This window comes from Sminthopsis crassicaudata, chromosome 2 (genome assembly GCF_048593235.1).
Source record: "Sminthopsis crassicaudata isolate SCR6 chromosome 2, ASM4859323v1, whole genome shotgun sequence".
Classification (NCBI taxonomy): domain Eukaryota; kingdom Metazoa; phylum Chordata; class Mammalia; order Dasyuromorphia; family Dasyuridae; genus Sminthopsis; species Sminthopsis crassicaudata.
The window spans coordinates 425,268,320-425,556,677 of NC_133618.1; the positions used below are offsets into that span (position 1 = coordinate 425,268,320).

General features: G+C 36.7%; 1 protein-coding gene across 2 annotated transcripts; it reads right to left on the minus strand.

Moving 5' to 3' along the window:
- Positions 1 to 4,367: 4,367 nt before the first annotated feature.
- On the minus strand, positions 4,368 to 137,774 carry SH3PXD2B (SH3 and PX domains 2B). Of its 2 annotated transcripts, XM_074292076.1 has the most exons (14): positions 137,419 to 137,774; positions 87,684 to 87,764; positions 71,689 to 71,764; positions 63,398 to 63,474; positions 58,112 to 58,203; positions 52,863 to 52,888; positions 36,177 to 36,311; positions 32,394 to 32,498; positions 29,673 to 29,756; positions 27,286 to 27,403; positions 21,336 to 21,562; positions 19,391 to 19,440; positions 18,593 to 18,718; positions 4,368 to 11,926 (listed from the first exon to the last, which is right to left on the minus strand). In XM_074292076.1, exons 1-14 carry the CDS (start codon positions 137,488 to 137,490, stop codon positions 10,379 to 10,381), a joined length of 2,817 nt encoding a protein of 938 aa, XP_074148177.1. In that variant the 5' UTR covers positions 137,491 to 137,774; the 3' UTR covers positions 4,368 to 10,378. The 2 variants fall into 2 exon arrangements, with proteins under 2 accessions (XP_074148177.1, XP_074148178.1); XM_074292077.1 differs by lacking the exon at positions 29,673 to 29,756 and having other exon boundaries at positions 137,419 to 137,773.
- Between the last annotated feature and the right edge of the window lie 150,584 nt (positions 137,775 to 288,358).

Consider the following 288,358-nt stretch of genomic DNA (forward strand, 5'->3'; position numbering starts at 1 on the left):
AAAAAGGAAGGGGGGGGGGAAGAAAGAAAGAAAACACCTTTATTGATCACTGGGCAGAAAATGCTGTTTATCTTTTTTTTTTTTTTTTAAGGAATGAAATAATGTGTTTTATTTTATTTTATTTTTTTTAATTTTTTTTTATTCATTTTTCCAAATTATCCCCTCCCTCCCTCCACTCCCTCCCCCCATGAAAGGTAATCCCATACATTTTACATGTGTTACAATATAACCTAGATACAATATATGTGTGTAAATACCATTTTCTTGTTGCACATTAATTATTAGCTTCCGAAGGTATAAGTAACCTGGGTAGATAGACAGTAGTGCTAATATTTTACATTCACTTCCCAGTGTTCCTTCTCTGGGTGTAGTTATTTCTGTCCATCATTGATCAACTGGAAGTGAGTTGGATCTTCTTTATGTTGAAGATTTCCACTTCCATCAGAATACATCCTCATACAGTATTGTTGTTGAAGTGTATAGTGATCTTCTGGTTCTGCTCATTTCACTCAGCAACAGTTGATTTAAGTCTCTCCAAGCCTCTCTGTATTCCTCTTGCTGGTCTGAAAATGCTGTTTATCTTAAAAAAGGATGGACTTGAGTCCTTTCTACTTTGTGCTTATTTGCCTGACCATGGGTGACTGAGCAGCAATCCTGAGATGGATATGACTAGGCTTGGAGACAATCTTTTGAATTTGAGAGGTCATGGATCCTGTTTGATGCCTACTGCATTGTGAAAGTACATTCCCCATATTGATTATATAACTTCTTGGAGAAGACAGCCCTTGGTGAGAGGTTGTCTTGCCAAGGCAATAGGCAAATCTTGATTTGATTTTGCAGAAGACACAGACTTAGAGGGAAGTATTTGAACAATGCAGTATTAAGGTAAAATGTGATATGCTTAATTAATAGTCCAACAAACTGTTTTGTATTTTGAGAGCTTTATATCTCAACTTCCAGGGAGAATATTATAGAAATCATAAGTTATTTATGAACCCTTTTAAAAGTTCTGTCTTAAGTTTTAAGTTTTTAAGTTGTGATTATCTTTAGGATATAGTTATTTCTTTTTTTTTTTTGATAGATGAAATAATTAGCTGATCAAACTCTTGCTTAAACTGTATATTGAATACCTTTCTATTCTCCCTCTTTGGGAGACACTAGACATGAGCTAAATCTAAGCTTTAAGTAATTTTTTTCTGGGGCTCTAAGATGAGGGTATAAAGAACCAAAAGGAAGAAAAAAGCCTGACTACAAGAAAGAGGGTAATTTTCTAATGTTTTTATCTAACACAAATTAAGGTTAGGGACCATTTTATGTTTTCTAAGCACTTAGTTAGTAGGTACCTAATAAGTTGTTAAATTAATTTGAATCAGTGATCCCTAGAGGATCTGGGAGTAAAATGTCTACATGTAGATTCCTAGGTTTTGTGAGTTCTGTGCTTATTTAGTGGTATACTCTCAGGAATTTTATACTGTCTAGAGTTATTTTAAATGGAGTATCATTACTTTTTTTTTTCTTTTTTTTTTTTAAACTATCTCTTCTTGGAGAATTTTGTTTGTGATGCTAATGATTTATGTGGATCAACTTCACGTCCTGCTATTGTGTTAAATATGAATTGCTTCGACTAACTTTTTAGTAGATTTTTAGTTTAGTTGATTCTTTAGTTGATTTCCCAAAAACATCATCATGTGGTATAAGAAATGATGAGCTCATTGATTTAAACAAAACATGGAAAAATTTGCATGAAATAATGAAAAGTGAAATGAGCAGAACCAAGAAAAGATTGCATAGAGTAACAGCAAGATTCTTTTAAGGATGGCTTTGAGCAAATACATTATTTTTACTATTATAAATACCTAAATTAATTATAAAGGACATGTCAGGAAAGATATTATCTTCATCCAGGGAAAAACACTGATAAGTAGAAATATGAATAGAATAATTGAGTATGTGTGTGTGTGTGTGCCTAATGGTAGACATCTCTAGGGGAGGGTAGAAGAAGAAAAAAAGAAATTTACATGACAACTTTGTTGCATAGTTAGCAAATTGTACATAGTTTCACATGCAATCTTTTTTTTTTATTGTACTATGTTTGGAAATGCTTGTTTTATTTTGTGAATTAAAAATAACATTTTCAAAAAAGTTGACAAAATTTGGTAATGTACAAGCAATTGATCTATTTAGCATTAGGACTACAAAATTATAATCTGGTTAAAATTTGGATTGGTGTCAGTTAGCAGTTATACTGGATTTTAGGATTTGAGTTAGATAGTGGATCAGCTGAAGGGAGGGAGATGAAACTGGATTCCTTGTCTTCCTTTTCCAACTTCAATTCATTTTCTCCATTGTCACTGAGGCAAATTGCTTTGGAAATGATCCTGCCTCTCCCTCCTTTTTTTTTTTATAATACATTTACCATTTCCTCCTTTAACCTTTCTCAATTGGGACTATTGAGAAATGAGGAGGGGAAATGGGGGCATAAGGCTAATAGGACATTTGTTTTAGGAATTCACAATTCAGCACATTATGGTCATAATCATAGCCTCATCTTTATATGATCCACTCTTCATTACCAAAAAGATCCAGTCAAAAATACTTTTCTATTCATGGGATCAATTCATATTGAGATATCTGTGTTTTTACCTTGTCTTTTTTGGGACCAATGGCATGCATGGGTAAAAAAAGCACACTGGGATTGGGATTGTACTCTGGGGCTACTTTTCCCACACAATGGTAACTAGACCACAAAGCAGTTGAACCCAAGATTTTAACTTCATTAGAGGTGTGATTTAGCCAACTAAGTAGAATTTAAGTTCACTGAAAGCAGGAGCAGTTTAATTTTTGTATTTGTATCTCCAGGACTGTGTCCAGAATAGAGTAGGTGCTTAATAAATATTTGTTGATTTGAGTTTAACTAATTGTGTGGGATTTGCCCTCTAAAGGGGCCCAGAAAACAATTCCAGTGGTGAAATGATGTTCTTTTAACAGCTCATTTCTGACTATTATTCTCTGATGCCTTTTCTCGGGCATGAAAAATATAAAAATTCTTTTCTCCCTCATATCTTTTGGAGAATTTTGGAATCTAGTTTAAGTCTTTAGGACTTGGGAATCCCACTTAAGATCTTTATCTAGAGTTAGAAGCTCTCTCAAGAGATTGGGCGCAGTAATGGTCCAGGATATGGTATCTGATCCAGAGTCAGGAACAACTGGGTTCAAATGTGGTCTTAGACATTTAGTATTGAATGTCCCTGGGTAATTTATTTGCTTCAATTTTCTCATCTGTAAAACGGGATAACAACATCTACTACAAAGGGTTATGAGGTCCTTTCCTGCTAAGTATCTCTCTGCCAACATGTGGTCAGGTCCTACAGCAGCCAGTGTGTCCTGGAGATGGGGCTATCCCAGAGCAGTTGACCCAGTTCAATCAAGACTTCCAAAACTGTATCAGTATAATAACCCAGCTAAGACCCGGGAAGAAGGCAGTGGATCAGAGATTCTATTAGGATGGGGTGGATTTCTTGGAGTAGGTGATTCTGCTGTTGCATTCCCAGCACATCCCTCCTGCCTCATTTCCCTCACCCTATTTCCAGAGCCCTACAGGCATTCCTGAGCCTAGCTCTACTGGTTCTGGTAGAAGCTGAGCCAATGAATTATATTCTCATCCCTAAACCAATGTTAGGAAAGTTAAACAAAACACAACAGTAAAATATAAAATTAATAATAAAATAAATTATTCCCTTATTTTAAAAATGGGGCTATAGAAGCCTAGGGAAATTAAGTAATTTGCCACTGTCATACAAATTATGATTAGAAGTGGGTTTTGAATTCTAGAGCTTGTTTATTCTCCCCTATATAGGCCTTCTCTTTCCCTTCCCCCCAATTTTTATAGTTGAGAAAATCAAGGCCTAGGAAGTTATAATATGCCCAAAGTCACAAATCCCATTAAAGATAGGATTTGAATCTAGGTTCTCTGACTCTTTCACCAGGACTTTTTCCATTCTACTAAATTTAAAAACTATTTCCCTTTAGATTTTCCTTCATTTTAAATCTCAACTGACATAGATTTCTTCCCTTCACTGCAATGATGGGGGAACCTTCAGGAAAGAAGACAGGAGGGAACTAGCAAATGTGTTTTCCTGTCACAAGAATTAATCATGTACCAATGAATGTGCCAGCAACAGATTCATGTAAATTTCTGGGAATCCCAGAAAAGCATCCATGTGAGGAACTATGTATAATTCACCAGATTGACCATCTTTCCCAGATATCCTAGGGCAACAAAGCTACCTCTGTGTGCATCTTTTTTCCTATCCTTTATGTCTTTTTTTTTTTTTTAAAGTTTGACCAAATAAAATACACACTCAGAATTCACAATGAAGCTTGAAACCAGTCAAGCATTTTATTTTAAAAAAGAAAAAAAAAGTCTAATGGTGAAGCATACAGCCTACACATGCTACAGTTAATGTTCTGATCCCCTTTCCCCTCACATATATACTTACATAAGTTCATGTGTTATAAGGAAACAAACAAAAATAACCATCAGAGAATTTGCCAAGAGAAGTACTGAAATAGCCAAGATTCTTCAGTTTTATTCTACAAAACACACAAAGTGTTTGGATTCAGTCCATGCAGGACTCTCATTCCCTAAGGGTTCAGAGAAATGAGATTGGATATACTAATGTTCTTGATCTAGATTATAGGAAGGGGGCTATTTTTATTGCTGGTAATTAACATAATAAATTGTGCACCCTTTTTTTTTCCTCCAAGAAAGTGACAACTATTGCTCTTTTATGTCACTAAGGAATGACCCTTGAAAAACCTTTCTTGGGCTGAGATTCCATACAGCCTCGTCCCTGTGAAATTAAGGATGCTTGATTTGGATTGAGGGATCAGAAATGGGATGGAATCTGGAATGTCACATTAGGGGTGTTAGAGCAAAGTCAGTCAGCAAAGAACTACTTAAAATTCACTTCCCCAACAGAAAAATTGAAATCTGATCTAGTTAGCTAAATCTGAAAAATACTGATGGCACAAATTAGCAGTTGATGGCTGCTAGTGGAGCCATGGCTCATGGCTCATAGTCTGGGCACAGATTCAACACAACTGTCTAGGGGTAGCAGGTATTGCTGGGATAGTGTTTCCAGACACTAATACTCCTGATACTTATGGACAAAAGTGAAGAATTGAGGGATGGTGTAGGGGGAGGATCTAAGAACAGCTCTATCAAGTATGGAGTAGCTCTCAATGGCATCAACACCGTACCAATGATGCCAAAGTGACCATTACAATTTCTATGACTTACTCTTTTCTAACCAAATCAAACTTTGGGATTTGGTAATAGGCAATCTTTGGTCTCTGGTTTTATTGACTGATTGCAGCATATATAAATCTAGAAGAGGTGGGCTCGGGAAACTAGATCTAAGAAATCTAGGGGAAAGGCTGCAGGTTAAAAGATTTGTTTGGTACCCAACTTAAAAGTCAAAAGAACAAAGAAAGACCCTACTATGATTCAGTGGGGCTCAATATCAATTAGTCCACAGCAGCAGTAGGTAAGGGAAAAAAGACAAAAGCAAAATTAGACTGAAGGAATAGCAGCCACAACATGAATTGCATATTTATCATGTGGTCCTGACCACATCTAATATAAGCTCCCAGAAGGCAGAAACTATATCTTCTACTTCTGTAGTGACCAGGAGGACAAAACACTCACTGGCTATCATGCAGTGGCAGATTAGCTAAGAACCATGACTGCCACTATCATGCCTATGTGATTTGTGGCATGACCTTTTTAAAATAAACTTCATGGCAAAAGGTTTTCCAACTTTCATTGGTTTTCTGGTGGAGAGTTCTTGAAAGTTTTATTTGCAAGAGAATCATAAATAGGCTATTTAAGCCTTATATACTCAGGAATATTTTAAATCTAAGAGTTCCACTTCGAAAATTACAAATGAGGCAAATGAAGATGTTCTCTACTGGAACATCCAGTTTACTATTTCTTACAGATCTGCCTGATGTGGAGCCCTTTTGATATTTTCCAGTGCCCTAAAAACACTAAAAGAGATTATACAAGGGGAAGGTTCATTTTTCTTTAAAGGAGGTGATGACAGGATCATGGAATCATAGATTTGGAGCTGGAAGAACCTTGAGGGTTCTATTCCGTCTATTTACAGAGAAGGAAACTGAGGCCAAAAGAAATTAAATGAGCTGTTCAATGCCATCTAGGCAGACAAAGCAGTAATTTGAATTCTGATATTGTACTCCAAATTTAAAAACACTGCTTGGGAATACAATTTATTGTGGAAAATATTCTTGTCCAAAAGGTACTATTAGGATTTGAGGCTATAAGAAAAAATTGGTTGTTCTGTGATGGAGATTTACCCTAAGAGGTGTTAGTACAGCAGGTTTGAAATTAAGGATTTGATATAGTATGGTAAACAAGGATACACAAATCCAGTCACATTTCTTTGCCTCTTGGGCTGGCATTTAGCTTGGAATTTTGGTTCAGAGCAGGATATCAGATTATGCAAGCAGCTAACCTGTCTTTGACCTTATCGGGGATGACACAGACAATGTTTAATGTGTATAAGATGAAAGTTCAAAAAATATAAAAAATATTGCTGATAGCCCTTCAAAAAGTACTTTCACAATAGAATGAAGACTGAAATTTGAGTCAATTGCTGACCAATTTCTGCAGTGTTAGTCACAAAGATTCTTGCCAACAAAATGAATGTCTGATCTGAAGACTGGCTTTGCTATGTTCCATGAGACTCATTACCCAGAAGACTGGAGTGTGGTGGATTTTTCAGCTGTGGCAACTCATGAAGAACATCTTCCAGGCAGAGAAGTGACAGAATCAGTGTTAATGGAGGGGTACCTATACCACCTTAAGTCACAAATCCTTGAAATTATTGCAATACCCCCAGTGGATTATGTAAACACATCACCAAACAAGAATGGGAAATATCTGTTATAGCATCAGACCATAGAACAATTCTTTTCTTCACCTGGTTAGAGTAGTGTCCAACAGTGAAACAAACTTAAAGGCTGCTGCAGAAAGTAAGGAAATGTGGCTTCTGATGTAGCTGACACCAGGGAGAGGGATCTCCAAACAGTGCAATGATTTCAATTTGCAATGAGATCCCTAGAACACAGATGAAAAGGAAGGTGGTCCAGTTGTCCTTGAACAGACACCGGCTGCAGAATGACTGTGACAGGAATCAAATCACTTTAGATTGGTAGAAACCTCAAAAATTCTTAAGGCCAAGAATTTGAGTCTTATGCACAAATGCATCTGCCATGGTGCTTCGTATTTAATAATTACACAGTCAATATTAGGTGAATGGATGAATGAAACTAGGAAGCAAGCCTGAAACAAAATATGTGCTTTTTTCTCTCCAAAATGAAGCCAAATTCAGGAAAGCATCATGAAAAGCAAAAGGAACATTTATCAAAAGTTGGCTCAACATTAAAACACTTAAGGTTTTTTTTTTCTCTAAGAAGCAGGGTACCAGAAATGACAGTGGGGATCTGAGTGCTCAGGCTTGCAAAGATTATTGTAAGAGTTCCTAGGATTCTTTATTCTCCACTCATCTTCCTTGCTGATTATCTACAAAAGTGTTTTCTGAGGATACTGCTAGAAGGGGCCAATCAGGAATAGGAGAAACACTCATCTATTAATCCCAGGGCACTAGGTGGTAGGTTCCCCAGGGCCACCCATCCCTTAGAGGAAGGGATCAATAACAGACATAAGATTAACATGCACTAGTCTTTTTCCTCTCCAGGGGCCTTTAAAGGCTACTTCAACAAAGCAACATATCCACAGGTATTAAAGATGAGAGAAGGATTTTTGTACCAACAAACTTTCTAATCTAGAATGTGTATGAGGAGCTCTTTTTCCAAGACAATGGACAATTAACACATTGAAAGGGATAGTCTAGAGCTGGCTTTTTCCTCGAAACAAGCCTTAGGAAGGAAAGTGCATTCTTGCTTCCAAATGTAACACCTGTAAACACTTGCCTCTTTTGTTCTTCCATAGGAAATCACGGGATCATAACCTTGGAGTTGGATGGTTCCTTAAACATCATCTAGTCCAACCTTCATTTTTACAGTTCAGGAAACTGAGGCATACAAACGGAGAGAGCTGGAATTCAAACCAGGTTGCCTGATTCTAAACCTATAGTTTCCCTATGAAATCATACTGCTTAGTCCTGGTTTCTTTTAGCCTGAGACAATCCGGCTTCTGAAGTACCAGTTAGGGTACCTCGGTTTTCATCTTGGTTAGTTCACAAATTGGCTGGGTGATATCAACCACGTGTGACTCTGTGATTCATCTGTCTAGTGGGGAAATAAGCCTTGCCCAATTTAAGTCACAAGGTTGTGAGGACCAAGTGAGATGCAAAAACATTTGGGAAAATTCAGATACTTAACATACGTGGAGAAAAGCATAGCATTAGTGGGAGTCAGTCTTTCTGGTTTTTAGCTCTTGTCACTATCCAATGGACTGAATAAATGGCAACTTTCACCTGCCTCTACTTCTGAGCATCCCTTCTCCTCTCCTTCAATGTTCAGCTCAATGCCATCTCTTACAGGAAATCTTTCCTAATATCCCTAGCTACTAGCACCATCACCATAACCTTTTAATTACCTTATATTTTATATATAGTTTTCTTTGTACATACTGACTTCTTAACAAAACATAAGTCCTTAAGGATAAAGACCATTACATTTGGCCTTTGTCCTTCCAGCCCCTAGCATAATGCATGGCACAAAGTAGGCACTTAATGAGAATGTATTCATTGATGATTGGGGCCTTGAGTTGGTGATTCATGGGAATAGTCATTCAGGGGCTTCCCTTATGTCTTCTCTCTACCTTCATCCCCTACCAACTGCTGCAGTTTTTACTGAATCACTGCCTTTCTCTTTGCCAGTGTTGTGGGATTCTAGCAGCTACATCACTAAGCTATGATTAGTGCCTCCATTTAAAAAATGAGTTTCTGTGGACTTAACACACAACTATTCCTTCTGGAATCCTAAGGAACATTCAGGATGAGACATTGAGAAAAACATTCAGGAAAAAAGTAGTAGTAGTAGGTAGAGAAAATGATGCGGTGGGGGAAGAGTGTTTTATAGTCACTGTAGAAGTAGGAACATTTAGAACAGAGCCCCTTTCTCATAGCTTTTGGGAGCCAAATGGTTCCATTGTCCTACCTTCCATCAGTTAGCTATCAATTCCTATTTTGGGCCTTCCTTCTTCTATTCCCCAATTAGAATGGATCACTCCATGAAGGACAAATTCCCATAAATGGACAGCACCACACTGAAAGAAAAAAAGTGACTTATACTAGTTCTAGATAACCCTGGGATGAAGTAATATCCAAAGCATGTACTAAAAGCTGTGCTACTTTAGGATAGGAATAACTCTTCTAGGACATAAAGTTTTCTCAAGAGTGCAAAAACAAAAACGAAAAAAGAAAAAAAGGCAGGTTTAGCAGACTTCTGTCCTTGTCCTCTTGTACTTCCATGGCATGTGAGTAAAGACTTTCTCCTCAAGTCAAATATGACCATAACCTTAATGAAGGGAAGACCTGTTAAGATTAGAGAAAGCACACAGACCCCCTGTGGCAGCAGATGTTTCTGCAAACAACAAAAATGGGAATGAGTAGCTTTGAGAAAATGTTAAATGGAGAAGGTGAACTTGGGTCATGCAAAAGGGGAATCATAGAAAGGCCTATAGAAAAGGACATTATAGAAAAGGCCTATAGAAAGGACACTGGGCCTGGCTTCATATCTGATCAAGGCTGATTATCTTTTAGATGCTCAGAGAAATTTCTAGATCTGCTGTGGGGTCTGGTATCTCAGTGCCTTTTCTAATTACATTCTGAATACCAGCATGCTCTAGGGAAAAGGAGCTCCTAGTTCTTGGATGCCATGTGAGAGCTACTGGATAGCTCCTTCTCCCTAGAGCATGTTCATGGTCCAACAGGAACCCATTTCTACCATTTAAAGCAGTAATTTCTATGGATAATTGAAAACATTTAGAAGAGATTTTGGTTGCATCCAACCCCCTCATATTACAGATGAAAATACTGAGGAAAAGGATCAGAGTTGGCCAATTGGCCTGGAGACTATCACTGAAAATGGACTGAATCTTCTACAAGCGGGATGACTGCCAAGGAACTGAATTAAACAGCATTGAGGCTGGGGGGGGGATGGACTCTTCATGATCATTCCTGCTTAGGAATCAAGAGAAAGCCCAATGCGCTCTGGAATCTTTTCCTTTTAAAGCCTTGTAGAAAACGATAAGTTAAGAAGCTAATTAAATACCCAGGTGAAACCCATGGAGATCTTGGCGGGATGGATCTTACAATGACAGTGAGAACTATGGCTTCTTTCTTAGATAGTTGGAAGGAATCCAGCCTTCCCAAGAAGGCGCTCCACTTAGGACCTGACAGAACCACCAGCCACTGCTATTCTTTTCACGTACTTCAAACACAGTTCCCTCCTGGAAGCCACTGGTCTCCTCATCCCCTTCAAAATTGGCCATAGCCACATATAATGTATCTTTGGGGACTTCTGTCGTGGGGAAAGGTACAGCAACTGGCTTCTCCCTTATTTCTCCTAACTTGGTTGCTGCTTTTGGCCCAAGCCCACTTTTTGCTTTGACCTCTTCTTGGCCTCCTGGACCAGGTAGGAAAGGTTTGGCCTTTGGAGGGACCAGCATAGGTCGGCCAAGAGCTGGAGCGGCTTTGATTTCATTTGCCTCTCGATGTGGCACTTTGGTTTCAGGAAGGGGCCTGGAAGAGGAGGAGGTTTTCTTGGGAGGTGGTGGCCTCCGAGGAGGTACTACTGGTCTCTGCTGTGGTGACTCTTTGGAAGGGGGAGGGCTACTCTTAGCTGTGGAATCAGTCACCTTTGCTGGCCTCAGGGGGACTTTAGAAGAAATGTCCTTTGCCGTGAGACTGTCCTGTTTAGGTGTGATTTTGGTGTCTACCATGGCTCGCTCCAGAGGCCTGCTGGAAACCTCTCCTGAGAGCAAACTGTTGTTGAAGGAAACATCTTGAGTTCCACTTGGGTGGTGATTCTCCTCTTCTGATGACTTCTCCTGAGACTTAGCAGGTCGGAGCTTGCTCCTGAGGTTGCAGATGTCCAATCTGTCCTCAGCTTGAGGCAGCTCTGTCCTGTGTGAAGAAGCTGGTTTTGGTCTAACCTGAGGTTTAGACTTCAAGAAGGGGTTCTGGGTAAAAGACTCAGGTTTATCTTCTGGCTGTTCAACTTTGGGTTTGATGATGGGGCGCAGGTTTGGCTTCTTTACTTCTTTGGCCAGCACTTTATGTCCACACTCCAGCCCCATCTCATTTTTCTGCTGGAACAGTTTGCTCTTATCTGATTTCAGCTCTGCTTTCTTGTTGTCCCGAGGTGGGGGCATATGCTTTGGTGGAATCATGGGCAAGATCATGCCAGGAGGCTTGGGGGACCCTCTGAGCTGCTCCATCCTTTGCCGCTCTCTCTCTTGCAGTTCCCCTTCTGATTTGATGATGGACTCCTTCCGTGGGGGGAGGCTGGGCTTTTCCTCCAGGTCTGGGTCAGAAATTTCCTCATACCCAGCTGAAGCAGCCATATCTAAAGAGACATTCCGAGGGCCCTCTTTACCCTTCCATTCTTTGGACCAAGGAATGCCACAGTCCATGCCGTTATGTGGTGCTTCAGGCAAAGGCCGAGAGGGGCCAGCTGCTTCGTGGCAGGTATGGTTCTCCACCATGGCCTCCCCCAGGCGGAGCTGCGCCATTTCATTTGGCAGTGGAGCTAAGAAGTTGGGTCTTGAGGCATTACTTGTTTTCTTGTACTTGTCAATGAATGTTGCTGGGGCCCAGCCTTCCTTATCATCAATTTGGATGTACCACCAGCCACTTAAGTTCTTTTCAATTACCTGAAAAGTATAATAGAACAAATTGATTTAGTAACAACGCCTTTAGAGCTATTTGACTTAAGGGAGATTCCAATAGCACCGAAATATTGGCAATTGTGCAGGCGTGGGAAATTCTTAGAGCTCAGGATTCTTTGCACAAACATGTATAACTATTAGTACTTAACTAAAGAGGAGAAATGCTGAAGTTTCAATAAATGCTTCAAAGGCACAGGGGCCTGTTACAAGGCACTATAGCTTCCAGCCAGCACAGTACTGTAGATGCACAATGATCCTAGTTTACCACAGAATAGCCTGTTATTTTAATCCTTCCCTTGACAGTATTTTCAATTTCATCTAAAAGTAGCTCTTCTCTCCTCTCTCAATTCCTGAATCCATTTCAGGACCTTATAATTGATACCAGTGAAGCAAAAGGACGTACTTAAATGACATAAAACTGAGATGAATTAACTTGATTGAATTTAATGGAATATCTCTATATATGTATGCTATGGAAAAGTGATTGGTGCCCCAACAATACAAAGGCAGGTAGGGAAGAGTCCCATCACTCTCTTCAGGGCTTAGTTAGAGGAAAATATCCTTCAAAAATATTTCTTCATTCTCTGGAGTGTTAGTATTATTTTCAATTTATTTTTATGCATTTTGTGTTTACATTTTTGTGAACATGTTGCAACAGCTCAGTACAGTATAAATTCTTAGAGGGAAGGTATTCTCTTTGCTATATCTGTTTCCCCAGTGCCTGACAGACAGTCATTGTAACTATGTAACATAAATAAATGCTTGCTGACTGACTGAAATAAATAGAATGTGTATCAATGTTAATTAGCTAGCAAATAGACTCCTGCATAAATAACTTTAGGACCACTGTAGCAGAAAAATGAAAACAGGGCAACAAATATCCTCAATTCAATGGACATTTTATTAAGCACATACTAGAAATTCAAATATAACATGAAAAGGAATTCTGACCGTCATGAAGTTTAGATTCTATTAATTTGATTATATGCTCTTAATTTAATGTTACTAATGATTAAATGCCCATTGCAGGCAAGTAATAATATGATCTTTCCATCATAACTTATGAGAAATTTTCATTATTTATTCATTAGTCAGGAACAAATGAAGTTTTTAAATTTAAAAATGAATATATAGAGGGCTAAAAATAGTATGAATAAAATACATATTCAATGAATTTCAGGAGCTTCTATCATTATTCCATCATTGTATTCCATCATTATTTCTAGCATTTCCTAGTCACCAATGTGCTATAAATTTTTATCATATGCAAAATTTTGACTACTAAATGTTATTTCTTAAAACACAGAGACTTCAAAGTATCCACTTCCCCCCTCCCATAAATGCCCTCCTAATGTTGGCACCCAGTTCTTGGGTGTTCTTGAGCTCATCCTCACACAGGATGAGCTGTTATTCTAAAGTTACTGAGGATAAAACAAAAGGAAGAAAATAGTATATTTATGTTAGCAGGACAAAGAAGATTTGGGTTTGAGAAATGATTCTCTAAATTATATCATATAAAAAAAACACAAAACAAAACTCCAACATAGTCAATTCCAATTTTTAAAGATAAATCACTGGCAATGGAGAGTTATGTTCACTTCAATGAACATGAGTAGAACATAAAATAATAGTGCAGCACCAAGAGCTGCACTAAAGAAGGTTTAATAATCATAGAAGATGTCAATATATATATGACCAAAAAAAGAGATAGGCCAACCTTGTGGCAAGAGTAAGGAATAACTGATGGAGAGCCTACATCTTCCATTAGTATATCTTTTCAATGTCAACAGAACTAGAGGGAGTCCAGACTGAACATATATTACAAAGTGGTTTCATAAAAACTATCTGATATGAAAAGAAAATACAAAAATAGATCAATGAAATGGAATCTAGACAGCAAACTATAAGTGTGCTAAAGATTAGTATTTCATAAATCTATATGCATAAAAACTTGAGGAAGGATTCACTATTTAATAAATGTACTTGGGAAAGTCAGTTGGCAATTTAGGAAAATGGATTTATGCTTATGTCTCACATAACACATAAGTGAATTCCATCTGGAGGAGAAACTTAAAGCACCCAAAATACCCCAACTATAAAAAGATGAAAAATTGGGGAAAATGTTTCTATCTCAGCTGTTGAAGGATAAGACTTTTTTTTTTCCTGTTCAGTAAGCAAATGGGATTTTGGGGATCAGTTAGAAGTGCTTGGCTTACATTAAAATAAAAATATTGTATACAATTAAACTACACAGTTAAAGAATACCAATAGATTGGGGAGAATATTTGTGACATATGTCAGATTAAATATCTGTTATTTAAAATATATAGGGAAAAGTTAAAAAAATCCCAAAGATAATTTTCATTTCAGGATTTATAAATTCAGCCAATCAGTCAATAAATATTTATTAAATTACTATTATGAGTCAGGTATTATGCTATGTGCTATGGTATACAAAAAAAAAAAAAAAAAAGCCAAAGACAATTTTTTTCCCCTCAAAGAACTTACAATCTAATGGAGAAGACTGTTAGGTTCTTACTAAGTGCTAATGAGATAATGACATATTAAGTTCTTACTAGGTGCTAAGTTGGTACTTAACAATTCTCTAGTTCCAGCCTTTGGGGGGAGTTTTACCCCTTTGAACTTCTGGGGAGGAGCTTGCATGCTTAGGAGGAGCAAGTTCATTGGTTGAAGTATTTTTTCCCAGAAGCCCCTGAGTTATTCCACGCCCATTCTCTGGGAGGATAAAAGAAGTAACATTGAGCAAGGGGGAGGAAAGTCTCTACTCTAGGTCAGAGTTGGTGGCTCTCTACAGGAAGAAGAATCTGGCTGAGAGATTGAGTTGAGACAGCAGATCTCCTCCCAGAGAGCGATCGGCAGTCTCTGGAGACAACAGAATTTTACAAGGAAAAATTAGGCACAAACTATTTACATACAAAATAAATAGGAAATAATTAAAAGATAGAGAGTACTGGGATTATGTGGGGTTAGGTAAAGTTTTCTGTAGAAGATGGGATTTTCTGGAGAAGACAGGCACTTAAAGAAAACTAGGGAAGGCAGTAGACAAAGATAAGAAAGGAGAAATAAAAAAATGTCTGGAGTAGAAAGAAGAGTAAGGAGTCTGACTGGATGGAAAAGTATGTAAGTAAGGTGTAAGAAGATTAGAAGGGTGTGTGGGGGTAAGATCCCTGTCTTCTGAAAAGGAAGGAAGGAAGGAAAGAAGTAAGTAAGGAAGGAAACAAGCTAACTCTATGCTGGTTGATTATGGAGAAACAGGTATCGTACATTAATACTTAATGAGTTAAATGGTCCAGTAGATGGAATGATAGACCTAGAGTTGGGAAGACCTGAATTCAAAAGTGGACTTAGACACTTTACTAGCATTGTGACCCTGGCCAAATCATTCAACCCTATTTGCCTTTATCCACTGAAAAAGGAAATAGCAAAACTAGTATTTTTGGCAAGAAATTTTCATGGATAATATGATCCACAGAGTCACAAAGAATCAGACATGAATGAATGAATGAGTGAACTACAACAAAATATTCATACTTTGTTAGAGGAACTTCTTACGCAATCTTTTAAAAGAGAGATCTCATAGTAGTCAATAAAAGTCCACAAAAATAATCATGTCATTTGATCCATTAAACACATTGTTGGAACTATGTCCTGAAGGTTATTAAAAACAAATAATAAAGGAGTTATTAAAATGTTCATAGTACTTTTAAAAAAAACAAACAAATCTGGAATCAACTTAAATGTCTAACAAAGGGTAATGGTTATGAAACTACAGACTTGTAATTATGAAGGCAAAGAAATTTAGGGAGAACTTTATAAAATAATGCAAAATGAAAAAGGAGAACTAGAAAACAGAATACTTATTAACTACTACCATATAAAAGAAAAAAGTAAGTAAGAATAGATAAAATATCTTGGTAGAGGCTTAAAGGAAGTGATAGCAAGTTGTTTTGATTTTTTGTGTTGAATTTAATAATTCATTTGCAAATCACTATTAAGCAAATTTAATTACTGATTATCATACTGATATTCAATATGTATTTCTAAATTATTTGCTTAATTTAAAACAATCTTTCAAAAAGAGAAAACTAGAAAAAGGTCCTCAGGACATCAGGTGGGCTTTTTTTGGAGGATCTGGGGGAAAACAGGGACAAGAATCTTACAAGATTCTTGGTCCTAAAGAGAAGGAAATATGAGAATATCTCTTCTTTGCAGAGATGGATTATAAGTGTGAATCATTACATACAATGCCAAATTTGTTGTTATGTTGGCTAGTTTTGCTTTCTCTTTCTTTTTTTTCCCTTTTTGTTATGAGGGATAGAACTCTAGGGAAAGGAGGAGGAGGATATATTTTGAAGCATATGCGATATAAAAATATTTTTAAAAAGACATACAAGATGAGAAGGTATGGGTAAGTTGTGATTGATATCACTACATGTCACAGATTCTTCAAAGTAGAGAAGTATATTACTGATCTCTTCCTTCTAGTCTACTGTTTTAGATTTGTGGCCAACCCATTGAAAGAAAAAAACAGTCACATATCCATTTCCTCAAATCTTGTTGTTAGCTTTGGGGAATCCCAGGAAGGACAGAGATACAGGAAATCTTACTTCCTATACTCTTGGATGTGGGCCAAAGGAAAAACTGCTGGGATGGCATGGCCACATTTCAAAACTTAGAAAGAGGTCAAAGATTTGCCAGGAAATATATCACAACTGGATACTGCTATTCATTTGTTGATTTGACAATTATTTACTGTGCCTATTATGTGCCAAGAAGAATGAGACACCATCACTTTCTTAAAGAACCTTACACTATAATGGAGATACAGTTACAACAAAGTGTAATGAAAAAGTGGTTTGGAGGGAAAAGTATGGATCAGGGAAGACATCATGAAAGAGATGACATTTGAGCAGGGCCTTGAAGGAGAAGTAGGATCTTCAAAGATAACTAAGAGGAAAAGGGCATTCAAAGTTTAGATTAAGATTGAGTGCATGGCATGAATCAAAACAAGGAGGTTTAAAGAAGTTCAATACTCTTGTGAGGAACAGTGAATACTCTACATTGACTTTGAAGTATCAGTTCAATCGCTTGAAAGCTGTTTTTTAAAAAATAATTTACAATTTTACAATATAATGGAATAATTATTATTTATAACTGCAAATACATTATATTATTTATAACTGCAAATACATTACTCTTTAGAAGAGACAGTACTTTTTAGAGGATGTTAATTTGACTCTAGCAATCAAAGAAAATAATCTACAAGGAGGTGTTGCTTACATAGGGAGGCCATGTAAAGTGAAGTGATCCTGAGGTTTCTGGTCTTCATTTGGCTACTTACTAACTACAGAATTTGGCCTTAGTCATCAATTGTCTCTCAGTTTCCTCATACCTAAAATGGGGCTAATAGTAATTTTCTTTTGAGGGTCAAATGAGAACATTTTAAAATACTTTGAATTTGTAAAATAGTTGATAATAGATATGAAAATGGTACAATTTCTTCCTAATCCTTACACCTTTTTTCCTAAATAGCCAATAGAGGATAACATAAAATTTCTTTCTAATTAGAAAGAAACAGAAGCTGGATTGATTGTTGAAGAATGCAGACTCAGGGAGTAAGTGCAATTAAACACAACTGGATTTTGCTTCTTTATAGAGCAGGGTCTCCTTGAAGGGAAGGATTATGTTTTTCTTGTTTTTCAACAGTGCCTTGCACCTAAGTTGTTACTTAAGAAATGTTTGTTCAATTGTTGTTGTTGATTATTTTGAGAAGTGATGAACTGATAATAGCAGTTGTTATGGTGCCACTTTTTTCTGCCTATTTCTCATCAATGATGATGATGATGATGTGTGTGTGTGTATGAGAGGGGGTGTGTGGAGGGGAGGGAGAGAGAGAAGAGAAAAACAAAGAGAGAGAGGAAAAGAGAGAGGAGAGAGAGAGAGAGAGAGAGAGAGAGAGAGAGAGAGAGAGAGAGAGAGAGAGAGAGAGAGAGAGAAGGAGGGAGGGAGGGAGGGAGGGAGGGAGGGAGGGAGGGAGAGAGAGAGAGAGAAGGAGAGAGGAAGAGAGAGAGAGAGAGAGAAGGAGAGAGGAAGAGAGAGAAGAGAAAGAAGAGAGAGAAACAGAAAGGAAGGGAGGGAAGAAGGGAGGGAGAGAACCTTTTAGAACCTGCATGCCACGTTGTCCACCTAATATGCTGTTGTTCTAATTTTCTGATGATGGGGAGGTTGAACATGATGGAGAGAAATAGAGGAGAGAAGGCAGTGGATGGATGATGATGACCGACTCCAACAGTTGTGTTGTAGAGTTGGGTCAATCTATACTTGTTGCAGAATAATGACTATGTCAGGCCCATCTTAAGTATCACCTCTGAATTTGTCTTTGTTGTTATTCCCACCTATCAAGGGATTTCCAAGCATGCATTTATCTCTAAAAGAACTGAAAATAGGTCAGCTTTCTAGAGTCATCAAGAAAAATGAGAAAAAGTACTCAGGGAAAGAGAAATTCCAGGGAATTGTTTAGGCAAGAGGTAAGGAAGGTGAGAGGATGGGAGGGGAGGACAGAGGAAGGAAGGAGAAGTCAGAGGAGGAAAAGCAGATTGGAGATAGGAAGGGAAGGTCACGTCCACTCACCTCAACTTTCAGTCCTGCCTGGAAACTGATTCCATCAGGAATAGTTGTCTGGAACTCAGCAATGGTATAATATTCCTCTTCTACTTGGGGTGGAATAGGGGGTTTTGGCAGGTTCAGACCTCGAGGCTGATAGAATTAAACACAAGACTAACTTCAATGTAAAAAATATTACTAAGAAGTTGAAGCACAATGAGTAATTTTGTAGGATTCAATAAAAATGTAACCTGGCTCTAAAGAGACATGTTGGAGTTTTGATCTTATGAGTGAATCACAAGTTTTTCAATTGAGGGTAGGTGGGGGAAATATGGAAAGATAAGGTTACAATTAACTTTTTTTTTTCTTTTTAAAGAGAAAAAGGAATTAGAGAATTTTCTATTAGCTTAGAGGCAATAACTAGAACATGAATAGAGGAAACTTGGGAGGCATGAGAGGAAAATGTTCCCTTTTTACCCAAGGTTTGATTTTTGTTTATTTAGAGAGGCATAACTACATATTTTATTCATTGGAAAAGGACCTAGCCCGCACCTAGAATCAAAGGTGAATCTTTGTCTCGATTTTATCACTAATATCCTGTGTGAGCTTAGGCCTCATTGTCTCTAAACCTGTATTTTTATATATCAAGTAGGATAATAATATCTACTATATCTAGTATGAATATTGTTGGGAATGTTCCGAGAATCAAATGAGATAATGCTTATCAATATATAGCACATAAGCATATAAAAAAGTTAAGTATAAAGCATTGTCCTATAACACAAGCCTTTTGAGTAAGTTCCCCAGGGTGAGGTTTCTACTTACTATAGTCATGTCTCTTCGAGGAGGAGGTCTCTGTCTCATCTTTGGAGATCCTATGGAGAAATGTGGTCTTATTTTACTCAAGGTCAAAAGGCAGCACCCGCAATTCAACACAAATTTATTACACACCATTTAGGCACAATGTATAGAGGAAAAGTATAAAGTTAAAAAAAAAAAGAAAACAGACTGCTGAAACTCAAGGAGTGAAATAAGATGTGCACATAAATAATTATGATGGCAACTAGAGTGAAAATATTTTAAATAACTTAAAATTTTAGGTTAAAAACTCCAATTAGAGGAAAAATCAGCTACTTCCTACAAGATCACCTATATCCTTTTCTTTAACTTTCTTTCAGCTCAGGCTTACGCTATTCTCCAATACTGCTTTCCCCCAAAATGAAATCAAACATTAGTCTTTGTCTATTATGAAATGAGAGATTTTCAGAATTTCCATTTCAACAGTAAAGAAAAACCTGTGTAAGTGAGAGGAAAAAGGTACACTCCCAATATGTTTGAAAGGAGGAGAAACTTTTTCCTTATGAAAACCTTTTCCTTATGAACACTAAGAGCCTACACTGTCAGGGACCACTGGAAATTAGGGTTACAGACTGGATTTTCACTGAAGACTTGTGTAAAGAAAGCTCCCTGAGGAAGTCAGATTGGAAAGCATTGCTTAGTAATGTCCTAAATGCATGCTAGAGTATATATGTGGCTGATAGCTTTGGTTTCCTTACATGGATCTAGGCAGTATAGCAGATAGATTGTTAGGAAGAACTGAGGCTGAATTTGTGTGATCATGGAGAAACTCCTTTATCTTTGGTTCAGTTACCTATTATGGCACCAGTTTTATAGGATTATTAGGAGGATCAAATGAGACAATATATAAAGTTCTTTGTAATCATTTTCTTCTCCCCCACATCCTCCTCTTTTCCCTTTCTTCCTCCCTTTTCCTTCTTTTCTTTTTCTTCTTCCTGTTCTTCCTCTTCTTCTATTAATATAAAAAGCCTCTGAGGTCCATTCAGCTCTAGGTCTATGATCTCCATCCTGATCTTAGAATTAATATATCATATGCTCTGACCTCCCACATTCTGAGATAGAGATTACTTTTCCTGCATCCTTCTCCCCTTTCCTTGTCCCTTACCTTATACTTAACCCTGATCATCATAACCAGAGATCTAGGACAACTAAGTGTTTTCTCTGCCCAGTCATTGTAGCCAAATGGTTATGAGAGGAATGGAGCTCTCGGTAGTTAAGAGGCAGAGCTTTAATAAATCAACAAGTATATATGTCAAACACATGTAAGTATAAGGAAAACAAAGATAAAAATGAAACAGTCCTTGTCTTCACTGGGCTTACACTCTATGACATGCAAAAATTTTTTATAAATAGGGCCAAGAAATGATAATCAAGAATATAAAAACAAAATTAAATGGCAAGAGGGAAATAATCCATCTGAGACCAAGGTATTGCCAAATAGAGGCAGTATTTCTATATGCCCTAGTAAGGTGATGAACCTGGTTTAAACTAAGAAGTTTTTGTTATTTTTTTCCCCCAATAACACAAAACTCTGTAGAAATACTTAAGTGAAACTTAACTAGGGCATGGAAGAACTTTTCTTCTCTAATGGTTGGGACTCCTTTCCCTGACCAAATCCTAAGGCACACATAATGTTTCTATGTGGTCCTTAGAAGGGCAATGAAATTAGGAAAATGAAAACAGGAAATGAAGATTTTATTTCTGATTCTGTCATTAACCATGTGACCTCTCAAAATCTCAATTTTCTGATCTGAAAAATGGGGACAATAATACCAGTAGAGTTATGAGATTTATATAAGATAAAGCCTATGAAACTGTTTTTTAAAATGATTAAACATACAAGTATAAGTTATTATTAGACTGAACTGAATATATGACAAACTTTCTTTTTGTCTTGCTGGCATCCACTCACTTTGTTTGATGTCACTATCCAGGCCTGTGCGACTGTCAAATCTTCCATCTCTTTGGTTGTTGAGTACATCCTTCTCTCTGCCTGCTGAGTTCTGTTGCCGGGAAATGCCATCCACATCAACAGTACATGAATGGGCTGGTGACCCAGAACTTAGTTTCTGAGCGAATAGCTCTCCACTGCCTTTTTTTAGGTAGGAAGCAGGTGCCCAGCCCTCTTTACCTTGAAACCTAGAAAAAGACATATCTTCAATAAGCTCACATCATACTTTTCCTGTGCCAGAGGGGAAGCCTCTTCAACCTTCTAAATTCACCTCTAATGGCTAGAAGCCTGAAAGGATAAATTAATTTAATGAATATAAAGAGGTGATAAAAAGAATACTAAATATAATAATAAATTATAAAGAAGTGATAATAAGAGAATAAAAGGCAATAGTCACTAGGAACCAGGAAAAAAACATTATTGTTTAGAAAATGACTAATCTAATATTAAAAAAGGAACACGGTCGTAGAGGCACAAGACATTGGTTCAAGTTCCAACCCTTCCACTGTATGACCTGAATGACCTCAGATAAATAATTTAATTTTTCTGTGATAGAATTTCCTCCTTTGTAAAATGAATGTAACAATACTCCATTTCCCAATTCAAAGATCAGATTAGGTAATATAAATGTTTTGTTCATTGTAAAATGCTATAAAAATATTAGCTATAGCTATCATCACCATTACATCTAGTTGTAGGATACACAAGGTTGGTCCAAAGCCTAAAGCAATACATATGACAGGGCTTCCAGTTGGGCTTGATTTCATTAAGATATGAAGGGTTTGATGTCCTCAGAAATCAGTCTGCTGACAACAAAGTCAAATAAATACTGAACAAATGTTTGATTCCCTCTGTTACAGAGGCCAACCCAGTCCCTACAACTGATGCACACTGTAGGCCTTCCAAATGGCAACTCAATATATTAGAGATAAAATTATGGAATTGATCTCCTTTGTATAAGATCCTACAAGTTAAGATGATTTGTTAGACTCAGTAGTGAACAAAATCTCAGACTGAAAACCTGGTTGCACTCTGTTCAAACATGTTTTGAGATGTCCAAAAGAAAAAAACACACACCTTTAAAAAGGAGAAATAAAACATATTTTATGTTGAAAATATTCATCTTAAATAAGTGAATAGAAGGAAAGGGTCTTCTTTTATTCCAGGGACTATTCCTTTGAATGGAAAAATATAGTCAAGGGATTTTGTTTTTGTTCTGGACTGAAGGAATCCTAGACTACTACCGGATTTCAAGTTATAAAATAAGTTATATTCTTTCAAGAGCAATCATACATAATAACACTATAGTTCTCTTAGTGGCAGCATGTCTTGAAAATATAATCTTTGAAGGGTCAACCCTGCCAACTTAGATCTATAAGAGTAATAGCAAAACTAGCATTTTCCCTTTTCCAATCTTCTCAATCTCTATCCCAACTCTCAAGGCTTCTGATGACTAATTCTAAAAGATTTGGCTTGAGCCAGTTTTATTAAAAGGACAAACTAAACAACTATTCAGTCACTATATTTTGCTTACCAGCATAACCCTAGCCTATCCTGAGCTCTTCCTGTCCCAAAAGCAATGTCAAAGCTGCTATCATGGTGCAAGTTCTAGAAAGCAAATTTTTTTTTGCTACTGAAAAGTATTAGAAATACTGTGCCTTCTAGATGTCAACACCCAATTATCTTTCTTTTTCCCCCACTCAGATATCTTTTTTTTGGGTTTATTGTGTAAGTCAACAAATTTAATAACTTTATTTTATATCAGGTAATTTATATAACTCTCTATAATATACATATACAAAAGAGATAGAAGATGAGTTTGGGGTAGGTTTGGGTGGTCACTAGACACTAGAGGATCAGGAAAGATCTTGTAGAAATATGTCTTCTACTATTCTTTTTGCAAGGGCAGAATTCTTTAACTTGAAAAGACTGCTAATTAATGCTCATATGTACCACTGCTAGGCACAGATAAGAAAGAAAGGAAACAAGAGGAAAGGAAGAAGAAATAGAATAACAGATTTAGCAGAAGAAGAAGCAAGAAAGATTAAAGTAAGAAAATGGGGAAAGCAGGGAGAAGAGAAAAACGAAAATAGTAGAATGAAGTTATTTAATATGCCAGCCAATAAGCATTTGAGAATCCATGTGCTCAGTACAGTGCAAGATACCATGTTACATTAATTGCTACTGTTGCCCCATGGTGCCATAGGTTGGGCTGTCCTGACCCAATACCAGCTGTAGAGATGCTGTATAGTTTCTTTCTAGCCTGGGATATGGGGATCAGGGAAGGTTGTAGAAAATCAAGACTCTTCCTCATGAACAAATGTTCCTTAAAGCTACATGGGTATTTTTATTCTTGAGTATCAACTTAGGTATACAAATGTGGTAGCTGTCAGTGATGAGTACCTACTGCTGTATACAATCTCTGTTTGGCAGAAGCCAAACAATAAGAAAATATGAAAGGAAGTCAAATAGTAGAAGGACTTCCAATTGCTGTGGGTAAAAACTACTTCTCACCTCAGTCATTCTATTAATGATCTTCTCTATCAAGGAGCAAATAAATAACTGGAAAGCATAGATTAGCTGCTGTACTCCAGAAAGCCATGTGAGAAAAAAGGGGAGAGCCTGCATAATACAGATGATGGCCAGTGGCCCAAGAACCAGAGGAACGAAATGGGCTTAATGTTAAAAGGGCTGATGGCCAAAGAGTTGAAAAATTAGTCCTGGTCCAAATGTATTTTCAGGTGAATTCTATCAAACTTTTAAAAAGTATTTATCCTACACAAAGTATTCTCAAAAACCGAAAAAGAAAATACTTTACCAAACATTTTTTTAAAAATGAAACTAATATAGTTCTAATACTTGACCTATTGTGAAACAAAACAAAGAAAACTATAGATTAATATGATTAATGAAGATTGGTGAAAAATTTTATATAAAATTAAGTCCAAAAAGTCCAAAATGGGGGGGGGGCTGACTGGATATCATCAATTTTTCTAATAATGAGTGAATATGAATGAAAAAGAATAATAAATGCTTATTATGCTTCAAATACTGTGCTAGATGCTAAGGATCCCCCCCAAAAAAGAACTGCTCTTAATGAGTTTACATTCTAGATCAAAACAACACATGAAGGGGAATGGAAAAGCCTGGAGATCAGATCGCCTTGGAACTTTTCTCAGGCTGGGCAGTGTGAAGGGGTTTTTCCCTGTTTTCTTCTTGTCCCCCCCTTCTGGTCTAGGCCACACTGGCAAACAGGGAATGCCTAGGAATCAAAGTGGAACAGGGATTCTGAGGTCCTTTTTGAAGGTGGGGTGAATATATAGTAGGAGAGGAAAAAGGAAAGGAGCACTGTCAAGAAGGGTGAAGTCTAAGAGACCTGGGATGATAAAGGAGGAAGGTGCAACTTGATACCAGATCTAATATCAAATGGATTCTGGATTAGTCTGATACAGGGGAAAGACAATGTGCTTTGTGTCAACTCTAGCTGGGACTTTCAAAGGCAATGTTTTTATATGATGGGGAAGAATCCTTTATAGAACAGTATCATTTCTTTTTATTTATTTATTTCTTTAAAAAAGTATAACTTTTTATTGATAGAACATATGCCTGAGTAATTTTTTACAACATTATCCCTTGCACTCACTTCTGTTCTGACTTTTCCCTTCCCTCCCTCCCCCCCCCTTCCCCTAGATGGCAGGAAGTCTTATAGATAGAACAGTATCACTTCTAAGAAAAAACATCTTCCCCTTCTTAGACCTCCAACTTTCTCCTTCCTAGGCCTAGTCAAAGCTCTGGGTAAGGAAGGGTTTTTACTTTGGAGATAACATTTCTCTTTCTAGCGCATGATGCACAGCAATATTGCTGGACATTGAGTCAAGTCCATTGAGTCAGGAGATTTTGTTGCTGTCTTTTATGTTTTCCTATGTGTAAATTGGGAATGATAAAAATAGTTCTACCTACTTCACATTGTTGTTATGAGAGAATGAGCTAATATACATGAGGACAGTCTGTAAAGCAGAATACTATAGAAAGGCAACAACAGTAAGACTAATAACATTATTGTTAGGCTCTGAGAGACAGAGACTAAGGCAGTAGTTGTCTGTCCTTGAGACGCTTATAGTCTGAAGCCTCAACCAAAGCAATTCATTGTAAAAAAAAAAGTACAGGGGTTGTGGAATAGCAAAGAAATAAACCCTTCTTCCACGTGAATGGTGGTAGCACAGAATAATTGTGGAGCAAGACGGACTATTTCTTAGACACAAGTCATTTAACCTCAATATGCCTAAGACTTATATTTGACTTATCCATTAGGTCACTTATGATTTGCAATCTGAATCAATAGGAGTTTGCACACTGGGAAGTCTAAAATCTAAAATGCTTTTTGTATATTTGCATATTCACATCCACAAGGGATTTATGGCTATGCTTATGCAGTGTTCCCAACTTGAAGAGGGATTGAAAATAAAAAGCATGGAAGTGACACTATGTGATCTTATCCCAAAGAAATCATAAAAGAGGGAATAGGACCCACAAGGGCAAAAACATTTGTAGCAGCCCTTTTAGTGGTGGTGAAGAACTGGAAAATGAGTAGATCAATTGGGGGATGGCTGAAGAAATTATGGCATATGAAAGTAATGAATGGAAAATTATTGTTCTATAAAAAATGATGAAAAAGCTGATCTTGGAAAGACCTGAAAAGATTTACATGAATTGATGTTGAGTGAAACAAGCAGAACCAGGAATACATTGTACATAATAAGAGCAAGATTATGAAATGATCAACTGTGACAGACTTGATTCTTCTCAGTGGGTCAGTGATCCAAGGCAATCCCAATAAACTCTGGATGGAAAACGCCATCTGCATCCCGAGGCAGAGCTATGGAGATTGAAATCAACACGTGCTATGTTCACTTTTTTTTTTCTTTTTCTTGTTTTTCTTATTTTTTTCTTCTCTCATGGTTTTCCCCTTTTGTTCTGATTTTTCTTTCCCAACATGATTCATAAGGAAATATGTAAGAAAAAATGGATTGTACGTGTATAACCAAAATTTTTTTTAAAAAAGGAAAATAAATAGCATGGAATACTATTGTGCTAATAAGAAATGATGAGTAGGATGCTCTCAGAAAAATCTGTTTAGACTTAACATGAACTGATGTAAAGTGAAATGAATAGCACAAGAATGCTATACACAACAGTAACAGCAACATTATAAGATGATCAACTGTGAATGATTTAGCTGTTTTCAGCAATATGATGATCCAAGACAACCCTGAAGGTCTTTCAATGAAAAATGCTATCTATACCCAGAGAAAAAACAGTGATTCCTGAACACAGATCAAAGCATACTTTTTATACTTTCTTTATTTTTCTTGAATTTTTTTCAGGGGGGGTCCTGTGTTTTCTTTTATAATATGATTAATATGTAAATATGTTTTGCATGATGACACATATATAACGTCTATGTCAAATTGCTTGTCTTCTCAATGAGGGGAGTAGGACGGAAGGATGTTTAAAAAACAAATGTTAAAAAGTGTTTTTATATGTAATTGGAGAAAAATAAAATACTAAACAACAACAAAAGAAAATAAACAGCAGTTTCCAATGCAATTCCTTTTTGTGAGAAATATCTATAGAGTGAAAGACCAGGATTTCTTCTAGTTCCTGCTAAGCTGTGGTTCTGTAAGCTTAAAGATGAGAGTATCTATTACAGGCTTACAAGGAAGAACATGATTAAGCAAAGACGCATATAAGAGATGCTTTCTTTTAGGATTCAGGCCAAAGATGTCAGTGAAATCATCATAAAAGTTTCACCCCCACAGGTCATCACATATAGAGTCTCATGGAGTGTCATTCAGTATAAGAAATCCCATCATCCCCTCTCTAAGACTTTAGGGGAGATAGGGAAGAATACCTGATCTTCCACCAGCCCTCTAGGTTTTTCTGGATAACTTCCACCATGGCCCCTCTCTCCAAGTTAATTTCATCCTGGTCTCGAGCAGTATATGGGTAAATGACGGTGTATTTCTCCTCTGTTAGGAACAAAGTATGATATTAGAACTGGGTCAGCCCGAAGGGTCATTAAGGAAAGTAAGTTTCCATTCATCAAGTTTCTTAAAAAGTCCTCTTTCTTCCCCACAAGATCAGAAAACTTTCCATTAGAAACTGTCCAAGCCCCAATTAAAACTTATTTTAGTCTTTTAATAGGTCTCTTGTTTTTCCACCCAGCACTGGAAAGAACAAGAGGCGGATGCCCCAAATTCATCTGAAGATCCTGTAGTTTTATACTTTAGTCTTCAAGTCTTTGGGGTACCTATGGATATTGCTAACATTCTGGCCAATTGAATCCCATAAGTCTCCTTTTAGGACTACTACCAGGCTTTAACTGAAGGTGAAATAGTCTCATGCAGTTGGATCCAATCCAGGATAGGAAGGGTTAAAGCTTCACATGGCTATGACAATCTCCCTTTTGGATTTGGCAACCTGGCTGCCTGTAGTGTGAGGGATTAGATCCATTTGGCAGCAGATGGACTGAAGATGAGATCATTACCAACCAAAGCTAGAAGTTTCATTAATACAGCCAGGAGAAGAAAAGAAGTGTAAAATAGGAAACTCTTTCCTTTCCCCAAAGTTGCTTTCAGATCTTCTACCTAATTCCTTTCAGAAAAGTTAAATCTAGCTGTTTCTCTCCCACAGTAAAAACCTGAGGTCTCTGGCCATCAAGCAGAAGGGGTGTGTTCATCAGAATCATCCAGATTCAGGACATCCACTCTGCAGAAAGCAAGGGGATGAGCTTGGCCTTCAGTTGTTCAAAAGCACTCATGCCTAGGAGGAAGGGAAGGAGGGAGGAGAAGGAGAGAGAGGAGGGAAGAGAAGGAGAGAGGGGGGGGAAGGGAGGGAATGAAGAAGGGGAAGGGAGGGAATGAAGAAGGGAAAGGGAGGGAGGAAAAGGAAGAGGGAGAGGGAGAGAAAGAAGGAGGGAGGGAGAGAGGAAGAGACAAGAGAGAGAAGGGGGGAGGAAGACACTGAGGGCAGAAGGGAGGGAGAAAGTGAGAGAGAGAGAGACAGAAAGGGACAGAAAGACAGAGAGCATGGAAGAGAAACAAAGCAAGAAGAAAGGAAGAAGAGAGGGGAGAGGAAAGAAGAGGGGGAGAGGGAAGAAGAGGGGGAGAGAGAAAGAGAAAGACAGAGAGAGAAAGAGAGAAGGGAGGGGGAGCGAGAAGGAGGGAAGAAGAGGGAGAGGGAGAGAGAGAGAAAAGGGGGAGAGAGAGAGGAAGCACCACAGGAAAAGGCTTGGGGTGTTCCCCCATGCTCAACATCCAACTCCAAAGGAAGCAACAGGCAAGCTAAAAGGGAAGAAGTGAGTGCCTTCCTGCATCTGCAACCTTTCAGCCCCCAGGAGAATTTCTCTTCTTTCTCACTGAAGGCTCAGACTGGCTGAAGGGCTGAAATTTGGATGCAGATTCTTTTTCTCCTCTCATCTTCCATCTGTCTCCCTTCTCTCCTTCCTTCCTCCCCCCACCTCCACCCAATCTCTCTCTCCAAGAACTTCTAACAGGCTTCTTTTTGTGGCTTGCCTGCCTGGCACTGAGGGCTGACTTATGCTATATTCATTTATTTATTTATTTAACCTCCTTGATCCACCCAAGTAGGGAAATAAGTTGACTCAAATAATGGTGTATCCTGTGGGGTGGCTGAGTCGGCTGTTCCACTGATTCATGAAAACTGCAGACCAAGTAGGGAAAGATGCCAAAGGCTGTGTGTGTGAGAGAGAGGTTCCATCAAGTGGGGACTGTGAAGAAGGGATGTTGCTCAGACGGGATGCCTTGTCACCAAGTAAGGGTTGTTCTTTTCCTCTTCTGATTCCTAAAGGGCATCATCCTGGGGACAGCACCACATGTGGGGTGAGTGTAGGTGGGGAGTGAGTCTCTAACCCCAATCAGTGACCCAAATCAAAGCTGAGGGAAGCAGGCTTGACAATTGATGACTCAGCAAAGAGGAAAGCTTGACCTTCCAAAGGCACTGGTTTGTTCTTGGGGGAGCTACCGCACCAGAAAAGGAAACTCAGAAAAGAGGGGAATCCTTTGCAATACAGTAACTATGAGAGAGTATAATGATGAGTCCTCTTTCCAGATCCCCACACAAATATATCTAGTACAAGTGCCACAAGCAAGGTCACTTTTATCAACATGCAGTACACAGACACATACAGTCACAGGGAAGAGAACTTCATGCATGAGACAGAAACGGGGGACCAGGCTCCAAACACAAAACAACAAAACAAGCCTCCACAGAATCCACCTTGACCCCATCCAATGGTGTACAAGTCCCCAAGTGTCCGACGGCGACCCACGTGTCGGGGCAAAGACCAGTATCTCCAAGAGACTGAGAAGGAAGCATGTTGAATAGTGGAAACCAGGAAATGGATAAAACAGGAGATGAGAAGGCAGCACAAGAAAGAGATAGCACCTAAAACCTACCATTGTTTCTTATTTACATACATGTTATTTCTCATCCCACATCACATCTGATCTTTAAGAAGCTGAAAGTCCTTGGGTAAGGACCCTAAGCTCTAGATAAGGGAGTAGAAGCTAAACTGACCTAATTTTATGTCTAACATTTTACTACTAAGAGGCTTGAGGGGGGGGTTCTAAGTTGGGGTCTATGAACTTGATTTTAAAAATATTTAAATAATTTCACTGATAATCAATTATAACTGGTTTCCTTTACAATCCTTACATTTTATTTTATATATTTAAAATACAATTGTGAGAAAGGGTCCATGACACAAAATAGAGTAAGAATCCCTAATCTGGGGATTGGATTATTTAGGGGAAGCTCACTGATGATAGATTTTTTAAAAAGGGGATGAAATTGCATTGCTTAATCTTTGTTCTGGAGAACAGATGAAGAAATAGTTTTTTCTTGGTAAAGAGTGGGGGGAGGAGGGCAATGGATGTAGAATGTTGCATATAATATCATAATTAGTCATTTTGTTAAGTGGATTCTATTTAAATATCCCACTTTATATAACAAGGGAATTCAGTGGAATAGGGACAGTATCTGGAGAAATGATTATAGTATAAATACTGTTTAAAAAAGACAATAATAAAGCTTATTTTTGAGTAATTTAGAGAGAAGATTGGGGAAACAATTGAAGAGTGTCAAAAAAGCTAATAGTTTGATTTTTTTTTTTTGTTTTTGGGTGGTGGTGGCTTGAACTCTGTAGGGAGGTCCTGATTAGAAATTTTTCATATCAATGAAAATTCAGTTATATTATAGAGCCTCCTATAATCACACAGCTAATGCAAGTCAGAGACTGGGCTTGAATATAACTTTCTGACTCTAGAGCTGGCTCTCTCTCCACTACACCACATGGCCTCTTTGATGCTTTGGATAAGGAGGTGTATTTTTTTTTAACCACATATTACAAATACATTAAAACATGCTCATGATTTACAAAAAAACTTAAAATAGCTGAGCTCCTTATATTTAAAGCTTAAGTCTTGATAGAAACCTATATCATTAAACCATGAATATTTGTAAAAGCCCTCAGAGTGGTTGCAGCAACGGGAGTTGCTTCTGACCCTCTTTCCTTATAATTTGCCTAGGTGCCCCACATTAGGAATTACTGACTGTTTCTGGACTTGAAACCTCTGCAGAGGGCATTTTCATTCATGAATTCTTGTTTATTTGTTTTTTAAATAATTTTTAAATAATGTCTTCTGTTTTTTTTAAATACCATCCTATTTCCCCATCCCACATTTTACAAATAGTATTTCTTAAAGACAAAAAAGAAGGAAAGAAAATTGTGGGGGGAAATAAGCACAATTGGACAAAATGTAAAAAGTCAGAAAATATGTGAACTATGGTAACGCCTACATACTTCCTACCTCCATGAAGGGGTGGGCTGGGGGGGGTATTCTCTTTTATCTCTTCAACATTCATAATTTCTAAAGGAAACCAGTACATTTACTGGAGACTGGTGGTTGCAACAGCCAAATGTAGAAGAGTCACTCCTGATTATTTTAAATGGCAATAGTCAAGTTTAGTACAAAAGTGGGTAGTACCTATTAGAATTTAAGTCAGAAAAGCATCATAAGTAATCTTTGACTTGATGGCTTAGTAAAAGAAAACTAGGCATTTGGGGTGTTATTAAAGATTCCCCCCTGGATTGTCAATTCTAATAGACCAGGTTGGGTGTACATTTCAGGTGATCAGCCCCTCTTTTTGTTTTTACTATGGGAATCTCTAATAAGAACAATCAATGATAGTTATATAGTCCTTAAAATTTGTAAAGCATTAATAAACAAGTTCACATTCTTTACTCATGACTTGTTAATGCTTGTAACAGACTTCCAAGGAATCATTACTGGATGGAAAACAGAGAATCAAACCCTGACTTTGGTAAAATATAGTTAACAATCCTATACAATTAATTGATCATGTAAACATCAGAACAAAAGATGTTTGAAGCCAGATTCTTTTGGGTTTTCCTCCAAACTGGCCTTTAGGGATGGGGATTCCCTTCACTTTCAATTCAAAATGCTAAGTTTGCTTTTACTAAGGTACTGGGCCAGAGATTACTTGTGTCCTGGGAGATTTTCTATTCCCAGAAATGACTGAATGAAGATAAAGGAGAAAGCTTAGAGAGTCCCACACCAGTCAAAAAGGCTTTAGCTGTCATGCTGTAGAAGCTTCCAAGGATCACATTTAACCCCTCATTCAATCAACATGTACTAAATGCCTAATATGTGCAGGGAACTTTGCTAGATACTAGAGAGATGCACAGTTCAAATAAGATATAGTCCAGCTTTTATGGCACTGATAGTGGAAAAGGAGAAGAAAAGGAATATAGACAAATAGAATATATAACATCATATATATCCTAGAGGTAAGAGTTACCAGGGATTATAGGATCATTGAATCTAATCTTTTACTCAAATAGGGAGCTCTCCTTTCACCAGGAGTCATTGGACATATTCACATATATGGATAAATGCAAGGTTTATTTTTTCCTACCTTCTTCAGGTTGCAGGGAAAATTCATCCTGGCCACCATCCTGACCTTCTAGACAAGTTGCAGGGACCCAGCCCTGCTCATCAGCAGTGCTTACAAACCACCAACCTGGAGGGGAAAAAAGGTTGATGAGTAAATGGAGCTGAGGAGCACATGTATCGATCCTTTTTTTTTTTTTTTTTTTTCTTTTTACAATCTCTCCCATTTAATATATCACCTCATTCCCACCTCAATGCCTTTATTTCTACTATTCTACCTTCCTGTATTATTGGTCCATATCACTTCTTCCTGATAATTTCTGTGCACAGTGATTCCATTTAATTCAGTTCAATGAAGATAACCAAGTACCAATAGTATAAAGAATTCTGTGCCACATTCTGGTTGACATGCAAAGTTTAGATTGTCCTTGCCTTCATAGAACTTACAAACTAATGAGAGGGGGGAGAAATGAATCAAGTAACTATTGCACATAATAAGAGTACAAGAAAGAAGTCAAGGGAGGTAGGACAGACCAGAGGAAACTTCTGGGGAAGGTGTCATGGATTAACACTTTGGAACATGGGTAGGGCTTCAATAAATTTCTGTGGGAGGAGGGAATTTTAGATATAGGGAAGAGCATGAACAAGAGCACAAAGGTGGCAAGATATATAGCACTTGTATGGGGGTAGTGAGTGGTCACTTTAGGCTAAAAAGAAAGAGTTGCATTTCATTCTGGAGAATTTTGCTTTTCTCAAGGCCATGATTGTATTACTATAGGGAACTTCCAGATGACAAATTTGTCTCTATCAATCAATGCAGGCTGGTACCATCTTTGTAAATTATAGACCGAGTTGCCTAAAACAATGAAATTATTAGCATCTGACAAATTTTTGTTGTTATTCAATTGTTGCATGACTCTTTGTGATCCCATCCCAGGTTTTCTTGGTAAACTAGAGTAGTTTGCCATTTCCTTCTCCAGTTCATTTTACAGATAAGAAAACTGAGACAAATAAGGTTAAGTGGCTTTTTTTTTTCCTGAGGCAATTGGGGTTAAGTAACTTGTTCAGGGTCACACAGGAAGTATTAAGTGTCTGAGACCAGATTTGAACTCAGGTCCTCCTGAATTCAGGGCTGGTGCTCTATCCCACTGCACCACCTACCTGCCTCAGTTAAGTGGTTTTTCTCAGGGTCAAACAGCTGATATGTTTCTAAGGCCAGATTTGAACTTAGGAAACTGAGTCTCTCTGACTTCAGGCCCAGGATTCTATTCACTGTGCCAGTTAGCTGCCAGTTAGCAAACAAAGTATACTTAATAAATGCTCCTTTGTGGCTTTCTTCAACAATGAGATGATTCAGACCAGTTCCAATGACCTTGTGATGAAGAGAGCCATCTACACCCAGAGAGAGAACTACGGGAACTGAGTGTGGTTCACAACATAGGATTCTCACTCTTTTTGCTGTTGTTTGCTTGTATTTTATTTTCTTTCTCATTTTTCCTGTTTGATTTGATTTTTCTTGTGCAGCAAAATAATTATATAAATATGTATGCATATATTGGATTTAACGTGTATTTCTACCATGTTTATTATTATATAATATTATATTATATTGGACTACTTGCCATCTAAGGGAGGAAAAATTGGAACACAAGGTTTTGCAAAGGTTAATGTCAAAGAATTATTGATGCATATGTTTTGAAAAATACAAAGCTTTAATAAAAAAAAAATTGGTTCTTAACTTGTTTATTGAGAAGCAAAAGGACTTGCCCAGGATGACAGTTAGATAGAGTATTATGCTCTTTTGTATGAGTAGGGATCAGGATAAGGATTAGACCTGTGCTTTCATTGGTATAGAAAACTCCCAGATGGGGAAAGTCCTTTCCAGTGTAGAAAAACAAGTTCTCCATAATTTGTAGTTTCAAAGAAGTAATACAGGGATTTGCCTTCTATATCGGAGGCAACACTTGAACTCAGGACTTCCTAATTCTAAAGCCAGCTCTTTATTCTACCGTTTTGCCTCTGAGTTCACTTTGTCAACAAAAATCCAATAATGAGTTTTGATCAGAGGAATGACATGTCAGATCTATGTTTAAAGATAAATCTGGTAGCAGATTGAAGAATGATTTAGGATGACATTTCTTCTTTCTTTGAATTCTTATTCCACTTATCATCAACTATATTATCTAGAACTTGGTTCATGGAAAGACAAAATTCATATATATTAATTTTGTCTTTCCATGAACCAAGTTCTAGATTATATATATATATATATATATATATATATATATATATATATGAATTTTGTCTTTCCATGAACCAAGTTCTAGATTATATATATATATATATATATGTATATATATATATATATATATATATGAATTTTGTCTTTCCATGTACAGTATACATTCCTTGCAGGCAGTAGCAATATTCTGCCATCTGATATATTTGTGGACTTTTTTAAAACCATGCTCAATCTTGCTGTGTACATCAGAATTCAAAAAAATGCCCAAGTTTGATGAGGACTACGTTGGAAATTGTCATTTATGTATTTGATGCTGATGAAAGGGGCAAGTGTAAGTCAAAGTCAAAATAAAGCTGGGAAATGGATCTAATTCTGATTCTGTATTGAATTTACTGAGCCATTCAAACTTTCTGTTCATCAGTTTCAGCCAAAGTAAAAAGACACAAGCATTCTATTTTTGGGGAGATTATGCAACTAGGGCTCGGGACAATTCTTATCACTGAGGTTAAAGGCATAATTATTTTTGGACAATTATCATTAGTTATATCTGTGCTTAGGAATGCATCTGGGTTGGTATATACAAGTTGGCTAGAGAACTTTTAGTTTAATTTGTAGAAATTATAGTTCATATTAATTACCGTCATATTTAGGAGCTAACATTCATTACAGATTCAGGATGTATGGAATTCCAATTTCCTTGGATAATGGTGCTAATTAGCAACCTAGCCAATGGTTATATTACCCAGAAAATATCAGAAACATATTTTTCTTGCCATGATCCTGAATCTAAATCTGGCCTCAAATACTTAATAGCTGTGAGTCACTACACTGTTTGCCTCAGTTTCTTCATCTGTAAAGTGGGGATAATAACAGCACCTAGTTCCCAGGTTGTTGTAAAGCTCTTATGAAATAATAAGTGTAAAGAGTTTAGCATAGTGCTTGCATATGACAAGCACTATATAAATGTTAGCTATTATTATTATTATTAAAGAAAATTTTAAATCAAAACTTTTAATTCAAAAAATTATTATTATCAGTCTTAACCAGTTCTTTGGGCTATTATCTAGATTGGTCAGCTGCAGACTTTGGCTATAATAAACATGCTAAATTTTTTGTATATTTTATTCATGAATTAAAAGATTTGTTTCGCCTTCTTTAGCTTTTTCTATCTCTTCTTTCTTCTGTCTTAACATCTGATGTGATACTTGTTGAGTACTAATCATCAATCATTCTTATGCTAAGGCTAAAGAAGGATTAACTCTAGCTGACATGGTTTCTGCACTGTGAATATGGGCCACTAAAAACTCAGCTGAAATCATCAAAAACTTGAAACTCATGAAGAGTTCACAGCGACTTAAACCAGTTAACAAAAATAGATTTGCTTTGGAATGGCAAAACAGTTTCATGTCACCATGTTCATATGACTGTGACAAAACAATCTTTATAATAGGTCACAAATATTGCTCGTGGTTAACATGACTAGCCTGGAATGGGATCCAGCTTCCTGCCAGCTGCCATCCCAAAGTGTCTGCCCGAGATAGTACAGGCAAGGAATAGCTGTCTTACCTGATTCATTCTTCTCAATGATGTCCACTACCTGGCCCACACACAAGCTGATCTCTGAGCTTTCCTGCTTCTGGTAATCTGCCACCACCACATATTGCTCCAGGACCATTGGATCTACTGAGGCTGAATCTCCCCCTGAAAGAGGGAAAAGAAAAAAATTCTCCACATTTGGCCAATTTAATCACCAGGGAGGAGTACCTGTGACCCTAGTGAGAAGGCTGGGGCAGGATAACATTCTGAAGGCAGAAAAGGAGAGCCAAGTAAAGTCAGGTAGTATCTGAGATCTTAGTGTAACGAGCTGTCGTCTCCAGAAGCTGTTGGATCGCTCTCTGGGAAGAGATCTGCTGTGTCTACTCAAATCTCTCAGACAGATTCTTCTTCCTGTAACGAACCGTTGTCTCCAGGCAGTTGCTGTTAACTCTTGTCCTTAGAAGTGACTTCCCTTCCTGCAGAGAGCCCCGTCAGGCCTGATGTAATGCAGAGAGTCTTTCTTCTGAATCCTGGCTCTGAATCTCCTCCAGCTCTTATCCTTCTCCAGGCCGATCTGCCCTCTGCGCCCATTGCTGTCTCTTTTTATCCTCCCAGAGAATGGGCGTGGGATAATGCAAGGGCTTCTGGGAAGAACCACCCCAGCCAATGAGCTTGCCCCCTCTTATCAAGTCAACCTGAGTTCTCACCTTGTAATTGTCCAGAAAACCTGAATTCTCACCTTGTCACCCTCCAGACAACCTGAGTTCTCACTTAGTAATCCTAACATCTCCCCCTTTCTTTTGATTTAGAACATAGGACAGTCATGACCTTGAAACATAAATCCATCAATATGGGAAGTATTACAGATAATTACATAAATGACCTTGAAACATAAATCCATCAATATGGGAAGTATTACAGATAATTACATAAATTACATAAGCATATAGTAACATAGTAACATAACACATGCTAGAAGTATGTAACATAATCATAAATTGAAAATTTATAAATGTCCATAAGTCCATTGTCCATTAGTCTCATCTTGTGTGAGGAAGTCCAATGATTCCTGCTGGTTTTTAAAGTTCTTTAACAGTCTTCTTATTATCCATGCTCTTTCAGTGTCAGATGTTTCTTAGATCTTCTCCTTTATTTTGAGGTCTTTCTCTTTTTCTGTCTCTCTCTGATGGACAAGGCGAACATGACTCGTTGTCACCCATCTGATTCCTTCTCCTGCTGAAAAAATACAAGCAAACCCTCTCTCCCAGGCAGTTAACCTATCTAATTTCCTTCTATTTACCACTTTCTAAATCTCTTCTCATCATCTGACAATTACATTGGAGTTGTTTGCACTGGGCACAGCCCTGTTGGTTTAAAAGACCTGTATTCTCCCCAAGTGTAATCCATTTTTGCAACCTGATTGCCTTTTGGCTCACTTATCAGGTAATCCCTTTCTGCCATGTGATTGCTTTTCTGCTGGTTGATTAAATCAGAGTCCTGGCCTTCTAAAGGTTCTTTGGATGTAACATCAGCTGCCATCATGCCCCAAGTCTTTTTTGCCTGGGGCCCTGGACCTGGGCCCCTCATCCCATTTCCCTGAATTATTCTACACTCTGATGCCCAATGGAGTCCTCTGTTGCATTTTGGACATGGGGTTTTAGGTCTTCTTTCACCCTGTCTTCTCACTGTATCTCCATACCTACACTGAGCTCTTAGATGCCCAATTTTTCCACATTGAAAACATCGCCGAGTTTCTCTAGAAGGCCCTTGCCAGGAGGGACCCTGTCTTTCCACATTCATCATTGTCCGGGTGTAAAAAGCATTTGTTCCCACTGTAGCACAGCGTCTTATGATCTCCTCTAAAGGAGCATCTTTGTCTAATCCCCATATAATTCTTTTGCAAATCTCATTGGCATTTTCCTTAGCCAGATGTCTGGTCATTATTTCTGTAGCTGAATTTTCTCCAATAGTTCTTTTGACAGCAGTTTGCAAACGTCCCACAAAATCTGCAAAAGGTTCATTGGGACCTTGCTGTATTTTAGTGAAAGCCTCTCCGCGATCTTTCTGTCCAGGGAGGACACCCCAAGCTTTTATTGCAGCCTTAGCAATTTGTTCATATATTGTCATGGTATAATTAATCTGTTCCGAATTCTCTCCATACCGACCTTCACCAGCCAAGTGCTCAAAAGTGAATTGTGTATTAACTCCTATTTCCAAATTGCATCTGACTTGAATTTTACATAATTCATGAAATTCCGCAAGCCATAATAAATTTTCTCCAGGTTCCAGACATGTCCTTGCTATGGATTTCCAATCATTTGGGGTTAGGACTTCATAAGACAAACCATCTAGTAACATTTTGACATAAGCTGATGTAGCCCCATAAAGGGTACAACCTTTTTTCAAATCCTTAATTTTATTCAAATCTAAAGGTGCATATCTTCTCATTTTATGACCTACAGAATCAATATTTTCAATCACAGGATATGCATGTATAAAATCACTTATATCCTGTCCTTCTCTCTTAGCTTTAACCAATGCTTTTTCTAATCTTGTCATAGGCTTAGGCTTCTTCACAGGCAATTCTGTTTGTGTTTCTGCCTCTTCCCCTCTTTCTTCCTCCATCTCTGAAGGTGGGGTTGATGTGGGCCTGTCAATAATCTGTTCTCTAGGCAGGGTTGAAGCTTCTTCAAGAGAATCATACCATAATTCCTCATTTAAATCCTCTTGCTCTAGGGAAAGATCTTGATCTTTCCTTTTTTCCTCACACTTCCTCCTCTGTTCATTTTTAGAACTTTTCCTTCTCCTACAACTTGCTTGATAGTTTAAGGCTAATTGAACTATGTTGTAGATATAAAATACTTCTGCAGAAATTGAACGAGGCCCATTTTTTGCTTGAAATTCTTTCATTTCATATCCCACTAGCTTCCATTTATCTACATCTATCTTTTCTTCCTCTAAGAACCAAGGGGATGTGCGTCTTAATGCAGCCAAGAGTTTAGCAATCTGTACCCAGGTTACAAGTAAACTCTGCTCCTCAATTATGTTGATTATAAAATCAACATAATTGGCCCCACGTTGGGCGCCAATTGTAACGAGCTGTCGTCTCCAGAAGCTGTTGGATCGCTCTCTGGGAAGAGATCTGCTGTGTCTACTCAAATCTCTCAGACAGATTCTTCTTCCTGTAACGAACCGTTGTCTCCAGGCAGTTGCTGTTAACTCTTGTCCTTAGAAGTGACTTCCCTTCCTGCAGAGAGCCCCGTCAGGCCTGATGTAATGCAGAGAGTCTTTCTTCTGAATCCTGGCTCTGAATCTCCTCCAGCTCTTATCCTTCTCCAGGCCGATCTGCCCTCTGCGCCCATTGCTGTCTCTTTTTATCCTCCCAGAGAATGGGCGTGGGATAATGCAAGGGCTTCTGGGAAGAACCACCCCAGCCAATGAGCTTGCCCCCTCTTATCAAGTCAACCTGAGTTCTCACCTTGTAATTGTCCAGAAAACCTGAATTCTCACCTTGTCACCCTCCAGACAACCTGAGTTCTCACTTAGTAATCCTAACATCTTAGGTATCTTTTATCCTGATTCTCTTAAATTTAAGTGACATCACATTTCAGAAAAGCCTCTGTGGTACAGAAAGGAGAGAAAATCTTCAGGGTTGTAGAAGTGTGGAACAAAATTTTTAAGATCATGGCATGGGACCCAAAACGTATAAAAATGTTGGACGCATGCTCATTGTACACATAGCTCATCAGATTGCCAAATGTGGTAGGAAATTATGAGAGGCTTATGTTTTGCCCTCAACTTAGCTCCTGTGACATTCCTCCCCCCCAAATAGTCCATTCCTCTCTTTCTGGGAAGTTCTAGAGTCACTTATCCCATTTATTCCATGGGAGCTGATAATCCTGAAGAAAAAATGGAGGAAAAAAATGAAAAAATAGTGGGAGGGAGGAATGAAGGAAAGCAATAGAGATAAAGGAGAAGTGAGGAGAAAGAAGTAATAAAAGAAAGATTGGCAAGGTAAAAAAGACTAGAAAGTGACAGTGTGTGTGTGTGTGTGTGTGTGTGTGTGTGTCTTCTCTCCCTCCCCAGAAAGGCAATGTAGCATCATAACAGGAATTCTGGGCTTACATCAAGAGACCTGGTTTGGATCCTACCTCAAATACTTAATAATTTTATGGAGATTGTCAAGTCACTTAACCTTTTACTGTCAGTTTACTCACCTAAATAATGGGGATAATGTTTTAACTACCTACCTCAGAGGGCTGCTGTGAACAAAATGCTTCATAAATCTTAACACACTGTATCAATGAGAATTATATTACTACTTCAGGGCCAAAGATGAAGCCACAAACATGTTGGATTTGATTTTCTTTGCAACCCAAGGGTAAATCTATCCATAGGTTTCCTAATATTAACCTTTTCCCTTTCCTGCCACTTACCCTGAGTAACATAGCCAAGGACTAAATTCCTCAAAGCCTCCCCTACTAAGAGCTGGAAATCAGCTCATCTGAGGGCCCTCCCTACCCAGAGCAGGAGAGCAACAAGGACAGAAATGTCTAGGAAAGGCCTTAAGGTAATTCAGGGGCAATGCAGGAATTTGGCATGGGGTGTGGAAGAGAAGGTAGGGTTAGGGTTGAAGTTAAAATAAAATTTAAATTATAAATAAACCTAATTTATTTTATCCTAAAGTTAGACAAGAGTTCAGCTGTCAGTCTTGGGTGACCACAGGCCAGAGTATCACTTCCTATAATAATACCAACAGGTGGAGTTGGACTTCTGAGTAGGCACTTTTTTTCCAGAGTGTTACCCAACACACAGGACTCAAACCCCCAGGAATCCCACTGTCTCTGCATTTCTATACACATGGGCCTGCTCATGAAAGATCAAAAGGAGATAAAAACAACCCAGCAGAGTCATCAGATTTGAACCAGCAATGCCTATTACTGAGTGAGTCTTAAACATACATAGAAATGTATCAAATTTGTACTTTTTCTGGCTATGGGTTGTGATTTTTATATTCTTCTGGGATCCACATATCTAACATGAATGTATTGGAAATCATCCTTGAGGGGGCTATTTATAGCATACAGGATCCCTTTTAAAGCAACAGGTAAAAGTACATGAGATCAGAGTCACCAGCATCTTTACATACTTCTTGAATGGACAGCTGAGTTGAACATACAGGCTATGCTTGGTCTATGGAAGTTTAAAATTCATTATAATCACTCTTAAGAAAATCATTGATTTTTTTTCTTTGTTCCATTAGCAGTAATCTAATCTCTTTATGCTGGAAATTTCCCTGAGAATAGCCACATTTAAGAACTCAGAAAAGGTCAGAAGGATTACCAAGGCCCCCCAAAACTTTTTCTGAAACACAGGTCACAACCTGAAAAAAATTGGTTTTCCTGGGTTAATGTTACTAGGAGGTACTCATCCTGGGAAAATTTTCCCAGGGACTTCCACAGTCTTGTTTCTTTTGGAGGGAAGGGTTTCTTATTGGAGATAACAAAGGTGGGCAAAAAAATCTATTTAAGATAAAATACAGCATTCTGCAAATTGTCAAAACTTTCCATCCTGGACTTACAACACACTTACAAAAAACAAAGAATTCATATTGGTAAGATTGCCCTGAATTGAACTGACAAGATGTGGATCAGTGGATTGAGCCAGTGATGAAGTAGCACTTGAGTTTCCAATTTCATGTGAATGCTTCCTGCCAAATAAGCAAAGAATCTATGATTTGATCAGCTCTGTGACAACTGTTTCCACTAACAAAGACAACCAATTGATTTTGACTTAGCCATCTACTCCAATCCACATCTAGAAAGAATCTCCATGATAACATACCTGACAAGTGGTTTTCCAGCCCCTGAAGAGCTCTTCTAAAAGGATACCTGCTATTACTTAATGCAATATATGTTATTTTGGCACAGTACTAATTATTGGGAAGTTTTTTCTTCATATCAAGTCTAAATGTGCTTTTTTTTTTTGCAACTTTCACCCACTACTTTTGAATCTTGCTCTCTGAGGTCAAATAGAGCAAATCTAATCTTTTCAGATAAATCTTAGGATATAAAAATGATAAAAGACTTGAACAGGATCACTAAGAGTCTAGAGGTGGGATATGAATCTAAGTCTTCTTGACTCAGGCCTAACAAATTATCCACTATGCCAGAGGTATAAAAACATGTAGTGACAAGTAATTCTCCCCAGTGTAGCAGATATCAGATTACATATAATTAGGAAATATTTAACAAAATAAATAAAAAAACATAAGAGAACATAGATAATGTAAATAGGTGAGTTTCTAAGTTAACATGCAAACCACAGGGATCCTCATGGAAAGTTTAAAAATGGATACCCATTTCTACTTGAATTTGACATCAACATATTATATCGTGCTGATTCTTGCATGTTTTCAACAGTTTGAAAGATGTGACTTGGTAACTTGTAGCAAAAGAATGCATGAATCAGGGAGTAATTGAAGATGAGACCCTGAAAATAGGGAGAAGAAAGATGGAAAAAAGACCGAGTGCATCAATTTAATGATGACTTTTGTGAGACGATGTCTTCTCCTTTTCCTTATATAATTTAGAGCTTCATTTCCTTCTAAAACTTGGCACAAATGCCTAATCCAAACCTCAGACTCTGAGTGCCTAAATCTAGGCCAGGGCAGCCAGGTGACTTAGTGCGTAGAGTACTGGGGTTAGGGTCAAGCCCTGAATTCAAATTTGACCTGACACACCTACTAGCTATGAGATTCTGGGCAAGTAATTTAATCCCATTTGCTTCAATTTCCTCATCTGTAAAATGAGTTGGAGAAGAAAATGCCAAACAACTCTAATATCTCTGCTAAGAAAACCTCAAATGGGGTCACAAAAAGTGAGACAAGACAGAACAATAAAACCTATTGGTTTAGTTAGTCTAAGATTGCAAGCAAGTTCTCAAATACACTTCTATGCTTTTGGATAAAAGTTTTTAAAAAGAATCTACAAATCCACAAATATGCACACACAGAGATGTTATTCAGAGAAAATGGGGCATTGAGTAAATTCCTATGATAATTAGAAGGGGGAGATATTCCCTCTAATTTGGGGAGGGGGAAAGGGGTAAGGTGTTAGCAGTGAGAAGATTCTAGAGGCTTGAAAATGTTGCAAAGCTCTCCCTGCTAATACTGCTAAGCATACCTGAGACTGGCCATAATGATTCTTGATCGCCACTTTTTTTTTTTTTTTTTTTTTTTTTTTTTTTTTTTATTATATATATATATATATATTTTATAATATTATCCCTTGTATTCATTTTTCCAATTTACCCCCCCTCCCTCTATTCCCTCCCCCCGACGACAGGCAATACCATACATTTTACATGTGTTACAATATAGTCTAGGTACAATACATGTGTGCGAATATCACTTTCTTGTTGCACAATAAACATTAGAATCCGAAGGTACATGCAACCTGGGCAGACAGATATTAGTGCTAACAATTTTCATTCCCCTCCCAGTGTTTCTTCTCTGGGTGCAGCTACCTCTGTCCATCATTGATCAACTGGAAGTGAGTTGGATCTTCTTTATGTTGAAGATTTCCACTTCCATCAGAATACATCCTCATACAGTATTGTTGATGAAGTGTACAGTGATCTTCTGGTTCTGCTCATTTCACTCAGCATCAGTTGATTTAAGTCTCTCCAGGCCTCTCTATATTCCTCCTGCTGGTCATTTCTTACCGAGCAATAATATTCCATAACCTTCATATACCACAATTTACCCAACCATTCTCCAACTGATGGACATCCATTCATCCTCCAGTTTCTAGCTACAACAAAAAGAGCTGCCACAAACATTTTGGCACATATATGTCTCTTTCCGCTCTTTAGTATTTCTTTGGGATATAATCCCAGTAGTAGCGCTGCTGGGTCAAAGGGTATGCACAGTTTGATAACTTTTTGGGCATAATTCCAGATTGCTCTCCAGAATGGCTGGATTCTTTCACAACTCCACCAGCAATGTATTAGTGTCCCAGTTTCCCCACATCCCCTCCAACATTTGTCATTATTTGTTCCTGTCATCTTAGCCAATCTGACAGGTGTGTAGTGGTATCTCAGAGTGGTCTTAATTTGCATTTCTCTGATCAGTAGTGATTTGGAACACTCTTTCATGTGAGTGGATATAGTTTCAATTTCTTCCTCTGAGAATTGTCTGTTCATATCCTTTGACCATTTATCAATTGGAGAATGGTTCGGTTTCTTATAAATTTGGGTCAGTTCTCTATATATTTTGGAAATGAGACCTTTGTCAGAACCTTTGTTTTTAAAAATATTTTCCCAATTTGTTACTTCCCTTCTAATCTTGTTTGCATTAGTATTATTTGTACAGAAACTTTTTAGTTTGATGTAATCAAAATCTTCTATTTTGTGATCAATAATGATCTCTAGTTCTCCTCTGGTCATAAATTCCTTCCTCCTCCACAAGTCTGAGAGGTAGATTATCCTCTGTTCCTCTAATCTATTTATTATCTCCCTCTTTATGCCTAAATCATGTACCCATTTTGATCTTATCTTGGTATATGGTGTTAAGTGTGGATCCATATCTAATTTCTGCCATACTAATTTCCAGTTTTCCCAACAGTTTTTTCCGAATAATGAATTTTTATCCCTAATGTTGGAATCTTTGGGTTTGTCAAAGATTAGATTGCTATAGATGTACCCTTTTTTGTCCTTTGTATCTAATCTGTTCCACTGATCTACCGGTCTATTTCGTAGCCAATACCAAATGGTTTTGGTGACTGCTGCTATATAATATAGCTTTAGATCAGGTACACTTAGACCACCTTCCTCTGAGTTTTTTTTCATTAGTTCCCTTGCAATTCTTGACCTTTTATTCTTCCATATGAATTTTGTTGTTATTTTTTCTAGGTCATTAAAATAGTTTCTTGGGAGTCTGATTGGTATAGCACTAAATAAATAGATTAGTTTGGGGAGTATTGTCATCTTTATTATATTCGCTCGGCCTATCCAAGAGCACTGAATGTCTTTCCAATTATTTAAATCTGATTTTATTTTTGTGGCAAGTGTTTTGTAATTTTTCTCATATAATTCCTGACTTTTCTTTGGTAGATGGATTCCCAAATATTTTATACTCTCAACATTTGTTTGGAATGGAATTTCTCTTTGTATCTCTTGCTGTTGCATTTTGTTAGTGATATATAAAAATGCCGAGGATTTATGTGGATTTATTTTGTATCCTGCCACTTTGCTGAAATTTTGAATTATTTCTAGTAGTTTTTTAGCAGAGTCTTTGGGGTTCTCTAAGTATACCATCATGTCATCTGCAAAAAGTGATAGTTTGATTTCCTCATTTCCTACTCTAATTCCTTGAATCTCTTTCTCGGCTCTTATTGCCGAGGCTAGCGTTTCTAGTACTATATTGAATAGTAATGGTGATAGTGGGCAACCTTGTTTCACTCCTGATCTTACTGGGAAAGGTTGCAGTTTATTTCTATTGCATATTATGCTTACTGACGGTCTTAAATATATACTCCTGATTATTCTAAGGAATAATCCATTTATTCCTATACTCTCAAGAGTTTTTAGTAGGAATGGATGTTGGATTTTGTCAAATGCTTTTTCTGCATCTATTGAGATGATCATATGGTTCTTATTAATTTGATTATTAATATGGTCAATTATATTAATAGTTTTCCTAATATTAAACCAGCCCTGCATTCCTGGAATAAATCCTACTTGATCATAGTGTATTATCTTGGAGATGATTTTCTGAAGTCTTTTTGCTAATATCTTATTTAAGATTTTAGCATCAATATTCATTAAGGAGATTGGTCTATAATTTTCTTTCTCAGTTTTCGATCTACCAGGTTTAGGTATCAGTACCATGTCTGTGTCATAAAAGGAGTTTGGTAGGACTCCTTCATCCCCTATTTTTTCAAATAATTTATATAACATTGGGGCTAATTGTTCTTTAAATGTTTGGTAGAATTCACATGTGAATCCATCTGGCCCTGGGGATTTTTTCCTGGGGAGTTGATTAATAGCTTGTTCTATTTCTTTTTCTGAAATGGGACTATTTAAGCAATTTATCTCCTCCTCTGTTAATCTAGGGAGCCTATATTTTTGGAGAAAGTCATCCATTTCACTTAAGTTATCAAATTTATTGGCATAAAGTTGGGCAAAGTAACTCCTTATTATTTCTCTAATTTCCTCTTCATTGGTGGAAAGATCCCCCTTTTCATTTGTAAGACTATCAATTTGATTTTCCTCTTTCTTTTTTTTGATCAAATTTACCAAAGGTTTATCTATTTTATTGGCTTTTTCATAAAACCAACTCTTGGTTTTATTTATTAATTCAATAGTTTTTTTACTTTCAATTTTATTGATTTCTCCTTTTAATTTTTGTATTTCGAGTTTAATTTTTGGTTGGGGGTTTATAATTTGGTCTTTTTCTAGCCTTTTAAGTTGTAAGCCCAATTCGTTAATCTTCTCTTTCTCAATTTTCTTCAAATAAGCCTCTAAAGATATAAAATTTCCCCTTATTACTGCTTTAGCTGCATCCCAAAGATTTTGATATGATGTCTCATCATTATCATTATCTTGGGTGAAATTGTTAATTGTTTCTATAATTTGCTCTTTCACCCAGTCATTCTTTAAGATGAGATTATTCAGTTTCCAATTACTTTTTGGTCTATTTACCCCTAACTTTTTACTGAATGTAGCTTTTATTGCATTGTGATCTGAGAAGAAGGCATTTATTATTTCTGCCTTCCTACATTTAATTTTGAGATCTTTATGTCCTAATATATGGTCAATTTTTGTATAGGATCCATGAACTGCTGAGAAGAAAGTATATTCCTTCCTATTGCCATTCAGTTTTCTCCAAAGGTCTATCATACCTAGTTTTTCTAATGTTCTATTTACTTTTTTAATTTCTTTCTTGTTTGTTTTGTGGTTTGATTTGTCTAAATCTGAGAGTGCTAGGTTGAGATCTCCCACTATTATAGTTTTACTGTCTATTTCTTCTTGCAGTTCTCTTAACTTTTCCTTTAGAAAGTTAGATGCTATACCACTTGGTGCATATATGTTTAGTATTGATATGGCTTCATTATTTATGCTACCTTTCAGCAGGATATAGTTTCCTTCCTTATCTTTTTTAACGAGATCTACTTCTGCTTTTGCTTGATCTGAGATAAGGATAGCTACCCCTGCTTTTTTGGCTTTACCTGAAGCATAATAGGCTCTGTTCCAACCTTTTACCTTTACTCTGTATGTATCTCCCTGCTTTAAGTGTGTTTCCTGTAGGCAACATATTGTAGGGTTCTGCTTTTTGATCCAATCTACTATCCGTCTCCGTTTGATGGGATCGTTCATCCCATTTACATTTACAGTTAAAATTACTAATTCTGTATTTCCTGCCATCGTATTATCCCCAGATTATGCTTTTTTCCCTTGACCCCCCTGATCCCCCTCCCCGATATTTAATTTACAAACCCCCCTTGTGACGCGCAACCCTCCCTCTTTTTTTTTTTTTTTTTTAAGGATCCCTCCCCCCTCCCTCCAAGTCCCTTCACTTATTCTCCTTTTCCTTTCCCCTTTTCCTCTCCCCCCTTTTAATGAGGTGAGAGAAAATTCTCTGAAAAACAAATATGTTAATTATTTACTCTTTGAGCCTCTTCTGATGAGAGTAAGATTCACACAATGATTCTCCCCCTCACTAAGTTCCCTCAGATATGGTGTATTTTCTATGTCTCTTCCTGGGATGTAGTTTCCCTCTTTTTATCACTCCTTCCCCTTTTTCTGAACCGACCTCCTTCCCTTTACCACACCCCCCTTTTTTTCTTTTATATCAGGAAAATCAAATTATCCTTGAGTATTTTTTATATACCCACAACAAAGTTACAGTTCTCAAGGGTTCTGTGTACCTTTTTCTGTTTCTCTTCAGTCTTGTGGATGTAGATCAAATTTTTTGTTTAAGTCTGGTTTTTTTCTTAGAAACATATAGAATTCCTCTGTTTCATTGAATGACCATCTTCTTCCATGGAAAAAGATGCTAAACTTAGCTGGGTAGTTCATTCTTGGTTGCAGTCCTTGATCTTTTGCCTTACGGAATATCAGGTTCCAGGCCCTTCTATCTTTTAATGTGGAGGCAGCCAGATCTTGGGTGACCCTTATTGTGGCACCTTGGTATTTAAATTGTTTTTTTCTAGCTGCTTGCAGGATTTTCTCCTTTGTGTGGTAATTCTGCAGCTTAGCCACAATATTCCGTGGTGTTCTTTTTTTAGGGTCTATTTCAGAAGGAGTTCGATGAATTCTTTCCACATCTACTTTCCCTTCTGTTTCTATTATCTCTGGACAGTTCTCTTTGATAATTTCCTGTAAAATAGAATCTAGGCTCTTTTTTTGGTCATAGTTTTCTGGAAGTCCAATAATCCGCAGATTATCTCTCCTAGATCTATTTTCCAGGTCTATAGATTTTCCCAGTAAGTATTTGACGTTGTTCTCCAGCTTCTCATTTTTTTTGTTTTGTTTGACTGATTCTTGGGTTCTCTGTGAATCATTCATTTCTATTTGTTCCATCCTGACTTTTAAGGAGTTATTTTCTTCTTTCACAGTTTTTAGTTCTTTTTGTAAATGCCCAATTTCATTTTTAAATGAATTATTTTGCTCTATTGAATTTTTTTCCATTTCCCTAATTTTTTTTTTTGAGAATTATTTTCTTTTTCCAATTCAGAAATTCTATTTTCTTGAGACTTTTTTATCTTTTCCAATTCAGAAATCCTACTTTCCTGTGTTTTTTTAACCTTTTCTAATTCACTAATTTTGTTTCCCTGCATCTCCTGTGAATTCTTTATTTTTTCCAACTCCAATTTCAGGACGTTGTTATTCTCTATCATAACTTCCCTTTCCTTGCCCCATTTTTCTTCGATCTCCCTCAATTTCTTAAGAGCTTCTTCTAGGAGAGAGTTATGTGATGGGGGGCAGGAATCGTTCCCCTTTAGGTTGTTATCTTCTGAATCTTTGCTGTTAACTTCCTCGGGGTTGGATACCCGCTCTTTCTCTGTATAGAAGGAATCTATAGTTTTTCTAGCTTTTTTGCTCATACTTAAAAAATGTTTTGGGGTCTGTCCCTGGGGTAGGAAATTATTTACTTCTTTACCAGCTTCCTCCCAGACCGGATGGATGCAGCGGCTCCTGCGCCCGCGCTAAGAGAGAGCTCTGGGAGAGAATTCCCCACCCCCTCCCTGGAAGCGCCTCAGAGGTGATTAGCACTGCTGTGCTTTGAGGGCGTAGAATAGTGAAGACAGCAAGAAGCTCAGCCTATGTGTCCGGGTGGGGAGTGGGTGTCTGCAGCAGGTGACGTGAGAAGCCCCTGCGCTCAAACTGGAAGTGTCTTCCAGAAACCGCGGTCCCTAGTTCAAAGGTTCCGCTTCTCTGGGACTTCCTGGAGCTGAGTTCCACTCCCTCCAGCTAAGCTAGGCAGTGTGTGTTGCCTTGGGCCGTATCCACCCACTTGTCAGTCTCTTAACTATTCTCAGGAGGTAGCTGAGGCCACACCCCCTGGTGCCGTCTGCCGAGTCACCCCCAGGGTGGGGGGGGTGGAAATCTAATCTGAGTTTTAAAATATTTTGGCTTTCTCTTCTGAACTGCCAAATAATTAGCAGAGAAGAGCTAACAGCCTGTGCCAGATTCCTTTACCTCAGTGGCTTCTCTGATCCCAGAGCCCCTCCCAGCGCAATGGGCGCAGTGTGCCCCTACCCCACCGTCTGTGCTGGTCTTTCTTATTCCTCCCCTGAGAACTGACCTTTCCTGTTGAAACTCCAGATTCTCTTCAGCTGGTAAGTCGTGCTTCCAGTCCTTGTGGTATCTATCAGTCCTGAGCTAATTTTGAGACTTAATTTATCTAATTGGTTGTGAGGGAGTGAGGACGTTCACTGAGTCGTGTGTTTCCTCTCCGCCATCTTCGATCGCCACTTTTTTTAGGAATTTTTTTTTTTGCATGATAATATTATCTACCTCCCAACAACATCCTTTAAAGGTCCATGATTTGAAGAAGACTCTGAGTCCTCATAGGCTAAGTCAGCTGGATCTAAGCTCAAGAAAGGCCTGCCAAGCTGGAAGGGCTTTGAGTATGGCAATGTCTGTCCTTCAAAGACCTCCTTATCTAGGTGAGAATAGGCACTCAGAACCAGAAGGCTGGCTACCAGGTGATAATTTGGGGGAGAGGAAGCATGTACGATGATGCTGTGATTTGAATTAATAGAGGGGAGTAGTAGTGCCAGTGCAAACAGAAATCTTCTAAAGCAATTAAAACTATTTTAATCTGGTTTGACCTTACTGAGAACTGTTGTAGGCCATACTCTGTGTTTGGCACCTTGTGTTGTATGTTTAACACAGATAAGTGACAAAAATACAATTCACTTTGCAGAAATTTACTTCACTGAAACTCTTACTGGAAAATATTCTGAAAAGCAAACAATATTTGAGTAAAGAAAAATATTTAGGGTGTTAGAATGGTTTAATGCTGGTTTGGGTGTTGCAAAGAAGACATGAAAAATAATTACTAAATGAAATTATCTGAACCAATAGAAGAGCATGAGATCCTTTTTTTTCTGGTAGAATCAGGATAATTTCAATAGTTCAACAATCTTTAAAAGGTCTAGTCAAAATCTTGGGAGAGGGAAATAGAGCGAAAGGAACAACCTAGTGTAGATGTAGGATTTCTTCCCAATTCAATCATCTTTGGTTCCATAAAACAATAAGATTCTCAGGGGCTATGCATTTTAAACCTTTGTAAAATATGTACAAACATCCCCTGGAAGTGGTCCTAAAGGATGCACAAATTTAAAGGTAGAATTAGTAAGAAGGATAAGTCTAGAATCAGAACTGATTTTGAAAGTTATGGTCAAGACTATATAAACAAGCTTTCCCAGCACTGCAGGTGAGTGAAGCAATCAGTTATCACTAATTAGAGGTTCCTCTGTGTGAAGGTCTTCATCATTGTCTCTGAAAAAAATTCTGTTCCATGCAGACACTTCAGCTTTATTTACCAAAGTTGATTCTCCTTCCTTTCCATCCCTCCCACTGGTTCCTTCCAGAGATAAGAGCCTTGCTTAAGTTGAAAACATGGACCTTTTGACCGTCTCAGAAGGGCAAAATGCACTCCTATTTTCTGCTCGCTTCTAGGGGCCATATAATTATCCATGGGTCTAGTGGCTATTTGTAGCTTGAGCAGGATGCCAAAGCTCCCCGAAGTATCTATTAAACCAGAAAATGAGAGCTGTAAAAAGAGCTTGGTGAGAAGAGGTAGGAGGTAATTCCAGGCTTTGGGCCTTTGGGCAGTTCCTTCTAACCCTTAAAAGGGTAGATCTATTTTATAGAATGTCTTCTTTCCAGGGACAACCTTGAATATTTTTAAAAGCACTGTTGACCACAGTCTTTACACTCAGGAATAGCTTAACAGACCAGAGATACAGAATTCAGAAAAAAATGTTGAATGGTGGACATGAACAATTGAAAACTTTAACTATATGGAAATACCAGATTAGAAACTGGAAGTGATCCTGGGGATCAATTTCCAAAAGATCAAACTGAGACCCAGAGAGGCTAAATAATTTATATTTGAATCTGGTTACTTTTGAGGAGTGGTAGCATCTGATACTTTAAGACATTCTTTAGGACATACTTTAGGACATTTCCTACTTGACCCAGAAGCTAGCCTCAAAATATAGGAAGTGAATATACATCACCTCATCATCTCACAGGTGAGGAAACTGAATTCTGGAAAACCTATGAAGTTGCCCACTAATACATGTCTGCAGGGTCTTCTCAATTCCACTCTATTTACACTCTACACTACAACAATGAGAATCATTAATAGAATTGCTGATGGCTCCCAAGATGGAGAGAAGAACATCCCTCCCTACATACTCTATATCCTTTTTTTTTTCCCTTTGGGTTTTCTCCCATTGGGAGAGCTGCAGTATCCAGAAAAAAGAGAAGGAAGCCATAAAAGAAAATACTTTTGTTTCAGAGAGAAAAGGAGCTGCCCCTGCTGGAAGAACTCCCAAGGTAGCCCATTCCCTTTTGGAACAGGTCTAAACAGATTAGATGAGACTTTATGTAACATTGCTGATGATAATAATTGTAGAGGATTTTAAAGAGATTACAAATAGCTTTTTTCATAACAATATTGTGAGACTTGACACATATTGGGGACCTTGGATTTCATTGGTATAAGTGCCCCTTCCAGTGCTACAGGTCACAACCCTTAATTCCTTCCTAAATGCTCTCTGAGAGTTTTCATGTCCAATAAAATTTGTCACCTCATAGTCATGTATTTTTATAAACCTTTCTGTACTGAAATCAGGTCTATTTCTGTGCCCAAATTCAAAGCCCTCCAGCTTCATATGACCTAACTAAACTTATATTTGGCTTTCATAGCTTTCAAGGACCAAGGATCACTTACTTCCATGACATGAAGAAATACTGCTAGAGGACTTTGGTGGAAGAGGTAGGTAGTGCAAGTATTACTATTGTCACTTTACAGAAAAGGAGATTGAAGATTAGAGAGGTTAAGTGACTTGTCCAATTGTCTAAGAATTAGAAATAAGACTCATACCCAGGTCCTCAGATCAGATCAGGAGCAGGTGGAAGAATATGGAGAGAAAATTAAGAGGCATAGAGAGAAAAAAACATTTTCATTCTTACCAGATTTCTTCTTCCCAATGTGTTCCCTGTAGAGGAGAGAAGCAGGGGTGGGAAGGAAAAGAAAAGAGATTCAGTATGTATTGCATACAAATGAATTATTTAATTTTGTAACATTTCTTCATTCTAGAGAAATAACAGTGGAAGTTTTCCAGATAGCTTGGAATTTTCAGACTTTTTTACATGGAAAAGATATCAAAAAGTCCCCTTGATATTTCTATATCTCTACATCTTAGTGCTTCACCTTGTAAAGCTGATTTTCTCAGAGAAATCACTAGATGAGAAGGCATTTTAGTTTTCTGAAAAGAGGAAACCACCAGCATAAAGCCTTGAGCAGATCTCAGTCTGAAAGGCAGATACCCAAAGTAGAACCTTCAGCCAGCCTCAGGCACAGAGAAAGTGGCTGTGGTGATGGGAAAACACTTAAATCTAGGATCTATGAAACCAATGCACTTGTCTTTAAAGGCATAATAGAGGACACAGAACTCATGGGATAATTTTCACCCATTGAGTTGTGTTATACAGACAAAGGAGAAACTGAATGAAGGAAAGGGGCTCCTTAGCTTGGAGATATTTCCTTAGTTGTACATCTCTAGCACTGAGTAATCCTATGATCTATTATCCTATATGTAAAGTGTTAACAATATTGTAGGTTTCTGATTTGTAATCTAGTTTGCTATCTGTTTCCATTTTATGGGAGAATTCATTCCATTCACATTTGCAGTTAAGATTAGTCACTCTATATTTCCTACCATCCTATTTTCCCCTATTTCTCTCTTCTTTCATTCTTTCTTCTCACTAGTGTTTTGTTTTTGGCCACCATCTCCCTCAATCTGCCCTACTTGTAGCCCTATCTTTTTATACCTTTCCTATTCTACTTTTACCCTCCTTTCTATTAGCTTTCTAATTTACCTTTCCTTTCCCCTTCCCCTTCTACTTCCCTGTAGGGTGAGACAAATTTCTTTTTTTTTTTTTTTTTTTAATATTTTAATAGTTTTTATTTACCAGATATTTGCATGGGTAATTTTACAACATTGACAATTACCAAACCTTTTGTTTCAATTTTTCCCCTCCTTCCCCCCCTCAGATGGCAAGTCGACCAATACATGTTAAATATGTTAGTATAAATTAAATACAATATTTGTATACATGACCAAACATTTGTTTTGCTGAACAAAAAGAATCGGACTTTGAAATAGTGTACATTTAGCCTGTGAAGGAAATCCAAAATGCAGGCAGACAAAAATAGAGGGATTGGAAATTCTATGTAGTGGTTCATAGTCATCTCCCAGAGTTCTTTTGCTGGGTGTAGCTGGTTCAGTTCATTACTGCTCTGCTAGAACTGATTTGGTTCATCTCATTGTTGAAAATGGCCACATCCATCAGAATTGATCATCATAAAGTATTGTTGTTGAAGTATACAACGATCTCCTGGTCCTGCTCATTTCACTCAGCATCAGTTCATGTAAGTCTCTCCAGGCCTTTCTGAAATCATCTGTTTGTCATTTCTTACAGAACAATAATATTCCATACTATTCATATACCACAATTTATTCAGCCATTCTCCAATTGATGGGCATCCAAATAGTTTCCAGTTTCTGGCCACCACAAAGAGGGCTGGGGTGAGGCAAAATTCTAAAACAATCTATATATGTCTTTATGTAGTTTGAATCAAATCTGATGAGATTAAGGTTCAAACAATGTTCACCTTCTTCCCTTCTTTCCTTTAACTATAGGTCTTCATGTAATATAAATTACCCCATTTTACCTCCCCTTTTCTCTTCTCTAAGTATAATCCCTTTTCCACCCCAATTTCTTTTTTTATATCTTCACATTAAAGGTAACTTATACCTATATCCCCTTAAGTATACTCCTAACTGCCCTGATAAAGATGTAGTTCTCAAGAGTTACTTTTTCCTATGTATCTCCTACATGTAAAGTGAATGTGTAGTTGTGTTTCCCAAGTTTTTCCTATTTATCATCAGCAATATCCTATCTGAAAAATCCTATCATGGAGAACATGAGACTCTACTGCTCAGAAACCTATAAGGAGCTCCAATTTAATACACAACTATAAGCTTTAAAGTCCTTTACCAATTGTTAGAGCCCTATACACAACTCCCTCCTTTCTATTTCTAAGTTCACCGCCACTGTCCTCTTTATTCTTCTTCCTTCTCAAAAAGGATGGGAAATCTAGGCTCAACATTTGTTTTCTAGTCAAGTAATTTCTAACTATACTAGCCTCAGTCTCAACTCATAGCTTTTTTTCTTAAACCATTCCTAATTTATCTACCCATGCCTTTTCTCTGCCAAAATTTTATTACAAACTCCCCTCATAGGATTTAAGTTTTGGTAACAACCTCCAGTGACCATCTAATCAAATGTTTTAATTTTTACACACGAGGAACTTGAGACCCAGAGAATTGAAGCAATTTTTGTTAAGGTCATACAGCTGGCAAGTAGCAGGATTGGGATTTGAACTCAGGTCCTTGGAGTACAATTCCATTGCTCCTTCAAGAAATCTTTGCCGATGAATCCCACCCATTTTTCTCCTTCCCTTCATGTCTATCACAGCTGGGTTAAGTTTCACACAGTTGAATTAAGTTTGGGTTTACTATGCCTTCCTCCCCTGGCAGGCCAAAGCCCTTCCAATATAAGTGGTTTCCACTTTTCTGGATGGATACAAAAAGTCCTCCATTGACTTCGGACAAAAATTCGAAGCAATGCAGCTGAGAATGGAATGTGCTGACCTAGTCCCTTCTTCACCAGCCTTCTGAATAAAGGAAGAAATAATGAATGAAAAAAAGCATTCTTGATCTTCCGATTCCTTTCAAGTGTTGGCTTCCATTCAATTTCCTGGAGAAAGAGTTTATCTTGTTTATGAATGATGACATCCACACAAATCTCAGAAACACTGTATCACAGATGGCTGAGTCAGGCCATTTTCTATCACTATTCATCATGTGGAACAAGGTCCACCCTGGAATTTGTGGACCAGCTTAAAATCAATTTTGCCAAGAGAGTCAAAAAGTCTTTGGATTTGAACTTAGACAAGCACTAAAGCCTTTGGCTGGGCACAGGAATAGACAACTTATAAACTAATATTCTAGGTGCCACAAACCTAAAAAATCTTCTTTTTTTATGATGGCCATCATCCTTCCTTTCCACGTTCTAGAAAGAGCAATAAGTTTGGGGTGAGAAAACTTGAATTTGAATCTGAATTGTGCCACTTTTACCTTTCTAAAACTCTATTTATTCAGGTGTAAAATGAGGCATGGTATTTGGAATACAGAAGGTCCTTAATGTTTATTGCTTAACTGAATACTCTCTTAAGATCTCTAATATCTCCAAATTCTACAATTCTCTGAATCGGGTACTTCCAGTGGGTCATCTTAGTCATGTTTTAGGGTTTTCAGCAGGAACCTATGAAAAGAGTGAAAGCTGGAAGACAGGGTCAGCTATAGTGTCTTATTTGAGCAGGAGAGGATTGTAGCTGCCTCAGTTAAAAGGAAATCACAATTCCTATATCAATGGACATGTTTCATGATGCTTTCACAACTATCTTATTTGAACCTTATAATCAGCATGTGAGGTAGACAGCATGGGTATTGTTATCCCTATTTTAAAAAATTGTTTTTGGCCTGGACCTGCAGTTACATTGGTGTAGAGAATTCCCTTTTCTGAAGCAGTTATAACTATTTTAAATAGTCTTAACTGCCTAGAACACTGAAAAGTCAAGTGACTTGAGGCAGGACTTGAATCCAGGTCTTCCTGAATCCATGGCCAGCTCTCTATCCACCTATACCACACTTATTTAATTTTTTAAAATAATTTTTTGGTTCTTTATATGTCACTTATATTTGCTAATGTAGCCTTTCTTTATGTTCCTTGTTGTCTCTATTTTAAATGAGAAAAATGAAGAACACAAATGACTTTAGGAGGAGGAGACAGGGCTTGGGAAAGAAGATACTTGGATGGTACTAGAGATTTTTGAGATTTTCTCTCTCATAATTATGATTTGCTCTTTGATATTTTCAGTAAGGGAGACTACTGCAATTTAGAACTTTTTAAAAACACGGGGGTCAAACAACAGCCCATTCCACTCTCTCAACTTTTTTATTGAGTTCAAGTTAACTTGAGCTTTTAGACAGAAGGATCATTTAAACCCAGCCCTAGAACAAATGTTTCTCCCTGTTTTTCTCTTCTATTTTTCCATATCTAAAAACTTCCTACTTCATTCTAGGTTGTCATTTCATCTCCAGCTTCCTAGTTATTCCTTCAGTCAACACAGTCTTTCCCATCTTTTCCTTCAAGAATCAACTCATCTTGTCTGATTCTTCTTGTGAAGCAAAATAACTGTATGGACATGTATATATATATATATATATATATATATATATATATATATATATATATATATATATATATATATATGTATGTATGTATGTATGTATATAATGTATTTAACTTATACTTTAACATATTTAACAGTATTGGTCAATTTGCCACCTTGGGGAGAGGGTAGGGGGGAGGAGGGGAAAAGTTGGAACAAAAGGCTTTGCAACTGTCAATGCTGAAAAATTACCTATGCATATGTCTTGTAAGTAAAAAGCTATAAAAAAAGAATTAACTCATCTTTTTGGGTTTGAGAAACAGCACAAGCAACATCTTGTTTCATGCACACTCTCTGGATATATTTTTCACCCAAGAAATGTCTGATTTTGACAAGTGAGTCATTCTCTTGAATAATAACATTGATAGGGAAGAGAGTATTAAGAGACCTCATCTTGTAATGAAGATGCTGGGTAATAATGCCTTTGATCATGTTTTGTACATGACTATAAATTGTGTACATGGCTGCATGGTGTTTTTCATTTCTCTACCACTTGTCTACCCAGAATTTTTTTCTTTCCAAAGAGACTGAGCTCAATATTGATATGGTTGAAAACTCAACAGACAATTCTGGCCCTTTCACAATAACTGTCTGACCCTTATGATCAATGTCAACATTTTCTGGGATTTCAATAATCTAGTTGCTTAGAATGGCCTTCATTCTGGTTGTGAATAGTCCAAAAAATTGCTATGGATTTTTAATTCAAATTTTATATACTTCCTAGACTGGCATCAGTTTGCCCACTATCTTGGCGGTGTCATGGCATTTATGGTCAGAGTATAGGGAGACATTTGAATGCGGCTCCAGGGATACTGGTTTCTGAAAGAAAAGCCAACTGGCCATCAACAAACCAACTTACTCTTTGGGGGGATTCAGATCTTCAGGTCTTGTCTCAAAGAACTGAAGTACCTCATCACATTGAGAAATATAAGGTGGCAATCGGATCAGGGCCTGAAAAAACAGAGAAATGTGGAAATATAGTACATATAGGAAAATTGTAGGGAAAAGAGGGAAAGCAAATTTGCAGTGCTAACTGGTTGAAGAGTCCCTCAGAGTTCCTCCCACACCTATCTTCCCACTGAGTTCTTAAGAATTTTATCTGGACCTCTACTTTATATTCTGATAAGTATCCTCTGATTGCTGCTTCTTCTGAGGACCAAGATATGATTCAACATGCTGGACTCTCAAAATGCTTGGGAGATTTTGTATTTGAGGTCTATAGTTCAGGAACTTGAAACTTTAAAAATGTGCTAAGAACTCTTTAGCTCAACTGGCTTCTCTTTCTCCGAGTTTTCCTGGAAGTCAGGGGGAGTACTTTCCAAATAGAATCATTCTTCCAGTTATATCAAGGAAGTCCTCTTCTTTGCAATAGAGAGGATTCAAAAGGCTCTAATAATGATACATACTAATTAAAGACACTGCTTTTGTGGAAACATCAAATTATTTCCCACCTACCAGTTGCTGTTTTTATTTTCAGTTTTTATCCATATGATAACAAAAACCAAAGGAAAAAGTCTAGCATCTGTTGATGGATGGATTCCTTACCAAATATGCGGGTAAGTATGAATGGATCAAGGGCTACGTTTTTAGATATTTCTGTGTTGATCAGTCAATTAACTAATCAACAAGTACTGCTTTAGTGTACTATATATTTAATTCTATTCTAAGCTTTATGGAAAATAAGAGAAACGTTCATTCTCACCCTTCAAGGTGCTGACAATTTATCACTGGGGGAGCAAGGGAGAAACCAGTAGACCCCTATCCACACTACTGAATTCCCTTTGAATTCTGGTGTAGTGAATATATTCATTAACATTCTTTGGTAAAAACTTTATAAATTGTCAAATGCAATGACATTTTCTTTAAAAAGTCTTATTTACTTAAAACACTTGGTATTTATAGATCATTGATTTTTATTGTACTTTTTGCTATATCAGTTTCTTCAGCACTAATCCAGAGGGAATCCATATGTGTATCAAAGGATTCAAAAGGGATTTCAGTATGCTTTTTTTCTCATCCCTAATCTCCTTTATTCACTGGTTTGGAACTTATTTTCACATCTTAAGTTAAGCAGACTAGCACACTAATTATTCTACTTTCTCTGAATTTATAGACTAAACCATTGATATCACATATAAGGTATCCCAAAATTCTTAGTACAGATTAAAGTCTTGACTGTGTACTCTAAACTAAAATTTTGGAACACAATAGACATTTATAGTTATTCTAATTGTTACATGCATGTTGGGATCTGGAGTCAGAGATATTGGGTTTAAATTGAGAATTGTAGAATTATTAACTATGGCCATGGGCAAATTTGGAATCTGTATTGTATTGGAATCTGTATTGGAATACTTCTAGTATCCTTTCTAGCTCTAAATCCAAGAATGTGGGAAGGTTTAACACCGTCTCCTGAGTCAGATTGTGTGCTTTCCATTGCATTTGACCCAGGGCTACACCTCTAGAGGATACTCAAAATACTTGCTAATGATAGCCTGACAACTCCAACAAGTTTGAGAGGCAAAGGGCATCGGGAGATCAGCAGTAGTGACTGTTAGTTGTATGCTCTGCACAAAACAAACCTGAATGTTGTCACTTCTCAGACTTGTGACAGCCTTTACTCATGTTATTTAGCTCATTTTTATCTGGGAGCTTAGGCTCCCAATAAAAAGGTAAAGAGAAAAAGAACAGGAGAGGAAAGGCATTTAAAAAGAATAGATCTATAAATGAGCCCAAGGCACCCAGTGCAAATTGGCACTTAGGAAAAAAAAAAAAAAAACTTAGAGGCCATAGCAGACATAGCCAATCCAAATAACAAGGGACAAGACTGGAAATGGGAAGTCCCTAGACAATGCAAGACCCAATTTTAGTGCCAATCTTCTTCTTTTCCAGTGAATACAAAACAAAACTAATCTGGTCACAAATGGCTGCACAGACAGGTTTAATTTCATCTCTTTCTACTCTTGGTGGGAATCAGAACAATAAATTTTCACTTTGAAATTCAGCAAATGTTTGTTATTAACAAAAATATAAAAGAGAAGAGAAGTCATTCAGTTCCTGAAAAAACACTGAGTTATCCTATTCTGGGTTTATATCTTTCAAGGCAGGGACAGAAAGACCATAACAATGCCTGCCATAGGATTTCAAAAGAAATTTTGATCCCTTTGGGTAAGATTCAAGGCATTAGCACTAGACATAATATGTGCACAGAAAATCCTGCCCTTAAAAAAAAGTCCTGCCTATATGATATTCCCCAACAGTTTTAGCTTATTCCAGCGACTGGCTGCTTCTTCTGGAGGAAGTAGGGATGTGGAAATTCAGGCTAAACTAAACATCTACTTTATTACACATTAGTGCAGAATGCAATGCATTAACCAGAGGGAGAGAAAGCTTCTAAGTGGGTCACAGAACATCAGGCATTACGTTCCAGTTGTTAAATCAAATGGATTCATTATATCTTACACCATCAAACACAGCAGCCAGAAGCAGAAGGTAGTAGTTTTTTTTTTTAATTATTTAAAGACTTTTTCTTTCAAAATCAAATTTGGTGATATGGTAGGGATGGGGGATTAGATTGTGCTATGTATAGGGATGTATGGATGAACTGCTGTTCAGATTTTGGATGTCAGACTTATAAAGGCAGAAGAAACTGGTTCCTAATTAGATAGGAAGAAGAGGAAAGTTAAGCTGAGAAACAAGAGCCCATTAGGAAGGTATAGTGGGACATATTGGAACAACATTCATCAACTTGGAAGAATGACCCCAAAGGGTCTAAGAGCATAGTATTCTTAGCAGGGCATGGACTTAGATAAAGAGGGATGCCTCTTAATCACACATAAAGAGAAGGGGACAACATTAATAACTTTTTCCCATTTCTAAAGTGCTTTATGTTTTAAAAACACTTCCTTCCAATTCTAGTACAGTGTAACCTTTACTAATCTGATCCACAACCCAGAAATATAAATTATCATCCCCACTTTATAGATGAGGAAGAGGCTAAGAGACTTGTTTATGAGTAACACACTAGGAAAGATTAGAGCTGGGATCTAAACCCAGGCCTCTTGATTCCAAGGTAAACGTTCTTTCCCTCTCATGATTTGGCTTCACTGGGCTTTGAAATTTCCTTTGTCCCATGCTTGGAGTTGTTTAAGAAAAGATGACAGTTTTATGAGCTCATACATTTTTCTCAGGTCTCTCTCTACAAAGGAGGAGTTTGGATCTGACCGAGTTTTATGAGAAATGACTCTTTGAACATGTTAGTAATAATGATAAATATTATTTTTTTTCATCTTATTGTTCCCATTTTACAGAAAAGGAAATTGAGAGATTAAAGTCATAAGGTGATAGCTGTCTGCAGCATAATTCAAACTTTTCTGGCACGAAGTCCAACACTCTCTTCACTAGATGCTGCTGCCTCTTATTTTTGTCTCAATGCCTCCTTTTCTTATACTCCACTGATTTCCTCCTTTACTGGCCATCTGTGAGCCACCAGCATGTTCCCGTTCCTACAAAGAGATGATTATTTCCCACCTCCAACTAAGTATCTTGTCATTTTAATTATATCTCAATAACCATTAAACCTACTTTTTTTTTTTTCTCACAGTGTAAACCTCCAAGGCTTTGTGGTTCAAGTTGGAAAGAATCTGTGCCTTTGAAGGATCAAGATTTAAGGAACTGCAGAACCTTTATTTTTGCAAGGGATCCTTTGGCTCAGGAATTCAACTGCCTTAGGACATTTCCCAATAGGACTGAGCCCTCTCGCTCCAGAACTGCAATCTTAGAGATACCCAAGCCTAGTTGCCAAGGCTGCCAATCTCTTCTACATTCATGTCACACTAAGTATGACACCTAATAGAGCTGTGCCATATGTCACAAACAAGATACATACAAAAATCCTTTCTCTGCTCCTTGCCAAAGCAAAACAAAGAAAGGGGTCACTAATTATTTCCTGGGAAGTGTCACAGAATCACAGAACAGTTCTGTCAAATGATTATCCCTTTCTTAACAGAAGATTTCCAGTTATAGGGAACTTACTCCTCCTAAGGTAGTCTATTTTGCTTTAAGAAATTTATATTCTATATGAAATATTTGCATATAATATACTATAATATATTATATATATATATTACATTCAATATAATATATGTATATGTTACATATATATTATATATAGTATAGGTAATTGAATATAGTCTATATAAGTATATAGAATACATAAGAAATATTAATGTTTATGTACATATGCCCAATGAATATATGCATATATACATATATACTTACATACAAATATACATGCTTGCATACATACACACACTAATATGCATACATATATAAGAAAGAAATCTGTTCCTCTGCAACTTCTCCCAATCCTACTTCTAGTTCTGCTCTCCAGAACAAAACAAAACAAGTTCAATTCCTCTTTTCCATGACAGTTTTTCAAATTCTTAAATGATTCTTAGCATGCTTTTCCATTGGCAAGGCCTCTGGTTTCCTCACCATCTTGGTCACTCTCCTCTCAAGTGTTCCATTTTATCCATGTTCTTACTAAAATGGATGGAATCCTCTTGGTTGAAGCCTATCCAGGACAAAGTATCACTGGTCCTGACACTCAAATACAGATTTTGTCTTTTAGTAATAGAAATAAGCACTATTGATTCACTGAGCTTGTAGTCCACTAAACCCCTTATTGAGTTATTTTTAACTGGGATCCTTTTTGAATTCATGTCCTAGGCAGGAAAAATAATACCTTAAAACATCCTGTACCTCATTAGTGTGGTTTCTGTTTTGATATCTGAAAAGTCATTTCTAAATATGAGAGAAGCAAACATATGTTTATATATTGTTTATGTACACTTGCAAAAACAAAACATACTACCTTATCCCTGCCAAGGAACAAAAAAAAATCATTCATGGGCTACTTCATAAAGCCAATTCCACTGAACGAGTAATCAACCAATCAATATTTATTAAGGGTCTTCTATGTGCCAGATACTGTGCTAAACCCTGGGGACACAAAAAAGAGGCAAAAGACAATTCCTGCCCTCAAATCTATCTAATAAGCACTAAATACTATAAGGGAGAATGACAGCTTTCAAGACGTGGAAGATTGTATTTCCAAGTGTGAGACAGTTTTCAACATACTCACCTTACAGTATTCATCAATGGGAATCAGGCGTTTGACAGCCACATCTCTGATGTGGCTTCTTCTGAAGAGAATTTTGCCTACAATGGATGAAACCAGAACACTGTTGTCATTAGTTAACATTTAAAATGTAAATCTATAAGTATTTTATGTTTTATAGTTTTATGTTTTATAGTTTATTTCAATGCATCCTCCCTATAATTCTGTGTTCTGTCAAATGGGGAGGAAGGGTATGCCTTAGAGCAATGGGACACAATTAGTTGGATGTGGAAGAAGATACTGGGAAAGGTCTGAAAAACAGTCTGCAAAAACTGCAAAGATCATATAGTGCTCAAATTCTTTCTCCAGTGAGTATAGAAGTAAAACAGAGGTATACAACCAACCACATCATGCCTTGCAAGAGAGGTGAATGGACAGATTGAAAGGAAAATGTTCTCACACAAGTTCTCTCACTTGTATCTTTTGTCCAATAACCTCCCCTTAGCCGGGGGCAATAAACAAACAAACAAACAAACAAACAAATAAATAAATAAATGCAGTTTACTAGAAACACTTAAAAAAGTTTCAATAGTATTTTATTTTTCCAGTGACATGTAAAGATAGTTTTCAACATTCATTTTTGTAAGATTTTGAGTTTCAAATAGAAATACTTTTTAAAAAAATAAATTTTACAGCATCTCCTTCAATTACTTTAATAAATTTAGCCATTGTATATATTATTTAAAATACAGAACAGATGCATTTCTAGGGAAAGTGCTTGTGATATGAAATTCTTTAAATTAAATCCTATTTTTTCATTAATTTACACTAAAAATTGGGGTTTAGCTCTAAACATAGATTAGCTCAATAAACTAAAGTTCATTCTATGAACTAACTCACCTCCTCATGTTAAAATGTGGTTTTAAAAGCTTTAAATAAATTACATAATTCCATAAAATGGAGACTGAATTTCCTAGTAAATGGAACCATTGGAATCCTTATGAAAAAAAAAAAAAAGGATGGATAAAGATTGGAAAGAGAAGAGGGTACCCAGCATTCTTTAGTTTAAGCAGCTCAGGGGAGTTGTACATTTCTTTAACAACTGACATTTACAAAGTACTTTCCTCCTAACCACCATGAAGGGTAAAGTAGCATAAATATCATCTCTGCTTCTACAGATGAGGAAAATAAATTTAATTGACTCTCTTAAGATTATACAACTAATAAGTGATGGAACTAGGATTTGAACACAGTATTTTGATTCCAGAGGCAGCTTACATGGCTCAGGCCTGGAGTCAGGAAGACTGAGTTCAAATATAACCTCAGACATTTACTAGCAAGAATCATTGCAGAAGGAAATGGCAAACCACTTCAGTATCTTTGCCAAGACAGTATGATCCACTGGGTCTCCAAGAGTTGGACACAAAAGAATAACAATTTTGACTTCAAAAACCAATGATCTTTCCATGCTATTACCATCTCCCCTTTAGTGTGGCTAAAAAACTCCTTTCCCCTAAACCCCTCAGATAAAATAAAATCCATTACTTGCTTTACTGATTTTTAAAATTTACCACCAAAAGTGCCCTCCTCAGATGTTCAAGATTTCATTTTGCTTGCAATGCAGTGGAATCACACTACTAGTAGTCTACAATGCTTCAGTCACAGACTCATTTCCCAGTGAATGACTGGATGCTCCCCAGTTTTAGAGCCTTCTCATTTGAGCCCCAGGCAATGAGAGCACAATAGTATGGCTTTCTTTCCAACCTTTTGCTGGATCAGTTAGGATCTCTGGAGTGGAATCGGTGCTTTGCAAAAAAGAGAAGCAGATTCTGGTGGGAACCAGTGGGTTTTGTTTTCTATGATGGAAGAAGGCCAAACTGTAATTCTTATTATTCAAGTCATGCCTTTGGCCAAGTTAGCTTTTCCAGCTCTGGTCAGAATGGAAAATTGCACAGGGCTGCTTCCACCCCCACTCTGCCCCACCCCCTTTTGGGGCTAATATCAGACTTGCTCTTGTTTTGCTGATGCTAGTCTTAAGAGTTTAGAGAGTGAAGTCAGACCTCCACTGTGTCCCTGGGAAACAACATTTCTAGAGACCTTCCCTACCCTTCTCCTGAGCTGCAGGAAATGCCATTGGGGAGGCTGAAAAGAGGCAATTCAGAGGGTCACACTACAAAAGGGGATTTGGGGGACAGAAAGGATTCCAAGAATATAACAAATGGTCATTGCATCTTATTACAAAGAAGTCCTGTTTCTGAGGGCAGTGTTCACATTAATTCTTGGGTGGGTGTGGGGAGCACATGATCAATAAAGTTTCAGGAGGTCAAAGAAGGTGCCCTTAACTCTTTATCTGGGAGAGATTTTTCAAAGACTATTGTGACATTTCACTTTATCTGGTAAAGTTACAATTATCTGTTATTCTATATTCCAAGAAATGTGGTGCATGTTGGAAACTAGTGATTCTTTTCCAGGTTGATTTAAGCTAAGCATAATTTCTAATATATATTCTAGTATATTTCCTTAAGGTTGTTGTATGGAGAAAATGAAATAATATTGGTAAAAGTGCTTTCAAACTTTAAAGCAATATGTAAATGCTAAGCTATTATTATAATCATTATTGCTGTTGCTTATGGGGAAATAGAAGAAATGCTGCCAGATGGATAGAATGCTGGGCTTGGACTCAGGAAAACCAGGTTTCAACTCTGATCTCTGGTTTCAGTTTTCCCATCTGTAACTTAAGGGGGAGAGATGGTGAAATAAAAGAGTCCTCAGATCTCTGATAGCTCTAAATTTATAATCCTACGTAATGAATTTATAGCTGGGTAATTTAAAGCTGAGTGATCCCGGGCCCCTGGCAGCTCCTTAGGGATCATCTCTTAAACCCGGAGTGCTATAGTCTGCAAGGCCATTTTGGGGTCTGTTTTTGCAACCTGTTTTCATAGTAGGCTCATGAGATAAGAATGATTTTTACATTTCAAGATAAAGTTTTATTGTATTTCCAAATATAAAAACCATTCTTAGCTTGCAAACAGGTAGTCAGTAGTTTCTTAGTCCCTATCTTAAAATCATACATAGGTTGCAGGAGGTAGTTCTTACAACTGGAGATGCCCATACTGATGAAATCATGTTTGAATAAAAACTGGGAAAGGAATGTCTCTGAGCCTGCCTTAGAGGTTAGAAGAAAAGAGAAATAACTTTCTGTTGGGTTATAGTTCTGGAGAAAATTCTGATGTAATAGAGAAGCTGGGATCTTCTTATATGACTTTTAGGCAGAACAAAATATAAAGAATATTGGACTTAAATTCAGAAGATTGAGGTCTGTACCTAGATTTGGATACTAACTTGCTAACATTCCCAAGACCTCAATCTCTTCATCTGAAAACTGAGGTACTCTTTTGGTTCTCTCTTGCTCAATCAATCTCTCTCTCTCTCTCTCTTTCTCTCTCTCTCTCTCTCTCTCTCTCTCTCTCTCTCTCTCTCTCTCTCTCTCTCTCTCTCTCTCTCTCTCTGTCTTTTAATCTCTCCCTTTCAATATTTCTTTCTCTGTCCTCAATCTTTCTTTCAGTATCTCTCTTTTTCAATCTCTCTCTCTCTCTCAGTCTCTCAATCGCTCTCTTTCAAACACACATACACTCTCTCATACAGCTAATAAGTGTCAAGTGTCTGAGGGAAGATTTGAACTCAGATTTTCCTGGATCCAGGACTGTTCTCTCTCCACTGGGCCATCCAGCTGTCCATATCTTATTTGTGTCTTTGCTTCATCTTGAGGAACCTGGTGACTCTTGTTCATTGTGTCCAGTAAAATCAGGTAGTAAGGGGGGAAGGCCTTAGGGATTGCTTCTCTTTTTTTTTCAGGGTCCTGAAAATAGGGCCTCCTTGGCTTTTAAATTCTTTTTGTTTGTTCCCATTCTAAGGGTTTAGGAGTGAAGTCTCTGATCTTGTGTCTCAGAGAGCCACAGAATACAAGAACTGGCATGTAGTTGAATGTAAAATCCACATTCAATGAGCAAAGAATGAGTAATGGTCTCCAGGAATGACCTTTGAGACTACAGTCTAGCAGGAGGACTCACCTAGTAGCAATATTACCTTTGGAATGGAGTAATTTAGAAGCCTAATTCCCATGCTCTTCCTACTCAGCCCCACGGAAATAGTTTAGTAAAGATTACTATGCCTTTGAAATATTGGAAGAAAACAATTATGTATTTTTTCTTGCTGTGTCTGTGAAGCAAATATCTTTTTGTAAAAGTAAGAAAAGAAAAAATAAGGAAATGAAGTTCTGTAAGAAACGACCAGCAGGACGAATACAGAGAGGCTTGGAGAGACATCAATTGATGCTGAGTGAAATGAGCAGAACCAGGAGATCGCTGTACACTTCAATGCTGTATGAAGATGTATTCTGATGGAAGTGGAAATCTTCAACATAAAGAAGATCCAACCCACTTCCAGTTGATCAATGATGGACAGAAACAACTACACCCAGAGAAGGAACACTGGGAAGTGAATGTAAATTGTTAGCACTACTGTCTATCTACCCAGGTTACTTACACCTTCGGAGTCTAATACTTAATGTGCAACAAGAAAATGGGATTTACACACATATGTTGTATCTAGGTTATATTGTAACATATGTAAAATGTATGGGATTGCCTGTCATCAAGGGGAGGGAGTAGAGGGAGGGAGGGGAAAATTTGGAAAAATGAATACAAGGGATAATGTTATAAAAAAAATTACTCATGCATATATACTGTGGGGAAAATATATATATATAAATAAATAAAATTTAAAAAAAATAAGAAAATGAAGAGAAGAGAAAAGAAAAGAAATGTAAGGGTCTGACTAGCTGATCTCCAAGGTCTCTTTTAGTCTTAAATCTTACAGCTTAAGCCAGCTTTCTCTTAAATAGTCCAATCAACTGAAGGCTAGATAAAAAAAGTTCTATTGGACTTCCAAGTACCACACTTAAGTAAGTTATATTCAATAAAACTCATTCATCATGTGAAAGAATCTAGGGCTAGATAGAAATTAACTTTAGAAGCAGCATGGCATAATAATCTGGAAACTAGAACTAGAGTCAGGAAGTCCTTCCTGGACAATTTACTTACAATTTACAATCTTTTTATTCTTCAATTTCCATGTCTATAAAATGAGGGAGTTGTACCTAATGGCTTCTAAAGCCCCTTCTAGATCTAAATCTATAATTTCTATAACTTTTTATAACTTCTTCATTGTTTTCCCCCAATTGATAAATGATCAAAGGATATAAGCAGACAATTTTCAGATGGCAAAATTAAAGCCATCTATAGTTATATGAAAAAATTCTTTAAATCACTACTGATTAGAGAAATGCAAATTAAAATAACTCTGAGATACCACCTCATACCTCTCAGATTGGCTAAGATGACAGGAAAAAATAATGATAAATATTGGAGGGGATGTGGGAAAACTATACTAGTGCATAGTTGTTGGAGCTTTGAAATGATCCCACCATTCTGCCCAAAAGTCTATAAAACTGCACATACCCGTTGACTCAGCAACGCCATTACTGAGTCTGTATCCCAAGGAAATCATAAAGGAGGGGAAAAGGAACCACATGTGCAAAAATGTTGGTAACAGTTCTTTTTATGGTAGTAAAGAACTGGAAAATCAGTAGAACAATTGGGGGATGGCTGAATAAGTTATGGTATATGAAAATAATGGAATATTGTTGTTCTATAAAAAATGATAAACAAGCTGATTTTTAGAAAGGCACCTACATTAGAAATGTACCGACATATATCTTCATTAGAATATGAGCTCCTTTAGAGTACAGTTTCTTAATCTTTTCTTAAATTTTCCCTACACATAATCCCTTTTGGCCTGAGAAATTTTTATGTGACCTCGATATAAAAATATATGAAATGGGTGCACAAACAAAATATTTACCATTGCAACCCCCACATTCAGTAATGAGACCCCATATGGAGTTGTGAACCACAGTTTAAGAGGCTGGGCTTTAAGGGAAGAACTGTTTTTATTTTCCAAGCAGAGTGCTTGGCATAATACTAAGCACTTAATAAATGTTTGCTTACTGTCTGGTTTTATTCATCTAAAATAAGGGTAATAAATACTCATCCTAATAGTCTTATATGATTCTTGTAAGGACACAAGGAGATAATGACTGTAAAAGTCTCCATAACTATACATTGCTATGCAAATGTGAGATTATCACCATCAATACAAAAATACAGAAAGAGTGCAATTTGTACTTTCAGTGACTATAATCTTATTTTTCTGATATTTGTCTGATAGAATATCAATTTGTTAACAGCAGGGACATTTTTGCCCATCCCAAATGCTTAACACAATGTCTGTTATATACTGAATGTTAAAGAGATGCTTGCTGTTAAAAGTGGAAATATGTGTAGAAAAAGCCCACATGTCTTAACATATTGGATTGCTTACTGTCTAGGGAGGGGGAATGGAGGGAAGGGAGGGAGAAAAACTTGAAACAGGGTTTTGCAAAGGTGAATGTTGAAATACTATCTTTACATGTATTTTGAAAACTAAAAGCTATTATTAAAAATCAATTATATAAAACTCAAAAAAAATTCTTGCAAAATATACAATTATTTTCAAAAAAGAAAATACCTGTATCAACCTAGGTCTAAAGAATCTAGGACACTAGGTTCCTAATCCTAGTTCATCAAACACCATCAGCAGCAAAGAAAGATTTATCACCAGACCCATGTGAGAGAAAGAAAACAATGAAAATTCACATGTAAAGATTGTGCACATCTTCTGCTACTCAATATTTAACTATATAATTCTCTAATATAATTTTATATAACTTAGCAGATTAATAGCTTTGACCTCTTATCTACACTATTAATATTTGTTTTTTCTGGTCCCCCATTTCAGATGAACAGAATTACAGGACTTTAGGCATGGAAAATCATTTGATTAAATTCCGTCCTTTTACAACAGATGAGGTTGGTAGAATGATGGATTTGAAGTGAAAAAAAGACCTGGGGAAAAATTCCAAATCATACACTTATTTTAAGCTTGTGAACCTGGAGAAAAGTCATTAAATCTCTCTGAATCTCAGTTCTTTATCTGAAAAATGCCAGGGTGATTAGATGGCTTCTAAAGTCCCTTCCAATTCTAAATTTATAATCTCGTGGTTCTATGATATACAAGCAAGGGAAAGTGACATGCAAAAGATTATATGGTTTCTGATAAGACCAGGACTATCACAAGAGTCATCTAGTGTATCTCACATTGCTGTTCTGCCACGTCCAACACTCTATGAGCCCATTTGGGGTTTTCTTGGAAAAGATAGTGGAGTGATTTGCCCTTTCCTTCTCTGGCTCATTTTATAGATGAGGAAACTGAGGCAAACACAGCTAAGTGACTTGCTCAGGATCACACAGCCAGTAAGTATCTGAGGCCAGATTTGAACTCCTGACTCCAGATCTGACACTCTATCCATTGTGCTACCTAGTTGCCTCTATACTAACTCATACCTGGAAGGACTTCCCTTCATAACATTTGTGATGAAAAGTTGTCCAGTCTTGCTTGAAGGAACCCACAATCTCTCAAGGCAATTCGTATTACTTTAGTTAGGGAGCTTTCCCCTGCTTCAAGCCCAGTTTTGGCCCTTAAACCTGGTTCTGCCTTTTGGGGCCAAACAATAAACTTAATCCATTTTCCACAAGACACCCTTTCAAGTACTTGAAGACATTTATCAAGCCCCACCTCTCTCCACTCTCCCAGTCTTCTCTAATCAATAAATATTTATTAAGCACTTATTATGTGTCAGACATTGTATGAAGCCTTCTAACTTTAATTCTCCAGGCTAAACTATCTCAGTTCTTTCATTCAACATAGCTACATTTCTTATATAGTCTTAGAACTCTAGTCTCTCCACTCCTAGTCCAGAACCTGATCATTGTTATATACTACCTCCATTATAAGCATCTTGAATAAAGAGATAATCTTTTCACCACACCCTGCTCAGGTTTCCTACTTAGCACATACCATGAATGTTAAATTTGATACAAAGGTGGCGATGAATATTCTGGACAGCTAGCCAAAGGCACAGAGAAACCCTGGTGATTTCTTGGCTGTAGCATCAAGAAAATAACTTTTTCTAAGAAATAAGTAGAAGAAGAACACAAAGACTTAGAAAGATAGAGGAATTCTCTCCTCTTTCATCAGCTGCTTGCCCAGTGTGCCTGGTTTCAAAGAACAATTTGTAAAGTATCCTGGGATTCACAAATTCCATTCAATGACTGTAAACAAAAGTCATAAGATTGAGAAGTCTTCATTATACCTACCTGGCAGAAAGGGAATAATCCTCTGTTTTGGGTCCTTCTGACCTCCTTCCATAGGAAATTTGTCCAACATTTGCATCTAAAAGGACAGAGGAAATAAGGAATTTCAACTATTAACTAAAAGCAGTTTTGAAAACAATCTTTAAAAAAATATCTTACCAGTCTCTTTAAAAAATAGTTTTCTTAGGGCTATTTTTTCCCTTGTGGAAATGCATGTCTGGAACTGCGGTGGAAGACATTATGGAAACTATGATTTGATATTTCAGAAAATAGAGATGTTGAGATTTATAACCTTTAAAGGAGACCTATCACCTGGCTGTGGTCTTGGCTCAGAAAAGCTCTGAGAGTAATGATGTTAGCCAAGGCAGTTGTCAAAATCTCTAGCAAAGTGACAGAGTTCTGCTATACCCTATTACTTCTAGTAAGTAATATAGAGGTTTCATTTGGCAGTGAAAAGTCTTTACAATCCAGTCCCCAACCTACCCTTCAAATCTTATTCCAGTATTCCATGGTTCAGTTCTGTATTGTTCAACCTTCATTCCGTGCATTCCCTCCAAACCTCAGCCTTCTGGAATCCCAGATTTCCTTCAAGATTTAGTTTAAGCACCCACCACCTGTTGTCTAATATGGCTTTTCCTGGTCTCTTCTGGTTGCTGGTGTCTTCTACCCCAAAGGATATAATGCATTGCTCTCTATGTGTTTTGTTTATAACTATGTGCTGCATTATTTCCTCTCCTTTTAGGAGGGGATTTTCACTTTTGGCTTCACTATTGTCTAATGATGCTACAATGACTAAGCACATAGGAGATACACACACACACACACACACACACACACACACACACACACACACACACACATTTTCCTTGTACAATTTTTAAAGTTTTTTTTTGCTTTTAATAGTATTTTGTTCTCCCCCCAAATACATGCAAAGATAGTTTTCAACATTCATCTTTGCAAAACTTTGTGTTCCAAATTTTTCTCCTCCCCCCATTCCCAAGAAAGCAAGCAATCCAATATAGGTTAAACATAAGCAAGCCTTCTAAACATATTTCCACATTTATCAGGCTGTGCAAGAAAAATCAGATCAAAAGGGGAAAAAAAAGCAGGAGAAAGAACCAACAACAAAACGTAAAAATACTATGCTTTAATCCATATTCCGTCTTCATAATTCTCTCTCTGGATGTAGATGGCACTTTCCATCATAAATCCATAGGAATTGCCTTAAATTATCAGATTGTTGAAAATAGCCAAGTCCATCACAGTTGATCATTACATAATCTTGCTGTTACTAGATACAATGGTCTCTTCTTGTACAATTTTAAAGAAACTTATCTAGTGGAGATAGCTAGGCTAAGCTATTCTGAAACCCACATCAAAACACTATTTTTTTTTTTTTAATTTATGTCTACTACCAGTCATCCTAGTTAAAGCAAATACCCATCTATATCTATGTCAGTCCAGTGGATTATCCAATAAAATGTAAGCTCCTTAAGGGTGGGTAGTATTCATTTTTGTCTCTGTATCCTGTGTGGCTAGCATAATGCCTGGCACGTAGTAGGAACTTAATAAATGCTGAATGAATTCATCCTTTACAGAACTCTTAACTCTCTGACCTGAAGTTCATATAACACCTTTCTAATGATAGCAAAGGTTCACAAACTGGGTGACCCTGTCTCCTGAGACTAGTAAAATTCTATATAGGAACATTATAATAATTCAGCTTCCTAGAAAAACATGTAAACCTGAGAACATTTCATCTCACTGAACCATTAAAGACCCTTGGATAATCAAATCAGTCTTTTAAAGTCCCAATTTCAGGAATTCAAATTTAGTCCTTTTGTTTACCCTTTTATTTTGCTTATAAGACAAACCACAAGCCAATAGCAATAATTACCTATGAGCTAATGGATCACTGATGTGAAGCAAAAATATGTGATCATAAGAATTTGTTGTATTGCCTATTTCTTTCCATTAAAAGAGCATTAAGCCAATTCTCCAGAATTCAGAAGGAGTTTGGAGGGACTCAGATTGCTTCACATATCTATCACCATTTTACCTTGAAACCAGAATCAAGGTACCAATAGTGCAACCCATACCTCAAGGAAAATCCCCACTGAAAAACCCTGGAGAAGTAGATATTCAGCCTCCTCTAGAGGACTTCCCAGCAGGAGGAATCTACTATTTTTCAGGGGCAGAAATAATTTTAATTGTTGGACAGTTTTCTTTTATACCAAGAAAAAAAAAAACAACCAAAACACACACACACACACACACACACACACACACACACACACACACACACACACACACCCTCCCTTTCTCTGTATGTTGTTTCCCTAATGGAATATAAGCTTTTAAAAAAGTAAGTGTTGGAGGGCAGGAATTGTCTCAGTTTTGTAGTTTTCCTACAGAACTGTTTCTCTGCCTTTCCCAAATAAGATTTTATGAGAAAAGTGAAGAGATTTTTAATAGTCTGAACTAGAGTCCAGAACCAGGCAGGTATGGATTTTCCCCATATTGCCAACTCTTTAAATATGGTATAAAATCAAAATATGCTGGCTCATCTATAGTCCTTTAGTTGTACAGAAACAAGAAGTGCATAGCATTGCTTACAGCAGCCTTGTTGATGAACTTGTTTCCCTGCCCTCAAATGAAGGCACACTCTTTGTCCCAGGTGTGATGTGACTTGTATGAACTTAAAACTTTCCAATTATGATTCTGTTCTCAATTTTATATGTACAGCTATTTTCCAAACCATAGAAAGAATTACCGAAAGATAACACTTTATAAAATATATATATATAACTATTGTTATTATGTAATTATAGTATTTATAATTTATAATTCCCTTTATAATTAGAAAGAGCACAGATTTTAAAGTCAGATGGCTTACGCCCAGATTTCAGTTTTATGAATTTATTTTATGAATTTATTATCCCCTTCATGCACTCCCTATTCCAAATGAAGGCCAAAAGAAGGAACATCAAGTGGTCCACTTTGGCCTTCATTTGGAATAGGGAGTGCATGAAGGGGATAACAAATAATAGCTTAGAAACCAAGCTGGAGCCAGGATGTGAAAGTTTCTTATTGACTACTACTTTCTCCTATATTCATCACAAACTTGCTAATCTCATCAAATGACTTGTCAACAAAACATGACGTCCATAATATTGTTTGTGCTGATGAAGATTTATGTCCCAATTTTGTTTTCGTGTCTGAATTTGGTTCACTTATAAGCTTCCTGTTGAATCATAGTCATTTGCTGTGTTACACAGAGGCCATTCTTACTGGCATGTGGCAATTAGACTTGTCGAGAAGGGAAATTCTCAGTTTTCTGAACTGGAAACTGAGACATTAACTGACACTGAAAATTGAATGATGACATCGTTCATATTCTGGGGCTCTGACTGATGCCTCTAAAGTTCATATGGAATTATTTTAATATATCATGTAACTGTAGTAAAATTCATTGAGATCCTCTTTAATGATTTATTTGCATGTGAATTCAGTGTTTTAGATTTTTAAAAAATTCTTTGATTAATCTCATTAATTTAATTAATGAGGGATTCATTAAGTTTTTGTGTGTGTGTGATATGTCTTTAGCTAATATCCTATCATCATAGTCGTTATATCATATCTCCTATATTTTCTTTACTGACAGTGAACCCACGAAGCTCAGAAAATGGTCCTTTCATCATTTTTCCTCTGAGTTGAAGTGATTGGTGACCCAAGGCCTTGGAAACATCACTAACAATTTATATATTTTTGACTGTAGTTTCTCGCATAGATCTCTATCATCACTGGGGTTCTTAGCTGTTTTTTTCTTCAGTGTTTGTAAAGTTATGTTTGAGGGTTGGCCAAGTGCCTCAAACTATCCATGTCCAGCCAGTGGCTCAAGATGTGGTTTGCCTCCTGAAGTTTTTTTTTTCACTTTAATACCTATCTGACACTACTGAGATTTCTTCTTCATACAACTAACATAATAATCTGTAACAATATTGTCCATGAGGCTTTAGTGACAAAAGTTAAGAGATCAAGGGCCACATGTTTCAATGGTAAGAGATACCAGATCCTTGTACCATAATTCACTTCAACTTAAAGAATATTTTATCCTTTTTCAGTCATGTGAGACAAGGGACATTAAGGGAATTCCAGGCTGGCTAAGACTCACACCCAGATGCCTTATGTCTGGAAGAGCAGGGCCAGAGGCCCCTAAAGTCTAACCACAGAAATTACCCCTGGAAACCAGAAAAATTCCCCAATTTCCCCCAAATAATAAAAGGAAGTGGTCATGGTAGGGGGAGGCCTGGTTATAGAGGAGGTAAGTGAGTCAGTCCGGGGAGAGGAAGATGGGAATTGGGGCTGGGGAGGGCTTCACGTAAAAGCTGCCACATCACAAGGCTTAAAAGGGAACAGAAGAATACCAGTTCAGCAGTTTACAAGACATAAGCTTTTAAATGAAGGAAAAGTAAAACACTTTGTCCAAAGAAAACAATGTGGAAAGCTGGCTCTAACTCCCGCAGGTGGTTTGTGTTAGTGGCAGATCTGAGAAGCTAGCTCCGAGGAGTTCTCAGGCTGAGAACTGCTCTTCTCTTTCTTTAATACTGCAATTCAAATGTTCTGAGTCTAAAGCCCAGGAAGAAGATTCAAAAACTGAGTCAGGGATGGGAGGAAGACTGGGGAAACACTGCCACACACCTTCATCTGCTTGCAGATCCCATTTGGTCATATTTACACATATGTTGAGTTCCTCCTGGACATTTCAACCTTCTAAAAGTAATTTTTTCCCCTTTAATTTTTCTCCTGAAGAATTATTTATTGACATATCAAGGATTCAAAACTATTGCTGAGGTCAGAATGACCTTATGAAAGGAAATTGTAGGACAGTGTATTAAGAAGAGTAACCATTGATTAACTGCTCACATGGTGCCTTAAGACACATGGCAAGCAGGGTTCCTCCGGTCTCTTACTTGTCTTGTAGTAACTGGGAACAATTTGCTAATGTAATCCTGCTCCTTACTCCCACTCCTTATTTTAGTAGAAAAATATCTGCTAAAGCCTGAGGTGATGGAGGGAAAGGGGACAACAGAGGGTGTTAAGTAGGGAACTATTTGAATAAATATGATAAACACATTTCCCATGCTAAGTGTTAACTAGACTGAACCTTTCGTAGGCAGTAGCCTGGGAAAATGCTACATGGATACTGGTATATTAGGTCTGACTTAGGCAGGGGGCTTCTTCTGCTCCTGCAAGAAGTTGGGATATCCTTACAGACCTTCCTCTTGAAGAAGAGGAAGATGCCCTCTTGAACCCAAGGAATAAAATATTATTTTCTCATATACCAACAGAGTTTTTATAGTTTGAGATTATAGCTTTTGAGCAGACTCATCCTTTGGACCTTGACACATTTCACTGAATCATGGAAAGGGTAGGACGATGTTAAACCAGTAAGGTAGGGAAGGGAACATGTTTGACTTGTGCCTTGATCTAAACTTAAATCAGTAGCTCCCCAACTAGGACCCAAAAGAATCCTCAGGTCACTGCAAAATCTGAGATGAATAATTAGCTAAAAACCAACAAATGATACCTATAATTCTCAAGTACTATACAAAGCATTGGAAATATGATACAAAGATAAAAGTGAGACATTTCTTGCCTCTCAGGGAGCTTATATTCTAATATGGCAATAGAACACATTCAGGAGAATGAAGTCTGGGGTCTGGAAAATCACCTGGATTGTGGGTGGAATCCTGGAGGAATAGATTGTCCTGTCCTTTCTAGAAAATGGTAGAATTGATTGAATTATTGTTCTGAGGATAAAAGCAAAAAATGGAAAGGAGGCGAGAGTCTGTGCACAGCAATAAGCAGAAGAACAGCTGCCAGCGCTGGGTAGTCCTGGATATGCAGATAGACGGCTGGATGGGATGTAGATGCAGCTGGGGTTGGATCGGAGTACATTCTTTACCCCCCCTCCCCTCACCATGGAGTATACATGGGGATAGACCTGTGGCTTTTTGATGAGAGAGCAAGTACTAAGTGTCCTGCTCTCTGTGACAAGAATGGAGGAAGAACAAGGGAGGTTATATTATAGTACAATGGCCATTAAGTCAGGAAGACTGTTCCATTCAGTAGATCTTAAAAGGAGCAATTATTCTCTGGCTTACTCTATCTCTTCCAGTCTGCCATAGGTATGAGCAGCTCTCGAGGGCTTTTTTTTTTTTTTTTTTGGTACACTTTTTCCAGCTATTCTTGCTCCTGCCCTCCCAGCAGCTACTCATATACAGCAATGGGCATATGTGCTGTCTAGGTAAATCTGAGCTTGGACCTTAGATCTCTGGCTGCCTTTTCTGCTTTGTATTTCCTAACACAGTACGCACAAGCCAAGCGCTAACATGCAAAAACTTTTGGAACTTGAAAGATTTGCTCAAAAAGTACAGATCTGAGGTGAAGATGAAATGTCTATTTAGAATTCTCCCCCCAAATCTCATGTTTTAAGTATCTTCCAGGGGATTATAATAGGAGTTATGGGTTATAACTGTATCATGTTTTAAGACTAAGAACTTCTTTGTGTGGAGGAAATATGTTGGATCACCTCAAAGGAAAAGTGATAAAAGAACAACTTTCTGAGTGTGATGGGATCACTATCGGTAAAGAGAATCCTATGCTTCTGTCATATTTTACATACACTGCACATATTTTATCTTTCTAGTCTACTTGGGGGAAAGCCTAAATTCAAGCCAAAGCCAACCTTTGGGGGATTTTCTTGAATGTTCCATGGTAGGAGCCAGAGAGCAAAAGAAAATCTACTTCCCTTTGAGGAGAGCTGCCCCCCCCCCCCCAGGATCCATATTTAGAAAGGCCAAGGTAACCTCTGCATCCTGGGCCATCTCCAGTCATCCTGACTTATGTCTCGCCAATGGGTTTTGGTAACTCCAGAGGAGAAAATGAGACCAATGACTTTGCAAACCTCTACCTCATTTAAATCCAATTTACTTGCAAGTCAAGACATCACCTTCCTGACGTCATCAATCCTCTTCAAGAATGAAGGACAAACAACAGTGTTGGACTAAATCATTTCTAAGGTCCTTTCCAGTGCTATGATTTTAGATATCAGGCCAAATGCATTCACTTCTGCACTGGGAGAAATGGCACAACCACAAAATCAATACAATGCTCAAGGCACAAAAACCTGTCCAGTCTCAGCACTGGCGCAATGATGCTCCTCCCACTTTCCCATTAAAATCATGGAACTATCCATGAGAACATTCCCATTTATATCCCAGATATGTCTGAAATGATTCTGTCAGGGGGAATGATGTGGTTAGGTTCAACTTTCTTCTCTCTCCTGAATTCTGCATGTGCCTGACTGAATCAACATATGGAGTACAGTCAGGATAACAGCAGAGGAGAGACAATTGTTATTTGGGCTAAGGCATCCCCATGGCGTGGTGTAATAAAAAAGGCTAATAGTCAAGAAGTCTGAATCCTGACCCAGCTCAGCAACTGACTCACTGATACCCCTTTGGGCAAGTCATAGAAGCTCAGAGCTGGAAGAAACCTTATTAGATACTTGACCAGGAATTTCTGTTAAGTGGTCATCAGGCCTTCATGAAAGACCACCAAAGAAAGGGAACTCACTATTCCCATTCCATTTCCCCAGGCAGTCCATTTCATTTTTCAGACTGCCTTAATTATTAGGAAGTTTTTCCTTGCTTTGAGCCAACCTCTGCCTTTACAACTTCTATCCTCTGATCCTAATTCTGCTTTCTAAAGCCAAGTGGTATGATTCCACTACATATTCCTCAGGACAACCCTTTAAATTCTTGAAGAAAGCTCATTTATTCTTTCTGAAGACTTCTCCAGGCTGTACACCCCTAGTTCCTTCAAATTATCTGCTTAAATCCTCTCAATCATCCTGAACTAACTATTTCTGTAGACTTCAGTTTCTCATCTGTAAAATAGAGGACTAGACTGATGATCTTTTAAAAAAATTTCCAGAGAATTTGTTATTTTTTTACATATTTTCTCAATCACATATAAATATTCATCATATATATATATATATTAATTTTGAGTTCCATATTCTTTTTCTCCCTTCTTACCCTCCCCACTCCTTGAGTAGACAAGCAATTTGACATAGATTGCATATGTGCAATCATGCAAAACATTTCCCTATTAGCCATATTGCAAAAGAAAATGCAGACCCCAAACCCCAAGAATAACAAAGAAATTGTTTAAAAGTATGCTTTAATCTGCATTCAGACTCTAATGGTCCTTTCTAATGCTACATTTGGTAAGTATACTTACCTCTAAGGAAGTTCTTCCAGATAGAGGGACCCCAAGTACTTAGAATAACTCTACCTTACAAGGCATGCTGAGGGTTGGCAACTATCAAGTCTGGCTAAAAGGACTGAAGTTTTAGGCCAGAACACTTTTTCCTTCCCTAATGTGTTTCCTTGGCAGCTCAGTGCTCTCTCATGACAACTAACCTCCCAGCTCTACAGAGAGAAGTCCTGAGGGCCCACTCCTAGGCTGTCTGCCATTGGCCTACCATTTTATAACCATGGGCAGTGCTTCAAGCTCTTGGCATCTCCAAGCACTGGTTGGCAGCAATGTTTCTCTTCTGTACTGAAAGGGCTCCATGTGGGTCAGTGGTTAAATGCTTCCAGCTCAGAATAAAAAAAGGCTTCCTAAGAGGTGAACTCAGTGGACCATTGAGATGGCCCAAGGAGAAACTGTAAGTACATCAGACTGAGGGTCTTCAGCCTATGGCTTAATTCAAATACCTAATCTTAAATTTCTCCAACAGATACAAGAATCTGTGTCCAAAAAAATAGTGAGCACCTTCAGTATACACAATGTGCACAAATGAAACACTGTAAACAGAATAAAACATGTGGCCTCTGCTGTCAAGAATCTACAAGGGGTCTTCTATTTGATACAGAAACCGCCACATAAATTGGATTCTAGAAAGTGGATTGAATATCTTCAACTTCGTTCATTTGTTCTAACAGGTTTGACCTTTATAGGCAGGAACAAGTAGGTGAAGGGTATCTAGGAGTGAGATTTCCAGGTGCTCCCCTGGGTCCTTATGTCACATTATGACATGGAGGTCATTTGGTCTCCTGAAGGCTATGTCATCAGAGTATAACCTATGACAAAAGGTACCATGCTGGAAAGGTTCTAAGTGTGCTTCTGTTCAGAGGACAATCCATTTAAGCACAGAGCAGCTCATTCATTACCAGTAGTTTAGTTATTTGGTCATAGTGAGTTCTTTGCCATGGCAAGCCATGAAATAAAAGAAAACGTAAAACTGCTCTCAGTCTCTATAGCTCCCTGGGGTCTCTGCAGTGACTACGGCAGATCACTGGAAAAGGGAGCAGAGGATGATAATCACAGTTTCTAGACCATCCATAAATTTCACTCTTTGCCCAATGACCAACAATTGGGCATGTTACTGGAGGAACTAAATTGTATTGATTTTGACATCCTTGCTATGTAAATGGTCTCCAAATAAGAAGGAACTATTAGCCAAATGAAAAGGTGTTGACTGAAGAGACAAATTTTTAAAACTTCATGTGGAGTTGGTTTTGATCATGCATTCAAGAAATAATTATAATATATAATTTCATTAAACATTTGCTCATCTTGTATTGCAGAGCTCTTAATAGGTATTTGTAAAATGCTCATCATGAGAATAACTGCAGTTTATGTATCAGTGTTTATTACAGAGGGTGAATAGGTAAAGAAATTCTATGAAGAACTTGCTAAGATTTTCCAAATTAAATCAACACAAATTTTTGTGCTTGGTGATTTCAATGAAAAAATGAGAATAGGTGAGGATGGTGAAGAAAAGATTGGGAAATGGGGATCAGGAATAAATAATTAGAAAAGTCAATGACTTGTAGACTACACAGAAATTTCAGGATTATATATCATGAATATTTTCTTTGAGAAAAAAATTATTACAACTAATAAGCACCAAAGAATCCTAAAAAAAGAAACATATTTTTACATACAGAACACAACTTATCACTGATGTGGGAATATCATTACCAGTGAGTTGAATTAGCCATCTACTTTGATCTTTGCCCTACAAGGTAGATAGTCTACTTAGAACCCCAATCTTACTGTGGTATCTAAAGCTGAATCACCAAAATATCAGAACAACAACAATGAAAATTCATACAAAGCTAGAAGAACAAAAGTTAGAGGAAAATATGCTCTACAATAAAAATAACTCTACCCTGACCCATTTAAATTATTTATAATGAATATTGGTCTATAGACAGAAGAAATGACAGACATAAACAATCACAATTTTTAGATATTTAACCCATATAAATCAGAAGACCAAAATAGTCTAAAAAGAACCTTTGTAGACAAACAACTGAGTTAGTTTATAAAGGAAGAGATGCAATTTAAAATATGAACTCAATTAAAAAATCTAGAGGAGAATGACAAATTTTTAGCAGTATCACCTTAAAAAGCAAGAAATAGAAGGTAAAATGAATTAAGGTATGGCAAGAAAAACTAAGAAAAGTTATCAGAAGGGCATCTGAGGATGAAATGGAAGGACAACAAATAGAAGAAAAATGGGAAAGAACTACAAAGATTTTTTTATAGCCACTTTTCCCCCCACCATCAAAGATAACAGAACAGCCACATTTAGGCTCTAATATTTCAGTCCCAAATGTGCTTGCAGAGAATGTAGAAATGGTTCTCTAAAGAGAATAAAAATAAGAGAAGCAGATGGATGAGACCAAATATACAAAGAAGAGATCTAAGCTAGTGGCTACAATTTTGGATACTGAGATATCTGAAGGAAGGAAGGAGATGCCAAAGGTACAGAAAAAACAAACTCAAACCTTTTCTCAATACTGAAAAGCATGATAAAATATGAACCACCACTGACCTATATGCCTACTTTCCCATCTACATAAAAAGCTAATTAAATTCATCCATATGAATTGAAAGCACCCCCAGTGAAGGAATAGTCAGATCTGCAAGCATCATTTCATAGTAGAACACATCTTTGCCATCACACAAATAACTGATAGGTTAGAGAAAATAGATTTCAATTGCTTATTGTTTGTTTGTGGCAAGGTTATTGAGATTAAGTGACTTGTCCAGGGTCATAGTTAGTTCGTGTTGGAGGCCAGATTAGAACTCAGGTCCTCCTGATGTCAGGGCCAGTGCTTTATCCACTGTGCCATTAAGCAGCCTCCTTATTGTTTATTAATTTCTCTTCTTAAACACGCACACACACACACACAGAACACCAAATAATTTGTGATTCACTAGAGCAAAATACTGCTTTAAAGACATTCTTTGTGTTATGGAATAGGATTGTTCTATAAGAAATGATGAGCAGACTGATTTCAGAAAGGCCTGGAGAGATTTACATGAACTGATGCTAAGTAAAGTGATTAGAACCAAGAGAACAAGAAGATTATGCAATGATCAATTCTGATGGACTTGGCTCTTTTCAACAATGAGGTGATTTAAGCCAATTCTAATAGTCTAGTGATGGAGAGAGTCCTCAGCATCCAGAAAGAAGCCTGGGGGGACTGAATCACAACATAAAGTTTTCACCTTTTTTGTCATTTGTTTGCTTTTTTGTTTCCTTTCTCATTTTTTTTTTTGTTTTGATCCAAATTTTCTTGCGCAGTATGATAATTGTGGAAATGTGTGTGTGTGTGTATATACACATATATATATACATATACATACACACACACACACACACACACACACACACATATATATGTAAAGACATTTTTTGACCCAGTCAGATTCTTGGAGTTATTGTAGGAGTCAGCTGTTGTTTAGGTATTTGAAATAAGCCATGAGCTAGAGACCCTGAACCTAATATAGTGCTAATTCTTCTTGGTATATCTCAGAGGTTCATTGAGTCCTCCATCTTAGGGATCTTTCTTTCATTCCAAAAAAGTGTCTTGCAGGCATACATCAAAGTTATTCAATATTGTATGAAGGATGGGGGAGCTAGGTGGTGCAATGGATAGAACAGAAGCTCTGGAGTCAATAGGAGCTGAGTTCAAATCTAGCCACAGACATGTGACCCTGGACCCTTGACTATCTTCAAAAAACTCCACAAAACGAAAACAAAAACAAAAACAAAAACAAAAACAAAAACATGACAACAGAGGTGATCTATGATCTACTGATTACTGATATATCAGATGAAGCATGCAAAGAGATGTAAACTCATCAAAACAGTTTACCACTCATTATTAACATAGATTTAATAAGGATGAAGCTTAAGAGCAATTCTGTATAAATGATAAAGTCCTCCAAATATTTTTATTTAATTACACTGGTTGCACCAAGCTCCAGAATACTGCTAAGTCTCTTGGAGGAGATCAATAGCCACTTAAAAGAGTTTGCCCTAAATATCTATACAGGAAAAACCAAAAGAATGACTATTATCTAGATTATATCATATCGTTAAATGGACCACCTATATGTTTACATATCTGTATTCATATCTTGGATGGATACTATAAATGGGCAATGAGTCAGGCCCAGGATTAAACAGAAAGAGGAGAGTAGGGTGGAATGCTTTTTGAAAATGGCCCCAAACTTCTCTCAGAAACAAAGACCAATCTTTTTAGTAACAACAGTTTATCAGTTGTATAATTGTGAGTCACAGGAAACTCTAGTCTGCAAAGAATTAAAAATGTACACCACACAAAGGGCAACGGGAAGGTGTGTGGTAAATGTGTACAGACTACAGCATAGAGCAAATTAGATATTGCAACAAAAAAATAATGAGCTGGTGTCAGAATGGGAGACCATAAGCAGTGGACACCCCATGTGTGTGACTAGTATCCCCATCACAACAGGAGAAAATGAGAGAAAGCCCCAGCATGTTGGATAACCATTTCCCTTTCCCTCAAGGTAAACTTATGGACAAGAAGCACAAGGTATGGACAGGCATGGATAGTTACACTGAATGCAATGTCACTTCAATGGTATCACAGACTAATGGGAGGATGAGTGATCTAAGCTTTGGGCAATCAATATAGTTTTGACAAGTAGTCGTGGCTTGTATTGTAATATACAAAAATGCAGCATAGATCATGGAATAGAGGATATGACCATTTAGAGAACTCAGAGAATATCAAAGATGATTCTTTGCCTTAGAAGTCATCTTGCCTAATCTTCTCATTTTAGAAAGGTGAAGACTAAATCTAGAGGTGAAATGACTTGCTGAGTGAGCTTATACAATAAACTAGTGTCAGAATTAGGAATAGAAGCCAGGTCTCCCGATCCCTTAACCACACTGCCTCCCCCAAAGGGAAGGGAAGTTTATCTGGGCAAGATTTACTGAGATGAATTTTAAAGCAAAAGTGAAGAAACATGACTTCAAACCAACCTTACAAGTATTTATCAAATATCTATGATGTGCTCACAGCACTGTGAAGGCAACATATTTATTCAATTCAATTCAACAAACTGTTATTAAGCATCTACTACATGCAAAGCCCTGGGGATATGAACCCAACCCCCACAAAAAAAGAATAATAGTCTCTCCTTTCAAAGAATTTATATTCTACTGGGGAACATAATATGTGGCTAGAAAAAGAAATACAAGGTGTTCTAAAAGTCTTTGACTGAGCTTAAAACTGAACCAGGACTTTGTGGAAGGCCCCAGATAGGATAATTTGAAGGGGGAAAGGAGCATTTGAGGGAAATCTGGAAAGGCTTCAAAGAGGGATATGCCAGCTGAGCTAAGGTTTGCTGGGAACTGTGGATTCTAAGAGGCAAGGGTTAGAGAAAGACTATACTAAGAAGCTTACAAAACAGCTGGGGAGAAAAGAACAAGTGAAATAGAGAACATCCTAAGAAGGACTATTATTAAACTCTGCAGTATAGCGTATAATACTACCAGAGTTCAGAAGAGAAGGAGTTTACACAGGGGCAGTGGGCAATGAGGACAGCATTCTAGCAAGGGACGAAAGACTAAAGAAAATCACACATCCTCCATGAACTGTTCTCAGAAAAGTACCAAATTCTTCAAACTAAATTCATTCTAATTTACTTTAATTTTAAGTGTGTGTGTGTGTGTGTGTGTGTGTGTGTGTGTGTGTGTGTGTGTGTGTGTGTTAAACATCTCTCTTAAGAATAGGGAAATTAGGGCAGGAGGAAATCTCATGATATCTAGTAATATTTGGCTATCTCCTCTACAAATGGGTTGGGAATTATGGCTTACGGATCACCTCCCTCTCTCTGCTCCCTTGCAGCAGCTGAGATCAGCTGGTGCATTTCCACTAACCATTTCCAGATTTACACTTTGGGGAGCTGGAGGCAAACGCATTTTCCATGATGAGCCGACGCCTTTGGAATTCCATGCCTTCTTAGGTCCAATAACCCATCTGTTAATCTTTAGAACATGTTGCAAGCCATACCTTTTAAAAAAATTTTTTTAAGATAGGGAAGTCTGAGGCTATTTATGGTAGAGTAAACTCCTTATTACTGTGGATTGTTTTGGGGAAAATCTGGCTTCTAATTTCTAATTGGTAGAATTAAGCAAGTAGATGATAAAACCCGGAGTAAAAAGTGCTTTATTTGTCCTTCCTCACGAAAATGCTGGTCTAGCAAAAAGTAGTTTTTTTTAAAACCAAAGTACTCACTTACATTCAACATGGAAAAGTGTATGCCAGAAAACCAGTAAGGTTAGAGAAAAAGAAAGTCTATGCTGTTCCTTTTCACTCTGGACTCTGTTTACAGAACACAGAACTCTAAACAGTCCTCCAACTTGTCCTGAGTCAGCAAATGACTTCATTATTTTGTTTGAAAAAGCATTATGAATTCCCAGAATATCAGTCACACACCCATTTTCACGTATGTTGTGTTTCATTATAGGTAAATGATGCTAATGATCCACCCTCAGAAAGACACGTGCCTCAAGTTGTTTTTTCTATTATTCAGGCTGGGTTTACACTAACTTCAGACACGTTCTCTCTCTGGTACTTCTTGTGTCACAAGATTTGCAATTGCAAAACAGCTCTCTGGTTTCAGGGATTCAATCTATGACCATGGAACATGGAATTTATTTCCCTTCAGAACTAAATGGCTTCCCTGGGGAACTGAACCCATGACCCTGGCTTCACTGGTATTCCTCACTTATTTGGTTCAACCTAAATTAGAAATCTCATTTTTCCTCACCCATGATATGCCATATTCCTCTTCTGATACTTTTATACAGTTAAGTCACCCATGCCTAGAATGCAGTCCCTCTATAATTTTACTTCTTAGAATTCTTATTATCCTTCAAACCCAGCTCCTAGATCAGGCCCTGATGCCCTCAACTGCTAGTAGCTCCCTCCCTTCAAATTATTTTGCATATACTCATATATATATATATTCAAAATGTTAACATCTCGAAAGCATTCTTTGACACATAATTGGTGCTTCATTAATGCTTGCTGATAAATTATAATATCATCTGAGTAACAAGCTATTATGATCCATAGTCAAGTAGAAATTCAAAAAATTATATTGGATTTGGAGTCAATGACCTGGGTTCTAAAATTGTCTCTATTTCTTACTCCTGGTGTGGCCTTTGGGAAGTCCCCTAAATTCTTAAGACCATTCATTTGTAAAATGAAGTGTTAGGCTGAATAACCTCTGAAGATCTTTTTCATATCTAAATATATGATATTCTAATGATCTGCAAACTATACTGATGCTTTTTGAATGATATCTTCATATTGACATTGTATTTGAATTTTGATAATTTTTTTAAAAATGTTCTTTTCTATTAAGGAAACTTTAGAAATAAAGAGTGCCATTTTAAAAGCCCAAGAAAATGAAACCCCTCTGATACTTCTAGCAAAGGGCCAAATTTCAAAGGAGAGAACAACTTGTAGCATATGGAAAAGAAATCTCAGATAGGCTCCCTCCCAGCAAAGCCACCTCCAGAATTAGTGCTGGATAGATGCCAACTGCTGAGGTGTCAGGATCTTTACCTGTAGGTCAAAGAATTTGCTGTACCGTCGATAAATAGCTTCAGTGGAACCACTGGACCAAGTAACTTTGATGATATAGACCTGTAGGGACAAAATAAGGAAATTAATAAAACCAATAAATCAAAAATTATTTATCAAGTTTTTGTTATATGCCAGACACTGTGATAAATATTGGAGAAAAAAGAGAAAGAGTAAAATAATCCCTACAAGTTCAGTTATTATAATTTTTTATCATTTAGTTTTTGTACTGTTTAATAATATTTGCTGTATTTTTCTTGATGTTGAATAAAGCAAAGCAAATATGACCAATGGTCTTTGGCTCTTTCTTATTCTATTCTATAGCTTCAATATGACTGCATTTTCACAACCTTCGTCATGTCCCAGGTAATTTTTTTACTTTATATGTAGCTTAACACATCTACCTAGCTAGATTTTTTCTTGAGGTCATCCTTTTATATAAATAACAATTTCAGATAATCTCTTAAGTACTATGTTCAATGCCCTATGGTAACTATTTTGAAAGATACAAAATAAGAATAAGATATAGTTCCTGTTCTCAAAAAGTTCATAGTTCAGTTGGGAAAACAAGATATCTGGCTATAAAAACAAGATAACTTAGGTGATTGAAAAATTGTGCCCTTGACAAAAAAAGGGAAGCTTAGGAACAGGGTAAGTTGGTGTGAGAAGAGATATAACAAGTTGGCCATGTTAAATCTGAAAAGTTTATGGGACATCTACTTTATAAGGTCCAATAGTCACTTAATGATGTAGGATTTAAGTTTCGAGAGATGGTTAGAGAGTTGGGAATCATGATCTTTAGACCCAAGGAAACTAATAAAAGAGTATATGGAAAGAAGAGGCTTGGGACAGAATCTTGGGGGTACATTCACAGTTAAAGGGTGGTAAATGGATGAAGATAAAGCAAAGGAGACTAAAAAAGAGAACCTTGCAAGAGAAAGAAGTATCATGAAATCCAGAGGAGAGAGGATATCTAAAGAAAAAGTGTAACCAATAATGTCAAATGCTAGAGAGCTCCAAAAGGTCGAAAATAGAGAACAAAGTCATGGGTTTTACCAATTGATAACTTTGGAGACAGCAATTTCAATTGAGGGATGAGCATGAAAGCTAGACTTTATGGAGCTGAGGAGATGATAGTAAGACTTGACAAAGCAGATACATTGAGTGTAGACAACTTTATCAATTTGGCTATGAAAGGAAGAAGTGCCATATAATGTTACTATGAGAGTAGAGTCAAATGAGGAATTTTTTTTTTTATTTGAAGAGGAAGACCTGGGCATGTTTGTAGCTATTAGGGAATGAGCCAGTGGATAGGAAGAAATGGAAGAACAAACAAAGACCATTATATTGGGAACAGGGTGGGGGGTAGAATAGGAGGATGTGTTTAGAGAAGATGGGAGCAAGGATAAAAATAGAACAATTGGTTTTGTTCAGAATTGCCTCTTCAGCAGACCAGAGGAAAGAAGGGGATGTGAAAGTTTTGAGATGCAAGGTATAAGAAAAGAGGAAGCTCAAAGCAAATGGTCTGTTTTCTCAGTAGAACATAAGGCTCTTAGGTCTGGGGATGTGGCAGGCTGTAATAGAGAAGAGAAGGTTTGGAAGAACTCTTATATGGAGTGCAATAAAGAACTAATGAGGGTAAAGCAAAGAAGTGATTCATGATTTAATTCCTTCAAAGAAGCAAATGGGAGCTGTTCCACAACTTAGGTGATAATTTAAAAAATTTCTTGTTTTGAGAAAGAAATGATTGCCCTGTGGTTAGAGGATCATAAATTTAGAAATGAAATAAATTTTAGAAGATCATTTAGTTCAAACCCTCACTTTCCAGATGAGGAAACAGAAGCTTAAAGGTTAAGTTACAAAATCACAGAGCTCAAAAGTGTAGACCCAGGATTTGAACCCAGCTCCTCTGATTATGAATTAAGCATCTTTCCACTGCACCATGCCTGATAATGAGCCCTCCTGACCTTAGCAAAGCAAATCTTCAGACTATATGTATCTTGTTCATTACAGGCTTATTCTAGAAATTTTTCAATTTGGGAATAGTTAAGTTGGTATATTCGAGGTCATCTTCATATCATGATGAGACATCAGAATAGGGTTTTTAGTGGGATAGAGGACTAGATGGACTTAAAAGGCACCCATTCCCTTAGGGAAGGATGGATTAGGTATTAGTAAACCAAGTAAATAATATGATGCCATAACACTAAGAAATTTAGAAATCATTGCCTTGCCCCTAGCCTTTCTTTATTTTCCTAAAACTTAAAACAAGGAATAAAAATCTCTGGTTGAGAGAATTTCTTCTACTTAAGAAATGCTTTTTTCTTTGTTTTGGTTTCAAGTAAATGAAGAAAGGAGAGAGACAAGGTACTGTGGATGACTTTCTTCTAAAAGCTCAAGCTATTCTTTTAGAGGTACCTTTGACACAATTGGGATTTACTGATCAAGAAACAACTTCCTCCCTACTCTTGCCAGACCAAGATAGATTCCTTTATCCTTAAGCCCTCCTAATAAAGATTCCAAAGCAGATATCTTAAGTGATTTCTCTGGCTTCAATCTTAACATAGATATAACTACCTACTTCCCAAATAACCTCTGGGACCCATAAAAAGAATTAAAGAATCATAAAAAAGAAAAAGAGCCAAAGATTAAAACAAACAGAACCAAAGTACTACAACAAATAAACAAATTCCCATAAATGGAAAAACATTTATTTTGATTATACTTTGCATTGTTGAATTATTGTTTACAAATTTCAAATTTCTGTATGACCAGTTCAAAACTATGTAAACTTTCCAGATTATTGCATTGGAACCAAATCCAGATTTCTACACATAAAAGATATCTTTCATGTTTTTAAGAAAACTTTGGATATTCTGAGGATCATCCAAGATTTAAGGATAATCTGTATCTGGTTCTCCCCTCCTCCCCTTAGAGGTTTAATAATCTATAGCTAGCTCCCAGCTATACAAAAATATGTTGTTTGGTTTAAGATATGAAGAAAATCTTAACTCAGAGAGATGTGCAGTTGAAAAAGAGCAGCATTTAATAAGCAACAAATATTTTAGGATTATTTTTAAGATAGTCTTGACCTTAGGAACTCTTAGGGCCTGACGACCACTCTGTATCTTCCTTAGTGTCTCCCCCATTTCTCCCCATGACATTTCTTTTAACTGTCTGCAGTGGCATTAAGGTATCAAGACCAAATGTATTTGCAGGTCAAGCATATTTCAACCCTTGGACTAGGCACAGGACTATATCAGAAAATATTGTTAATTATCATTCCCATCCCTTGAATTTAAAATAACATACATTATCTCTTTTCTGTGTGATAGTCCCTACTCATAATGACTAATGCTCAATCCTTTGAAGGGAACTGACAAGCAAATAACAATAGAGGAAAAAAATAAAAATTTATTATTTTTAAAAAAATAAAAATTTATTATTTGGGGAAGGAATTCTTAATCTGGGAATCCCTGACTATTTCAGAGGGGTTCATGAAGTTGAATGGGAAAAAAATAACATCTTTAGTTTCACTGAGTCCTAAGTTTTAGGAACCTTTAAAAGAAATATATGACTAATTCATTTAATTATGAATATAGGCAATAAACTGCAGTATTAATCTATTAACAAGCATTTATTATGTGCCAGGGGCTGTGCTAAGTCCTGGGACTTAGTGGTCTTTGTTCCCAGGGAACAATTGATTAAGGAAGTTCATAGTTTAACAATTAGCCATACTTGTGGCTTTGTCACTAATGGAAATCACAGATACTTTCATAGCATTTTACAGTTGTTGCAACTATCTCAAAATATTATTTTTACTCATCACTACTTCAAAATTACTAGGGCAGTTAGGTGGCCCAGGGGATGGAGCACTGGCCCTTGTAGTAAGGAGCACCTGAGTTCAAATGTAGCTTCAGATACTTACTGCCTCCAAAAAAAAAATTGTAGATATTAGACCCACATCAAGAATGCACATGCTCAAGATCTTCCTGTCTGTAGATGATTATTTAAATACATTGGTTTCTTTGTAATCCTATGTTTTTATATTATGCATTTAAAAAAAACATAATTTTGAGAATGGATCTACAGGCTTTGCTAAACTGCCAAAGGAGTGTATGACACACAAATGGTTAGGAACCCAGAGAGAAATAGGAAGAGTAAAGAGCAAAAGGGCATGAGTGATGTGAAAAGAGGGGTGAGATGAGAAGACTGGAATGAAAGTAATAATCGGCACAGAAGAAGTGAGTTGAGTATTGTCTTTCCTTCTCAAAAAGAACCAAAATATCATCTTTGTATTGGGGTCAAGATACAGTGTGCTTGACTGTGAGAATGCATAAACTCATAGATCTGGAAGGGACCCAAGAGGCAATCTATTCCAATCTTCTAATTTTACAGGTGAGGAAAACAAGATCCATAGAGATTACATAAGTAACAAATGGCAGACCCAGGATTCAATCCCATATCCTCTGACTACAAATCTAACATTATTTCTTCTGTAATGCACTATCTATGGTGGAGAAATAAAAAAGAAAAGGAGAACAAAGTTAATATAATCAAAATCAAATGGCCATTATGTGCAAGATATTATGCTAGGTTCTGGGAAGGCGGGAGGTGGGGGGGGGGAGAGAAGAGAATGAAACATGGATCTTGGTTTCACGAACTCAATTTAGAAGGTTGAGACCATATACAAAACGATGATAGACAACAGTTCATCTAAGAGCAACAAAGTTATAAAAGTAAAACATTACATTTATATGTAAGGAGATAGGGAAGATGGAGAATGTGGCAGTTGAATTGGGCTTTGAACAAGAAGAAAGAGCAGACTCAAGACTTAACTCAAATTCCACCTTCTGAAGGAGGCTCCTTCCCATCCTTGCCATCTTCCAGCCTTACTTACTCTCAGCTGCTGGTGCCTTTCTTTTTGAGATTAAAATATTTTTCTTTTCTTTGTATACTGAGGGCTTAGCAGTGTCTGGCACATACTAAGCACTTAATAAATGCTTTGTGACGGATGGTGAGTAAGCACAGTAAGTATGCTCTCTGTTATTTCTTTTGACTTGTGCCCCGGCTCTATCCCTGATTTACCATGTGATAATGGTCAAATCACTTGCTATCTCTGAACCTCAGTTTGCTAATCTTTACAGTAAAAAGAAGGTATTGCAGACTCTGTCTCTCCGAGCTCAAGCATTTCATGCCTCTGGACATCTAACATGACTTACCGGGGTAAACAAGCAAAGCACTCAGACGTCGTGTTCTCAATTTTCATATCACCCATATTACCTAAGGAGCACTTTGCCTGATAATAATTTAAGGGTCCAAAGGAAATGTGCTCTCAGTTCCACAAGATGGCAAAAGTGAAGGAGGGAGCTGCCCTGTGTAAGTTAGGACTTCTGTCTCTAGTCTGTTCCTGTTCAGCATGGGAACCTAAAATTTTCCCCACTGCAGCCCTGAGCTCCTGCTTTGGTTTGTGGAAAAGGACTCAAGCAGCCAAGAGCAGCAGCTGGCCAATAAGAACTTTCTTTTGTTTCTAGTCACCTCCCTTGTTTGTTTTCTCAGCTTCTCCTCCACCTTTTTCTTAGCCACGGAAGAGTTCTTACCACCTTTAGGTGATATAACAGCAAAATTTTAATAACAGGAGAACCTTCCATTATTTCCCTGGAGGTAAAGAAATAGAGAGATTGGATTAGGGAATAATGTTAATTCCTTTTACTGGACCAAAAAGAGTCAGTCAAAATTACTGACAGGCCATATTTTTCCTAATAAAAATACTGTAGGCTGGACTAATATTATCTCACAAAACACTGGTGCGCTGTTTTCTAATCAGTACTTCGTGATTCTCATGAGGATCTCATTGTTACGGCCAGATGTCCTGAGTTTCCTAACTTCCTTTGGACCATTTTTTGACTTCGAGGATAGAAGTTGTGGTATTCACAATGGAAAGAGGAGGGAGGTTAACCACAGTGTTTTTACATATACAATGCTCTGTGTGTGTGTGAGTGTGGATGTGTGTGTGGGTGTGTGGGTGGGTGGACAGACAGATGGCTGGACTGGTAGGTGGCCTAATTTGTGTGTGTGCAAAGGGGAGAGGAAAGAAAAAGTGAGGAAAGAGAGAAGAAGGATGTTTTAAGACTAGGTAGATCACCCTTTCAAAAATCAAGTGAATAAACATATGTAAAATACTTTGCAAAATCAATGCTTGCTATTATTGTTATTATTATTCTTGGCCAATTCAAAAAGGAGCTGCACTAAAAATGGTTGGAAAACACTATACTAAAAAGCAAAATAAATGGTGAGTAAGCACTTAACAACGAGGGCATGTTCAATCTAGGATTTTTTTTTTCCATTTCTTTTGCTCTGTCCTGTTCCCTTCTTCCTTCTCATTGTATCCTTTACTCTTTGTTTAGCTTCCCACTCTTCTCCTTATCTTCAGTTTACCTTAACATATTCATTCAATAATTTATTTGACAAGCATTTATTACATCTACTAAGTGTCAGGTACTGTACAAAGTGGAGAGGATCAAAAAAAATAGATAAACAAACAAACAAACAAAAAAAAAACAGTCCTTTTCCTCAAAGGGTTTACATTCTGCTGAATAATCTGGTTGGCATTAATGATCAGCATTAAATAGCTAAGTGTTTCCGTCGGCATTCATATCTCAGCAGGATAAAAAGTTCCTTTCACCCTTTGGGGGGAGGCTATTACAGATAGCTCAATGCCTCTTCTCTATTTACCTTAGTTTGCCATGAGCCATGGTAAAAAGTGTCAGACTATACAGATTTGGGCTAGTAGTGGGTCTCTCCAATGAGCAGCTATCAATTGTTAATGCTGTCTTTAAAGGGCTATAGACATTAAGGTGTTTGTTTGCTTTGACTTAGTTTCCCAAATCCTCCCTGAAAGAGGGAGAAGATGATTTCATATTTTACTAACAAGGAAAAATCATCAAGTCTAAACTTATTTTACTGATGAGCAAACTAAGGATCAGAATAGTCACAGACACATATCCAGGTCTCTTGACTTCACACTATTATTCTATTGCAATATATTTTCAAGTTCTCAGGTTATCAGTTCAGTCCTAACTCCTCAGGAATCATCTCTGAAATGACTACATATTAATAAATTCTTGCGTTATAGTCAGAATTAGGATTGGAGTTTGGCGATGATCTAGTCCCCAGATTCTTATACTGTGGGTTATGTCCCCATATGGGGTCTACTAACTGAATGTGGAGGTGGTGAAATTATGATTTATCATTAGTGTTTTGACTTGTACACCTATTTTATGTATCGATATATCTAGATTCGTGCAAAAATTCCTCAGGTGAAAAGGGGATAAAGTTTAAAGTCCTGATCTAAGCAGAACCAAGAAGACATTGTACACAGCAACAATAAGATTATGCGATAATCAATTCTGATGGATGAGGGTTTTTTCAATAATGAGGCACCAATAGATTGTGATGGACAGAATCATCTGCATCCAAAGAGAGGACTATGGGGACTGAATGTAGATCACAACATAGCATCGGCACCTTTTTTGTTGTTGTATGCTTGCTTTTACCTTTCTCATTTTCCCCCCTTTGATCTGATTTTTCTTGTGCAACATGATAAATATATAAATAGTATAGAAGAATTGCACATGTTTAAAATATATATTAAATAAATATTGCTGTCTAGGAGGTGGGAAGGAAAGGAGAAAAACTTGGAACATGGGATTTTGCAAGGGTGAATGTTGAAAACTATCTTTGCATGTATTTTGAAAATAAAAAGCTATTATTTAAAAAAAAAAAGATGAAGAAGCCCTGATCTAGTCCAGTGATATCAAAGTCTAATAGAAAGGAATAGAAAGCCACAAGTTTATATCATCTATGTTGAACTATATTTTTACTCATTTTAAAAACATTTCTCAATTATGTTTTAATAGGGAAGTCTCATACCATCCAATCCAAAGTTATTAGGTAAAAGAAAGCACAAAGAAACTAAGTGATTTATACAAGTTTATACAAGTATTAAATGACAGAATGAGGCTTCAAGTTCAGATCCTTTGACTTTAAATCCAGCACTCTTTTCACTGTACACCATCTTAAGTATTTCTATGTGCCAAATACCATGTAAGAACTAAAGACAAAAACAAAAAGGCAATTCCTTTTCTCAATGAGCTTATATTCTAATTGGAGATAAGACATAAAAACATTTTTACACAATACACATAAAATGAATACAAGCTATTTTGGGGAGAGAGTACACTAGAGGTTAGGGACTGGTGGACAGAATTGAAAAGTCAGTAGATCAGGAAAGTTTTTATATAAAATGGTACTTAAATAATGAAGTAAAGGGGAAAAGGGAGTGTACTCCAGCTATGAGGAAGGTACACAGAGGAGAGAAGTATAAATTTTTAGAGAGAAAACAGATTCTGATATTGACTTTTGAGCCTAAAGCTTCTTATAATTATCATTTTAGAATTAAAACAGACATTAGAGATCATGGATCCAGCTCACTAAATTATAGAAAAGGAACTTATTGAGGCTCCTACAGTTTAAGTGATTTGATCCAGGCTATGCAGGCCATAAATAGGAGAGTTGAGATTCACCTTGGAGGCCAATGCCTGGAATAGCTCTTTTGGACAAAACCCCAGTGGCTTTCTAAATTCCTCCAGGAAAAAATGAGTATCTGCTCTCCAGTTTAGTTTCTAAAATCCTTTACAACCTGGCCCTAACCTATCTTTTCAGCTTCACTGGCCTTTCCTTACTCCCCCTTCTGTACTCTGTAATCTAGCCAAACTGGCTTTCTCTTAGTTCCTCACTCATGACACTCCATTTCCCATCTCTGCACTGGCCACCCCCAATTCCTGGAAGGCATTCCCTCCTTACCTCTGCCCTCCTGGAGATGAAGCTCAAACATAATGTTTTATATGAAGTCTTCCCTGGTTCCCCCTCCCAATTGTTAGTGTTCTTCCTCCCAAAACCTCTTATTCACTTGTGTGTTTAATATATATGTGTATATATTGTATTTTTATATGTCCTTGTCTCCCCCAATAGAATGTAAATTTGTTGCAAGTAGAGAAGGATTGTTTTATTCTTTGCATTTGTATATCCATCATCTGGTAGATTGTCTGACATATGTAAGTGCTTAATAAGCACTTGCTGATTGCCTAATTAAAGGCACCCTGTGGGACATATATTCATATAGATTCCACTTGGCCTATGGTGCTCTGTATACAAAATGGACATGATAATGTCGTGTGTACTCTCACTGGCCACCAACAGGTCCTAGGCCAAGCCCCAGGTCATTTTTTGGGTTCTGATCAACTCAGACTGAATGAAAACAGCAGTCATTTCTGCTTTGGCCAGAAACCCTAAAGATCTTTCCCTACCAGATTTGTATACATATATTTATTTAGATTTTTTTGAACTATGTGAAAAAGGATATTCTTTGCCTCAATTGCTACCTAGCCTGAATCACTGAAATAACGAGACTAATTGGAGATCTGAAGGCCAAGGTCTTCCATTGCATCCAGGGCCATCTCCAGTTGTCCTGATTTGTATGTTGTCACTGGACCCAGATGGCTCTGGAGGGGAAAGTGAGACTGGTGACTTTGCACAGTCCTCCCTCACTTAAATCCAATTCACTTGTGTGTCATGGCATCATCAACCTGATGTCACAGTCCTCTTCCAGAGCAAAGAATAAATAAATAAGTTAGATGTGAGACCATCTGGGTTCTAGCCCTGACATACTGTATAACTTTGGGCAACTTGTATCACCCTTTCTGAAATTCATTTTCCTTATCTGTAAGCTAAGGTAATAAGACTAGGTAATGATCTATGTCCTTTCTTCTAACTCTAATATTATATCTTTCTAAACCCTTCTCTGCAAGTTTTCTAAAGTGTAAGAAAAAAAGACAATGCAATCCTAAAACATATTTGTTAATATTTCAAGGATCTTTAACTTTGTTGGAATGGGTGCTCTTCCCTCTACCTACTGAAATCCCTAAGTGCCTCAGCTGATGATCTGCAAGATTTGTTCTGATTGAAAAGTTCCTCATCATGGCCAACCTGGAAATGAGCCTCTCCAAACTTAGTTAGATTGACTGGTCACCTCTGATTCATCACAAAGATTATACTCAGAGCCTTTCTACCTCTGCAGGACCTGTCTTGTCTTGTACTTTCTGGGCATATCTTTCAAAGTCCCAGGCCACATCTACACTTCATTATAACACGACAGAGGATTTGACTGAAGTACCACATATAAGGATTAAATGAGATAATAGATGGTGAAAGTCTTTGAAAATATAAATGTTTTCTACAAAACACAGTTTGATACAACCAAACCTTCAATGATAGAAAAGTCTTCTGAGATATGCCTTATGCCTCAACTAGGATCTATGCATTAATCTCTGAAGACTATCAAAGAAGAGGAAACTGACTATCACATAAGTCAAGCCCATTTCACTTTTGGACAGGTTTAATTCTTAGAAAATCTTTCCTTACATTGAGCAGAAATTGGACTCTCTTAGAATAAATCTAATTATTTTTCCAAATGATAGACTTTTGAATATTTGAAGATAGCTACTATGTCAGTTCTTCTTCTCCAAGCTTTCTCTTTTCCATGCTTAACATTTTCAGTTCTTTTTCTCCCCAGGAATTTCTTCTGGCATGATACTGAAATCCTTCACTATCTTGGTTGTCTTTGGCTCTTGATAATCCATTTTAATTGTGTTTGATTCTTTGTGATCCCAGTTGGGGTTTTCTTGGCAAAGATACCAGAGTGGTTTGCTATTTACTTCTCCACTTTATTTTATGCATGAGGAAACCAAGGCAAACTGAGCTAAGTGACTTGTCTAGAGTCACACAGCTGCTAAATTTCTGAGGACAGATTTGATCTCACGAAGATGAGACTTCCATAAGACCCTGGGAATCTTCCTGTACTGACTTTTCCTAAAGAATTGTAGGCCAGAGAATTCTGTCTTTTCCCTGAATTCTCTTTTTCAAAAAAATCTAGGATGCATATGAGAATTGACCCAATTTTCCTCTCCTTTTCTATCACAAATTCTAAAATGTAAAGGCCACTTCCCTCTTTAAGATTTCCATCATTTCTATTTCTAAAACTAGTTTCTCTATATTGGAAAGAATAAGGCCCTGGCAGAATGTCTATTCCCTTCACTGCTTCCTTCACTTTTTGAAAGATGAAATTATAATGAAAGCAAACTAAGAAATGGTTAGTTTTTTGCATTTGGCAAAGCAAAAAAAGTCCCAGTAGGTGTTTAGATAACTGAAGTCCTATTATCACTACTAGTTGTCTATGTCATAACTCATGATCTATTTCCTGCATTTACCTATTTCTTCTTTCTGTCAAGGTAGATGTACAATAATATCTGGTGATAATAATGTCTTTTTTTTTTGTTTCTGCTTCTTTGATTTTTATCTCTATCCTATTTCTACCTTCTGGTTCCAAAGACTCCTCAGAGCACTATATCCTTTTAATACACAATGCTACTTCTTTTTCCCTCTCCTGCCCTCCTCTCCATACCCACAATCACATTGTTGTTGTTGCTGTTGTTGTTTTTAATAACCTATATCATTCTGGAGTTACAATATTGTCAGAGATTCCACAAAGTCCCACTAACATCTATGAGGTCAAATTTGCTTCCTTGCCCCAGTATCTTTAATTCACACTGATCATTCCTCATGTAGTGTGCATTTATGTACAGGCATATCTTTTTTATTGTGCTTCATTTTATTGTGCTTTGCCCATGCATTTTTAAAAAAACAAATTGAAGGTTCGTAGCAATCCCCTGTTGAGCAAGTTTATCAGTGCCATTTTTCCAACAGCATGTGCTCACATCACTGTGCCTCTGTGTGACATTTTGGCAATTCTTGCAATATTTCAAGCTTTTTCATTTCTATTATATTTTTTAAGATAATTTGTGATCGGTGACCTTGAATGTACCATTGTAATTGTTTTGGGGTACCACAACCATGATCATATAAGAGGGGTAAACATAATCAATAAATGTTGTGTATGTTTTAATGACTCCACCAACTGGCTCTTCCAGGTCTCTCTCCCTCTCCTCAGACCTCCTTATTCCCTGAGATGCAACAATACAGAAATTAAGCTAGCTAATAACCCTATAATGGCTGCTAAGTGCTAAGTAAAAGGAAGAGTCAATCAATGTTACAAACTTTACTGTCTTATTTTAAGAAACTACAATAGCCACCCCAACCTTCAGCAGCCAGCATCCTGAGCAGTAGCCTTCAACAAAAAGGCAAAATCCTACAATAGCAAAAAGATTACAACTAACTGAAGGCTCAGATCATGTTTAGCATTTTTCAGCAATAAAGTAATTTTTAATTAAACTATGCATTTTTTTAGACATAATGCTATTGTATACCATCAGACTACAACAGAATATAAATATAACTTTTATATGTACTGGGAAACAAAAAAATCATGTAACGTGCTTTATTTTGGTGGTCTGGAACCAAACCCACAATATCTCCAAGGTGTGCTTATACTGAATTCAAGCATCTCTCTCTTAGATGTTATATCCTCTGTGCTTCTGGGCATCTGTACCATCAATATTGTTCTGTAAATCCTCTACATTTTAGCTATTCCCTGATATCTAACTTTGTTTCCTCTTCAGAGGAGTTCTAGTCCCTTCTTCTCTGAGAAGAACCTCACTGGTTTCTTAGTAACAAGTGTTCAGTGATCCTTCCCCATTTTCTCCTCTGTAACCAATTTTTCTACTCTTTAAACATCTTAACCATACATCAAAATTCTCCCCCTCTCTTTAAAGATGCTCTTTCTCCTTTGCTTTCATATTAAAGCTCTTCTTCCTTTAATATTTTTAAAGAGAACATTTCATTATCCCTGATAATCTGGAAAGGCATTCCTTTAGCCCCCTTAACCATTTTTTCTAGGAAGGAAACCAATCAGTATTTTGAGCATAGACCCACAAGAGGCACATAGCCATGACAGAAAGCCAAAGTTAGGTGCTGTTATATGCAGCTCTCTACAATATTCTCCCTATTTGCATATTTGCTGGAACAAAAATGGTTTTATTGGGCCCCTTAGCCTAGTGACAAATATTGCTGGAAAACAATATGCTTCCCATTATACCCCACCTCCTCACCCCAACATCTGAAGGAGTAGCTTAATTTTTGGCAGAGCTCAATCAAATGCCCTATTCAGTTCTGTATTTCCCCTCCTACACCCTCTCTTAAGCCTCTTAGGTGCTAGGCTGTCTGATGATTGGCTGTCCTCTATAACTAAAGGATGCTCTCAGACTTGAAAAGACTTGGACTCAAATTCTATTTCTTGCACATATTGTGACACTGAATAAATGACTATTTAGCTTCCATATACTTTGCTTTGTATCTGGCCTTCCTATTAGACTATAAAATCACTGTGGTCAAGTACAGTCTTTTGCCTCTCTTTTTATCCCTAGCGCTTAGCACAGTGCCTGAAAAACAGTAGGAACCTAATGTTTGTAGGATGATTTAAATTCCTTGTTCTCCAAGGCAACTGTAGGAATATAAATTGAAAAGTACTGCATTAGACTTTTTCTGCCCCCCTTCTTAAAAAAAAAACACAAAACAATTAAAGGGCTATTTCAATTGATGGCAAACAGGACCAAAAGAAGTATATATATATATATATATATATGTATATATATATATATATATATGTACATATATATATATATGTATATACATATATATGTTTAAAAGCCTTAAATGTAAAGACCACATTAAAAAAATTGAACTAGAGATGGCCCATGTGTCATCTTTATATCATAGATACAGACATTTGAAATCAGACCTAAACAACCCAGGTTTAAATGAAATACCTTATCCGTGTCTGATATACTAACTCTGATTTATGCACAGAATGACTTATTCTTGGAGAGGGCTCAAAAAGTCAATCGATATTCCTTTTCCAGTCCAAGAAGATAGGGAACAGCTGCCAAATCTGCCTTCAGAGCTCTATGATCTCATATGTTTTCATCATACAAACTCAAAAATATGAGGTGTTTTCACCCTATTAATATAATCTCTGAGGCAAAGGGGTATGTCTAGCAATTTCATTTTATTTATTCTATTTTTCATATCCATTCCATGGGATTTCTAGGTTTGGCAAAAGCAGCTTGAAATTCCTTACCCATATTAATTAGAAGGGAATGTCAGAAGGAGAGAGTTGCTATTCACATGTTAAAGTGATTAACATTTTGGTCGCTGGCAGCCATGGAAAGAGCTTTTAATTTTCTGTCTGGTTTCAAGGCTTTCACAGTAGGCATGTTACTGCCTTCCAAATCAATGGAGGGAGACCGCTTTAAGTTTACATTTGTTACAGTTGTCTTGCAGGATTCTGTCTTTTTGGCACATTGTTTTTAAACCATAGTTCCTTAGATCATATACAGTGAAACTTCCCTTTTCTTTGGCCACCATCTTCTTCCTAACCAAGAAAGAACTCACTTGTGAAATACCTCAATCATTCCTCATGGTTGTGAGGTCTGAATATCACTAGGGCTGTTCATCCATTTAAGATTACTGATTTAGAAATGGGAAGGAGTTAAGTGATTGTGGAATCCATTTTGCCGAGCAGAAAACAAAGAGAAAGGAATTTGTCTTGAGGTTACAGGTGATAAACAGCCAGAGAGAGTTTGAACACAGGCCACCAGGCTTAAAAACCCAGAGGGAAAGTGATAGAATTTGAAAGAAGATTAATGGGAAGGGACAGATAGAAGCGATGAAACCATAAATAACAAGGAGGAAAAATAGTGTGCTGTGATGGAGAAAGTGATGGATTTGGATTCTCTGACTCTGCTACTCACTATCTGCCATGATTTTAGGCAGCAAAAACAACAATGATAATAACTGATTAAATTTGTAAAGCACTGATATCCCTGATCCCAGTGGATCCTCACAAGACCCTGTGTGATAAGGTACTACAAGAGGAGTTATTGCCTTGCCAATAATCACACAGCTGCTAAGTGTCAGACTGGAATCTGAACCCAGGGTGTCCTACTCCAAATCCACCCAGCAAGATACTTAATCTTCTGGTTCTCATTATCTTCAACTGTAAACTGAAGGGTTTGAATAAAATAACCCTTAAAATTCCTTCAGTCTAAATATTTCAACCCTATGAGCAAATGGAAGACATTTTACCACTTTGGGGTTTTGTTATTGACTCATTTCAGTCTGGAGTGGTTTGCTATTTCCTTCTTCAGTTCATTTTACAGAGAAGTTACTAAGCAGTAGCCAGATTTGAACTGCGATCTCTGGACTTAAAGCCTGGCACTCTATCTGCTGCACCATCTAGTTGCCCTCAATCTGAGCTCAGGAAGTTTATAATTTAGAGGGTTCTCTCTGAAAATGGTGGCTCCCCTCAAGTCACATTTGCAATATACCTTTTTTTCTAGTTCTATTTTTTCCCTTCAGACTCGTTTCTCTTAAGACTCCTATGCTGTCACCCATACATTAACTCTGAAGTTCTGCTGTTTTGAGATTAATTAGCCAAATGAGCCTGCAGGGCTAAAAGTCATTACTTGCTTTCTGCACAGCTGTCTGAGTGGATTGGGAAGGCCTAGGAATTTTATTGCTTAAGAAATATAATCGAGTGAAACTAGGACAAAAGAAAGATGGGGCTATAAAAGATTCTTTGAGCTTAGGGCCTACTCTCTGCTCTAACTGCCACTTTGGCCTATGAATCAAGAAGGAATAAAGGGGAACCTTCTCCTACTGGGTACTGGTGGGGAAAGGATCTCTGAGGCAGAGATATGAAGCATGATTAAGAGATACTCGAAAGGGAGTCGAGGTCAATCAAAAAAGGCTTTCTAGAGCTGAATTTTGAATCAGATGTAGACCAGGAGCTAAATCATTAGGCAGGTGATCTCTTTATGACATCACATAAACAGCATTGGGTTTGAAGCAGAGAACTTGGGCTCCAATCCTGTATGCATGGCTCCAGCTATATGTCAACAGACTCAGCTGTCTGGGATCTCTCTCCATCCAAAATAACTCCCATAACACTTAATGTTCACGCCACTCATTTGGTCCTAGTAATATACTGTTTGAAATTAGCTGTCTTTTTTCCCTTCCAGTTATTGTAAGTTTAAAATATTATTTAGTATTTTATTTTCCCTAAATTAAATGTAAAAATAATTTTAATACTTATATTTTAAACTTTTGAGTTTCAAATTTTCTCCTTCTCTCCCTTCACCCCTTATTAAGAAGGCAAGAAATTTGATATATATTATACATGTGCAGTTATGAAAACATAAGAAATTAGCTTTCTAAAAATAATTTTGTTATATTTTAAATCCCACATTGTCTTTTTTCTTCCTTTCTTACCTCACACTGGAAAAGTTCATCATTTGACACAGATGTATAAATAAATGTAGAACTATACTATATGTAATTCTTTTTATCAGTTCTTTCTCTGGAGGCTAAGATGTCTTTTTATGTTATTGTAATTTAACATATCTAGAATTTTATTTTTCCCAAAATTAAATATAAAAACAAATTTTAACAAATTTATTTTTTAAATTTTGAGTTTCAAATTCTCTTCTTCCCCTCCTTATTAAGAAGGCAAGCAATTTCATATATGTTATACATGTGCAGTCATGAAAACATAAGAAATTGGGTTTCTTAAAAAAATTTTTTTTTAACATTTTAAATTCCAAACTGGCTCACTTCCTCTTTCTCCACCCCACGCTGGAGAAGGTTATCATTAGACAAAGATTGATAAATATATGTAGAACTATCCTATACATAATTCAATTTATCAGTTCTTTCTCTAGAGGCTGATTAGACATCTTTTTAAGGTATTGTAATATTAAAATGTTATTCAGTATTTTATTTTTCCAAAATTAAATGTAAAAACAAATTTTAACATCTGTATTTTAAAACTGAGTTCCAAATTCTTCCTCTTCCTTTTCTAACTCCACATTGAGAGGCCAAGCAATTTGATAAATGTTATACATGTGTAGCCATGCAAAATATAAGAAATTAGCTGTCTTTTTATACACCTCTGCTTTATTTTCCCATTGGACCATAAGCTCTCTGAGGGCAAAGGACTATGTGTTAAGAAAGACAGTAGAGAATACTGAACAGAGTCCTAAACTAGGGAGGCAGGAAGACCTGGATTTGAATGCTGTCCCAGATATTTTTCAATTGTGCTATCCAGGGCAATTTCTTAATCTCTCTAAGTCTCACTTTCCTTACTTGTAAATAGTTTCTATCTCACAGGATTGCTATGAGGCTCAAACAAGATAAAATGCATAAAGTTCAGTGAAAACTTTAAAGCACTTTAGAAATGAATATATTTTAGTGGCAAGCTACTACCACCCGTCCCATCCCCTATGACCAAAATCTCCATGACATTTTTGATTCCTCACTTTCCCTCACCCCACATATTTAATCAGGTGCCAAATCTCATTGTTTCTACGTTTCTCATAGCAATTTCCTCCTCTCTGCTCACAGAGCCACCACCCTAGTCCAGGAGCTCATCTCTTCTCACTTAGCCTACTGCAACCACAACCTAATTGCTATTCCTCCTCCAGTCCTTCCCAATGCAGAGTTACCCAAGGGATTTTCCTAAAGATCAGGTCTGATCATGTTACTTTCTTGTAACCATCAGTGTTTCCTCAATGTCTTTAGGATCAAACATTTGTTCACATTTATCTAATGCCTTTAAATATTTTAATTTCTGCCTAAGTTTTATAATATACTTAACTAATAGTTCAGCAATGCATGTATATCTCTATATAGGGATAGCTAGGCGAAACAGTAGATTGAATGTTGGACTTGAAATCAGAAAGATTTGAGTCTGAATCCAGCTTTCAGAAATTTACTAGTTGTGTAATCCTGGGTCGAGTCAGCTAACCTTACTTAGGTCTCATTTTCTTCATCTATAAAGAAGAGATGATCATAAAAGCACCTACCTCACAGAGTTGTTGTGACGATCAAATGAGGTAACATAAAAATGTGTTTCATAAATCTTTAAGTTAAAATGTGTGTGTGCATGTGTATGCATGTGTATGTATATATATGTAAACATAAACATAAAGGTGATATATATGCTTGTATTGTGCATATATGTGTGTGTATATATATATATATATATATATATATATATATATATATATATATATATATAAAGTGTGTGTGTGTGTGTGTGTGTGTGTGTGTGTGTGTACACAGAAAAATAAAATCAGAGCAAGTAAGTGGCTCAGGGATAGAGAGTAAGACCTGAAATCTAGAAGACAGATCTTCATGAGCTCCGATCCAGCCTCAGATGTTTACTAATTATATCACTCTAAGCAACTCATTTAACCCTGTTTACCTCAGTTTCCTCATCTGTAAAATGAGCTGGAGAAGGAAATGGCAAACCACTCCAGTGTCTTTCCCAAGAAAGTATCGAATAGGATCATGAGGACTCTACAACTGAAAACAACTAAACAAAAATATGTGTGTACATATAAATCCTCCTTCTCTCCTCTTTTTTTCCCTTCTTCCTTCCCTCATTTCTCTTTCTTTCTTCCCTCTCTCTTTTCTTTCCTTTCTTCCCTTCCTTCTCTCTCTATTCTTTCTCTTCTTTTCTTCTTTCCTACCTTCCTTCCATAACTTTAAACAGTTATGTAAATGTTAGCTATTATATAGCATATACATATTGGGGGAGTTCAACTTTTTTTAACCAATAGGAATGTGTGATTAAAAATGAACATCATTGATCTGGTTGCATAAGAAAAGTGATCGTAAAGAGGGGGATATATGCATCACAGTTAAAAGTAGAGCAAGCTTTTAAAAGCACTCCTCTTGACCTGGGCAGTATCTTTCCACTTCACTAGTTGGGCATTCAGCATCTCTTCTCTTCTTGCAGGGTGTCAGGTTGTTCTTGGTACTATGGCATTAGCTGGTGGCTTTTGCTGTGAATAAAATGAGATTGCTCTGATTCAGCCCAGTGCCTATTTTTCTACCTTCCAATGGATGGTCTCCTTTGGTGAGGCTTCATGATTGGCAGCTCCAGGCAACAACTCTGTAATGGTTGGACAGGTTCCACCTCCATCTTCTGACAATCTGGAACTTTGGCAGTTCCCCACCAGAAGCCTTCCCAGGCCCATTTTCCACTGGCATGTGCTCTGATGGAATTGCAAGTGCAAGGATCTGGAGTGGCTAAATCTGGTGGGACCAGACAGAAAGCATGGGCCAGTTGGACAAACACAGTGGACTTGATTAACTGGAAACACTGCTTCACTTCTCTTTAGGAACACTCTAAGCTCCCTTGGGCTCAAATTTGCTGACTCTGCATCTTTGCTTCTCAGCATCTGGTTTATAAAGGTCAGTAATTCCCAAGCGTGTGTATGATTATGTGTGTGTGTAAGCCATGACGCCCTATTGTTGTCCCATTTCCCAACAGTCCTTCTTACCACTAGCACTAGAAATATTGGACAGAAATATTCACATTGGAAAAACAGAATTTTTTTTTTCCTGAAGGAGAAGCAATGTTTACTGATTTCATGACATCTGTAGGCCTAATCAGATAGTAAAAGATCTTCACAGTTGGAAGGAATCTCAGGGCTCATTTAATGCAAAGGTGTACAAATATAGAAAATAAAACACACAGGATTACAGGAAAAAAATTGAATATATATATTTTTTAATCATTTAAGTTTATAGATCACTTAAAATCTGTCCACAATTCCCTTACACCTCTTGTGGGTGAGGGGGGGAGTTGGAGTATCACTTCAGGTTAAGAACTCCTGATTTAATCCAATGCCCTTACCTTTTTTCCCCCCTGAGGCAATGGGGTTAAGTGACTTGCCCAGGGTCACACAGTTGGGAAGTGTTAAATGTCTGAAATCACATGTGAACTCAAATCCTCCTGACTTCAAGGCTGCTGCTCTATCCACTGCGCCATCTAGCTGCCCCAATTCCTTTACTTTTCAATCAAGAAAACTAGTCTCAGAGAGAGGAAGTACCTTACCCAAGGTCATACAGCTAGCTAGCAGCAGGGTCAGGCCATAAGTCAAGGTGTAAGGCTCTTTTGTCCCCAAACCAAGGTCATGCCTTGTCAAAATCAGATGCTTATGATAAATTAAATGTTTTCAGGGTGAGGGCAGACTTCTACCAATTAAATATTTTTAATTAAATAAACCTTGGGGATTGGGCTCAATGCCCTAAACTTATGTTGGATGATGTCATACAGAACATCTGACACCCTGCATATGGTAGGTATTCAGTGAAGGACAGCTGGGAGTGATGGTGATGATGGATGTCACCTTGCTATTAAATCTGTTACACTCAGTGAAAATTGAAATCTGGAATGAAATAGGAAGAGGAAACTCTTATTTGTTTTAGTGGAGTTTTTCATGATTGTTTTAGGGTGTTAATGGCTGAGATTCTGAAATTCTGTGGCTAGTGCCAATTAGCATTCTGTGGGCAGAACTCAGTCACACAATAGGTAAAGAAAGTCAAACCCCTAAAAAAAACTATGTGGAAGCAGAAGAGACCTTCAAGATAAATTTCCAATCCCCTCAATTTATAGATGAGGAAAGTAAAGCCAAAGAGAGGATGCTTATGATCACACAAAACTAATATGGCAAAGGTAAAATGTGAACCCAAGTCCCATGGTTTAAAATTCAATTCCACTATGGCATGTTGCCTCTCGTCCAGGGCTGGATTGTCACTCTCATTTCTCTGAATCTGAAGAATAAAAAAAAAAAAGATCCCTTGGAATGACTTAATAATGTCATTAACTGCCAAGGGAACTCGAAACAGATTGTTCTTTGTTATATGAAAGAACTCATGCATGCCAAAGTCTTGCAAATGACTGGCATTCTTTGTAAAGTGTTTTGCAAACCTTCAATTGCTATAGAAATGCCAGTTTTTATAAAGCTTCTTTTCCTGGTCATTGGATACAAAATGAGGCTCAAAACTATAAATATCTGAATGACCGTGGCTTGCCAGAGAGGCAGCACTATAAAATATACAGGATCACTGGCTTTGGCATTAGAAGATCTGGGTTCGAATGTCTCACTTCTGTCATTTCCTACCTGTACAACCTGGGGCAAATCATGTTATCCCGCTGAGCTTTAGTTTCTGTATGTTCAAAAGATGGGAGTTGGGCCAGAAGGTCTTGAAGATCCCCTTCCAATTCTCTTAAATCTATATACTTATAACTGACTCCTGGAAATTGATTGTTTTGGTTTAATCGCTCAATTTATGTGAGCCTGTGGGATTGCTTGTATTCTTCAGTATGTCTAGCTCACTTTCAAATATTCATATTGGTAACCCAATGATTATGGAATAGAGGTGATATAAATATTGGGAACAACATCCTACTGTTATCCTCTTCCTAAAAGACATGGAGATGGAACCTTAGATTCCCCATTTAGGCACAGAAACTGAGGTACAAAGAAAAGAATCTTGACACCTTGCCTATTCAAAGAATTAAACCTTTTTCCTAGCCTCATGATGGCATAGAAATGACCGTGGACTCTAAATCATGCTGTGGAAGCAAAAGTTCAAGAATATTCTACTAAGCTCTAAAAGGTTTAAGAATTAAACTGGTGTCAGAATGTGAGTCTATTTCCCGGGTAACCATCTTAACTTAATGTGGAGAATCTCACCAGGAGGTTGACCATCAAGTGACTTTTTTTGAAGTCAGACTAACAACTTATGGGAGAGATTAAAAACCCTATGGAAGGAAAAGACAGATTTTCAAGAGCAGAACTGACATATCACATAACTGATATCTCATATCACATAGCCTTTATAACCCAACGTATATGTTAGGTCAATTTTTTAGAATTCTCTATTTCACTCTATGTTGTAGCCAAGGAACAGCTGAGCTCTTCACAAGTTTAAGCAGTCACAACAGATGGAGGTAGGTGAATGTCTGCCCATTGAACAGCAGGCTGGCAAAAGCAATGTTACCTGACCATACCTACTGAAAGCTGGGTTAGCCCAAAGATGGAATTAACAGCTCTATGAATTCTCTAGACACCTGCCTCCACATCCTCAATAGCAGCCTTCTCATTCTGGACCTACCTCTGACCTGAGGCCCTTTCTCCTCATTGATGGGTACCCAGGCTGCCTAGAATACTAACTTCTCTCCCACTTTCTAACTTCCCTTTTCAGCTCTCCTGTTGCTATGCCATCTCTCATGAGAATATAAGTTCCTTGAAGGTACTGACTTGATTTTTTAAAATAAATTATCTTAATAAGTAGTTCTACCTTAATTGATTAATAAATTCTTTATTTATCTATTGAACTTTCAAGCTCCTAATAAATAAAATGAAGATAGGTACCCCCCCACTCCCAATGTTTTTCTGATTAAACAACTAAAGTTCAGAGGACTCTGGCCCAGAGGAGCAATTCCCAGAAACAGGACAGGCCAACCCGAAGGTCTGTGCTTTCCAGATTGAGAAATTTAAACTTCGGAAAATGCTGGGCAGGATGAGGATCCCTCCCAAACAGCAAAGCACTCCAGCCTCCTCTTGCCAACTTGGGTCATAGTTTCTTCCTCACACATCTGGCCCCGGTAAGGCTGACGGAGAAATTTTAAATGGCAAGAAAAGATACTGGCAGCTGGCTTGTTCTATCTGCCTGAAACCAACCTGAAAGCCAGCTTTCTAGGAAAAACGGCAGAGCAAGCACTGAAGGAATCCAAGGGAGTCCCTAAGCTAGTCTTCACAAAGTCTATGAAACTCAAAAGAGAAAAGCTTTTAATATTTAAGATTAGGGGAAATAATTCCTCTTCTTACATTACTGCTATTAAGCCCCCAATCAGAGGACCTACCAATTCACAATTTATTGAATGTCTAATCCAACCCTTTTATTTTACTAAGTAGGATAGCACCCAGAAAGAGAAGAGACTTGTTGATGATGATCACTTATTGAAGTATTATACTACAGAGTCCTGACCTTTGGGAACTAATAATGATCAACAGATATTTTTATTTATCCAGAATAATTGTTAGAGAATGGGTTATTTTACTAATTAAACATTTTGGTGAACTAAAAGGTGAAATGTATATAGTTACCATGCCTGAATGAACAATTTCCAACAAAGTAGCCCAAAATAGTGTCAATAATGCAAAAAAGGACTCCAACGTGGGGAACAAATACTATATACAGAACACTGTCAATTAGACATGATATGATCAAGCTTCAGTGGCTTCCTATAGCCTCTAGAATCAAACATAAAAACTTTTTTTAAGTGCCTTATAATACAACTTATAATACAAGACAAATCTTTTGGTGGCTGAGAAGAATGATTGTTCATTCTGGGCTGAGTTGATCAGTAAATGTTTCAAAGAAGGATATGACAGGGTCCTTGAAGATTAGATAGGACTTTTGCATAAAAGAAAGGGGAATGAACTCCAAGAAGCTAATAGAGGAGGAACACAAGCTGATGTATTGGATACAATCCAGGTCAAGTCATAACTTCATTCAGTGTCCCAAGCGATTTTTTAAAACTACAAATTGTATCTTTGGAGTTTGGTGAAAAGGGTTTTTTTTCTCATCATGTATGCCATATAACAGTGAAAAGTCTGGATCAGAAAAATTGAGATTTCAGAGGGCATTCACCATCCCATCACTTAAAGATCTGGGTTCCATACTGGGCACAGATCAATCTGCTATTTGTTTTTGTAAATCTTGAATTAAGAATGGCTTTAAATTTTAAAAGATTAAAAACTATATTTTAAAATAAAGTTTTTATAATTTTAAAATGTTAAAAACCATTCTTAGGTCAAGGTAAGCAAAGGGTATGATTTGGTACTTCCCTGTAGTTTGCCAATCCCTGATGTAGGGAAATGTAAGTCACAAGGTGTCCCCCTGTAGAAACCTGATGGTTAGTTTGTCCAGTTACCCACCATGTGATAAGACAATACTGGAGGGAGAAGAAACAAACAGGTGGGGTATGAGGAGTCCAAAATAAACTAATAGACAAAGTGAGATACAATACTTGACTGCTCTTATACAGAAATAGTGCCAAAAAATAAAAAGAGAAAGAAACAAGAGTCTCTTCTCAATTGAATCTCAGAACCATTCACAGCTGTTCCACTATACCTACCCACTCACACTACCAACCTACCATCAGCCTTGGACACCTACACCCAGACATATCAAAACACTAAATTCAGAGACTTTTAGAAGTAGAAGGATTTTTAGAGTTCAACTGGTCTAAACTCATTTAAAAAATAAGAAAATCAAGGTTCAGAAAGGTGATGTAACTCAGCTCCACAGCTAATTAGTGGCAGAACCAGGTTTTAATGAAGTACTTAGCCTTAAATAGAAACTCTACACTGCATGATGCTACCTCTTCATTACTCTGTCCAACACAATACAAAGAAGTCCACGGTTATATGCAGATAACCACAAATAGTTATTATTCAAATAATGTGGACTGTCTTCCATATTTGAATATGATGCTATATAGGAAGGAAACAAGCAATTATTAAGTAACTAATATGTTTCTAGGCACTGTGCTAAGCATTTTTACAAATATCTGATTGGATCTATCCACCATGAATCAGTCATGTGTTTTGACATCCATCTCTCTTCCCAATCCCCACCCTCCCCCACCTTGAAGTAGCACAGATCATACAGAATATGAAAAAGAAATCCTAGTACTTATCCAATGATAGAGTCTAGGCCAGTGAGGATATAGTAGCAATTCTTAAAGAACAAATGAAGAGAGGGAAAACTTCTTAATCTATTAGAACTGTGCAGAAATAGTATGATCTGTGTTGGCAGAATCCTACTCAATGGAAGTAAGCTAAATACTTTGTAGATGACATTGCATAGGAGATTCTTATTTTGCTATAGCTTAGGATAGATGTCTCCCTGATGACTAGATCTTTTAGTCAGAGAATTTCAAAGGGACTGACAGAGCCAGGTCAAGGTGGCAAGGGAAGTCAAGGGAGAAAGCTGAAACCAGACCAAGAAACAAACATGGAAAGATTTCTCTCTGTTAAACAAAAACCAGAGGATTTAGACATAGAGTTCATAGTGATCATGATAAGGCTAAGAATGTGGGCCCAGCAGAGTTAACTGGATTTCAGGGCAGGATTACTGGATCAGCTTAGAATCAGGATGACTCTAGAGACAGAGAGACACACAGACAAAGAAAAAACAGACAAACAGACAAGCAGCATGGTACAATGGACAAGGTGCTGGACTAAGAGCGAAGAAGATATGGGTTTAAATTAGAACTTGGGTACATAATATGATCCAGGCAAGTTCCTTAAGCTGTCTGTACTACAATTTCCTCATCTGAAAAGGAAGGGTTTGGGTTGGATGGCTTTCCAGCTCTAAATCTATGCTCTGATGAGTGTAATACAACAAAAAAAAAATTAATTAAATGCTTATCTTGTGCAAAGAATTGGTTAAATAATTTAAAATGTATGTGAGTCTTTTTTTTTTTTAAAGAAGCTTGTAGGGAAAATCAAGAAATCAGAATTACAGTACATGTTATTATATGTGTGAAGCACATTAGAGAATTACAAAATAAAAGACTATGGGAGATCTGAGTGGAAGGCAGTTTCTGGAGTAGGGTATTTAGGTCAGGGAAAGCTACAGTGAATAACGTCTGATTTGGGCTTTAAAGAATGAGCAGGAGTTCAAAAGGTGAAGAGTGGGAAGAAGAGGGACATTCATAGGACCATGAATTTAGAACCAGAAGAGTCTTTTGAAGCATCTCGTCCAAGCCTGCTATTTTAAAGATGAAGAAATAAAGGGTCAAGGAGGTTTTGACTTTTCCAAACACACAGCAGTAGTAAAGTCAAGATTAGAAGCAAGTTTTCTGACTTCAAATCTATTTTTTAAATTACACTCTGCTACCCTGAAAATATATGTTTTGCCATTCTTTAATTGATAAATGCTCAAAGAATATGAACAGACAATTTTCAGACAAAGAAACTGAAACCATTTGTAGTCATGTGAAAAGATGCTCTAAATCACTACTGATCAGAGAAATGCAAATTAAGACAACTCTGAGGTACCACCACATACCTTTCAGATTGGCTAAAATGACAGGAAAAAACAATTATGAATGTTGGAGGGGATGCAGGAAAACCGGGACACTAATACATTATTGGTGGAGTTGTGAACTGATCCAACCATTCTGGAGAGCAATTTGGGACTTTGCCTAAAGGACCATCAAACTGTGCATACCCTTTGATCCAGCAGTGTTTCTACTGGGCTTATATCCCAAAGAGATCTTAAAGAAGGAAAAGGGACCCACATGTGCAAAAATGTTTGTGGCAGCCCTTTTTGTAGTGGCAAGAAACTGGAAAATGAGTGGATGCCCATCAGTTGAAGAATGGCTGAATAATTATTGGAATTATGGAATGTTATGGAATATTGGTGTGTTTTTTTCACTGAGGCAATTGGGGTTAAGTGACTTGCCCAGGATCATTAAGTTAAAAGTGTTATGTGTCTGAGACCAGATTTGAACTCAGATCCTTCTGACTTCAGGGCTGGAGCTCTATCCACTGGAATATTATTGTGCTATAAGAAATGATCAGCAGAATGATTTCAGAGAGGCTTGTGGAGACTTACATGAACTGATTCTAAGTGGAGGAGAACCAGGAGATCAGTGTACATGGCAACAACAAGATTATATAATGACCAATTCTAATGGATGTGGCACTTTTCAACAATGAGATAATTTAGGCTAGTTCCAATGATCTTGTGATGAAGAGAGATATCTACAACCAGAGGGAGGACTGTAGGAGCTGAGTGTGGATAACAACATAACATTTTCATTCCTTTTCTTGTTGTTTGCTTGATTTTATTTTCTTTCTCATTTTTCCCTTTTTGATCAGATTTTTATTGTGCAGCAAGATAATTATATAAATATATACGCATATATTGGATTTTATGCATATTTTTAACATGTTTAACATATATGGATTACTTGCCATCTAGGGAAGGGGGTGAGGAGAAGGGGAAAACTGGAACACAAGGTTTTGCAAGGGTCAATGCTGAAAAATTATCCATGCATATGTTTTGAAAATAAAAAGCTTAAATAACAAAAAAAAAAGAAAATATATGCTTTGCTGTGAGGGGGTTGGGAATGTTGGTACAGAGAGTGGACCAGTCTGGATAAAGTGTATAAAATCTGAAGGAAAGTAATATGAAATAAGGCTGGAAAGGTTGAATGGTGTGCAAATTACTTGGTATGTATGATACCAAGTATGATAATGGTTTCATTTTGTGACCACAGAGATCAGGCATGTGTGCTACTCTGACTATAGTTACTTACAACTTCTGACTTTGACCAACTGAAATCATACTAAGTTGGTTTTGACATCTTTAGTTTGTTTCTCAGACAGTGAGTGCTGGATTTCTTACCACATTCACCAATTTGATTTCTCTTTGTGTTTGTGTGTGTGTCTGTCTTGTCTCTTGTCTCTGTCTCTGTCTCTGGTGTCCTTTTTAAGGATGGGTATTACTCCAAGAAAATATGGAATAGTTGTAGTTCTTAAAAAGTAGCTTTCAATAACTGTTACTGAAAAGACAATAGCTGTTGTTGTGGGGGAAGTCAAGTATTTCTAATATTACCAAAACCCCAGGATCAGTCATGTCAAAGGACAAAAGAATATGTGGTCCAAAATGAAAAACAAGGCTACCAGTGATAAATTACTGCTGCAAAACAGCTTAATTCTCAGCAAAGAAGAACCAGCCAGACAAAATAGTCATTTGGAGGAATCCTCCTGAAGCAAGAAGAACAGCGAATCCAGTAAAAACAAAACAACAATTACATCTGTTACTGTGAAGGAAAAATCCTGTCATGAGCAAGTCAATATAAAGACTGGAGTAATAATGATTAGAAATAGATATTTTTAATGAAGAAAACCCAATTTTTTTATTCAAGATTATATCAGAAAAGCCTGGAAAGACTTAAATGAATTGTTGCTGAGTGAAGTAGTAGGATTAAGAGAACATTATATACAGCAACAACAAGATTATGTGATGATCAACCATAATGGATTTGACTCTTCTCAACAATGCGGTGATTCAAGAAAATTTCAAGACTTGGAATGGAAAATGCCATGCTCAAACAGAGAGAGAACTATGGAGACTAAATGTGGATTGAAGCACAATATTTTCACTTTTTTTTCCTCTCTCATGGTTTTTCCCTTTTGGTTTAATTTTTCTTGTAACATCACAAATATGGAGTGCACATATTTAACCTATATCAGATTACTTGCTGTTTGGAGAGAGAAAAAAAATTGGGACATAAAGTCTTACAAAAAGAAATGTTGAAACCTATCTTTACATGTATTTGGAAAATAAAATAGATTGAATTTTTTTAAAAAGGAAAAAAAGATTATGTCAAAATTATTATCAAAAGAAATCTAGGTAAGCCTGTAAGACCTAGATTTCTTTGTCAGACTGTAAAACGTTTATCTTAAAAAAAATTTTTTTAAACTTCCAATGAGTTTGGATGCCTTATACCATTGAAGGAATGATGAACTTTTCTAAATATGTTAATGAATTGAGTAGAATTATAAAAATTCCAGATGGAAACAGAGTATTCTAACAGGGCTTTGTCACATCACAAAAGATTAAGAAAGCTATTCAAGAGAGGAAATAAACATGATCCAATTACCTGGAAATTCACCTCATTTAAAGTCTACTGAAAACCTTCTATAGTCAAGGTTAGACTTGGAAGAATGAACTATTCATCAAAAGTATGATTTACATCCTCCAATGAGTTAAAAGTGTAGTTTCATGAATAATTAAAAATGTGTCAAAATCTTGTGAACTCATGGACAAATTATAGTGGTATTAAAATCCTTTAAAGATGTAAAAAAAAAAAAGGATAAAGTTAATTGTGTTAATTCAATAAATGTAATTATTTTACTTTGTTCCAGCTAATTGACATACTTTGTATGATGAATCAGATTGTGGAGGACCATGAATGTCAGTCAGAATAAGGAATTTGAATTTTATTCCAAAGGTAACAGGGAACTACTGAAGAGTAGAATTGGAATCAGCAAGTAAATGGCTGAACTTCAAAAGAAAAAAGTTCAAAAATCTTCCAAACGAAAAACAAAAATAGCCAAATGACTACTCCAGATTCCCTGAAGTTATTTGGAGAAAAGACTATGGACTTAGATTGTTGCTCAAAGAGGCAAAAAAATATAGGAAAGATCAAAACTAGTTACTGAAAAAACATGGCACCATGCACATCCAATCCCTTAAAAGTTTCCTTGGGATCAGATGACCTGGCTTCAAATCCGAATTATGACATTTAACATTTAGGTGGCCTTGAGTAAGTCATTTAATTTTTCTGGGCCTCTGTTTTCCCATTTGTAAAATGAGATGATTCAACTCATCCTTTAAAGTCTTATCCATCTCTAAATCTCTGAAACCCTGCTTTACAATTTCAAATTCTATGACTGTCATATCAGTCATGATAGGGAAATAACATCTTAATTTAATGCTTCCCTTTCTTTCTCTCCATCCAAAAGCCACCAGAGGTAAAGAGTAAGGAAATAAGGAAGTCCAGAAAGTACCCCTAAAGACTGTCATGGTGGTGACATCAGCAACCCCTCAAGAATTTGGTAGTGACTTCTTCATAGCCCTGTGATATACATAATATTATTATCATGAACCCCAATTTACAAATGAACTCTGGAAGTTCTGGAACCAAGACTCTGGAACTACAAAGAAGCTTTAGAAATTTAGGTTAGGACTAAAGGAATCCCTGAATCCAAGGACCACTGACCCAAGAGAGTTTATTCATAGTCTAGTTAGTTATTTGTTTGCTTTTTTATATTAGTCTTTAAATTGATGTGTTTTGATTCCAACAGATGGAAAGAGTCACCAGCATCCAGATAGAGGACTACCGAGACTGAAGATGGATCACACCATAGTATTTTCACCTTTTTGTTGTTGTTTGCCTGTTTTTTCCCTTATTTTCCTCCTTTTGATCTGATTTTTTTCTTGTGCAACATGATATATGTGGAAATATGTTTAGAAGAATTGCATGTATTTAACTATATTGAATTGTTTGCTGTTTAGAGGAGGGGGAGATAGGGAAGGAGGGAAAAAACTTGGAACACAAGTTTGCAAGAGTGAATGTTGAAAATTATCTTAGCATGTATTTTGAAAAATAAAAAGCGATTATTCTTAAATAAATAAATAAATTAAATGATGTCTTTTGTTTTTGTAGCATGGTCATTTCCAGATGTAAGCTCCCCCAACCCCCAGACTTTCCTTTTAACAAAGGAAAATTTTAAAGCAAAAACCAACCCACACAGCAGATACACCCTTCAGTATGTTAACTTTCTATAACTATAATTCCCCACCCCTCCAAAGAAAGAAAGAGGGGCGTGTGAATTTCCTTTTCTCTTCTCTGGAGCCAACAGTTAGTTCTTTGTTCAGGAGACTCCAAGAGAGTGCTGCTTTTCTAAAACAACCCAAGTAGTAGGGGGAAGGGGAGGGTCCTAGAATGACCCATTCCAGGCTGGTTACTCCCTCCTCTCCCCTAACCACCAAAACAATTAGAACTAAAAGAGTAAAAGGGAGAAGGGCCAGCCATCTCAAACACTTAGATAAAGTTGAAAGATGATATTCAAACTCTACAATTAGCTCCTAAGATCCCACAATATAGGAGTATAATTACAGGTAGCAGATGTCTCTCAAAACTACTGGTAAATCACTAAACAACTCTTCATTTTATTAGTCTCACACACTTAATATTCTATCTTTCCATTTCCAAGTAATTAACCAGTAAGTAGTATTAAAAGCATTTATTAACACTTACTGTGTGCTATGTACTATGCTAAAAGTATAGTGGATACAAAGAAATGCAAAAATTTGCTCTTTCCTCCGGAGGGCATTCTAATAGGGGGGACATTTATGATAAACAATGAAAATGGAATGTAATCTCATAGCAAAGGAATTATTAGCATCAAGATAGACCTGGAAAGGCCTTCTGTTGAAACTGGAATTTGATCTGAATCTTATAGGAAGCCAAGGAAGTCAGGGGATGAGAAAGAAGAAAATTTTAGACTTGGGTTATAACCATTGAAAAGGAAAGTGTCATGTGAAAGGAATAGGAGGAAAGCTAGTGTCTTGGGATCATAGAGTATGCAAATATTCATTTATTAAGCACTTATCAAAACCTGGGCCTCGGGAACACCAAAAACAAAACAAAAAGCAAAAAAATCAGCCCAACAACAATGAAAGTCTTTGACCTCAAGAAGCTTATGTTTTTTGAAAGGAGATAATATTTACACATATCATTATTTGCAAAACAAAAACAAACTAAATAAGTATGAGGTTTTTTTTGTTTTGTTTTGTTTTGTTTTGTTTTGTTTTTAATAAGGCTGGAAGAGAAAGGTATCAGCACAAAGGAAGATCAGGAAAGACCCTATATAGAAAATGGTAATTAGAGCTTTGAAGGGAACAAAGGGATTTTTAAAAAAATTCAATAGTACTTTATTTTTTCAAATACAAGTAAAGATAGTTTTTACTATTCATTTTTGTAAGACTTTGTGTTCCAAAATTTTCTTTACTTCCCTTACCTCCCCCCTCTCCAAGACATCAAGCAATATGATATAGATTAAAATGTGCAATCCTTTTAAACAATTTTCTATTATTTATCATAGTGTACATGAAAAATCAGACTAAAAGGGAAAAAACCCAACAAATAAAAATACTATGCTTTGATCCACACTCAGTCTCCATAGTTCTCTCTCTGGATGTGGATAGCATTTTCCATCCCAAATCTATTGGTATTGTCTTGGATTACTCCAGCAATCACTTGGATTATTGAGAAGAACTAAGTCTATCATAACTGATTGCCACATTATCTTGGTGTTACTGTATACAACATTCTCCTGGTTCTGCTCACTTCATTCAGCATCATTTCATGTAAGTCTTTCCAGGCTTTTCTCAAATCAACCTGTTCATCATTTCTTATGAAACTATTAATATTCCATTACTTTCATATATCATAACTTTCTTATCCATTCCCCAGTTGATGGGCATCCACTCACTTTCCAATTCTTTGCCACCACAAAAAAAGCTGCTATGAAGATTTTTGTATATGTAGGTTTTTCCCTCTCTTTTATGATCTCTGGAATATAGAACCAGCAATGACACTGCTGGATCAAAGGGAATGCAGTTTTATAGCCCTTTGAGCAGAGAAAGAAAGGATTCTAAGAGGCAGAAAGGAAGAAGGAGTACATTCCAGGTATGAGGCGGGAGTGGGCAGTTAAGGATGGAGGGGTCAGGCAAGGGCAGTTTTTCAGAAATGTGTGATTGACACTGAATCATACATAGAGAGCGTATAAAGGGAGTTAGATACAATAAAGCTAAAAGGTAGGGTGAAGCCATATTGAGAAGAGTTTTAAATACTTAACATAGAATTCTATACTTGATTGTAGAAGCAATGGGAAGCCAGTGGAATTTAAGAAAGGGGGGTGAAATGATTATATTTGTGCTTTAGGAAAATTATTTTTTTAGCTATGTGGAGTAGAAAATCAGAGTGATTTAAGGCAGAGAGATCAATTAGGAGACTATTGCAATAGTCTAGGAGGGAAGTAATATATTAAGGGCCTTAATGTGGTAGTCATATAAGTTGAAAGATATTTTATTTTATTTTATTTTTTTGAGGCTGGGGTTAAGTGACTTGCCCAGGGTCACACAGCTAGGAAGTGCTAATTAAGTGTCTGAGACCACATTTGAACTCGGGTCCTCCTGAATTCAAGGCTGGTGCTCTATCCACTGTGTTACCTAGCTGCCCTGAAAGATATTTTAGAGACAGAATCAACAAGACTTGACAACCAACTGCATATGTGGACTCAGTCAATAAATATTTATTAAGTATTGACTATGTGTCTGGCATTGTGCTAAGCATCAGGAATACAAAGAAAGGTAAAAGTTCCTTTTTTTAAGCAGCTCACAGTCTAATGGAGAGAAAACAAGCAAACAATTGGAAATAATCATCAGAGAAAAAGCACCAAAATTCAGGAGAACTAGGAAAGGCTTCAAATATAAGATGACTTGAAAACAGAAGGCAGAGAAAATGGGGAATATTCCAGGTATAGGACAGAGCCAATGGAATTGCCCAGAGTTAGGACCTGTGATGTGTAAAGTGTAAAAAGACTGGAAAAGTAGCACCAGGAGCAGAGAGACAGGATATGAAGAGATGTGAATAGCAAACAGAAGATTTTAAATTTGAACCTAGAGGTTATAGAAAATTACTGAGTAGAAGGAAGAGGTGGCATAATAAATTTTGGAAGATCATTGTGACAGGTGAATAGCCGATGGCATGGAATGGGGAGAGACAAAGCTAGGAGACCAATGAGAAGGCTACTGAAGTAGTTCAGGAATAAGGTGAACAAGGTCATACCAGTATCAGAGGTGAAATTGAGGAGTCAAAGATGACGAGAATTGTAAACTTAGGTGACTGGAAGGATGATGGCACTTTAAACAAAAAGAGAATTTGGGAATAAGTATGGCTTTGGGGGCAGCTAGGTGCTATAGTGGATAGAGCACCAGCCTTGGAGTCAGGACCTGAGTTCAAATTCAGCCTTGGACACTTACTAGTTATGTGAACCTGGGCAAGTCACTTAACTTCAAATGGCTCCAAAAAAGTATGGATTTGAAAAGGGAAAAGATAATGAATTCTGTTTTAGATGCAATAATGCCTATGGAACATTTAGGTGAAAATGTCAAAGATGATGCAAGAGAGAGATTAGAGATGGCTATACATATATGGGAGGGGGGGATCAAGCACATAGAGATGATAATTCATCACTCAATTAACTGATTAGATCACCAAGTGAAAGTACAGTGAGATAATCTTGAGATAGTTCACAGATAGGAGTGAATATAAATGATGGTGTTGTTATTGTGTTGTCCTTTGTTCTGAAGAAGACCATGACATCAGAAGATATCATAACTTCTAAGTGAGCTGAATTTGAGTGAGGGAGAGCTGTGCAAAGTCACCAACCTCACTTTCTCCTTTAGCGCCATCTAGGTCCACTGGAAAAATATAAATCAGGATGATGGGACAAAGTCCTGGATAGTAAGATAGAAAAAAAAGAAATGGAGAAAAACTGATCAGACAGGTAGAAAGAGAATCAAAAGAAAAGTCATGAAAATCTAGAGAAGAGAAGTCATCAACAGTACTATGATATGGATCAAGAAAGATGAGAACTAGAAAAAAATTAGCATCAGATTTGACCATCAAGAGATCCCTGATATTTTGGAAAGAATGAAGGTTGGAAGCTAAAATATAGTGAGACATGAGAAGTAGAGGCAATGTGTGTAAAAAACTTTTTTGACTGTGAAAGAGAAGAAAGCTATAGCATGATAGCTTGAGGAGATGATAGGGTCAAGTGAGGTTGAGTTTTTTTTTTAATGATATTTTAAAAGATGGGAAAAATCTGAGTATATTTGTAGACAACAGGGAAGGAATCAGTAGATGGGAAAGATTGAAATTAGAGAGTGAAAATTTCTGTGGGAGCAATCTTCCAGATGAAGCAAAAGGGGATGATACCTAAATTTTAAAACATTAGAATGTTAGCTAGGAAAATGGCCTTAGAGCTCATATAGTTCAATTCTATCATTTTACAGAAGAGGGTCTGAGAAATGAAATCAGTTTCTAGTTAGTTGCTTCTTTTCTGGTATTACAAGGATTGCACCACTCTAATAAGAGTATTTAAAAATGGGATGGGGAGAGAGGATAAACTGGAAAAAGACACTTAATCCCATTCCCATGAAACTTTTTTCTACTATCCTGATCCACAGTTCTTTCTCTTTTCTTTGTCTCTATACTATTTTCTGTCTGTATGATTAAACTAAATCCAACTTTGTTATTTTACTGTTTTGTGTTTTCATCCCTAACATGATTATAAACTTCTTGAAGAAATTCTTATCAACTCCTCTACAGTATCAAGCTTATGTTGCTCTAAAAAAATCTGTTGAGCTAAGTTTTTTAAAAAGTTCCTAAGTCCTTGAGGAAGGAAGAAACTGGAAAACAGAAGATAAAATTATTTTTCTAAAGTTACACAACCAGTGACTCTTTGAGTTAGGATTTAAGCTCAGGGTCTTTGACAACAAATCCGTGTATTTTCCAATATACTTAAGTGTCTCTCAACAATCTTAGTCAACAAATATTTATTGATTGCCTATCTTGCAACTATGATAAATGTGGAAATATATTTAGCAGAATTGCACATATTTAACCTATAGTGCCTTACTTGCTGCCTAGGGGACGGGGGAGGGGGTAGAAAGGGAGAAAATATGGAACACAAAATTTTGCAAGGGTGAATGTTGGAAATTTTCTTTGTATATATTTTGAAAAATAAAAAGTTACCTTTTCTTATAGTGTCCATATTACTACAACTAACGCTCACGGTCTTAGGAAGTAACCCTGGGATGGGTGAACAATAATTCTACTACTCACAATTTTAGTTGCTGAGCAACTATCGTTATGCTTCCCATTTAATCTATCAACAAAGATGACATTATTAACTCAAATAAAATTTATTTATCATTAATTCTGTCAGAAACAGAAGGCAATGCAAGATAAAATATAACAATAACCTTTCACTCATGAACCTGAGGTACATGAACACCAATGTTCACAGTATTCACAAAAAAGTATGGGTACAAATTTATAGAACTATAGCAGGGAGCTCAAGAAGTAAGGAACATCTATTCAGGGCAACTCACAACTTTGGAATATGAGCCCTGATGTTTTTTTTTTTTCTTTAGGAACAAAACACTGATTATGGGGTCTCTCCCCTCTTCTGATGTATTAGGCTTCTTAAGCAATATCAAGCTTTTTTTTTTTTTTTTTTTGAAAAATAGAACCTTCAGCTTGGACTGCAGAGTCTTTCTAAGTCAGTTTTCTGGACTGGACTCTGAAGGGTTCCTATTTTTCACCCTACAGATGAAAAGGTAGAAGCTTTCTCTTCTAATGGCCTTTTCAAAGTGGCAGAGCTTTTTCTTCCAATAAACTTTTCTAAGGAGTGGATAGATGGCAGTGTAGGCCCTTACTGTGGTCCAGTTCTGAGGTTACTTCTTGACTTGGCTCTTCTCAAACCAGCCAGAATATCTGATCTTTTAACAATTTACTTTCCAAAGCAGAGCTCCTTGTGTGAAATAATTCACCTTTATCTTATGGGAAGATCCCACATTTTTTTTTGAGCTAAACTACAACTAAGCAATACACAATTGCTCCATTCTTCAAACAGTTCTAGGTATTAGGATTTCCCAACTATTGATCTCAAATTCCTCATACAGTTCTTATGGAGTTTGGATAACACATCACACTTTGCCTTGAGAAAGTACTTTTATTTTATTATTATTATTATTATAGCTTTTTATTTACAAGATATATTCATGGGTAATTTTACAATACTGACAATTGCCAAACCTTTTGTTCCAGTTTTTTCCCTCCTTCCCCCCTCTCCCTCCCCCAGATGGCAGGTTGACCAATACATGTTAAATATGTTAAAGTATATGTTAAATACAATATATGTATACATGTCCAAACAGTTATTTTGCTGTACAAAAAGAATAGGACTTTGAAGTAGTAATTTTCTTTTGATAGACCACTTTTTCAGTGTTTCTCATGCAACTTTCTGTCTCCTTTCTACCAATAAAATTGTGCCAGTCAGAAAGGGGAATACCATTTTATACAAACATAAGCCTTGTTTTTGAGGAGCAATAAATCCAGTGAACTTTCTGATGGTGGGAGGCATGAGGTAAGACACAAAGAGAAACAACAGAATGAAACAAATTAAGGAGAAAATCAAAATGCTAAAAAAAATTGAAGATGGAGAGGTCACTTTGAGGAAGAAGGGGAGCCAGAAAGGTTTATTGGGTAAGGTGAAACCTTAGTTGGGCTTTGAAGAGCAGAAGAGACTGTAACAGATAGAGATGAAAAGTCAGGAAGGACTGTGTTATCAAAGACACAGAACTGGATGATTAGGAACTCTCAGTATGAAAATAAAGAATAAATGTCATCTAGGGGAGGGGGTGAAGGGAAGGAGAAGAAAAGTTGAAATAGAAGTTTTTGCATGGGTCAATATTGAAAAATTACCCATGCATATGTTTTGTATATAAAAAGCTATAATTAAAAAAAAGAAAAAAAATAAAGGATAGAAGTAGTCCAGTTTGAGTAGAATACAGAATATACAAAGAGGAATAGTATGTAAAAGGACACACAAAAGGGCAAAATTGTACAGGTCTTTGAATGACACAGTTAAGCATTTTATGCACTATTCAATAAACAATGTGGATCAATGAAAGTTTTTGAGCTAAGGAATGACATTTTAATTGCTGTTCTAGAAATGTCAAAATCCAGACATGATCTATAAGTAACAGTATTCCTCATCTGCAAAGATTATAGAAATAAACTCTTAAGACAACACAGAAATATTGCAAAATGAAATTATATATATATAATGTGTGTATATATATATGTGTGTGTGTGTATATATAATGTGTGTGTATATATATGTGTGTATATATATATATATATATATAAACCCAGAATCAGATAAAAAATCCAGATCAAGTTATATCAGGGCTTGAGATCAGTTTACTCTATGCCTTGAAGCAGTACACTACAGTTAAGACAGCTGTCCTACCTTATCCTCTATTCTAAACCTCTTCTAATTTCTTCTTCACCATTGGGAATAAGGTATCCCTTCTCAGACTGATTCAAAGAACAAGTCTGAGAAGAATCATCATGATAATGCTGATTCACCTCTTCCTTTTACTCCCTTACATTCATCTAAATCCTATGCAGTTCATTTCTCACTTCCTGCCTGAAGCTGTTTCTTAACACCAGCTCATATTGATAGCTCCCTTCTCTAAACTCCTTTTGCGCTTTTCATTTTTGTGGCACAATGTAATACTTCCAAGAAGTGATAATGGTTACAGGGTCCTTTCCAGATCATCTAGTCCAATATCCTCATTTAACAGATAAATAAACTGAGATCCAAAGAAATTGTGTGACTTGTCCAGAATCATGCAGGTAATAAGGAGCACATCAGAATCTAATTTTAGGTCCTCTGGCTCCAAATCCAATGAGCCTCAATTAACCTTAATTTTGAGATCTAACTCTGTTATGAATTGTGAGATACTGCAAGCCACTGAACTTCACCAAGCCACAATGAGGTCATTTGACTAGTGGCTACTGGGTTCCCTTCCAACCCAAGTCCTAAATCTTGTCTAGCTCTCTAATTATCATCTATGAATAGGCCTTAGGTCCTGAAAACTTATTGAAGGAAGGGCCTACATCTTTGATTAATCATGAATCTTCCACAAATGCCTATGAACACTTACTATATACCCAGTACTTAACTATACTGGTTTATGATTAGGAACTCTACCCCAAACCTTCCTAACAATGTTCCCATTTCCCCTTTATCTTTCTTTTATTTTAACTGGGGATTGACTTTCCCCTTCCCTCCAATCTTATTCCTACCAGAGGGAAACTAGAATCCCTATGCCATTCTGACTTAGAGGTCCATTCCCACCTTCTAGCTGGCCACTTCCTGCCTTTGTAAGGGCTGAGCCTCAACATCCAATATTTCTATATATGTTGTCACTCTCAAACAAAAATTGAGCTCCTTGAGAGTTAAGTCGGTCTTCATCTTCTTTCTCTTTCCCTAACATTTAGAATAGCACTGGTCACAATTCTGGTATATAATAAGGACTTAAATATTTCATTCATTGGTTCACTCACTCATTTCTTCAACTAAGTTAGAGAAACTTCTGTGAGTGGCAATTCTGAGATAGTGAGATAATAGCAGAGAAGAGAGCTTACTTTAGTTCTTTCCCTTTAGGATACATTTCCCAGAGCTTTCTCTTTACCACCTAAAGAAAGTCCTGGATCTGGGATTCTGGCCCACTCCAAGTCCCACCCTTAGTGTTTGCTGCTGGTTGGGATAATGCAAGGAAAGCAGTTCGGTGTGGGGAATGAGATAGAACATCTAATTTGTGGCAAAAACCCTGGCTTGAAGCATGCTAGCCAAGATACAGTCAAGGAGCGATGACTCAGCTATGCCTGCCCCTCTACCCATCATCCTCTCTGATCACTGGAAATATTAAAGAGTTCTGATTCCATATAATTAACAGCCTGTGTGACTCCCCTGACTCCCAAGCAATCTATGCCAATGGGCCTGACCCATTTAGTTCCAGGACTAGAATGGGGCTTCTGAGCAGCAAGAGAGGGTATCAGAATTGGGTTCCATGGCTCTACCTTCTCAGGGCATTATCCTAAGAGGCAGTGGCAAAAATAACAATGATTGCCATCATTCTTGTATACTTCTAGATCTGGTCATCTACTTGGCATACTCTTCAACTCCAGGCTTACCAGATCAGCTCCAAAGAGATGACTCAGTTGGTACTCATTCCTGTAGCTACCTTGTTTTAGGCAATTCGAAGTTCTTTTTCTCTAAGATTCTAAGATTCCTGAGAATGGAGATGGAGGAGGAGGTAAATTTCAATTACATGGCTTCAAGAGCCACTCTTTCTATAGAGCCCCAGATGCAATGAACTAGTCACTGAAAGTCTATTTAAGGTGAGCAAACATGAAATATTCTAGAAGCTCCCTCAGCTTCAGGATTTCTAATTTCCCCTTTTTGGATATAACATTTTGACTCAACTCAACCAACCTTTTTAAAGCACTTAATATGTGCAAAGCCCTTTTACATAAATGCTAACATAGTTCCTGCTCTTTAGGAGGAAAAGGGGAGAGAAAATCACACACACACACACACACACCCCTTTATATCATAAAACAAGGAATATGGCAGGGGTAAAAGAGATCCAAGAAAAATAAAACAAGAACTCTAAGATGGAGATAACTTATAGATAAATATGGTGGTGGCAGTGGTAGAGTATATGGCATGGTGAGGAAGGCTTCATATAAGAGATTGGGATGTGAAGAAACTGGGAAACTTTAATAATTGGGGAGAAAGGGATAAGCCAGAACACAATTCATGAAAGAGAATGTTGTTCCAGAGAATGAAAAACAAATTAGATCTAAACTGGAGAGTACTGAATGCCAGGTTATAAGTTAAAAATTTCATTAGGTATACAATGAGGAACAACTAAAAGGTTTTTGTAGAACGATTCAATTATAGCAATATTTTAGAAAGAATACTTGGGCATTAGTAAAGGGTAGGGTGGATTGCTTAGATAGAATGTGGTCAGCTATGACAATAGTCAGATTAAGAAGAACTAATGACATGAACAAGGGCTCTTGCAATGGAATCATTAGATTAGGGGAATATTATGAAGATAGAAATAACAGCAATTGGCAACTGATTAGAGATATGGAATGAGGAAAAAGGAGGAGGAAATCAAAGAATTCTTTTTGTGTTTGTGAGTCATCCTAATCATTACTGGGTTGATTAGTGGAGAGAAACATGAAAATCATTTGCCTGGACTCCCCTTCTCTGCATTTTAAATGCATCTCATTTATCAGAATTCAAGAATGCTCATCCACAGAAGCCCCAGTCACAAAAAATTGCATACAGAGGATTTTTGAACTCAATCAATACTTGAATTGGATAGTTAACTGACCTAGTAAATCAGGGAGAAGATAGTGGCCCCTCTACAAATTAAATTGAGGAAGCACAGATAGTCGAGGATTGAAAGGTGGGAAGTTCCACAATGATTATTAACAAGCTATGACTATTACCAGGCCATCCATTCTGATTCTACCACCGCCAATGTGAGAAGGCTTTGTCAGAAAGACCTTCTTCTGCAGAACCACAAATTATTATTCAATGGTCATTGAAGGCAGTCCAGGAAGAGAGTGAAACTAGATAGGCTGCTGCTCTTTTAAGAGCCAACACTAGCCTACATTAATAACAACAGTGTTCATGGGTCCTTACAATATTATTCCTGCTCCACAGTATATCTTAAAAGATAGAGGTCCATTGATAATTAAAATCATAATATAATAAAAGTCAGAAGAGTACAAGATCAGGTATCTTTCATAGCTGTAGCTAGGGGTAGACTTCTTATTCAAACAAGAAACAAAATCAATCACAAAAAGTAAAAATAAACATTTTTAATTAAATGAAATTAAATGCTTTAATTTGAAGAAAACTGATGCAACTCAAATATGAAGGGATATGTTCTATTAGGGAAAAACATTTGCAATAAGTATTTCTGATAAAGATCTGATATCTAAGATATAGAGGAAATTGTTATTACTATTGTTGAGCCATTTCAGTTGTGCCTGACATTCTGTGGTCCCATTTGAGGTTTTCTTAACAAAAATACTGGAGTGATTAGCCATTTCCTTCTCCAGCTCACTTTACAGACAAAGAAACTGAGGTAAAGAGGGATAAGTCATATGGTTAGTCACTCAGCTAGTAAATCTGTGGGGCTGAATTTGAACTCAGATCTTCTTGAATCCAGGGCTAATACTCTTATCTACTGTGACACCCAGATGTCCTGTGGGAAACTAACACAAATATAAAGACCAAAAACTATTTTAGAAAGATTAAATAGGCAAAAGCTATAATTTTCAAAAGAACTACAAGTTATTACCAACCAAACATTAAAAAAAATTTGGCCCCAAACAAGCAGGAAGAGAAAAAAAATCAAAACAACTCCGTTTGTTCACACTCAGAAAACTGGCAAAGATGAGAACAGTGTTGGAAGGGCTATGAAAAGGCTGATAACACTGATAACACTATTGATGGAACCGTGAATTGCTCTAACCATTGTGAAAATTAATTTGAAATTATGCTAAGAATGACTAAAATGTTCATACTCATAGATTTAGAAACTACACTGCTAGGCATATAATCCAGGAAGATTGGGGATAGGAAAGGTTCCATTTATACCAAAATATTTATAGTGCTACTTAATCTAATAGTAAAAAAACTAGAAACAAAGTAGATGACTGTTGCCTGAGGTGTGATTAAACAATCTGTGAGACATGAACATAACAGAATGTCACTATGATATAAGAAACAATGATTATTTAGAATCCAGAAAAGCAAAACTAGGAAAACCACATATGGCTACCACAATGTAAATGGAAAATGCAACAAAAAAATTGAATACTATGAAACGATAATGACCAAGCTGACCTTAAAGAAGAGCAATGAGGAAGCACCTCTCTCCTTTCTTAGTAGAAGGGTGGAGGAATAAGGGTGTGGAAAAGTACAGTTAATCTTAGATTTCTTTGACATGTCGGTTTTGCTTGATTTTTTTAAATGTCTTTTTTATTCTCATAAGACTCTTTGGGAAAGAGAAGAGAATAGGATACATGGGAAAATGAAAGATATTTTTAAAAAACCCCAAAAGATCAATAAAAATTTTAAGGACTCTGACAATTTTTAGTTGTTAATAATTGGGTCGATGAGTCATGATATCTGGCATTTTTAAAGGCCTTGATGGTTTACAAAGAGTTAAATAAATAAATAAAAGTGGGTATACACACATATACACATATGATCATGATAAGCAATTTAAAGAACCTTAGTAATCTGGAATTGGGGAGAGTTTGAATCTGTTGCTCATTACTTGGAAGACCTTAGGCATGTCACTTTCCTTGTCTATAATATGAAAGAGCAAGTCTAGGGGATTTTTAAGGTCTAACTCTAAATCCATAATTATGATCATCAATTCCATGGGGTAGGTAAGATAGCTGAGACTGTCCCATTTTACAGATCATCAAGTTGAGGCTTTCAAAGATCAAGCAATTCTTCCAAAGATATACAGCTAATAAGTAGCAGAGTTAGGATCTAAATTCAAGTTCTTGTCACTAAAAGTCCAATGTTTTCTCTGCCCCATCATAGGTGCCTGCTAGATAATGTTAAATCCATACATAATCCTGTCTTACATGAAGACCAAGGACTACAAATTCATTGTCAGTAAGAGATGTGCCTAAGCAGTGAGATGTGCCTAAGCAGTTCTAGCAGTGAGAAGAGATTGGTTGCATTGAACCAAACTGGTTCAATGAGGGCATTAATGATACAGTAGATCAAATGAGATCATATTTGTAACCAAAAAATATGCTTAGCATCATGCCTAGCACCTAAGAGACACTATATGCATCTTATTCTGTTCCCTTTCATTCCATGTCAGTCTCATGTTTTTTGAATGGTTCATCTTATCTCTGATAGCATACCTTAATAACAGCACATATTTATAACCAGTTACAGATCTGGTTAGGTTAGGCATGACTGCAAACCAGAGTCAAGATAATTTGGAGTGTGAACCCTAACCTCCTGTGGCTGGCTGATTGGTCTTATTAACACTCTTGTAAGCTACCAACAGTAAAAATAAAAAGAATAAGAAGTCCTCCAGTGATAACAAACCTTCAGGGGCAACTTAGTGGTTATAGTACAGAATTCAGGGCCTGGAGTCAGGAATAGCTGAGTTCAAATCCAGTCTCAGACATTTATTAGCTTTGTGTACCTAGACAAGTCAGCTAATCCCTTTTTAGCCAATTTTTTTTCAGTTGTAAAGTAACATTAATAACAGTACTTAGGGTTGTAGGGAGGATCAAAGGACTTCGCACAGTACTGACCACATAGTTACTGCTTATTTCTCCAATCACCACTCCCCTACTTCCCTAGTAAGAAGGCAAAGCCCTGCAGAGCTCTTCCCAGAACCTTGGTACCCACAGCTTGCCACCCCAGTAACATAAGCCAGTTTGCTAAAATAATTTTAGAACTGGAAGCAACTTCAGAGATCACTCTGAACTTTATACATAGTAGGTACTTCAAAGATATTTTGAATGAATGAATGGTTTTGTCTAAATCTCCCAATTTCCAAACGATAAAATCAAGGTCCACAGAAGTACATGGTCTGTCCAAAGGCTCATAATTATTTTGTAATATTTGGGAGTGGAACTCAAATCTATAGACCCCAAATATGGTTCTTTCTCCCTTCATAACCTGTAAGTTCTAGACTTTCTCTCCCCCATTTGAAGAGTTCAACATGGAAAGCTTTTACAGGTCTACTTAAAAAAAAAAAAAAAAAGAAAGAAAGAAAGAAAGAAAAAAGCCTCATTCAATATCAAACTACAAGGAAGTTAGGATTACTTAAATAAAGCCTCTAAATACTCACATCAATAAATCAATAAACCTTTAGTACTACTAAATTCCAAGACACTGTACTAAATACTAGGCATAAAAAGACAAAAAAAAAAAAAAAGACTCAATCCTGCCTTCAAGGAGTTTACATTGGGGGGGAGAGGAGATAAAAGTACAGATTTAAATACATAGAGAATACAATCAACATGAGTACAAAGCATATTAGGATGGGGAGAGCACTAGTAACTAGTAAATGCATGGAGACTGGGGAAGAGGAAGATCAAGAAAGGTTTTACAAAGAAGTTTTTTTTTTCTCCCCCATTCTTGGAACTCTGATTTGGGAAGTTCCACAAGTATTCTGCACCTAGCCTTCTCAAGATTTCTCTGGAAGTGTCACACTTGAGAATCCCCTTGCAACACTCAGGTAACAACCGAGATAGAAAATAGTATGAGGAGCTGGATGCAGTGATTTAAACTCTATTACTTCATTATGTTTTTTCTTTAAATTTAATTTAATCAATCAATTAAAATCTGCCTACTCTCCTTCAGCCTCCCCCTGTTGAGAAAGAATGAAAAACAAACCCTTCTTTAAAAAATGTATAATCCTTCTCCCCTCCCCTCCCCCTCCCAGCCTGGCTCCATCTCTCATTGGCCATGCCAAAAAAAAAAAAAAAGTCTCTTGTACTATCAGCAGGTTGGAGTATATTTCATCTTGAGTCACTTGGAATTATAATTGGTCATTACATTGATCACAGTTCCTAGGTCATTCAAAAGGGTATGTTTTTATAATTACTTTGTTGTTACTATATAAATTATTCTAGCTATGCTCACTTCATTTTGTAACAGTTTATAGCCTTCCCAGATTTCTCTGAATTCATCACTCTCACTTACGTGTATATATGTATGTATTTTTAAAGCTAAAATGGTTATTGTTTCATTTTGTCTTCCACAGATACAAACCAGTCTTGGGAAGAACAGGACTCATTTAGAAAGAAATAGTCCTTTGGGTGCATAAAACATTCAAGAGCCATCTTGAACCTGTGAGACAGAACAAAACTTTTGTCTCCTAAGATCCCTTGTTCTCCAAGTGTTTGACTTACTATCTGGCAGATCCAGAAGAGGCCTATGATTTCTGAATTTAATCTGTTAATTTGTAACCTAAAACCATTCTTACCCATTGTAACCAGAGGATTTGAATTCATTGATCCTAAAAACTACATTCATAAAAACCCAGGATACCAAAATTGAAAGAATTCTAAGATATTAATTAAGCAGCTTTGATTTAATTGAGTTAATTTAATTTGGAATCAAAAGATTTGAGTTCTATGTGTGATAGTAGAGTGCTAGACCTGTAGCCTGGAAAACTTGAGTTCGAAACCTGCCTAAGAATATTGTGACCTTGGGCAAATACTATTCACTGGGTCTCAGTTTCCTTATCTGTAAAATGAGAAAATTGGTTTATTTGACATCTAAAGTCCCTTCAAATTCGAAATCTATGATCCTAATCCCTTTCTTCCTTTTATTTTACAGATGAAGAAATGAAGAAACAGACATATTTTCAATTTTGAGGGACTTGGAACACTGAGAATGAATTCTCCACCACTGTTGCTGTTCAGTCATTTTTCAATCTTTGTGACTGAAACTCCCTTTTGGGGGTTTTATTGGCAAAGATACTGCAGTGTTTTGCCATTTCCTTTTCTAGCTCATTTTATAGATGAGATGACTAAGGTAGAGTTAAATGAATTGATCAGGATCATACAGCCAGCAACTATCTGAGGTTTATTTGAACTCAGAACTTCCTCACTCCAGACCTAGCACTCTATCCACTGTGCCTCTCCTTTATCAGTATCCCCTATGCACACACACACCTAAGTGATGGATTTATAATTGGTATACCTGATTTATAACATAGGTGATTCATTGTAGTTACAGGGGCATAGATAATTCCCAGGAAAGAAAATTCTTTCTACCAATAAATAGTATCAACTTCTCTGCAAGTTATATAGTAGTAGAGTTACCTAGGATGCCAAGAAGTTAAGTGCCCATCTGCTATGCCACTAGTGCTATATATTTAATACTTGTAAAATTACTTTAATACAAAGATATCAGATACTGGTCCCCAATATTTCTGAGTTTGGCCTGAACCACATCAGTCCACATTGGGAAATATTTAACAAAATAAATAAAAATACAATAAAACAAAAATAATGTTAATCTGTAGTTTTCTTAGTCAATATATACCCTCAGAAATCCTTATGTATAATTTAGTGACCCCTTTGACTACTGAGTTTGAAAGCACTGCTTTAATAAATCCCCAAGGTGGGTCTTTCCTCAGTCATACATATGGCCACTAATACCAGCCTTCTATTCTTTGTGAAAGAGGAGAAAGTTTCTAGAATATTAGGCAGATCCTTTTATGGGGGATTTATAAAAGAGCATTGGTAAGAATCTTAAATGAAATTACTTAAAAGTAACATTTTTTAAAAATTCCAAGATATTATAAGAGGATATTGGAATCATAGCAGGATACTGGAAGACAACAAAGCAAGACAATGACAATGAACATGTAACTTGAGGTTAGGCCAACAGTAAATGGGCACAGTAGGGAAGACCCCACCCTACCTGATATCAAACTCAAACTCTAGGAATTTGGCCAGAACCAAACCAACCTCAGGAATGTAACATGCCAAATAATTCACTGCCTTTGGCTGTCTAGGGTGCTTCCTGCTCTACATCAGTTTTCTCCCCTCTCATGTTAAAGCACCATCACAGGACATAGTTTTCCTATCTCTTGGGTACAGGCTTCAGTTGTAGCCCAATTCTCTTGGTTTTCTCCACCTTTATAAAATCAAGGAGTTTTCTTTTTGAACCCATGGTGTGCAGTGGAAAGCTTGATGATTTTGGAAATAGAAAACCTGGTTGTTCAAATCACACTTCTGACACAAAATGTATGATCAATTTCTTTATTTGAAAAACCTATTCAGGTTGGACAAGACAGTCTCTGAGATTCCTTTCAGGTCTAAAAGCTAGGATCCTAAGAACATTAGAGCTCCTAAAATGAAATGGAGAAAGGCAACTCCAAATGAAATACATGATCAAGAGAGTTCTTGTGTCCATTAAATCTGTGTTCTATGGGTGTTAGCAACACCCTAACAGGCAAATCCAAGAGAAAGACTGAGATCTTTCCCAAATGATTGATAACACATAAATTGGCTTAGGAAAAAGATCCTATCTAATTGATCTAGTTTCTTCTAAGAGACCAAGGAAACTTGGCAAGGCACTAAACCCAGAAATCCCTTTGCTTCTGGGTAGAGGATGATGTCATAAAGAAGCAGAATCTCCAGGCCGGTTTCTAAAAGACTTGGTTAAAACTGGGAACCAAGGCTGATTGTTTTACAAATTGATGAAAGAGGAAAAAAGGAACAATGGAAGTTTGGGGATCTCACCCAGCTCTAATCAGGGGAAAAAACATCAGGGAGAATGGTAGTGATTAGGTTGATTCAAATAACCACAAAGTCCAAATAAGCAATTACTAGTCTACAGGTTAGTTCAAGCATGCACACCATGAGTGGTCATTATTTGAATTTTTTTTTTAAAAGAGGGTAATTCACTTTTAAAGCTGGAGCCATAGGGCTAAAATCTATTTAAAGATGCCACAGGTCCAGGAAGTAGACACTCACTACCCTTGTGGAAGAGATTGCTGAGTTTTTTGATCCGAAAAGCTTTAGTAATAAGCTATGCTCATAGTAGGTTCTTAAATAAACGTTCCCCAAATTGAATTGAATTTAGCTAAGGACCAAATTACTTCTGCAGCCAGTAATAACACAGTACAATCTTTATTCCAAAAAGCTCAAAGCATATTCACTTCCTCAGAATCCTCTCAGAATCTTAATTTAAAGGTACTCATTAAAAACATAGGTATCATGTACATATAGGCAAAAAATGTGTACATTCACTCAGAAAACATTGCTAAATTTATTCAGCCAACGCCCTTCTCCTCTATTCTATAGCCCATTGTTTCTACTTCTTTGTCAGTCTCTCTCTCTCTCTCTCTCTCTCTCTCTCTCTCTCTCTCTCTCTCTCTCTCTCTCTCTCTCTCTCTCAGTACAAAGTGTTATTCTCTTTTTAAAATTCCTACATTATACCTCATTCTACTACTATTATATTTCATACTGATGCCAGCCCATTATCCTTAATGAGGATGATAGAACCTGTAGATTGATGATAGAACCTGTAGCCCCTTCCACTCCATCAGTCCTTGTCCCTCTCAAGAAGAGTCCACATATATGGCCTCCAATCTTTTAGGTTACTCTTTATCCTGTCCCACATATATCCAAGATGTTCTTGCTACTAAACATTAGGATAAAAGATAGACAAAGAGACAGGTGGATGGATATGTGTTTATATTCGTACAGATACATGTATTATATATGTGTGTATCTATATTATATATAAATATATACATATATGTGCATAAATACATACATATATACACTACACACAAATGCACGCTCAAACACATATGATGGAGTAGTATGATGGGGCTTCCATATGCAGACCTAGGACATCATCCACTTTCTCCTAATATCCAAACTTTATGTGCTCCTTTACCACGTTGTGCAAGTCTCACACTGCTTCAACATAGGGCACAGGAAAGAGAATCCAACTAAGAATCTAGAGGCCAGGATTCCAGTCCTCACTCTGTCACTGCCTCATTGTGGGACCTTGATCCAGTCACTTCCTTTCTCCAGATCTCAAATTTCCTCTTTTCTAAAATAGCATGTGTGAACGAGACTGACTGATCCCTCCCAGCTCTTAACATTATATGAATCTATATTTCCCAAGATCAACCCCATTTTATAAATGTGGAAATTAGTTGCTGGACAAGCTTCTGTCTTAAATAAAACCAAAAGTGGTGGATGTCTTTCTTTTGGGGAAAGACGATATCTCATTGCCAGCCACCTCCTTCATAATCGTGAGCTGAGTCCTCTAAAACCCTAAGGAATAAAACTTTTTATAGACGAGGGAAACTTGATGTCCCGAGAGTCCCTGGACAAAAAAGAGATATAAAAGCTAACACACACACATCTGCTCTGGACAACAGCCTTATATATTTCTCTCTCTCAAGAGACAGAGTGATCGCCCCTTTTTCTTCTCTCTTTTTTAAAAAAATAGTGACAATGATGTTAAAAACAGCACCAGCCCGAGCCCAAGCCAAACTTCTTGTGTAATGTTCAGCACACGAGTAGCAAAACAAAAGGCCACTCACTCACTGCCTGAGAGGCAAAAAGATAAAGAGGGACATAAACCTAGAGCAGAGGGCAGGAGAAGTTTTAAACCGCACCCCCCCCCCCCAAAAAAAAGGCATTTGTTATTTTCTACAATCCCCCAGCCAGCAGCCCCGGGAACAGCAGACTAGTCTTACGTGTGCAGTATTTTTTCTTACATCTCGGCTGGGCTGGCTCCCCCACAACTGGAGAAGACTGACCACCCACCCATGTGAGGCGGAAGAAAAAGAAGCAATCACATTAGAGCCAGAGGTGGCCAGTCCAAGCTACCAGAGGCTCGGGGAGGGAAGAAAAGGAAAGGGAAGACAAGGGGAGGGCAGGGGGCTCCCGGTGAAAGGACAATGTGGCTCGCTCGCTCGCTCGCTCACTCACATAATGCTTGTTGGGCACTCGCCGCTTCTGCACGTCCAGGACTTTCACCTCCACGATACTCCGCCGGGGCATGGCTCCCTCAGTCCGGACCGGCCCCCAGGACAAAGCACCGATTGCCCCTGGTCCACCTCCTCTGGCGGCTATGCGCGGACGGGAGCGGGATCTGGAGCTGGAGCTGGGCACAGCGCGCGGGGAAGAGCTCAGCTCGGCGCACGGACCACATGCAAGGCTCCGCCGGGCCCAGGGAAACTGGAGGGAGCCCAGGAGGCGACGCGAGTGACTCTCAGGTTGCTGCTAGCCAGGAGAGAAGGCGCAGCAGCGGCAGCCAGCGGCCGCGGGCCCCAGCGCCTCCGCCCCCGCCGCCCCCGCGCTAGCTCTCCCCTCCCCTGCGCTGCCCAACCCAACCGAGCCCTCCCCGCCACCACTGTCCTTTCCAGCCCCAGCGCGCTCTCCCCTCCTCTTCCCTCCTCTCCTTCTCCCTGTCCCGAAGCTGCTGATGGAGGACGGCTCCAGCCCTCCCTCGCCAAGCCGAGTAGCCTATCCCACTCCGGCGAGGCGGTAAATTACGAGCTCAGAGCCAGCCCAGTTCTTAAAGGGGCCGGCGAGGCGACTGCTGCTCCCAGACCGAGAGGAAGAAGTGGAATCTCAGCCTCTGCAGCCGCGCCCCCTGACTCCCTCTCCCCCCCACCCGCTCCCCAATCCCAACCTGGCTCGGGCTGATTCTTACTTGGTGGAATCTTTATTTACTGCTAAGCACTACTGGCCCCCTCCGCTTCGCACAGACCCACCCCTTTCCCAAAAGAAGCGTCTGGGTCACCTGGGCTCCCTTCTTATGGTGGCTAGATAGGAGGTAGGAGCCCGCTTCTCTCTCAAGGCAAGAGGAGAGCCATCCAATCGGCACCCTGCGACGTGCACCCCGAAAACGCTCACTCCCTCTGTCCCCGAATCCTGGTTGCACTTGCCATCCCTCTAAGGCTTAGCAGTCAAAAGGTTCCGGGATCAACTAGACTTGAAAAAGGCGGGGAAGGGGGAGGGGGGAAGGTTGATGGAGAGACAGGTGAAGAAATCCTGGTCTGTTAGGCAAGAGCCCCTGAAGAGAACATTGAGGGACAGTTCTAAATAGAGCCAGGAACTGAAACTAGAGCTCCCAGATACCGCTTAGTCCAACAGTCCTTGGACATGAGCAACTCCTCTAAAGGGTCAAGTCTGGGTGACAGAATTGTTTGGATGAGTTTGGTCCTTGGCCCCGTTGCATCTTTCCCTCAGGTCACCCAACAGCTCACCGGGCTCAGGGTCTCCCTATCTCTCCACCTTCTTATGGGAGCCTTTGTCCCTGGGAAGTGAAATCTCTGCTAAACAGCCTTTCCCCCCTCCCCCATTTTCCACAGTTGGTAGTAAAAAAGATTTCATATTCTAAATTGAAAATGACTACAGCACAGAGGGCAATGGTGAGGGAAATAATGGGTGTGAGCAGGCTGCAGTGTATAATCAATAAGGAACTTCAAAGGAGAACTGGAGTAAGATGTCATCTGGGAAATGTATAATGGGAAGAAAGATAGGTGGGTTGGATAGTGAGGAATGACAGATGAGCAGTCAGTATGCTCCAGTGGTACCCTCCTGATATCAGGAGAAAGTGAGAAAGGACGTTAGTACGTTGGATAAATTCTCTGTGACAGACAAGTGGAAAAACATAGACAAGATAGGCACAGAATGGGCATGCACAAATTATTCTGGTTTGCATCCTTGATAGAAATGAGATCACAAGTCCATCAGGATATTGGAATATCCCCACTCGCCCCTCCTTTGTTCTAACACTTGTGGGTTCAGGCCTGGCATTTCAAAGCTACTGGCATTTCTGATAACTAAACTTAGTACTTTAGCCCTCAGTTTCTCCCTCTCTAAAATGAGATAGTTGAACAAAATGATCTCTAAAATTCCTTCTGGCTTCGGACTTTTATAGAACTAACTCTCCGAACTCAATTTGGAAATTGAGTGGTTATTGATTGTGACTGCTGCATAATAAAATATATTTGCATTTCCTGGATACAATCCTGTGAATGAAAGAATTGTCCAAAAGGCTCACGTTAAATACATGGCAGGTCAGGGGCTGAAGGGGTGGGAAACATATATGGGCAAGAGAAACATTTGCAGCTCCTCAAATCTCTACATGAAGATAAACTCTATGGGGTCCTTGAGTATGGATCGGGGCCTTTGGGGATTGTTGAAATTGCCCAGTATGCTAAAAATCCTGCTCTTTGGACAGAGTTCACTCATTTTATTCTTTACTTCTTAGCACCAGACAAACTCTTGTTAAAAGAGGAAAAATTTTATTTGTTGAGATATTTCTCCTCCAGAAGAGTGTAAGCCTCATCAGAATGGGTCTTTTAAAATTTTCCTTAGTATTGTGCATAATGCTCTGAACATAGTAGATCCTTAATAGATATTTGCTGAGTTGTAGTGACTTCTTCTTTATAGGAAACCTTTTCTCATTCCCCTAGTTGTTTGTGTTCTTGCCCTTAAATTATTTTATGTGAATATTTCACATTCCCTGTCAAGTGTGAGTTCCTTAATAGCAGTAGCATTTTGTCTTAGTGCTCCTGGTACCTGACCTAGTACCAGTCATACCTTAAATGTTTTTAGTGGGGAGGGAGAGTCTTTCATTGGTAGATGCAAGAAAATTCCTTCTACCCCTTGCATGTAGACAATTAATCTGCAACTTATTTTAAGATCAAAGGGCTCTTAACTGGGAGTCCATGGAAAGGCATCACATAATTCATGAACTTTAATGGAGAAAAATTATATTTTTTCAGTATAATTGTTTTCCTTTGGAATCTTATGTAATTTATTTTATGTATTAAAAACATGATTCTGAGAAGGGGGGAATTTATAGGCTTTACTAGAGTACTCCAGGGGTCCATGACACAAAAAAAGTTAAGAACCATTGTTTTAGAGTGTTGGCTAGAAGTTAAATGACTTGTCCAGGAGTGCTCGTGCATACACACACACACACACACACACACACACACACACACACACACACACACACAGAGTTTCAGAAATGTATCTTGAACCCAGGTCATCCTGACTTGAGGATGATTCTCTATCCAGTCATGCTGTCTGAGTAACAAAAACAGTTATTGTTTAAGGGCTTACAAGGACTGAAATCGAAGATAAAAAAGTAAGCAGGTCTTGATCTCAAGGAACTAATTTTTAATGGGGGAGATGTCATATAGCAGAGGTTAAATGCAAAGTTGAACGGAAAGTTTTGGTAATCTTTAGGCAAGCAGAAGGTATTACATCTTCTTTTAATGGATGAATTGAATTGAATTGAATTGGGAACCAGCCAAACTTTTAGTTTCCACCCTTTAGCAGAAGATGCTAAAATTTATGCATCCTCAAGGATCATGGGATCTCAAGCTGGAAGGATCTTACAATAGTTCAGTCCCCTTATATTATGGGTGAGAAAATAATGGACCAAAGATTTGAATGTTGTCTTTAAAGTAATGCATATGGGAAGAAAGATTTTGAACCCACCTTTTCGGCATATACAGGTCATTGTATCTTTGCCTTCCTTCTTCTGTATTACCATATTAGCTTTAGTGTAGGAGAAAAGGAACTAGAGATCTAAATTCTAATTCCTACCCCATTACTAACCAACTGTGTGATCTTTATCTTGATTCCTTTGTCTGTTAAATGGTAGCAGTAGACAAGATGATAGCTAAGTAGTATTATAGAATGCTTAGCCTGGAGTCAGTAAGACCTGTATACAAATCTATTCAGACCCAGGTAAATCATTACCCCCCCCAACTATCTGCCTCAGTTTTCTCAACTGTAAATTGGGGATCATAATAGCACCTACTTCCTGGGCTGTTTTGAGCATCTGGATGCTTAATAAATGCTTATTCCCTTCTTTCCAGCTTGGAAGTTCTATGTTCTAATGTATATTTAGAATACTCATTGTCTAACTGCTTCTTGGCATCACCCCCATATTAATAATATTTGTACCTCCTCTAGATGTTCTTGAACATTTTTTCCTTAACAAATTTATTCAGTAAAACATTTAATTCATTATATCCCATTATATAATTACTTTATCCATTCCATTTAATTTCTTCTTTTTGGATCAGCTGCTCATAGCCTGGCATCCTAATGGTCATATCTTGTATGACTCTTAGTCATATTCTTAGTTTTTGTCCTTACTTCTGGGCATCACAATGTCTTAGGAACTACAAACAGTCATATCCTCACAGATTCTCTCTCTCTCTCTCTCTCTCTCTCTCTCTCTCTCTCTCTCTCTCTCTCTCTCTCTCTCTCTCTCTCTCTCTCTCTGTCTCTCTCTCTCTCTCTCTCTGTCTCTCTCTCTCTGTCTCTCTCTCTGTCTCTCTCTCTCTCTCTCTCTCTCTCTCTCTCTCTCTCTCTCTGTCTCTCTCTGTCTCTCTCTCTGTCTCTCTCTCTCTCTCTCTCTCTCTCTTCCTTCCCTCATCCTTCTTTCTTTCCTTCCTTTTCTCCTCTCTCTTTGTTTCTTCCTTTTCTTCCTTGTCTTTTTTGTTCTTTCTTATTTCTCCTCTTCCTTCCTTCCTTCCTTTCTTCTCTCCCTCCCTCCTTCCCTCCTTCCCTCACTCCCTCTTCCTTCCTTCCTTCCTTCCTTCCTTCCTTCCTTCCTTCCTTCCTTCCTTCCTTCCTTCCTTCCTTCCTTCCTTCCTTCCTTCCTTCCTTCCTTCCTTCCTTCCTTCCTTCCTTCCTTCTTTCTTTCTTTTTCTTCAGAAGACAGGGATGGGAAACAAGCATAAATGGGCTTTTAAAATTTTTTTTCACATCCTGACTCTCTGACTTTCTTCTAATACTCTGAGCATTTCCAGTGGGAAACCCTAACTTTGAGTATAGAATCAAACCCTAACAAAATTGAAACCCCTTTCCTTTCCTTGATTTTAACATGGACAAGAAACTATCCAAATCCAGATTTCAAGAATGACCTTGAACCTAACTGTAGAGGTCTGTAGCTTTTACTGGTTTCATGCTTCAAATATTTATTTTTCTTATATCCATAGTTACTTCATTACTTCAAAAGATACCTGAAGGAGGCAAATAAAGTAGGTATTCTTATTCTTACCTTACTTATAAAGAAAGATGGAGACAGGGACAAAGAATGTTTTGTCCAAGATATTAATCAATGCTTTGCTCTACTATAACTAATATAAGCACTGCTCTAAATCTAAATTCTGATTCCTAGCCCTAATCATAATTTTTAAGGAAGAGAGCCTATCTTTTATTCTAATCTTAAATCTCAGATTAGAAGAGAGTTGAATTGAAATCCTAACCTTTCTTTCAATCCACTAACAACCTGAATGCAATCCCTTATGCTAATCATAAGTCTAAATTTAATTCTAAATCATAACCCAGACCTGCTTCACACACACACACACACACACACACACACACACACACACACACACACACACACACACCCTCTAACTTTAAAACATAGGTTTGACCAAATCCCTCACTTGTTTAAGAAGCTCTAATGACTCCCTATTGCTTCTAGAATAAATTACAAATTCTTCTGCTTGGCACATAAAGCCCTGAGTGATCTATCTCTAATTGTCCTTTCCCATGTATTTCACATTATTCCTTCTCATTATTTCAGCCAAATTTGAGTTTTTACTATTCAAGATATGATTTTCCATATCCTACATTAGGCCACTTGTTTCTGTGCTTTCACCTAGGTTGCTCTACTGTCCCTACCTGGAATTTGCTTCTCCCTTTTCTCTACCTTTTAGAATTTTAAGTTTCTTCCTAACTTTGCTCAAGGGTCATTTGATACATGAACACTTTCCTGATGCTTCTTCTTGCTAGTTACCTCTATAAATGGCATTCATTTTATATATATTTTAAATTTACTTATCAGTACATATCCCTCAACTCCTAGAGGATTATAAATTTCATTCTGCCAATGTCTGTTTTTTTTTCTCTTTCTTTTTATCACCAGTGTACACAGTACCTAAGTCTTCTCAATTTTTCTTAATTATAGTTGTTAATTACTTATCATTTGATCTCTATATATCTTATATGTACATGGCTTTTTGTGTGCTCTCTCCCCATTAGATTGTGAGCTCTGTGACAGCAGGGACTATTATTTATCTTTCTTTTTATCTTCAGCACTTAGCATAGTGCCTGGTGTACAGTAGGTGCTTAATAAAAGGTTATTGACTCACATATGGCAGACACTTAATAAGGCAGTGGAGAGAGTGCAAGGCGTAATATTAGGGCACCTAACATTAATCTGGCCTCAGATATATCCTAGCTGTATAACCCTGGGCAAGGCATTTAACCTTATTTGCCTCAGTTTCCTTATCTGCAAAATGAGCTGAAGAAGGAAATGACAAACACTACTTTTACCAAGAAAACCCCAGAAGAGGTCATGAAAAATCCTACATGACTGAAAAGTGACTAAACAACAAAAGATAATTAATGTTTATTGAATGATGGTTGAATTAATTTCTAAATGCAACTTGCCATAAGGATTTCCTAATTTCCTAATTCCACCCTCATTCTAATCCATAGGAACTCTTTGCCACACTCTGATACCCTTTCATTGATCTAAAGAGTTGAGTAATAGAAGGAGAGAAGGCAAGAAAAAAACACCATTTCAGCTTATTTTATTTTGCTAAACTCCTATAAATTTTGCAACATAGGTATTTGCACACTAAAAAAAAAAATCCTCCAGAGTGCAATACTAAAGCAGCTTGATTACAGAATTCCATTTGCTGGATATGCAGATTTAATGTGGTGATGGAGAGAGAATGTGGTTACATGGGGCTGAGATCATCCTGATTTAACCTCTGTGAAATTTTGGATTTTGCTGTTTCTGTCTAACCTCCAAACTTTCTTTCCCTCAAAGTCCCATAGCTAGGACATAGTTCTGTAGTCCCACCCTAGGAAACAAGAGCCCATTCCCTTTCCCCTTCTGCCTTTTTAGTTCTGTGATGTAGAGCCAGACACCCAGCCAATACAAATAGGCATGAGGTAGCAGAAGATGAACTAGGTGCTCTCTTTTCCCTAAGAGACTGCACTCTGATTGGTTGCAATCCACATATTATCATAATTAGGTTGGACAACCACTGCAAATGCTGAGGAAGCACTGGGCAGAATTCTGAGAGGAAGCTGAGTAGAGTTGAGCAGAGGTGCACAGTCCTCATCCAGTAGACCAGACAGATTTCTGTGAACCCAAACCATTGAGTAGAGATTCCTGGTGCTATTCCCAGTGGGATTAAGCAGAACACAGTGAAGAATCTCAGGAGCTAGCAGAGCTGAGTCTCCCTTCTAATTGTACTTTGTCTACAATGTGAGATTTAGTGCTGGAAATGACTTGAAAAACATTTAGTCCAACTCTCCCATTTTACAGATGACAAAAATGACTTGTGTAAACCTTCTAAAGCAGTTCAAATGAAAAAACCAAAGTATGTCAGAATCATCATTGTTGCTGTGAGTTATTTTAGTCATATCCAACTCTCTATGAAGCCTTTGTGAGATTTTCTTGGCCAAGATACTAGAGTGGTTTGTCATTTCTTCCTCTATCTCATTTTATGTATGAGGAAACTGAGGCAAGTAGCTTGAAATGACTTGGCTAGGATCACACAACTAGGAAGTATCTAAGGCTGCAAGTATCAGAGGTCTTTCTGATTCCAGTGCATTATTCATTGTGTTCCTCAATTGCTCTCAAGAATCACTTAGCAAATCTATAGTCATATGAAAAAATACTCTAAATTTACAGAGAAATGCAAATAAAAAAGCTCCAAGGTACCATCTCACCCATCAGATTGTATAACATGACAAAAAATTGAAAACAATGGATATTAGAGGGGATGTGGGGAAACTGGAACACTAAATGTATTGTTGGAAGAGTTGTGAACTGATCCAACCATTCTGGAGGGCAGTTTAGACAATGCCCAAAGGGCTGTAAAACTGTCCATATGTCCTTTGATCCAGCAAATTACTACTAGGTTTATATGCCAAAGACATAAAAAAGGGAAAATATTTATGGCAGCTCTTTTTGTGGTGGTTAAGAATTAGAAATTAAAGGGCTGCCCATCAATTGGGGAATGGCTAAATAAGCTGTGGTTTATGATTGTAATGGAATATTATTGTGCTACAAGAAATGATAAGCAGGATAATTTCAGAAAAACCTGGAAAGACATATATAAACTGATACAAAAGGAACATAACTGGGAAAACATTGTACATAGAAAAGGCTTTATTGTTGAATGAAAAACTGCAAATGACTTAGTTATTCTCAGTAATACAATGATCCAAGACAATCTTAAAGGACAAATGCTATAGCATATTATCTGTTTCCAGAGAAAGAACTAATATTATTTGAGTATAGACTGAAACATGCTATTTTTCACTTTTTTCATTCTTTCTTTTATTTGAGTCTTCATGTACAAAATGACTAATATGGAAATGTTTTACATGATTACATATGTATAACCTATATCTGATTGCTTACTGTCTCAGGGAGGAGACAGAGAAGAAAGGGAGGAGAGACAGAATTTGGAACTCAAACTATTTTTTAAACCAAATATTTAAAAATTGTTTTAGCATGTAATGGGGGGAAAATGAAACATTAATTTTTTAAAAGAATCACTTAGTAAAACACAAACTTAATAAGTTCTTGCTTGATGAGTGAATGAACAGCATTAGAGCATAAATGAAAAACAAGACTGGAAATTCCCTTGATGTTTACTAAATCCAGACCATAGTTGCACCTTTTCTACCCTTTTTTCTTCCAGCCTCTTCCCTCAAAATGGCAAATAAACATAGGTTATACCTATAACCACCAACATAATTTTCCCATTGTAGAGACTTGCCTGACCTTGTTTGAGTCTCATTTTTTTGAACTCTATATGGTTGGATCATTTGTAATGAACATGACTTTCAAAAATGAATGGTTTTTAAAAAAAATTGTAGGAATTCATATTTACACCCCAGATTTTATCCATTCCAATTCCCTAATTGTCAGGTACATATACTAGGACCTAGAGAGGCTAATGATGTATCAGCATTCACACCCAGGTTGTCTGTTCATTTTGCCATACAGAAATGCCACTGTAGAAATTTGATAAATATCTTAGTTGCAGAGAGCTATCTTGGGATATTCCCTTATATTTACTCACAGATCTCACAATGAAACAAGTATTCACTGAGAACATATTTTAAGCTGCTCCCAGTGTTGATATCCTTTCTAAGGCTTCTTCCCAGGGAAGGGAGGCCAAGCAAACTTACTGTATTGAGTCAATTAATCAACAGGTACTTATTGGACATTGATTATGCAAGACACTGGGCTAGAGCAGTCAGTTACACAAAGATAAATGCCACATAGCTCTGCCCTCCTGAAATTCAGAATCTAATTATGATAGCAATAGCAACAGGATATGCTAAGTAACTAATTAACATTAAATTTAGTTTCATTTTATTAAGAACATTGACAAGCTGGAGCCCAGAGAAACTAGGATGGTGAGAAAACTGCAGACTGTATGCCAAGGGAGAATTGGTTGAAAGAACAAGACATGCTTAGTTCCAAAAGGAGGACTAGGGTAAGGAGGACAGGGACAGAATGGGTGGTATTAAGTGTTTGAAGGATTTTCCTGTAGAAGAAATAGACTTGACTCTAATTGGCCCCAGAGGGCAGAAGAAGGAACAGTGCAGAGAAGTTGCAGAAAGCTAACAAAGCAGTGAATATTTTTTAAAAAGTATAATAACCAATATTTATATAGTATTTTAAGGTCCTCTTGATGGGATGCAGATTTTAGAAGAGATGTAGAGATAATCCTAAGGCCACTTGGTCTTGGGAGTGATGTAGTTAAAAATTATATACAACTTCCCCTAGCTTCTAGGGAAGATGTAGTGATAACCTTGAGTCTCCTGACTCCCCTGACAGTCAGGAGTGCTGACTGTCAGATAACAATCTGTTGGCCAGAGCTATCAAAGTTTCTGAGACAATAATGAGTGCTACCAGACCACTCCTCAAATCTACTTGTAAAATTAGCCTATCAGGGACGTGAAGCACCTGGTCTCTAACTTTTTCCTATAAATTTATCTTCTTGCTTCTGGATCTTTGACAAATTCTTTTGGATCTTAGCCTCCAACAGCATAAAAAATCTTTGCCCTATAACTTGGAGACAAATTGAGTTTGCAAATTCTTTCACCATATTTGTGACATCGACCTGGGGACCCTAACATTGTTGAGGGGTCTTCTACCTCAGTACTATAAGGACACATGTTATCTCATTTGATCTTGACAAAAATCCCAAGATGTAGCTGCTAGTATTAGTCCTACTTTACAGATGAGAAAACTGAGACTGAAAGAATTTACATTGTCAGGGTGATAGAATAAGTACTTATTAAGCATCTACTATGTAACAGACACTATGCAGAGTGTTTTACAAGTATCTTTTTTTTTTTTTTTTTTGAGCTTCACAACCTTTTAAGGCAGATGTTATACATCTCATTTTATAATTAAGGAAACTGAGGCAGACAGAAATTAAGTGACTTGGATTTGGGGAATGGGGTGATAGTGGGATTCCAATACTAGATGATTCAAGGAGATGACTCAACACGTTGAGTGTTGTAAAAAAGCATCCCACCCAGATAGTGCTAGTTTCTGAATGATTCTAATTCTTAGATCCTGTGATTCTATGAATGGTAGATTATAAATTCTACAGGAATTTGGATAGTTCTGGAGTGTTCCAAAAGGGAGTAGAATTTGAACTTTAAGGTTTTGGAAAATGGGTAGAGTCTGATAAGTGAAGAGGAGAGAATAGCATAGTGGAAAGGAGGGAGGGGAGAACAGCAGAATCCTGACTTCCAGTTCTGACATGACAAGTAGCACAAATACCACCCTCAAATCAGCTGACATGGGGGAGTGGAAAGATACATTTTGGGACATAGAACCATGAGGGTTGAGGCCCTGGAATCCTGTTCTATGACAGGGAAATTGAGACTGCTTTTAGTCCCTTCCTCTGATTGGTCAGTTCCTCGTAGAACTTGCATTTTAAGAAAAATATTCAGACCAGCTACATACTCATTTCTCTGTAGACTCCATTCAGACTCTCTGGATTTTTCCCTCCATCTCCCCACCTACCCCTTAATGCCCTCACCTTTTTAAGCTTTCTTTTATGAGTTTTCTTCCTCTATAAGAATGTAAACTCCTTGAGGGCAGCGACTGCCTTTCTGCATGTGTGTGTGTGTGTGTGTGTGTGTGTGTGTGTGTGTGTGTGTGTATATGTGTGTGTATATATATATATAATATTATACATAATATTATATGTATGTGTATATGTATATATATATATTACTGGTGCTTAACATGCCACATGGTACCTAATAAATAAATGCTTGTTAATTTGGGAGAGGGAGGAAATTAGGGTTCAGTTGAGGAACATTTCACCTATGAGGTCAAAAACAAAAGCAACTATATGATATCTTACTATTTTAGCTATTTTTTCTTGGTAATAGAATTTTTGTCTGGGCTATTTGTAGTTTCTTTTAGTTCTGGTTCAGAAGCCAATCAAAAATACAACAAACCAAGTAGAAAACAGAAAATATTTGCACATTTTCTGAAGTGGGAGGAAAAGAGATCCTCCATTACATGTTTCTGGAAGCAGTTACAAAATCTCCACATAGTTGGTACTAGGTGGAATGTGTGACATATGCTGTAGAGATTGGGTTGTTACTGGCCAATCTTCTTCATTAACTCAACTAGCTGCTAAACTCACTTATTTCCATGTTGCTGAAAGAATACAGAAATTATTACTACCTTCTAAATTTCAAATTACTGGGGCAAAAACTCATGTTATTCTCACTTTGGTTATAGCTATTGTCCCAGAATGGTGTTATCAGAGGTCCAAGAACTGGAAAATCAGGTTAACATTTTATTGCATACATATTATACTTACTTTAAAAACCTGACTTCCTTGGTAGGGATATTCCATTTGTTAATGCAAGTCACAACTCCTCCATACCTTAAAAATGGGAACCTGACCTATGATTTCATTGGTAAAAGAAATTTTTGGATGAGGAAACTCCCTCTACCAAGGCCGGGCAGTTCTTTTGGAGATAGGAAGGTGTTGGAGAGGATAAAGAGCTGGGCTTGGAATCAGGAAGAAGTTGTTGTTCAGTCATTTCGTTCGAGCCGGACTTTTCAGAATCCCATTTGGGGTTTTCTTGGCAAAGGTAATGGAATGTTTGCCATTTCCTTCTCCAGCTCATTTCATAGGAAACTTAGGCAAATGGTGAGGTAACTTGCCCAGGGTCACACAGATAATAAGTGTCTGAGACTGAACTCATAAACATGAGCCTTTATGACTCTAAGCCTGGTGCTCTATCCACTGTACTACATACCTTCCTTGGAGTTAGCAAGCCCTGAATTCAAATCTGGATGCAGATGCTTTTCTAGCTGTTTGTCTCAGTTTCCTCTTCTGTAAAATGACCTGGAGAAGGATGATATCTTTGCCAAGAAGACCCCAGGAGGTTAGAAAGAATCAGACACAACTGAGAACAACAACAACAACAAAGCCACAAGTTGTTGTCCCAAAACTTCTGCAGCATGGTAGGATCAGCTGGAGGACCTTTGAGAATTCAAGGTCACTTCTGTGTTATAGGAATATGTAATAATACCTCCTAATTCTATGGGACTTTAACATTTAGTGCATATAGCACTATCCTCATGACTCTGTAGATAGAAATACTAAAGTTTTATTAACTTTGCTTTGTGGGTGACAAAATTAAGTCAAGGAGATCATATATTCCTTAAGTAGATTTAGAATTCAAGCCCAGGTTCCAATCATTCATGTTTTTATAAAATACATATTCAGACAGCAAGATAAGTTTTTGGGGGGAGAGAAGGTGCAATGTTTGATTTCTTTGTATTGGGAATTTCTGGTGTGGCAACTCCATTCATTAATTCATATTAGTAACTCATAGACTCAATGTCATGAAATGCATGGGATGTTGGGTTTAAGTCAGTTGGTTCAAATCCCAGTCTTGGTTTGAACTCCTACCCTGATACTTTCCACATATGTGATCCTGGACAAACATTTGTCTTCTCTGGTTCTAAGTTTCCTTAGCTGTAAAATGAGGCAGTTGGACAAGATCTATGATGATGTAATAGTTGCCTGGACAGGGTCTGGTAAAGGGAATTGTTCATCTTTTAAGTCTTAGGTCTGGAATTCAAACCAAGAGCTCAAGAATCTATGTCTTTTTTCTATGTCTCCTGGGAGACAGCAGTCAAGTTTTATTGGAGGAAATGCATGTTATGTTATGTGAACATATTTAGCAGAGGTACTGAATGGAGAGGATCCCTCCAAGGCATGTTTTATTCAGTAACATGTTCTGGGATGAACTGGATATCAGACTAAATTCAGGACACCTTTGCTAAGTAGTAACTATACTGACAGTATTATGGTTGTTGACATCTGTCATTTTCTATAGTCACATTTAGGTTGATTTTTAAAATGAGACTCAAGCCTCTCTCTTCTAAGTCACCAGCAACAATCAACCTTTATTCAAAAAACAGCACCATTTGCCAATTCTTTGAATTAATCACAATGTAGTATAATCCATAATCCATAAATCATGAGATTTATACATAGAACAACCTTACATAGATTTAGATTTGGACAAATTAGGAAACTGAGGCCCAGAGAGGCTAAATGACTTTCAATTTTCACTTTAATTACAATTATAGGGATGATCCATTTGTGGAATATCATTTACTCAAATCACAGAGCAGATTTGGTCTGCCTGGTGGTTGAAGAAATTGGAGGTGATTAGAAAAGTGGAGACTTAATAAGGACAGCAATCCCATCTTAATATTTGAAGGTCTTTAGACTTAGAAGCATTTTGCTTGGATCTGGGGATAAATTTAGGGATAATGGGGAGAAGTTGCAAAGAGATTTTGGGTTAATGGAAATTTTTGTATAATAGTTAAACCTGTTTAGGAATGGAAACAATTGGCTTTTGGACAGAGACAAGATGTTGGAGAAAAAAGCATCCATTTGCCTGAGCTCCTCCCCAAGCCCCTTTAAATACTTTTAAGTAATACTATAAAACCATAACTAGCAGCAGAACTTATAAAAAGATGAGATGAAATAATTTTCCAGCCAAAGACAACTTAGATGCTAGGCAGAAAAAGTCTGTTGTACATGGATAAGGGTGGAGCACAGTGCAGTGCAGGCCACGTCAGCACAATCCAGGACCCAGCAAACCAGGAGCAGGTCTTGGGAAGCACTAAATCGGCAGAGTAGCTCTCAGCCCACAGTTGGTAAGAGGGTTGAATAACTGGTTAGAAGGAGATTACAGAAGGGAGGGTGAGAGAAAAATGGGAAGGCAGATTGGAGCAGGAGGCTAACTAGAAGCAAGGCACTTTTAAAGAGGGACAAGGTGAAAGGAAAGAGAAAAGAATAAATGGGAGGAAAATACAGTTAGCAAGAACAATTGTGAAAAAAAATTAAAGCAAGTTTCTCTGATAAAGGATCATTTCTCAAACATAGGAAACTGAGTCAAATTTATAAAAATAATAACCATTCCCAGATTGATAAATGATCAAGAGATATGAATAGTCTGAACAGATATGAACATCAAAGTTATCTATAGTCATATGAAAAAATGTTCTAACATTCTTAATGCAAGTTAAAACAATTCTGAGGTACCTCATATATATTAGATTGACTAATGGGACAGAAAAGGAAAATGGCAAATGTTGGAAGTTTGTGGGAAAAATGAGACATAAATACATTGTTTATGGAGTTGTGAACTGATTCAACCATTCTGTAGAGCTTTTTGAAACTACGCCCAAAAGGCTATAAAAACCATGCTTAGCCTTTGACCTAAAAATACTACTTATGAAGTCTGTATCCAAAAGGAGATAAAAAACATATAAATCCAAAAATATTTATATCAGCTCTTTTCTGGTGGCAAAGAATTGTACATTGAGAAGATGCTCATCAATTGGAGAATGGCTGAACAGATTGTGGTATATAATTATGATGGAATATTATTGTGCTATTAAAATGATAGCAGAATGCTTTCAGAAAAAACCTGGAAATACTTATATGAGCTTATACAAAGTAAAATCAGTTGAATGTAAATGAAATAGAAAGAGAATAATAACTTAGAAGGAGAAGGATAAACTTTACTCAAGTAATATACTTATTAAAAATGAGACCCAAAATATTAATAAGTAACATATAGCAAGAAAAGACATGTAAAAAAAAAACAGAAGCAAATATAAGCTATCTGATACTTTAAAAAGAAATAATTTGGAAAAACAAGTTAAGAAGAGAAATTGTAAGAATTATTGGACCTGAAAACTATAATATTTAAGAGCCTGGACATATTTAAAGAAATTATAAATGAAAATTGTCCAGACCTAAAAAGCAAAATGAAGATAAGTCCGTACTCATCATCTCTTAAAAGAAGTTACAAAAGGAAAAATCCTGAGAATGTTATTAGTAAAAATCCAGAGCTTCCATATTTATTCAGAAAGAGTGACAGAGAGAGAGACAGAGAGAGACAGAGAGAGAGACAGAGAGAGAGAGACAGAGAGAGAGAGAGAGAGAGAGAGAGAGAGAGAGAGAGAGAGAGAGACAGAGAGAGAGAGAGACAGAGAGAGAGAGACAGAGAGACAGAGAGAGAGAGAGACAGAGAGAGAGAGACAGAGAGAGAGACAGAGAGAGAGACAGAGAGAGAGACAGAGAGAGAGAGAGAGAGAGACAGAGAGAGAGAGAGAGAGAGAGAGACAGAGAGAGAGAGAGAGACAGAGAGAGAGAGAGAGAGACAGAGAGAGAGAGAGAGAGAGACAGAGAGAGAGAGAGAGAGACAGAGACCAACCACTCAGAAAGAAGCAGTTTGATTACTTAGGAATCATATAAAACCTGCATCTTCTTCTCTAAAAGATAGAAGATATTGGAATCCAAAATTTTAAAAGGCAAAAGTATAAGCTTGTAGCCAAGAATAACTAACTCTTCAAAACTGAATGTAATTCTACGGGGGGAGGGAGTGGAAATGGAGCTTTAAATGAAATAGAAAAATTTCATGCATTTCTGATGAAAAGACCCAGAGCTGAGTAGGAACTTAGAAATATAAATATAAGAGTTCAAAACAAGCTAGAAAGCTATATTTATTTGAATAACTGGAAGGTGTTGTATGATGATGTAGTAGTGTTAACATTCTAATAGGAGAAGAAGCAAATGTTCTTTCAGAACCTTAATGTCTGCAAAATGTATAGAGGGAATTTAAAAAAGAAAAAGAAAAGAAAGTAATAGAGGATCTGGGGATGGATTGGTTTTGCCCAAAAATTCTGAAAAAGGGAAAGAGAAGGAGAGCAAGAAATAGTATAGAAAGGTGGAAGAGAGGAATGGAACTAGTTATTTTTCATAATAGTGCTACATGAAGAGAATATACAAATGCAGAGAAAGGAATGGAGAAAACAGACATCAAATGAACTTCACTTATTTCAAATGAACAAAAAGAGGTTACACATACAAATAAACAATTTGGATAGAGATATATTAAATTCAACAGGGAAACAAGAAGGGATGAGGAGGGGAATGATCAGGAGAGAGGTAATATTGGAGAGGTAATATTGGAGAGGAAATAGTCACAGACTTCCTGATCTTGAAGGAGAAGATTAAAAAGGGGAAAGAGAAAAGAACTAAGTAATAATTTAGATTGCTTCTTAGACAATTGAGAAATGGCTGAATAAACTGTGATGTGTAAAACTAATGGAATCTCATTGTGCTGTGACTAATGACAAAAGACATAATGCCAGAGAATTCTGGGTAGTATGAAATGATGCAAAGTGAAGTAAGCAAAATAGGAAAAATAATTTATACAAAGACAACAACCCTATCAAGAAAAGCCACCTTGAAAGCCTTAAGAATTTTGATAAAAGCAATGAAAAACCATGTTTCCAGAGGACCTGTAATAAAGCATGTTGGCCATCTGACAGAGAATTGTTGGACACCAATTGCAGAAAGAAACATGCATTTCTTTGGACATGAGCACTATATAGATTCTTTTTGCTCACTATATCTTTAACAAGGATATTTTTCCTTTGTTGGCAGAACAATGTTGGGGGGAGAGGGGGAAGTGATATTAACCTTAGTAATGCTTAAGAAGGTTTTTGAAGCTTTTTTTTAAAAATGCACATCAGAAAACATAAGGAAATTCAAAAGGAATCAGACAAGCAAGACAGTTCTGAAAGTAACTTGGGGAATTTATTATGTATATATATATATATATATGTATGTGTATATATATTATACATAGTATAAAGTGGAGATTTCATTTTATATACCTTCTTCTTTTTGTATCTTAATATATTTTTTTAAAAGCCCATAGTAGAAAATAATTTCAAAAATGAGAGATGGGGTGATCAGTTAAGGTTTAGCATAGGTGGTGGTCCCTGAAGTTAACAAAGCTTACTGTAAAGACAGAAGTGAGGAGGGAGTGCATTTCAGATGCAGGGGACCACTTGTATAAAAGGAAAAGAGTAGGATGTTCTATGTTATTTATGGGAAATAGTCGATTCAGTTGCCAGACTGATCTCAAAAACAATGGGGAAGCCCTGTATTCAGCCACATCTTTCCCTTCTTGTTGTCAGAAGCCAAGAGAACTCTGCAAAACTGACACTGATACAGTAATACATAAATTGGTATGATCACAATAGAAAACTTCCAAGAAAATAATTTGGGAATAACAATGGGAAAAGATTTAAACAATTTTATGTTAATATTGAATTAATAAGAGGGAAATACTAAGACGATATGTAGAATTCTATTGACAATGTATGTAATTATATTTAAAGCAGCCGGCAGAGGTACAAAGAACCTCTCATGTTATATTATTTTCTTTAAAAATTCTAAGAAAACAAATCACTACTGATCAGAGAAATGCAAATTAAGACCACTCTGAGATACCACTACACACCTGTCAGATTGGCTAAGATGACAGGAACAAATAATGACAAATGTTGGAGGGGATGTGGGGAAATTGGGACACTAATACATTGCTGGTGGAGTTGTGAAAGAATCCAACCATTCTGGAGAGCAATCTGGAATTATGCCCAAAAAGTTATCAAACTGTGCATACCCTTTGACCCAGCAGCGCTACTACTGGGATTATATCCCAAAGAAATACTAAAGAGCGGAAAGAGACATATATGTGCCAAAATGTTTGTGGCAGCTCTTTTTGTTGTAGCTAGAAACTGGAGGATGAATGGATGTCCATCAGTTGGAGAATGGTTGGGTAAATTGTGGTATATGAAGGTTATGGAATATTATTGCTCAGTAAGAAATGACCAGCAGGAGGAATATAGAGAGGCCTGGAGAGACTTAAATCAACTGATGCTGAGTGAAATGAGCAGAACCAGAAGATCACTGTACACTTCAACAACAATACTGTATGAGGATGTATTCTGATGGAAGTGGAAATCTTCAACATAAAGAAGATCCAACTCACTTCCAGTTGATCAATGATGGACAGAGGTAGCTGCACCCAGAGAAGAAACACTGGGAGGGGAATGAAAATTGTTAGCACTAATATCTGTCTGCCCAGGTTGCATGTACCTTCGGATTCTAATGTTTATTGTGCAACAAGAAAATGATATTCGCACACATGTATTGTACCTAGACTATATTGTAACACATGTAAAATGTATGGTATTGCCTGTCGTCGGGGGGAGGGAATAGAGGGAGGGGGGGTAAATTGGAAAAATGAATACAAGGGATAATATTATAAAATATATATATATATATATATAATAAAAAATTCTAAGAAAAAAACTAGCTTTATATGTCAGTCATATACAAATGGTACTCATTCTAGTTCAATCGATCATAGAATCATGGATTTTGGATTGTAAAGCTATCAATTTTAACCCCCTAATTTTACAGGTGAGAAAATAAGAAGAAGAAGAAAGAAAGAAGGAAAGAAGAAAAAAAAAGGGGAAGGGATAGAAAAGAAGGGAGGAAGGGAGGAAGAAAAGATAAGGAAGAGGAATGAAAAAAAGGAAGAAGGAAGGGAAGAAAGAAGAAAGCATTAAGTATTTATTTTGTGCCACTGTGTTACCTCTTTTGATTAATAGAAGATAAAGAAGGTTAAGTGACAGACTCAAGAGTTACACAGATAGAGAATGTCTGAGGCAAGATTGGAATTCAAGTCTTCCTAACTTCAAGCTGAGAGCTCTCTCCACTGTGCCAGCTATATGTCTCAAACCATTAATCATAAATCAGCATTTATTAAATATCTATTTTGTTCAAAGAGGCAACTAGGTACAATAGATAAAACATGCATGTTGACTCTTCCTGGTTCATCTTCCTGAGTTCAAAGGCAGCTCCAGACACTTACTTTATATGTGGCTCTGGACAAATCACTCGATCCTGTTTGCCTCAGTTTCCTTATCTGTAAAATGATCTGGTGAAGAAAATGGTAAACCACTCCAATATTTCTGTGAAGAAAACCCTAAATGGGGCCACAAAGAGCTTTGGACATGATTGAAAATTAACTGAAATTATGTACATAGTGACTGAGAAGCAAATACAAAGCAGGACAGTCCTGATGCTTGAGGAGTTTGCATTTTACCAGAATACATGTTCAGAGATCAATACATACAGGATATCTATGAAGTAAACAAGAAGTTATTGGGAATATGGAGTGCCAATGACCAGGGAATCAAGAAAGACCTCTTGAAGCAGGTAGACGTGTGCTGACCTTTGAAGGAAGTTAGTCATTCCAAGTAGTGAAGCAAGAGAGTTCTAGGAATGGGACATGTGGGCACAGCTCTCCACTGTGCAAATTCTGATATGGGAGATTGAATGTCTTATATGAAGAATAGCAGATAGGCCCACTTGGCTGAAATATAGTGGGAATGAGAGGGAAGCTTATATTGATAACTACTTTTCCACTATCCTGGGAAGTTGAGACTTAAAACATCAAAATGTAAAACATTTTGTGGGACTGCAGGATAAGCGTTTCACCTTCACTTCTGCTCTGTACTGTCTAAACAATTCCCAAAAGATAAATGTCTTCTGGCAAGTCAGAATAGGGGTTGTAATCTTCCTCCCATTAATCACTGCCTTCTTTAAAATGTGTTGTAGAAGCTCAAGAGGGTATCTCCTGTATTATACATGGCACCAGCTGAAGCCACTAGAGGCTCCTGACCTCTCAGGACTCACCATGTTGCCTCAAAGGTTGCAAATACTCTTCTCAGGATCACTATTCAGTCACCTGTGTTTCAGGAAAGGAACATAAAGCAGAAAAGGCAGCTAAAGGCCCCAAATCAAGATTTTTTTTCAGGTGTTCTCCTCTGGCTGCTGCAAGCAAGCAATGGCCTTTCCCATTCCTCACATAAAATCCCAGCTTGAGGTATTTGTCTCACATTTTGGTGAATTGAAGGAGACACTCCCCACACACACTCTTCCACACACAGAAAGAAAGTGACAGAGACAGAAAGAGACACAGGCAGAGAGAGGGGGACAGAGAGATAGGAATAAAGAAAGGTAGAAAGACAGACACAAAGAAAGAGACAGACAGGAGGGGGGAACAGAGACAGAGAGATACAAAGAGAGAGAAACACACAGACAGAAAGGGAGAGGGTGGAAGAGAGAGATAGAAATAGAGAAGTGAGAACAGAGAAAGACAGAGATAGGCACACAGAGACAGAAAGATAGATGAGAGAGAGAAAGAGAGAGAGAGAGAGAGAGAGAGAGAGAGAGAGAGAGAGAGAGAGAGAGAGACAGAGACAGAGACAGAGAGAGACAAGAGAGAGACAGAGAGAAACAGAGAAATGAGGGAGGGCAGGGAAAGAGAGACCCAAAAAGACAGAGCCAAAAAGACAGATAGCAGGAGAGGACACAGACAGAGACACAGAAACAGATAGAGAAATGATGACAGAAAGGGAGAGGGAGGAAGGAGAGAGACAGAGAGGAGAAGAGAGGGAGAAAGGGAGGGAGGAAGGAAGGAGGGAAAGAGGGGAGAGAACAAAGTTACTCCTTTTAAAGTTTACTGAGTGGGTAGTTCTTCTGGTTGAGTGGTCAGTCCTTATTATGGAAGTAGAGGTGGGATTGACCAAAGGACCACCCAGAGTTTACTGAATCCTCCCAAAGCACCAAGTCCTTCAGTGCTGAGCCACGACCCTGAAAGTGGTGAGGGTGCAAGATCAGCATTTTATGGTAAATTCCTCAGCCAGAACACATACATCACTAGAAGTAGTTAATTCCCAGGACTATCACAATGAATAATCCATGGGAAAGAACCTATTAAATAAAGAAAGGAGTTTGGATTTTCTCCTAAAGCCAATGACAGCTCCTGAAACTTCTAGAGCAGAGAATTGATTGATAAGGTCAGATGTCTACTTTTGGAAGAGCAGTTTGGTAATTGTATGGAGGAGGGATCAGAAATTGCTTTAACCTGCACATTCATGGCCCTTCAAAACCTTTCTGCAATCTACCTTAAGAATTTTCTTTCTTTGTTTTAAGACTTTGATTGATAATTGCTTTATTTCTTTACTTGCAATTTAATAACAATAATTATACCTTACCTAACATGAAAAAAGCTTAGAGAAGAGATTTTGACAAAATAATTAGAAATTGGGGCTGGGAAGGGGCAAAAAAACTTCACACAGATCTGAGAATTTTGCCCAAGATTGGCTTTTTTTCTGCCAGGAGCACAGAGACCCCAGGCAAGTCACTTCACATCTGAGCATCAGTTGAGCATCTCATCTGTAAAATAAGAGTTGGACTAGATAATTTTCTGAGTTCCTTTTCAGCTCCAGCACAAGGCAATAGCAGAATAAATATTGGTATTAGAGCTGTCTTGTAGACAGGAAGAGAGTCAGAGGAGTAGAAGGAAGAGAGAAGCCTGGGGAAGCAGGAGCTGAGATTCTAACAGATTTGGTAACTGAGCCATGATTAACAGCTCCCTCCTCTCCCTAATAAAGCACCTCATTGTTGAGCTAATCCCTCATCAGAAGGAAAAATGAATTAATGAGAAAATAGAGAGCTTTAAAAAATGGATGGGTGAAAAATGTAAACAGATAAGTGACAGGAGAAAAGACAGCTGAATAAGCATTTGGAATTTTAAGAAATGAGTAGGTTGTATTTAATGATCTCTAAGGTCTCTTACAGCCTCAGCATTCAGTGACTGATTCTATGACAAAATAGAAACCAAGTATAAATAATGTCAGAAAAGAAATATATATATACATATATATGTGTATACACACATATACATATATATATATATATATAATCACATGCTCATATGCATTTATGTGTGTGTGCATGCATTTCTGTGAATAAGTGAAGTTTTAAAAAAGGGAAAAGTTCCAAGACTGACTTACAGCTAAAATGTATTTAGGAGAGAGCAAATTAAAGAAGCAGTTAGACTAATACAAAAGAAGTAGATAAAAGATTTGAAAAATGAGAAATGGAAAAAGTTCATCGACAAAAGGAATTTCAGAAAAAAAGAATATCAGAAAAAGTGTTTTAAGCCTCTGCTTCTAATCATGAATAAAGGGATTCCTTCCTTCCTTCCTTCCTTCCTTCCTTCCTTCCTTCCTTCCTTCCTTCCTTCTTCTTCTTTCTTTCTTTCTTTCATGAACGTAAGGTTGGCTAGTTGCTGACCAGTAAAGTTGGTAAAATAATGATAGTGAAAATTTAATAGTTGATTGTAAAGCTTGTTTAAGTTGGTACTAGTACATTCTTGCCCTATTAAGTGTCAGTGACTAACTTACCAGTTCTATTTAACCACTTAACAATGAGTAGCTTTCACAAAAAGAAATATATTTCAAATATATAAGAGAATAAATATAACAGCATTTCCCCCAATGCCCCCAAAGCATACTCTTCCCTCTATGCCACTTTGAATTTTGAAGGGAAGAGGTTCATAATTTAGCCCAGTTTACATATGTTATTAATCCTGTCAAATTCATGTCCAGATGTGACAAGACTGCCAATGAATCCTTGTTTCAATTTTCACTCTCTAGAATTCCCCCACTTCATTAATTACTCCTTAGGGTGTCAATGCTTCACTAGCTGCCAAAGTCAGCTAGGAATGCTGTTACCCTGAAGTGCCTTCTGGACTTGTAATGTTAGGGTATTGAAGCACATTACTGACATTTTGAAACTCACAGGATGAGATATTCCACTCCCTTCACCTAGAATGGAAAAAAATATATGGAGTGTCCAAGGACCGGGGCTTTTCCTTTTTTTATTAAAGCTTTTTATTTTTAAAACATATGCATGGATAATTTTCCAACACTGACCCTTGCAAAATCTTGTGTTCCAATTTTTCTCCTCCTTCTGCCCACCCCTCCCCTAGATGGCAAGTAATCCAATATATGGTATATATGTTAAAATATATATAAAACCCAATATATGTAAAAATATTTATATAATTATCTTGCTACAAAAAAATCAGATCAAAAGGGAAAGAAAATGAGTAAGAAAACAAAATGCAAGAGAACAACAACAAAAAGTGAGAATGTTATGTTGTGATCCACATTCAGTTCCCACAGTCCTTTCTCTGGATGTAGATGGCTCTTTTTGTCATAAGATTATTGGAACTGGTCTCAATCGTCTCATTGTTAGAAAGAGCCATGTCCATCAGAATTGAGCATTGTATAATATTGATGTTGTCATATACAATGATCTCCTGGTAATGCTCATCTTACTTAGCATCAGTTCATGTGAGTCTCTCTCAGGCCTCTCTGAAATCATTCTGTTACTCATTTCTTACAAAACAATAATATTCCATAATATTCATATACCATAATTTATTCAGCCATTCTCCCACTGATGGGCATCCATTCAGTTTCCAGTTTCTTGCCACTACAAAAAGGGCTGTCACAAACATTTCTGCACATGTGGGTACCTTTCCCTCCTTTAAGATCTCTTTGGTATATAAGCTCAGCAATAACACTGCTGGATCAAAGGGTATGCACAGTTTGATGGGCATAGTTCCAAATTGTTCTCCAGTATGGCTGGATCTATTCACAATTCCTCCAACAATGTATCAGTATTCTAGTTTTCCCTCATCCCTTCCAACATTTGTCATTATCCTTTCCTGTCATCTTAGCCAATCTACCAGGTGTGTAGTGGTATCTCAGAGTTGTCTTAATTTGCATTTCTCTCATTATACTGATTTAGAACACCTTTCCATATGACTAGAAATGGTTTTAATTTCTTTATCTGAAAATTGTCTATTCATATTCTTTGACTATTTATCAATTGGAAAATGGCTTGAATTCTTATAAATTTAAGTTAAATTCTCATATATTTTAGAAATTAGGCCTTTATCAGAACACTTAATGTAAAGATATTTTACAAATTTATTGCTTCCCTTCTAATCTTGAGTGTATTATTTTTGTTTGTACAAAAATTTTTCAACTTAATATAATCAAAATTATCTATTTTGTGATCAATAATGAGTTCTAATTCTTCTTTAGTCACAAATTCCTTCCTTCTTCCCCCTCTCCTCTCTGAGAGGTAAACTATACTATGTTCTTCTAGTTTGTTTATAATATCATTCTTTATGTCTAAATCATGAACCCAGTTCTACCTTATCTTGGTATATGGCATTAGGTGTGGGTCCATGTGAGGCTCTTTCTTTCACGCAAGCATATGACCTGAGAAGAAGATGGCTCCAAAGTCTTTCTTCTTCCAATATTTCAGCTGCTGTAAAGAAAAGAAGCCACTAGATTTTCCTAAGAGTTTAGAGATAAAGACTAGGACAAAGTTGACTCAGGTCTTTTGGAATACATCCCTAGCTCTGGCTATGCATCCAATTCAAAAATGTTTTTTTTTTCTTTTCTTTTCTTTTCTTTTTTTAATAATCATGTAGTTAACAGGCTAGAAATGGAAAATATCTATTCATGCTTCACAGTTTCTTCAAGATGCCTTTTCATCATTATAATTGTTTTGGAAGTAGATTCTTCTTCTTCTTCTCCTTCTCCTTTTCCGCCTTCTCTTCCTTCTCCTTCTCCTCCTTTTTCTTCTCCTTCTTTCTCTTTTCCTGAAATCAGTCTGTTCATTATTTTTATAGAACTATAATATTCCATTACATTCACACACCATAACTTATTCAGCCATTCCCTAATTGATTGCCATCCACCCAATTTCCAGTTCCTTGCCATTACAAAAAAGGTTGCTGAAAAAACTTTTTGCACATATGGATCCTTTTCCCTTTTTTTATTATCTCTTTGGGATGTAGAGATTGCTGGATCAGAGGATATGCACAGTTTTATAGCCCTAGTTCTAAATTACTCTCCAGAATGGTTGGATCATTTTCCAATTTCACCAATAATGTATTAGTATTTCAATTTTCCCACATCACTTCCACCATCTATTATTATCTTTTCTTGTCATTTTAGCCAATCTGAGAGGTGTGCAGTGGTACCTCAGAGCTGTCTTAATTTGCATTTCTCTAATCAATAGTGACTGAGAGCATTATTTCATATGACTAGAAATGGCTTTAATTTCTTCATCTGAAAATTATCTGCTCATATCCTTTGATTATTTATCAATTGAGGAATGACTTGTATTTTTTTTTTACAAATTTAAATTAGTTCTCTATATATTTTAGAAATAGGCCTTTATCAGAAATACTGGCTATAAATTTCACACACCCCCAGCTTTCTGTTTTCTTTTTAATCTTGGCTTTAGTTTTTGCAAACCCTTTTAGATTTAATGTAATCAAAATTATCCATTTTACATTTCATAATGTTGTCTAGTTCTTCTTTGGCCATAAATTCCTACTTTTTCCACAGATCTGAGAGGTAGACTATCCCTTGTTCTTCTAATTTGCTTATAGTATAACACTTTATGGCTAAATCATGAACCCATTTTGACCTTATTTTGGTATAGGATATTGGATGTTAGTTAATGTCTAATTTCTGCCATACTATTTTCCAATTTTCCCAGCAATTTTTGTCAAATAGGGAGTTCTTATCCCAGAAGCTGGAATATTAGGGTTTATCAAACAATAGATTTCTATAGTCATTGACTATTGTGCCTTGTGAACCTAACCTATTCTATTGACCCGCTACTCTATTTCTTAGCCAGTAGTTTTTATGATCGCTGCTTTACAACTAGAGCTAATAGGTACAGCTACGTCATCTTTCTTTCCATTTTTTTTCATTACTTCTCTTGATATTCTTGGTCTTTTGTTCTGGAAATAGATTTCTTGTCCTGTCTATGTTGAGAAATACATATCATCCAAGGCACTCTGTGCTATGCCAGACTCCATTACATTATTTAATTAGATTTTTTAAAAAGGTAGTTTTGTCTTTCCAGCTAGATCATCGATTTCTTTTGTCATTTTCATTGTTTTTACTTCTGTATGTCTAGGATCAAATATGCAATAAACAAATGCTTTTGATATGTACTTCATAAAGAATTTATGATTTTATTAATGCTGGCACTATTAGCCATATAATGCCCAGCTCAATGGCTGCCCATCTTGTGTGAATCATGATCATATCCTCTTGAGGATCTTCCACAGGGAATCAGCTCCAAGCTCTAGGGGCCTCCTCTGTTCTAGAACTCTGGACTTTCTGTAGGTAGATACCAAAGATGGATTTCTTAAATTTTATTCTTTTAAAAAAGCTTATTCTTTATTTATTACATTTATAAAGGATGAAGAATAGGTAAATAAATATTTGTATTTAACAGTATTTGTAATCATTACATCTCATTTAAGTTCACAAAAGGTACACAACTGTTTAGCGTTTAGCGTTTACACAGGATTCCTTATTCTTTCTACATGATCCAAGCAATTTCTTTTATGTGACTTGTCCTGTACATGTCAGGTGTTTAACTTGAATTCAGAAGACCTGAGTTAAAATTTGTCTCAGATTTTTATTTATTAACTTTATTGTTGTTGTTCTGTTGTATCTTATTCTTCATGATCCCATTTGGGGTTTTCTTGTCAAGGATATTGGAGAGTTTTGCCTTATCCTTTTCTAGCTCTTTTTATAGATGAGGAAACTGAGACAAGCATGCTAAAGTGACTTGCCCAGGCTGCACAACTAGTAAGTGTCTTAGGTCATATTTGAACTCAAGAAGCTAAGTCTTCCTGACTCAAAATCTTATGTTCTATCCACTGAGCCACGTAGCTGCCTGCTTTTTTCTTTGCCTCAATTTTCTTATATGTAAAATGGAGCTAATAATACACCCACCTGTCAGGGTTATTGTGAGGATAAAATGAATTAACATTTGTATAGTGTTTTACAAATATTAAAACTCTTATATAAATGTTAGTCATTATTATTAGTTATTTTTTATATCTCATGGGATCATTGGAAGAACATGGGAGCTAAAGATATATAGCTGCATAAATAAATACATAGACACATGGGGTTAAAATTTGGGCTTGGCAAAATAAAATAAAAAACTATAGATCGTCATTTCCATTTTTTCATGGAAGTCAATTGAAAATAAATATTCATTTAACAGAAATTGACATTAAAGAAAAAATTATTATAATACAATTTATTGATCAAGGGATTCTTATAGAATAGTGATATTCTATATTCATAGAGACTCCAAAATTTGCAAATATTATATCAATTGATCCTCAAGCAACCCTGTGATGTAGGTGCTATCATTATCTCCATTTTATAGATGAAGAAACAGACTGAGAGGGAATAAGGACCTCAGCCAGGTTACCCAGATAACTTATTAAAGTAGAATTTGAACTTAGGTCTTTTTGACTCCAGATTCAATACTCTATCCATTGTGTTGCCAATGGCACTGAGAGAGAAACCAGAAAGAAGGACAAAGGAAAAAAGGAAAATAGAGTATAGAAAAGAAATACAATAAACAAAATACACAGAGATGAAAATGATTTAAACCCATGAAGAAGGAAAGCAATAAAGAGAAAAAAGTGTGGAAAAGAAACAGAATAAACTCAAGATATGTTATAACAATTATTCATTCAACAAACATTTATTTGGAACCACACTCTGCTAGATACAAAGGGTGAGGTAAAAATGTTTTAGATCTTCTTATTTTAGAATTATTTAGTCTAGTAGTTGACATGGAAGAAACTCAAATGAGATGACAGTTCAATTTTATAAAAAAAAGATTTGAAAGGCTGTAGATAGGTACATGGAGTGATCACTTGCTCTAAGAAGATTGGGAAGCAAAATGAACAGTCAACATTTTTAGATGAAAAGCCCTATGTGTTGATAAGAAAATACTTAATTAGGTTCTTTAGATATATTGCAAATTAGCCTCCATTTAAATTCGTGATAGTGGCCAGATGAGGGCAGTCTATGCATTTCTATTTCCAATACCAATAATGATTGCAAGTCACATTTGAGCTGTTTCTTTCCAGCTCTGTGATGCTATAATCTACCACTAGAGGGCTTCATCACTCATTAATAAATGTGAAACAATGATTTTTCCCCCCAGGACTGATTATACTTAGTGATAACTATTTTCTCTCCTATGAAGCCTGGGGATTGAACTAGATAACATCTAAGGCCCTTTCTAGCACCTGCCATGTAAGTGCTTTGCAGAGATTATTATATTCTAGAAAGAATCATATCCAGTCCACAGATTCTGAGTATAGTATTTACACATACATTCCAGGATTATAGGATCCTATGACCTGAGGGATTCTGGGCAAGTTGCTCCAACTTCCTGAGCCTCAAGTTCTTCATCTATAAAATGGGCAGGTAGGTGGCACAGTGAATAGAGCACTGGACTTGGACTCAGGGCACTGGAAAAGTCACTTACTCCTGTTTGCCTCATCTGTAAAATGAACTGGAAAAGGAAATCACAAAACACTTTAGCATCTCTATCAAGAAAATACCGAGAGGGATTTTGAAGAGTTAGACATAACTAAAAGAACTGAATAACACAAAATGCTCAGAGGATTGTACTAGATGATTATATAAAAAATGTAGCTGAAAGGGAAATTAGAGGTCATTTATACTAAGTCTCTCACTATATAGAATTCTGAAAGGGGAAGATTGAAATACCTCCACTAATATAGTTTTGTTGCCTATTCTTTCCTTTTTTTTAATAGTCTTTTTTATGCATGGGTAATTTAATTTTTTTTACATTATCCCTTGTATTCACTTTTCCAAATTTTCCCCTCCCTGCCTCTACTCCCTCCTATAGATGACAGGCAATCCCATACATATTAAATGTGTTACAGTATATCCTAGATACAATATATGTGTGTAAAACTAAATTTCATATTCCACAGTAAGAATTGGATTCCGAAGGTATAAGTAACCTGGGTAAAAAGACAATAGTGCAAACATTTTACACTCATTTCCCAGTGTTCCTTCTCTGGGTGTAGTTGTTTCTATCCATCATTGATCAACTGGAACTGAATTGGATCTTCTTTATGTTGAAGATATCCACTTCCATCAGAATACATCCTCATACAGTATCATTGTTGAAATGTAAAGTGATCTCCTGGTTCTGCTCATTTCACTCAGCATCAGTTCATATAAGTCTCTCCAAGCCTCTCTGTATTCATCCTGCTGGTCATTTCTTATAGAGCAATAATATTCCATAACCTTCATATACCACAATTTACCCAACCATTCACCAATTGATGGGCATCCATTCATTTTCCAGTTTCTAGCTACAACAAAAAGAGCTGCCACAAACATTTTGGCACATACAGGTCCCTTTCCCTTCTTTAGTATTTCCTTGGGATATAAGCCCAGTAGTAGCGCTGCTGGATCAAAGGGTATGCACAGTTTGATAACTTTTTGGGCATAGTTCCAAATTGCTCTCCAGAATGGCTGGATTCTTTCACAACTCCACCAACAATGTATCAGTGTCCCAGTTTTCCCACATCCCCTCCAACATTCGTCATTATTTTTTCCTGTCATCTTTGTCAATCTGACAGGTGTGTAGTGGCATCTCAGAGTTGTTTTAATTTGCATTTCTCTGATCAATAGTGATTTGGAACACTCTTTCATATGAGTGGATATAGTTTCAATTTCATCATCTGAAAATTGTCTGTTCATATCCTTTGACCATTTATCAATTGGAGAATGGCTTGATTTCTTATAAATTAGAGTCAGTTCTCTATGTATTTTGGAAATGAGGCCTTTACCAGAACCTTTAACTGTAAAAATATTTTCCCAATTTGTTACTTCCCTTCTAATCTTGCTTGCATTAGTTTTGTTTGTACAAAAGCTTTTTAATTTTATGTAATCAAAATCTTCTATTTTATGATCAATAATGATCTCTAGTTCTCCTCTGGTCATAAATTCCTTCCTCCTCCATAAGTCTGAGAGGTAAACTATCCTATGTTCCTCTAATCTACTTATTATCTCATTCTTTATGCCTAAATCATGGACCCATCTTGATCTTATCTGTTGTCTATTCTTTCCTACTTAACTTCTCTAAGAATCTGGATGCTGTACTACTTGGTGTACATACATTTAGCATTACACCACTTCATTGTCTATGGAACCCTTAACAAGATGTCGTTTCCTTCCTTATCTTTTTAAATTAGATCTGTTTTTGCTTTTGTTTTATTTGAGATCAGAATTGCTTCCCCTCACTCACTATGTATAGTGATTAATAGGTATCCAAGGTAATATAGGTAGTAATGGCAGAGGCCAAATTTGATCTGAGATGCTCTAATTCCAAAGTTCATGTTTTTTTTCACCAAACATCACTGTTCTCATTCTTATGTAGGAAACTTCTAATTTGTGAAGGAAATTTTTAAAAAAATATATTGGATTTGGGGGCAGCTAGATGATGCAGTGGATAGAGTACCAGCCCTGACATCAGGAGGACCTGAATTCAAATCTGGTCTCAGACACTTAACAGTTCCTAGCTTTGTGACCTTGAGTAAGTCATTTAACCCCAATTGCCTCAGCAAAAAATACATACATATATACATATAAATATATGAATACACACACTATATATATATATATATATATATAAGATTTGATTTTAAGGGAAAGCAACTTCATTTGGACTTAAAACTTCTACACCAAATCTCTCTTCTGAAGGTGACAGAAAGACACCATTCATCTGGTCTTAATTGATTCTAGAGTTATAGCGAGTCATTTATAGTATAATAATATTCGGGGGCAGCTAGATGATGCAGTGGATAGAGCACCAGCCCTGAGTTTTTTCAGTTGTTTAGGAACTTCATGATCCTGTTTGGAGTTTTTTGGGCAAAAATACTGGAGTGGCTTGCAATTTCCTTCTCCACCTCATTTTACAGATGAGAAAACTGACATAAACAAGGGTAAGTGATTTGGAATCATTGAAGCATACTTTTTTTTAACTTTCTTATTTTTCTTGAATTTTTATTTTGTTTTCTGCTTTTCTTCTTTAACAGGACTAATATGGAAATATGTTTTGCATGATTAAATGTGTAATCTATATTACATTACTTGGTTTCTCAATGAAGAGGGTGTGAAGGGAAGAAGAGAATTTAGGATTCAATTTTTAAAATGAATGTTGAAGATCATTTTTACATATAATTGAGAAAAAATAAAATACCAAATTAAAAAAATTTCTAAAAAAATAAATTGGTTAAAACACAAGATGGCAATAATTGAAGAAATTATGATCACTTAATTTAAGAGAAAAAATATAACTCCACTATTTCAAATTTTGTGACAATTCAGAGAAAAGTTGGATCAAAATTTATAATCTATTCATTCAAGAAAGATCTATTAAAACCATTAGTAAGGGGGCAGGCACTGAGAGAGATGCCAAGATAGATAATTGATGAATGAATGTCTAAGTTAGAAGGGGCTCCAGAAGCCAACTTGTTCAAACCATTTCTGAACTAGTATCCTTGCTACAACATGCCTGACAAGCAGTTAATTACCCTTTGTTGGCAGGGGAGGAACCCACTACCTCTTAAGGCAGTCCATTCCACTCATGAATAATAGCTCAAGCCTAATTTTCCTCTGTAGCTTTCACCTTTTGTTCTCAACCCACTCAGAAGAAGTCCAACTCCTGTGATATTTCAAAAATTTGAAAACTATGAAGCTCATCTTTTTAGTTTTTCTCTTCTCTGGCCAAACATCTCTAGTTCCTTTAAATAATAAACATATAGTATGTCCTCAAGGTAACAGCTAAGTGGAGCAATGGATAGAAAGCTAGGTCTGGAGTCCAGAAAACTCATCTTCCTGAGGTTAGATACTTAGTAAGCTGGATAAGTCACTTAATTCTGTTTGCCTCAGTTTTCTCATCTGCAAAATGAGCTGAAGAAGAAAATGGCAAACCATTTCAGTATATTTTCCAAGACAATACCAAATAGGATTATGAAGACTCATCCATGATTGAAATGACCAAACTATAACATGAAGTACCCTCAAGGTCCTTCACCATTAGGATTGATTCCTTGATGTTCTTTCTAAAATATGATCCTTGCTATTCAAGAATTTCCTGATTCTATGGGGAGATGACTAACAGCATGTGAAATAATTATAGGAAAATAACATAAATGAGGAAATACTGATTACAAGTGGAATAGAAGAAATTTTATATCACATTCATTTTAAGGTATACTCCCACCACCAAAAGGAGCCCTCCATGGTTGCAAGGAAAAAATATAGACACAAAATTTCCAATACAAAGATTTTGTCTGATAAGGTATACAGCATTCTATAGTTGGCCATATCTTTTTTTTTTACTGAAAGGAGGAAGATATTTCTTCATCAGTGCTCTGGGATCAAGACTGGTTATTTTATTTTCTCAGAACTCAATTTTCTTTTAGCTGTCTTTTTATTTACATTAGGTCATTATGTGTACTGGGTTTCTCATTTTATTTTGTTCACTCTGTATCAGTTCATAAAAGTCTTTAATGGGATGTTTTCCAAAGAAGTGATTCAAAGGCATTAAGGATTCCTTCAACTTATCTTATCACCATATCTCTTGATTCTTAAGTCATATGCATGTGCTTATAGTTATTGGCCCTTTTTTGGCACCAGGGTAAAATTCTTGAATGGATCTTACCTTTTTTCCCCCTTGCTTGTAAAATTGTGATTCACCCTCCCCTATTTGTTTAGCATGAGTTCATTCTGTCTCAGGGAAATTTTCAAGGAGGAGAGGTAAAAATATTTCAAGTTCCTTAAGGAAATCTTGAAATCTCTTTACCTTTGGTTCATGATAGAGCACAGAACAGCATCACTGGAGGCTTGAAGTCATCAGAAATTCATTCATTCATTAAACCAATATTTATTGAGATTCCCTTAGTATGGGTGAAGCAAAAGAAAAATATGATGTAGCTTCTGTGTTGTGTTTTTTAAAATAAGCTTATGGTTTTATTATGAATATAGGAAAATAAATCATCCCTCCCAGCTTTAAAGTTCTTTCTAGCTTTAATAGTTTGATTTATTCTAATTTTTTGGCTGATCCATTGCTCTTTTTATTTTTGTTATATTTCTTTTTTCAAACTTTTTTAAAATAGAATTTCTCCCCAGTTACATATAAAGGTAATTTTCAATATTGTTTTTTTTTTTTTTTTTTTTTTTTTTTTTTTGCTTAGGCAATTGGGGTTAAGTGACTTGCCCAGGTTCACATAGCTTGGAAGTGTTAAGTGTCTGAGACAAATTTGAACTCAGGTCCTCCTGACTTTAGGACCCATGCTCTATACACTGTGCTATCTAGCTGCCCCTTCAACATTGATTTTTAAAATAAAATTTTGAGTTGCAAAATTTTCTCCCTTTCCCCTCCCAATCTGATATAGGTTTTATATGTGCAGTCATGTTAAACATATTTCCACATTAGTCATATTATGAAAGAAGAAACAAAACAAAAGGGAAAAACTACAAAAACCAAAAGCAAATAAGGAGGATGAGAAGCAGAAGAATATGGCGAAGCAGAATCTGAAGAAGCTAGAGAAGCAGAAACGGCATCAGAAGAAGAAGGAGGAGGAGAAGAAGAAAGAGAAGAAGAAGTAGTGAAAAAGAAGTAGTGGAGAAACAGAAGGAGAGGGAGAAGGAGGAGAAGGAGGAGAAGGAGGAGAAGAAGAAGGAGGAGAAGAAGAAGGAGGAGGAGGAGAAGAAGAAGAAGAAGAAGAAGAAGAAGAAGAAGAAGAAGAAGAAGAAGAAGAAGAAGAAGAAGAAGAAGAAGAAGAAGAAGAAGAAGAAGAAGAAGAAGAAGAAGAAGAAGAAGAAGAAGAAGAAGAAGAAGAAGAAGAAGAAGAAGAAGAAGAAGAAGAAGAAGAAGAAGAAGAAGAAGAAGAAGAAGAAGAAGAAATAATATACTGGTTTTTTATTGCATTCTGCATTCAGATTCCATAATTATTTCTCTGGATATGGATAACATTTTCTGTCATAAGTATTTTAGAATTATCTTAGATCAATGTATTGCTGAAAAGAGTTGAAACTATCATAGTTGATCATTATACAGTGTTGCTGTTATTGTATACAATGTTCTCTTGATTCTATTCACTTTGCTTTGCAACAGTTCATACAAAATCCTTCCAGGTTTTTCTGAAATCCACCTTCTCATCATTTTATAGCATAATAGTATTCTATTATATTAATATGCCACAACTTCTTCATCCCCTCAATTCCCAATTCATTGCCACCACCAAAAGAAATACTATAAATATTTTTGTACCATGTAGGCCCCTTTCTCTTTTTTTGTGATCTCTTTGGAATGTAAACCTAGTAGTATATTTGGGAAACAAAAGTAATACTGCAATATCCAAGAGTATGCACAGTTCAATCTCTTTTTGGACATAGTTTCAAGGGACTCTCTGGTATGGTTGGATCAGTTCAAAACTCTACCAACAGTACATCAGTATCTCAGTTTTCCCACATCTTCTACAACATCAATCGTTTTCTTTTCCTGTCATATTAGTCACTTTGATAAATGTGATGTGGTACCTAAGAAATGTTTAAATTTGTATTTCTCTAATCAATCTAATCTAATTTCACTAATCAATAGTAATTTAGAGCATTTTCCATTTAAATATAGATAGCTTTTATTTCTTCATCTTAAAATTACCTCTATATTCTTTGATAATTTATTAATTGGGAAATGACTTGTATTTTTATAAATTTGACTGTTTTCTATTTATCTAAGAAATAAAGGCTTTATCAGAAATACTGGCTGTAAAAAATACTGGATGTTTTTCTTCTAATCTTAGTTGCATTCATTTTGTTTGTGCAAGCTCTTTAAAAAAAGATATAATGTAACGAGATAAAAATATCTATTTAACATTTTATAATATTCTCTCTTATTTGTTGATAAATTCTTCTCTTCTCAATAGATCTGACTGGTAAACTATTCCTCGGTGGTGTTAGTGTTGGTAATGGTGGTGGTGGTGGTGGTGGTGGTGGTGGTGATGGTGATGGTGGTGTGATGAGTGTGTGTGTGTTTACATTTAGGAGAAGTAAGTCCATTTTAGGTATAAGGATCAGCTTATGCTGTTTAGAGAAGAAATGAAAGGATAAGAATAGTTAATGGTTTAGATGGCTCAGATATTCTTTATCCCTTGTTCTTATTCCTCCATCTTATTGGTAGCAAATTTAATTCCACATCAATGACTGTAGCTAGTATTGCTTGGAACAGATGTTTAGTAATGAAAAGATGTAAAATCTGAGCTAGCTTCCTGAAGGGCTCATAATCAGCAGAGTCAGGATAAGCAAAAGTCTTTGTCCCATGTTGGGTGCCAAAATGTAATGTTCTGTTGCCTCTAAATCATGATGGTTCTCTGTGAGCAGATCTCTTTGGGAGCTTCTGGAGCCAGCCTTAGTTTCAGTTTAGTTCAATAATCCCAAAATGCAGCCAGGGGTTAAAGTCCTTTACTGTCTCTTTCCAAATCTTCTCTCCAGCTCCCTCCAAATCCAAAGCCACCAGTCAGCACGAAGGTAGACATGGGAATGAAATTTTACCCTGCCTCCAAAAGTTGGGATTGTGGGTTTCCCAGAATTCAATCCTAGTTGTGAATCTTTAGACTTGTGAATCTGCTGGACTTGCAAATCCACTGAATCCTAGCTCTGAATCTCCTCCAGCTTCCCAGAAGTTCTCCCCTTGACTCACATCAGACTGACTTCCCCACTCAATGTTGGCTCCTTTTTATCCTCCCAGAGAATGGACTTGTGGGTACTCCATGGGCTTGTGGGAAATCCTTAAGGAACCAATGAGTGAACTCCTTTAAAGGTGTAAACTCCTTTAAAGGTTTGAACTTCTTTAAAGGTGTGAACTCTGAACTAGAGAATTGTTAAGTACCGATTTAGCACCTTGTAAGGATCCCAACAAAAAGAGAAATGTGGGATGCTAGGGGTAGGAATGAAAAACTGTGGGAGGAGGGGGCTTCTAACCAAAGTGACATCCAAGGATTTTTTGGGTCTAAGTTCAGCTTCTGAGTCACCCTCCTTCTATTCTCAGACTTAAAAGGATAGGATTCATGACCTCCCTGCTCACCTTTGCACTGCTATCCTTTGAAGGAGTTTAAAGAGCTTTAATTAGGAGCTCTCTATGTCTGGGTTTCTAATACATATTATCTGAACTAATAAAATGATAGAAATATCTGACAGGAGCTTTAGAGATGATGTAGTCAAAAGTACTCATTTTATAGGGGAAGAAATAGCATCAGATGATTTGGAATTGGTTATGTAATATAGGGTAAAACATTCCCATTTTGGGCCTCAAATTTCTATGATTTTTACATTGTACTTAAAAATAGCCTTTTATTTTCAAAATACTTGCAAAGATAGTTTTCAACATTCACCCTTGCAAACCTCTGCATTCCAAATTTTTCTCCCTCCCTTCCCCCATCCCTTCCTCTAGAAGTAATCTAATATATGTTAAGCATGTGCAATTCTTCTACACATATTTTCACATCTATCATTATGCTCAAGAAAAACTAGATCAAAAAGGGGGGAAATGAGGGAAAAAACAAAAAGCAAACACAATAAAAAAAATGAAAATACTATGTTGTGATCCACATTCAATCCCCACAGTCCTCCCTCTGGATGCAGATGGCTGTCTCCATCACAAGTCTATTGGAATTCCCTGAATCACATCATTGTTGAGAAGAGTAACACCCATTAGAATTGATCATCACATAATCTTGTTGTTGCTGTGTACATACATTGTACTTTTTATGATATTATGAATCACCTGCCCTGCTTCTACTTTGCTGGATACCTTGGATATTTGAATTGGTTTGAAACTTTAGCTAATGTCCTTCTCTTGCAAATATTGATCTCCTTTGGGCTTATGCTACTGTGTACTAGCTATCCTTTGTATAACCAGGTCCTTGATCTAGCTCACATGTTTTCATACTCATCCATGGTTCGATTTTCTGTCTGTCTGGATTCTCATTCTTGCAAGTCTGACCCATCCCTCTGATACTTAAATGACAAGCCTTGTCAGGTAACAGCATGGACAAAGGTTTAGAGTCAGGAATTCAGAGGACAGTAAGTAGAATAATCTAACTGGAGCAAAAGATTTGTGTATATAGAAGTGTGGGATATGTAAAAAGGCAAAAATAGCAAAAAGCATTCTTCTCAGATCAGAATGCTATAAAACTACATTTAACAAAAGGCAGTGGAAAAATAGGCTAAAAATTAATTGAAAACTAATCTTATCCTAAAAAACAAATGGGTCAAAAAGCAAATCACAGAAACAATCCTTAATTTCATCAAAGGGAATGACAACAATGAGACAATATATCAAAATTTATGGGGTGCAGTCAAAGCAATACTTAGGGGAAATTTTATTTCTCTGAATTCTTACATCAACAAAATAGAGAAAGAACGGATCAATGAATTGGATATGCAACTAAAAAAACTAGAAAAACAAGTTAGAAATTCCCAATTGAGCACCAAATTGGAAATCCTGAAAATTGGAAATAGAAAAAAACCTATCAAGCCAATAAGTAAAAGTAGGAGCTAGTTTTATGAAAAACAAAACAAAATGATAAGATAGATAAGTGATTCATTAATTTTATTTTTTAAAAAAAGAAGAAAACAAAATATCAGATATAAAAAATGAAAAAAGGTGAAATCACCACCAATGGAGCAGAAATTAAGGCAATCATTAGGTAATATTTTGCCCAATTAAATGTAGATAAATTTGACAATCTGAGAGATATCGATGCATATTTTTGACAATATAAATTATCCAGATTAACAAACCAGGAAATAAGATGCCTAAATAACCCCTTCTTAGAAAGGAAACTGAACAAGCCATCAATCAGCTTCCTAAGAAAAAAATCCTCAGGGCCAGATGGATTCACAAGTGAATTTTTTTTATTATTATAGCTTTTTATTTACAATATGTATGAATGGGTAATTTTTCAACATTGACAATTGCAAAACCTTTTGTTCCAATTTTTCCTCTCCTTCCCCGCCATCCCCTCCCCCAGATGGCAGTTTGACTAATACATGTTAAATATATTAAAGTATAAGTTAAATATTATATATATATATATATATATAATATATATATACATGTCCAGACAGTTATTTTGCTTTACAAAAAGAATCGGACTTTGAAATAGTGTACAATTAGCCTGTGAAGGAAATAAAAAATGCAGGCGGACAAAAATAGAGGCATTGGGAATTCTGTGTAGTGGTTCATAGTCATCTCCCAGAGTTTTTTCTCTGGGTGTAGCTGGTTCAATTCATTACTGCTCTATTGGAACTGATTTGGTTCATCTCATTGTTGAAAATGGCCACATCCAGCAGAATTGATCATCATATAGTATTGTTATTGAAGTATATAATGATCTCCTGGTCCTGCTCATTTCACTCAGCATCAGTTCATGTAAGTCTCTCCAGGCCTTTCTGAAATCATCCTGTTGGTCATTTCTTACTGAACAATAATATTCCATAATATTCATATACCACGATTTATTCAGCCATTCTCCAATTGATGGGTATCCACTTAGTTTCCAGTTTCTGGCCACTACAAAGAGGGATGCCACAAACATTCTTGCACATACAGGTCCCTTTCCCTTCTTTAAAATCTCTTTGGGATATAAGCCCAGTAGTAATACTGCTGGGTCAAAGGGTATGCATATTTTGATAACTTTTTGAGCATAGTTCTAAATTGCTCTCCAGAATGATTGGATGTATTCACAATTCCACCAACAATGTATCAGTGTCCCAGTTTTCCTACATCCCCTCCAAAATTATGTATTATCTTTCCCTGTCATTCTAGCCAATCTGAGAGGTATGAAGTGGTATCTCAGAGTTGTCTTAATTTGTATTTCTCTGATTAATAATGACTTGGAGCATCTTTTCATATGGATAGAAATAGTTTCAATTTCTTCATCTGAGAATTGTCTGTTCATTATCCTTTGACCATTTATCAATTGGAGAATGGCTTGATTTCTTATAAATTAGAGTCAATTCTCTATATTTTGGAAATGAAGCCTTTATCAGAACCTTTGACTGTAAAAAATGTTTTCCCACTTTATTGCTTCCCTTCTAATCTTGTCTGCATTAGTTTTGTTTATATAAAAAATTTCAATTTGATATAATCAAAATTTTCTATTTTGTGATCAATAATGATCTCTAATTCTTCTTCAGTCATAAATTTCTTCCTCTTCCACAGGTCTGAGAGGTCAACTATCCTATGTTCTTCTAATTTATTTATAATCTCCACAAGTGGATTATATCACACATTTAAAGAACAATTAATTACAAGACTATGTAAACTATTTGGGAAAATAAACAAAGGAGTCCTACCAAATTCTATTTATGACACAAATATTTCGCCTAATATTTTTTACCAAAACCAGGAAAAGCTAAAGCAGAAAAAGAAAATTATTGAACAATTTCCCTAATAAATATTAATGCAAAAATTTTAATTAAATACCAGCAGGGCAATCACAGCAATATATCACAAGAATTATACACTATAACCAGGTAGAATTTATACCAGGAAGACAAGGTTGGTTCAATATTAGGGAAACCATCAACATAATTGACCATATCAATAGGAAAACCTACAAAAATCATGTGTTTATCTCAATAGATGCTGAAAAAGCTTTTAACAAACTACAACACTTATTCTTATTAAAATAATTAGAGATCAAAAAATAAAATGCATAAAATATATAGAAAAATTAATTAGAGATCATAGATATAAAGGGAGCATTCCTTAAAATGGAAAGTATCTCTAAAATCATTAGCAAGGATTAGCTGTAATGGGGATAAACTAGAAGCCTTTCCAATAAGATCAGGGGGAAGCAAGGATGCCCATTATCATGATTATTATTCAATGTAATTCTGGAAATGTTACCTATACAGACAAGAGAAGAAAAAGAAATCAAATAAATCAGAACAGGCAACAAAGAACCTAAGCTCTCACTCTTTGCAGATAATATGATGTTATACTTAAGAAAAAACCTAGAGAATCAAACTAAAAAACTAATTGAAATAATTAACAATTTCATCAAAGTTGCAGAATATAAAATAAAGCCACACAAGTCATTAGCATTTCTTTATAATTACTAACAAAAGTCAGCAGAGAGAGAGAAAAAAAGAGAGCTTCCATTTAAAATAAATATAGACAATATAAAATACTTGGAAGTCTATCTGCTAATATAGACTCAGGAATTCGGTAGACACAATTATAAAACACTTTTCACACAAAAAAGAAAGTCAGATCTAAACAATTGAAAAAAATATTAATTGCTCTTGGGTACATCAAGCCAATATAATGAAAATAGCTATTTTATTATAATTTATTTATTCAGTGCCATACCATTCAAACTATCAAAAATTATTTTATAGATCTAGAAGAAATAACAACAAAATTAGTCTAGGAGAATAAAAGCTCAAGAAAATCAAGGGAATTAATGAAAAAATAAAAAGGAAGACTTAATAATACCAAATTTCAAACTATATTATAAATTAATAATCACAAAAACTATCTGGTAGTGTTTAAGAAATAGAGTGGTAGATCAATGGAATAGATTTGTACAAAAGAAACAGTAGTAAATGACTGTATGAACAATGATTGTATGAACCTAGTGTCTGATAAATCCAAAGACCCTGGCTTCTGATATAAGAACTCATCATTTGACAAAACTTCTGGGAAAACTGGAAAACAGTAGACACAAACTCATTGTACATGGCAACAAGATTATACGATGATCAATTCTGATGGACATGCTCTTTCCACCAAATGAGATGATTCAGAGCAGTTCCAATGATCTTATGTTGAAGAGAGCCATCTACACCTGGAGAGAGGACTGTGGGTACTGAGTGTGGAGCACAACATAGCATTTTCACTTCTTTTGTTGTTTGCTTGCATTTTGTTTTCTTTCTCATTTTTTCCCTTTTAATCTGATTTTTCTTGTGCAACAAGATAATTATATAAATATAATTATATAAATACATTGGATTTACATATATTTTACCATGTTTAATATATATATTGGATTGCTTACCAACTAAGGGAAGGAGTGAGGGGAAGGAGAGGGAAATTGGAACACAAGGTTTTGCAAGGGCCAATGTTGCATATGTTTTGAAAATAAAAAGCTTCAATAAAATATTTAAAAATAAATAAAATTAGCAATATGGGAAAAAATGAAGAGGCAGAACTAGATGATCTTGAAGGGTTATTTCCATCTCTAAATCTGTATTTCTGTTCCCATTTCCTGCCCGAATTCTTCAAGATCTCTCCTATTCTAGCTCTACAATGCCTGCTCAAACATATTTCCCATTATTCATCAGAGTCATACTTTGATCCAGTCAAACAGATTTTTATCATTTTTCAATAAGAAATTTTTGTGAATACTTTATGCTTTTCATTTTTCTTTTATCTAAGCTCTATCAATTTTAATGCCCATTTCATCCATGAAACCTCTCCTTCAGCCCACACATTTTTGCTTTCAACTCTCATAGCACCAGTCTATACCACACAATTTAATTTTAATTATATACTGTCTCATTTATTCTCTAATTTGTTCTCCTATTAGTTTCTCTTCAACTTACATTATATGCAAAGAACATTTTACAACATGTTTAAGTAAGTTCCATAGTGCAAGATACACCATAGATATTCGATGTATGGATTAATCTATTGTAAAGAGACTATAGACAAATCATTTTCAGTCTTTGAGCCTTACCCATAAAAAGAAAAATCTGCACTAGATTACCTCAGAGGTCCCTTTGGCATCTCACATCTCAAATCCATTCTGCCTGTAGATACTACACTTTTTATGTCTTCATATTTTAATAAACCACTCAAAAGTTTTTAATAATTCCCTCTTCCTATAGCTAATGGGTCCAAATTCTGTACCTGCTTTTTGGAGTCATCAGTGCTGGTGTTCCACCCTGGATAACCAAGTTTATTGCCTATGAATCTCCTATTCAATGATTTATAATTAGGATAGCCTTCTAGACTACAAGGTTCCTTCCCAGTGAAGCAACATGGTAAGAGAGGGATAGATTTGGAATTAGGAAGACCTAAGGGCAAATCTTTCCTCAGACATTTACCAATGATGTGACCTCAGTCAGCCTTTGTATGACTTAGTTTCCTCATCTGTAAAATGAGAATAATCAAGCTCATAGTGCCTACCTCCCCAGGCTGTAAGTAGCAAATAAAGTAAAGCATACAGAGTGTTTTGTATACTTTAAAGAATGATACAAATGTTAGTTATTATTGTTGTTGAAATTAATAAAAATCCCAGCTCTTCATTTACCAGTTCTATGACCTTGAATAGTCACTAACCTCCCTGAACCTCATTTTGTTCTTTTGTAAAATGTGGGTCTTGAGCTAAATCCTTTGAGATCCTTAAAATTAAAGCTCCTCTCCAATTAAATTTCAAGCTTTCTGAAGACAAGGACCATGTTTAGATTTATGCATCCTTCCACCCTGGCCCCACTATAGAACATTGCACCTAGAAAGTGGTCATCTATTAAATGCTCAGTAAATGTTGGAGATTAATTAATTGGAAATGTCTCCTATTTAATTTTTGCAAATTAGTTTATCAGAACAATGTATATTTCATTTATTTATTCATTATTAAATGCATCAGTATAATAGAAGATCTTTTTACTAGACAGGTGAATTTGGGCAAGTCACTTAACCTAACTGAGCCCTACTTCCTTCTTCTGTAAATTGTGGAAAATAATAGTGAAACCTCCTACAAGTGGCAGAATGGCATATTGGTCCAGAGGTCCTGGACCTGGAGTCAGGAGACCTGGTCCAAATCCTAGTTCGATACTTATCAGTTGTATGACCTGAGTAAGTCACTTAACGTTTCTATGCTTCTCACCTATTGTAAAGATGACAATAAATCATGGCAGCTAGAGCATTCCCTCCCCTTAGATGTGGGCCCCCAGAATACACCAGGCTGAAGGTACTTTATGGATCTAAATCTTTTCAAGAATTGTCAGCCAGAGAAATAACTTGTTAAAAGCAAAGAAATTTCATGAAATATTAAGAAAAAATCACACTAGAATATTACTTCCCTTTCACCACCCCTGTTCTTGTATCAAAAACCCAGGGCAAACACAATCTCCCACAAAAAAAAAAAAGCACACCATCATGAGAGGCAGAGTTTGCACATATCTGGTGATGTTATCTGGTACTGTCATTGAATTGTTTTCACTGGGCCTGCTTACTCAACATGTTAGATATATCCAGATCCTCCCTACTACTAATTCTGGGCTCAATAAAGTAAAATTGAGAAATCTTTAGTTATCACCACAGCCAGCTAACAAAAGCTAGACAGAACACTTCTAAGTTAAGATAAAGTCTGTTTTGTTCTTTGTTTCACCTCAACCTCAAGATAGAAATTAATGTCCTTTTAGAGACAACTATCTAACATAGAGTTAGATATTTCCAATATGATCTCAGGCAAATATGACATAAATATAATCTGGAATAAAAGGTAAGCTAAGGAGGCAAAATCATTATTACATTGTTATATTCCTACCTATCCTTTATGTCTGTAGATTTGTGACTGTAGAATTAGGACTGTCATTAGGCATGGACATTGGTGCTGTGGAGAGAATGCTGGGTCTGGAATCAGAGGAACTAAGTCCAAATTAAGACTCAGACACTTATTACATGTGTGAACCTGGGCAAGTCACTTAACCCTGTTTGCCTTAGTTTCCTTGTTTGTAAACTGAATTGAAGGAAATGGCAAACCACTCCATTATCATTGCCAGGGAAACTTCAAATGGAGTCACAATGAATTAGATATGACTGAACAATAAAAAAATTTGGTATAGAACTTTGATGTTATGCAATTCTTTAGCTCAAATTGGATTCATCCCTTTGAAATGGGTCTTATAGAAGAAGAGAATCCTAGAGACTCTCCTGATTAGCAAGACTCTAAGAGTCTCGGTGTCTTTTTTTAAAAAGTTAAATATGTGCAATTCTTTTAAACATATTTTCACATTTGTCATGCTGTAAAAGAAAAACCAGACCAAAAGGAAAAAAATTAGAAAGAAAAAAATAAACAAATAAGCAAACAAACAAACAAACAAACAAAAACAAAAAGAAAGAAAAAGAAAATGCTATGTTTTTATCAACTTTCAGTCTCCATAGTTCTTTCTCTGGATGTAGACAGCATTTTCCAAAGGATCTCTCTTGCTCCTTTATAAATTGAGTCAAGCAGGACCTTTGCATCCCAAAATTTAAATAAAAATTCTTTTTTCACTTTCATATTTTTTTCTTTTCTTTTTTTTTTGGTGAAGCAATTGGGGTTAAGTGACTTACCTATGGTCATACAGCTAGTTAGTATTAAGTGTCTGAGGTCATATTTGAACTCAGGCCCTCTTGACTTCAAGACTGGTTCTCTATCCACTGTGTTATCTACTTCCCCCTAATAGATTTCTTTTTTTTCCAGTATTTTAAAAAAAAATTTTCATTGTTTTATTTTTCTGGTTATACATGTTTTTAACTTTTAAAATACACTTTTCTTTTCTTTTCTTTTTTTGATGTAAAAATCATCTCACCCCTATCCCTAGGCCTCAACCCTATTTCCTCAGTTTTTATCTCAGTTTTTTCCTTTTCCTTTTCCTTTTATTTTATTTTTTACTAGACCTGAGATTTCTTGGGAGTAATGTATAATGAGGTAACTCCTTCCTCACCTTTTCTGCAACTTATATTTTTATAGAATTGCCCTGGGGTGCCGAGATATTAATCAATGGTCTCCAAATAACTCAGCCAATATGTGTCAAAAGCAGGACTGGCAGCTAGATCTTCATAATTCTGAGACTGGTTCTCTTTTCACAGGGCAATACTGCCTCTTATCAAGTTAAAAAATGGAAGGCAACATATTTTTGTATAAATGTCTATGAAACTACAAGAAAGACATTTGCATTACCTATAGCATGTTTACTTGTTGCCTTTGCTTCATTTCTCATTTATTCCTCAGCAATTTGAAAATTGACTTTTGACTTCATCACTTAACTGAACACTGTTTCATGCTATAGTTGAAAAAAACATCAGATTTGAAGTCAATACCATTGTGTTTAAATCCAACTTGTAAAATGAGGAGATTGGACTTGATGGCCTCTAAGGTATCTTCTGGCTTGAAATCTGTGATCCCTTTCCCACAAATACTTTTCTGGTCTCAAAAAAAGGCCTAAGAAAGAAAAAAAAAGAATGAGAATGAAAAGACAGAGAATCCTGATGAGATTCCTATCTGGGTAATAGTGGTAAGGAGCAACTGAAAAGTTGATGTCTCAGTTGTGTCTACCCTTCATGACCTCATTGGGGGTTTTCCTGACAAAGATATTGGAGTGGTTTACCATTTCCTTCTCCAGCTAATTTTACAGATAGGGAAACTGAGGCAAATAAGGTGAGTTGACTTGCTCAAGGTCACATAGCTAATTAAATATCTAAGGCCAGATTTGAACTCTGGGAGATGAGTGTTCCCAACTTTAGGCCCCATGCTCTTATGCATTGTGCTACCTCACTGTTTCATATGACAAATGATATTTTAATTTCATAGGAAATTGTTACTAAGAAAGCTTAGTTGTTGGCATTGATTTACAAAAAAAACTTTAGTTTCTAATAAAATTTTTCTTAAAAAAGAAAAGCCTGGGGATTATTTGACATTTTATAATATCCATGCTATGTTTATAATTTATTATCTAAAGTTATACAAAACCACAGTCCTAGAGTCATGTGCCGTTCCCTGAGAAAAGGAGCCTCTGGCTTAATGGCTTATGAAAGCTCTCTCAGTTGCAATTAAATCAAAATATTTAAGGCTCTAATGGAGTAAGGAACACTGTGTTAGTCATTAGAAGAGAGATACAATTTAGGTAAAACACAGGTCACCATATTCAGGGTGAGTTAAGCTGAGGAGAGAATAACAACTCACATTTCTCTAGCATTTTGTGATTCTTGGACCTTTTCTTATAATCATATTATGAAAGAGTAAGAACTGGAACCTAAAAACTCTTCTGGGAGACATTTGAATGATGTGGAGCCCATAAGAAACAAGAGTCTTATGATATATATGTATGTATGTATGTTTGTATGTATATATGTATGTATCAAAAGGCCTCAATCTCTGAATGGATGCCTAATAGTTAGGAAATTGCTGAAAAAGGTTATATATAAATATAAAGGAACCACTGTTGTTGTATAAGCAATGATGAGCAGGCTGATTTCAGAAAAGCCTGTAGAGACTTAAATGCATGAACTAATGCTGACTGAAGTGAGTAGAATCAAGAAACAGCAAGATTGTGTGATGATCAACTATGATAGACTTGGCTCTTCTCAGCAATGTAGTAATCCAATACAATTCCAATACCTGGGATGGAAAATGCTATATATATCCCCTCCCCCCCCAAAAAAACAACTATGGAGACATAATGCAAACTGAAGTATCCTATTTTCACTTTTTTGTTTTGTTCTATTTTTTCTTCATTTTGTGATTTTTCTCCTTTTGTCTTCATTTTTCTTTCTCAACATGACTAATATTGAAATATTTTAAAAGTGATTGTACATGTACATGTACAGTTTGCTTACTGTTTTTAGGAAGGTGGAAGTAAGGGAGGAAAGGAGAAAAATTTGGAATTCAAAATCTTACAAAATGAATATTGAAAACCATCCCTACATGTAATTGGAAAAATAAAATACTATTAAAATAAAAAAGTACCTCAATTTCAAGCAAGTCTAGCAGTAGCTTCATTTGCTGACTCCAACACCAGGTGAGATAAGCAACAGCAAGAAACCTAAGTCCTTTTAACATTAAGGTGCCTTTGGATAGAAACAGGACCAATGTGTGTGTGTGTGAGGGGGAGGGGGGAACAACAATTTTCAGCTAAATTTCTTTATCAGTTTTTTTCTGTCCAGATTCACAAGGTTAAAAAAAAAAGATCTAAACATGTTTACATGTGTTCTAGAAAATTATCATTATTATATAACATAACAATACAATACATAACATATAAATAAAAATAGTAATTGCTCAGCTCACACCCAGAAAATTGATAAAAATGAGATAATTTAATGTTGGAGATGTTGTGGAAAGGTGAACAAACTAATGCACTATTGGTGGAATCGTGAATTGATCCAGTTATTATGAAAAGCAATCTGGAATTAAGCAAAGAGAATGATTAAAATGCCCAGAGATTCTACTGCCAGGCATAAGCAAGTCGATGACAAAAAGAAAGATCCTATATATTCCAAAATGTGTATAACATATGTTTGAAATAGCAAAAACATGGAAACAAAGTAAATATCCTTTGATTGGGAATAGCTAAACTAATTATGGTACTTGAATGTAATAGAATATTATTATGTTATAAGAAATTATGAATGTGGTGAATACAACAGAGAAGAATGGGAAGAATACATGAACTGGTGCAAAGTAAAGTAGGCAGATCCAGAAAAATTGGAAAATGTATGTGACACTCAAAACCAAAGATATTAATAAAATTTATCTGAAATAACTAATAACAAATGTACTCTCTTGTCAGCTTGGTCCACCTTCCCTTTCTCACCCTGCATTTGTTGTGGTACAAGGGCTTGTGTATTTCAAGGAATTTATGAGCTATATCATGTAGGATTATCCAAGATGGGTAGATCATAGTGGAGAGTTCTGACTAAAGGTGGAGAAGGAAATGGCAAATTACTCCAGTATCTTTGCCAAGAAAACCCCAAGGACAGTATTAACATGATAAAAGGTGACATCGGAAGCCCCTCAGGTCAGAAGGCATTTAATATACTACTGGAAAAGAGTGGAGGATAACTACACTTATAGTCTAGTGAAGTAGCTAGTGAGGCCAAAGCCAAAAGAAAGCTCAATTGTGGACTTTGGTGACAAAAGGAAAGTCTGATGCTGTAAAGATCAATACTATATAGTACCTGGAATGTAAGATTTATGAACCAAGATAAGTTGGAAGTGATCAAATAGGAGATGAAAAGATTAAACATTATCATCTTGGATGTCAGTGAACTTAAATGGATGGGAATGGATAAATTTTATTCAAATGATCACTACATATACATCTGTGGGCAAGAATTCCTTAGTTGATGAGTTCTATGAAGACTGACAACATCTAGAAATAAACACACACACACACACACACACACACACAGAAGTTTCATTCATCACAGAGAAGTGGAATTATGAACTCAGAAATCAAAAGATAATTGGAATAATGGGCAAGTTTGGCCTTGGATACAAAATGAAATAGCATAGAGAACTGAGAGTTTGGCAAGATAATTCACTGGTTATAACATTCTTTTTCAATAACTCAAAAGATATCTCTATATATGTCCATCCCCAGATGGTCAATTAAAAATCAGATTGATTATATACTTTGCAACCAAAGGTAGACAAGCTCTAGATGGTCAGTTAAAACAAGATCTGGAAGTAACAATGAATTTTTCTTTTCTTTTTATTTTTTTTCCTTTTTTTAGGTTTTATATGTACATTCATTTTTTTTACATATTTCCCTATGAGTCATGTTGGGAGAGAAAAATCAGAACCAAAGGGAAAAACCATTGAAAAGAAAAAAAAATGGAAAGGAAAATAAGTTAAAATAGTATGCTTTGATTCACATTCAGTGTCCATATTTCCCTCTGGATGCAGATGGCATCTATCCAAAGTTAATTGGAATTGCTTTGGTTCACTGAATTGCTGAAAAGAGCTAAGTTAATAATAGTTGATCATCACCTAATCTTGCTGTGGCTATGTACAATGTTTTATACTTCATTCAGAATCAGTTCATGTACATCTTTCCAGGCTTTTCTCAAATCAACCTGTATATCATTTCTCACAGAACAATATCTCTTTATTTTGTGTACCATGGCTTGTTAAGTCATTCCTCAATTGATGGGCATCTACTCATTTTCCAATTCTTTACTTTCACAAAAAGGGCTGCTACAAACATTTTTGCATATGTGGGCTTTCTTCCCTCTCTTAACATCATGAGCTTTTTATTGCAAAATTCAGAATTAAAGAAAGTAGGGGAGACCAAAGACTATGTAGGAATGACCTAATTAACTTTATAGGTAATGAATTGATTTAAGAGATTAGGACTGGTAGACAAAGCACCTGGAGAACTATGGACAGAGATTTGCAATGTTATACAGGAGAGAGAAACAAAAAAAAAACATTCTAAAGAAAAAGAAGAGCAAGAAATCAAAATGATTGTATGATGAGGCTTTACAAATAGCTGAGGAAAAAAGGAAAAGGAAAGTTACATTCAACTGAATGCAAAATTTCAGAGAATAGCAAAGGATAAGGTTTTCTTAAACGACCAATGAAAAAGAAATAGAAGAAAATAATTGAATGATAAAGACAAGAAATCTCTCCAGGAAATTAGAGATATCAAAGAAAAATTTCATGCAAAAATGGAAATGATAAAGAGATTTAAATGGTAGGGATTTAATAAAAGCAGAAGAGATAAATAAGAGGTGACAAGAATATACAAAAAAAAAAAGAACAAAAAAACCTTTAACATTCCCAATAACCACAATGCTGTGGTTATTTATCTAAAGCAGGACATCCTAGAGAATGAAGTCAAGTAAACCTTAGGAAGCATTGTTAACAATAAGATTAGTGAAGGTGATAGAATTCCAGCTGAATTATTTTTTAACCCCCCAAAATAATGCTGTTAAAGTGTCTCACTCGGTATGCCAGTAACACAACAGTGGACATTGGATTAAAAAAAAAAAGTCTATGTCTTAATCCTAAAGAAGAGCAATCCCAAGGAATGTTCAAATCATTAAACAATTACACTCATTTCACACACCAGAAAGGATGCGCTTAAAACTCTGGAAGCTAGATTTTAGTATTATGCCAACTGAGAATACCAGAAGAACAAGCTGGTTTATGAATAGGTGAAGGAACTAGAGACCAAATTGCCAACATTTACGGCATTTGGAGAAAGCAAAATAATTCTAGAAAAATCTACTTCTGCATCATTGGCTACACTAAAGTCCTTGACTTTGACTTTGTCATGTCCTCAAAGAGGTGGGAATACAAATCATCTTACTTGTCTCCTGAGGAAGCTGTATGTGGGCCAAGAAGCAACAGAACATTAAATGACTGATTAGTTTAAGATTGAAAAAGGAGTATAACAAGGCTATATATTGTTACCTTATTTATTTAACCTGTATGCAGAATACTTCACAAAAATGCCAAGTTGGATAAATCAAAAGCTAGAATTAAAGTTCCTGGGAAAAATATCAGTGATTTCAGATATCCGTATGATTACCATTCTTTTGGTAGAAAGTGAAAAGGAATTAAGAATTCTCTTCATGAGGGTGAAAGAAGAGAGTGTAAAAGTGTCTTGCATCTTAACATCAAAATACTAAGATCTTGGCAAATGATCCCATCACTTCCTGGCAAAAAGAGGGACAAGAGATGGAAACTGTCAAATTTTATATTCTTGTGTTTAAGAGTTGCTGTAGATAGTGATTGCAGCCATAAAATTTAAAAATGCTTGCTCCTAGGAAGGAAAGTTATGCAAATCTGAATAGCATTCTAAAAAGCAGAGACATCACCTTGCTGACAATTGACTATGTTATCAAAGCTATGGTTTTTCTGCCAGCAACATACAGCTGTAAGAGTTGGACTATAAGGAAAGCTGAACACAGATTTTTTTTTAAATTTTAGTACTGGGGAAGATTTTTGAGAGTTCCTTGGACAGCAAAGAGATCAAATCAGTCAGTTTTTTTATTAAAGCTTTTTATTTACAAAACCTATGCATGGATAATTTTTAAACACTGATCCTTGCAAAACCTTATGTTCTAAATTTTCTCCTCCTTACCCCCACCTCCTCCCTGAGATGGCAGGTAGTCCAATACATGTTAAATATATCAAAATATATGTTAAACCCTGGGGCAACTAGGTGGTGCAATGAATAGCCAGCCTTGAAGTCAGGGAGATCTGAGTTCAAATTTGACCTCAGACATTTAATATTTCCTAGCTAAACCTGGGCAAGTCACTTAACCCCAATTGCCTCAGCCAAAAACAAGTTAAATCCAATATATACATATATATATATATATATGTATATATATACATATATATATATATATATAGTTATCTTGCTGCACAAGAAAAATTGGATCAAGAAGGGAAAAAAACTGAAAAAAACAAACAAACAAAAAAAAATGCAAGCAACAACAGAAAAAGTGAAAATGCTATGTTGTGGTCCACACTCAGTCCCGAGTCTTCTCTCTGGAAGTAGATGGCTCTCTTAATCACACAATTATTGGAACTGATCTGAATCATCTCATTGTTGGAAAGAACCCATAATTGGTCAACATATAATCTTGCTGTTGCCATGATTTCCTGGTCCTGCTCATTTGACTTAGCATCAGTTCATGTAAGTCTCCCCAGGCCTCTCTAAAATCATCCTGCTAATCATTTTTTATAGAACAATAATATTCCATAACATTCATATACCATAATTTAGTCAACCATTCTCCAACTGTGGGCATCCATTTGGTTTCTAGCTTCTTGCCACTACAAAAAAGGGCTGACACAAACATTTTTGCACATGTTGGTCCCTTTCCTTCCTTTAAGATTTTTTGGGATATAAGCCCAGTAGTAGCACTGCTGGATCAAAGGGTATGTACAGTTTGATAACTCTTTGGGCATAGTTCCAAATTACTCTCCAGAATGGTTGGATCCATTCACAACTCCACCAACAATATATCAGTGTCCCAGTTTTTCCACATTTCCTCCAACATTCATCATCTTTTCCTGTCATCTTAACCAATCTGAGAGGTGTGTAGTGATACCTCAGAGTTGTCTTAATTTGCATTTCTCTGATCAATAGTGATTTAGAGCATCTTTTCATATGGAATCAGTCAATATTTAATGAAATTAATTCTGGTTATTATTCACGGGAAGGTCAAATACTAAAGCTGAAGTTTAAATACTTTTGTTACATAATGAGAAGATGGAACTCATTGGAAAAGACCTTGATGTTGGGAAAGGATAAAGACAAAAGGAAAGGGGGATGGGAGAAGATGAGATAGATAGTGTCATGGAAATAATGAACATGAATTTGGAAAGACTTCAAGAGATAGTGAAGGATAGATGAGCCTAGTATACTATGGTCTTTGAGGTTCTGGAGAATTGAACACAACTGAACAACAAAAAAATCAGCTCTTTCTCCATGCAGACTGTGCTGGGAAAAATCCCCTTTGGGTTTTGACTTTCCTTCTAATAAATATGTTCCATACATTCATGATCAGACAAATTAGTGACAGATGACCATTGTGTTTTTAATAATAGCTTCAAATAGTAAATTAAATAGATCATATTTCCAAATGCTGACTACTTTGGCTACTGCCAAGAAGGAACAAATAACTTTCTCTACACATTCTTCCCAGCCATCTCCAAGTAGGTTGGAAAGGATACAAGGAAGTGAGTGGTTGGCTAGGTAAATAGAAAGCAACTTCCGTTTCAGTGCTGGAGGGGGGAAAAGGTATTGTGGACTGGTGTTGTGTGCCTCTCTGATCCCAAGGTTTGCTGATTTTTACTTGTTCCCTTGACTCTGCCCCCTTCTTGCTCTAATCTATTCTGCTTTTCAGGTTCACCTCTACTATCCTTTGTGTCTTCCTGCCTATGATTCTGGGTAAGTAGATAGGGGTTCTAGACAATCTGGATGCTTATTACTATTGATTTTCTATGCAGTTCTCCTTTTCCTTCTCTATTTATTTGCCTGGCTGTCTAGGTCTAGGCAGAAGACCTCTTTGGGTGGAAAGTCTTTGGATTCATTATATCCTCGAGATTAATGTCTCTAGAGGTAGGGTAATATGCAGACAAAGGCTGTATATGTTTTCCTTATTTTTATAGATGAATTTCAAAGAGAGAGAGAGACAGAGATAGACAAAGAGAGAGGCAGAGGCAGAGACAGAGATAGAGATAGAGAAAGACAGAGAGACAGAGAAAGACAGACAGAAAGAGAAAAAGAGAGACAGAGAGAAGAAGAAGAAAAAGAAGAAGAAGAAGGAGGAGGAGGAAGAGGAAGAGGAGGAGCTGGAGGAGGAAGAGAAAGAGGAAGAGGAGGAGGAGGAGGAGGAAGAAGAAGAGGAGGAGGAGGAGAGGGAGGGAGGGAGGGAGGGAGAGAGGGAAGGAGGGAGGAAGAGAAGGAGAGAGAATGATTTGCTCAAGTTTCCTTAGCTAGGAAATGGATGAATGGGAGCCCAGTTTCTCAATCCAATATTCTTTCTATCACATACTCCCATTTTTACATTGTAAGATTTGGAACCATATATACATTTAGCAAAAAGTGATTTTTAAAATTGCTTTAGAATGCAACCTACCAGAGTTTATATTCCTCAGTGAGGTTTATCCTGTTAACAATTTAGGCTTAAACTCACAGAAGTGGAAGAGGAGTGAACAGGTAGTTTGATTTAGTTCAATCAAATTCTGTCCTGCCTGGATACAGGCAGCAAAGGAATAAGGATAGCCGTTACAAGATGGAGAATTCACCTAAGCAGCCTTTATTCTCGAAAAGGACCATGACATTGGAGAGTTAATGCCATGACATGCAAGTGAATTGGATTTAAGGGGAGGGCTGTGCAAAGTCTCTTGCTTCACTTTCCCATCCAGAGCCATCTGGTTCCAGGGGCAAGATATGGATCAAGATGACTGAAGATGATCCTTGATGCAGCTTTGCCTTTTTAAGCTAAAGTCTTCAATAGGTCTTAGTTTGATTGAGGTTGCAACCATTTAAGGTCCATAAAGAGTATAGGGTCTCAAACAGAAAAATAATTATACCTCTTTCTATGAGAGCTTGGGGGAACCTCAAAAGCCGTTTAGTCCAAACTACTCATTTTACAGATAGGAAAAGTGAAGCCCAGGGAAGTTGTCAATCATCAATCAACATCTGCCAAGAACTGTAGTAAGGATTTCTGTAATAAGCAGAAAGGCAAAAGTAACCCCAGCTTTCATGGACTCAAATCCTAAATCTGCAAGACTTCATACAAGCAACTGAACAAATAAGAGATAATCAAAATAATTGGAGGTAATTTCTGAGAAAAGACATTAGCATAAAGAAGGATGGGAAGGACTTCTTGTAGAAAGTAGAATTTTATTCTTTTAAAAATTTTTTATTACAGCTTTTTATTTACAAGATATATTTCTATTTATAAGATAATTTTTCAGCATTGACCCTTGCAAAACCTTTTGTTCCAACTTTTCCCCTCCTTCCCCCCACCCCCTCCCCAAATGGAAGGTAGACCAATACATGCTAAATATGTTAATATATATTAAACACAATATATCCATATATTTCCATACAGTTATTTTGCTGTACAAGAAAAATAGGACTTAGAAGTAAGGTAAAAATAACCTGAGAAGGAAATAAAAAATGCAAGTAGACAAAAACAGAAGGAGTGGAAATACTATATTGTGGTTCACACTCATTTCCCATAGTTTTTCCATTGGACATAGCTGATTCTCTTCATTATTGAACAAATGGAACGGATTTAGTTCATCTCATTGTTGAAGAGAGTCACCTCCATCAGAATTAATTATCATATAGTATTATTGTTGAAGTATATAATGATCTCCTCGTCCTGCTCATTTCACTCAACATCAGTTCATATAAGTCTCCAGGCCTTTCTCAAATCTTCCTGCTGGTCATTTCTTACAGAACAATAATATTCCATTACATTCATATACCACAATTTATTCAGCCAATCTCCAATTGATGGGCATCCACTCAATTTCCACTTTCTAGCCACTATAAAGAGGGCTGCCACAAACATTTTTGGAAGGGGGGTTAGCAAGTGAAAATGGATGAGGATTTGAATCCAGATCCTCTGATGCCAGATCTGGTGCTCTTTTGCCTGTGTTGTGCTGTAACAGAATAAATTCTGATCCTAAAACACAGAATTGTTTTTAATAATGTCTACTGGCTGTGAGGTATTAATCTTAGTTTTTTTAAAAAAAGGGTCAAAAATTTGTAATGGAATGTAAGCTTATTAAGATCAAGGATTTTCTACATTTCTCTGTATTCCTGGTACCTCACACAGAGTTTGGCACAAAGCAGTCACTAAATAAATGCCTATTGATTTGAATTGCAAATGAATTTCCTTAAGGGAGAAAGATAATCAGATTACCCAGCAAAGGAACACAACTTCTACTTTAAAAAAAAAAAGGTTATCTTCAGAGATTGTGTGGTATATTAATTAAAGAACTGGCCTTGAAGTGAGGAATTTCTGACATCTATTGGTTGTGTGATCAAACTGCTTGATCTCTGGAATGATTTCTTTCTCCAGCTCATTTGACACTTGAGGATCTGAGGCAAATAAGGTTATGTGATCCCTGTAAGTCTTTAAAAGTATTAAGTCCCGTGGCTCTTTTCAACAATGAGATGATTTAGACCAGTTCCAATGATCTTGTGATGAAGAGAGCCTTCTATACCCAGAGAGAGGACTGTGGGAACTGAATGTGTTTTGTTGTTGTTTGCTTGGATTTTATTTTCCTTCTCTTTTTTTTTCTTTTTGATTTCATTTTTTTTGTGCAGCTAGATAATTGTATAAATATATATGCATACATTGGATTTAACATATATTTTTTACCATGTTTGACATATATTGGATTACTTGCTATCTAGGAAGTGAGGAGGAAGGGAGGGACAATTGCAACATAAGGTTTTGCAAGAGTTAATGTTGAAAATTTATCCATGTATATCTTTTGAAAATTAAAAAGCTTTAATAAGAAAAAGAAAAAATGTATAAGTCACAGTCACAGATTAGGTGCTCATCTGCATTAGTACAAAGCATTTTTTTCTGGGAGTTGCTTTTACTAATGAAAATATAGGTACAGACGAGAAAAAATTATGGTCAAGAATATATGACCAGTTGGGTCCATCATGGTTCAAGAATGAGATATAATAGATGTATGACCTGAATGCTACTTTAGTATCATTAGTATATGAAAAGCACCAGCAGAAAGCCTCCAGGTCTTAGTTGAATCTCCACTGTAGAAGATTTTTCTGCAGGAATTCTTGACCAAGATCATACAGGCTTCCAGCTACAACTGAGTTGTGATCTGGTCTGGTGGAGGGAACACTTATCCTTTCTAAGACTTTATTATCATTGGTATCCAACTGTGTTTGAACTATAGAGAAAACTATTCTTTCCCCTTCTGAAAGTATTCTTAAGCAGGATGGAATAACTCAAGAAACTGTTTTTTCTCCTTCCCAGGTTTCTCAGGGACTTTATAAAACAGTACAATAATCTCAGGCAAGCAATTAAAACAGTTATTAAGTGCCCATTATGTTGCTAAGTGGGCAGCTAGATGGCACACTGCATAGAACTTTGGGCTTGGAGTCAGAAAGACATCTTCCTGAGTTCAAATCCAGCCTCAGACAGTTAATAGATGTGTGACCCTGGCCAAGACATTTAACCTTGTTTGCCTTAGTTCCTCAAGTGTAAAATGAGCTGGAATAGGAAATGGCAAACAACTCTAGTAGCTCTGCCAAGAAATAGGATCATGAAGAATTGAAGAGTAGGGCATGGCTGAAAAAACCCAACAACAACAAAATGTGTTGGGCACATTACAAATATTATGTATTTGATCCTCACAACAACCTTGTTGTTGTTGCTATTATTATTATCATCCCCATTTTATGGTTGAGGAAGCTGAGTACAATAGAGATAAAGTTATTTGTTCAAGGCACACAGTTAGTGTCTGAAATTGGTCTTAATCCCAGATTCAGTACTCTATCCACTGTGCTACTTAGCTGCTACTATTTGACCTGTGGTAGGCCTGAAGTCCGGATTGGAAAGAAGAAAAGAGGAAAAAAGATAAAGAAAAGAAAATGAGAGAAAAACCAAGAGAGAAAAGAGGGAGAGGAAGAAGGGGGAAGAGAAGGGGAAAGGAAGAATGGTAGGGAGTGGTAGAATTGCACAATACTTGTTATGAATTTCAGGGATCTTACTCTGCTCAACACTGACCTTATTATTCTTCACAAGCATCTCTCATCAGCTCCATCTTCAGAGGAGAACCGGAGAGCTATTAGGAAAGTGGGACCTTGTTTTTGGCTCAGTATGGCATCCCTGAGTGAAAGAAACTTCCCCAGAAGGCTAAAAGGTGGTTCTGAAAACTGGTGGCCCTCTTGACACGAGTGGGCTCTACAGCCCCTGTCTCAATTTTCTTATCCATAAAAATAAATATGAGGCATAAGTGGAGGAGGCTGGAGAGGGAGTGAGTAAGCCCATTTCCAAAGGACAAGGTCTTGAAAAAAAGTAAATTGAATTGTGCCTTGTCAGAGCCAGAGTGGATGCTCAATAAATTCCTGATTACAATAGAGAAACGGAGGTCTTGGCCAAGCTTAATCATCATCGCCATCTCCCAAGGGGGAATTGGCGTGTCCTGGAGGGTGATGATTTTATTAGTCCCATTCATATCCTCCTAATCTGAGTCACTACTGTTCTGTACTTGAGAGTTTATCTGGGAGAACATTTGCTTCTAATGGTTTGTCCTTTAGCTTCATTTTCTTTATGCTTGCAGCTGGAAAGAGATGTCATTCCACTCACCAACTAAATATCCTGGGCCCCACATCAGTCAGTCAGCAAGCATTTATTAAGTGCTTACTATGTGCCAGGCATTGTGCTAACAGTGCTGGAGATACAAAAAAAGGCAAGAGCCAGTTCCTGTTCTTCATGTAAATAGGAGCTTAGATGCTTCAGAGGAAGAGAAGTGAGACAAAGCAGCTATTTTAATGGATTGCTTCAGTGTGTGGACTAGTTGTTTTCCTGTCAAAGGCTTGTCAGAGGATCAAGACAAAGCTGATAAAGTCACAGGGGCTACAGGCTAAGCCATGATGAGGGACTAGGGAGTAGGAGGGGAAAGATGGAGGAAGAGAAGGAAGAAAGAGGGGGGATGGTTAAGTCTACTGAAAATTCTCACTTGAAAATAAGACAACAGCAAAAGGGCAGGATGAATTTTCATGTGAAGTCTGAGAGGACTTTGTAAGGTCCTTCTTTCCTTTAAAGATGAATTAGAAATGCTGCTTTCCATACAACAACAGCCCAGAGGGTTTCCTATAGAATGGGAATGCCATCTTTGGGACATTTACTCAGAAAACATTTCCCTTGTAGGTTTCAGACCCTAGCACTACTGAACTCTTGGGCCTGCCAAGCTTCATCCCAAGCCTTGGGTTTGTTTTGTAAAATATGAATGATGATTATAATACAAAACACCACACTCTCTCCCTTTGGCCCCATCACATTCCCTGGTTTTGACTAATCTAGAAATTCTGTGAGAATAGCTTCTTTTCTCATGGTGCTCCTTGCTTCCAGGAAATACCAGAGCACTGGGGTATTTTTTTAAAAATTAACTCTTAAATTCCAAATGAGAATTAAAGGAATTGTGAAGCTCTCTCAGCCCTTCCTTAGTAGACCCTAAAAAATCATATCAGGGAATGTTATTATCCTTTTATGAACTTACTTACAGGCTAGGGCAGCTAGTGGTGTGGTGGATAGAGTGCTGCAAGGCCTTCATTCAGTAAGATCTTCCCAAATTCAAATCCATCTTCAGGCACTGTGTGATTAGCTGTGTGATCTGGGCAAATCACTTTACCCTGTTTGCCTCAGTTTCCTCAATTGTAAAATGAGGTGTTTGATGGAGGACCTCCAACACTGCATCTAGCCTGACACCTGTGATGCTCCTAGGTTGTTTGATCCCAGATTCTTCTTTCTTCCCTTGTACCCCATTGTTCTGAGTAACAACCTTTTCTTTTTCTTTTATTATAGCTTTTTATTTACAAGATATATGCACTGACCCTTGCAAAACCTTCTGTTCCAGCTTTTCCCTTCCTTCTCCCCACGCCATCCCCCAGATGGCAGGTAGACCAATACATATTAAATATGTTAAAGTATAAGTTAAATACAATATATGTATACATGTCCAAACAGTTATTTTGCTGCACAAGAAGATTCAGACTTTGAAATAATGTAAAATTAACTTGAGAAGGAAATAAAAAATGCAGGTGGACATAAGCAGAGGGATTGGAAATGCTATGTAGTGGTTCACACTCATTTCCCAGAGTTCTTTCACTGAGTGTAGCTGCTTCTATTCATTATTGAACAAATGGAACTGATTTGGTTCATCTCATTGTTGAAAATGGCCATGTCCATCAGAATTGATCATCCTATAGTATTGTTGTTGAAGTATACAACGATCTCCTGGTCCTGCTCATTTCACTCAGCATCAGTCCATGTGAGTCTCCTCAGGCCTTTCTGAAATCATCCTGCTGGTCATTTCTTATAGAACAATAATATTCCATAATATTCATATAACATAATTTATTTATTCATTCTCCAATTGATGGCATCCATGTAGTTTCCAGTTTCCGGCCACTACAAAAAGGGCTGCCACAAACATTCTTGCACATATGGGTCCCTTTCCTTTCTTTAAGATCTCTTTGGGATATAAGCCCAGTAGAAACACTGCTGGATCAAAGGGTATGCAGTTTTGAAAATTTTTTGAGCATAGTTCCAAATTGCTCTCCAGAATGGCTGGATGTATTCACAATTCCACCAACAACGTATCAGTGTCACAGTTTTCCCACATCCCCTCCAACATTCCGCATTATCTTTCCCTGTTATTCTAGCCAATCTGATAGGTGCGAAGTGGTATCTCAGAGTTGTCTTAATTTGCATTTCTCTGATTAATAATGACTTGGAGCATCTTTTCATATGGCTAGAAATAGTTTCAATTTCATCATCTAAAAATTGTCTGTTCAACCAGCAGAAGGATTTCAGAAAGGCCTGGAGAGACTTACATGAACTGATGCTGAGTGAAATGAGCAGAACCAGGAGATCATTATATACTTCAACAACAATACTATATGATGATGAATTCTGATGGATGAACAATGAGATGAACCAAATCAGTTCCAATAGAGCAGTAATGAACTGAACCAGCTACACCCAGCGAAAGAATTCTGGGAGATGACTATGAACCACTGCACAGAATTCCCAGTCCCTCTATTTTTGTCTGCCTGCATTTTTGATTTCCTTCACAGGCTAATTGTACACTGTTTCAAAGTCCGATTCTTTTTGTACAGAAAAACAACTGTATGGACATGTATACATATATTGTATTTAACGTATACTTTAATATATTTAACATGTATTGGTCTACCTGCCATCTGGGGGAGGGGGGTAGAAAGAAGGAGAGGAAAAGTTGGAGCAAAAAGTTTGCAATTGTCAATATTGAAAAATTACCCATACATATATCTTGTAAATAAAAAGCTATAATCAAAAAATAATAAAAACAAAAATTGTCTGTTCACATCCTTCGACCATTTGTCAATTGAAGAATGGCTTGATTTCTTATAAATTAGAGTCAATTCTCTATATATTTCGGGAATGAGGCCTTTATCAGAACTTTTGACTGTAAAAATGTTTTCCCAGTTTATGTAACAATCTCTTCTTGACAGAGGGCAATAATAAACCCTCACCCCTTTAATGCAAAGCCTTCCTTCTGTGGATTACTTCCAATTTTTCCTGTCTGTACTTGTTTGCATCCCTAATTAGATTGTGATCGCCTGGAGGGCAGGGATTATCATACCTTTTTTGTGTGTCCCTCAGCAGCATTTGCCATAGGGTGGGCATCTGCTATATATGCTTGTTGACTTGACTTACATACTGGGTTTAAAAAAAAATTCTATTTAATACTTTATTTTTCTCAGTTACATTACATTTTACTTTAAATGTGCAATTTGACCCTTAGAACAGCCTTGTGAGGTAGATACTGTTATGATCACCCCCATTTTTCAGCTGGGACCCCAAGAATTCCTTGCTCAGTCCCACAGCTATTAAATATCTGAGGGCTAACCCAAATCTGTGTCTCCCTGACTGAAGAGTGGGCACTTTAGCCCATCATCATCATCAACAGCTGATGACAACAGCTTTTCTGTGACCTGAGCCACAAGGGGCCTTTTGGCTTTTGTGACTCAGAACAGAATATGACTTTCCCTTCTCCTTTCCCATATCCATAAAGATTGGAAGCATTTAATTGGAAATGACCTAATGACAAGCTCACTCCTAATTCCCCAATCCTCTCTTCGTTCCTTATGCACAGTATGGGTGGGAGTGGGGTGGAGGGGTGGGGAGAGCTTCTGTGAAACAGATTGGTTCTTCACACTTTTCCTTTCTGTCCATCCCCTGGGTTTTCTCTACAGCCATATTTCAGCATACCTCTGCCCTCCTTCCTAGGGATCCCAACATCTCTTAGGCAGAAGAGAGAGAAAGGTCGTAGGACATTCACTAGACCCTGAAAAGAGAGCTCATTACTGTAGGACTGAAACCTGTACTCAACCAATGTGGGCACTGTGGATAGACCACCAAGCCTGGAAGCCAGGAGGAGCAGCAGCGTTTGAATGCAACCTCAGATACTTAGTGATTGTATGACCCCTGAGGCAGTTATTTAACTCCATTTGCCTCAGTTTCCTCATCTGTAAAATGGGCTGGAAAAGGAAATGGCAAGCCATTCTAAGAAAATTCCCTGAACAAATATATCCACAGACTATGAGAGTTGGACACTCAATTGAACAGCAATAAATAGAATTGATTAAGAGGCTGCTAGATGGCAAAGTGAATAGAGCTTGGGCCTGGAGTCACAAATATCTTACACTTAGTAGCTGTCTGCTTCTGGGTAAGCCATTTAATCCTGTTTGCCTTGGTTTCCTTATTGTAAAATAAGCTGGAGAATGAAATGGCAAACTACTTCAGTATCTTTGCCAAAAAAAAAAACCCAAACGGGCGTGTGATAAGTCACACACAACTGAAATTACTTAACAACAACTTATCTAACATAAAGAATTAGCTATGGAATAAAGAATAGCTATGGAAGGAACCAGCCCTGGTACCAGATCTATACTTTAATAGGACAGGATCAGACATTCAGGAATGTCATTACAAACCTCTTTGCTTGTGGATTGTCCATGGGAAGAAAAGGTATGTGGGGGTGAGGGAAGGTACAGAGGGTGGGCAAAGAGGAATAACTGTTACCAGACCCCATACTTCCAACTGTCTATAGGATATCTTCACCTACGACTTATTGCCATTATCTAAACCATCATCTTCATCCTAAACTTGCCTTCTTCCAGCCAGTGTCTCTCATTGTTAATAGTACCACAATTTTCTGTGGCTTCCAGGCTTTTAACTATTGGAGATATCTTTGGATGACATGGGTTGAAAGGAAACAATCAGTTATTAAGTTCTCTTTTTTTTCTTCTTCCTCTATCTCCTTATATTCAATCCTTCTTTCTCTCCATTCCCTTTTTCCTCCTTCACTCTAATTTGTATTCTCATTTCTTTTCTACTGTATTGAAGTGATAGTCTTATCATTGGTCTTCCTAAACATTTTACTCTCTTCCTGTCTTCAATTCATCCTTCACATCACTAGTTTTTCTAATTCACCACCATAATACTGCTATTCTTCTTAAAAAGACTCCCCTACTCTCCCCAAATATGGTTTAAATTCCTGACCCTGGCAATTTAAACCCTCTACAATTTGACTCCAATTTATCTATCTAGCCTTCTTATTTATTACAACAGAACTCCCTTTTCTGTTCCAGAAAAACTGGAACACTTTGCATCTTCCACTCAAATCCTGCCTTCTTCTATCTCTATTTCTTTGTTCTTAAGAACTTCATGCTTTAAAATGACTTCACCCAATTCCCCCTTTTTTCATCTTGCCTGCCTCCAACCTCTCCCCATTCTAGTTCATCCTTCATTCAGCTACTAAAATGATTTTCCTATAGATATGTAAACTCCATTGACTCTATTGTCTCCAGGATCAAATGTTCTGTTTGGCATTCAAAGCCCTTCATGATCTAACTCCTTTCCAATCAGTTTCCTTACATCTGACTCCCCAGATATGGGTTCTTCTGTCCATGATGGCTTTTCTGTAAACAAGACACTTCTCTCAGCTTCCCTCATTTTTTTCCTGGGGATCCTTCCTGTTCTGTAAATCTCCTTCCTTCACTCCAACTACTGATCTCCCTGGCTTCATTTGAGACCTAACTAAAATCCTACCTTACACTGGAAGTCTTTCCCAATTCCTCTTAATTCTTTCTGTTAATTATTTCCCATTTATTCTGTATACAGCTTTTGGAATTAAGTGACTTATCCAAAGTCACACAGCTAGTATTAAGTGTCTGAGGCTGGATTTGAATTCCTCCTGACTCCTGCAGCAGTGCTCTATCAGCTGTACCATGTAACTACCCCTCAGTAAGCTTTTAAAATGATTTTTTATGTTATCACTCATAATAGCATTTGTATCCATTTAAAAAACAATAAAAGAGTAATATTCTTTTTAATAAAAATTACTTATTTTGACATAGTAAATTGTTTTATTTATTTAATTGAATCATGCTGTGTGTTTAGAACTAAGTATAGATCAAAAAGATAATATTTAACATGGACTTGGAATTGAGGACCCTTGCAACAACTCAGAACCCTTCCCACCCACTTTACCCCTACCATTGGAGGTCATAGTCATTGGCCCACAACTGGGAACTGCTTAACTAGATGAGTACAAGGGTCCCTTCTGGTTGTAAATGCTATGATCCTAATGCTGATTAATTTATAGACAACATTGTTTAGTTGTCTTAAAAACTGCCCTTCTGGGTCTGCATGAGAATATCCTTACATTCACACGAACCAGGCTAACTCTGGGCTAACTCTGGGTTGGAAGAAATATCAGAAGTTACTTCATCTTGGCACATGGTGCCCTTTTAAGACAATTCCAGCTCCCCAGATGTTGAATTTAGAGTACTCCTGGATGATTAGCTTGATTTTCAAATGCCTTGGGGATTTAGCTCATTGGGAGGGAAGTAGAATTTGGTTTGGCCTATTGTCTAGATGACTTGAATTGCAAGAAAACTTGGGGAACTAGGAGAACACACTAGTTTTTTGGGAATGACTTCAGATTCAAGTCCCCATTCTGTTCTCCCACTCCCTACATCCAACATAAAATTTCAATCTTCCTGTTTCACTTCATATCCTTGGGTAGCTCTTCAACTAACCCAGCCCTGAGACTAAGAGAAGGAGGCCTAAATTTTCACCATCCATCAGCCAGTCAAGACTAGGACTAAATGACTCACCAGGGGTGAGGTTAGCCAAGCCAGAGGAGGAAAACACACACAAAGAATAGAAATATTTTTAAGAAGCCATCACTAGCTGGCCAAACAGGACCCACTTGTTGTCAGTTGTTCTGGAAAATTCAGTTATTCATGAAAACTTAAAGGGATCCTGAAAATATTTAACTGAATAATAATTTTTGTATATTAATGTTCTCATGTTGCTCTCTCTCTCTATGGAAAGTGATTTGATAAGTAAAATTAATGTTCCATCTCAAGTACTCAAATGAGTCTCGGATCTTACTGTTGTGTGTATTCCCTCTGACTACAACTCTTCAATTTGCAACCTATTCATATTTGCTAATTTGTGCATCTCTTGTTCATATCTCCCCACAATTTCAACACCAGGGGTTCAGAGGAAGATGATGGGAGCTTTCCTTAATTTCTTCTAAAATTTCCAGGATGACAGTGAAACACATGAGTTCCTGTTTTTTTTTTTTATTTTTCCCTCCACTTGCTAAGCCAGCCTTAATTCTTTTAACTTATACATTTCTTTGCTTGAATAGGATCATATAATTGTAAATATAAAGTTGCAAGGGACCTTTGAGGTCATCTGCCTCAACTGGTTCATTTCACAGATGAGGAAATAAAATCCTGGGTAAGTAAAATAAGTTGTCCAAGGTCACTCAAGTAGTTAGTGACATATTCAGAATTTACACTAAGGTCTTATTCTAATTCATTACTTTTCCTTTTCCATTACACTGTGACATCTTTAACTCTAGTTCTCTTTGGTAATTTCTTATTTGTTTCAGCCTGTTCTCATGCCTTACAAGTTTTTCTATTGCTCTCTGGCTTTCATTCCTGTTTAATTTTCTCAAGACCATGATTCTTCAATTGTACAACAGCACAAAATATTGGTATTAAATAATGGTATTAAATTTTTCCTGTGTTCTAGAAAGAAGTTTGGGGTCTTGAAAAGAACTTCACAATTATCTAAAGACAGTTCAGCCAGTTTTCCTTCTTTTGTCCAATTCTGCTTGTAAATGGGTATCTATTTCCAGTATCTGTCCAAGAGGAACATGTGTAATATAAGTATATTATATATACAGACACACAGATTCTCTCATTAATGGACTAGCTCTTCAGGCTGAAAATCTAACTGAATACCAAAGTTTGGACAAAAGGCATTGTTCATTGGTGAGATGAATAACAGTTTCAAAAAGTTTGACCTAATCATCCATATAGAAAAAATAAACAAGTGGGTAATCTACAACAATGCAGAATGACATGTTTTTATCTTCCTGTCACCTGTAAACTCTGTAAGGACAGGGACCATGTTTAACTCTGTAAGTTTGACAGCATGATGGATGCTTAGCAAAAGTTTGTTGAATTTGATTAAACTGAGCTAATGTCTGACTGACCAGCAACTGAAGATGTTATTTTCCTAGTCCCTTTTGTCCATTAAATTAAGTCCAAACTACTCAGCCTGGCATTCAAGGCCCAAACTAATTTTCAGTCTCATGTTCCCCTTCATTTTTGTCAAGTTGGACTTTTTGCTATTCTATACTAATATTGTAAAGCAAAATAAAGTCCTGGTATATAATTGTTGTTGTAGTATATACTTCATTTTCAAGGAGGATAAATAACATCACAGGGTGATGTCTTGAATCCTGCATAAATTGGATTTAAATGAACAGAGTTATACAAAGTCATCAACATTATCTTCTCTTCCAGTCATCAAAGTCCAGTGGTAGGACAAAAATCGAGTCTGGCAATGGCGGGGATGCAGGCCATCTCTAACCATTCTACAACACCTGCTTCAGCCACCTTCATGGCTACTGGTATAAATTCTTCTCTGCCTCTTCTGCAGTGCACATGGTAGCTACTATAGAAATGCTTATTCTTTTCCTCTTCCCCCATCAAATAATTTTTCCTTTTCCCATATCAAATGATTCCATCTACTTTAAATGCTCTCCTTCCCCTCATCCCCTTTTCTTTCTGGCTAATTCCTAGTCTTTGAGGTCCTGAAATGGAACAACATCTTCCTCAGCTAGAAATGATATTTCTAGAAATGATGCTCTATTTCCACAACATTTTGGTACCAACAAGTGATTCTAAACATTAGGCTTATTTGTTTGTAAATTTGTAACTCCCTTACCATAACTCCCTTACCATACTCTTTTAAAAAGTTCACATTTATATAAAATGTATTGAAAATTCTATTAAGAGCATTAAACCTAGTCACTTCTAAGATTCCTTTCAGTTTTAATCCACAATCCTCTAGTTTTTGAAAATTTTGAAGCAAAAAATTTTTCTTCTGAAATGCCTTTGAGGTAGACTACACATGCATTCTTATCCCCACTGGCCCACATGTTCCAGATAAGAAACTGTAGTTCTGAGAAAGTGAATGGTTTGCCCATAATCACTACTAGGTATCTGAGGTGAAATTCGAACTCATCTCTCCTGGCTCCAGGGATCCAATACTTTTTTTCCATAGTATTTTATCTTTCCAAATACATGTAAACATAGTTTTCAATATTCATTTTTGTAAAACTTTGTGTTCCAATTTTTTCTCCCTTCTTATCTTACCCTCCCCCTCTCCAAGATAGCAAGCAGACTGATATAGGTTGTGCAATTCTTTTAAACATATTTTGATATTTGTTATGTTATTCAAGGAAAATCAGATCAAAAAGGAAAAAAAATCTAGATAAAGAAAGTAAAACCAAGCAAACAACCACAAAAAATTGAAAATATTATGCTTTTTATCCACATTCAGTCTCCATAGTTCTCTCTCTCCATATGAATGGTCCATTCCAAGTCTGCTGCAATTGCAAGGCCCAACACTCTTGGATATCACCTTGCTTTTCTCCCTGTGGGGTGAGAAGTCATGTCTTCCATGTTTTTGCATTTCCCTAATGCATCTAGAATAGCATCTTGCACATAGTGGGCACCCAGTAAGGATTTGACTGAGGGTTATAGAGGAAAGGTCAATGAGGCTTAATCTAGAGAATAACCTAATTATGAAAATTCAGGTACCAAAAGGATAGAGAAGAGTAATATATGGAGTCTAGGGCTCACATGTATTTAGGGCCTCTCCTGATGTTTTCTTCTCCATAGGACTTAGGGTGTTGCCCTTTGGGACAGAAGAGCATAGGGCTGAATAAAGCAAAATTCTAAATTCCAACCCCTTTTTTTTCTGTCACTGTTAGCAGAGAGTAAGAGAAATGGGTATTTGTTTTCCAGTCAAGGAAGCTGCAGTTGTGATATCATGGCAAGAATCAGAAACCTGAATGTGAATCCCGACTTTGTTACTTACTGTAACTTGGAAAAATCTACTTTTATTGGCCTCAGTACTTTTATATATAAAATGGGGGAATGAGACTGAATATCCAACCTTTAGCTACTTCATAGAGTCAATGGTGGGCTAACCAGAAAGGCTGCACACAAACCTAACAGCATTTCCCACTTTGCACCCTCAGCCAAGTTCCTGATTTGCTGTCCGTGAGCTTATATGGCTGACGTTAGTTCATTTAAGAGACCAAAGCCATTATCTCTGTTTCTCCCTTCTCAGTGTGGTATGCAGCCTAGCCTCTCCTGGGAACTTCCAGGGCGTCTGGGAGTCCATTAGTTTTATCAGTTTCTGATAGAGAAGAGGCAGATACCCTTACTCGACCCAGGGAGCTTCCTAGGAGAAATTCCATCCTACAGTCCACTTGTTGCCTTTCCAAAATAAGTAGCTGTGAGGTAAGAGCTGAAAGGGGAGGCAGGGGAGGGAATTCCCACCACCCTAATAAAACATAAAAATGAGTTTGGAAAAAAAAAAGTGACTCATCACCACTAGGTACCTTAAGTAGGGTAGAGATGATCAGAAAAAGAGGAAGAGGAAGCTAAGATCCTTCAGCTCTCATCCAGCTTGACTTTCTGGTCCCTGAGCCTCAAACCAGAAATTCAAACTTAGATAAGCAAACAGAAAAAGGAGGGCATTCCAGGCAATGGGGAGCGTAGAAGACAAGCAGCAAAAGAAAAAAATTAATATTAATAACTTTCTTTTTTGTTTATTTTATTTATTTTTTGAATTTTTATAATAGCTTTTTTCCCCAAAATATATGCAAAGATAGTTTTCAATATTCACCCCTGCAAAACTTTGTCCCCAATTTTTTCCTCTCTTCCTCCCACTCCCTCCCCTAGACAGCACATAATACATGTTAAACAGATGAAATACTTCTAAACATATTTCCACAATAATAATAACTTCTTGTTTGGAGTGTGGACCTCTGCTTTCAGTGGTGGAGGAAAAAGAACCCTTATTGATGTAGACCTGTAAATCTTCTACACCTTCCAGTGCCTTGAGCCACTGAAATGTTAAGCGATTTGTCTAGTTATACAATCAGTATGTATCAGAGATGTTTCTTGAACCCAGCTATTTTCGAACCCTGCCAGTTCACTAGCCACTAAATTCTGCTTCTCAATAAGAACTTACATGTAAATTGCAATAACATTTGAAAAGCACTTTCCGCACAGAAACCCCAGTTCTTTTACAGATAAGGAAACTGAGGCTCAGAGACTTGGCTATGGTCGTGGACACTTATCAAAGCCAAGGTTTGATCCTAAGACACCTGCTACCAAATCAGTGCATTGTGTCCACTGGACAAATCAGGTGACCTCTGTGCTCCATCTAAAAATAAGGGTAATGAATGGGATACTTCAGGGCCCTTTTACTTCTAATATTCTATGTTCCTGAGAGATGTTATCTTTGTTCCACCTTTAACTCTAAAACTGCATTGTTCCATAGCTATGTTGTCCTATCCTGTCACAGCTCCGCCACTGAATTGGGAATGAAGTAAAGTTTAAAAAAACCCATAATGTTATAGCTTTTGTGCACAGGGACAACAAGTGCAAGATTGGAGTTAGGGGAGAGGTTGGGGAAGGAAACCTGTGATCTCCAGCTGTTGCCTGCTTCTGGCGGCTGGGAGGGCAGGTGACACAACTCTAAGTGAATGGGATGCTTCCTTTCTCGGCTTAGTCACGTAGCCAGAAAGTACTTCCTCATGTGACGGTCCGCTGCTGCTCTCAGCTGAAACTCTGGAAGGTGGGGAACTGGTGAGCAGCGGGGCTGCTTTTCAGAGAAGAAGGACTAAAATTATACTGTAGAAAGGAGCAGTTCCAGTCACACAGTCACATTGGGAAGACGGGAACGGTGACATCTAGAAAAATAGAGAACTCCAGCCCATACCCCTCATGCTTGGCTAGAGGCTGGGAATGTCAATGGCTGCTTAACTGTCATAAATCACACTGATTATTGTGGTCAGGAGTAAGTGGTGGCTACAAAACCCAGAAGCCGTAAAATATGCTCAATAGTTTTAAATCCCCAGAGGCACCCAAACTCTACATAACCCTCTAATCCAGCAATATGGACTACTATGTCTGAATTACAAAGAAATCATTAGAAAGAGAAAAGGACCAATATGTACAAAAATATTTATAATAGCTCTTTTTGTGGTGGCAAAATATTCAGAATTGAAGGCATGCTGATCATTTGGGGAATGGTTGAATAAGTTGTGGCATATGAATGTAATGGAATACTATTCTGGTATAAAAAATGATGAAATATAGATTCAGAAAAATCCAGAAAAAACTTATATGAACTGATGCTGAGCGAAGTGGATAGAACCAGGAGAATATTGTACACAGTAATAGCAACATTGAATTATGATCAGATATGATAGATTTAGCTCTTTTCAGCAATGCAGAGATCCAGGACAATTTCAAAAGACTCAAGATGAAAAATGCTATTCATATCCAGAAAAAGAGCTATGGAGTCTGAATGCAGCTCAAAGTATACTATTTTCATTTCCCCCCCATGGTTTTTCCCTTTTGCTTTGTTTCTTCTTTTACAACATGGCTAATGTGGAAATGTTTAACATGATGAACATGAATAATATTTCAGATTAATGGCTATATTGGGGAGGGGAGGGAAGGAGAAAAAATTGCAACTCAAAATCTTATAAAACAAGGTTGAAAGTGATCTTTTCATGTTATTGAAAAAACAAAATAATATTTGTTAAAAAGAAAGCAAACAAACAAAATAGTGGTAGAACCAGACCTCCCAAGTCCCCATCCTGCACACTGTGCTCTAGTTCTTACTACTTTTCTGATTTAGGATAGAAAAGATCTAGAATTTTTTTCAATTTATTGCTTCCCTTCTAATCTTGTCTGCATTAGTTTTGTTTATACAAAACCTTTTTAACTTAATATAATCTAAATTATCTATTTTGTATTTAATAATGAACTCCAGTTCTTCTTTGGCCACAAATTTCTTCATTCTCCACAGATTGGAAAGGCAAACTATCCTTCGATCTTCTAATTTGCTTATAATATCACTGTTTATGTCTAAATCATGAACCCATTTCAACCTTATCTTAGTATATGGTATAAGGGTCAACATCTAGTTTCTGTCATACCAGTCTCCAATTTTTCCAGCAGTTTTTCTCAAATAGTGAGTTTTTATCCCCAAAGCTGGGATCTTTTGGTCAATTTCTTTTTTTTTTTATTATAGCTTTTTATTTACAAGGTATATGCATGGGTAATTTTTCAGCATTGACAACTGCAAAACCTTTTGTTCCAACTTTTCCCCTCCTTCCCCCCACCCCTTCCCCCAGATGGCATGTTTGGTCAATTTCTTTATTAAAAAATTTTTTTAATTGATCTTTTGTCTTTACACATAATCATTTCCCACTGAGTCATAGCTCATATTTCCCATGAGCCCCAGATTGAACCCTCTTTTGTGACAAAGAAAACAAAAATTATTAATTAAAAATAGCTTATATAGAAACCTGCACTGACCATATTAAATACATATACATAAATATATACATACACACATACATATATATATATACATATACATATATATATATGTGTGTGTGTGTGTGTGTGTGTGTGTGTGTGTGTGTTCTATCTTAGTGTACCTCTTTCTCATAGAGGGGGTATATTTCTTTATCTTTCTTTTGGGATTGTCTTTGGTTTTTCTGCCACTCATTGTTTACCTCATTGTGAAGGAATATTTCCTGCATTAGTCTTTCATGGGGAAAGGGAAGCAGGTGTAAGAATATATCAATGGCTCAGTATGATATAATACAAAAAGCCCTTGATTTGTACTCAGGAGATCTTAACTCTGCTACCCTATGACTTTGGGCAAGTTCCAAGGCTATGGGGCTTCCTAGCTCCAAAATCTTGTGATTCCTAAATCCATTACTACTTCTAGGAAAAAAGAAAACCACTCTATGGTTCATTTTCTATGGCATGGTTACTGTGTTTGAATAGGAAGGATAATCCTGTAATGATTGATGTGACATTCTCTTGACATTCTTCTAACTTGCAGCTTTAGATTCACTGAAGATCTTGGGTCTCATTTTCTCCCTAGGAATTTAAAGAACATTGGGATGGAATCATGATGGTTCAGCATTGTTAGTCTTGCTACTTGTCTTTCTCAAACTTTCTATCTAGTAACTAAGTTATTGACATGGGTTCTTGTGATTAAGACTTTCCTCCATATCCCAGTTTCAAGAGCAAGGGTCATAGTAGACTATAGTAAAAACAAAACCTCACACTCTGTCTCTGCCCCTCAGCCCATTTGCCATAACCCGGCGGGCCACATAAACGTCCTCAGCGGGCTGCATCTGGCCCTCGGCAGTAGTTTGAGAACCCCTGATTTATACAAATGGGGATTATCTGTAACGAGCTGTCGTCTCCAGAAGCTGCCGGATCGCTCTCTGGGAAGAGATCTGCTGTGTCTACTCAAATCTTTCAGACAGATTCTTCTTCCTGTAGTGAACCGTTGTCTCCAGGCAGTTGCTGTTAACTCTTGTCCTTAGAAGTGACTTCCCTTCCTGCAGAGAGCCCCGTCAAGCCTGATGCAATGCAGAGTCTTTCTTCTTGAATCCTGGCTCTGAATCTCCTCCAGCTCTTATCCTTCTCCAGGCCGATCTCTCCTCTGGGCCCAGTCCTGTCTCTTTTATCCTCCCAGAGAATGGGTGTGGGATAATGCAAGAGCTTCTGGGAAGAACCACTTCAGCCAATGGGCTTGCTCCTTCTATCAAGTCAACCTGAGTTCTCACCTTGTAATTGTCCAACCTGAATTCTCACCTTGTCACTATCCAGACAACCTCAGTTCTCACCTAGTAATCCTAACATTACTTAACATTAATTATTACTTATTCAAAAGAACATAGACTGATTTATTTAGGAGGATATGTGCTAGAACTCTGTCTTCCCAGAAATCAGCCGGAGTCAGGATCACTAAACGTCTTTATTCTTGATCTTTTATGGTCAAGGTCAGGGGCTTAGGCCTAGCAATCTCACACACACCTTCCTCCCTCAACCGCCAGGAGAGACTGAGTCAGCTTCTGTGTCTCAATTCCTTTTCCTCCTCCTACTCCTCCCACACACGTCACTTCCCCCTCTTTGTCCCACCAATCAAGTCAGCACAGAACAGCTGGGGAGGGTCAACCTTCAAACAAGTTAATAGGGAACTGTCCAATTGGCAATTAGTCTCACGTGCTTCATTATCCAAGCGCATTGCTCAGTTCTAGCCCTTTACAGATAAGAAAATAATTTAGGGATTGGAATTAGGGAGAAGTTTCCCAAACAAAAAGTAAAAATCAGTACATTTTTAGTACTCAGTCATTGAATCCTAAGATTCATGACCCCAAGTTACATAATTCTAACTCTTTGTAGTGTGGTTTTAGAGATACAGACAGGGGAGAGAGAGGATGGAAAATCTAGGAGGATGGAAATAAAATAGCAGTAAGATGTTGCTGAGAAGGGAGCTGGTGACAAGTGCACATTGGAGCAATTATGAATCAGAAAAAAAAAAGAATATGAAGCTCAAATCAGAGTCTCAAGAGCTAGAAGAAATTCTTGAAAGTAGTTATTCATTCCTCAGTTTTCATGGAGTAATAGTCCTAAAAATGGTGCAAAAGTAAAAAAAAATGTGAATGTTGATACAATTGAAATTATGAAAAATAAGAGATCAGGTTCCCATCACCACCTAAAACTGTAGTTTTGCTGGAGATTTCTGAAAATATACTTTTCTGCTTATAATTCTTTATAAAAAGATGTTAATTCTAATAACATATCTTTTCCCTAACAGTAACCATGAAATAAAATGCAGTGCATAAAATAAAATTGGTAATAGGCAAAACATTTTTCTCACTAGTTCTGTCCTCCTTTTTCTGGATATAATAAATTGATAATTTTTAAACACCAAACTCATGGGCTGGCAAGATATTGTGGCATGAGTTTAACACCTTTATTTTCTCATTAAGTCTAATCACTGACTTTGTATACCAGGTTTCAGAGCCAAAGAATTTGAACTATGATTTGGGGAAGGGGGAGTAATAATTGCAACACAAAACTTTTTTAAATAAAGTTTAAATGAGTTAAGTTAAAATGAAGTTTTAAATGAGTTTTTAAATGAAGATATGCCACAAATTCATAGAGATTTCTTTATCATAGTGGGATGAACAAGACCAATTAAACTTCCAGTAGAATACCAGCTGCTCCACAAACTTGTGTGTATCTACCATTTCATTTTTTTCTCTACTCCCAACAGCCATGCATGTATATGTGGTTGTCAAGGCAAAAGTGAGAATGAGATTACCAATAAAATCAGGTGAATGCTTGAAGTTGCAAAAATTAAACTCCGGGGATGTTGAGGATTTTCTGTAATAGGTTAGGGGCAAAATTTAGAAGGAAATTTTAATGACAAATTGCATTGATAGGAAGGAGCTTTGGAGGAGTGATGAGCCCTAGTTGCTGATTTAGGTAAGAGTGATCACATCCTACATCTTCCCATTGGTCTCACCCATCAGAAATGTCAAGTTTCTGTCATGGCATAGTTATTTCAAGACCAAGTTTGTGCATTTGGTACAATTTCTGTGGATAGAAATATCATCATCAGTATCACCAATGGCACTGGTGGGCAATGGAAAAGAATATTGGGAAAATAAGACCAGGGTTTAAATTCTGATTCTTCAACATACCTTTGTAACCTTGGACAAGTTATTTCATGTCTAAACCTTAGTGTGCTCATCTGTAAAATGAGGAGATTGGACTAAATGATCTCTAAGTTTCCTTTGAGTTATAAATCTATGAGCCTGATATATTTTCCTAAAAGTATGACATTGCTTTCTCCAGAAAGTCAATTCAATTCATCCAATATTAGTTAAATGCTCATATTGTATAAAACACTGAGTTGGGTGCTGGAGATACAAAGACAAGAAAAGAAGATGTCTTTGTCCTCTAGGAATATATAAGGAGTTATAGGTTTTAGCGAATAGCCTCTGCATATTTGTTTTCTGTTTTGATTAGTCTCTATAATCTCGGGAAGGATGGTAGTAATAACAATAACATCACACATCCAAGAAACTTAAAAATCTAGTTGGGGCAGGATATATAGGATGTAGAGTATTAAGGCATCTTTGGTATGGACCAATATCCTAAGCTGTTTGACTAATCTTGTTGGAACTTGAAGGATAGATGAAAAAAGAGAAAATAATGGAGAATGGGGAGGGTAGTGTGTGTGTGTGTGTGTGTGTGTGTGTGTGTGTGTGTGTGTGTGTGTGTGTGTGAGAGAGAGAGAGAGAGAGACAGAGAGACAGAGAGAGAGAGACAGAGAGAGAGAGAGACAGAGAAAGAGAGAGACAGAGAGAGAGAGAGAGACAGAGAGACAGAGAGACAGAGAGAGAGAGAGAGAGAGAGACAGAGAAAGAGAGAGAGAGAGAGAGAGAGAGAGAGAGAGACAGAGACAGAGACAGAGACAGAGACAGAGACAGAGACAGAGACACAGAGAGACAGAGAGAGAGAGAGAGAGAGAGAGAGAGAGAGAGAGAGAGAGAGAGAGAGAGAGACAGAGACAGAGACAGAGAGAGACAGAGAGAGACAGAGAGAGAGAGACAGAGAGAGAGAGACAGAGAGACAGAGAGAGGTAAAAAGCAAGAGTGGAAGTGAATAGACAGCTGGTTGGACAGAGGAGTCAGAACTTATAGCCCTACAACTGTAGTTTACCTTTCTCTCTTTCTTTTCTCTCTTTGCTAAGACTTAACAAAGTTACCAATATGTCACAGTAAAAAATGTTGGGAAACCCCGTGTGGTACATTTCCTAGTATCCCATTTCTTCTGTTTTTTGCTGGAGTTCCTGCAGGAATTCAGAAGTTAAAAAGGAACAGCGTCTTAGAAGAACACAGAATATGATATGAAGCTTGCCTTCCCCATGATCTCCTGGGCACTGGGGACCCGAGGCAGTGCCAAGAAATGTTGTGTTTCCATTCCCACAGGGATGCCCACCCCTCCATCTTATGTTTCCTTTCTTTTAAGACCTGCCTTCTCCAATAGGAAAGATCACCAACCAGTAACAAGGAGTTCCCCATTGACTCATGCAGGATGGATCATCTCCAAGACTTTGGAAAATGTGCTAGGACCTGAGTGCTGCTGTAACCATACCCAGCGGGGAAAGAGCTACCAGGAGCATGGGAAGGAGCTGAAGGAACAGGACCCTCTGGGATGTTGGAAACTCTACAGGAGAAGCCAGGACAGAGAGGAAATCTGAGCAAAGAGCCGGACAAGGTCATTGCGCTAAGGCAGCTTGTTCTAGTGTCAAATTCAAAAAAAAAAAAAACTTGAACCTAAGGTGAGGGTTGGGGTGGGGAGCCCTTTCCTGGAAACCACAAGCTACCTTGAGGTAGCAAGAGATGATTTTACATGCACGAGTGTGTTTTCCTGTCAGGCAACAAAACATGTCTCCCACCCTCCCCCAACCCTCATAACAAAGCAGTCACAGCTGGGCAGGAAGAAAACAGGAGCTATGGCTTCCCGTGAGGGAGGTGAAGGCTCAACTTGGGTAGGATAATGGGGAAGGGCTATCAAGACACAGATGATAAACAGGAACATTAATTCCACAGGGATTAAAAGGTAGCCCTTTTTCTTCTTCCGACCAAGGAGATGGAGCCAAAAAAGGTTGAGTTTCTCCTCCAAGAAAACTTTCTGGATTACTACAGAGCTCAGCTCTCCATTCTCCAAAGGGAAGATACTAATTCTAACCCTGACTCTGCCACTAATTAGCTATTTAATCTTGGACAAGTCATTTCGACAAGCCTTAGTTTTTTATTTGTTAAATGAGAGTTGGAATAGACAGCCTCTAAATCCTCTTTCAAATCTAAAATCTTCACTCCTTTGATCTTCAGTTTCCTCATCTAAAATATGAGAAATCACTGTGAAAACATTTAGAATCTATTATATAGATATATATTTTATCGATTATATAGTGCCTTGGATTGTTCTTAATTTTATTAAAGCACCTGTCATTACCTCTGCAAGTTAGGGATTATTTATTTCTCCTTTCTCCTCTCCCCCAATAGAGTGCAAATAGTCTGCTCACAGGTGGTCTGACTGTCAATGTCTTCTTGTGAATTGGAGGGAGTGTACAACTTTCTCTTTTTCTTTTGTGACTCTGCATAGACCATGTTCTATGCCTGGAATCCTTTCCCTTGTTATTTACTTCCACCTTGTAGAATCTCTAACTTCCTTTAAAATGCATTTCTAATGATGAGCAAGTTGATTTCAAAAAAGCCCGGAAAGACTTATATGAACTTATGATGAGTGAAGTGAACAGACCAAAAGAGCACTGTACACAGTAAAAGCAAGATTATATGACGATCAGCTGTGAAGGACTTAACTTTTCTCAACAATGTGGTGATTCGAGGCAATTCCACTAGACTTGGGATGGAAAGTGCCATTTGCATCCAGAGAGAGAACTTTGGAGCCTGAAAGTGGAAAGAAACATAGTATTTTCATCTTTGTTTGCTTGTTTTTTCTTTCTCATGGTTTTTTTCCTTTTGATATGATTTTTCTTGTATAATATGACAGATATTAAAAATATGTCTAAAAGAATTGCACAAATTTAACCTAAAAATACATTTCTAGTATCACTTTATACAAAAGGTGAGTTTCCTAAGTACTCTTCTCTTTTCCCAAAATTACCTTGTGCTTACTTCTTATGTTTTTCTATTTACTTATATGTAGACAGTTTGTTTCTCACTAGTATAAGGTAATCTCCTCCAAGACAAGAAGCTGTTTTCATCATTGAGTCATAGAAGGTATCTAAGATATCTATCATATCTATCTAACAAGTACCTGACTTCTAGTTGGTGCTCAGAAATTGTTCAAAAAGTTCAATTTTATAGTCAATACTTTGATAATCTAGTGTTTGACAAACCCAAAGACCCCAGATTTTGGTATAAGAATTCACTGTTTGACAAAAACTGCTGGGAAAATTGAAACTTCGTATGGCAGAAACTAGGCATTGACCCATACTTACACCAAGATAAGGTCAAAATGGGTTCATGATCTAGGCATAAAGAATGAGATTATAAATAAACTATAAGAACATAGAATAGTTTATCTCTCAGACCTGTGGAGGAGAAAGGAATTTGCAACCCAAGAAGAACTAGAGATCATTATTGATCACGAAATAGAAAATTTTGATTATATCAAATTGAAAAGTTTTTGTACAAACAAAACTAATGCAGACAAGATTAGAAAGGAAGCAATAAACTGAAAAAACATTTTTATAGTCAAAGGTTCTGATAAAGGCTTATTTCCAAAATATATAGAGAAATTGACTCTAATTTATAAGAAATCAAGCCATTCTCCAGTTGATAAATGGTCAAAGGATATGAACACACAATTTTCAGATGAAGAAATTGAAACTATTTCTAGCCATATGAAAAGATGCTCCAAATAATTACTAATCAGAGAAATGCAAATTAAGACAACTCTGAGATACCACTACACACTTGTCAGATTGTCTAGAATGACAGGGAAAGATAATAAGGAATGTTGGAGGGTATGTGGGAAAACAGGGACACTGATACATTGTTGGTAGAATTGTGAATACATCCAGCCATTCTGGAGAGCAAATTGGAACTATGCTCAAAAAGTTATCAAACTGTGCATACCCTTTGATCCAGCAGTGTTACTACTGGACTTATATCCCAAAGAGATCTTAAAGAAGGGAAAGGGACCCACATGTGAAAAAATGTTTGTGGCATCCCTCTTTTTACTGGCTAGAAAGTGGAAATTGAGTGGATACCCATCAATTGGAGAATGGCTGAATAAATTGTGATATATGAATGTTATGTAATATTATTGTTCTATAAGAAATGACTAGCAGGAAGATTTGAGAAAGGCCTGGAGAGACTTACATGAACTGATGCTGAGTGAAATGAGCAGGACCAGGAAATCATTGTATACTTCAACAACAATACTATATGAAGATCAATTCTGATAGATGTGGCCATTTTCAACAATGAGATGAACCAAATCAGTTCCATTTGTTGAATAATGAAGTGAATCTGCTACACCCAGGAAAAGAACTCTGGGAAATACGTGTGAACTTATATAGCGTTTCCAATCCCTCTGTTTTTGTCCACTTGCATTTTGGGTTTCCTTCTCAGGTTAATGGCACACTATTTCAAAGTTCGATTCTTCTTGTGCAGCAAGATGGATATGTATACATATATTGTATTTAACATATACTTTAATATATTTAACATGTATATTGGTCTACCTGCCATCTGTGGGAGAGGATGAGGGGAAGGTGGGGAAAAGTTGGAACAGAAAGTTTTGCAAGGGTCAATGCTGAATAATTATCCTTGCATATATCTTGTAAATAAAAAGCTATAATAGTAATTTTTAAAAGTTCAATTTTGAAGAGCTAATTTCTAAGGTCCCTTCAGGCTATGATTCTCTGCTTGGATTTGGATTGTGATATTTATCATGTTGTCTTTTGAAAGGGATCTCCCTTGTTTTACCATGAATTCCCTCATGAAATGAAGGGACTGAGGTTTACATCAGTAGAAAAAAAAAAAAGAGGATGTGGGGTCTGTGATAACTGGCCCGAATTTTGTTTCCCCTCCCATGTCAGTCTCCTCAGTTATTCCCAGTCTTCCTGAGTGCAGGGTGCTCTGGGGCACACACCCAATCTCCTACCACTCTCTATATTCCAAAATGGAATCTGCTTCCTCTCTTTTAGAAAATTCCACTGGGTGCATAATTAATACCAAGGAGAGGGGACTGCTAATGAATTTTCCTAAATGGGAAATCACAGGGCAGGAAGAAAAAAATGCTGCTCTTGAAAAGTAGGAGCAGTGGGAATGAGGAGCTACTTATATGCAGGAAGGGAGGAGTTCTTGATTGCTCAATACTTGGTTCCAATGCTGTGATATCTCTTTGGGGACCATTCAAACAGCCTACTTCCTGTTAATAAGGATGCAATAAGGTACAAATGTACCTGGTCCTGAATAGCTGGGCTCTTCCCTCCTCAGATAAAAATCAAGGAGACTGGAATTGTTCAGTTACCAGTACCAAAGAGCTTTGAGCCTTTCTTAAGCTAAGTCAGAACCCTGTCACCATCAGGAAATATTCCTTGAGTGTCTACTTTGTCTAGGGCAGTGTACTAGTTGTTGGGCATTGTCCAGTGGTTCAGTGAATTGAATGTCAGCAGGAAATAATACCATCTGTTAGAACTATAATTATGGGGGAGCACGACAAGGAGTGTTCCTTTGGGAGGGGCAGGAGTTGTAGTTGTAGAGATTGTTCCCAGTGAACATTTTATGGATGAGCAGAAAGACTCAAATAATGTCACAACAACCTATCACAATGATCTATTGAGTGAAACAAGACACAAAAGAATCACAGGCAGGTATATTTATATAGTGATACATAGGTCAATATCATTGCCTATTAGTGGGTCTGAGTTGAGTTATTAGATAAGGCTTCAGAAATCTCAACTCTTTTCTTATCTCTAATTTATTATTTAGTTCGGATTAGACAATAAAAGTCCCAAATATATCATTTATATGTGTTTCTCCCTCATAAGAACATAAGTGGGGGTGGAGTCAGGAATTTAATGACCGAGGTTGGTCCCAAAGAGTAGCTAAGAGAAGACATCTTCCTCTCTTCACAATAGAGATGGGGGATTAGGAGGTTAGAATTCTGCATGCAATTTTTTTTGTTTTTTATGTAATAACTAGTTTTTCTGAATAATATTTTTCCTCTTTATTTTTTGTTATAAGCCATGGCTTTCTGGAAGGGGGAGGAGGAGGCATAAATTGAGAAATGCAAGTGATGTGAAAATAAAATATAGAAATAAAATTTATTGTTAAAAAGAATTTAAGGAGGGATTTGAGAGGAAGAGCTATCTCTGTAACTTGTGGCTCTTGCACTTAGCACAGTGCCAAGCATATAGATTAAGAATTTATGAAGTATTTTTTTCATTTAATCCTTTATTCATTCACATATTTATTCATTCTAGATATCAGGTTAGGAAAAGGTCTAGAAAATATGCAAAAATCCCATCTACCTGCCAAATTGAAGTTCTAAAATACAGATCTGTATGGCCCCATTCAAAAGTCTGCAATGGTTCCCTATTTAATCCCAGGATTAAATACATCTTTAGCCTTGCATTTAAATTCCCTGAAAACTGGGATCCATCTATCTTTTGAGTCTTATTTTATATCATTTTCTATCTTCCCTACAGAGAGGCAGAGTGAGTTAGTAGAAAGACAGATGACCTAAGTTCAAGTCCCTCTCCTGACATACTTACTGTGTAACCTTGGATGAGTAACTAGCCTCTGGGCTTAAAGGTGCTGACCTACATTACTAATTCAAGTTTCCTTGCTGGGAGCTCCCTGTGTCAATGAAATTATAGATCCAACTCCTATTCCAATCCCCCCATTCACTTTCCCTTTCTGTCAAATTGTCCTGCCTGCTTTTTCCCCATATATGATGTAGAGTCAGCATTCCACCTCTGGACCTTTGCATGTTTGGTCTCTTCATATCTAGAATGCTCTTCACCTCTAACTCACAGAATGTCAAATTCCATTCACAGTGCAACTCAGTAAGTATTTCTCACACCAGGGCTTCCCTGATAGTCCCAGTTATTAGCACTTTCTCCCACTTGAAATTACTTTGCATTGCTTTGCACCATGACCAACCATGCCCCTGCCATGTTAATAATGAAGCCTACTACTCACATCCTGACAGTAGATGATTGAGTCAGGATACAGAATGAGCTATGCTATTTGGACAGGGCCAATGTGGGAATTTCTTTTCACTTGATAATTCATATTTATTATTAGGATTTGTTTTGTTTTCCCTAAGTGGGGAGAAAAACAAATTTCTATTAATTAAAAAAATTCAATTAAAATTCAATTCTTGAATTACATTATAGATACTACAATGTTAAATATCAAAGTATACTTCAAGGAAGTAATTCTCAAAACAATTTGGTACTGGGTAAAAAAATGAGAGATCAATCAATGGAACAGATTAGCTACACAATTTGACAGAAGCTTATAACTTTAATATCCTAATTTTCAATAAACCCAGAGATCTCAATTATTTAGATCTTTTGTCAGTATTTGACAAAAACTTCTGGAAAAATTGGACAGCAGTATGGGAGAAATTAGATTTAGACCAGCACCTCACACTCTATGCCAAGAAAAACTGCTTTAAATTGATATATGACTTATATATAAAAGGTCACATCATAAACAAATTAGAAAAACATGGGGAAAATTTCCTATGAAATCTGTAGATAGGAGAAAATTCCATAACTAAACAAGAGAAATAGAGAACCACAGAAGATTAAACAGATAATTCTCATTCCATAAAAATAAAAGGATTTTACACAAGCATTCCTATAAAGTTTAGATTAAAGGGAAAACAATTAACCAGGAAAAATATTTTCAACAAATTTCTCTCATAAAAGTCTCATTTCTAAGATGTATAAGGAACTGGATCAAATGTATAAAAATAAGTATAACTCCACAACTGATAAATCTAAGGATATGAATAGACAGTTCTCAAGAAAAGAAACTCAAAGTATTGTAGCCATATTAAAAATGCTCCAAATCAATAAATTAAAGAAATGCAAATTAAACCATTATGAATTTTACCTTTGTCTGTATCTAGATTTACATATTTTTTTTTTACTCTGATCTGGTACTTGTTTGTGGAACTCCCAGTTAGGGAATTCCCTCATTGGACGTTAGATATCTCTTTCTTGAATATTGAGTCATAGGACAATTGGATTGCCATGTTGCTTAGGAATATTACATGGTCCCTTAAACTTTTCTCTTCCATATTTGAGGCAAATCCAAGAGAACTTTGACCCTTTGGGTTGCAAGGTCTAGGAAATTATCTCATCAAACTGAAGATAGCAAATAAAGATTTTATCCTCTGTCATATGGTAGTCACACGCTTGTATAGCTGAAACATTCAAGGTAGGTGGCGCAGTGGATAGAGCACCATCCTTGAATTCAGGAGGACCGGAGTTCAAATTTAGTCTCAGACACTTAACACTTCCTAGCTGTGTGACCCTGGGCAAGTCACTTAACCCCAGCCTCAGGGGGGGAAAAAAAAAGAAACATTCAAGGTACATTGATAGTAGAGGTTGCAATTAGAGATTTATGAGGTTTGGAGGAAAATCTCAAGGAAAGTCCCCCAAATTATGGTAATCTTTCTATTAGGTTTGCAGAAAGAAGATGATGCAGTTGATGCAGGACAAATATTGACCCTCATTTTACAGTATAGTTGAAAATGTCCATTTTTCTCCAGGTCATCAATGCCTGAAGTCTTCTGGCTTCTTCCCCTTTGCTCTTGCTTTCCAACACGCTTTTATTCCATCAAGCAACATCTGTAACTGGTTAGAAGCCTAAAAAGTAGTGCTCATGCGCGCACGCACACATGGCAATTCCGCTCTCTGGAACTAAGCTTAGTGTGGCAAAGATGCAATTGGCAACCCTCCATGTGGCAGGATTTTGTTTGACTTGTAGTTCTCCCTAACAATAAAGGTGGTAAAAGCCTGTCTCATGAGGGGTATAGATTTGACTTAGAGACATTATAAATTGCATGACTATTTGTTTGTCCAAATGTTGTAGCCCTTGGTCTGAAAATGTATGAGTACCCAGTAGTCCAAGAATTGCTGGCATTTTTCTACCAGACGAGGGTAAGTCGTGTGTTCTAGTAAAGGCTAGGGTAGCCTTATCCAGAAACTCTGAAATGAGACCAGGATGAACTCCAGTTTCCTCCTATAATGAACAGAAATAGCAAGAAGTAAATTCTTGCTCCCATAGCGATGAATTGAGGATAAAATGAGATTAAATATATAGAGCACATTATAGTCACAAACACTTATATAAATGTCAGCTAGCAGTAGGAATAATGGTAGCCACAGCGGCCACCAAAATGAGAGTAGTATCATAGGGTCTACCAAGGCTAAATTGGGAAGTTGAATTTTTGCCCCCTAGTATCTCTTCTTGAACTCTTTCAATACCCAAAGTCTCATTCTCTGTCTTACTCTAGGGGTCCCCCTTCTCATCAAAGTCTGCTTTCAGGAGATTCATTTTTGCTTAGGTATACATGACGAATGAAGCTTAATGTCACATATATGTAATGCAAAGGAATGAATCTCCAATAATGAAATGTAAGACAAAAATTCCTTTTGGTATAGAAGTCCGCACCCATAGATTGATTAGCATTCTATCTGCTTCGGTATATAGTCCCCCCGTTCCTCCCTTTGGGGATAGAGGTCTGTCTAATCAGCTGGCATCATCCTAGCCTTTGACTTGAGTCTCCCTCTGTGGTACCTGACAGAGGAATTACTTGGGGGACATTTAGAGTCTTTCTGGTTTCCCTCAAACTATGCAACATAGGTATTATATGTCATGCCAGCTCTGCTGTTGCTCAAAATTGTTACGATATAGGCCTCAGTACAGGAGATTTAAAACATACTAACACATAATAGCAAAGAATGTTTTTCTTGGCATGGCATCCAGAGGTATGATGATTCTTGAATGTACCTTAATTTTCTCTTTGCTATCTCCTTCTCTACCTCCGTGAAAATCGCTTCCAGACTCTATATTCAAAAGTGGCTGTGGTTAATTGGACGTAAAATGTAAATATTTAAAACTGTATTAAAGGAATTTGTTTATTTGCTTTCACTATACTGGCTTTTACTTCAGGGATTTTTAACCTCCAAGGATCCCCACAGGGTCTGTGAACTTGGATAAGAAAAAAAAAAATGCATCTTTATTTTCTCTGACCTGTAGTTGAAATTTAGCAATTCCTTCAATTCTTTAAAAATATTATTCCAAGATGGTTTTATCAGACAACCAAAATGACACAAAACTCCCTTATTGGTATTAATTATCTAATGGCTGCCCCTCTTTACTTAAACTTGTTAGGCTTAATTTCCTAATACTACCTCTACTTGTTCAATGGATTTATTTTCTAATACCACTAAAAACAGTTCAGTTAAGAGTTTTAAGGAATCTTCAGATAGACACATTGCTTTTCTCTAATAGCAGACAAACTCCCTGGTCATACCCATTCATTCTCCCCAGTCTAAAATATAAAGAAATGTGCTTCTGCTCTACCTCCATCTGTGGGTCTCAAATCTTGCACTGATCTTGAGAATCAAAGTCTGCTACTTATATTACAACCCAGAAAAACAGCTCAGACCAGAAGTATAGACTAATTTAGGGCATCTTGCACATTGTTATTAATCACAGGATCATGGGCCTAATGTTAGAAAAAGGTCTTGAAGTTACATGTATATATTATACTATACTAATCCTTACTCTCAAGAAGATCATGGGGTATACATGGAGTACACAGCCTGTAAATAACTATGTAAAGTAAATTGAAGGTGATTTAAGAGGGAAGGCACTAGCAAGGTAAAGGAAGGGGAGGACTAGAAATGGTCTTTTGTAGAAGTAGGATATTCAAGGAAGCTGGGGAATCTGAGGGATAGCCATGAGGAGATAGTGCATTTTAGGCCTGGAAGACAGCCAGGAAAAATGCCCTGAGTGGAGAGATGGAGGGTCTTGTTGGAGGAACATCAAGAAAGCCAAGGGGGCAGCTGGATGATAAAGTAGATCACTGTCCTGGAATTGGGAACATGTGAGTTCAAATGTGTCTTCAGATATTTACAGCTGTCATTTAACCCTGTTTCCCTCAGTTTCTCATCTGTAAAATGAGCTGGAGAAGGAAATGGCAAGCCATTCTAAGATCTTTGCCAAAAACAAAAGAAAACAAAATAAAATAACCAAATAGTATCACAAACAGACACAACTGAACAATGATGAGAAAACAAAAAATGTATAAGCTAGGTAAAGATAAACACAGTGATTTGATAGAATTCCTTTGGTATCACAGCTGGACCTATAGACTCATCATCTACTCCAGATGTTTCTGTATATCTTTCTGCCCTTCTCCCTCTGAGGAAATAGGCTTAGTTTACTTATCTGGCATTATTTCCCCCCTTAGCTGATGACTTTCATAGGGGCAGCTACTTGAGGACCCAACGCATCTTTTCCTACCCATTCCTACAAACAAGTATAAACTACACTGACACAAGGATGCCAGACGAGAATTCAAAATGAAGGCATAGAAAGCATGAGGGAGGCATTGGAAGATTCATTATTTTCAGTGCATCTCTGGGGAATTCCTACCAGAAACAATGGCTTACAGCTGTTGCCTAATCCAAGTAATGCTGCTCTATTTTCTTGGTCATGATTTTCCATCTTCCTTTGGCTGGAAGAACTGTCCTTTCTTAGTTTCATATGCTGACTCATTTTCAAACTCTATTCCTATTTACTCTCATTTTTAGATCCCCAAAAGTGAGAGTAGAACAGGTAAGTGTTAAGAAACAAACTCATTTTTTAGTCCAGTTTTGGCCCAACCATTGTGACTTGATCTTAAATCAATTTTCAGTAGCTCCACCCCAACTCGTTCCTCTGATCATCAAGGAAAATCCAGAAATATGTTCCCTTTAGAGACTGTCTGCATCTTTGGCCCTGAACTGAAACCACACATTATTTATGCTCCAACTGGGACTGTCTCCCAGCCCCAGACAAGGAACAGGCTCATAGATTTAAGCTTTATTCTGCTTTATCTATCATCATCTAGGTCCAAGTCCTTTGGGGATTTCTTTTTCCTTGTTCTTGGAGAACAGGGTCTTCGTTTATAAGAAGCAGCATCAACTTCATTCTCTCCCTGAAGCTCTTGCCCTCTCTTAGGTCACAGTTGGCTGCTACAAACATGATGAAGCTGCTGAAGTCCAGGATTCAAGCAAATAGAGAGGGAGGTGGTGTGGAATAGTGGCTGTATCACTACAGATCAAGTTTCTATTCTCAGTTCTATTTTGACAAATTCATGTATAACTTTAGTTAGAGAAATCGTACAATGTCAGAACTGGAAGGGATTTAATCTAATTTTCTCTATTTTATATTTTATTTTTAAATGTTAAACTTAAATACAAAAGGAGAAAAGAAAAATATTTTCATGTACTCAACAGATCATGAGAGAATATTTAATATAAAATAATAAATTTTCATTTCAAGAAAGCCCATTAATAAATACTGCATATTTTTTAAAGCTACTCAGCTTTTCTTTCCTTCTTTGTTGGTTTGGTTATGGTTCTATTCTCTGCTATGTACTGTTTTACTTTATTTTTTTTCTCCCCTATCCCAATTCTCTCTCATTATTATAGGTTTCTGCCCATTCTCTGTTACTTATACTTTATGGTTTTTTCTTGAGAATGGATGTATGGTAAAAGCCAGCAATGGCATGACTAAGGGTTATCATGACTATAATTGGCAAAGTCAGACACAAACATACAGAAGTAGCATAGTACCACAAAAAAACCCCTTTATTCACATTGATCTGGGTTCAAATTGTGCCTCTGCCGCTTATGATCTATGTCATCTTGAATAAATTATTTAATCTTTTTGATGTATTTGCACAATGTAATATCTCAACTCTAAGTCTTCTATGGTTCTAAGGATTCTCCCAGTCCATTTAGGATATCAGCTGCTAAGACTGTCAATAGTAGTCAACATCTATTTCTTTATACATTTCTAGTTTTGTATATATCAATAGATTGGTTAAATAGGCTAGGTTGGAGTTTTAATTGTAAGCCATACCTTCTCATTTAATTCTCCCTTTTAATTTGATATTTTGTTTGTAAAACAAATCCCAAAATATTAGAGTAAAATCGAATATGTCAATAACTTGACTGTATACAAATAATTGATCAGAAATGATCCTTACTAGAAACTGAGTGGATGCTCATCAGTTGGGGAATGGCTGAATAAGTTATGATATATTAATGTTTTGGGATATTACTGTTCTACAAGAAATGATCAGCAGGATAATTTCAGAGAGGCCTGGAGCATCTTACATTAACTGAAGCTAAGTGAAGTAAGTAGAACCAAAAGAATATTGTCCATAGCAACAAGAAGATTATGAGATGATCAATTCTGATGGATGTGGCTCTTTTCAACAAGGAGATGATTCAAACCAATTCCAATAGATTTGGAATGAAAAGAACCATCTGTATCCAGAAAGAGGAGTTTGGGGACCGAATGTGGATCATAAACTTTTTCATCTTTTTTTATTGTTGTTTGCTTCCTTTTTATTTTCTTTCTCATTTTTTTCCTTTTTTAATCTGATTTTTCTTGTGCAGTATGATAAATGTGGAAATATGTATAGAATTGTATGTGTTTAACTTAAAAAAAGAAATTATCCTCATACTATTAATCAACCATTTAATTTCTGATGGGATATAATTTCATTGTTTCTGATGTCATTTAATACTTGGTCCAGAGCTTCCCAATTTTTTCCTCAAGAAAAAATTGTTTTTACTTATTAATAGTATTTTATTTTTCCAAATACATGAAAAGATAGTTTTTAGCATCCACCTCTGCAAAACCTTGTGTTCCAAATTTTTCTTCCTCTTTCTTCCCCTCCCCCTTCCAAGACAGCAAGGAATTATTCTAAACATATTTCCATATTTGTCATACTGCACAAGAAAAATCAGCTCAAAGGGGAAAATACGACAAAGAAAAAATAAACAAGCAAAACAACAACAACAAAAGTGAAAAAAACTGTGCTTTGATTTACATTTGATCTTTATACTTCTCTCTGTGGATTCAAATGGCATTTTCATCACAAGTGTATTGGAATTGCCTTGAATCACCACGTTGTTAAAAAGAGCCAAGACCATCACAGTTGGCTATTACATAACCTTATTGTTACTGTATACAATGTTCTATTGGTTCTGCTTACTTTACTTAGCATCAGTTGATATATGTCTATCTAGGTTTTTCTGACATCAGCCTGCTCGTCATTTCTTATAAAACTATAATATTCTATTACATTCATATAACATAACTTAATTAGTCATTCCCCCAACTGATGGGTATCCACTCAATTTCCAATTCCTTGCCATACGAACATGAAAATATTAACTTCTATTTTGTTGTTTTGTCATTTCAATCATGTCTGACTCTTTTCCTGCCATTTAATAAAAATTTATTGAATGCCTATTATGTGTATGCTACCATTCTAGGTTCTCAAGATGTAAAGATGAAAAGTAATCCAGTCTAAATGACACCAAAAGTCAATTTTTAAAATTATAACTTTTTATTTACAAGATATATGCAAAGGTAATTTTTCAGTATTGACAATTGCAAAACCTTTTGTTCCAACTTTTCCCCTCCTTCCCCTCACCCCTTCCCCCAGATGGCAGGTTGACCAATATATGTTAAATATGTTAAAGTATATGTTAAATACAATATATGTATTCATATCCATACAGTTATTTTGTTGCACAAGAAGAATCAGACTTTGAAATAATATACAATTAAGCTGTGAAGGAAATAAAAAATGCAAGTGAACAAAAACAGAGGGATTAGAAATGCTATGTAGTAGTTCACACTCATTTCCCAGAGTTCTTTCGTTGGGTGTAGCTGGTTCTATTCATTATTGAACAAATGGAAATGATTTAGTTCATCTCATTGTTGAAGAGAATCACATCCATCAGAATTGATCATCATGTAGTATTGTTGTTGAAGTATAAGATGATCTCCTGGTCCTGCTCTTTTCACTCAGCATCAGTTCATATAAGTCTCTCCAGGTCTCCCTCAGCCTTGTCCTCAGCCCTTTCCCTCTCTCTTAATCCCATTCCTCTTAATCTAAATACTTTATCTTACTCCTGCATCCCCCTCCTATTCCTTCTTTCTTCCTTTTATTTCTTTATAGATTTAGAAGACTTCTAGATGCATTGTACTCTCTTTAACCATTCTCAATGTGAGTAGGATTCCAGAACTATCAGTCCTCTCCTCCCATTTAATTCCTGTGTCAGAATTTTCTTGCTTTACCATTCATTTGTGTGACAAAATGATTCTTTTTTTTATCTTTTCCTGCACAGTTTTGCTTTTTAGGATCACATAATATTCAGTTCTATCCCAATCTTTCTTGTGAACTACCCAATTACTAATGATAATCTTAGACATATGGTTTACACTGTATAAAACATTAAGAGCTTGTCCTCAATGAATCCCTGGAAATTAGTCTTTAATGTTCACATTATTTTTCTCTTGAATCTTATATGTCAAATTTTCTATTGAGTTCAGGTATTTTTAAAAATATTAAAATTATGAAAGTCTGGCAATTCATTGAATGTCCATTTTTTTATTCAGGATTATGTTTAATGTATCTGACTCTTTGTGACCTCATTTATGGTTTTCTTGGCAAAGATAGTAGGGTGATGTGCCATTTCCTTCTTCAATATGTTTTACAGATGAGAAAACTGAAACAAACAGAGTTAAATGATTTGTCCAGGCTCTTATAACTAGGAAGTGACTAAAGCCAGATTTAAACTCATGAATATAAGTTTTCCTGAGTCCAGGTCCAACTCTCTAACCACTTTACCACCTTGCTATTCCATTCATTTATATAGAATGTCTCAGAAGTCATCATGTAGTTTTAAACTTCAAGAGCTAAAAACTCAATTAAGATTTTTGGAATACCTTCTCTCTTCCATCTATCTATCTCTCTTTATATAGAGAGAGATTTGAACTCCGGTCCTCCTGAATTCAAGGCTGGAGCTCTATCCACTGCCCCTGGCCACTCTCATTTAAAAAAAATTATGATGAGGTATATTTTCTAACTTGTTTTTCCCCAGTCCTATCCTGTGCTTCCAAGTTACTGAGTGTAGCAACATATGTTGATTTAATATGGAAGTTCTGATTAAATTTTTCATAAAATTTCTCTACCTTCTTATTCTCTGCAACAGATGGTGGCTTATAAACTTCAATTATCTTTATAATGCTTGGTCACAAGCACAGCAATATGAGATGATCAAACATCTTAAGCTATATTTCAAATTACTTTTGGTAGTGAAAAACCCAACTCCACCAACTATTTATTTTCCTTTCCAAAGAGAATTTGTGGGCCATGGTTCCATTAAACTGTAATTTCCTTATAGCTTCTGGTTTTATTTAAAGTGCAAGTGTCAATATTAATTTGGTTTTGTTCTTTTTTTCTCTCTTTTCATTTTAAAGACTACTTCTTTTATTCTTGTGTTCATTAGGAATGGCTACAGTTTATTTGTTTATTTTTTAAAATAGCTTTTAATTTTCAAAATATATGCAAAAATAATTTTCAGCATTCACCCCTGAAAAATCTTGTGTTCCAAATTTTTCTTCCTTTCCTCCCTTATCTCTTTTCCCCTAGAAAGCAAGTAATCCAATATAGGTTAAAAATGTACACATCTTCCAAACATATTTCCACTTTTATCACGCTACACAAAAATAATCAGCTCAAAAAAGAGAAAAAATGAGAAAGAAAGAAAAAAGCAAGCAAACAACAACAAAAAAGGTAAAAACACTACGTTGTGATTCACACTCAGTCCCTATAATCTCCTTCCTGCAGATGCAAGTGGCCCTCTCCATCAAAGATCTATTAGAATTGGCCTGAATCATATGGTTTTGTTCTTCTCAGAATATAGATCTGTTGGACATTGGATAATTATTTTTTTCATATAATACAAATTTATTTTTAAATTATTAAACATTTTTCATATCCCTCCTTTCTCCTTTCCATTGAAAAATAAAATAAATTTTTGTAATAAATAGGCATAGTCAAGCACAACAATTTCCCACCTTGTCTATATCCAAAAATATATGTCTAATTCTGCATTTTTGAATCCATTATCTCTCTCTCATGAAAGAGATAATATGTTTCATTATAGTTCCTTTGGAATCCTGGTTATTCATTGTATCGATCAGTTTCAAAATCTTTCAAAGTTGTTCGTCTTTACAATGTATAAATTTGGTTGTTCTGCCTATTTCATTCTGCATTAGATCATACATGTCTTCACAAATTTCTCTGAAACAATATTTTACATTTTTAGAGGTCAATAGTATTGTATCATATCCATATGCCACAATTTGCTCAGCTATTCCCTCAATTTATGTGAAACTGAGGCACCCTTTGTTTCCAGTATTGGTAAAGGAGTTAGATGATCAACAGTTAAGGTGATCTAAAAAGTGTGAAGCTTCCTGCTATCTTCTTTCTTTTCTACTGTTGTTTCCCAGTCATCACTAAAGAAATGGGTAAGTGGCACAGGATTGAGCACTAGTTCATATTTTTCTTGTTCCACAAGTTGCCATGGCCAAAAAACTCATTATCTAATGATCTGCTTACTGACAATAAGAGTCTCTCTTAAGAAAAGAGAAATTGACTGTTCTTGGGACCTTATTAAAGCCTTGTATTGGTGGAATTATATACTTAGCACTGGAAGGAACATCAGAAATTATTTAACTCTAAAACCTTGTTTTATAGATGAGAAAATGGAGACCCAGAGAGGTTAAATGTGTTGCTGAGGGTCATCCAGAAGTAGAAGAAATGGGATTCAGCCCCAGTTCATCTGACTACTACACTGCCCTCTGTTCACATGAATAGGATGTGCTTCTATTTCTGCTTGTGTTCCATCATCTTAGCCTTTGAGAACTCAGACACCATGAAGAAATACTAGCATAGGACAAAGAACCTTCAGGTGCAAATCAGAATGACTATCTTGTGGTCACTTGGTCAGTGCTTTGTCACTTAGTGGCAGAGTTGTAGCAAAAAACCTGATTTCCTAATATCCAGCCCATTAAACCCTAGGGACAAATGCAAAGCCTGGACTGTTGTTGGAGTGATCCTGCTGATGTTGTTGATATGCACCATCTATAGAAATCATGTTGCTATTGTTGTAACCATTGTGTGCACTGTTAGATGATCTCTCTTGGTCCATATGGCAGGGGAGTCCTGCTTTACTCCCCTGAGCATTAAAAGCTACTTTGGTTACCCACTTGAGTTTCCTTAAGGAGAGCATAGGGACCCGGTACATTGGTTACCTTTGGTGACAGAGAAAAACACTGACAGAGGAGAGGGGAGCATTGAGGTAGCAGGTAACAGAGGCTTTCTATACTTCTCTGCTTTCCAGGCTCCTTTCTTAGCTGAGTCTAGATCTGGGAAAACTTGGTGATGGAGAGAGGAGGAACCCAAGTTGTGTGTTCAGGGAGGTACCCTGGAAGCTATGGTGCTATGTCCTTAAGGAATGAGGTGAAAGCTGAGAGCTGCAGCAGTTCACAAGGTATGTGCACTATTCCTACTGCTACCACTTGGAACATGCATACACTGTTGCTGTTGCTGAACTTTAGAAATAAGGTGATTTAGGTGGGCATGGTCTCTTGAAGAATGGCAAGAAGGGCTCCCTTCTCTTCAGAGGATAGACATGGATTACTCCCCAAAAGACTGTCAGCAAGCCTTTAGTTATGATCAACTTCCATGTGCCAGATGTTGTGCTAGGCTGTGGGAGTACAAAAAGATAGAAGATGAAATATTTGATATCTAGGTATTCACTGTCTGGTTGGGGAGAAAAAACTAAATATTCATTCTCTTATATTTTTTATTCATTGATAGTTATGTTTAAAATATACAACAATGATGTAATGTGCAAAATAGATACTGCAAAAAGTCAGAAAAGGCAAAATAATGGGTTCAGGAAGAAGGGGAAGGCTTTGTTGGGGTTGGAGTTATTCCTAAACGATAGAAATTATTTGGAAAGAAGTAGAGAGAAATAGAAAGGAGAAAAAAGGAGGATGGAAGCGGGAATAAGAGAAAAAAAAGGGGGAGGCAGGAAAGGGAGAGGACCAGAGAGGAGAGGAAACAGAGAAATAAGAAAGGAATGAAGGGGGAAGAAAAGAAAGGAGAAAGGTGAGGAGAGAGTTTGTGAAGTCAAAGAGTTAGGATGAACAAAGAAAGGCGATCATGTGGGAGTGAATGCTGTATGCTCTTTGGACAGGGATCTAGATCAGAAGAAATGTATTAGGTTATAGACGGAAATGAAGTTGAATGGAATCAGGTTATGGAGAGAAGGCAGAGAAGTGAGTACTAAGTGGATTTATCTTAAATTTTCATCTTTTGATTCATACACACATACACACACACACACACACACACACACACACACACACACACACACTTTCCAAAGCCACAGAAACTCAGCAGGAGAAGCAAATGACTCCCAAGGCCTCTAATGGGAAGGACAGTTGCCCATCTTCCCACAGACTTTCAGGGAAATCCACTATGTTCTGCTGTGTTCTGGCCACTGTGTAAAGTACTCTGCTGGACTCCAAGGCATTAGAAAAGGCAATGTGATATATAATAGAAAGAGTATTAGTCAGAGCCAGAAGAAGTATTTAAAACCCATCTCTACTACTTACTAAATATATGATGTTAGATAAGTCTGTTAAAATGTCTGAGCCTTGCTTTTGTCATCTGAAAAATGGGGATATAGTACCTTCATCAATAGCAATACGAGAAGACTTACTCTCTAATCAATATGGTCAACGTGATTCTAGAGAAATTTGCTGGGATGCATCCCTGCCACTGACAAAATGGTGGCAGACAATAGTCAAGAAGTGATCTAGAGTTTATGTGTTAGGAGAAGGAAATCTCAAAGCACTCTAGTATCTTTGCCAAGAAAATGAGGTGTGTAGAGTTGGAGATGACTGAGAAGCAACTTAGCAACAACAACAAGTGTCAGGTACTATGCAAAGCACCAAGGATTCAAAAAAGGGCAAAAATCATCATCCCTTGTTCATTGCCTAAAAAGTAAGGGAGATAACTTAAAAACAATTATGCATAAGCATGTTATAAACAGGAAAAACTGGAGATAATCAGCGGAGGAAAGGCACTACGACTTGTTGTTGTTCAGTTGTGTCTGACTTTTAATGATCCTTTTTGGGGTTTGCTTGGCAGAGATACTGGAATGTTTTGCCATTTCCTTTTCTAGATTATTTTACAGATGAGGAAACTGAAATAAACAGGGTTAAGTAAATACTTAACCTTGTTTAAGTGACTTTTGAGGCTGGATTTAAACTCAGAAAGGTGATTCTTTTCTGACTGTAACCCTAGCATTGTATTCACCGTGCCACTTAGTTGTCTCTATTCTGCAGTATGATTAAGGAGGACTTAATATAGTAATAGGTATAGAACAAAGCAGAATTGAAATTGTCTTTAGATATGATCAATGTGTTGAGTTATTTGTCTTGATTGCATATATTTGGTACAAGAGGACATTCTATTATACTGGACTGAAATGATAATGAAGTAAAAAAAAAAAAGTAAAAAGTATCAATAAGCCTTTAAAAATTACCATCTCACAATGAGAATGAGTTGTGACAACTATGAATGTGCTTGTAAAGCAAAGAGTATCAAATAAGAGATGATATTATCATCAGCACCATCATTGTCATCATCATCATCATCATCATAATCTTCAATTATGATGCCCCATTCAGTCTGTATTGCTCACCTACTTTAAGATAACTCAAATGTCTCTTCCAAGAAGTCTTCTGTAACTTCTTCAACTGTCAACTCTTCTGCTCAAAATATTTATCCGATTAATCTAGGAGTTCTTAATTTTATTGGTGTCATGATTCCTTTTGGCAGTCTGGGGAAGCCATGAATTCTTTTTCAGAATAAATTTTAAGTGCATAAAACAAAATACGTAGGTGTGCAATGGAAACCAAAGGTTACTGATAATAAAGATATAAATTTGTTCTCATTTAAGTACTTAGAGCCCCTGAAATCCATGGACTCCCGGCTAAGGATCTTTGCATTTGTAGCATATGTGATGCTTCCCTTGATAAATTGCTCTAGAAATATGTTTTTCATGGGCTTCCTGTGTATGTTCAATTATTCCATTTAGTTCTTTGAGATATTTATTATTACTAATAGTAGATAACTATGACTTCACTGATTTAGGAAACTACTCTCTTATAACATTGCATGTCAGAATATTTTCCGAGTTTAGGAAAGTTGCATAGAATTGAGAAGTTAAGTAGCTGATCAAGGTAATATAGCCTATGTGTGTGTGTGGGGGGGGAGGCTTGAATTCATTATCCTTGGTTATAGGGATTAAGTGTCTTGTCTAGGGTTACACAGCTAGTAAATGTTAATTGTCTGAGGCTGGATTTGAACTCCAGTTCTCCTGGCACTTTATCCATTGAGCCACCTAGCTGTCTGCCACCCTCCCCCAAGGAATACGCTGTATTTTTTGATCCTAAAAGTATTGTATAAATATAGGTTAGTGGCAGTGTTATTATTATTGCCTGTAGTCATCCAAATTGTAAGTAACATAAACCAAGACCCACATCCAGAGCTTCTTGGAGTTTGGGTGGTACTGAAATAACAGGAGGGCAAAAAGTGGGAACAAAATCAGGAATGGTTCCAGGGATGGTGGTACCATGCATGGCAAGAGGGACATTATTTTTTCTATTACTCATAAAGCACTTTCACAGAAAGATTTTCATTGATAACTGTGCTATATGTATTGATCTTGTCAGCCTAGCCAGTTTAAAAACCTTATGAGATGGCTAATATGGAAATATGTTTTGTATGACTGTACATGTATAACCTTTATCAAATTGCTTGTCTTCTTAATGGAGGGGGAGCAGAGAGAAAGTGGAAAAGAATTTGGAACTCAAAATTTAAAGAAATTGAAGATTAAAAATTTTACATATAAGTGTAACATCAAAAAAACAAAAACAAAACAACAACAACAACAAAACGAAAAACCCACAACATTTGTTGGCAAGTTCCCTACTAATTGTTTTATGTTCCGATGAAGTTTCAGTCTCACTTTCCCAAGAGAATATAATACAAATTATGTCAGTGTTCTTGTTTTAGATTTTTCTGTTATTGTGTGCTTGTGAATATTTTTTTCTTTAGCAATTCTTTTATAGATAAGAAATAAATAATTGCCCAATTTTTAAAAATCCTTTGAAAGCAGGGACTGTCATATTTCTTTGTATTTTCCACAGTACAAAGGATGATATCTTGAAGGTAGATGAGTGAATAATCAAAATTGAAGAGAGCTAGCTATAAGTCCCAGATTTGTATCTCTCAAGTCAGTTTTTTATAGAACATCTTGCTTCTGTGAGGTTCTCATCTCTGAAATGTTTAAAGCCCCAGAACGTATACCTATGCTGCAGCTAATTCTTGTCATGGTGAGAAGGGTCTGAGATTTCTCATATTTGGGAATATGGGAATAGATTGTGATCTATTCTATATCACAGTTAAGTGGTAAGAAGGGCTGTAAATAAACCATGTGTTTTCTTCTCAGAGACTTTGTTGACAGGGCCTCTAGAGAAGAAATATTCCTCTATTTACTTTCAAGTTGGAAAGGCTAATTAATGACTTGTTTACCTAACAAGGTCTGTGTGGGCTATCAGGTCTTAGAAATAAAACTGTATTGGGGATTTTACAACTATTATATTAGAATTTCAGATCAAGAAGCCAAACAGAGAGAAATTAATTTGCTTCTGTATCCCCAAAACTTGGCACAATGACCCAAATATATTAAATAATGATAATGATTATTATGATGACAACTAGCATTTATTTAGCACTTTAAGATTTGTGAGGAGTTTGCAAATATTATCTTATTTTAACCAACCAACTATTATGGGAGGTAGATATTATTATTCCATTTTATAGATGAAGAAACCGAGGCAGACAGAGATTAAGTTACTTGCCCAGAAGTTGTTGCTATTTGTTCTTTGTTCTCAAGGAGTCATGGTCCAAGAGGATCATGACTTCAGGGAGGTGTGATTTGGATTTAAGTGAATTGGATATAAGTGACAAAGGGCTGTGCAAAATCACTTGCCTCACTTTCCCTTCTAGAGCCATCTGGGCCCAGTGGCAAGATATAGATCAGGACCACTGGAGGCAGCTCTGGGTGAATGGGAAACCTTGACCTTTTTAAGCTGAGGTCTTCAACAGGTTTCAATTTGGCTTGCCTAGAGACACATAACTAGTATCCACCTAATAATATATGTCTTATTCAATTAAATTAAGACTTAATATAGTGAATTGAGGCAAAGAGCATTAATAGTATATGATAATATAATCTGATCTTGATCCTTTCAACAAAAACAAAATTGATTTTGAGAAGGCTTTTGAGCCAGAAAGGTACAGATCCAAGTATCACTTATATTGGCTGTGTAACCTTTGAGCAAGATTTTTAACCTCTTCTTTAACCCAATCCCTGATCTTTCATGTTTTCAAATCATAATATTAGAATCCAATTGTAAAAAAAAAAAAAAAAAAAAAAAAAAAAAAAAAAAAAAAAGTTATCAAAGGAAATATGATTGAAAAACTCCTGGTGTATTTTAGGGGAATAGGAAAAAGGAAGAGGAAATAGAAAGGTTTGATTAGAAAGAGCCCGTTGCAAAGTTTGCATTTTTAAGTAAAGTTCGATGTTCTTTTTTGTTTCATTGTTTTCATTTCCTTAGCTTGCCTGAGAAACAGAAATAATGCTCTTTATGATTGAGTATTCCATAAAAGTTTAACTTTAAAAAAAAATAAAATTCCCAGGGTGCATGCTGTGATGGAATATATCCTGTGAGCCAATGAAGAATCTGCATTTCTATTTGGATAGTGGAGTTTCCTTGCTGGAAATGTCCTCATATCATGAAATCCCAGGTTCAGTCCAAAAATACCTATGTGACAAGGATAGAAATTTGGGGAGTTATCTGATTGATTTGAGGAATCTGCAGGAAAGTGAAGCCAAGGGATTTATAATCCTTCCTATCAAGGATATGGACATGATCCTTTGATCTATTGTTGATTCAATGTAGAGCTTAGATCTACATAATAGCAACCAAATAGGTTGACTGCTATTATGGAAGGACCAATTTCTTAGGATAGGTTTTCAAAAAGAGGCTTTAACTACAGGTTTAGTCTTGGCCTTTTTTGTCCTCTGGAGAGATCCTGAAAGAAAAATACAGTTCCACTCCCACCATCTAGCCATAGGAGTCACTAATGCGTGCCTTTGGACTTGGGCCCTTTGTGTTTAATTCATCTCATTCAAGTAGCACAAGAAGACAGTTCCCAATTCCTAAATTCCCAGCTCCACCCTTGCACAGATAGTGCTATAATCTCTTAGCCTGTAGGATAGTAAATATGTGCAAGACAATAACGTGATCTGAGAGTCAAAATTTCCTGAATCTCAGTTTTCTGGGTAGAGGAAGGGGAATTTTCTGGCAGAGCAATCTTGTTATGAGAAGAAGGAATAGCAGTAGAATATATCCCATTTGAAAAGTTGGAGGGCTTGTTTAAATGGTAGCTTAATCCTCACATATGGATTAAAGGGAGAGAAGAAATCTCCTATCTGAACAGAAGGATACTATGGGTAAGTGGCTGTTTTAGCTACAGAAAGATATAGTCAGGAAGTTTTCCTAAACACAGAAGCATCTAGAATGGCATAGATCCCTTTCAGACTAGCCTAAGATTTAAATTGTAAAAGAAAATCATCTGCATACAATATTTCATACATTTATTACAAAATTGGATCATTGTGTCCCCATCTGGAACTCTATAAAATCTGCAAAAGATAATAGCTTGAGCTTCATTTCCAATTAAGATTTTTATTTACTGGGGCAGCTAGGTGGCGCAGTGGATAGAGCACCAGCCTTGAATTGAGGAGGACCCGAGTTCAAATCTGGTCTCAGACACTTAACACTTCCTAGCTGTGTGACCCTGGGCAAGTCACTAAACCCCAGCCTCAGGGGAAAAAAAAAAAAAAAAAAAAAAAAAAGATTTTTATTTACTTTGTGACTTCCTATTACTCCAAAGGAAATCATACTCATTAAAGTTTAGGCTACCTTAATATGAGAAATCAGAGTTAAGAAACAGAGGTAGCTCATGATGGTTAAAGAAAAGGTCAGTCTTCCACATGACCAGAAATAGCAACAACAGATGATCATAGCTGAACTCACAACTATGCTTTGCTCTGATGAATAAAGGCTCCAAGAAACCACTGGAAGGAGAGAACTATCCTTTATTCCTCCCCAACATCTTAATCACAGACAAAGGGAAAGAGGCATGGTTTCACTCTAGGGTATGAACATCTGATTTCTATAGATAAAAATAAAAATAATAACAGTAATCCTTTATATAGCATCTCAAGATATGCAAAGCTCTTTAAAATAGTATTGTTATTCTTATAAATAGGCATTATTACTATCCACATTTTATAGAAAAGGAAATTGAGTCAGGCAGCGGTTACTTGCCTGCAGTCACTGTACCACTTCTTTGTCTTTTGATCCTGTGAGATTATCCAAGAAGCTTTTTTTCTTTTAAAGAATTGATATCAATTTTATTTTTATTTTAAAAGCTTTTTATTTTTTAATTTATTTTTAAAAAATTTTATTAAAGCTTTTTAATTTTCAAAAGATGCATAGAGAATTTTGCAACATTCTCTTGCAAAACTTTGTGTTGAAATTTCCCCCTTCCCCCACCCCTCCCCTAAATAGAAATTAATCCAACATAAGTTAAACATGGTAAAAATATATGTTAAATCCAACAAATGAATGCATATTTATACAATTATCTTGCTGAGCAAGAAAAATCAAATCAAAAAGGGAAAAAATGAGAAAAAATAAAATGCAAACAAGCAACAACAAAGTGAAAATACCTACCATGTTGTGATTCACACTTAGTTCCCACAGTTCTCTCTCTGGGTGTAGATGGCTCTCTTCATCACAAGATCATTGGAACTGGTCTGAATCATCTCATTATTGAGAAGAGCCATGTCCATCAGAATTGATTATTGTATAATCTTGCTGTTGCTGTGTGCAATGTTCTCCTGATTCTGCTCATTCACTCAGCATCAGTTCATGTAGGTCTCTCCAGGCCTCTCTGAAATCATCCTGCTGATCGTTTCTTACAGAACAATAATACTCCATAACATTGATATACCGTAACTTATTCAGCCATTCTCCAAATGATGGGCATCCATTTCCAGTCTAATGAACTCTTTAGTCTAAGCATCACTAGGACCCACCCTGAGAGCTCTCCAGCATTACCTGGTGCTGCTTCATGATTCACAAACATACCACAAGCTCGGTATCCATGCTATTCATGTTTCAAGTGGGGTTTTTGCCATTGTGGCATTAACAGTTTCGGCTTGAACTCCATAGAATGCCCAAGAAAGTAAGAAAGGAGTGCAGGGTTTGGGAAAGAATGCCCCTACTCCTCTGCATTGTCCGTGCCTCTCTATTCAATGTGCTCCCTAGCCAAATTTTCATGCCCCAAGGGGTGGTTCCAAATGTTCCAAAGCAGTCGGTGATCAGTACTTTTTAAGCTCCTGTCATTTAGACAATTAGTGACAGTTCTGTCATTTTATAGCTTAAGTTACTTCCTACTAACCCTCTAGGTCTAATCCCCTGAAGGTGCTTGTTCATTGCAAACCAGGAGAAACCTGGTTCACTGCAAACATAAAAAAGAACTGTGCTGGAATCTAGTCTTCTATGAAGAGAAGGCAGAGTTCTTGGGTCATGTAAACCTAAGGATTTTCTTGTTAGCAGCCCCAATTTTTAGAGCTTTGGGACCCAGGAAGAGAAAGGGAATATCTATTAGTACCAGACTCTTGGAGAGAGAAGGAAATATGTATGGCCTTTCTCTTCCTGCTCTCACCCTCTGCTCCAAAGCTGAAGCCAGAACAAGGAACTAAAGCCATGATATATAACTGGTGCAAAGTACCTGAATTTTTATTTTATTACTGTGATCTATTGGACAGTGCAGATCTTCGAAAAAGGAGTTTGCCAGATTTGTTTCCTATCACAGGCATCCTTAGTTCTCAGAATAGAACCATAAAGCCCCATGCTTGTCATCCTGGTGTGTGTGTGTGTGTGTGTGTGTGTGTGTGTGTGTGTGTGTGTGTGTGAGAGAGAGAGAGAGAGAGAGAGAGAGAGAGAGAGAGAGAGAGAGAGAGAGAGAGAGAGAGACAGAGAGAAAGAGAGAGAGAGAGAGAGAGAGAGAGAAGTATCATTCCTCACAATGTTAGAGGGTTATCTCCTAGGCAACCACAAGTTCATTTCCTTTCCAAGAGTAGTTCAAACCTCAGGGTGGTATTATAAATCTGGAAGAATATAAGAACCCAGGGAAAAGTGGGAATCACCAGAGAGTGAGAATTATAGTTATTATTTTTGTGAGGCTTTTTATATTGTTTTACAGTTTCATTGAGGTAAAATAAAGGCTGTCCTATACCATTTCATTGTTACTTGGAATGTTTGACTAGTCTCATGACTTTTTAATTATATCTATGAAGACCTAAATATGTTATATTGAAGCTATGTTATGAAATTTTCCAAAGGGGACTTTGAATGGAGACAACATAAACCAAAAAGATTTGAGTTTTGGAGTGGTTCCTAAGATCAGACTTGCTCTGTATCAGTCCACAATCTAGGCTGCTAAGATATGAGGTACATTCAGAAAAAGATATAAAGATTTAACTAATGATTAACTGCTAGAATTGAAATAAAAAGAAAAGTAACTAAGGAACTTGCTAAATTTTATTTTTCCTGGAGACATTAGCCAATATTTAATCTATAGGAAATTATTAGAAGATTTGGAACTGAGAGAGATGTTATGGATTTATGTAATTCAATCCTCTTAATTTTCAGAACAGGAAAATGAGCCTCATAGAATAGTAAATAGAACAAAATTAAAATACAGATCTTCTAATTCCAAATCTGGGGCTCTTTCCATTCCTCTTTACTTCATAGTCCCTTTCACAGACATATTTCTTTCTGGGAACTGTCATCTAATTTATTTCATGATATGCCAAATCCAAGTCAAGATAAGTTTAGCAAGATCTCCTATGGGTAGAGGGAGTTTCTAAAGACTGAAATAACTGAGTGAACATAGAACTTCTTTGGGAGAGAAAGCTTGCTTTCTCCTTTCCCTTTGGCAAACACAGAGCTATGTGTGTGTGTGTGGGGGGGGATAGGGGAAATTTCTCCTATTAAATTGAGTCTGTAGTGAAAATATTCAGCAAGGCAGCTGAAAAACATATCTTTTTCTGTGTGATCACAGGAAGGCTGATTTACCCCTATAGTGGTCTATATGTCATTCTGTTCTCTCTGTGTGTCCCTCTCTCTGCCTCTGACTTTTTACCTCTGTCTGTCTCTGTTGTTCTATCTCTGTCTTTGTCTCTTTCTCTGTCTCTATCTATCTCTGTTGCTCTGTCTTTGTCCCTGTCTGCTTCTATCTGTGGATCCAGTCTTCATTTTCTTTCAAATTGAAAGGACTAGGGTCAGGTTACATTGCTTTGAGCCTATATCATTGGTCCTCTTGAAAACTAAGCCTGTTCACAGAGCACACTACAGTTGGACACCAGATTCCCATGTATGGACTAGGAAAGATGCTTTCATACACCAGGCTGGGCTTTGCCAGACGCTGTCCGTTACAATAGAGCTGTGTTTCCTTTCCTTCTTCAGCTTCCTGGAAGATGTCCCATTTGATTACTATAGTAGTAGATATTATAATCAAATGTTCACTGGGCACTTGAGGGTAAATGACTCAACCAGCTAACAGGCAGATTATTTATTAAACCCAATGCTCTTTGGAGGCTTCCATTCAAAGACAGGGAACATTGATTCTGACAGTTCAAAGAAAGGATAGATTTTAAAAGATAGGGAAAAAAATGCTCACAACCCCAAGTTCAAGAGGTCTGAGGCCCCAGAAGAGAAAAGAAACTTTTAGCTTAGACTTAAAGATCAGTACCAGTCTCTTAGAAAGAGAAGAGGAAAAAGGAAAAAAAATGAGTTAGGGGTTAGGGGGCAAAGGAGGGAAGCAGGGACATTAACCAATCAACAAATGATAAATCAGTAAGCATTATTAATAGCTAATATGGTGATAGCTAGTATTTATATATTGTTTTAGATGAGTACTTTACATATGCTAATTTGTTTGATCCTTAAGACCATCCTGTAAAGTAAGTGCTGTCATTATTTTCATTTTATATATGAGAAAACCAAGGCAGAAAGGCTACATGTCTTGCCCAGGGTCATACCATTTGGTTTCACATATACCGTCTCTCTCTATATCCAGCGACATAGATCTAGCTATATCTGTCTGTAATACATATATGATATATGTATATTATGTATATATAGTATGGTATGTATGTATGTATGTGGGTAAATCCCCCTTAATACATATCTGCTTACATATGGGATGTGTGCATATATATATATATATATATATATATATATATATATATATATATATATATATATATATATATATATATATGTATGGTAGAAAGAGTTGAACTTGGAACCCAGGGATCTGACCACAAATCTTGCTTTAGATACTTATTAGTTGTGTTACTGTGGCCAAGTCACTTAAATGCTTTAAACTTCAGGTTTTCATCTGAAAAAAGTAGATATTTATGCTATCTTAAAATAATACAAAATGTGAAGTAGTAACAGTAGGAAGAGGAGTGGGAAGAAAAGAAGGAAAAAGAAGAGAAGGAAAAAGGAAAAAAGGAGGAAAAGGAGGAGGAAGAGACAGAGATAGAAGAGGAGGGCAAAGGAAAAGGGGAAAAAAAGGAAGGAGAAAACTACATAGAAATATAGTGTGTCCTATATTAAACAAAATGTGAACTATTCTTAAATCAAGGGGAATAGACTAAAGTTAACCAATAATTGAAAAATATTTCCTAGGTAATAAAAGATCTTTTAATCAAGTGATTTTTTTTAAAAGAAAACCAGTATATGAATTAATTGTCTCATTTTTAGGGCTATCTTATAAAAGGGCAGGAAATTAAACCCACAAATGCTACTTTCTGACATTTCTTCCCTTAGATTTTTCAGTGCATTGCCCAGAATCACCCAGCTAGCCTCTCTTTCACCTATGTGTGTGTGTCTGAAGGATCCCTGGCTTTTGTATCTTGGGAAATGGATTAACCTCTAAATAGGGTCTTTGTGGCCCTTTTTGAAAAGAGATAGGAAGCTTAACTTCAGAGGTTGCTGCCCGGTAATTTGTGTTTCCTTTACAGAACTTCATCCTCTTTGGTTCTATTCATTCTTGGATGGTTCTTGGCCGGGTTTCTGCAGTCAGAAAAAGAAACCAGTAATAGGATAGTAATAGGACAGTGGAGAAATTCAGGGAAATAAGAATATTACATGCAGTGATGGGTCCCACTTTAAATTTATCCCTCTCTCTTCCCATTTCCCCAACCACTGAATTCAACATCAGGCTAGCTAGCTGACAAGGATGACAATCTCTTCTATAAGAGGCATTCTATAGATGCCCATCAATTAGTCTATGGCTGAATAAGTTATAGTATGTGAAAGTAATGGAATATTATTCTATAAAAAATGATGAAGCTGATTTTAGAAAGGCATGGAAAGATTTACATGATCTGATGCTGAGTGAACTAAGCAGAACCAGGATAACATTGTACACAGGAACAGCAAGATTGTACAGTAATCAATTATGGTAGGTTTGGTTCTTTTCAGTGGTTCGGTAACTCAAGCAATCCCAATAAACTTTGTGTTGTTGTTGTTGTTGTTGTTTTTCTTGGTGAGGCAATTGGGGTTAAGTGACTTACCTAGGGTCACATAGCAAGTAAATGTTAAGTGTCTGAGGCTGGATTTGAACTTGGATCCTCCTAACTTCAGGGTCAGTACTCTATTCACTGCGCCATCTAGCTGTCCCCTGTACATTTTTTATGGAAAACCCCATTTTTATCCAGAGAAAGAACTATGGAGACTGAATGTAAATCAACCCATTCTAAGTTCAGTTTTTTTCTTCAGTTTTTTTTTTTTTTTCTCATGGTTTTTCCCATTTATTCTGACTTTTCTCTCCCAACATGATTCTTATGGAACTATGTAAAAAAATGAATGTACATGTATAACCAAAAAAAAAAAGTTTCTTTATATGTAACTGGGGAAAATAAGCATGAAAAAAAAGGAAAAAGAGATATTCTCATATCCAGGCAACCACAGGGACATAAGAAGACTGAGCCACTAAAGTGTAGTCTTGTTAATAGTAGACAACATATACTCAGAATTCATAGGAGCTTTATAGCAAGAGGCTCCTCAACCCTCTAGTTTAGTCCTGATTTCTCACTTTCTTTCCAGGATATTGATGGCTCATCTCATGCAAATGTTCATTAAATTCAAGTGTTTATAAAGCCTATACTAGGTCCTAAAGATATAAAAACAAAAATAAAACAGCTCCTGGCCTCTAGGAGCTTATATTCTATTGGGAGAAAGCATGTACATAGATAATTAAATATAAAATGTTTGCAAAATAAATATAAAGTAATTTGAAAGGGAGGGCACTAGCAGCTAGTGATGTCAAGAAAGTTCTTATCTGAGAGGTAGCATTTGAGTTTAGTCTTAAACTAAAGCAAAAGTGTGGTAGGAGTGAAGTCAAGGCATGAGAGCCTGAGCATCTTCCTTCACTCCTGACCTCCTGCTTAGCTCAGCACATTCTAATAGGTCACAATGAATTCACAGAATCATTTTTGTTTCCTTACTTCCAGGCTCTCAATATTATCAACAGCTTTTTATTATTTGGTCATGCCAGACTTCATTTATCTTGGCAGAGATATTGGAGGGCTTTGCCATTTCCAATCTCCAGCTTATTTTATAGATGGGAAAACTGAGGGTTAAGTGACTTGCCATGGGTCTCACAGCTAGGAAATGTCTGAGACTACATTTGAACTCAGAAAGATGAGTCTTCCTGACTCCAAGCCAACTGCTCTATCCAACCCCCCATTTAGCTGCCCATTATCAATAGCATCAGCATCCTTTCCAGCTTTACTAATGAAGTGTGTTCAACTTGTTCTTTCTGTCACTTCTTACACTGAAATCATGGCTGAGCTTAGCAAGTTATTTCATTATTCTCTTTCTCCCCCTTTATTCTTTTCTATTTCTGGTGACTACCCTTAAATCAGCCCTGCATTGTTTCATGCCTGAATGATTGTCTCAGTCTTCTAGTAAATTTTTTTCTGCCATCAGCCAGTTCCAACTCTGTTCTATGCTACATCTACATACCAACATTATTCAACTAAATTCAGTAAATATTTATTAAGCACCCACTATATATAATGTGCTGTGCTGTTACACTGGAGATAGAAAGACAAAATTAAAATAGTCTCTGAACTCTGGAAACTTATAGTGTGTGTGTGTGTGTGTGTGTGTGTGTGTGTGTGTGTTGTTTGTATGTGTGGATACAACATACCCAAAGGCAAAAGGAGGGGAGCAAAAGGCGAAAGGAGAGCCCAGAGAAAAAGCTTTAAAATATCTGAGGAAGGGAGAGTTCATTAATAGCTGGTAGAATCAGTGTGAGCTTCATGGAGAAAGTGGCATCTAAACTCAGACTCATAGGAAAATAAGAATCTTTTTTTAAATTGAAAAGGGAATTCTGGATTTTCATTCAGAGGACCTGAGTTCGAATTCAAATTCTGTTGCTTACAATTTGTATGACTTTGGACAAGTCCCTTCTCTTTGTATTTTAGTTTCTACATCTCTAAAGTGAGATTGAATAATGGTCCTTTCAGTGCTAAATGTAAGCCCACAAATGCATTTTAGGCATGAGGGCGTTTTGCAAAAAACTCAGAAAAATGCATCAAGTTAGAGAAATAAGTGAGTCATTCCTTTTGGCTAGAATATAGGGAAGAGATATAGTGTAGAATGAATTGAAGAGATATATTGGCGTCAGAATGAGGAGATTCTTAAAGGCAGGCTATGTTTGCATTTTATCCTAGGAGAAATAGGGAACCACGAGACTTTTTTGAGCATACAAGTAATATGGTCAAATCTATACTTGTGAAAGATTATTGTGGCAGCTGTGTGAAGGTTGAAATGGAGAAAGAAGATGCTTATTTTGGGGAGACTGATTTCAGAGTGTTTCAGGATTAGTGTTGCAAGAAGTGATGATTGAACCAGGGGGGGTTGTGAGACTCAAATGAGATGATGGATATAAAACATTTTGCAAACCTTATAGTATTATATAAATGACTTTGATGATGATGATGATGATGATGATGATGATGATGATGATGATGATGATAATTAGCCTCTAGTCTGCAAGCCTCCAGTTTGATGTTGATTTCATTCTCTAATGCTTTTCCTGGACTCCTATTAAGCTCAATCAATGTTTAGAAGGCAAAACAGAAGCAGACTGGTAAATGTTTAACAACCAGGCTCTCCAGAGGGGGGAAAAGGATTTATGTACACTTTAAAATTTAGTCTGCATTAATAACACTTTCTTGTAGCTAGACATTCAACAAAATAATAAATACAGTGTTTGTGATGATTGCTAATTTCTGAGGTGTGAATACTCATACTGAAAATTTAACAATTGAAGAGTGGATCCCAGTACACCTCTGGCTTGAGCTAAAATGGTGCCATGTGAGAAAAGTGAACATATGGGAGAGATATTGTGGAAGCTAATCAGCAAGACTTCTCAAGGGGTTCGTGACAGAAAAGGTTAAGAACTCCTGCTTTAAATACTTGGAAAATGAAATACATGTGCATTGGTGATGGGATCATAGATTATTTAGCTAAACCTCCTTAGGGGTAAGATTAGTTAGTCAAAAAGCATTTATTAAGTACCTATTATATGCCAAGCATTGGGGTTACAAAGGCATAAGAGTCACTGTCCTGGTACAGTCTAAGGTTTTCAAAAAAGTCCTAGGAAATTTAAGTGAAGCTTACAAGGTCACACAGATAGAAATTAGGCCAGTCAGGATATGAATCCGGGTCTTTAGTTGCCAGATGTTCTTTTCACAATGCCATGGTATTTAAGGGAGAATTGCTTCATTCTGAACCTTGTCCCATGATGTTAACAATTTAAGTCTTCTGGTAATCCTGTCTTTCTGACATGAAATTTCTATTTCTACTTTTCTAATTTCATCCCATTAGGCACAGTTATGCCCTCATACCAGGTTAAATAATGCCTGTCATCCTTTGCTGTTTGTCATCATCTGATATTTATAGGCTGCTGCTGTGTTCTCTTAGTCCATTGTTGAGACAAGTTCTGCTCACTTAATTCCTTTCATCTTTCCTCATAAGTCATCTTGTTTATTCCCTCAGTCATTTTTCTTCCCTCTCCCTGGAGTGCTGCCAATAGGTCTATATTTGCTTGGTGCCATGTTGCCAAATGTAGGAATCTGGGTGCTATCTTTCTTGGGCTAGGCATATGTGGCTCTCTCTGCTGCCAGAAGCCTAACAGCCTTACAGAATAGTGAGTGTGATATCTGATACCCTGGCACTTGTGGAAGTCAGGCCAATTCAGCTAAGTCTAGACCAAGCCAGTCAGCTGAATGACTGGAATGATCATGTGCCAAGAAAGTAAAGGACTCCATTCCTTCCATCTTCATTTTTCTTACTGTCTCTCTTTTTAGCTTTGGGAAATTTGTATGAGAGCTATTTGGGAACATCTTTATTCCCTCTACTAGATTATTAGTTCCCTATGCTGGCACTGCCAATCAGTCAACAAACATTTTAAAAATTAAATTTTATCTTTTCAATTGTCATCCATCCACCCATCCAAAGAGCAATGGAAAACAAAAAAGAAAAACAAAATCTGTGTAACAAAGAAGTATGATCAAGCAAAATAAATTCCCATATTGATTAGATTAAAAATATGAGTCTTATTCTGAATATTAGTTCATTATATTTCTGTCAGGAGGTGTGTCTCATTCTTTATCATGAGTCCTCTTGAATCATGGTTGACCCTTGTATTAATCAGAGTTCTTGAGTTTTTCAAAATCACTAATTTTTGCAATGTTAATATTGTAATAGAAATTTTTCTCCTAATTATGCTTATTTCAATCTGAATCAGTTCATACAAATCTTCTAAGATTTCTCTGAAACCATCTTTTTCATCATTTCTGGAAGCATAATAGTACTCTATTTTGTTCATAAATCTTGAAATAATAATAATAGTAGGCAGCATTTATATAATGTTTGTATAATGCTTTATATATATATATATATATATATATATATATATATATATATATATATTATCTCATTTGGTCCTCAGCACAATTGTGTAAAGTAGCTGCCATTTTTATTACACCCCTGAAGAAATTGAGTTCATGATATTAAATGATTTTCACAAGGTCACATGCCTATTAAATATCTCAATTAGGATTTGAACTCATTATTTTTGACTGCAGGTCTGGCACTCAATCCACTATACATCCAGCTATATTACCTAACTGTCTTTGTAGACTTAAGCTCCAAGGGGGAAAGGCCACAGAGTAATGGTTATACTGTTTGGGAGAGCTAGTTTTCCCCAAGCACAAAAAGGTGAAAGTAGTGTGATAAGAAGACATCTTGGCAAAAATTAGTGAAAGAGCAGGATTTCATAATATACAATACAAGTGGAAGACTGGAATTGTGAAAGAAGTATTTAATTGGAAGATGAAAACATGAGTATGAGGAAGAAAAGAGTAGGAGGCAGAGGAGTAGAAGAAGAAAAGAGGTTTTGTCTTGGTCAACCATGACTGTATTATAGGGATTAGGAAAATAGGAGGCCCTACCCTTAAGATAAGGGAAGTACCAGTTACTTTTGGCTGCTTCCTCTTTGGGTTGAGATTCTTTCTTAAAATTCATTGTCTCTCTGTGGGGCAGCTAGTTGATGATGGGACAGCTAGGTGGCATAGTGGTTAAGGTACCAGCCTTGAAGTCAGGAAGACTTGTGTTCAAATCTGATTTCAGACACTTAACACTTCCTAGCTGTGTGACTCTGGGCAAGTCATTTAGCCCCAATTCCCTCAAAAAAAAAAAAAAAAATTCATTGTCTCTCTAAAGAAAGGAGTCCTGGAGATGGGAATGACAGTTTCTGAAGCAAATAAATTCCTTGTGGTTAAGTTTCCAGATGCTGGACTGTCCTCAAACCCAGCACCAACTCCAAGGCTTCCCTGGTCTTGGCATGGATAAAGACAATGGAGGGAAAAGGGAAAGAAGATTTATGGAGAAAGCTTAACAGCAGTAAAGTCTTTGAACATGCTCCTAAGGCTTTTTATCATAGGTTTGTGGTTGAAAGGAGATGGAGGGGAGCAAGCCTTGCCTTAATGTTCTTATAACAAAGAAGGACTATTGTCTGTCCTTCCTTTTCAGAAATAAACCATGACATTAGAGCGGTGATGCCATGATATACAAGTGAGTTGGATTTAAGTGAGGGAAGACTCTACAAGTTCCACCTAGTCATTTTTTTGGCCCTGATTGGTTCAAAATTAATGTAAATAGCAATTATTTCTATTTTTGCCAGAAACACTGAGGGTCTTCCTCTCTTAGATTGATATATATAGATTATTTTTACTAGGTAAAAGAGGTCATTTTTTGCTTCATTTCTTATCTAATATAAGTCACTTATTGGGTTGGGTATTACATTAGTCAGAGACTTGTTAAAAACCTTAGCTTCAAAAATTCAAATATATATATATATATATATATATATATATATATATATATATATATATATATATCAAAGAGAGAGACAGAGAGAGAGAGAGAGACAGAGAGAGAGAGAGAGAGAGAGAGAGAGAGAGAGAGAGAGAGAGAGAGAGAGAGAGAGAGAGAGGAGACAGAGAGAGAGACAGAGAGAGAGAGGAGACAGAGAGAGAGACAGAGAGACAGAGAGAGAGAGAGAGAGAGAGAGAGAGAGAGAGAGAGAGAGAGAGAGAGAGAGAGACAGAGACAGAGACAGAGACAGAGAGAGACAGAGAGACAGAGAGAGAGAGGAGAGAGACAGAGAGAGAGAGAGAGAGAGAGAGAGAGAGAGAGAGAGAGAGAGAGACAGACAGAGAGAGAGAGAGACAGAGAGAGATACATATATATACTTTTTTTTATACTTTTTAAAATCCCTATACAAATTTTAATATTTAATAACTATTCACATCTCTTCATCTGCTTGAGTCTTAGCTTCCTTATCTGTAAAATGGGGATAATAATGCTTATACTATGTCACAGTGTTGTTATAAGAGAAGAGGTTAGTAAGGCAATACACATACACACACACATATAATATGTGATAGGCAGATGTTGGTGTAGAGTCAGAGCTCAGGAGAAAGTCTGCCTTTGGATCACACATCTGAGTTACCTGCATAGAGATTATACAATAATTAAATGCTAAAGGGGACACTGAAGGTCTATTACATACTGAGGAGTGTGAAGAATACAAAGAAATAAAAGATGCTGTCCCCATCCTGAAAGGACTAATTGAATGCTTGACCAATACTAACTCATAAGAAATAATTACATAGTACAAATGACAAATGACATAATACTATCTAGCACTCAGTGATATGGCAGACTAAACATAAAAAAAAAATGAAATAGCTAGGGACTGGAGAAATTCCCCCATCTCCCTCCTTTAGTAATGAAACATCAATTTAGAATGTTTACATTTTCTGGCATTCTAATGTACTGATGAGCTCAAAACCCTGAGAGGCAAGAGAAATTCCATCTTTACAATATAATATTATATTCTTCCTTAGCTTTCTTGACAATTATCTCTCTATGCTATATCTATGAACTTTATACTTTTCAAATTCTTTCACATATACAAATACAAATATGTATATGCATTCCATGAACTAATAAAATCATGGAGTATTCGTGTATTCTTGCTAATTATTTTATCTTCATAGCTCCATGAAGCTTTGTGGTTTAGGAATCATTATTCCCATGTGCAGATGAGGAAACTGAGGCATAAAGAAGAAAAGTGTCTTGCTAAAAGTCCTTCAATGAATTAGCTCAGGACTCAAATCAGATCTATCAATGCAGAGTCCAGCATTCTTTCCACAGCAATATGCAGCCAAGTTCTATGTCCATTGCTTGAGCCCTTCTCAATTGTCTCCTCAAATGGAAAACTAGCTGTGTGTGTCATTTTAACCCCTATACCTACCAGTACGGCAAGTTGGAATTAGATGCAAATTGGACAAAGCAGAAGGGAAAGCCCATCAGGAGTTAATGCAAAAAGTTAGTCATTTATTTAGCATAATTTTAAAAATTTCTCTAGTTTGACCTTTTCCTCCAGCAAACTAGATGAATGGCTTTCCTCAGGGCTGCACTTGGCCTGTGTCTCCATAAATCAGACTTGCTACGTACACGAACACACTCCCACCAAACCAAACTGAGCCTTCCTGTGATAAACCACCAGTATTTATCTCAACCTGTCCCGTTTGTCTCCTGGAGATAGAAATGATTTGAGGCTTGAGTTTTGCTTGTGTTTTCTAGATAATAGTCTGCTTTTCTTATCCCAAGTCTCTGACAGCCCTCAACTAAGCCAGGTTAAGCTGACATACAAAGACTATCAATTAGGCTTTGGCATCTCCTAGAAGCATTTCCAGACCTCAGTTTTTCCCTTTATGTCCAGGAGGACACACTGGTAATGAGTCTTTTTGTGCCTTCTTTGATGTTTCCCAAGGTATGGAGGAAAGGAGAATCTTAGATTTATGACTCTTCAAAATGTTTAGACATACAGGACAGTCATTGGGGTATACCTTTTCTTGTATTTCTTTTATAATACATTGTAGAATATGAAAACCCACCATGGTGCTAGATTATAACCTCACTGAGGGCAGGAATGGTGTTTTCTTTTTCCATGACCTTAGTTTTTAACGGTGTTCTAAATGTACTAAAAAACAGTAAATGTCTATTAAATGAATTTTACCATGGCCTAGGCTCTTTCATTTAGGACAAGAACCCACTAACTTTTAGAATATTACTTGAAGGTCATGGTACAATCTTCTCCCCTCTCCCTAAAAAGGACAATTTCTAGCCTTTCATTTCCAATATGCCTTTTAAAGAGCAAAGTGTTCAAGATTAGTGAAGACAGCATGATATGGTGGGTGATGAAATCAGAAGAGCAAGTTTTACATTTCTATTCAGAAACTAGCTATATAATCCTGGCCATGTCGTTTAACCCCAATTGAGGTTAAGACCTCTGTTTTCTTATAACTAAGATAAGGATAATACCTTTTTCATAGTGTTGTTGTGAAAAAAGCTCTTTGTAAGTAACTTAATAAGGTATTTTATTAACAGGGAAAGGTGAGATATTAGCTAGTTAGATTATCAGAAACCCATGGGTCAGATAACCCATCATCCCTTAGCCCAGAGGAAGTAGCAGAGAAATGGAATTTCTGAAGACCACTCTCTGGGGCATTATTGTGGGAAGGACTTAAACATCTGGGGAAAGAGTAGATAGCCATTGAGTGTTTATAAGGGAGAATGGCAATGAGAATAACTAAAACATTATAGAGTAATGAAGAGAAAAGATATCCACTTATAGTCTTATCAAAGAGCTGACTATTCCAACCGTACTTGCTTTGGATAGTAATAGTTTGGGGATTCTATCCAGGCTCCCCAGTTTAGGAAATTGTGGTTAGCCCTATTTATCTCAGTTTCCTCAACTGCAAAATGACCTAAAAAGGGAAATGGTAAAGCGTTCCAGTATCTTTGCCAAGAAAACCTCAAATGGGGTCACAGAGAGTCAGATATGACTGAAAGGACTTAACAACAATTTAGCTATCTCTTCCCGATAAGGAAAATGATGGAATTTCAAAATAGCAGAGCTAGAAGGGTCTATATAATCAAAGAAAACAGAGCTATAGCTGGAAGAGAACTTCACTTCTTTTCTATCTGGCAATAGGATGATAGATCTAGGGAGCAAGGAAGGGCCCTCAGAAGGAAGGAACCTCAGATGCCTTTTAGTCCAACCTCCTAATTTTGTGAATGAGAAAACTGAGTCCCAAATCCCTCAGTGCCTTATTTAGGATCACATATGCTTGGAAGTAAGATTTGCACTCCAGTCCTCCAAATTTAGAGCCAATGTTTTGCTTTGTGTTTTCCCCCATTTTGCCACACTGTCTCCACCTAACTCTCACAATTTACAGTTCAAAAAACTAATCTCCAAAGAGGGAAAAGTAGTATTCTCATGTCCATATGGTTAGTTTGTGATAGAACCAGGACTCAAACCCTTATCTCCCATATCCCACAAGAGTATTCTTTTTACTGTCTTCCACACTATGGAGAATAATAGAACCACAAAAGGAAGTCAATAACTAAAGCTTCTCCTTTAGGACTGTGTCTCTACACTCTCTCCCCCAGCCCCATACATTTCTGAACCATCAAGAAAGAAATTATGGTGCAACAAGGGATCCAATGTGCAACAAGGCACATTGCAACAGGAACATGTGTAGGTTTTTCCTTTTTAGGTGTCTCTTTCTGGGACTGTATATGTGTGAACAGATCTGAATGTGTATGGATGTGTGTGTGTGCCTGTTAGTATGTGTGCTTGTGAGCATAATTTGTGCGTACTTCCCTGAATGAGCTCAGCTTTCACCCCAAGACAATCTTGGCATGTGATATGACAGAGCTGTTGTTTCTGGCTCAACATTTAAAACTCCTGCCCTACTAATTAGTCTTTGTCTTAAATGTTGGCTCAGAATCCCGAGAAAGGAGAATGAAGACGAAACTTTTCATTATTTTGCCCTTGAAAGAATTAGTGCTAGGCAGACCTGTTGATGGCATGGTAATGACTCCAGAGAGTTTTAAACTTGGTTCTTATACCCTTAAATTTGTGCTTCTGCAGAATTCTGGAGTTGGACTTCAGGATGGTGCTCACATGACAAATTCACACTTAATATACAGGATGTCCCAAAAGTCTTGGTGCATTTTTGAACTTTAGAAGCTTAAGTATAGGTTCTAATCCCAGTATTATTATCAATTCATTATGTGATGTTGAGCAAGTCACTCAATTCTGTAAATTTCAATTTCCTCATCTGCAAAGTGAGATAATTGTACAGAGAAGTTCTTATATTCATGATTCTAAGAACCTTGTTGATTTAGTTAAAATAGATACACATTACATTGAAGAGAGGCTTAGAGGAATATAAAGGAACAAGCTAGATTCCCATTAGTGTGAATAATGAATCCTATGAAGTAGCTGCATATAGAATTCAAATTCACATTATTCAAAGTTTGTAATTGTATAAAATATGGTAATTGGTTCCAGCCCAATAGAAATGGTCAATGTGAATTTGAATAGTGTGACCATTTCACAAAATTCATTATTCATACTTATGGGGACCTAGCTGTATATCCATGCTACATAAGTGAATAGTTTACTGGGCTGACATGAGGTAGGCTCTATAGCATCCTGATCTGAATCTTCAATGTGGAGTAGAAGTGACCCTGGTTTATGGAGGCCAATGCTGATAGAAAGCTCTGAGCATATAGACTGAATGAAGGTAATAGATTGAGACTGCTTTCTGAAGAACAGCCTAAGTAGCTACAAAGAAGCTCAGCACTTATGGGCTGGTGAGGAATTTTTTGGCCAAGGCAGCCAAATCGAAGACAACTACTAAATGGTCCCCAATCTGTGCAGTCTCCTTCTGTTTCTGCATTATGGTGGTAGGATGGCATTCAGCAACTGAAATCTGAATGTTTTAGTAGTATGCTTTGCAAATATTCATATTCAGGACAAAAAATTCCAACCCTAAATATGAGTCCTAGAAGCAGTTAAACTATGGGTTGGTGGATCAATTGTGAATCAATTTAATATGCACAGACTCATATCACTGGAGGAGTTGGCTGGTTAGCTCAGTGGGCTGATAATGATGGTAGAAATCTATCCAAGATTAGGAGTTTGACACTCCCCGTTCCCATGTGGTCAATTCACTTCACTGTGTTCCCTGGCCTCAGACCACACCCTTCACTCTACTCAGCCAGTTCACAAATACATTCCAGGAGGTCTCAAGGGGCCCCAGGTGAGAGAGGCCAGCACAAACCCATCCCAATTACTGGAAACAACGCAACATGCATGACCTATTGATGGTAGGTCACCTCCATGCACAGAGGACCACCCAATACTGTTTGTCAAGAATCATCTAGGTCATCATCCATTTGCAGCACAGTTGTAAATCTTGATTCAGAAGCCTCTGGGGAATTCCCTCTACTCTTAGTATTCACATATATCAGAAAATCTTCCTTCTAAGCTTACACAATTTTCTTTTTGGTGATTTAAATCTATTTTCTCTTATTCAGGCATTTGTAAAAATGAAGAACATCTGGCCAGTATCCTCAGAGTAACTGAACCCATGCTTAAAGACACTTCTTCCCTTCTCCAGGCCAAAAAAAAAAAAAATCTTTACCAATATTGTAACAAATCACCCAATTATTGAATGGTGAGAGGCAATGAAATGATAAACTTCCACCATCCCTTCACCTCCCTCCCAAGCAATTAATAGTATAAGATGGAGCCTACAAAATCTAGTTTCCAAATTCCAGTTCATCAAATTTCTTAGGAAGAAAAGGACCAAGCAGCCCCTTAGTCAAACTCTGGTCACTTTCAGCAATCAGCAGGGGTATGAAACAGATTGCTACCCCAGAAATCAAGACAATAAGACACATGGGTGTGTCTTACTTCCTTCTGTTTATCCTCTCCATTGTGTGTGTTTGCCCAATGCGAAGAATAAACAATAAGTTGATATGCATCTGGGAAATTTAAAATTTTAAAGATAGTATTAAATCTCAACTATGATATTACTCATGACGGTTTCTTTGAAGTTTGTTTTTTGTTCCAGCAGACAGGCAAAGAGTAGGTAGTCCTAGACAGGCAAGATAGGGCCTGGAAAAGGTTTATGCATAAGATACCTAGATAGATAAACTGAATCACTTCACTGGTTGTGTAAAAACACAATGTTTTTCATGCACAGTGAAATTGTTCTGTATCCACAGATTCATAGGGCCTGTAGACACATGCCCATGGACTTAGAAACAAGCTTGCACAAATGTGAAAGGCAAAGGAGAAGCTTACTTAAAATTGATGGATCCTTAGATAGGCAAGAAGCAGGGTGAGACTTTGTGGGTGGGACAGAAAATAAGTGAATGAAGAAAGTAGAAGAAATTGAGTTAATTACATAAGAGTATGAACTTCTCAGTTAGAAATCGAGTGGATAGGATTTTTCATACTTCACCATTCCATGGGTTATGGACAAGAACAAAGTGCCAATAGTTATAGGGAATATCATAGGCTCATGATTCTCTAGAGTTTGATGGTCCTTAAAAGGACTCTGAAGGTCTCAGTTTTTATAGTTAAGAAACTGAGGTCCAAGAGGTTAAGTGACTTACCCAAATAAAAATGATCAGAGATGGAATTTTGAAGCAATCCCCAAATGCCACCTTGCCTTTGCATGGCAATGACTGAGCTTATATACTTTATTTTTGTGGGATCAATAGTGAATATTGTATATTTGAATGAATCCCACATTTAACAACTACAAGGGGTTTCCTTAAGTCCTCTGTTAGAATTACTTCTTACTCACCCCCTAAATGTGAATTCCATTAGGCCTAAGTGGCGATCTTTGCAATTGACCTAAGGTTAGAAGGATTATTAATGACCCTCATATGCCTGAGAATCATTGAAGACTGGTTGTCTTTGCAAAGAATCAATACCCTCTTACATTTCTTTGGGTCTGAATGGGTTTTTTTTTTTTTGCTTTTTTTGTTTTTTACTAGAAATGTATACTAAAATATTCTGAGCAAACAGGTTCACCAACCTTACCTTTTAAAGAAAGCAACATTGTGACACTGATATCCAGAAAGGAGTCTTTGGTACTAAACCAGATAAACTAGGAGGACTAAAGGGAGGAATACAGTTACCTATGGCTTATTGTTGTTCCCTTCTGCTATTTTCAGCAAAAAAAAAATCACATGGTTAAAGAAATCATATATAGGAACTGGAAATTGAATGGTTATCCTTCAGTTGGATAATGGCTGGATAAGTTATGGTGTATGAAAGTAACGGAATATTATTGTTCTATAAGAAATGATGAGCAAATTGATTTCAGAAAAAAACTGGAAAGACTTATATGAACTGATGCTAAGTGAAATGAGCAGAACCAAGAGAACACTATATACAGTAATGATAAGATTATGTAATGATCCATTGTGATGGACAAAGCTCTTTTAAACACTGAAGTGATTCAAGGCAATTCCAATAGACTTGGGATAGAAAATGCCATCTGCATCTAGAGAAAGTTATGAAGACTGAATGTGAATCAAAATGTACTATTTTCACTTTTGTTGTTATTGTTTGCTTGCTTGCTTATTTTTTTCTTCTGTTTTTTCCTTTTGATCTGATTTATTTTGTGCAACATAATGAGTATGGAAATATGTTTAGAAGAATTGCATATATTGAGGCTATATCAGATTGTCTTGGGGAGGGGAGAGGGGAAGAAGGCGAGAAAAATCTGGGACATAAGGTTTTGAAAAGGTGAATTCTGAAAACTATCTTTGCATGTATTTGTAAAAATAAAATACTATCTCAAAAAAAGGAATCATGCACATACCATAGGACCATAATATCATTTTCTTTAGGGCTCTTCTTATCCCAGAATGGTAATGACTACTCACTAACATCCAACTGACATGCTCACCAACAATCCTTGTTTTTCCAAATCTTTTAGACAACTCAGCAGTTATCTCCCTTACTCCAAAAGGAGAATCTTTGCCTGGAATAGCCCTCAAAGCACTTTTTTCAGCCCAGTACAACTTTATGCTGGTTGTCATGCCTCTCATCTTTTCCTTACTTCACTATTACTATCAAGGTACCACCATCATCCTAGTAACTTAGGAATCTCTGTGTTATCTTCAATGCTTCAATTTCTTTTGCCATATAAAATCCTATCCTATCCTTTGCAATATCTCCAGTATGTTACCTCTTCTCCTCTGATGCTGAGACCCTTATAACCTTCTGCCTGCACTTTCACCATATCCTGCCAATTGGTCTCTCTATCTCGTCTCTTCTCATTCCAGTCTATCTGTCACTAAGGTATCAAAGTGATCTTCCTAAAGTACAGGTCTGAACATATGAACCCACACAGTCCATTAATTCAGTGACTCCTTTTTACCTCTAGGATCAGGTAAAAAAGTATCTATTTGGATTTTAAAGTCCTTTCAACAAGGCTCTCTCCTACCTTTCCAGTCTCATGCTTTATTTGCTTCCACCTACTCTTCAATGTAATAATATTGACTTACTTATGGTCCTCATAGAAGACGCTCCAACTCTCAGTTTCATTCCTTCATTGGCTATCTCTACCTCTTGGCTTCCTTCAAGTATCATTTAAAATCTCATCTTCAAGAAATCTTTCCCAGTCCATCTTAATACTAATGCTTTCCTTCTGTGATCATCTACAGCTATCCTGTATGTATCTTATTTAACATAGTTTTCTACACATTGTCCTTTCCAATTAGTTTGTGAATTTTCTGAGGATAAAAAATATTTTTGTTTTTCTTTGTATTCCCAGCATTTAGCACAATACCTAGAAGAGAGTAAGCATTTAATAAAGGCTTGTAGATAGAATTTGAATGAATCATATGATTGATGCATTTCTGGTTTGTTCACAGAAGAGCCAAAGTCAAAGACTTTGGCCAAGTTATTTTTTTCTTCAGGCTTATGAACAACTCATTTGAGGGAACAGAGGAAACATAAGACTGAATTGTTAATGGAGACAGTTACTTATGGACATCAGTTCTGGGACTACATCTTTGGCAACATTTAATAGTTTTTTTTCAGACCATCCAATACCAGGGGATTCATAAGCTTTAGTGGTGCATATCTTGGTCATTAGATATGCACAAATGCATATGAAAGAAGCAGGAAGCCATAAAGACTTCCCAAGGAAAAACTATCTATATAGCCTTGACAGGGTTCCCAGCCCCAAAGCAGTACCATGTTGGAATCAACTTGATAATTGATCTGCCACCATCCAAAAGTTATACTTTTGTCTTCTTCAAATTTGTTATCTAATCCCGTGCAAGAAACTGTCATCAGTTTTCTAGAGGGCAGGATATTTTTATTTTAAATTAAAATGTTATTGCAATTTTTTCTTTTCATATCATTTCCATTTCCACCATATTACTATTCTTAACCCTTTCCAAAGAATCATTCCTTAAAATAAAAGGAAAAAAGGGGAAGAAAAAATTGTACAAAACTGACCAACATCAAAGAAAATCTGAGATTCTATGATACTTCATACTCAAGGTGCCCTACCTCTGAAAAGAAGCTTCTTTTAGCTCTTTTTGAATCAAATCTTGGTTATTCTAATTCTAGTAGTGTTCAATTTCAGATGTTTTGTAGCTGTTCCCTCCACTTGCTTTATTATAGCCATTATATGTATTGATTTTCTAATTTAACTTACTTCATTTTGCATCGGTTCATTTGTCTTTCCATATTTCTCTGAATTGTGCACATTCACCATTTCTTATAACAATAATATTCTATTACATGTATCTACCACAATTTTATTAGCCATTCCTCATTTAATGGGCTTCTACTTTGTTCCCAAGTTTTGGCTACCATAAAAAGTGGCCTATATACTTTCTATAAATACTGTTCATGAGTTTTGATCCTGCTGGATATCATACATTAGCCACAGTTTATATGAACATTTTGGAAAGTACACAAAACTGTTACTGACAACGAAGTATCCTCACAGGAATATAGACAGGCAGGGCAGAGCAGTCAGGAGAGTCAGTACTGTTTCTACTGTTACACTTTTCATATCTGGTACATCTGAGCTTTCTATTTCCTGGGGAGAGAATTTACCTATAATAACATGATACTTTCAGCTTTGGTCTGTTTATGTGTGTATTACATACATAGTTATGCTTGATACATAGTTCACAAAATAGATGCTGCTCTTATTTGAAAACAAGTTTATTAGGATGCAGGTCTTTGGAACAGATCAAAGATATCATAGTCAGCTTAAGTCACAGGGCATGAAAACAGAATAGGATCTCCAGTGTAGGGACTGGGGAAACCAATGCATTTATGTACACCAATATTCTAACATAAAACTCATCAGGAATAATGGAACATCAGTATGTATCCTGAGGCATTCAGGAAACTAGTTAAATTTCATCACATGAAAATCATAGTTGCACAGTTGGAAGGTCCATCTGACATTTTATGTATAATATTTAAAATCAGGACATCTCACTCAATTCTTTAGGCAACAACAGTAGTATCCAGCTCTAGCCAGAGCAGTTAGGAACACAGCACATGAGGTCTGAGAAATGTGCAATTATAAGGAAAGTAGGAGAAGATAATACTATTTAAGAGATGGGAAAGGGTCTCCCCAGAATGAGACATACAAAAAAGGAAATGATGCAAATGTTGCAATTAGTTATTTAATTGCAACAATATCTTCATGATAACATCAAGTCAACAAGAGTTCATTAAGTGGCTACTATGTGATAGATGGAGAACCCATCCACTGAAAGAACAAAGAGAAATGTGAACAGATAGAAGAGAGTTTTGAAGTAAGGATACTGTCAGTTATTGGAAGATAGTAGCCATTCTGGGCAGGGGCTCAGGGCTCCTTATGTGGCATGATAATGGGTCACATATTAAACAGATGCAGGCACAGTTGTCTGAGAAAACCTCTATGACAAAGTACTGCAGAAGGGGAGCTTATTTATAGAAATGCCAGGGGGAAAGAATGCCTAATGTTCTTAGTGGATAGCATCATCACAGACAGGCAGTGCCATTTTTCTGTCATGTGGTGAGGATAATTTTGCCAAATTTTGAATAATTTTCTTAATAAGAAGGACAAAGACCATCTAAAACAATTGTCTTTTTATCTATAATGTTGGATTCTTTTTCATTAAAGCTTTTTATTTTCAAAACATATGCACGGATAATTTTTCAAAGTTGATCCTTGCATAGCCTTCCTTGTGTTCCAAATTTTCCCTTCCTTCTCCCCCTTCCCTCCCTTAGATGTCAAGTAATCCAATACATGTTACATTATATGTTAAATCCAATATATGTAAACATATTTGTACAATTATCTTGCTGCACAAGAAAGATCAGATGAAAAAGGAAAGAAAATGAGTAAGAAAACAAAATGCAAATGAACAACAACAAAAAGAGTGAGAATGTTATGTTGTGATTCACATTCAGTTCCCCCAGTCCTCTCTCTGGATGCAGATGGCTCTCTTCATCATGGGATCTTTGAAACTGGCCTCAATCATCTCTTGGAAACCCTCAGAACTGATCGTCATATATTGTGGTTGCTGTGTTTAACATCTCCTAATTCTCATTTTACTTAACATGATTTCATGTAAGGCTTTCCCTGCCTTTCTAAAAATCATCCTAATAATCATTTCTTTTAGAACAATAATATTCCATAATATTCATATACAATAACTTATTCAACTATTCTCTAATTGATGGGCACCCACTCAGTTTCCATTTTCTTGCCACTACAAAAAGATCTGCTACAAACATTTTTGCACATGTGGGTCTCTTTCTTTCTGTTAAGATCTCTTTGGGATAAAGACCCAGTAGTATCAAAGGGTATGCACAATTTGATAACTTTTTGAGCATAGTTTCAAATTGCTCTGAAGAATGTCTGGATCCATTCACAATTCCACCAACAATGTATTAGTATTCTAGTTTTCCCACATCCCCTCCAACATTCATCATGTAATGCTGGATTTAAAGGGGAATAGAGCAAGCAATAGAAAAGAGTGTGGTAGATGGAGCTTTCATTACATTAAAAAAAAAACAAGCCATATTCCATTGAGGGTCCATTGAGGTATAGTCAATCATTTAGTTCTTTGATACTTGTTGGAAATTCATTTTCTTTTAAAAAAAAATTGATACCCATATTTTTATCACATCATCTCCACATCTGTTACCTTTAATCCTGAGAGCCTTTCTTTGTAAGACTGCCCTCTCCTTCTTAGAAAAGCAGTTAATCAATATCAACGGGTACATTGGCTATGTGTGACTATTCCAAACCCATAGTTTCCAAACCCACCAGTTCTTCAACATCAGGAAGGAAGTACATACATATAATTTACCGTGTGTGTGTGTGTGTGTATGTGTGTTTGCATCTTTTTGGAAGTTGAGTAGTTTCATTACCTTCTGATGTTTAATACTAATCCTCAAAAAGATCCTCAAAAAATTATCTTGAGCCAATATCCTGGATTTTTCCTTCACAACATAATTCACACATTCCCTTTTCTCCACTCACATAGCCACAATTCTAGTTTGAGATATCAAACTATTACAATAGCCCCCTCTCTATCTCAAATCTCTTTCCATTCTAATCCTTCTACCACATAGTTTACAAAGATACTCCTAAAGCACCATGTAAATACCATGTAATTCCCCACCTTAATAATCTCCAGTGGTTCCCTGCTATCTCTAGAATCAAATATAAACTTTTCTGCTTGGCATTTAAAACTACGTAATCATACAATTTTTCCAACCCACCTTATTATCCAGCCTTATTAGATATCATTCCCCTTTGTGAATTCAACAGTGCAGCCAAAGTGACCTTTTTTCATGTGTCCAATATAGTATTCCATTTACTTTCTTATTGTCTTTTCCTATACAGTGCTTCAATCTTAGAGAATGCATTTCTTCTTTACCTTCCTCTTTTAGAATTCCTGGCTTTCTTTTTTTCTGTTATTAATTTTGAACTTAAATACCTAAAAAGAAAAACATTTCCACAACATGACATATAAAGAGCACACAATGAAAACCCATAAATTCTATTTCATACTGTTTATTTTTAAAGAAATTATATAATAAATACTAGACATAATTTTCAAAGCTATCCTGATTTTCTGTGCTTCCTTTTAAGTTTTCTTTTTTTCTCTATGCAGTTGTATTTTTCTGTTTTTTTCCACTCTGCTCTAGAAAAAGCTATCATTAGATGCAAATATATTTAAATACGTATATATTTATATATGTATTTACACATACATACATATTTTTAAAAAAACATGCTATACATCATTTATCAATTCATTCTCTGGATGTGGATAATATCTTCCTTCACAGGTCCTGTGTTGATCTGAATATTTATAATATTCTACCTAGATTTCTTTAAAGTTCAATTCAAGTAACATCTCTTACATGAGGGCTTTCCTTTATGCTCAGGCAGCTAGTGGCTTCCCATCCCAGATCATCTTCCAATATATTTAGTCACACACATAATAATATATTTATGTATGATATAATATATATCATACATATATCATTTCATAATATATTTAATATGTATGTATGTAGACACATATATTACATAATTTATATATGTATATACTTGTATCCTCTGATAGAATGTAAGCTCCTTGATTTATTTTTGCCCTTGTATCCCTAGTGCCTGACTCAGAGTGGGCACATAATGAAGAATTCTTATTTAGTTGACTAATTGTTTTACTAAGTGACTGCCAGTCCTTTGTTATAGAGAACTGTCTATTCCCTTCTTGACTATATTGGATAGTAAAATTCATTTCTAGTTCGAAGGAAAGACTTGATTTTTGGGCAGCAAGTGGTATAGTAGCTAGAATGCTGGCAGAGGGAATTCTCACACTGGGAATTCCCTATATTAATTAATCATGTCTATCCCCCTTTAATTCCTCTAAAAGGAGAGAGGATATGAATATTACAGTTAAACCTTTAACATCATAAGGGTTAGGGGCACAGCACTGTTGTGCTTTGAAAAAACTGCATAAGATTTTTGGTCCTCCCTTCATATCAGAGAAAAAGTCTGAATTATTACGGTATTAAAAGATAAAATGTGTAGAATTATATAATGCTCCAAGTCCCTTCCCTCCCTAAGAACTTACATGACCAATGCTACATAATATAGAAGCAGGGATATCACTCCAGGATTGCATTATAGCATGGAGGTAGCTAAAGACAGTCCTATACATCTCCTTTTACTTGTGGCTTTGTGACTTCAGGCTCAAAGAACTATATTGTTCTAAAAACTCTGGGATCCTACTAAAAAATCTTTAAAGAGCAGCAGGGATAGAATATAGTGAACCTTTTGCTAGAAACAAACCTCCTCTAACTCCTCTCTCCATCAATTCTAAAGATTAGTTTTAGCTCACAAAAGTTTTTTTAACTTAAACCACTTTCATATTGCCCATATGGTTGTCTTAATTTTCTTGATTAAATGAGCAATAACTAATCCTTTAAAAATATAGGCCCAATTCAGTTTTAGGCATTTTATTCAAGGCCCCTGCATTTCTAGGACTAGGAGGTTACTCTTGATTGTACTTGGTAAAATAATTCAGCCTACCCTTCTTTGGAACTTAAAAGTTATGCTATGTATTACTGTTAATCTTCTTAAAACATGGCCTTGTCCCTTTCAGTATTAAAATTATAGAATCTTACAGTGATAAGGGACTTTCAAGCTCATCTAATATTATATTTTACTGAAGTCCAGATAGAGTTAGTCATTGGCACCTTGGCCCCTTGACTCTCAGGCCTGTGATCCTCTCACTGGGCCCCCACTGTTCTTGCTGAAGTTTGGACATAACTAGCCAAGAAATTGATACTATCCAGCTGGAAAGTTTTTGGTTTCCTGTCTGAAAATCTAACTCACATAGGGAAATATTACATGAGGCTGTAATGCAGACCAAGATCTCAAGTCTGGCCACTAATCATCGTGGTTGTATAGGGGCTCTGCTCCTTCTCCTTGCTTCACAAAGTTTGCATCTGCTCTCATGTTCTGGCCCAAAGCCACTTGTCTTTACTAAAACTTCAAGTCCAGGGAAAAAGCAACAATTCTTGTCTTCTGATAATGATTTTAATTTTTATTTAGATTAACCGACCTCAAAAATGAAGTAGATGGCCACTTATATGATATAATTTAAGAACTCTTAGAAGTTTCTCTCACCCCAAAATCTCTCCCTACTAATATCTAGAATTCCTACCATTAGTGATTATTTTGTATTAAGTTCTACAATTATACCTTCCATATTGTTACTTTCCCTATTGTGGTTTTGATTGGTTGGCATAAGAAATTAAACAGGAGTTTTTTCAGAGTTTTATGGAACCCACAAAACAAGCAAATGACATAGAAAAAGTTTAGAAATTCATAAATCCATGAAATATATGCGAAGCATTATATAATATCAATATGTTTTATCTTTTAAAACCAATAGTTCAGAACACAGGAGTTATGTGAAAGGGAAGGAGTTAGGGGGAGACAGACATGATTTAAATGATACAGGGAATTCCCAGTATGAGAATTCCCTCTACCAATGAAAATAAGCTTTTGCTCAATTTATAGTCTTAGGGATTTGCCAGGTATTACGAGGGCTTAGGTGATTTATGGTCATACAGCTTATATAAAATAGAGAAAGATTTTAATGTACATCTTTTGGAATGTAGGATTGACTTTTTATCTATTACACCATTTTGTATTTTTAGGCTTTTTCTTAAAATGAAAAAAAAAAATGAAGATGCTCCTGTCCTCAATAAATAAAACACTGTTAATACCTTAGTATATGTCTCAAAAACTTTAACTTAGATGAATTTATAAGCTCAATTTCCTCTTACAATCCTGGCCTGGGCAGTATAAATGCATTACCAACAGGAAAGAAAAGAAAGTCAGAAACAAAGAAGGAACAGGGACCATAATAAGATCTTAAGGTTTAGAACCAATGAGTCATAGATCTAGCGAAAAACATGTATGGTAACTTATCCAAGATCACACAGGAAGTAAAAGTCACAGATGGAATTTGAACTTTTATTCTAAGTTCAGAGACAATAATCTTTCCAATGTACCTCATTTTATCCATTTACCCATATCAACCCATTGTACAGGTGAGAAAACTGATGCCCAGAGAGATTAATGGACACACTTATGGTTATGCCAGCCCTTGCTAAATATATTTTCTCGGGGTCAGTTGCAGTTCTTGGACTTCATTGATGACAAATAAGCAACAGAAATGAAAGTCTTCTGATTTCGTATTATATAGTTGCCCTGCACCAAATTCACAGGCTGATTTTTAAGTTAATGTAAACAGCCTAGACTTTTTTCCTCTTTGCTAACTCCCCTTTTATTTCTGAAAATGCCAAAGCTGAAAACAGACACTTAGGTAATTGGGATTCAGGATAGAGAGAAGCCACTCTACCTCTTCTTCCCCACTTTTGACCTTGTAATAAAATTGTATGAATAGTAGGAGTATGACTCAGGTTTTCTAGTTTGCTCCATGACAAGTTGATATTTCCTTATGCCCATTGTCTCAGGGATTACAAAAATACCAACCATTTTCTGATGTTTTATTAGCCCATTCTTTCAATGAACTCCTTGTTAGTAAAACATCTATAGCCCTGGGCAGTAGGGAACAAATAATATAGCTTCATGCCCAATTAAAGCTTAAATGTCTCCAGTCTTTCTCTGTTCTGTTCTATTCTGTACAGATTGCTATATCGATCTTCCTCAAACATCACTGTGTACTGATCATTGCCAATACAAAAACTTTCAAGAGAGAATATAACTCTTTGAGGAGAGATAGTGTACATTTATATTTTTGTGCCTAGCATAATGTTTATCACATATTATAAAAGGCATTTAAAAAATGCTTGTTGATTGATTCAAGGCCTCCTTAGGGGTCAGCCATCTAAGGCCAAACTCTTTAGCCTGACATTCAATGTCAGTTCACAATCTGGTCCCTCTCTTTCCTCTTGAATTTCATTTCCCAGCAAAGAGGGTTCTGAACTTCAGCCAAAGAAATCTGTTCCTTATTTCTTTTCTTTGTGCTTCCCATATTGACACTTAAAAAATACTTTTCTCCTTTCCTGAAACAACTTGGTATTTCTTCCTCTACTTCTCTAAATCTCACACATCCTTCAAGGCCCACAAAGTCTCATCTCCATCAAACAGGAAGGCTCTCCATGGATTCCTCTAGGCCTTTGTGACTTTTTTTCTGTTCTCTAATAGCATTTAGCATTCCTATTCTTCCATTTTTTTTATTGAAGGTTGTGATTCTAGACAGAGAATTTGAGTTTCTAGGCCTTTAATCTGCTTCCCTCTTCATGACTAGACTGCCTGACTTCCTTCTTAGCCACACTGAACAGAGACTATAAGGAGTAAGGCCTAGGCTGGAAGATAACCACAAGTTGAACAGCCATTTTAAATGTGTAGAAAGTCTGCCTGGGGAAAACAAAATGCTTAAAGACCAAATGTTAGTCAGACTATATCATGGTGTTAGATGGCAGCCTGTTGAATTCATCCATTGGCACACATATCTCAGATAGGCACTTCAGATAGATAATGAGCTTAACTGAGAATTCAATAATGGCTGGAACTAAAGAGTGGGCTGGATATAAGTAGGCAGCAGTGTAGATTCAAGGATATCTTATGCTGGAGAAGTTCTTTAAAAGGCACTATCAAGGACATGGATGATGTGAAGAAAAAGTGCGTGAGACTGAGGACTAAGATGGACAAAGTTAAGTGCTTCACTGGAATCCACAAAATACTTTAAAAAACAGAGGGAAGCCTCTGGTGTGTTGGTTGGAAACTTTATGGGTAATTTTTTTGGACATAGACAAGACTTACCCAGACTAACAGTCACTAAGTATTTTTAAAAGTATCCCTATAAGAGAAGAAATATAAGTTAGCATCTAAATTTTATGGAAAAGAAAACAGAAGCTCAGAAGAATTAATCAGTTTTCATAAGATCACCAATCCAGTAACTGGCAAACCTCTTCAACTGTACCAGGCAGCTTCTCAGATCAAGTGTATACCAGCAATAAGATATACATTTTCTTTTTTATATATTAAAAAAATTTTATTATGGCTTTTTATTTACAAGATATATGCATGGGTAATTTTTCAGCATGGACAATCGCAAAACCTTTTGTTCCAACTTTTCCCCTCCTTTTCTCCATCCCCTCCCCCAGACGACAGGTTGATCAATACATATTAAATATGTTAAAGTATAAGTTAAATACAATATATGTATAGAAGGGACATACATTTTCTCCATTCATATTGATAAGTTTCTCCTAAAGTCATCGACATGTACCATTCCCTCATGAATAAGATTCATATCCTCAAGTAATTCATAAAATAATTAGAGAAGTTACATACAAAAAGGAAAGAAGAATAATTCAGTACTAAACTTCTCAATGAAAGACTGTATATAGTAACAGTGGTTAGAGGGCTAGGTTTGAAGTTCTAGATTCAAGTGCCCCCTTTAATCAGGAGCAAATCAGAAACTTTGTATAATTATAAATTGCAGACAAGTTGCCAATCAATATTGGTGGAAAAAGTTTTCACTATAGGAGTCCCACATTCTAAGAAATTATCAGCCCATTCCTCCTTACCACATTTAAAGATCTGAGTGTTTCAGTGAACTATAAGATTATCAACATGACAGAAGATCCTCCCCCCCAAAAAAAAAACCCAACCTGTCAAGGTCTCACAATTGAATTCACAATGTAATGGAGGAGACAGCATGCATACAACTATGTATCAAACTTTATCCAGGATAAAATGTATCAGAAGGGAGACACTAGAATTAGGTCTTGAATAAGAGCATAGGATCATAGTTCTGAAGACTCGGAAATCAAATAGACAGCATCCTTTAAAGGAAGTTATGGAGGGCAGCTAGGTAGCACAATGGATGGAGCCCTAGCCCTGGAGTCAAGATGTCCTGAGTTCAAATATTGCCTCAGTAACTTAATACTTCCTAGCCATGTGACCCTACACAAGTTACTTAAACCCAATTGCCTTGCAAAAAAAATCAAAAACAAAACCAAGCAAAAAAAGGAATTTATAGGATCATAATTTAGAACTAGTGTGGAATGTAGCAGCTATTTAGTACCTTTCTTTTATTTTATGTATAATAAAACTGAAACTCATGTGATCAAGTGACTTGCATACTTCCAGTAGTATTGTTCTTTACATATGAATGACCCAAATAGGATTGGATCATCATCAAGACCTGAGGTTGGGGATGGAGACAAGATGGGAGTCCAGTTAGCGTGGCCCAGAAGATACACATTTACCTCTTCCTGTCCCTGTCATTCTCTCACAATGTAATGTTCTGTTTCTCTAAGTTATGAACATTCTCTGAGAGCAGGTTTCTTGGGGAGCTTCTGGAGGCAATCTTGGATTTAGTTCAGTTCAATAATCCCAAAATACAACCAGGGGTTAAAGTCCAGATCCATTGTTTTCTCCTTCAAATTTTGTCTCCTTCACTTGGGGCTCAGCTAGTTTTCTATAGAGGCCTATCTCTCTTGTTGGCTCCCAAAAGAACTATGAGTCAATGACATCACACTTCAGAAAATATTCCCAGGTCTTGCGCATCAGAAATGAACAAATTGATTTCTTAGAAATATATTTAATAGATAGTAGCATTCTCACTAATTTTCCAATCAGTTTTGATTCTCTTTTAATGATTGTGAGGTGTTCAAAGATGAGCAAATCTTATAGAATCCCAGTCCATCTAAGAAACCTGTTCCTTTAGAATAGGGGAATCAATCTAGTATGTGAAATAGGTTCAAATTTCAACTCTGCCACTTGCTATTGGTTTGAACTTAAGCTAATCGTTCTCTTCACATTTGAGTTTCCTTACTATGCTCAAAAAGTTATCACACTGTGCATTCCCTTTGATCCAGCAGTGTTACTTCTTAAAGAAGGGCAAGGGACCTGTATGTGCCAAAATGTTTGTGGCAACCCTCTTTGTAGTGGCCAGAAACTGGAAACTGGGTGGATGCCCATCAGCTGGAGAATGGTTGGATAAATTATGGTACATGAATGTTATGGAATATTATTGTTCTGTAAGAAATGACCAACAGGATGATTTCAGAAAGGCCTGGAGAGATTTGCATGAACTGCCACTGAGTAAAATGAGCAGGACCAGGAGATCATTATATACTTCAACAACAATACTATATGATGATCAATTCTGATGGACATGGCCCTCTTCAACAATGAGATGAACCAAATCAGTTCCAATAGAGCAGTAATGAACTGAACCAGCTACACTCAGCAAAAGAACTTTGGGAGATGACTATGAATTACTACATAGAATTTCCAATCCCTCTATTTTTGTCCTCCTGCATTTTTGTTTTCCTTCACAGGATAATTGTACACTATTTCAAAGTCCAATTCTTTTCATATAGCAAAATAACTGTTTGGACATGTATACATATATTGTATTTAATTTATACCTTAACATATGTAACATGTATTGGTCAACCTACCATCTGGGGGAAGGGAGGGGGGAAAGAGGGGAAAAATTGGAACAAAAGGCTTGGCAATTGTCAATGCTGTAAAATTACCCATGCATATATCTTGTAAATAAAAAGCTATAATAAAAAAATAAAAATAAAAAGTTTGAGTTTCCTCCTTTGCAAAGTGACTGATTTGGCCTAGATGATCTGTAAATACTTTCTAACTTTAAATCTAATGAACTGTGCTATACTTGGGCTTAATCTGCTCTTACTGCAGACCTCTAGAGCCACAGAAAATGGACAGGTTCTGCTTCTGCCTTCTCTCTGTATCATGATCCAAATAAAGGAAAGGACCTGAGAGAATTGATGCCCACCTCAAATGAACCACTTGTGCTTTATGGACTTCTTGATGAGATTTTGTTTACAGTTCGCACAACAGTATTTACACTGATGACTTGGCCCTGTTTAGTTCAAAATGGCCACAAGGTTCCAGATGGGAAATGCGAACTGAAGTCACCCAAATTAAGCCACAGAATCACTCATCCTTATCAGTTTCTATACCTGAAAGTGGCCAACATATTTCCCTATTGCAATACAAATAATACAAATACATTTAATCCTGTAAAGTTTGCAAAGTGCTTAATATGTTAACTCACTTGGTGCTCACAACAACCCTGTAAGATAGGTGCTATCCCTATTTTACAGGTGAGAAAATTGAAGTAAGCTAAATGATATGTGACAAAGTCACACAATAAGTTTCTGAGGCAGGATTCAAATTCAGGTTTCATTGCTTCCAATCAAGAATTCTATCTGGTTGTATTCTGATGGAAGTGGATATCTTCAACATAAAGAAGATACAACCTACTTCCAGCTGATCAATGATGGATAGAAACAACTACATCCAGAGAATGAACACTGGGAAGTGAATGTAAACTGTTAGAACTACTGTCTATCTACCCAGGTTGCTTATACTTTCGGAATCCAATACTTAATGTGCAACAAGAAAATTGGATTTACACACATATATTATATCTAGGTTATACTGTCACACATGTAAAATGTATGAGATTGCCTGTCGTCTAGGGGAGGCAGTAGAGGGAGGGAGGGGAAAATCTGGAGAAATGAATACAAGGGATAATGTTATAAAAAATTACTCATGCATATATACTGTCAAAAAATGTATAATTATAAAATTAATTAAAAAAAAAAGAATTCTATCTGGTGTGCCACCTTGGAGCCCATAAGTCTTAGCTCCCTTAAACATGAATGATTGTTTCTTATAGAACAATAGTATTTCATAATTTTTGCATACCATAACTTATTCAGCTATTCTCCAACTGATGGACATTCACTCATTCCAGTTTCTTGCTATTACAAAAAGAGTTGCTACAAACATTCTTTCACATACAGATCCCTTTCCTTTTTTTAAGCTCTCTTTGGGATACAGGCCCAATAGAGACACTGCTGGATCAAAAATTATGCAGAGTTTGATAGACCTTTGGGCATAGATCTATATTGCTCTCCCAAATAGTTGGATCAGTTCACAACTTCACCAATAATGTATTAGTGTCCCATTTTTCCTATATCCCCTCCAACATTCATCATGACTTTTTCCTGTCATCTTAGCCAATCTGAGAGGTATGTAGTGGTACCTCAGAGTTGTCTTAATTTGCATTTCTCTGATCAGTAGTGATTTAGAGAATTTTTTCATATGACTATAGATGGTTTTAATTTCTTCATTTGAAAATTAGCTATTCATATCCTTTGAACATTTATCATTTGGAGAATGGCTTGTATTCTTATAAATTTGAGTCAATTCTCTATATATTTTAGAAATGAGGCCTTTATCAAAACCCTTGGATATAAATTTTTCCCCAGTTTACTGCTTCCCTTCTAATCTTGTCTGCATTGGTTTTGTTTGTACAAAAACTTTTCAACTTAATATAATCAAAACTATCCATTTTGCATTCCATAATGTACTCTAATTCTTCTTTGGCCACAAATTCCTTCCTTCTCCACAGATCTGAGAGGTAGACTATCTTTTGTTTTTCTAATTTGCTTATAGCATCACTCTATATCTAAATCATGAACCCATTTCAACCTTGTGTTGGTCAATGCCTAGTTTCTGTCATATGTTAGTCACATTCTAATGGGAACATAGCACTTAAAAGGAGGAGGAGCTGTCTATTCCTGTTCAGCATGGGTTGGAGCCAGGGTCAGAGAGGTGAGGTAGAAGCCTGGCTATAGGCAGGATAAGTCTAAAGTAAGAGACATGTTAATGTGGTTGATGTGCAGAAGGTTTGGAGTGAGCATACCTGTGTTTGATTCTTGACTTTGATTAGTGTTAGCTATATGTCTATGGGCAAGGCACAACTTATCAATTAATTAATATTTATGAAGCATCTGCCATGTGCTAGAGATACAAAATGAAGTAGAAGCAATTCCTGTCCTCAAGAAGTTTATAATCTATCCATTCTGAGATTCAGTTTTCTATTCAGGAAAATGGGTAGAAGATTTTTACTTCTTTAATGAGAAAGTTATTATGAAGATTGTGCTTTGAAAAACAAAATGTTAGGTATTAAACTGTAAAACATTGTATTACTTTGATTCAAATCTTTTTATTGATACTTACTAGCTTAATGGCTACAAGCAAGACTTGTATCTTCTCCAAACCTCAGTTTCCCCATCTATAAAATGAGGTTAAGAATGGCACCTTCTTCTCAGTGTTGTTGGCACAGGTGGCAAAGTGTATGGAATGCTTAAACTGGAGTCAAAAAGACCTATCTTTATGAGTTCAAATCTGGTCTCAGACACATTAGCTATGTGATCCTGGACAAGTCATTTAACCTTGTTTGTTTCAGTTTTCTCATCTGTAATACAATGAGCTGGAGAATGAAATTGCAAACCATCCCAGTATTTTTTAAAAGAAAACTCCAAATGGTGTCACAAAGAGTTTGAGATAATTAAACAACAATTTCAAGGCTGTTGTAATCATTAAATAAAGTATGTTAAACTTTTTGCAAGATTTAAAGTAATTAAGTAATTGCTAGTAATAAATAAACTGCTAGTAAACTAGTAAACAGTATTCCTAATGTTAGAAGAAATGAAAGTTATTATCTCCATTATATGAAAAAGGACACTGAGACTCACATATCTAGTAATGGCAAAATTGGAACTTGGACTCACTTCTTCAGCTGAACTAGGGTCCTCATACAATATTATTTACTCCCAACCAATAAGGGCATACATTTTTTTTCCATTCTTAGAGATTAGTTTCTCCAAAAACCACAAACATTTATCCAGTACTTCATGAAACTAATAATGGATATTTGTTTACAGTTGACTAGGTTATGGATATTGTCTGTAAACATGGAACACATAAAACTAAACTATGAGGAATCCATCAAACCTGTAACATTGACTTTATTTGTGCCTTGCCCTGATTACCTGAATTATCTTGACTATGACTTTAAAACTTCAGTCTTGACTGTCACTTCAAAACTTCAGTCTAACAATTTTCCATAGATATAAAATCATGGTATCTCAAAATTGAAAAAATCCTTAGAAATTTAATCAAACTTTTTATGCTCTTCAGGAAACTCATTTTAAATATGTGATCATTAAGACTTTGCTTGAATCTCTGCAGGGACAGAGAGTTTACTACTTCACAAATCCATCCATTCCAGCTATAGTTATTGAAAAATCCATTCTTATTTTGGGCTAAACTGTGCCTCGCTGTATCTCCCACCTATTATCCAATTTTTGCCCTTGTCAGTTACTGAGAATCTTGGCTCTGCTAGATAATACAAGTATGATCTTAGACAAGACACTTTACATCTCTGGGGCTCAGATGGCTCATCTAGAAAAAGGAAGGAGATCATTAAAGCTTTTTCTAGCATGAAATCCTAAGCATTTAGACTCTTAGTCAACATGACAGCTGTTCAGATACTGTTCAGGGTAAAACACATGTAGTTCCTTCAACAGTTTTTCATATGAAAGAGTTAAGATGATGCTGGTCACATTCCTCTGGACTAGATCCAATTTGACAATTTCCAAGAGAGGAAGATGATGGGGGTGAGAGTAAAGTGGAGTTATGCTCTGTTAAAGCTAACTTTTAGTACTTTATGAATTTTATCTCAATAACTATGCTCTGTTAAAAGCTAACTAAGAGCTCCTATATCCAGGGCAGATTCATTTGCAGGACAGACAGTAACGAAGAGGTCAGTTAGTCATTTTGTTGTGTGGAGTTATGCTTGGAAAAAAAAATCCAGCTTATGCCATTGGTGTATCCATCTCTGACTCAGAGACTTTCTTAGGGTCACATTAGTAATAAGTGTCAGAGGCAAAATTTGAGCCTCTGATTCCAGAACCACATTGTCTGCTAATAGAACTAGAACTTCTAACTCCTGAGAGGAGGAGGGGAGACTGGAAGAAGGATGTAGAAGAGAGATGACATGGTTCTGAAGTGCCAGGATCCTAGGACTGTGAGGCATGAAACTAGGGGACAAAAAGCTCCTCATATATGACTCTGCTGGGACATAGTCCTACTTGCCTTGTCCTAGTTATGGTTCTTTGTAAGGAGATTAAAGACCAAGTCATATAAGACTGAAATAACTGAAGATGTTTGGGAAAACTCAGATGTAAGTATTGGGTCATAATGTGGCATTATAGGTTTTTCCAAATATTTAAGGAATTATCATGGGCTATGCAACTCACTGCAAGTCATTCACTTCTCAAGGCTTTGACCAACTCTTTGAGATTCTCTTTGTTGCAGGGAAGGTATCCACTTGCATTGCTAGAGAGTTTCCTACACCTGTGAACTCCTTATCTCTAACGTTTATCCCCTTATAGATAACAGAAATTGACCTTAGATAATTGCAATGAAGAGGTTGCAGAGAGGTAGCTTTTATAAAAATATAAGGAAATATTACTTAACAATTAATGGTGCCTTCAAAAGTAATTGCATTGTTTGAGGTAGTGAGTTCCCCATAAATAGAAATGTTCAAGCAGAGGAAGGATGACCACTTATTGGGTATGACGAAGGGCTCCAAGACCAGAAAGCCTCTGGCACGCTTTCAGCTCTGAAATTCTGTAATCTTTCCTAATACACAATACTATCAATCATCCTGGGTATAGTTTCCCTGTAACTGTAGCTAAATCGGTTCCATCTGACCTGGGGAAACTGTGGCAGACAGTCCCTGCCTGAGGGTCCATGGATGACTTCTCTCTGTGGCCAGCTGTCCTGGGTGGCCCTTGTGGGGGAGAATGGATAGTACCAGTTACTTATGCCAGAGAAGTCCCCAGGGTGAGGCTGTCTTGTGACTCACCATGTGTTTATAAATGGACAAGTGCTGAGGAAAGAAAGAAACTCTATTTATGGTTTTGATCAAGATTTTCCCATGGCTGGGGTGCAATCCCACTGGCTCTGAGCTCCTAAGATTTTGCCAAATGTAGCATGGCTCACAGGAGGCTTTTCGCCTGCATGAGTGCATGGGCATCCATCAAGAAAGCAAGTTGGGCCAGGATTTTCCCTGGAGGCAAGAGCAAGGGTTGAACCTTCAGTTTTCCCATGACCAGGAAACTTCTCCTGCTGTGGGATTCTGTGCTCGTGTGCCCCAAATCCTCTCTGCTGACCTGACCATAGACCATTTTTCAAGAACTCAAATTCATCATTACATTAAGTCAACTGAAGGAAAAGAAGGTGGCCTCTGCTTGACCTGCTCTGTTTAAATGGTCAAGATTTTGGGGAAATGCAGGCAAAGATTCTGAGCTATTATCAGATTGCAAAGAATGAGTATGAGGCACCGAAGGGGCTGGGTCATTTTCATCATGTCTGACTCTACATGACCCCATTTGGGGTTTTCTTGGCAAAGATGCTGGAATGGTTTGCCAGTTTCCTCCCCAACTCTCCAACTTTACAGATGAGGAAACTAGGGCAATGACTTGTCCAGGATCATATAACTAATAAGTGTCTGAGATCAGAATTAAAATCATCATGATGAGTTTTCCTGACTCTACTCTATCCGTTGTATCTAACAGCATCTAACTGCTCTGTTATTTTCGTTAGTTGGATTAATAAGATTTTAATAAGATTTAAGATAAGCGTTCTGATTTGAATATATGCATATGTATTTAATGAAGTAGAAAGCAATTATTAAGCATTTACTATGTGCTAGACACTGTGCTAATCAGAATATAAACATAAACAAACATAATAATCTTTGTCTTCAAGATATTTATATTCTCAAAAGATATAATACTTTTGGCTTAATGGTGGCCAAGAGTTACTTGGATAGGAAAGTCAAAGTAAATAGTAAATGGAATGATAGGACAGTGATTCTTTTTCAGGAATTGTAATATTGACTTGATTATTGTTCTCAAAGCAAAAGATTGACAGAAAGGTGGGTGTCGACCATGGAGATGAGAGAACGATCAGGAAAAGCCTCCTGTAGAAAGTAGCACTTGAGCTGAATGATGAAGGAAGCAGAAAGGTGAGAAGGGAGAACATCATAAACATGGGAAAGAGCTGATAAAAAGCCACAGAAATGAAAGAGGAAGTATAATGTATGAGGATCAACAAGATCGTTATCAAGGCTGAACTTACAATGCATGGAGGGAAGTAATGTATAAGACAACCAGAAAGATGAGAGGGAATCAGGTTGTGAAAGGCTTCAAATATCAAACAAATAAAGTTATATTTGATATTAGACTAAAGAGAGAACCACTGGAGCTTATTCAGAAAAGGGAAAATATGGTCTGACAAAAGTTTTAGGAAAAAATAACTTTGGCAGTTATGAGAGAATGAATTATGCTGGCTGGCATAGCTGGGTGGCACAGTTGGATAGAGTACTAGTCCTGAAGTCAAGAAGACCTGAGTTCAAATATGACTTTCAACATTTACTTACTAGCTGTGTGATTTGGTCAAGACATTAACCCTGTTTGTGTCAGTTTCCATTTGTAAAATGAGCCAGAAAAGAAAATAATAACCAGTCCAATATCTTTGCCAAGAAAACCTCAAATGGGGTCATAAAGAGTCAAACATGACTAAAAGTGAAAGAAACTGGAGTAGTGATTGTGGGAGTAAAGGGAATATATAGATGTGAGTATGTATGTATATGTGTATGTATAGCTATGCATGCATATATGTGCATATGTTTATAGCTATGCATGTATATGTGCATGCATATATGTACACATAATATATGTGTGTATAGGTATGCATTTATATAATGTGTATATATGTATGTATGTAATATATGCATATATGTAGACACACATATACACACAATATATGTGTTTAGTTATTATGGATATACACATATTTACATGATCATATAGGTTCACATGCACATATATATATATATATATATATACACAGTATAGATTGTATATGTATATACACATACATATATAATGTGTGTATATAATATGTGCATTATAAGTATGCATACATATATTGTGTGTGCATATATGAATGCTTATATGCATACATGCATATATCTATATAATATACACATATACATGCATGCACACATATAAACACATCTACATATGCATACATACATACATAAACATATACACATACATTCACACTTCAGTGGGTACTCTGAGTCCATCACTTCTCAATCTAGAGGTGGATAGCATATTTCATCATAAGACCTTTGGAATTATGACTGATCATTATACTGATCATAGTTCCTAAGTCTTTTAAAGTTGATTATTTTTACAATGTTGCTGGGTAAGTTGTTCTCCTCAGTCAGTTCACTTCACTTTGCTTTAATGCACACAAATCTTTCCCAGATTTTTTTCTGAAACCATCCCCTTTATCTTTTCTTACATCACAATAGTATTCAATCACATTCATACACTGTTAACATTCTCCAATTGACAGGTATCCAAGATGAGATAGGGTTAAGGCTGAATGTAGAGGGATCAGTCTTGGTAAGGAGAAGGGTCACCTCTTCATGAGAGACTGGAGTAAAGGAGGAGGTAGTGGGAAATAATATCTGGGGCAGCATAAAAAGAGAAAGCTTTTGGCAAATGACATTAGTTTTTTCAGTGACATACAAGGTGAGATTCTCAGCTGAAATTATGGGAGGAAAGAGATACCAGGGCAGAATTGAGGAGAAAAGAGAAGGTTTGAAATAGCCACTGTGGTAAATGAAACAGAGAATCAATTAGGGAGGTGTGGAATTGCTTTGCTACAGTGAGGGCTTAGTTGAGAAACCAAAATGAAAGTAAATCTTTCTCTATCTTTATTAAATAACAGTTAAATAGGAGAAAGGGAGGTCAAGTATAGAAGAAATACAATGTTGGGGTTTAGCAAGGTATGAACAGCATCATACAAGGAAACAAAGAATTCTAGAGTAAAAGATACTGTAAAAATAAAATTAGCTCACAAAGAACTCAGGATTGGGAAGGGAAGAGAGTATAGTCGGAGAATGGGTGAGGCATTAAGGGATTAGGACTCCCGGTAAAAATGAAGAATATATTTAGGAGAAGTAAGGCCCAAAGAAGGATGGAATAATAAAAGATAATAGAATAAAAGAATTTTGGATTAATTGAACATGAAAAACAAATACTTATGGGTGATGACAAGATCAAGAATATGGCCATTCCTGTTTGTAGCTGATGTGGAATAGAGAAGTACTTCCTTGTATTAACTATATCAGATCACTGTCTTGGTGAGGGAGGATAGAGAGGAGAGAGAAAGAAATAAAATTGGAATTCAGATCTTACAAAAATGAATATTTAAAACTGCTTTTACATGTAATTGAAAAAGTTCTTCCTAGGAGTTGAATAAATTAAGGAAGTAGGAAATGAGGGTAGTTGAGAGAATGTCAACATGTATGCTTAAATTCCTTGGAAGGAAGGAAGGAATTATAATGGAGAGGGCAATAGTGAGCAATAGTAGAACTCACTGAGATAGAATGATAAATGCCATTTAGTCAGTAGATAACTTGCATTAGATAATAAATTTGAATAGAAGTAACCTCAAAAGGAAGAGAGGTTGCTGGGCAGAGATGGTAGAAGAGTCTAAAAGTGGTAATGGGGAGCAAAGACCCCTTTGCTCCAGCACCTCTGGATTGAGAAGTATGAGAGATAGTACATCTGGTATTGGAAAGGATATTCAGGAATGCAGTATCATTTGAAAGGAAGTAGGCTTTAATGAGTGCCAGAAGATGAAAGGATCAAAAAAGAAAAAGGTCTAAAATTAAAAGAAATTAGTTAATAATAGAATATGGATTCTAGAGAACGTGGTGGAAGGGGAGTAAAATTCTCAAGTGGGACATAGGGTGTAGTATGGATGTGAATGGAAATGACAGAGAAGATAGTAAGAATTGGGGTTCCAACTCTTGAGCCACTTGAGAAAGACCCATTCTAACTATGTAGTAGGCCAACCAATATCAGTTACACAATATCCATATATACAACATCTTCGAGATGTCACAACTCTCATTTCTGGCACTGTGCTAGTACCAGACCACACTATTATATAGGGGAAATGCATTGGGAACTAAATGAGTAAGGAAACACCTCATATATAAGGGATTTAGCTGACTCTTGGGTTGATAGTCATTTTAAGAAGTAAAGGAAAAAAGTGAGAACATTCATCATAGGAGTAGTGTTATTTTCATTTTGTTTTTAACTTCTGTTCCTCAGAATATAAGGCCATCCGGAGTACTCTTTTCTCTCCTTTCCTATCTGCTCCAGCTTTCTGTATAATTGTGGGAAATGAGGAAGTAGTTCCCCCCCCCATTTCTGGAAAGCAGAGGAGGTCCTGCCTCTCAACTAATTCTATAGTTGAAACACTTGAAGAAAAGGCCTTATTCCCACCAAGATGAAGGCTTGAAAGTAGAGTCCACTGGAGTTTGTAACCATAAGGAGAGAGAAATAAGCCAGTATGGATACCGCATGGGGATGACTACTGGAGATATCATTCCAGGTTGCTTTCGAACTATCGATGAACACATTTGGAATCCAGTTATTCAAACAGTTACAAATTACTTAATTATTAAAAATGTAAAAATTAAGAACTCAATTTCCCCTGATCCTAGTACTTTACATCTGTTATTTATCTTCAATTAGTCCTGTATACATCGTTTTCACATAGTTATTTGTATGTCATCTACCTGATTAGATTCTTAGCTCCTTGAAAATGATTTTTTGGCCTTTCTTCCATAAAATTTATTTATTTTTTGCTGAGCCAATTGGGGTTAAGTGACTTACCTAGGATCATATATCCCTAGTGTTTAATACAGTGCTTGACACACAAGTAGGTGTTTTATTGACTGACTCAAAAATAACATGACAGACTTTTTCAAATGCTTTGCCCAAATCTGGGAAAGCTGTGTTCCCTTCATCCACCAGTCTAGCAACCATGTCAAAAAAATGAAATCAATTAATCAATAAACACTAGAAATAAGTTGTCTTACCTGTTGTCAATGATGCTCTATTTGGTCTTTTTGAAACCACCATGTCTTTATTTTTGATGTTTATTAACCATCTTCTTAACAATTTTCTCAGAGTTTTGCTAAGAATTGAAGTCAAACCTACTGCCCCATACAATATTTGCTTCTTTTCTTTAAAGGTTATTTACTCTTCTTCAATACTGTGGCATCATTCTTACTATCCTTGATTTTTCAAATCACTAAAAGTGACTCAGAAATTATATGGAACAATTTTTTTCATCACTGTATGATGGAATTTATGACTTCAGTTTATAAGGAAGAGCCAGAGAGGTGCTCTTTTCCTAGCTAGTGGATAGAATGCAAGACCTGTATTCAAAATGCTCCCACTAACCCTTATTAGCTAAGTGACAAGTAGTTTAACTTCTTGAAGTTAGATTTCTTTATCTATAAAATGTGCTCAACAACTAATTGTAGTACCTGCCTCATAGAGGTTATTATAGAAGCTTAAAAAATATAGCATACATAAAATGCTTTGCAAACACAAAGAGAATTATTAATGTTTATAATTATGGTTTCTATTCCCTATTAGACATTTTGTTCTGTCTTTCAATCCCCCCAAAAAACAATAATTCTCCTCAGAGAAAAGAGATGCTAAGAATTTGGTAAATCTTTCTTCTCTCCATTGCTACCATCTTTTTCCCAACCCAAGTGATTAACTCTTCTTCTTCTTTTGATCTTCTTCTTTCCTTCAACATAGTTTTTTTAGTCCTTTTTTATTGTCCTTAGATAACTTCACCAGCCTTAGCTCATTTTTAGCTTTAACACTTGATACTGTTTTTAATAGGAGTGTGTCATAACCTTCTCTTCATACTCTGTTAACCTGCCCTTGTTTCCATCTTCTGTAAGTGTCTTCAGGGGAAAAAAAAATCTAAATTTTCCAATGAATCTCATGTTAGGACCTATAACAGCCTCTAGATAACACTCCCTTTCCCTCCTCATCAGAATTGTTTCTCTTTATATCATCAGAATATACTTCTCCTCACTCCTTGGCTGACTCCACCCTACATATTTTTGATCTATGGAATCCTACCTATATTTCCTTTGTGATCTTTGAAATATTCTTTCTAGTTATTTCTCCATAGAATAAAAACAAATTGACTTTTAAGTAGCTGTTCATATGTCTATCTTTCTTTTACTTCTGAAATTCTCACTTTAAATTAGTGGCAGTTATAGTATCTTTAGTTTCTTGTCCAAGACTTTATCATATTTAATACTTTCTCTGTTCCTTCTGGCAATATCATTTTTACCCACGTGAATCACCAGAAACAAGTAGTAGTCTTCCAGTTTGACAAGTCTTAGATAGCTCTCTGTTACATCTTGTCACATCAACTGAGACAGGCAACAAACAACTCTATTGTTGTTATAAAATAGATGCATAGTGCCTCAATGCCCCTTCGGCAAGGAATTAACAGTGAAGGTTATTTGTGTGTTATTTCTTTAATTCTTACTTGGTCATCTCCTACCCATAGTTCCACATCATCATCTCTTTTTTTCATTTTTTATTAAAGTTTTTGATTTTCAAAACATATGCATAGATAATTTTCAACATTCACCCTTGCAAAACCTTGTGTTCCAGATTTTTCCCTCCCTTCCCCCACCTCCTCCCCTAGACGACAAGTAATTCAATATACCACTTCATCATCTCTTAAAGAACAAACATTTGCCTCCCTTCAGAGGAGGATACAGCCACTCTCTTCCCTTTGAGAAGAGCCTCATTTTTATGACTTAGCTTTAAGTAAACAGTGTTCTTTATTCCTTTTCCTTTCCACATCACACTTTTCTGTTCTCTATCCTAATTCAGGTCAAGATTCTTCTTCATATCTTTAGATTCTTTTCTTTGTTTTTACATTGAAGTTCTATCCCCACCCTCTTTAGGAACTCTTTATTCTCCTTGTAAAGCTCCTGAGGAGCTTTGTTCACTTTTCTTTTAGGAGGGAGAATGTCCTATATTTGGAGCACAGATAATATTAAGAAGTAAAAGGCTTCTCCAGAATCTATCTATGAAAGTGCTCGGAGATGTGCTATGGATTGTGTTCTTGCCATCATATTAAAATGTTCCTGAAGGAAAATTTTCCCCTTAAATTTAGATTGCAAGAAGAATGATAATAAAAATTTCATTTAATGTTTAAATTCTAATTATTGAATACAAACCCAAATATTAATACACAGAAACACTACACTATGATGAAAGACAATGTGATATAAAAATAAAAGCATTAATCTAGGCATCAGGAAAACTGAATTCTAGCCTCAATTCAGCTACTTACCAGTCATATCATTCCTCTGGTCACAGTTTCTATATCCCTTTCACCTTATTGGGTTTTTGTGAAAGTTATGTGACCTCATAGGATCCTACAACTAGAATTGGAAGGAACCTTAGAGTTTATCTTGTCCAATCTCCTTATTTTACAGAATAGGAAACCAAAAAATGAAAAGGTCTAAATGGCTTACTCAGAGTCACATAGGAAGTAGCAGTCAGGATTTGAACTCAGTTCCTTGTATTCAAATTCAGTCTATGACTAGAAGTTCACCTTTGTTCCTATTTTCCCACATTCTATCCACATGGATTTGAATATGTTTTTGAAACAGTAAATAATCTATAAAAATTGGAATCAATATTATATATCTGGGATGGGATATAGTCAAGTGACCTAAACCTAGCTTACTTTTGCCATTAACTAGCTGTGAAAGTTCAGATGAACCATTAAACCTCTCTGAAGCTTCATTTCTTACTCATTTCTCCAGCTTTGGGGATTTTTGGTGAGGACAAAAAAAAATGAAAAGCGTAAAATTGATTTGAAAAAGCTAAGCATGTTACATAAATGCAAAGAATTACCACCATCTCATCCTGAAAACACAGTAGAATCTGTTATGAACATGTTATGATAGTATGCATCCTTGTCCGCATGGATCTCAATTATCTATTGCTGGGATAGCATTCTTCTCATGAAGTGACTAATGTGTACCTGAAGTCCCAAAATACCCAGTTTTGTAAGGTCTTCATGCTCTTTTTGTTCCAGTCACATTGACCTGATGACTGCTTAAATGCATAAATTCAATTCAATTCAATAATTTTTTATTAACAGCCTACTCTGTGCTGGGCACTTTTGAAAGTACATGACATTTTACTTTCTATCTCATGCCTTTGTATAAGTCTACCTAGCCCCTTGCCTGAGTCTAGACAAGCTTTCCTTTAAGTGCCACTTAAGATACAAGACTTTTCCTTCCCCTTTCCTCCTTTCCCCCTCCAACTCCTTCACTTATAAACACTCTCCCTCTTTTGCTCCATATTACCTCATGAATACTTTGTATTGACTTTCTTGTATGTCTGTTAATCTCCCCAGTAGAATATAAGTATCTTGAGAACTATTTCTTTCCATCTTTGTTTATCTCAACATCTAGCATAGTGCCTGACACACATGAGATTCTCAGTAAATGTATGTTGAGCTGAATTGAATTGCTGTATTCAATTCTTTGTGTCTGAGAGAGATATCCTCTGCTCTATGATTCTTCTTTTCCCCACACTTTGCCTTCCATATCAAGGATTTCAGCAACATAGTTTGTTGTTCACTAACATTTATCTTAGAAAATTCAAGGCAAGAGAAACAAATAAATTTGGAAAAGGAAGTGAAACACATATGGTTACAGAGAAAACAATAATCATTCCTGATGATTGACATTGTTCCTCATAAGGAGACAAGCATCTTCAACAACTGGGAATTCATTAGAGTTGGCGTCAGTTTGAAAGGTCACACTATGAGACCTGGCACAAAGTCTAGAAATAGTTATCTCAGCAGTAGATGAATACAACATGCTTGGCTAATGCTTGTGCCATTTTATTGTAAAAAAATCAATTCAATGAATATATATATATATATATATATATATGAATTTGTAAGTCTACTTACCTATATGTCATACTTAGGTAATATATACATAGCACGTATGTATAGATGGAGAGATAAATTAGATCACAATAAGAGATTTGGGATAGGGATCAGAAAAAGTGGGTTCCAGCCCTTGTTTTGCTACTTTCTAATCATATCACTTCACTGAAATTTAGTAAAGTATATATTGAGAGAGACTTACTTAAGGCACTGAAAGATTGAGGGATTTGTCCAATATCAGGATGTATCAGAGATGTGCCCTGTACTTGGGTCTTTCTCACTACAAAATTCACTGTGACACATTGCCTTGATGTTATTATAATATTCTCTAGTAATATATCTCTGAAGATTTGGTGCTCAAAATGACTTGGAAACATGTGAGTTGGGGAAAAAAGCCAGTCTGAGGAGAGAGAAGAAATTTTTTTCTTTTTTAAAAAAATAGCTTTTTATTTTTAAAAATACATACAAAGATAGTTTTCAACATTCATCTTTGCGAAACCTTGTATTCCAAATTTTTTTCCCTTCCTTCCTCTCTCCCCCCGACAGCAAGTAATACAATATAGGTTAAACATGTGTAATTCTGCAGAAATCATTTCTAGTCAATTGGTTATCATTGTTCAGTGATGTCCAACTCTTCGTGACTCCATTTGGGATTTTCTTGGCAGAGATAATGGAGATGTTTGCCATTGCCTTCTCCTGCTCATTTTACAGATGAAGAATCTGAGGCAAATAGAGCTAAGTGACTTGCCCAGGACCACACAGTTAGTAGGTACATGAGGTTGAATTTTGACTCTGGTCTTTCTGACTCCAAGCCAAATGCTCTATCCGCTATTCCACCTAGCTGCCTACCTGAAATTATTGCAGGACCAGAAGAAAGGCATCAATACAATATCCCAGAGGCTAAAATGAGCATCCCCAGGGAACCATGACGACAGGGTTGTAGGCTAGATACTAGGGACCCAAGACCTTTTTCCCTCCATGGAGGCATGAGCTCCTCACACACACACACACACACACACACACACACACACACACACACACACACCTCCTCCTCCTCCTTTATATGGGAGTTGTTAAAGCAGGCAACCCAGTGTTGACATGTTCTGGGTTCACCATAGATAAATGCTAGGGTGGGGCAGCTAGGGATGGGGAAATAGGGAGAAAATATGTCCTAAATCCTGTGGTTAAGTTCTATCCCAGTTCCCTATTGTGGGCAATACTGAGGACTCAGGAAGGAAGGACAATGTGAGCTCTGACATTTACTGTCTGTATCACTATAGGCATAGAACATTTAACCTCTCTGACCTCAGTTTCTTTATCTGTAAATGTGTCTAACAAGAGTCCTTCCCTTATAGTGCTGCGTGAGAATCAAATGAGAAAATACATCAAGTTCTTTACTAACCTTAAGGCATTGTGTAATTTTAGCATGCATTTTTGTAGCTCTTAGGTTTTATAACACATTTTATATGTATTATAGCAATTTTCCTAATGCCCAGGTCAAACCACGTCACTCCCTACCCTCCAATAAACTCTAATAGCTGTCTTTTACTGGTAGGATTAAATTTAAACTCCTCTTCCGGGCATATGTGGTTCTTTACAACCTGGCTCTTTTCGATCTTTCTAGTTTTCTTATTATTCCCTTTTGTTCACTGTCTGATCCAATCATTCTGACCTAGTTGCTGTTCCTCATTTCCTGCCTATGGACCTTTACATTGGCTATGTCTCATGCTTAGAGTGCCCTTAACTCCTCACCTTAACCTCTTAGAATCTATGACGTCTTTCAAGATTCAACCAAAATGCCATCTTTCTGCAGGAAGAAAACTAATGTTTTCCCCTCTAAAATTACTGTCCATCTATTTTACATATATTTATTTACATGTTGTCTCCCCTATTGAAAAGCTCCTTAAGAAAAGGGACTGTTTTCTTCTTACTCTTGTTCTTAATTTTCTTCCTCTTCTTGTTCTTGTTCTCCTCATTCTTTTTCTTCTTCTCCTCCTCCTCCTTTATCATATAAACACAATATACATAAATGCATGTAATATGTGTACATGTGTGTGTGTGTGTGTGTAAGTCATGATATTACCTTCCCAATGTCATGGTCTTCTTTGAGAACAAAGGACAAACAACAAACAAATAAACAATAATGATACATTCACATTTAGCTATCTTCATCCCTGAGAATGTCATCCTAGGAGGATTACAGGAAATTTCAATCTTCTTGGGGTGGGAGTGTCAGAAGAAAGAAAGCATTCCTGGATGCTGCCCCCATAGCAACAGGGCTCATAGTTTCTTTGGTCCCAGCCAACGCTAAGCAAAAAAAAAATTGATGTAGAACAGCTCATTCATTTGTTCAATAAACATTTCCTGAGTGCCTACTTCTAGGTAAAACACTGTGCCCAAGCCCTGTGAGAGATGGAGATGAGTCAGACATGGCCTCTGCCCTTTAGAAGCTCATAATCTAGTAAAAGGGATGTGACTTGAAAGGCAGTATGAGGTCCCTTGGGTAAGGCAAGTAGTGGGAGTACTAAGAGAATTAAGTTGAAACAAAATCATTCTAGCTTGGGTTGGATGCTCATCATGGGAAGTCATCATGGAGAAAATGACACCTAAACTTGGGCTTTAAGAATTAATACTTGGATTTGACAGACAGAAAGGAATAGGATGTTTACTCTAGTTATGGAGCATAGCATTAACAAAGGCATGGAAATGAGGTTTGTCTTCTGTACCTCTCTTTCTGTCCTTTCTGAACCCCTATCTTCTTTTAATACTCCTCTCGAATGATCATGATCCTCAGACTACTTGTGCCTACTTCATCCTAGCCCTGACTTCTATTTCTTTGCCCTCCTTTTCCCAGCAAGCAATACACACCTCTTCTTTTTATTACCCTTAGAGAAGGTACAATATATATCACCTATTCCTTTTCCTTTGTGACCATCTTATTTCCTCTCAGAAAATAGGGATTATAACATGGTGGAAAGGATACTAGGCTTGGGAATCTTAGCTCTAATTCTGTCACTATGTTTTGTCCCTGGGCTGGTCACTTCCCTTTTTTTGTCCTCAGTTTTCCTACAGAATAAGGATGAACCAAGATTTTTGGGGGGTCTAACATCTCAATTCTATACCCATTTTCCCTTCTCTGCCATCGCACTCCCCAAACACACTCACTAGCACCATGTTGGCAGTGATCAGTCAAGAGTTGTTAATAGAAGGGAAGTAGGTGGTGAAGTAGATAAATCACTGGGCATGAAGTCAGGGAGACTCATTCTCCAGATCTCAAATCTGGTCTCGGATACTAGAGTCACTTAACCAAATAAGGCAAATAAGCCTCAGTTTTCTCATCTGTACAACTAGCTGGATAGAGAAATAACAAATCACTCCAGTATTTCTACCAATAAAACCCCAGATGAGGTTGAGAAGAATTGAGCACAACAGAACCACAAAAAAGCACAGTGCAATGGAAAGTGCTGCGGCTCTGGATGACTTTTGAAGTCAAAGGAATTGGCTTTGAATCTTTCTGACCCCCACTACTTGTTTGGCTTTGGGCAAATTACTCAGTGTTCCTGGACCTCAATTTCCTCGTCTATAAAATGAAGACGTTGGACTATGTAGGCTCTGAGGTCCCTTCTAATTCTTGATCAGTGATTTTTATCTTCCTGCAGGCTGCTTTCCAAAAGATATCTTGCTAATCTGATGATTTGGATATATCAGTGGGTGCCAAATGAGATCATGTATTACCCCTCCCAGGTAACATGTGCAGGGAGGGGCCTTCTGTGAACACAATCCCTTAACCGTTCAGAGTGCCTAAAAGCACTCTTATAAGCATGTTGTCAGCCAGTAGGAGATGCATCCCCCTGACTCCACTCTTCCTGTGGGGCTGCTTCCCAGCTGAGCCACACAGCCCCTTGGTTCCAGAGGCTATATGGGGTCTGTTAGGTCCTCTGGATTCAGAAAGCAAAGAAAGTGGAAAGAAACTCAAAATGAAAACTCAACCTCCTTTTCTTCTGAGTTACCAAGTAACAAAATTGGCAGCCCTGGGAGGAGAGGTTAGGTGTTGATTTGGCCTGTCGGATGACTCACTTTTTTGTGTGCTTGTTAATTCAGAGACTTGGGTACCACATACAGGGCCTCTATTGGCGGATTAGGTTGTTATTTTTTCCCCAGTGTCTGCTCCTAACCCCAGCTGTGAAACTAAGAGACCTTCGAATGCTCAACTGGGTTGGGTTCACCAATTGAGCTTTATCTTTGACCCTCCCGGGCCCCCCAGCTCCCCAGTATCTGCCCTCTACAACTAGAGAAACAGGAGATGCATCCCCTCGTGGAGACATGGAGGAAAGAGAGGAGGGTTCAGCATCAGAGGTCATTTGTCATTTTTCTGAGATGAAGTTCTTTCAAACTCACTTGTTTGTCCTTTTTTTTCCCCCCAAGAGATTCCCTCATTATGAGGAGAGAATTTAAAAAATAAAATAAAATAAGGCTCAGATCCGCTCACATCATGTTCATGTTAAAATATGACTAAAAATAAATCTCCTGTTGCCATAGGAACCTCTGCTGTTGCTAGGGTTGAGTCTGTAGGGGATTGTGAATGCTGCTTTTCCTGGACTGGCTCTATATAACATTGGCTTCTAGGCTCTGCAAAGCGCCCAGCCTCTAACGCTCTGGGGACCCTGCCCTCCATTGCTCCCTTCCAGGGAGCCTGGGGTTCCAGCTATCTCTTCAACCCCTGTGGAGCTGTGAGACACCATCAGACACATCTTAGGAAGCTGACA

What these genes read in the sequence shown, in the direction of transcription:
- SH3PXD2B (XM_074292076.1), bottom strand. Translation starts at nt 137,490, where the DNA reads ATGCCCCGGCGGAGTATCGTGGAGGTGAAAGTCCTGGACGTGCAGAAG. An exon ending in GCAAATTCTTTGACCTACAG is followed by an intron (nt 71,765 to 87,683) that starts GTAAAGATCCTG and finishes CTGTCCTTTTAG; the next exon opens with ATGCAAATGTTGGACAAATT. An exon ending in AGGCAGGACTGAAAGTTGAG is followed by an intron (nt 11,927 to 18,592) that starts GTGAGTGGACGT and finishes TATACTTTTCAG; the next exon opens with GTAATTGAAAAGAACTTAAG.